Raw genomic sequence first — 243793 nt, forward strand, 5'->3', positions numbered from 1 at the left:
GAGCACTAGGAGATTTCTAATATTTTTCAAAAATATTAAATTATTTGTATTGAGATACATAGTCATTGCTATTTGATACAGCATTTAATATGTCTATTTTGTGATATTATATTATGTACATGATGTTTCATATGTTCAATAATGCCATTAGTCACATGTATGGGTAAGCAACAGGGAAAAATTTTAGAAAGAAGGAAGGGGCTTGATGGTAGACAGTCTTTTGACTGTTCTTCGAAACCATATTTATATTGAAGCTTGGAAAAGTGTAAATAGTTCTTCCATTTGTTTTTTGATTTGTGTTGTTCCTGACAAGCGAAAAGTAAACTGTTGCATTACAAGTTTGTGATGTTACGTGCCAAATCCTTTGTGCTGAGTCCCTATGGCAATGGTGGAGAACTGGAAGAAATAGATCGCCATTACACTTCGGCTTAGTCCCTTATTTATCAGGGGTCACCTCAATGGAATAAACCCCCAACTTATCCAGCATATGTTTTATGCAGCGGATGTCTTTCCAGCTGCAACCCATTAGGCCATTACTGGGAAACATCCATACACTCTCGCATTCACACACACATACACTATGGCCAATTTATTTCATTCAATTCACCTATAGCGCATGCCATTGGACTGTGGGGGAAACCGGAGCACCCGGAGGAAACCCATGACAACATGGGGAGAACATGCAAACTCAGAAATGTCAACTGGCCCAGCCAGGGCTCGAACCAGTGACCTTTTTGATGTGAGGCAACATGCCGCCCTATCTGTTTTGCCCTTTTTAAATAAAATAATGCTAATAATTAGCATTACAAAACAATATATACCAATAAAAACTTTAAAGTCTGTCAGTTTATTATAAAGAAGTGAGGCGAATGTTGCATTTTTTTGTCCTTGATTTGCCTAGTTATGCAATCGTCTATTCACCCATTCATTTTTTCAAATGATTAACAATATTTTAAGATCTACTCTACATAAAACTGAGAAATAACCACCAACCTGGCAGGACTTCAGCACCATGGACAGCTCAATAAAAACAGCAGACCTGTCTTTGCAGCGATGTTTTGCCATTACAGGACAATCTATAATTGAATCAAGCATTACAGACAACCATTAAAAAGTGTTTACTGTCAGAGAAAAAGAGATAACCATTATGCTTTAGTTGAACTCACCATAACTGATTGTATGCTATTGTTTCAAATGTACTTTCCTCATCAATAAAGAGATCCGCTGAGACCACGATAACTGTCTGGTTCACTTTAATCAATGAGCATAGAATCACCAAGAGGCGACACTCTAGTGCGATTTGGGAAACAGCCAATAGATGGCGTGGCGGGCATTTTGGAATGAAAATTTCACTAGAACAACAGCATATTATAAAATTTCTGTAAAATAAACTATTAAAAGCGCTGATGATTGTGATAGTAAGTGTTGTATTGTCGTCTTTCAGGTTGTATCTCAGCTTTAATGCGATTTTTAAATAAATAAATAAAAAAACAAAGAAGTTGCTTGCCATCGTGACAGCAATAAGATCTAACGCACAACCTATCGCTTTCACTCCAAAATGGCGGAATCAGGGGCTGTTGCTGGGCGCTGCTGTTTTAATGGGACGTTCTATTGACTGTCACCTCTTGGGTATTCTAAGCTCTTTGCTTTAATCCAACTTCACCGCCACACACACAAGATTGACAGTGCAAATGAAATTAAATCATACTTTCTGTAATTTAATTTATTTTTATTTATTTATCTTAGTTTTTTTGTTGTTGTTTTTGCGTTTTACCATTGTTTTATTCATTTTTTTTGTGTGTTTCATAATTTGTTCATAACGTTCCCCTATATACATTTCTGGAGAGCGCAAAATACATCTCAGGAGATACGTTTTGTTGCAGTTTTTGGTTTCGTGAATACACAAGAGGGCGCTGTGTACGCTTTATGAAATCTAAGATTTATCTCGCAAGTGCCATTCTCAACTGCTGTTCACATAAATCCACCAGAGGCCGCTGTTGACTGACTGACTGACTGATCGGTTGACCCACCCTCCTCCTTCACTAAACCCAACCGATAGTGTTTTTTAAAAAGCACCAATTGACCCGCTTACCCACTTCCTTAAACCCAACCAAGTTTTTAAAAGCAATCCAGAAAAATCTCACGCCTGATTTTTACCATGATTTTACCACATTTTCACCCTGTTATTTACTTGTTTATTTTTTGGCATCTGTTTTTGTCTTACCCACTTATCTATCATCTGTCCTCTGCATTTCAAGTCCACCGGCATACATGGAAAGCTACTGGGGCATCATACCGCCCCGTATCATTAGTTTTAAAGACGAAATGCAGCCATGCGTTTCTCCGGCTACATAATTCACGATCTCCAGAAATGTATATAGGACTACGTTTTCAGAATAAGCCTATGTTGATTAATACCCAGGTCTGTAGTCATTTTCTCAAATATCCATACATATTATTTTTTAATGCTCTTTTTGCGTCTTAGAAGCTGAAAATATGCATCCCATAATATTTAGTCCCCAGTGCTAAACTGGAACGACAGAAACAGAGTTATGCAGAGGAAACAGATAAAAAAAAATGATCCAGCTTATTCATTTTCCTATCAAAAGAACACATTTCCATGTATGATTTTCTTCATTTGTAATGTGAGAGCTTACGGTTTATTGCAAATCACTCTATTTATGATACATTAAACCTATGAGGTGAAGGAGAATTAGGTTTCCTATGTCCTAAATTCCCAGAATGCACTGAACTGTTATGACACTCCCAATCTCTATAGTCTCCCACACTTTTATTCATCTTGCAAATGAATAAGTGCAGATAATTTCTCCAAAGGCTTTTTTCAGGGTCTGGTAATGTCTGAGTATGCTCAAAGAAGTGTCTATCTTTGGAAAGGTAAACATCTCATGGACGCAGAGTGGTAATTTATCTTTCTGTTGAGTACATTTACATACATTAGTCATCAAGCGCCACAGGAGCCTTGGCAACAAGATGGAGAAAATGATTATTATTTTTATTATTATTATTTGAAGACGCATGGCACAGTGTGGTGGCTATTCACTGAAATAAAATACAACATTCCCAAGCCAAAAAAAAAAAAGATTTATCTATTCAATTCTGGAGTTTGTATGTTCTCCCGTGTTTGCGTGCTTTACGGGTGCTCCGGTTTCCTCCACAGTCCAAAGACTTGCGCTACAGGTGAATTGGATTGGCTAAATTAGCCGTAGCGTATGGGTGTGTGTGTATGTGAGAGTGTATGGGTGTTTCAAAGTACTGGGTTGGGCATCTGCTGTGTAAAACATATGCTGAAATAGTTGGCAGTTCATTCCGCTGTGGTGACCCCTGTTAAATAAGGGACTAAGCCGAAGGAAAATGAATGAATGAATGATTCAATGCTTGGGAAAAAAGAATCAGTAAAAAATGTAAAGTCCATCATTAAATCAAAATGTAGTGTTTATTTTGCTTCTGCACGTTGTCGTAAGCTGAACAATTAATCCCTATTTGGCTTATTTTTTCAACCCAAATGTTGGACATTTGGATAAGTCTTTGGGGTTATTTTTTCAATCTGTGGTAGTTTTTGGGTAGCTGCCTGTCACCCTCCCGCCCGTCTGCCCGTCCGTCCGTCCGCCCGCCCGCCCGTCTATCTATTTATCTGTCTATCTATCTATCTATCTATCTATCTATCTATCTATCTATCTATCTATCTATCTATCTATCTATCTATCTATCTATCTATCTATCTATCCATCCATCCATCCATCCATCCATCCATCCATCCATCCATCCATCCATCCATCCATCCATCCATCCATCCATCTATCTATCTATCTATCTATCTATCTATCTATCTATCTATCTATCTATCTATCTATCTATCTATCTATGTATCTATGTATCTATCTGTCTGTCTGTGGCTATTTGCCTATCCATCCATTCATCCATGCATCTATCTACATAACTACCCATCCATCCAAACTAATCATCTAGTTGTGAATTACAAAATACATTATCGCAAATTCAAAAGTGAAGACAAAGTATTCAGATGGGTTTCCAATATTATTTATTTTATTTATACCATCAATAAAAAACTTATCAATAGTCACGGAATTTAGCTAGTTGGTATGGTTGGTTTCCATTATGGTGGAATTTTCACGCAAATTAACTTGTGGAACTCATTCATTCCTGCAAGAAAACAGCATCTTTTTCAACCCAAGGATTAAAAATTAAAATTTCCACAAAATCCTGTGATCGATCACCATTTAAATGAACCATCAATCAATCGTTAACGTTAATAATGTAAGATGTGTCTGCTTTACGACATATTGTGCAAATGACCCTCAATAAGCAAGTATTAACCCCCCTACCCCAACATTTTTTTTTTCTTTAAATAAAAGTCGCTGGTTCGAGCCTCGGCTCAGTTGGTGTTTCTGTGTGGAGTTTGCATTTTCTCCCTGCGTTCACGTGGGTTTCCCCCAGGTGCTCCAGTTTCCCCACAGTCCAAATACATGTGGTACACTGCAAAAAATGCTTTTGTTACTTAGATTTTTTGCCTTGTTTCTAGTCCAAATATCTAAAAAATTCCTAAATTAAGAAGAATTTTCTAGACAAGCAAAATATATCGTCTTGTTTTGAGAAATAATATGCCAATATTAAGTGAGTTTTTCCTTAAAACAAGCAAAATAATCTGCCAATAGGGTAAGCAAAATAATCTTATGTCAAAAGAAAAAATAAGATTATTTTGCTTACCCCATTGGCAGATTATTTTGCTTGTTTTAAGGAAAAACTCACTTAATATTGGCATATTATTTTTCAAAACAAGACAATATGTTTTGCTTGTCTAGAAAATGCTTCTTGATATAAGAAATTTTAGATATTTAGACTAGAAAAAAGACAAAAAATCTAAGCAAGAAAAGCATTTTTTGCAGTGTACAGGTGAATTGGGTAGGCTAAACTGTCCGTAGTGTATGAGTGTGTGTGTAAATGTGTGTGTGGATGTTTCCCATAGATGGGTTGTGGATAAGTTGGCAGTTTATTCCGCTGTGGCAACCTCGGATTAAAAAAAGGGACTAAGCCGACAAGAAAATGAATGAATGAATGAAATAAAAGGAGTCTTGGAGTCTGCAGCTCTCCACTATTTGTGTGTTTCTGCATTTCCATGTGTTTTGAGAATTCGCATACGTGTGTGTTGTCAAACTGATAAAGGTGTTTGATATTTGTGAGCTTTTATCACCGAACTCTAAGCCCTTTTGAAGCTCAGAATCTAAAAAAATTACAATCTGTTCATGCAAAACTAACTCCATATATGTCAGACAAAAATATATCATTTGTTTCTGGAACTTGCTGGAAATGAAACACATTTGCATTCAGTATACATTGAAAAATACACAGCAGCTGTAAGAACAAACATGATTACCATAATAGAGCAAAAATCATAAACTGTGATGATATAAAAGCTCCTTCTCCAATGCAGCACCCTGCAAATGTGTAGGCCTGCGGTTCTGAGAGAAATCCATACAGGACTTTGATTAATGCCGCCGCTATGAGCTTCAGTCCTGCATTCCCCCAGCTGAGAGAAGTAATCAGTGTTCTTGTTCTGCCTGCACACAAACCAAAAGAAAGAGAGACTACAGAGGGAACAGGCGTCAGCTGAGGCCTAGTATACATAATCGTGATGTCTCCCTTGTTTGTTTGATTATGTGGTTTGATAATGTCGACTATTAGACTTCCCAGGGAAGCGGAGAGAAAGGGATTGAGAAAGAGAGGCTGCTCAGAGGGGGGGTTTACTGACTTATTGGAAAAGCGGAGCACTTAAGGTCCCGTGAAGTGCTTTGAAATGTGCATTTTTTTATTCGATGTTTGATGCAATCTCAACTGAAACATGAAGAGAGGGTGGGACAGAGTGTAGCTATAGATTAAGTGAAACCCAAATGAGATGCGTCATGAAGGGGGCGGGGCATGGCAGATACTAGAGAGCAATCGATTGGTCAAAATAAGAGTGGATTGACTTTTAAGCATGGATTACAGTTTTTCTCAGTGGCTTTGGTGCATTTCTCACAACACTATTTACATTTGCACAACACCTAATGCATTTCTCGAAACAATTAGTCATTTGTGCACATCATAGTAGCATTCTCATTCCTTCTAACAAATTGGAAATGCATCAGTTGCTTTCATACACTCTCTGCTGTTTATAACATTATCATTTGCTTATGTCATGTCAGTCAAAATTACAGTTTTTCTCAGTGGCTTTGGTGCATTTCTCACTACACTATTTTCATTTGCACAACAGTTAATGCATTTCTCAAAACAATTAGTGCAAACTGCAAAACCTAGTTGATAACCTGCAAAAGCGCATCACATGCTCAAAATGGACAGCTCATTGCTCAAAAGCAAGTATTCATGTCAATCAAAGTGTTAGTATCGTCAAAATGAAAAGTCCTGACACCATTGTTTATGAACAAGATAGTCAAATGGCTTAGTCATGTTTTCATTATGACAGTTTACTCTGGACATTTTTTCAATGCAAAAAAAGTCAGATGTTGGTGACACTTCCTGAAAATGCTCAAGACAGCACTTTAGACTAATTGCACAGCCATTTGAAAACTACAGTTAAGTGAGACATCACTGCATTGAGTGAGTTATCTGAGTACAAGACACTGAATATGTATGTTTCACATTTTTACTGCATTTGCTCTTTGCAATCCTAATTTACTCACAGCATTGTGCAAAAGAATAAACACACCCTTATTTACAACAAACATAAACTCCCTTTAGGTAGAGCTGTGCACAACTTTACACAATATTGCAGTACATATTGGAACTGAGCCTATAACATACACAGGTCTGTAAATCATTCATCAAATTGTTCAATTTTAAAGACATTTTCAGGAAAATGAAGATTTAGATTTGTTTTATAAAATTAGTTTGACAGATTTTGACAACTAGTTCACCATTTTTGCATGTAATGACCAAAGTAATGAAATGAGGACTGTTTTATATAGAATGACTATTCAGCATTTACAAGTTTAGTTCATTTTGACTGACATGACAGAAGCAAATGATAATGTTATAAATAGCAGAGAGTTGTATGAAAGCAAATGATGCATGTCCAAAAGCATTTACAATTTGTTGAAAATAATGAGAAACTGCAACACAATCTCACTGCAATTCGTAACTTTTTCATTTAGTGGCTAATTCGTACAAATTCGTACAATCTAATTCGTACATTTTAGTACGATTTGCGTATCCCCCAATGACGGTTGGGTTTAGGGGTGGGGTTAGGTGCCACGCCTCCTTTTTAAAATCGTAAATTTTCTTACGACTGAACTCGTGCGAATTCGTACGAATTAGCCACTAAATTGCCAAAACGTAAAATACTTACGTTTTCTCGTGAGATCAGGCTGGAAACTGCTACTAGGATGTGCATAAATTACTAATTGTTTTGAGAAATGCATTAACTGTTGTGCAAATGTAAATAGTGTAGTGAGAAATGCACCAAAGCGACTGAGAAAAGCTGTAATCAACGTTGTAAATGCAGAATAGTCATTTCATATAAAACTAATAGGTAGTCCTTGTGTCATTAGTGGAGTCATTACATACAAAAATGTTGAACTAGTCAAAACCTGTCAAACTAATTTTATACAAAAAATGTAAATCTTTTTTTTTTTTTCCTGAAAATGTCTTCCAAATTGAACAATTTCATGAATGATTTACAGACTATGCTGCAGGTTCAGTTCCAATATGTACTACAATATTGTTTACAGTTGTGCACAGCTCTACCCAAAGGGAGTTTATGTTTGTTGTAAATAAGGGTGTGTTTATCCTTTTGCACAATGCTGTGAATAAATTAGAATTGCAAAGAGCCAATGCAGTAAACATGTGAAACATACATATTCAGTGTATTGTACTCAGATACCACACTAAATGCAGTGATGTCTAACTTTACTGTAGTTTTCAAAGGGCTGTGCAAACAGTGCATAGTGCTGTCTTGAGCATTTTCAGGAAGTGTCACCAAAATCAGACCTTATTGCATTGGACAAAATTAACAGAGTAAACTGTCATAATGAAAACATGACAAAGCCTTTTAAAGGACTTTTAATCTTGATGACACTGACACTTTCATTGTCATCAATACTTGCTTTTGGGGAATGAGATATCCATTTTGAGCAAGTGACACGCTTTTGCAGGTTATCAGCTAGGCTTTGCAGTTTGTACTAATTGTTTTGAGAAATGCGTTAACTGTTGTGCACATGTAAATAGTGTTGAGAAAAATGAACCAAAGCCACTGAGAAAAACTGTTATTCAAACTACTAAAATATCGATATAAGTCTCTGTTAAACTGTAAAGTTGAATTTTCAACATTAAGAGTCCACAGAGCACAGATCAACATCCCATAATTTAGTTCATAACTGTAAATAAAGGGAAAACACTTGTGAAATGCAAAATACATTTTACAGTACACATTAACTGACGTGTTCATGACAAGGGTGAAAGCACTCTATTGAAATAAAAATCGACTTTAATTAACTGCACAGTTGCAGTTTTTGGTGGGCTGTTCCTTGAAGAATAGCTTTCGAGAGAATCCAAAAACGCAACAGATATCCCTCGGTATGTGGGTGATTTTCCCTCAATCTTTGGGTTTGTGTCCTGCTCTCTGCCAGCTTGAGGAGGATCATACAGTACGTGATGCTCTGGTGCTGTGGGCTTCATCGCAGGCTGTTTGCCCGCTCTGCTAATGCGCCGTGATGCTCTCCGCTGTGATTTTTATGGTGCTGTCAGCCAAACGCGTTGAGGAACGGTTCACCAAAGATCACTGAGTCAGCGTCTCTCGCCGATGCTGATATACGGCACTGAGAGGGCGGCATTTAGATTTCAGTGGAAAAAACCTCAATGGATTCAAAGCACGGCAGGAAAATCTGACACTAAAATAATAGATGGTTCATTTGAATGACTACATTTTTTAAGGTAAGTGGTTGCAAACTATTTATATGGGTTGAATTTAAACAAACAAAATAGGTTGACCATTACTAAATTTCATTTGATTGTTTAAATTCAGCCCTTATAAATTGCTTGCAACCACTTACCTCAAAATAAATGTAGTAAATCAGATGAATCTTTTTTTTTCAGTGTAGATGTCTTAAACATTCATAAAATTAGGTGCTAATAATGTTCATTGCACTGCTGTAATTGTGAGCAATAATATTAAAGAGTGCCACCAAAAAATACAGTATTTCATTCAACAGGTCTCTGGAATTTTCAATTATGGTGTTAATGTTTAAAGGGCACCTATGGTGAAAATCATCTTTTGTAAGCTGTTTGGACAGAACTCTGTGTAGGTGTAGTGTGTCCACTAGTGATGCACGGATGGCGGTTATATCCACGGGCACTGCAGATAATCTGTGGGTCGGGCTGGTCGGGTAATAAAAAAATACATTATGATTAATTGCAGGGTGGATGTAGCGGGACATGGCAGTTGAACAGCGAAAAAGCAGAGAGTGGGCTTTGCAGAATGGGAAGATGAGACGACCAAAATAATCAATGAAGTGCAAGAGTAGCCTACTGATCAAAGTTTCAGTTAATGGAGTCATCAGAGGAAAATCGTTCTGGGAGAGAAAAAGATCGCTTATTTCCACAACTGCAGCACCTTGCGAGGAAAATCTTGTACATTCCTACAACAAGTGGTGCGAGCGAACGCTCATTCAGTGCAGCTGGCTGCGTTTTGGAGGCGAGGCGGAATCGCCCGAATCCAGGCACAGTAGATCCTGTTCTGTTTTTGCACAGTGTGAAGAAAAAGGCCAAGTAAACATAACAGCTGCCATTTAGGCTGAAGTGGCACCGTTTTTGTTATTTTGTTCCTAAAACCTAAAATGTCTTATTTCTACTTTCTGTATCTATTTAAAAATGAAGAAACGCTGTCGAAGAAAACTTTTGTTTTTATAAATAAATGTTCATTTAAAAACGTTTACAATTAATGTATTATTTTACTATCACAGATGCGCATATTATAGCTCACTGAATCTGCTGTTAATAGGGTATATGCCGCATGCTAATAGGACTTTTAATTTGCCAGTAACCTGGGTTAATCGTTTCTGGTGAATTGTATGTCAATGCAAAATCTGCGCGTTTAAGGTCTGTTTTCTTTAAAAATCAGCGACCTCCACTGGCTGAGTGATATCCGATATAAAGTGGGTCTCAGATTGTACAAGAAGCACTGCAGTATATTACACCCGCCATGTCTTTAAAATATGAGCATTTATTTTACCCCAGTGTATTCAATGGAGCTTCTGCGCTAGCTTGCCGATTCTGATAGGCGTGCGCAAGTAAACTGCTTTTTGTCTCGTTTTACGTTTGAGCAACTAAATTAATGCCAAAGTCGGTTTAACTCACTGTATTTGAATGACATTACAACATCGATGCTGTAAAAGGAACTGTATAAAATGGGAAAAGCTCACAATAACAGGTCACCGGAAGTTTATCAGTATGGGAAACACACTAGCTCGGCATATACCCCATATCCACTGTGACCGATCATCATGCCTAAAACAAAGAATTAATTTATTAAAGGGACGCTCAGGCATGGGTCGGGTGCGGATACATATATCAGACAAAACTATGTGGCGGTTGGGTGGCGGGTGGATGATTAGTATGAAGCCGCGGATTTGGGTGTCATTTCAGCTGATCCCCACATCGCTAGTGTCCACAGTCATACAAGAGTGATATAAACACAATAAGTCTCTTTTTTTAAATAAAATAGGATCCAAATCCCTCCCATTTTGAGGTTTACCGCAATTTGGTGTAGGTGTGCAGTTTCCCGCCCACTGAATTGATTAACAGCAGCGTATTAACATGTCTCTGTAGTAACGCGTATAATCATATCAACAAAACAGGACGTGTGTGACATTGTGTGTGATTTAACGTTGCAGTTCTACAACAAATACATAAAATAATCATTGGGAAAGTTCTTACTGTAGTATTTCTCACAAACATTACGCGAGATCTGCTTCCTTCATGTCTGTCACTGTGCTGTTTATCTGACGTAGCCGAGCCGAAGATTGAGGCACACTCTGACAGGCATGTGGGAATGATTGGCGGGGAGAACTAGTATTATAGGTACAGGCAACAAAAACAGCTACATTGTGTTCAGAGCAGAAAATTTCAAACTTCTGAAAGCTATAATAAATAATGTGATGGGTGTTTTGAGCTGAAACTGTACAGACACATTCTGGGGACACAAAAAAACTTATATTAAGTCTTAAAATAGGGGTAAAATAGTTTGACGTCAGTTTGATTTTGTGGTCCAATCTATATTAGGTGGCCTTAACTGCTGTGGTGACCCCTGTAGTAAATGATGTCTGTTTTAAAAGAGTACTGCCGCAGCGTTTGGCAGACGAAAAAACAGGCACTTGCTTTTTAAGATAGAGTCTGTGGAAAAATGTTTGGCATAGTTTTTCATGAATATTTGTAGTATTTTTAATTGAATCTACAATTCTTGGGTGCTTTGATATTTGGTAACATCAATGCAACGAAGGGCAATGTACAACAGTACATTTATGCTGCAGTTGGGGTAAAGATAATGAATACAAAACAATGTTGCACACTTTTTGAACAATTTGGTTGACTGAAATTGGACCAAGGTCTCTTGCAGCAGATTTTTGCTGTGACAGAGACAGGTGTAACTCCATGACTGATGGCTGTGTGTGAACTTGACAGAATAGCTCTGCTGACTTTAGGTTTGGGCTGCGGATCCAATATACTCTAACCTTTGCTGTATAAGGTCTTATCATGTTAGATGTATTTATTTTTTGAAGTTGACAGTACTTTGGAATCTGAAATTATAAAAGATTTGGACAAAATTACCACAGATAAATATAAATACCCCTAAAAATTCCATTCAAGTCTATCATGCCGTTTATAAGTAAAATTTATGAACAAAATGTCAAGATATAGAAAAGCAACAACAATAATATATATATATATATATATATATATATATATATATATATATATATATATATATATATATACACACACATACACATACACATACACACACACACACATACACACACACACACACACACACACACACACACACACACACACACAGTTCTGTCCAGTTCTGGAATCTTATTGGCTGATAGCCATGCATTATTCTGCAAATAACAGCACTAGTACGGCCTATCCAATCTTTAACCTTGTGTATTACTGCACCCACATACAGCAACAAGCAGAAGATACTCTACAGTTTGACAAATATTGCTGCTGTTGGACAACATATTGTACTATTGAGGCTTTTTTTAGTCAAGGATATAGTTGTAAATGCAACAGAAATACTGGCAAATCTCTGTAGACTGATGGCATTTTATGCCGTTCAGCCTGATAATCTTAAAATGTCCGAAAAATCACCTGTTTTGTCTTCACTTTAGATATTACACTAGAGAATCATTCAAACATTAGCTCTAAAGTGACATTGGTGAAGTAGCAATGGTTTCTGATGTTCTGACGTCAGCTGCAGATGTGAAGGAATGGCGGAAGAAAGTAGTTCCTGGTACAAAAGAGTTTTAAATAGTTTCCGTATTTGATTTTCTTTTTTATTTACACGATTATGCCGCTAAACTGTTGTATATCGTCTAGTATCATTGTATATTGTATAATATCACAAATATCGACAGTGGTAGGGAGCACTAAAGCATAATATATATATTCCTTACATATATGCCTTTTATATATATATCCATATATATATATATATATATATATATATATATATATATATATATATATATATATATACATGAGATATTCTGCAATAACAGCACTCACACAGCCTCTTCACTCTTGTGTATTTCTAATTAATGAAGAGGAAAAATCAAGAAAAATATACAAATGTATTATTTAGTTGGAATTTTGTAAATGCATTGAAAGATATTCACTGAGAAATTGATGACACTATTTATTTAGAATTTTTTTATGCTGCGCACTATTTGGTTGAATTGAATCCTAGCACTACAGGCGAATTCTTATTTTGATCTTGGCCCGCTGCCCCTTTCGCATGGGTTTGTCCCTGGCCTTGCTCAGTTCTCTCTCAGCCTTCTGTGCCACCCTCCAGTCCCACAGAACTGAGCTTTCCGCCACCGCTGGCCTGATTGCGTGCCAGCTTCTTCCCCTCTCGAGGGCTTGGCATGGCATTAAAGCTCTCTCGCGCAGCACGCTGAACTACAGTGGCACTGAGCCGGATGTAAGTGTAGCAAGGGTTCTGGGTTTGCCCTGCTGGGCAGCCTGGCCTGAGCATGTAGTAATCCTGCAGTGGGCAGTAAATGAGAAAACTAAAGACAATATTTTAAAAATTGCACTTTATATATTTCTCATTTTTAGTGTGATATTTATAACATCATTCTTTTATGGGCCTCAAATAGTTTGATATACTCATAAATTAGGCAAACTTTGGTGCAGATATTTATAGGGCCAAAAGTTAACTGCTCTGCTGCTATTCTGAATTTTCAAGCAATATTAATATTGAATTAATAATAGTATAATAAAGTTGCTGTTTTGATTTCCTCTGTGCAAAAAAGTATTCTCATAGCTTCATAGAATTAGGATTAAATCACTGATGACCCATGGGCTGGTTTGATGATTTTCTTATTACATTTCTGGGCTTTAAATGCTTTAGGAACTTTGCTGTCTATGGAGGTTCAATAGGTACAGAATTGTAATTTATAGCTATAACACTCCAAAAAATGCTTTTCTTACTTAGATTTTTGTCTTGTTTCAAGTCCAAATATCTAAAAGTTCTCAAATCAAGAAGCATTTTCTAGACAAGCAAAACATATTGTCTTGTTTTAAGAAATAATATGACAAAATGAAGTGAGTTTTTCCTTAAATCAAGCAAAATTATCTCCCAATGGGGTAAGCAAAATAATCTTATCACAAATTGAAAAACAAGATTATTTTGCTCACCCCATTAGTCGATAATGGCAAGTTTTGCATAATGATGGCAAGTTTACATTCCTGCACCCATGAATATGTGTATATATTCAAGCTCATGAAAGGTTGCGGTTACTGTTTTACTGTTTACCTTATGTGCGAGCATATCTATTGATATACATATTATGCGTATTACTTAACTTTAAGGCTAAATGTAGGTACAAACAACTATTTTGCAAGAAAAAGTGTCTTTTAAACCTTTTAAAAAAGACAATCTATCAATTGACTAGATCTATCAGATTTAAACCTCTGACTGAATATTTTTCTGCACAGCCTGCAGCACTGACATTGGTATGAAAAATTATAGAGGCTGTCAAATTAATATTTGACTTTTGTATTATTTTATTTATTTAAGATATAGTGGGAGAAGTGATCCTTTTTAAGTACGGTTTAAGAGCACACACTTTTGAGAGCACACACTTTTGAGTGAGGAGTGAGAGCACACACCCAGAGCTCAGCTGGGTATCGAAGATAGAGGGAAAACAATCCATTCACTCCTCCAACTTCAATCCCGGCCAGGAACAGGAATTGAACCTGCAACTGTTTGATTACAAATCCAACTCCCATAGCTGTTAGGCCGCAACAGGGGGATCAAGCATTGATTAGCTGTGTTAAACACCGCCAACCACCCTGTAATCTGCACCCAGCAACAAATGTGTATCTTTTGAATAGTTACTGCCCCAATGACACCTCTTATGCTATTGATTTCTGCACAAGAGCATCTCTAAACACACAACCCACCAAACCTTGAAGATGAGCTACAGCAGCAGAAGCACAGCAATGCTTTTGACAGCTAAGACATGGATATTTGTCTCTGACAAGTCTCAAAGTCTGTTGCAGTGCTAGAGTCAAAACTTTGTGTAAACAACATGAAATTCTGGATCTGTCCTGTCTTGTATCAGTGGTTCAGACCGCTGCGGATGTAATGCGGTGGGTTAATTGGTCAGCACAGACTCATTTTAGACCTACATTTTGTTAAAACAGGGCATGTTTCGTTGTATATTTCCTAATGCAAATCCACTAGAGGGCGCTGTCTATTTATACTAATATTATTATGCTCACTTAGAGTACATTATTAAGCCACTTAGGGTAGGTTTTGTTATAAATTTCAGAAACATGTCCTTGTACTCTTCTAGCTTGTCATACAGATCAACTATTGAAACATTGACCTAAAAATCCTCCCCTAAACCCAACCAATAGTGTTTTCGAAAGCTAACCAAATAGAAAAGTGCACTGCAATCATGTAGGTTTACTTTGATTTTACATTGCTTTTATCTCCTTTGTGAATCCGTGCTTCACTGGACTCAAACCAGAGCGCTCACAAGTATAACACTGTACAAGGTGAGCTACTGAGAAAACTGACCACGCAAGAAAAGTCATCCAAATGGAGATATAGGTGATCCAAACGTATTCGATTCAATCTTAGACATTGTTAAGTTGTTTTACAGCATTTATTTAGGGTTGTTTAAAGAACTACATGAAAATAAACTTTTATTAGTCGATAATTTGTTCCTGTAACTATTATTAGTGTGCTGTTGGCGTAGAGTTCATTAACCTAAAAACGTCAGTCAAGCGTATGTTGAAGTACGTATGAATGTAGGCTGAAGCACGTATTTCTAATGAGCCACTGTTGGATTTTTTCTTGGCCCCTTAGTACTAACAGAGCGTCATTTAAACACAGCAGCCTGGGCATTGTTGCTGACCATGCCCATCCATGACCCTAGTCTATCCATCATCATTGTGGCCTTCAATATTACACACACATTGAAGGTGTCTGCAGTTCTGCAACCATGTCTTGCTTTTAGCTTGGCTGCGCACTGCATTATTATCATAGCTCTGAACTGAGGCACACACCAAGAGCAGCGAGCCAGAGAGGATCAAGCCTTTAACAAATGACATGCTCTACACATGCTTGCGCTATATTTGATGCCGTGAGATTGCTGGAGTGCAGAGCCTAAGTGTTGTAAGTGCACTCTCTATCCTCTTGAGTATGTCTTAATAACTCGCATGGCATTTTGCCCTCCCCCTTTGAATCTAATGCAGACGGGTTCTTATGGGATCGTCTGCAAAAGTTTTTTTTTTTTTTAAGGCTTGTGGGAAGCTTATCAGCTTGAGGAGTTTCTGAGAAAATAATAAATTATTATTGGATAACATCATAAAAATCTTATTGCAGTCGGTTTATCAAAAACATGCAGCTATGGAAAAGGATTAAGAGACCACTTGAAAATTTCTTTCTTTTTTGCAGTTTTTGCTTTTATTAAGATTGGGTTTGAGTAAAGGTTTGTTATTTGTTTCATTTTAGGTCAGAAAACAATGAATGCAAGTGACATATGACCTTTTGTGAACATAGTGAACTTAAATTCTGATGGCTACTTCCAGCAGGATAATGCACCATGTCATAAACCTAAAAGAAATGCGCTCTGCAAACACATAGGTTTACCTTGATTTTACATTGCTTTTATCTCTTTTGTGAAAACGTGCTTTACCATACTCGAATCTGAGTGCTCTGCATCACAAGTATAACACCGTACAAGGTGAGCTACCGAGCAAACTGACCACACATCATGCAAACCTTATTACAGTCTGTTTATCTAAAACAGGGGTCACCAAACTTGTTCCTGGAGGGCCGGTGTCCTGCAGATTTTCCTTCCAACCCTAATCAAACACACCTGAACAAGCTAATCAAGGTCTTACTAGGTATACTTAAAACATCCAGGCAGGTGTGTTGAGGCAAGTTGGAGCTGAACCCTGCAGGGACACCGGCCCTCCAGGACCGAGATTGGTGACCCCTGATCTAAAATATGCAGTTGTGGAAAAGGATTAAAAGACCACTTGAATTTTTGCAGTTTTTGGATTTATTCATTTTATTCATATATATATTGTGATTGAATTAATGAACTTCAACGAATTATGATTTCTTATGATTGACATTTCTAAAGTTAAAACTTAAAAGTAAATAAAAATATGCCTGAAAAAATGGCACTTTTTTCTTATTGTATACAAAACACTTTCTAAATGAAAAAGATTTATCTTATCTTATTTTATCAAGAAAAAAAATCAATAGTAATTTACAAAATAAATCATAAATTACTTCTTTTTTTATTCAGATGTATGCGACCATGGACCACAAATAACCTAATTAACCTTGTTAAGTCTTTAAATGTCACTATAAGCTGTATAGAAGTGTCTTGAAAAATATCTAGTAAAATATTGTTTACTGTCATCATGGCCAAGATAAAGTTAATCAGCTATTAGAAATGAGTTATTAAAACTATTATGATTAGAAATGTGTTGAAAAATTCTTCTTTCCATTAAACAGAAACTGGGAAAAAATAAACAGAGGAGCTAATAATTCTGACTTCAACGGTATATACCTGTGCAGCCCGGGTACATATTTAACGTAAAATTAAATTAAATTCCAGAAAAATTTCAATCTGTCTTCATTTATTCCATAGCTGTATAAAAACATTGGTGAAAATGTTTATTTTATTTTATTAAAACTGTTATTGAGGAAGTCGTTTTAGTAATACATAAATTACACTTATTAAAGAAATATAGTTCAAGCCATGTTTACATTGTAAAAATACCGGTCGCCTTAATTTTTTTAAGCTAAATTGACCTGATTTTCATTTCCAAACAAAAACCAACATCCCTATGATGTTGGGGTACGTTGGGGTGCCGAGATCATGTTGACTTCCAGTGTCTGCAGGGAGGATGAGTTTTTCTATTTAAACTCATTTACTTAAACTTCAAACTAAGAAAATGCAAAAGGAAATACATCAACAACATAAACAACAATAGAAAAAAGCAGTCCACTGGTGTATTTCCATTAAAAATCCTTTAAAATTCACTTTAGGTTCGCAAATGCAAATTTTTTTTCCCCTTCAGAAATTTATTTGATGCCTTTCAGAATGATTTGTGCTCCAGCTGTAGCTCCAGTAATCCTGTCCTCCAGTAAGCATTTGTTATATATAAAAAAAATTCTGTCATCCCATTTATGTCACAGAAACTCCTTTGCGGCTTTCACCAAGTATCATTAAAAACGTTCAGTCTAACAGCATGTCAAGACTGTATCATCACGCCTAAAATTTGTGCTCCGCTGAATAAGAAGTAGACTGTCAAAACTCAGCTATGAGTCATTATTTTGTCTCATGAATGTTTATATGAAGAATTTCAGAAAGTTTCAGAAGATTACAAAGGCCACGGCAGGCAAGGTGAGCCGCCAGAAGGTTGAGAATGAATCCCTATAAATCATTATCGGAGAAAAACACATTGGGTTTTTCCTTTCCTAAGGGAGTTCTTTAAACCAAAAACCTTTTCACTGAGCACAGGCGCACATTCATGAGACAGAGCGTTGTGGAGTGTGGCTTTCACAATCAAAACGCTTGTTATGTCAGACTAGCTTTGGTAACTTCAGCAGACAACCGTGCATCAAAGCCTGCAAATGCTCAATTACTGAGGAAACACTGAAACGTACAGCTTACGAGCCCTAAATGTTTCAATTTCACCTGTTTGTGACCCATAACTGTGTTATACTTCAATATTTCGTGCATAATGTGCAAGATTCTCTAACTTGAGTTTGTGGTAAGAGATTGATTTAAGATCTTTTTTTTTTCTTTTCCACCCAGCAGTGAAATATTCATTATATCCGACTAGTGACAGTTTCTTTGCTCTGTAAACTGCTCTGTCAATAAAGTATTCCCTTTGCAGATACTGCAGAGTGCCCACGTTTTACTTGTTTTAATGTTTGAGACAGAAAGAGTTGTTTGTACGTGTCAAAACCTCTGTTATTGAGGAACTACATGCGCGGTATAAATATCAGTCGCATGTCTAAGAAGGTGGGAGTTCCAGAACACACCCACTGACAGCATAAAGAAAAGGTGTTTAGGAGCCAAAAACAAACTCCCCCCAAATTTTGCTTTGCTGAGATGTTTTTAATGGTCAGGCTTGTTTTTCCAATGCCAAGCATGGATTGGTGTTTGACAGAAAGTTTCAGTCAACATCATTTTATGTATATACGCTGTGGTGCTGTGTGTATATATATATATATATATATATATATATATATATATATATATATATATATATATACATATATATACATATACATATATTTTCACCTGGGGATACTCATCCCGAGGTCCTCAGATTAAGCGGAGTCACTGATTGGATCCAAGACCAGCGACAAGATGATCTCAAGGTTTCCATATCCGGGACCAGGCCATATCCTGAGCTGCTGCTGCGCTGATGGTCATGGGGAGTGGAGAACATGAGTTTGATTCCAGCGACGCTCCAGGGACAGACAAGTCTTCGCTGAGGCCATCTTCCAGCCCCCACCGCGGTGACTGAAGCTCTGCACAAGACTTTTGGCCAGCGGAGAAATTAAAATGGTCGTGCCCAACTGAGTCTGGTTCTCTCAAGGTTTTTTTTCTTCACTCCTATCAGGTGAAGTTTTTTTTCCCTCTCCGCTGTCGCCACTGGCTCGCATGGTTGAGGATTGGTAGAGCTACGCATCGATGAATTTGCTCTTCAGTGTTTGAACTCTCAGTAATGATTTTAAATCACACTGAACTGAGCTAAACTGAACTGAACTTAAACACTAAAAACTGAACTACACTGTTCCAGTTACTATGACCATTTATGTGAAGCTGTTTTGACACAATCTACATTGTAAAAGCGCTATACAAATAAAGCTGAATTTAATTAAATATATATATATATATATATATATATATATATATATATATATATATATATATATATATATATATATATATATATATATATATACACACACACACACACACACAGAGCAAGATAAATGGTGCTGTAACTCCAAATACAGCATTCTTGATGTAAGTGATTTACTGTAGATTCTACAGGAGATTGTTAACAGTGTACTTCTGTATTTCTCAAGTGGAACAATAAGAATTGGAATAAGTCACTTGCAATAATGTGTCAGAAATGCATGTTATTTGATAGCAATTTCTTGTTTGATGAACTGACTCTGAGATCATTGCTTTCGCTCATTGGAGATACCAGAGGGGATTTAAACCATGAGTCCCTCTTATCTCAATTCACATGAAGAAAATCCAGCTGATCAGATAAGACGGATAAACAGATATTTGTCTTGGATGGATACACAAAGCGAAACAAGGGAAAAGAGACTCCATTTATTATGCAAATCAAACTCCGTCTAAAGCTCTCAGGACCGCTAATGCACTTATTATGTTTGTTGTGGTATTAATTACCCATTTTAGAGGTTTGAGAGTCCATATGTGATTTATATTTAATTTTTTTTGCACTTTATGTCAAACTGATCATCTTCAGAGAGTTGGAACAGCAAAGTCAACACTGTTTCTTTCTTGAGTGCAATACAACAATTCCTCTTCCCTCAGTTTACAGAGAAGAGACCAAAAAAAGTTATTGGTCTGTGTCTCTTCTTGAAGGTAAGACTCATTTTCAGTTTATCAAGACGGACAAGTACATTTCTCATTGGTGACAGCAGTAGACGCTTCATCTTCTCTTCTCAGCGACCCTCAGGTCTCTCAGCACACAAACAGACAGAGAAACGCAGCTCAAAAAGATCCTCAAAGTCACAGGAATCTCAAAGTCGCCATTGGTGTGGTGTGTGTGAGGATGTGTGTGCGCGAGTGTCAGCAGCGATATGATCTTGACGGCTCTGGATAATATTTCTCTCATCAGTGCTTGTGAGGCAGAGCAGGTCATTCAGTGTCCGTCTGCACATCTTGTTTTATTTCATATTCGCCAACGTGTCGTGGGACATTTCTAGATCATAGCCTATGGTCATCTTAATGAAATATTGATTTCTGTTGTTGTCACACAGATATTAAAATCTTCTTTCATGATGTGACTCACTTCAAGATATGAAAAATGCTTTATTTTTGCAGCGATGCATTTAAAAACATTTTAAGTACTAAGGGAAATGAAAAGGTTTTTGTTAAACTAGTCAGCATGCACTGCTTTTGTCTTTATTGCTTCTTTTCTTGCTTGACAAGACCAAAGTCATTCATAATAAGACACCTGTTGCTTATAGTGTGTGTGTCTGAGAACAGCTCAGGTGAACTGTGATGTGGTTACTGAAGCGTTCCTTTCCTCCAAATTAAGCTCTTTCAATGCAAACTGCTCCAACAGTTTAATATATACAGTGGAGCACAAAATTAGAGGGCAACCTACAGTTTTCCATTTGTCAAGGTCATTGCTTTAGTCCTATTCGAAGTTTTCTTAACAGAGGTAAAGTGCCTTTTTAACCCCTTAGCATTCAGTTAAAAGGGACCTATTGTGCAAAAATCACTTTTATAAGGGGTTTAAACACAGTTGTGTGGCCAAAGTGTGTGAATATAGCCAACCTCTAATGGTAAAAATTGATACATTGTATTTTTTCTAATCACACTTGATTAAAACTGTCTGCAGAAACACTTTGATTGGCATTCTCCCTTTATACATGTCATTAGAAGGGGGAAAGCCCCATTTTTTTATATGGTCAATGCATATATGCAATCACGCAACCTGCGGCACTGTTCCCGTAAATTAATCGGCACAAAGTACTCGATTCGCACAAATGAGGCAGCACGAATAACGCTATTTGTGCTAATGAGGTGGCATGAATTACGCGATTCACGCAAATGAGGCTTCATGAATGACGCAATTTGCGCAAAAAAGGTGGCACAAATGAAACGATTCATGCGAATGAGGCGCCATGGATGATGCGATTCGCCCCAATGAGGCGGCACAAATCACGCGATTCGTGTAAATAAGATGACACAAATGACACGATTCATGCGAAAGAGGCGGCATGAATGATGTGATTCACCCCAATGAGGCGGCACGAATGAAGCAATTCACCCCAATGAGAAGGCATAAATGATGCGATTCACCCCAATGAAGTGGCACGAATAAAACGATTCGCGAGAATGAGGCAGCAAAAATGATGTGATTTTACTGTGGCGACCCCTGATGACTAAAGGGACTAAGCCAAAAAAAAAATTAATGAATGATATACACTGTCTGCAGAAACACTTTCATTTTCATTTGCATAAATCGTGTCATTCGTGCCGCCTTATTCGCATGGACCAAAATCTCTGATGAATATTTCGTATCATTCGCAAAATCGAATATAAAAATTTGGTATTATTCGCAAAATCATGCACGAATGACGCGATTTGCGCGAATGAGGCGTCACGAATAATGTGATTCGCACGAATGACCAGATTTGTATGAATAAGCCGGTAGAATGACGAGATTTGCATGAGTGAGTGGTCATGAATGACTCGATTCGCACGATTGAGGCAGCACGAATGATGAGATTCGTGCAAAATGAGGCTGCACGAATGACGACATTTGCGTGAATGAGATGGCATGAATCCCACAAGTCACACAAATTGGGCGGCACAAATGACAGGATTCGTGCAAATGAGGCAGCACAAATGACGCAATTCGCGCATATGAATCGGTGTGAATTGAATGTTTTGCTCATTTGATGTGCTTAACAGTTGATTGGAAACTCAGAACTTTAGCTGACATTCGAGCTGTGTTAACCACTCAGGAGCCCGCTCTAGTATGGCGTGAGTATGACAAACTGCCTGTTGTTGGTGTCCCGAGGAAAAATCCTGCTGCTGACACCGGACAACAGCTCATGAAACTGGACTCGGTTCAGTCAAAAGCACCGGTGTAAGCTTCCATCATGCAGGTATAGTTTCTGGAGGAGTTTATAAACTCACAGAGCTGAGTGCACCTCTGAAATCACGATTGAGTGGACTCAGACACAGCGCTGAATGAATCTATGCTGTTTTTCAGCCTTCTTAAAGCACATAAAGCACAGCTACTCTCTCAATAAAATACATGTTAGCCATTTAGCAACAAGACTAGAGTCACTGGACAGGCAGAAGCCCTGCCCATGAAGTGAATCTGCATCTATTGTGAAGCGAATTTCACATGCGAATGAAGTTGAACAAGTAAAATGTTCATGTTCAAGTCGTTTTTGGTGTGAACGCACCATAAGAGAATTAGAAATATGGAGTTTTAGGACGCATAATTGAAGCACAAACATTAGTCCTGTTTTTAATCTGCCACTATGTTGATGCACAGGCCGTTGTAGCTCCGCTTTTTTTTTAAAGAGCACAATCTCATTTGAATTTAAAGTGACAGTCAACAAAATGACACTATTTGGATCAAAGCCTAAAGGGGTAGTTTCAATAAGTTCAAGGCAGAATCAACGAGGGAATAAGAATGAAGTATCTGGATCTCAGTAAGGTCAGACCTTATCTAATAATTACGGATTCTTTGCTGGCACCATCAGCCTGATTCCCTCATTGAGTTTGATTCATGCTGTCATTACACCGAACATAACGGACAATGTTTCTTTTCCACAATTTTCCACACAAAGAAGCTTTTGCAAGCCTTTAAAGAGGAAACGGCTCTAAATGACGGCCTAAATGTGGCCATAGAGTAGTGTGCGCTGTGAGTAAATGGTGCGTAAATGTCAGTGTAACGGTGGCTGAAGTGCTGGAGAGGAATCTGGGCGGCCTCACATTGAGATTGATCATTTTAAAGCTGTGTTTTATTAAATAAGGGGCCGGATAATTGAGTATTCCAGGAAGGGAGAACGGGAAGAGCCGTTTGAGAAATGATGGTTGGCCGCTGATGTCTGTTTGGTTTTAATGGGAACACTTTAGCTGGCTGGAGCAGATCCAGAAAAGAGCTCGTGAAATTCTGCCAGAGTGAACTTTAGGTTTGCACTGTAGGAGATTCAGAAGCGATTAAGGATAAAAAAGCTCTACAATGATGACCCGGATCTTACCTGGATCTGCAGGAGCATCTGTAAGTCCCTTTTGTTTTTCTGAATTTAAGTAATCATGAACTGGAAGCTGCAACCATTTTTTTTACGTTGTGATGCAGTCCATAGAGAAACAGAATATGAAATAAGAAAACAGTGGGCGTGGCTTGTTTTCATCTACTGCGATTGTATGTAGCAAAGTAGGCATTACATTCAGAAAGTTCTGGAAATGGGTTTCAGGAGAGTTATTACAGCTGCGTAATGGGCTAAATATGTAAGCCACGCCCAACACCTCAGACAAATGTAATTTGACATTTTTTCATGACATGCACAGATTAGTTGTTCACCACAAAACAAGCAATGTGAGCAAACAAAATCATATGGTTAGATTTGATTTCATTTGCACTTTCATTTGAGATGATTGTGTTAGACAAGTTATAGCGTTGTCAACAAATTTGGGAGTAACGCGTTCCTCAGTAACACTTTACTGTATTCTAATGACATTTTTGAGGAATTCAGTAATCTAACGAATTATATTTTAAATGTATGTAATTTGATCAAAGTTACTGTAGTTGTAAAAAAAAGGAAAGCTTAACGTTAGGTGGATGCATTACGGGTGTCAGTTTGTCCTCTTCTGTGTTGCCATTGTGTTTTCTAAAGTAAACGAATGTTTGTGTACACTGCTCTTCTAAAACAGCATAAGTGCGACGTATTAATGTTACATAGCCCTACTAAAGTTATCATATTTATGTTCAATGCGACATCATCAGCAAAACCAACACTTTTCTCATCCGGCTGGTAAGAAATTAACATTTGAACGGAAGTGGAATTGCGCCATCTGCCGGTGAATTCATACGTATTCAATGTATTATGTTGTGGGAATTCACTGACGGATTTATTTCCTACATAAAATAATTTTAAAAGTGACATGTTAAAATTAAGATATAAATTCCTAAAATGAATGGCATAAATGACAAATTTTTGGCACATTATAACAAACTATTTCTCACTGACATATCATTTTGACCTGTTGTTCAATAATTGTGAATTAATATCTTACAATTAAAACATAGTGAGTCATAATTATCCTTAACCAAAGCATGATTTTTTAAATTATGCTCCCATGTACAGTGCTTAGCATATATGAGTACACCCCTCACAAATCTCTCTTTTAAATTCATATTTTTAATAGGAAGCTATACAATATTATATTTGTGCATAAACATTAGATAAGTCATTATCAAAGCCAAACCTAGAGCTTATCTAACAAAAAAACTTAATAACTCCAAAAAACTAATACACCCAAATTTATATGTTATAGAAAAATATTTAATACAAATTTTAAATGAGGAAAAATTAAGAGAAGCAAAAAAAATAAATAAGATAAAATAAACTGTTGATATTTTGTAGGTTGTATTTATTTATTTATTTATTTATTTTTTGCAACATTTTGCTTGAATTTAATTTTATTATCTTTCTATTTCTAAATATGTTTGGTGACTTAAATATTATTTTAATAAATATATCTGTTTAATAAATCTGTTTTGTTTAAATGCACCAAAATATATTGCCTGGAAATGGATGAAAATATTCCTTTTCAAAATGGGAGTACTCAATTCTGCTGAGCACTGTATGCCATAAATGTATTTTACATACAGTCAAGCCTGAAGTAATTCATACCCCTGGCAAACTCTGACTTAAAGTTTAGTTTTAATGTAAATAAATGCTGAAAAAAAATCCCCAATATGCCTCTTGTACATCGTCTTATTATTTTTTAATCAAAGCCAGTGTCATCTCTGGTAGAAAATAAATTAATTAAATTAAGTAAGTTTAAGTCTTGACTGTAAATATTGTTATTTATTTACACATTTATTATTATTACTATTAATAATTATTACTTTTTTTTTATGTCTTATGACCTGGTAATGGTCTTCCATACAGTTAAAGTCATAATTATTATAGCTCCCCTGAATTATTGCCAAACCCCCAGGGTTAAATAGGTTTACTAGACAGGTTAGGGTAATTAGGCAAGTTATTGTATAATGATGGTTTGTTCTGTAGACTGCCGAAAAAATATATAGTTTAAAGGGGCTAATAAATAAATAAATAAATTATTTTAAAAATGTAAAACTGCTTTTATTTTAGATGAAATTAAACAAATAAAACTTTCTCCAGAAGAAAAAATATTATCAGACATACTGTGAAAATTTCCTTGCTTTGTTAAATTTAGTAAAAGTAGTAAATAAAATAAAAATTAAATAAAAATAATAAAGATGAGTCAAATTAACACTGGTTCAGATTTCTTCATGTATACTTGTTAATCTTTAATTTTCATTTTTTACACACTGAAACAGCCGAACACTTTTTATACATAAATAGTGCACACTTTTCATGTCACATGAACCTTTGTGTGTTAGATCAGTATCTTAATTATAATGGGCTCCCAGTTTTCCCATCCAATCACCAGCTGACATTCTGTCGGAGATTATATTTCAAAAACAAGTTGACCTGTATGACAACATGGGTACAGTGAATAACACATGCTTCAGTAGCAACTGCTTCACAAACGTACTAAACAACACACAATTTGTTTAAAAGAAAGAAAACAGTACACACAAACAACTATAATAATAATGATAACTAGTGTCCACAGCAATGTACAATATCATTATAACCATGCTGTGATGTTTTATCAGCTCTATAAATGCTCAAACTCTTTAGTCTGCTGCAATAATATTAAAACTGAGACCTTGACTTGAGTGTAAATGGGTGGCTGCTCTGGATGGTGTTGACAATGATTCCTGGTTGGATGTATCAACCTTCTTGGTGTGTTAGCTTCATATTCTGCTTGGGAAAGACAATTTAAAATTTTACATAGACCTTTAATACACCTGAGGTTAGACATAAAATGAATCCAGGTCTGTCTGAGCTGCGTGTGAAATGTAAATCGGACATCAGAACTTTCTATCATTGTATGCGGAGTTGTCCTCTTATACAGCATTTTTGGGACTTGAGTAGACAGCAGCTCGACGCCCTTTTAAATGAACATTTCCACTGGGAGCAAAGACTTGCTTACTGGGCCTCAATGATGATATATTTATATATATATATATATATATATATATATACAGTATCTATCTATCTATCTATATCTATCTATCTATCTATCTATCTATCTATCTATCTATCTATCTATCTATCTATCTATCTATCTATCTATCTATCTATCTATCTATCTATCTATCTATCTATCTTTCTATCTATCTATCTATCTATCTATCTATCTATCTATCTATCTATCTATCTATCTATCTATCTATCTATCTATCTATCTATCTATCTATATTTGTTTGATTAAAAAAACGCTCACTTTGTTATTCTAGTTCAGTAAATATTACATTAGAGCACTTTTTTCTAGCATACATCTGGATTGTGAGAAAACCTCTGTGAATAAAAAACTGCTGATGAAGTGAAGTCATGTTGTTTTACCAGTTTGAAGCTGTGAAATGTCAAATGAAGGCACTGGAAATGGGAGGAGAAAGCTCTCAGCATTTTACACATCTCTCTCTCTCTCTGTTTTTGACTTTTCTCTGCTCATTAAGCTTGTGCCGGCAGAATGGCCAGTCGAACAGTGATCATGTATGTGGAGATCGCCTGTTTTGTGTCCTGTCTGAGTGGCTGGGTTTTAATCTGCTCCACTATGGTCACTGAATACTGGATCGTGTCAGAAAGTGCTGAAGTGGTCCTCGCCGCCGGTGATTTTTACTCAAACCTTTGGATGGACTGTGTTTCAGATGCTACAGGAGCTTCAGACTGTAAATACTTTCCCTCCATGATGGACCTGCCTGGTAAGGTTCAAAGGGGAGGAAAAAATCTGGTGATGTTCCGTGGGAACTTCGTCTGAGGAATTTTGAAAAAATTTACTGGAATTTATGGCAAAATTTATTTAAATTACTTAGAAATGTAGAGAAATTACTGTAGATACAACCTTAACTATAGGCTACAATGTAAAAAACATAATGGCAAAAAGTCAAGACAACAAATGTTTTTATGTTGCTTTAACTTTAATTAATCAGGTTTCAACTCATTTTTTAAGCTATACGATGTTTAACTTAATATTTTAGTCAGTTTAATTGATGTAAGTTGAGAAAAGTTCATTTGATTCAACTAAAGATTTAATGTAGCAAGAAGTTATTACAGTGTAAACACAAATAACACATTAAAAACAACATTTTTGACCAATTTAATTGTAAGTGGAACTTTTATTCTTTCACAGATCAATACAAAAGTTTAAGAGCTACATGTAAATATTATTAGTGTGTGTGGGTTTTTTTCCAACTATTTGCTTAGTCAGTGTATTTGTTATTACAACGGTAAATGTTGGTGCACAGCACAAGCATGTTTTATGTTTAAAAATAGATTTATGTAATTTAAATGGACAGATAGACATTTCTAAAAATGTTGTGTGCAGGATTCAAGAATATACTGGTGCATGCGGTCCTGTGTGCATGTGATTTGAGACGATAGCAATAGAATTTGTTGTTATTTAACTTAAATTATGCAGTAAGATATTTTTTTCCATTACAATGAAGTACTCCGTCATAGGTTAACCTTCGATTTAATAAATTACCAGTTTATTTACATTAATTCCTGTTAATTCCCATATATTCCATCATAAACTACCATGCATGGAAAGTTTCCTGCTATGAAAATTCCCGGAATCCTGGGATTACAATACAATTGCAACCCTAATTACAATAGATATTGTGTCATCTTAAATAGAATAATATTAATACAATTATTCATTTTCTTTTCGGCTTGGTTCCTTTATTAATCTGAGGTCGCCACAGCAGAAAGAAACTCCAACTTATCCAGCACATATTTTACGCAGCGGAACCTAACACTGGGAAACACCCACCACACACTCCTGCATACACTTACTTAGTCTATAGCCAATTTAGCTTATTCAATTTACCCATACCACATGCCATTGGTTTGTGGGGGAAACCGGAGCACCCGAAGGAAAGCCACACAAACATGGGGAGAACATGCAAACTCCACACAGAATTTTACTGCACACAGTGGCGCAGTAGGTAGTGCTGTTACCTCACAGCAAGAAGGTCGCTGGGTCGTTGGTTCGAACCTCGGCTCAGTTGGCGTTTCTGTGTGGAGTTTGCATGTTCTCCCTGCCTTCGCGTGGGTTTCCTCTGGGTGTTCTGGTTTCCCCCACAATCCAAAGACATGCGGTACAGGTGAATTGAGTAGGCTAAATTGTCTGTAGTGTATGAGTGTGTATGTATGTGTATGTGTGTGTGGATGTTTCCCAGAGATGAGTTGCGGCTGGAAGGGCATCCGCTGCGTAAAAACGTGCTGAATAAGTAGGCGGTTCATTCCGCTGTGGCGATCCCGGATTAATAAAGGGACTAAGATGACAAGAAAATTACTATTATTTTACTGTACAATTTTGTACTTTAATTTTAATTATTTTACTGTAAATTTGTGTAACTTAACATCCATTATTTTACTGTCAATTTCCGTAATTTAATGTCCATCATTTCACTGTCAATTTCTGTAATTTAACGTTCATTATTTTACTGTACATTTATGTAATTTACGTTCACTATTTTACTGTAAATTTCTATAATTTAACAGCTGTTATTTTACTTTTTTTTTCGGCACCCCAGATATAATAAAATAATGTATTTTTTACAGTGTACTATACAAATCATTTAAACTTAAATTATATAAAAACTGACTTAAAACATGAACAAATATGTTGTCATGACTTATTGATCATATTATTTTTACATAAAACTTTTTACATTGTGTAGTAGTGCTGTTTTTACTATTTTTAAACAGTAAAAGTCATATATACTTTATATAAAGCAGTGTCTCAATCAGGAGATTGAGAGATTGTTGTAAAATCAGCATTATCTCTGTGTGTTTGTTAGCTTTCCTCCACATCTCCAGGGCTCTTGCTGTCATCGCTGTGATCTTTGGCTTTTGGGGGGCTGTTCTTACTCTCATTGGGATGAAATGTACCAAAATCGGAGGATCTGAACTGGTCAACGCCAGAATCACATTTGCTGCAGCATTGACATACATGGCATCAGGTATGAACTTTTTTTAAGGGGATTCTTGCTTAATTCATCAATTGATCCTCATACGCTGATGTACTGGTGTGTTTCACAGGGCTTTCTGGAATGACAGTTTATTCCTGGTGGGGAGAGAAATCACGCTCTGAATATCTGGATCCATATTATTTGGATTTAAAGTACGTAATTAGGCATTACTTATGCAGTAATAGAAGAAAAGTTTTACAGTTGCAGTCATTTTTACAGTATTGGCAGAAAAATAAGCTTTATTTGCTGAATGTTGCTGCAGCACAGTGGCTCAGTGATTAGCACCGTCGCCTCACAGCAAGAAGGTCGCTGCTTCGAGTCCTGGCTGGGCCAGTTGGGATTTCTGTGGGGAATTTGCATGTTCTCCCCCTCTGGTTTCCCCCACAATCCAAACACATGCGGTAAAGGCAAATTGGGTAAACATTTGTGTCTTGTGAATGTAAGAGTATGGGTTTATGGGTGTTTCCCAGTACTGGGTTGCTGCTGGAAGGCCATCCGCTGCATAAAACATATGCATAGTTGGCGGTTCATTCCGCTGTGGCGACCCCTGATAAATAAAGGACTAAGTCAAAGGAAAATGAATGAATGAATGTTTCACTCGATTTATTATTTTTCTTCAATTTATTTTCTTATTTCGGCACTCGATTTATTACTTCTGAGTAAAGTTGAATGTACGGGCTCAAACTTGAATATAATTCATTAACAATTACATTATATATATATATATATATATATATATATATATATATATATATATATATATATATATATATATATATATATATATATATATATATATATATATATATATATATATATATATTTAGTTTAGTTTTTGACAGATTAATTGAACACTTTTCTCTTTTATCAGGTGATCTAATAGATTTGTTACTGATGACCACAATCTAATTTACCAATTTACTTCAATCAATTTCATTTCATTTAATAATACATTTTTTATCCTTTTTACATTAGTTTTTTAATTAATAATATTTAACAGAAAATTTGATGATTCTTAATCTTGAAAATAAATTTCAATAGTAGTTTTTGTGGTCCTCAATAAAATAAAATGTTATGTATTAAAATGTGTATAGTTTGTTTAATACAACTTCTTGATTTTAATTTAATATTAAACTGATATTTGTATTAATTTTACATTTAATTATCTCATTACATTTAATTCTGCATTTTATAAATAGAAGTTTGATGATTTTTAAACTATGAAAAAATCTTTTATGTGCAATAGCAGTTTTCTTTTATAAATGGATTCACAGTTAAGTAAAATATAAAATATACAGTAGAAGTCAGAATTATTAGCCCAGCTGTTTATTTATTTCCCCAATAATAGTTTTAATAACTCATTTCTAATAACTGATTTATTTTTATATTGGCCATGATAACAGTAAATAATATTTGACTAGATATTTTTCAAGACACTTCTATACAGCTTAGTGACATTTAAAGGCTTAATAGGTTAATTAGGTTAACTAGGCAGGTTAGGGTAATTAGGCAAGTTATTGTAATGAAGGTTTGTTCTGAAGACTATCAGAAAAAAATAGCTTAAAGGGGCTAATAATTTCGTCCTTAAAATAGTTTTTAAAAAAAATTCTAAACTGCTTTTAATTCTAGCCAACCTAAAACAAATAAGACTTTGCCCAGAAGAAAAAATATTATCAGACATACAGTGAAAATTTTCTTGCTCTGTTAAACATCATTTGGGAAATATTTTAAAAAAAGAATCAAAGTGAGGCTAATAATTCTGACCTCAACTGTATATATATATATATAAAATTTATTCCTTAATTTTTATATTTCATATTATATATTTTTTTTTATTATAATATGAAAAATGTCAATTATGTTTCAAAAGATGTGCTGCCTTTTTACCCTTATTTCTCAGGTATGAGCTTGGTGCAGCTCTCTTCATCGGCTGGGGAGGCTCGTGTCTGATTATAGGTGGAAGTGGAGTCATGGGCTATTTCTCTGGAAAAGAGGCTTTTCCCCAAAGGTCTGGTTTATTAACATCATGGAAACAATGCAATGACAAGATACTATTTGCCAAGCATAAAAATGTGGTTACATTAATAATTGTTTGTCTTCCATTTTCTCCAATCAGTTTTAGTAAACAATTCAGAAAACCACCAACCTATTTGACAGCTCGGACCAGACGGACATACATGATGGGCTCCAGACCCACGACAGTGGTGATTCCTCCGTCGCAGCAGTCCTACAGCAAGAGGAGAGCCAGCAGAGTGAGCAGAGCCAGTCGGGGGAGGACAGAAACTCAAGAAAGTCAGTCTTCAAGATCTGTTCGGCCTGCCTGGCCTCTTCTAGACTCTGTTGTTTGACCTATACAATGCAATATGTTTCTGGATCAACATCTTTATTCTTCCTTGAACAGCTTTCCATTCGGCCTGGGACAGTAGAGGGACAGTATACAGTTACTTCTCAATAAAAATAAGGATTAGTGCTTCATTATTGTTATTCACCTGTTATTTCCCTCTGATTTTAGCAATATATAGGGTGAGGTTTAGGGGTTGGAGTTAGGTTTGGATTTAATTCTCGCATAGGAATGAAGGTCAATGATCAACAAAACATAACTAAGAAAAAATAAAGTAGCACATATAGGAAAATCAGGTTCAGTGAAGTAGCCATTCATTCATTCATTTTCTTTTCAGCTTAGTCCCTTTATTAATCTGGGGTCACCACAGCAGAATGAACCACCAACTTATCCAGCATATGTTTTACGCTGCCCTTCCAGCTGCAACCCATCACTAGGAAACAACCATACACACTCATTCACACACATACACAATGGACAATTTATATCAATTGAATTGTTTTAGATTTAAAAATGATTTTTATTTCCTGTGGATTTGTATGTGAATTTTTGTGTGTGAAAGAAATATACAAATTTTAATTATTAAATATAATACACTGTGGGGTAAAAATTCTATGGATACAAAAAACATTATTGCTATTAAGAACAATTAAAGAATCCAGGCATAGAGGCTATGATGGTCTCATTATTTGATTGTTCATGTGTATTCAAACTAAATATTGTGGCTGCATTGAAAATGTCGATATGCACCTCACAGTCTTTGCATACAGCTTTCCATTCACTGGTCTAAACATTACATTGCAGTGTTAATGCTACAATAAATGTAAACAGGCTATAATAAAAAGCTGCAAAAGATTGTAAAGGAACATCTGAGGAACCTCAATCAACTGAGGAATCACAGAACTGGGATCTTCAGAGGTGAAACACTACTAATAAACACCACTTGATGGAGTCCTTCACTAACTGATCATGTCAGGAAGATTTCTGATGAACTGATTGTTGAAAATATTTTCCTGACTATATTGAACGCAGGTTTAAAGATAATTATATTTTTACTCTCAATGTCTACTTGCTAAAAACATTTTACAGACTTAGGAAAACTAGAAAAAGGTGTATTTATTAGATAAATACTTTTATTTTTAGGTATTTAGCAAGTCATCCACTTGAAAATGAGGTTTACCTGAGTGCTTTCAACACCATCAAAATGGTTTTGTCCAAAGTAAAGCCTGCTTTGTGATTTTAAGCACCCCATGATATACAAAAGGATAAGGACAAGTCATAAATAGCACATCTTTATGTGCATACACTTTAAATTAACAGTTTATCATCGATACTCGAATCTCAACATTATGTTAGTTCACCAATCAAGTCTCTTGAGGGCGGGCTTTTTGGAGAAACTAGGAAATATGACGTTTTCATGTTAGCTGAGTAGCGGTATAATTAAAGTAAGACATATGAAAAATTAACGTGATTTTTCACAAATGAAGCTTGAGCACACACTGCTTTGCGTCCCATAAACACAACCAAGCTTTAAAAATGCACTCTGGATCACCGTTTTAAAATAATATTTTAGTCACCAAACATATTTAAAAATGCAAAGATAATACAATTAAATTCAAGCAAAATATTGCAAAAAAAATAAAAAAATACAACCTACAAAATTTCAAATGAGATTAAACATAAACATTTTTGCTTCTCTTAATTTTTCCTCATTTAAAATTTGTATTTAATATTTTTCTATAACATATAAATTTGGGTATACTAGTTTTTGAACCGTTTTCGTAGGTTATTTTTGTTAGATAAGCTCCAGGTTTGGCTTCAGTGCTGACTAATCTAGTACAATGTGTACAAATATAATATTGTATAGCTTCCTATTAAAAATTTTAATTTAAAAGAGAGATTTGTGAGGGGTGTTCTCATATATGATGAGCACAAGTATTGGAATATTTGAGGGGAATGCACTGTAAAAAAAAAAAAAAGTCTGTACAACAACAACAACAACGAAAAAAAAACATTATTCTTATTTTCTTTCGCTTTTTCTTGTTCACTCAACTTTTGAAACAATCAGCTGTACTGACCTAAAATTTGTGTCAGTAATACAAAAAACATTTAGTTGAGCTAACATAAGATTATTAGTTTTCTGGAAAGGTGAACTACTCTGTATCGAATCTTTTTAAGTTTTGCCAACTGATTTTTTTTTTTTTTTTGTCTGCAGAACTTGAATGCCTGAAGTTGTACTCAACTTTTGAAAATATCAGATGCACTGACCTACTGTCTGAAGTTGAGTAAACAAAAAACTCTTTTGGAAATTTGTACTAAGAAATAATAAATTTTCAGTACAAACAAACATAGTTTATAAAGCAAATACATAAAAAGCTAATTCAAATAAAATGTATCTAATAAATGTTGTGAATAAATCAGATTTTTTTTTAATTTAAACTGAAACTCGACAGAAGACATCGTGCAGTTTCATGTGTATTCAACATTGAACTCCATGTTTTTTTTTTATTGTAAGAAGTTTATTATAAAATGTACACAAATGTATCACTATTAATGCAATTCAATTATGTGTTTTACTATAAAGTTTTTTAAAATAATACATTGGCAAATTAGGGCGTCACGATGGCACAGTGAGTGGCACTGTCGCCTCACAGCAAGAAGTTTGCTGGTTTGAGCCTCAGTTGGGGCAATTGGCATTTCTTTGTGGAGTTTGCATGTTCTCCCTATGTTGGTGTGGGTTTCCGGGTGCTCTGGTTTCCCCCACAGTCCAAACACATGTGCTATAAGTGAACTGGGTGAGCTAAATTGTCTCTAGTGTATGTTTGTGCAGGGGCAATTCCAGCCATGGGGCCCAAAAGTTTGTATTTTAATTTATTCTTTATTGATTTATTTTGCTGTTTTATCTCCTTTCTATATTTTGCCTTAATTCAAAATAATAATAACAACATGTTAAGCATATTGTAAAACTTTTAAAATGATTTGTTTTCCTAAATATTATTATTAGTTTAATATTTATAGGTATGATTTATACCTCTAGGTATTTATTTAGGGGCCCTCAGATTTCCTGGGGCCCTAAGCGGCCACTTACCTTGCTTATTGGTAGGGCCAGATGGAATCTGCGGACGTTTTTTGCTATTCTGCTATTTATATTCTGCTGAGAATTTTGGTAAAAATCTGCAGATTTCTGCAGAATTATTTTGGGAGTATCATAACTAAAATCTTAATATGGGAATATATATATATATTTTTTTTTTTTACTTTTATTTAATGTTTAAAATGTAAATCCAATTAGATTCACTTTATTTGGTAAACAAAGCAAGCCTCTCTAATATCTCTACTAAAAGACAGAAAATATTACCATACAAACTCCATTTTACATAAATCAGATGAACATTTTCACATTAGTCAATAATGTTACTGTAATTAACTTAAAAACTGAATAAATATAGATTTACACACATTTACTCAAGTAAATAAACAGACTTAATGATGGCCTAAAAATCTGAGGAAATCTGCGGAAATCTGCGCCCGCAGATTCCATCTGGGCCTATTTGTTGGTTAAATCTGTCCCTGTGTATGTGTGAATGAGAGTGTATGGGTGTTTCCCAATGATGGGTTGTGGCTGGGCATCTGCTGTGTAAAACATACACTGAATAAGTTGGTGGTTCATTCCGCTGTGGCGACTCCTAATTAATAAAGGGACTAAGCCTAAAAGAAAATGAATGAATAAATTAGGAAATTACCGTGACAGTTTTAACATAATATAGTTTGATATGTTTACCTCTGGGCCCACCACCCTTAATCAATTTGGTTTTGGGCCCTCCATAGGAAAAAGTTGTTTTTATTATTATGATATTTTCATTTTTCTAAATACAACAGTAGATAAAACACTAAACTCATACGTTGTATATTCTCTTTTCTGTCTCACCTTAATGATTGTTTGCTAAACCACAGAATTACTCTTCAATAATCGAGCCCTGAGCAAACATTAGTTGTTTATTTCCTGTCAGCTTCCATCCTGTTTTGCATTCAGTTATTTCCATCCTGTTAGCTGCCTTTTTAGGAATATACACCTTTAGTTTTCTTTGTTGTAGTTTTCACAAATCAGATATTAACGCAGAAGTTGAAGCATTATGGATAATATCTCATATTAGACTAAACGGTTTGAAGGAAAATATAAACTGCTTTAGTCGATGACTGGTATTCTGAGCCATCGGTAGGCCTGTGGATGTGTGTCCTGTGGGGTTTCTCCAAATCTCCGCCCCTCCCCCTCCTCAAACCCGCACTCCGCAGAGGAGATGAGGCTCCTCGCGCCAGGAATGCGCTGTGACGTCACGGCGCACTGGATCTCTCGCACTTTTGGGGGAATCTTCTCGTCGGGGTTTGCGTAAACCTGCGATTAACTGAAGTTTGTGAAAGGATTCTTTCGATTTGCAGCACAGACGGGGGCGGATATTCGGTTTTGACGAACTCTTTCATGGATTCTTGGCAAAAACTGAGGTAAACGCCGTGGCATCTGTCCATTCCCGTTACTCAGCGGCCGATGAGCGAAAACTTTGTGAAAATGGCTGAAAACGAAGATTAATGTCGTATTTATGCGCCTCTTTCGGGTTTTAAGACCTTAAATAAAACTTAAGTTAGACTTCTGGTTTAATTATTCTCGTTTTTATGCACGCGCCCCCCTTTTGTTCGCCACTGAGCTTGTCCCAACTTGAGATGTTTTGGAGGGGCAGTAATCTGAGAAGAAGATTGCTGAAATAACTGCAGACTAGAGAGAAAACGTTCAGGTTTAGCTTATAGTAAAAATATAATTTTATGGCACCTGTCAAGAGCTTTGGGGTCTAGTTTGTCTGTGAGAACAAACAAAAAGGTACGAAATTAATATAAAAATAAACATACTTTGTTTTCTACGAACGCAGTAAAGGCCATTTAAGTTTTGTTTCTTGAATTTTGACAGAATTATTGGAGGATTTGAACACCCAAACCTCTTACTGTATTGTTAACATTCTATTACATAGTTGTTATGCCAAAGTAGTGGTTGTTGAGTAACTTAGTTGGCGTTATCCATATTTGATTTGTCCTACGTAACGTTAAATAAGAAAAAATTAAATTTGCAACTCAAGTTTAATTTTAGACTCGATAGATTAAAAAAAACTAAATCACAATTTAACTCCTTTCAATTAAATCAAAGGTATTGCAAACACAAGTTTAACTTTACCACAACATATTTAAACATATTGCAATATAAAACTAAGGCAATTTTTACTATTTAGCGCGTTTTAGTATTGTTCAATTAATAGCTTTTGATGATAATCACGCACAAAAATGTATCTGAAATGTGTTTTGGATAATATCTTAATATTCTACTTAACTATAATCTGTTGATCGATTGTAGAATGTGTTTTGCTTCAAAGATCGCCAATGTAAAATAAACAAATGAGTTTTGTGAATTAATAACGTGATGTTTTGTTCTGTCTTGAATGACAACTCATATTTGTTTCAATAAATGAATAAATATGAGACCTTTAACACTCGTGCTCTTTCCTCTGTTCCTGTCCAGTGTGTTGTGCAAACTGGGGCACGCGCTCTTGTTTCCATAGAAACGCGCAGGACGCCTTGATACTGCTGTGCCCGCGCGCCGCTCCGATCATACATTAAGACTTCACAAAACACGCAAGATGGTAAGGAGACAAGCGACAGCACATTTCAACAAAATAAGGTGGATTTTATTAAGCATGTCGACGATTTTATGTTTCTACTCTCACGTTTTACCTGCTGAATGACCTCTCGCAGCCATGTGAACCTGTGTTTGTTTGCTGTTAGCCGGTAACGATTAGCTTGCAGTGGAGGAAATCAATCATCAATGTTTTCTTGTGTGACCTTCAGAAATGAGCTGGTTTGTTGACCTCATGTTGCTGGAAGTCTCTAGAAATCACCTTGCTCTTTGTTTCCCCCCCTGCAGCCATTTTATGACAACGTTTACTACCCCTACCCGTCAGATCCCCCGGGAACTCATTCCTCAGCAGGGATCCCATCTCTTCTGAGCTCTCCGCAGAGTCAGCCTTCATCCGGCAGCCAGAGCAGACCGGCTCCATCCACCATGTCCGGACCGCTCACTTCTTCCGGAGCCAGCACCAGCATCCCTCCTCCCTATAAATTCAGATCCCGGCGTGAAAATGTGGACTGGCGGCGCATCAATGCTGTGGATGTGGACCGAGTTGCATGTGAAATGGACTTCCAGGCGTTGCAGGAGCACATCAATGCGGTGACGTTCTGTAGCGTGGAGGGCGAGCGATGCCATCGCTGTCAAAGCCCCGTAGACCCAGCATTGATTAAGCTTTTTCGGCTGGCCCAGCTCACCGTGGAGTACCTGCTGCACTCCCAGGATTGCCTCAGCATCAGTCTGCAGGCAGCCGAAGAGAGGCTGCTGGCAGAGGCGAGGGAGAGAGAGCAGATCTGCGTCCAGCTGCAGAAGAAAACCCAGGACGCCAAGGCGTTAAAGGAGGAGCTGAAGCAGAGGAAGAAGATCATTGCTTCCCAGCAAGCTATGTTCAGCGCGGGGATCAGTGCCAATTACCACAAGGTCTGTACAGCCCCATGCTGGAGTGTGAATGTGTGTGTATTAGCATTTTCATTGTCGCCTTCACCTCCCCCCATGGCCAGACTCTCTATTCCAAGCCATATCACAATTCATTGATCCTAGTGAATGTAACGTGTGCTTTTCACACATTTGTTGGCGTGAAGGAGGCAATATTTAGGCTGAATCCTTATTCGCATACTCTTTTATCAGGGTACGTATTGTTAACTAAAACTAAAGCCATGTTCACACCTAGTATTAACATGCATTTTCAGCAATCCAATCCAGATGTGTTACTAAATGTTTTAACGTGCATTCAGATGCACCTGGGTTCATGACAAGTAATATTGGGTGAACAAACCCATGTTATGTGGCTTATCCGCTTGTTAAGTGTGACGTCACGTGAAGCAGCTTCCGGGTCCAAGCGCTCTATTCAACTGAATGGGGAGACTCATGAAATGGTAATAATAAACGTTTACAAAGCGATTTAATGCTTTCAAAAATCACGATCACAATATATATGTCCATGCCTAACATCCGATGGCCAGAAAGTGATTATTTTTTTATAAATTGTTAAATTTTTGGTATTTGATATGCAGCAAGCCCAGAGATTATTGTGTACACTATGACTTTATATAAAATTAACTTTAATGTGTTATATGAATAAAACGTGATCATAAACGAATGATTTGTCCACTCAAATGAATGGTGGCTTGGACCCGGAAACAGTATTACTTACGTCACAAACATGTCACCACTTATGCAGATAAGTAAGGCCGGATGGAATCTGACATAATCTGCGGATTTATGCAGAATATTTTGTAAGTATCATAGCTAAAACCCTAATATATGAAATAAAAAGTAATACCTTTTTAACTTGTATTTAATGTTTACAATGCAAATCCAATTAGATCCACTTTATTTGGTAAAAAAAAAAGTCTCTCGTATAATATATCTACTAAATAACAGAAAATATTACTTTACAAACTGTATTGTAAATTAATCAAATGAATATTTTCATATTAGTCAATAATTATACTGAAATGAATAAAAAAACGGAATAGAAAATTACACACATTTACATAAGTAAATAAACAGACTCAATATTGGGCTAAAAATCTGCAGAATTTTGCACGCACAGATTCAGTGTGGGTCTACTTATAAGTAGGCATGCTCATTTTGATTTATTTTTCCAACAGACAACCGCTGCTCGTTATGTAAATATTAACCCTTAACTGATTAATATCAGGGGCGGCACAGTGGCTCAGTGGTTAGCACTGTTGCCTCAGAGCAAGAAGGTCGCTGGTTTGAGTCCCGACTGGGTCAGTTGGCATTTCTGTGTAAAGTTTGCATGTTCTCTTTGTGTTGGCGTGGGTTTCCTCATGGTGCTCTGGTTTATCCAGTCCAAAGACATGCGCACTTGGTGAATTGAATGAACTAAATTGGTTGTAGTGTGAATTAATATGTATGGATGTTTCCCAGTACTGGGTTGCAGCTGGAAGGGCATCTGCTGTGTATAACATATGCTGAATAAGTTGACGGTTCATTCTGCTGTGGCGACCCCTGATTATTAAAGTGACTAAGCCAAAGGAAAATGAATGAAAGAATGATTAGTATTAAATGATCAATTAATGAAAAAAGAATTGACGAGTGTCTGACACATTAAATATTGCATCTTTAACAGATTTATTTTAACATATGTGAATAGTAAAATACAGAACATATCAACAACAGACAGAACCTGGATACATTGCCAAATTTTCATGCACATGCAGCGTTTCCAAAAGTGACAAAAAAAGAATGCACTAAATAGAGGAAACAGAATAAAATAAATGGCCTGCACTAAATATTTTTCACTTCATTCAATTATAAAATTTAGATTACAAACCGAAAACATTGTCTGCTATTTTTTCCAATTATACCAAGTTTTTTCTTCTTCCGTCAAAATAAAAAAGCAGCCTGCCTCAAACCACAAATTGTCTAGCTTTTATTTAAAATGTAATTTCTTTTATTTCATATCTATGTGCTGTGGGGATAGTCTATGGAATCTGTGCCCCCTGAAGTCTGCTGATTCTTTAGCCAATCACTGAGTTTATTTATTTATTTATATGAGTGTAAAAATATATTTATTCAGTTTTTATATTAGTTGCAGTTGCAGTTAATAATATAGAATAATATATATTTTATATACAACATAGTTTGCAGATTTATAATCTAAAATAGCAAAAAATGCCAGCAGATTCTGCCTGGCCCTGCTTATAAGCAAGCAAAAGGATGTTGATGCTAACTACAATTTCAATTATAATTTTTGTGTTTTGGTACAGCGGAGCGAATATAATACTTTATTGTGATGTGCTTTCTCACAACATGTGGTAATATTTTGAATGTGTTCGACAGTAGGTGGAAGGTACGGAAGGCACTTGTGGCTGTTTATCTGATCCAGTGCATTGTTGCATTGTTGACAGCCTCTGAAAGTGCACTGTAAAATAAAAGTTGATTCAACTTAAAATTTTAAGGCAACTAGCTTCTGGACATTTTAGTCAACTCAAAAATGTCCTAAAGCTGGTTGCCTTAAAATTTTAAGTTGAATCAACTTTTTTTTTGGAGGAATGTAGACAAGCTTAGAACATGTTAGAAATTCACACCTTTTTTAGGCATTCTCCATTGTGGATTTGAATTAAATTAACAAAATTGTAACTTAAAACTGGTCAGGTAAACCTGGCCTAAAAGTACTGAAAATTATAGTTTTTAGTTGATTAAACCATAAAGTTGTTAGATGAAAAATGGAAAAGAAAAAATACCTTTAAAACTACTAAAGGCACTAAAATAATTTAGAAAAAGGAATATTAAAAATATAAAAACTAATAAAAGAAACAACTAAAACACTTTATAAAATTACCAAACTTCAAAGTAAAATGCTAAGCATGTAATAAAAAGTCAAGATAAAATGCATACCTAAAACTAAAATATATGATAAATTATTTATTCAGTATTTAATGTCATGCTGCATGTTTAAAATACAGAAAAAATTGATGTTGTTAAATGCTATTTAATAATTAATAAATATTTTTGATTAATTATTTAACCTTGTATAACTGTTTTTAATATATTGTATATAAAAATATGTAATTAATACCGGTGAAGCAAAGCTGAGTTTTCAGCATCATAGCTTTTGTATCCAGCATCACACAATCCTTCACACATCATTCTAAAATGGATTTGATAATATGAAGGTGAATTAGCAATCTTATGTAGCACTATAAACATCTTTGTAGTGACTTGTCAACAAATTTAATGTATTTATCCTGAATAAAATATTAACTTCTATTGAAATGGGAAGATTTTGTAATAGCCAGCTAAATATAAAAAAGTAAATTGAGTTAATTTTTAGTAGTATATAAGCATATAGATGCTGTTTAAAAATACTAACCATGGAAAAAACCCCACAAAACTCTAATCCTGATTTCATAATGTCTTTCATAGTGCACACTTTACCGTGAACACTATTGTTATATGTGTTTCTCATGTCTAGAGGAGGTATTTGAATTTAGAGTTCATCCTAAGTGAAGTGTTGTCCACACTTCTAAATCTATAATCAGACCTGCAGGCCAGGACAGGATTAGCTAATCACCAGTCGCTGTGTTTTTTTGGATGTGGCATTCAGGATTTGGCGAATAGAGCAGATGGTGTCAGATGGTGACGATGACTTGTTCTCCACTTATAAAAGAGCCTTAAGTGGAGGAAACAAATCAAAGCGCCCTTCCCCCTCTTTATCCCCCATCATTCCCTCCCATCCATTTTAACAGTGAAAGAAAATAGCATCCTTTCATCATTTTAGGAAATTCTCTGACATACGGTTCAGTCTTTGTCCTGTAGCTTTATCAATTGTTTGCTCATTTGTAATAATGTTTCTGTGAGCCTTGATTGTGACCTGCTGTTACCAAGAAAACACCCGGTGTTTCATGCCGTTGCTAGGAGAAGCGCAGGCACCTGACAGCAGAACTGAATGAAAAGTACTGCTCATAGTTTACTGTTTAATTCACAATTTAAGTCATTGCATTGGTAACACTTAATTAGGTTCCGTTTGTTAACGTGTTTACTATAACGTGAACAAAAAGGAACTACATTTATTACAGTATTTATTCATCTTTAAGTTAGTTAATAAATATAAAGTTGTTTAATGTAAGTTCTTGTTAACAAGTTAATTTATTTATACTAGTAAATGTCGAAATATGAATGGAAAATGCTGTACAAGTATTCTTCTTTGTTAGTTTATGTTAGTAATAAGGGCCAGAGAGAATCTGTGGACATTTTGTTTGCTATTTGTTACGTGTTTAAGATGTTGAAGTGGGATGCTGTAACATTTAGGTGAGACTGGTGTAATGGGTGCGACAGATCAAGAATGAGGCAAGAATCAATTCTCTTATTTAAGCTTTTTACTCAATAGTTGAAACAATATGTAACAATAATAAATCGGACAAAAAAGAAATAAACATTTACAATTATTATCTTTAAACAAAAACAACGAGTGTAAGACCAAATCAAAGAAATTAACTAAACAAAACAATCTTTAAATTTAAAGTCTAAACATGCGTCAAAAAGAAACACAAATAAAAACCGAGATCTAGTCTTCAGTGTATACGACACCGAACTAAACTAATTTAACTACAAAACTCAAAGTACCAACCCAGGCTCATTCTAAAAACGTAGTCCAGCGGACGTTTCTGGAGACTGCAAAATACGTCCCAGGAGGTACGTATTTGTGCATTTTTTGTTTTCGCGAATCCGCGAGAGGCCGCTGTGTGTGCTTTTTTGTATCTCGAACATCTCTCGCGAGTGCCATCACAAACGGATGTGCGCAACAGGCCATACTCGGCCCGGATAACACTCGCCGATGCCGAGTCAGAGCCAGAGGCCCTGACAGACCAGTGTTTGGTTTTTTAAGCGAACGCTACAGCGAAGAACAGCGAAGCCCGCGCTGTTCTCGCGTCAACCCACCAGAGGCCGCTGTCTGACTGACCGAATGATTGACTGCGCATCCGGCCAATCGGATTAAAAAAATGAAATGCAGCCATTCGTATCTCCCGGGGCGTATTTCGCGGCCTCCAGAAACGTCCACGGGACTACGTTTTCAGAATGAGCTTGGGTTGCAACGTACACAGGTGGCAAAACACTCAAACTAATCTAACAAAACATCAATCTAAACTTAAACAAACTGTATAAGTCCGTCAAAGCTTAGTTTAGAATCACACAACAACCATCACATTATGTTACTTAAAACCAACGAAGTTCAACAAGCAAACTCAAATTACCACAGTAAACTGAGATAATAAATCACTGAATAGACGGAGCATAGCACAAACAAATTGCGTGGAGCACAAATGGTACGCCGAGGCAGAGCGCACACCAAACACTGGTCTGTCGGGGCCTCTGGCTCTGACTCGGCATCGGCGAGTGTTATCCATACAGAGTATGGCCCGTCACGCACATCCGTTTGTGATGATTCCTGTTAACCATATTTGGCCCGAGTCTGTGTGTCGAGTCCGGGCCACTTCTGTCAAGGATTCGGCTTGTTTAACTGATGACAAGCAATTAAATTCTTATTTTATCTAGTAATTTGTTAGCTCCACGTTTAAAAACAATTTGAGATAATATCCATGGTACGACAGCAACAAATTAATAAGAATATTTTGTGTGGATGGTTAGATGCAAACAAAAAAATATTATTTATAAATGGATTATACATGTCATCATGGCAAAGATGCTAGAATGCGCCTTTATGCATGCGCAACATTGTAAATTGTATGGGAAGTATAAACGCATGAATTGGATATGGGTCACAATTACAACAACGTGTAAACAGACAAACAAACAAATCAGATATAGGCAACAAATCGGAATTGGGCATCAAGACCTGACAGTGTAAACCGGGCCTAATTGAATGTGTACGGACAAACATAATATTTTAAAGCTTTGTGTTGCAATTATTAACTTAAATGAGAGATACTGAAATATGCTAATCACTATATCTAACTCGATCTAAAACTAGCCATTTCTCTTTGGGGTTAAAAATGGCCCAGACTTTTCTCAGCAGTGTTCTTGATGTTCCTCCAGTTCTATAATACATTGTCCTGGTCTTCATACAAGACCTGCTGAGGCTGCAGATTGACACCATTGAATGCTTGTTTGCCTGCATGCTAAACACATAATTGCATTTCACAGTTAATTTGATAGGTTGTGTTAGTGCAGTAATGCAGTTATGTCACACAGTGGGCGCTTTACAGCGACAGTCTACCCTGGTGGAAAATGCAAATGCAGTGCGTGTGTTTTTGATGGGTATCAGTGGCAGTGTGGTTAAATTTGAATGAGAGCACTAGACTGATGTTTTGGCTGCTAAATCTGGTGTGTGATGTGCAGCTCTGTAGATTTTCTGCACGTCAGTGAACTGGAGCGAGCAAAAAAAGATGCAACATCAACCCTGCACCACCCGGTGTTTCCATGGCAACATGCTCACACTGTCTCTGGGTATCATTCTTGAGTGGAGTGTGATTGACAGCTGTGTTGAGCTCCACCGGCACCAGCTCGTCACCTGAGCGCCGCTCGCCTTCGCTCTGACCTTCAGCGATGACTCTCATGGGCACACTTGCCTGTTTTTGACCCATGTTGCATGCTTTCCACTGAAGAAATATGATTTATTTAAATGATAGAAAATATCATTTATGTCAGCATTTTCTCAGCTGTCATATTTCTCTAAACCAGTGGTCACCAACCATTTTTAGCCCAAGATCTCTCACCTCTGCTTTGCTGTAAGGCAAGATATATCCATCAAAAACTTACAGAAAAATAAAGCTGCATTTTTCATTTGCATTTTTAGTTTGAGACCTTTAATTTAACATTTTTAAACATTGTAAAAAGCACAAGTTTAATCTTCTTAATTTTTTTTATTGACACAACGAATAAAAGCAGTTCTTAATTTTTTAAAAAACATTTTAAGGTCAAAATTATTAGCCCCTTAAAGCTATATTTTTTTCGATAGTCTACAACAGGGATCACCAAACTTGTTCCTGGAGTAAAGAGTAAAGAACTTTTATTGTCATTGTAGTTATACAACGAAATTTGTTTGGTAACTCACAGAGACCAGCAGCAATCTAAAAAGAGAGAAAACAAACAATAGACATAATACTAAAATATAAGATGCAAGATAAAATATACTAAATGTAATAAGTCTTATAAAACAAACAATAGACATAATACTAAAAATATAAGATGTAAGATAAAAAATACTAAATGTAATAAGTCACAGTATTTACATTGTGGCAAATGAGTGCAAACATGAATATTCATAAAGTGTCTTTGTGCATTAGCAGCAGAACATCAGGAAGATAGGGAGTGGGGGGGGGGGGGGGGGGTGACTGTTAATGTGTAGGAAGAGGAGGGGTGGCACAGGCTACAGCTCTGGGGAAGAAGCTGCTCCTTAGCCTGTTTGTGTGGGTCTTAGGGCCGGTGTCCAGCAGATTTTAGCCCCAACCCTAATGAAACACACCTGAACTAGCTAATCAAGGTGTTACTAGGTATACTTGAAACACCCAGGCAGGTGTGTTGAGGCAAGTTGGAGCTAAACCCTGTAGGGACACCGGCCCTCCAGGACCGAGATTGATGACCCCTGGTCTACAGAACAAACCATCATTATACAATAACTTGCCTAATTACCCTAACCTGTCTAGTTAACTTGTTAACCTAGTTACGCATTTAAAGTCACTTTAAGCTGTATAGAAGTTTCTTCTAAAATAAAGTGTATAGTAAAATATTATTTTCTGTCATCATGGCAAAGATAAAATAAATCAGTTATTAGAAATGAGTTATTAAAACTATTATGTTTAGAAATGTGTTGAAAAAATCTAAACAGAAATCAGGGAAAAAAATAAACAGAGGGGCTAATAATTCTGAAATCAACTGTATTAGCTTAGAAATATGTTGACAAAATCTTCTCCCCTGTAAAACAGACATTGGAGAAAAAAATAAACAGGGGGGCTAACAATTCAGGAGGGCTAATAATTCTGACTTCGACTGTATGTCAATGCACCTGGATGAAAATTTGGGGGAAAAAAAGGTTGATTAAAAAAAAGGTAAATTATTTATGAGCTGTAAAAATATTATTAACAATAATAATAAATGTTAAAACAATAATAAATATATAAACAAAATTATAATATTATTGTTGCTTTGAGCCTGACCACAGTGAACGTGTTATTTGAGGTTAGAGGCCTTTTTAAAGCTGTTTTCTATTAGTTTTAAGAGCTTTAATAGTTGCTTGTGTGTCTTGAGTTTTCGCAGTTTAGGTTTCACCTTGCTGCGCTGGAACAGCACCTAGAAAACATAAGCGTTTTACATTGCGTTTGCACCGCTCCCTATTTGCATGCACAAACTGCACATCTCCATTTGATAAATTGAGCTTGAGCTGTGCAATATATGAACATCCCCTTATTACTTATTACTGAAGATTTCTTTCGTTCAAATATCCAAAAACCAATAGAATAGTGTTATATATCTTGCAGATTTTTGTGCTTACATTATCCCAAATGTTTCGAAGAATGTTCAAATCCAGAGAAATAAGCAATTCTTCATAATAAGTTTTGAATACTTTTTTTGTTAATCCATGAACTTGATTCCTGCAGTCATGTAGGATGTAACGAAAACCACAACTGCAATGATTCCTTACTCTTTTACTGCGTCATCAAATTAGGCCTTTGTTTGTTGTGAATACTCACCCTCTAGTGGCTAAAATTGAATAATGTTCCTTTACACACAAAGTCATTTTGATGTAAAAAAAAAAGACAATTGTTTCATTTATGGAATAGCACAGTATTTATTAGTATTTATTTTAATAATACATGCACATCAGTGTTTTTATTTATATTTCCTCATAGCTTATCTTGTTTGTTTGGTAATGTGCTTGTTTAATCGTGTGGGGGCGGGGTTAACCTGTCACTCGCATATGATTAACGAATAGCAACCAATTTTAGCCCTATATTTTTTTACTTCTCAGAAGCAATATGAATTCTTTCAATAGGATATACCGTGCCTATAGAAAAATGAGCATTCACCTTTTAATTATTAATCATACAGCCTGAAATCAAATGACCTTCCAAATAACTTTTCCAGATCTTGAAATGTTTGTGTAGCCTTTTATTAACCTCTGCTTTTCTACAACTTTATCCTGTAGGTCTTTTAAAAGCAGGGTGTAATGTGAGTAAAGGGTTTCAAAGGGTATGACGCCAACATTTGCAACAAAACAAGCTCTTGCAACTTCCATTTCATGCTGACTTTAATAAAGTTCTTTAATTTGTTTGTGTTTCAGTGCCAACATTGTGAAAAGGCCTTCATGAACGCCTCTTTCCTTCAAAGTCACATGCAGCGCAGACATCCGTCAGAATTCGACATGAGTGAGTTCAATCTGTGTGCAGTTCAAAGTGGGTGTCTGTTGTGTTTACGAAAATATTAATCATATTATTATTTTTAAAAAAAATTATTTTTGGCCTTTTTTGCTAGATTGGACAGTATTGAGACAGGAAGCGAAGTGGGAGAGAGAGAGAGAGGGGGTAGAGTAGGGAAATGTCGTCGAGCCGGGATTCAAACTCACGACGCCCTGACGTGCCACTGCACCACATGTCGGCATGCTAACCACCAGGCCACTGCGCCGACACGAAAATATTATTACTGAAAAATAATCTTTAAAATATGTAAATACAATTAATGTATATAAAAACGTAATGTTCAATTTTGACCATTATTTAAAATTGAATGAGTTTGTATTAGAAGTTTACTTGTTATTAAATTCTATTGGCTGATCTTTTAAACTACTCAAGCAGGACTAGATATGTATGTATAGTTTTAGATTAATTTGTATTTGAGATACACAGTAAAGTGTACTGCCAAGCATATAAGATAAATAAAAATATTGTTTTTTACAATTTATTTACAAACTTCTATTAAATAATGTAATACTGGAAAACACACTACAGTTCAAATGAATTATATTTAAATAATCAAGTACTTTGCATGTGCTTTGGAATGTTAGTCATAAAAAAATTGAGTGACTGAATATTAAAACTGATTTAAAATCTAGTTTATTAAGTATACCTTATTACTAAAAGTGTACTTTTATTATAGTGAAGCGACAGTTTATGTAATTAATATTATTTGATCTACAATTATACTAGAAGGAGACTTGAAGTACAATAAATGTGTGTGTTAAATACAGGTAAGCACATGTCTTTTTCACAAGGGTGATTTGAGCATCTCATTTTTTTCCAGAACTGATGACAGATAATCAGAAAAAAATTCAGACCGTGAAGTTACAAGACGAGATCAACAAACTGCAGGAGCAGCTGACACTGGTCACGTCCCAGATGGAGACCCAGCAGAAAGACTACACTGCAAAACAGGTTACAGGTTACTCTCTTACAGTGCTTTGTTGTTTAAATTAACACATTTTCTTTCTGTTGTGTAAACTAAATATTTCTTAATCTGTTTTCTTAAGGAGAAAGAGCTCATTCAAAGGCAGGAAGAGTTTAAGAGGCAGCTGGAAATCTGGAAAGAAGAAGAGAAAATGCGGATGAACAGCAAAATAGATGAAGTCAAGCAAGCTTGTCAGCGGGACATGGATTCAATGCATCAAAGGAACAGAAACCTCGAAACAGTACGTTTCTATTTATTTTTTTAAATTACACTCTAGTATTTGCCACAGATTTATTCTGCACTTTTTTATTTCCAGTAATTAATGTAGTTCTAATGTAATAGCTATTTAAATTTAATGGAACTTTGCCAACCCAAGCTCATTCTGAAAACGTAGTCCCGCGGACGTTTCTGGAGACTGCGGAATACGTTCCGGGGGGTACGAACTACCGCGTTTATTTTTTTCAAGCGAACGCTGCGGGGCGGTGTGACGCTGTTCCCTTTCGCGCTTGCCTTACCTCCTTGTCGAGAGCTTCCCCATTGCAACCCGTTTTTCCACTCAGCTTACCGTGTACGTCGGCAGGCTCGAAATGCAGAGATGAGTAGACCACGGTGACCGGTTTCGAGACCGGGGAAGAGCGGTTCCAGCAATCAGGTAAGACAAAAACAGAATCCCAAAAATTAAGTGAACGAGTTTCGTAACAGGGTGAGAACGTGGTGAAATCTGAAAACGCGGTAGAAAAAAAAAATCAGGGCTTTTATTTTTTTGGACGGCTTTTTGTAAACTGTTGCTCGGGTTTAGGGAAGCGAGCGGGCGGGCGGGCGGGTCGATCAGTAAAATTGGTTGAGTTCAGGGAAGGAGGAGGGCAGGTCGGCCGATTGGCCGGTCGCGCAGTCAATCATCCGGTCAGTCTGACATCGGCCTCTGGTGGGTTCACGCGAGAACAGAGCGGGCGCGAACCGCACTTGCGAGAGGCGTCTGAGGTGCGAAAAAGTGCACAACAGCGGCCTCTCACGGATTTGCAAAAACAAAAACTGCAGCCGTACGTACCCACCGGGACGTATTCCGTGTTCTCCAGAAACGTCCGCGGGACTACGTTTCCACAATGAGCCTGGGTTGAACTTTGCTGAATTTAAATTTAACACATACAATATATTTACCAAAATCGTGGATATAATGTGGTTATGCTCTATCCACATAATCACTTTGTACTTCTCTCTTTATAGGAGCTGCTGAAACTGCAGCAGAAAAATATACAGGAAAGCATGCAGTCGGTACAGACACAGCCCAATGCATCAGCCAGCAATGAACACTGGCAGGAAGTCGTTAAACTCCAACAAAAACTCCACAAACAGGTAAGATATACAACGTTCAGATGAAATGTCTTGACCACTATGCATTTGCTAATATCTGGACTTGAATTTGTTTGTTTTAGAGAGGTCTGAAAATTTGCAGATCTTATACATGTATACCCTTATAGAAATCTATGTATAGTAATCTATGTTTTATCTATAACATGGCCTGTAGGGGTATGAACCTACACTGGTCTCACGGTTCGGTTTGGTTATGATTATCATGTCATCGATTCAGTTCAATTCAATATCTCTGTGCATCAAGGTGCATTGACGATGCTTTTCATCCATAATTATATTTTTTTCTTCACAATACGAAGTGGAGGAAAGTCCCCAGGGTTCAAGTATCTTGGGGTTTTGCTTACGAGTGAGGGAAGGATGGAGTGTGAGATTGACAGGTGGATTGGTGCAACGGCAGCAGTGATGCGGTTGATGTATTGGTCCGTTGTGGTAAAGAAGAAGCTGAGCTGAAAAGCAAAGCTCTTGATTTACCGGTCAGTCTACGTTCCTACTCTCACAAATTGTCATGAGCTTTGGGTCATGACCGAAAGTTCAAGATCTCGTATATAAGCGGCCGAAATGAGTTTCCTTCGCAGGGTGATAGGGCACACCCTTATAGACAGAGTGAGAAGCTCTGTCACCCAGGAGGAGCTCGGAGTAGAAGAGTTGCTCCTCCACATCAAGAGAAGTCAGCTGAGGTGGCTCGGGCATCTGTTTTGGATGTCTTCAGGACGCCTACCTAGGGAGGTGTTCCAGCTATGTCCCACCCGGAGGAGGCCTCGGGGAAGACCCAGGACACGCTGGAGGGACTATGTCTCTCGGCTGGCCTGGGAACGCCTTGGGATACCCCTGGAAGAGCTGGAGGAAGTGTCTGGTGAGAGGGAAGACTGGGATAGTTTTCTAAGACTGCTGCCCCCGCGACCCGAAAATGAATGAATGAATAAATGACAAAACGAAGTGTACTTTTAATTTTACCTGCTCAAAAAACACTCTTTTTGAATGTTTCAAACAAAACACAAACAAAACATGTTTCGCACAGCTATCACAGCATATTCGTGATAGACGCCGTGGAGAAAACTTGCTCTACACACACACAAACTCGTGTCAGGATCCACAAGTATTTCTTCAATAGGGATAGAGGAAAATTTATCTTATAAACATGCCAGTAGTTCAACAGTCCAAAGTGAGAGAGAGAGAGGTGCAGAGAGAGAGCTTTCATTTTCTCCCTAGCAATGAAATAGTGTTCTGCTTCACTTCAGTGTCAGTGAAAGACTGTCCAGCAAACTTGCATGCAATGAACTGTGCACAGTTGCACAGTACTTTTTAAGTAGTTGGAGCATTTTAATAGCTTGGCCTCACCTCGTTCGAATAGTATTCTACTGCGACATAGCACATATGAGACAAATGATGTCAGTTCGTAATCACTGGCGATGACCTAATTATGAACCGATACTGAATTGTCCACATCTGCATCGCGGTGCACCGAAGAAACAATTAATTTTGACACCCCTAACAACCTGTTAGAAGCTGAATGAGTTTTTATTTCACACAGGAGGTGAAATGGACTGGGAAAATGCAAAAAATGAAGGAGGACCACGACAGAGAAAAAAGTCTGGTATGTATCACAGGCATCGTGAAGCCTATTAAACATAGCATTAGCTAATACAGTTGAAGTCAGAATTATTAGCCCCCCCTGTTTATTTTTTTCCCCGATTTCTGTTTAGATTTTTTCAACACATTTCTAAACATAATAGTTTTAATAACTCATTTCTAATAACTGATTTCTTTTATCTTTGGCATGATGACAGAAAATAATATTTTACTTGATATTTTTTAAGACACTTCTATACAGCTAAAAGTGACATTTAAAGGCTTAACTAGGCTAATTAGGCAGCTTAGGGTAATTAGGCAAATCATTGTGTAATGATGATTTGTTCTGTAGACAGTGAGAAAATAATATAGCTTAAGAGAACTCATAATATTGACCTTAAAATGTGTTTTTAAAAATGTAAAACTGCTTTAATTCTAGCTGGAATAATACAAATAAGACTTTCTCCAGAAGAAAAAAATATTATAGGAAATACTGAAAATGTCCTTTTCATTTTTTGCTTAATATTTGAAAAAAAACTATTTGACTTCAACTATATGTCCACATAGTCACCAACACGTCTCTCTGTGCACCGTCAGCTTCAGGAGGAGCTGTGTAAAGTGAGCTCGGCCGTGTCTGAAGGAATGGAGGAATCGCGACGGCAGGTGCAGGAACTGAGCCACAGACTGCAGGAGCAGCAGCAGATCATTACCTCCCAAAACAAGCAGGTCAGTCTTGGATGCCAGCACAGGAAGAGGCTCCATTGTTCAGGATATCCTGTATTAGCGCAGCGGCACGAGCTGAAGGAGTGTACGGGTGTGAACACATCCGCACATTTTGAGCAATTATCATTACGCTGATTATGTTGTCAGCTTGTCGTTTATGCGGGTTGTATTTTAAGTTTGAAGCAACAGCTTAGATAATGTGTTGCCGACTGCAGATTTTTGTTGTTGTTGTAACCAATAACATATGGGTTTGTTTATGTGACAGATGAAACAGATCTCGTCAAAGCCGCCAACAATAACAGTACAGCGCGAAGGTTTGTGGATTTTACAGTTTTAGTCAAAAATATCATATAAACATCGTATCTGAGCAAAACTGTCCCCATAGTGTAATAAAAACAGACTTTTTTTAAAGTAATTGTGTTTTTGTTTCAGGGGTTTCCACCCCTTCTCCTGAAACTAAAGCGAAGGTGGTGGTCAGTGGTGAGTTCATTTATTTTTGTGTTTTATTCCTTATTGTAGGATGTTGGGTAAAATATCATAGGTCCAGTTAAAGTTAAAATTATTCGCCCTCCTTTTAATTAATTTATTTTTTCATTTTAAGATATTTCACAAATTATGTTTAAGAGAGCAAGGAATTTTTCCACAGTATTTCCTATAATATTTTTTCTTATTTGTTTTATTTTGGCTAGAATAAAAGCAGTTTTAATTAATTTTTTTAACCATTTTAAAGTCAATATTATTAGCCCCTTAATCTAGTTATTTTTTATTGTCTACAGAACAAAGCATCATTATACAATGACTTTCCTATTTACACTAACTTGCGTAATTGACCAAGTTTAAATGTCACTTTAAGCTGAATACTAATATCTAGTAAAATATTATTTACTCTCATCATGGAAGAGATAAAATAAATCAGTTATTAGAAATGAGTTATTAAAATTATTATGTTTAGAAATGTGTTGAAAAAATCTTCTCTCTGTTGAACAGACATTGAGGAAAAAACATACTGGGGGGCTATTAATTTAGGAGGGCTAATAATTTTGACTATAAAATATATTTACAGATATTATGATTATTTAATGTCAGTGAGGGCAGACGTTTTACTAAACACATTTAATGTTTAAGTAGGACAACAACTCGAGGACACTACTGTTAAAAGTTTATGGTTATCATATTGTTTTGCATATTGTGGAATAAACAGTAAAGATCTAACTTTTTATTATTATAATGTGAATGGATGCTGGACATCAGGGAGTGAGGATCCAAACGCAGGATTTTCTTTTATACAGGTCAGTCACAATCAGGAACAAACAGAGGTATGCAGGAAAATCTCGAGTCGTAGTCAAATACACAGGCGATAGATAGTACAGGCTGGCAGCAGGCAACGTAAACAAACAAACAAGGCGAGGGTCAAAAAAAAAAACACGGGAAGGAAATGTAATGTTCACAAAACTGTTTAACAAGACTCAGCAACTACTGTGTGTTTGTGTGCTGACTTTTTAGCCCATGTAATCAGTTCATGAGCGGCTTCAGCTGTGAGTGTTTGCAATAAGACACAATCTAGGCCAGGTTTGTGAGTGCTGCATGACTGGATCCTGTAGTTCTTTTGCTGGCAGATTTGTAGTTCTCCAGCAATCTGCATGGGCTAGATTGCTGGTGACTGTGACAATTATATTAACAGAATTGTATATTTTGTTATATACTGTTTTGAATTTGAATTTATTCGGATAAAGATACACCACTGGCCAAAAATATTAGTCACTTTTTCACACAAGCCAAAACCGTGCTTTTTAATCCAAAGTGCAGCAAAACTAAAACAAAACAAAAAAAAAAAAATAGTTCTATTATTTAAAAAAAAACTGTTTTCTATTTGAATGTTTTAAAATGTTTTTATTTTTTTATTTTACTAATTTAGTAAATTTCCTCCTGAAATTTCAAAGCTGAATTTTTAGCATAATTACTCCAGTCACATGATCCATCAGAAATTGTTCTAATATTTGGTTTGCTGCTCAAAAAAACCCCAGTTAATATTATGAAAAATTTTAAAACAGCTTTCTTATTCAGCTTTTGGATGAATGTGAAGTTTAGAAGAACATCATTTGTCTGAAATAGAAACCTAACATAAATGTCTTTATCTTCACTTTTGTGAAGTAAAATGATTAATTTCTTTATTTTCTTTGCAAAAAACATGAATCTAACAGTAGTTTTTAAATAGTGTATAATGCTGCAAATGTGTTTTTTTATTTCAGAAAAATGCTGATCTTTCTGTTCATGAAAGAGTCCTAAAATAAATTACTCTATTGTTAACAAAAATTGATAATAATATTCATAATAATAATAAATGTTTCTTAAGCAGCAAATCAGTATATTAGAACAATTTACAAAGTATAATGTGACTGGAGTAATATTGCTAAAAGTTATTCAGCTTTGAAGTCACAACCATAAATGACATTTTCAGAGTGTTACTGTCTTTGCTGTTTGGATCAAATAAATGCAGGCTTGTTGAGCTGAAGAGTCTTCTAATAAAAACATTAAAAATCCTACTTCTTCACAGCTTTTGACTGGCAGCTTCTGTACTTCAGTCTTATTGTCCTTCAGAAATGATGGCAATATGCTGATCTTGTGCTCCTGAAAAATTATTATCAACGATGAAAACAGTTGCACTGCTTCATATTTTTGTGGAAACTGTTATATATATGTTAAGGTCAATATTATTAGCCCCTTTAAGCAATTAATTGTCTACAGAACAAACCACGGTTATACAATGTCTTGCCTAATTCCTCTAACTCTCCTAGTTAAGTCTTTAAATTGCTCTTTAAGCTGAATACTAGTATCTTGAAAAATATGTAATAAAATATGATGTACTGTCATAAGACAAAAGGAATCAGTTATTAGAAATGAGTTATATTTATGTTTAGAAATGTGCTTTGAAATCTTCTATTCGTTGAACAGAAATTGGGCAAAAACTAAAAAGGGAGGCTAATATTATTTACTTTAAATGTAGATGGCTTCAGGACCTTTTTTACATACATTAAAAAATGTGTTTTAATCAGCTCTTAAGCAAGCATGGGGTCAGTATGGGTAATATCAGTTCAGAATAAAAGAGTTAGATCTGAATTATGGTGTAACCCCTTTACTCTTCTCTGACCTCTCCGCGCTGTCCTATCAGAGCAGTCCAACTCAGTGCATAAGCTGGATCCTATAGTGGAGCTGTCAGAAGAGGACAAAGGTAATCATCGAGTACAGTGTAGTCTGTGGCATGAACGCATCCCGTCTGCATGATGGATCTGTCGCTCAGCTCGGCGTGCATTATTTGAGTGTGTGTCGTAACTTTGGCATGAGCGGGAAAATGCAAGTTACAGCATGCGTGTGATCAGTGGGCAGCTCAGAGTTAGAGAATGAATATGTCAGTGTGGAGCTACAGGGAATGTATGGGTTTTAATTGATGTTCCTTGTTGATTATATGTTTGAAAGTTGCCATACAATTGCAGTGGCTTATCCGTTCTTTCTTTATACAAAGTCAGACTAAATAATTTAAAAAATCTCACGTTTAACCCTCTGTTGCTACTATCTAGCAGTAACATTTGAATCATTTGAATCTTACTTAAAGGGATAGTTCACCCATAAATGACGAATACATAATACATGTAATTTATTCTCCCTCATGTGGCTTTTTAATATCTTCGTTTGTTGTATTTGAAACAACAATAAATAATGGGAGCATTTGTATTATCTAAAAACTATACTAAAGCTCATTTCAAGAGTTCACACTTAGCTGATGATTGATTATAAAGCGTGTTTAGCATGATGTCCCAGGAGTGAGCCCTGAGCTCATAAGATCCTCGAGCCCGAGGCTCCCTCCTGTTGTAGGGCGAGAGGGGAGTTTGAGCTCAGGTAGATCTCGAAAACTCCCCTGCTGTAGTACACCTAATGAATTAAGCAGCTTATTTAATAATAATAATAAGAAGAAATGCTCCCCGAGCTCCAAATCAGCTTTTCTGGATGATTCATGAAGGATCATGTATCACTGGAATAAATAACTTTTTTTTTAAGTCACCAATCAAGAAAATTATTATTTTAAATTGTGATGCTTTCACATGTCTTTTCCTGTAGTTTTGATTTAAAAAAGTAACTTGATTGGAGATGCAAGCGTGCATATAATTAAAACTTTGTCACTTTGCAGCATTATAATGGCGGTTTTATAAAACAATTCCATTCAGTCCTCCATAATCGAGCTGTGTATTTTCTTCTGACTAAGAAGTTTTTTGGAACGTGATGCTGAATCTGCCACTGCAATTGGAGAATGACAAAAAATGTGCCATTTTGTATGTCGAACACAGACTACCATGATCATTCCTATCCTTTTTTTTTCAGATTCCTCAAGCATCTCTGAAAGTCCGACGGAAAACAGGTCTTGGCAGAAGGAGGTGCAAGAGCTGCTGAAGAATCCGGGTTTGAGGAGAGACATGCGTCTGGCAGCTCAGCACAACCTGGATGATAGACTGCAGAGCTTAGGCATCAAGGTTAGTGTTTACACCTTTTTAGGGGGTTTCTGACAACCTACTATTTAATGGCATCTTTTCTCAAATCTTGCAGCAGTAAATATGACATACAGGGTTCTTACGGGTGCTGGATATCCTTGAAAATGCTTGAATTTTAGATTTTGAAAGATGTCCTTAAAATTTTATTTGTAATTCTGCTGTCAAATTTTGTTCTTAAATAGATAATTAATAGTAACTAAATAGTATTTAAATAAAATAGTACTTTTTCTTTTACATAAAATGCTATCTGCCAGTTTTTTTTAATCAGTGGCCTTTGCTTAAACAGCGAGAAGACAGAATGCATGGAGAATACAACTCCATGAGTGAACAATGCATGAAATAAAATAAATATACATTTAAAATGAAATATGACACATTGAAGATGCTTGCAAATGATCAAATGACACATTTAAGATGTGAGCAAATCTAGTTCGTGCTAGTCTTATATAGTGTTATGGAAAATAATTAATTAGCAGTTGTTCAGCAAATTTCTATACAAGTAAATGAATGCTAATACAGGGCTCGAAATTGCGACCATTTTGGTCACATATGCGCCCGAAATTTTATTTATGCGACCTCAAAATATATTTGGGAGCACTTTTGCGAGTGCTTAAAATTGTTGTGTGCGATCAGTTTTTACTCCAAAATGTTCACCACATGCGCGGATTCGTGAGACATTTTACGCAGAATGCATCTCTAAGCTGTTTGTCTGCACCTGAAACGCGAAACGCAGCATTCAGGAATGGTTTACAACAGTTGTCATGTCAACTTGCTGCAGTAAACAAAGCCAAGTCCGAAATGCTTGCCCCGCCTACGCGCTCTTCTTATTGGCCCACCACTGCTCTAGCACTGAACGCGAATGATTGGTTAATATCAGCTGTCAATCACTCAGCGAGTGCCTTCTGGCTTGGGATGACAGAGAGAGCTACTACCGCGAAAAATTGTAAAGCGCTGAAGATGAGAATGAAGATAACACTGACAGATTTTGTTTTTGAAACCATGGCATCTGAAGTTATAAATAATGACACATCGTACTAGTGACCATGTGCTGAATGTTAATCTACCACCTACACTTTTCGAAAAGTGGATAAAAGACTTTCATTGGCTTCAAGTCTGTGGGATGGAATTTTCAGGTAACTGTTTGCCACATCTAGCACGCGAGCTTCTGTTTAATCCTTTATATAATTGCCAGATGCTGTCTGCCATGCAAGTGGCAGCTATATGTAAAATTTAACACAACGTACATCATCGCAAACGGGCTTACACTGAGTAAAGTAATATCTAACCCGGGCTCATTGTGGAAACGTAGCCCCGCAGACGTTTCTGCGGACCGCGAGATACGTCCCGGGAGGTACATATTCGAGCGTTTTTTGTTTTCGCCGAGCCGCGAGAGGCCGCTGTGCGCGCTTTTTCGCGTCTCGGGCGCCTCTCGGGAGCGCGCTCCGTTCGCGCCCGCGCTGTTCTCACGCGAAAAGCCGCCAGATCGGCCAACCCGGCCGCCCTCCTCTTCCTCCTCCTCCTCCTCCTTCACTAAACCCAAGCGACGGTTTTCAAAAGCTGTCCAGAAAAAAACAAAAACAAAAGCCCTCGTCTTCGATTTAGACCGCGTTTTCGGATCCCGCCACGTTCTCGCCCTTATTTTTCGGATTCTGTTTTTCATCTTACCTGATTTCTGTAACCGCTGTTCCCCAGACTCGATCCCGGTCGTCGTCCTTACGGCCGGCTCCTCCTCCTCAGGGGCCTCAGCTCCGCCGACGCAACGCTGTGAGCTAAGCGGACAAACTGGTTGCATCGGGAAAGCCCTCCACTCGGAGGTGAGCCGTCGGCCAGCAAGCGCGAAGAGGAGGAGAGGAGTGGCGCTACACCACCCCGCAGCGTTCGCTCGAAAAAAACTAAACGCAGCCGTACGTACCTCCAGCCACGTAAATCGCGGTCTCCAGAAACTTCCGCGGGGCTACGTTTCCAGAATGAGCTTGGGTTGGCAATATCGCTACTCATGAAGACCGGTATGGCTATTAGCATGATGTAACGTTATGCATAATGCATAATGCATAAGTTACGTTTTAAAAATCTATTTTCTTGTGATAACGGGATTTTGTTGAAACATATTTTCCTCACGCTTGCATATATATTTTTTTGCTTGTTAGTTTGATTAGTGTTGATTTCAAATCTTATAAATATGTTTGTAGTAACGGTGCTCAAAATTGTTGGGTGCGACTAAATTTTGCCTCATGCGCCTAAATTTTTAAAGTTCGGAGCACCTCTCCTACCAAGCAAAAAGGTTAATTTCGAGCCCTGTAATATAATGGTAGGGGAAACTCTGAAGGGGGTACATGACCAACCGAATGAACAAAAACATGATGTGAACAAAAAGAGTAACCTCAGTTTCTGTTGTGCTGTTCAGGGAGTCAGTGGTCTGTCTAAAAACCTCTATAAGAGCAGCATGACCCAGATTATCAGCGATCGGCGGAAAAAACTGGAGGAGGATCCTGTTTATCGAAGGGCACTGAAGGAGATCAGCCATAAACTGGAGCAGAGGGTGAAGGAGAGGAACACAGAGCAGCCTGTCAAACCCAAACTACATGAACAAGGTCAGGATCTTTGATTTCACACACAGTATCAAAGCTGAGATATTTTTATTTGGTTCTTCTTAACAGGTTTATCTGTTACTAAAACAAATAGAGTAAACATTGCATTTAATTTTCTCTCCACCTGTACAATGTAAAAACATATATTTAATGTACACAATAAGTACATTGTATTAATTAATTTCAGTGTAATTACATGTTAGTTAAGGACAATTAATATAAAGGAGGATATTATTGGCTGTTTTTTATGTGTTTTTTTTTTTTTTGGATGTACTTGATGTCAGTTTTTTGACGTTTTGACATTAAGGTGACTGCTGGGTTGCTTTTTATTTTTACAGTAAAGCTGATGTCTTGTTTTCTTACAGTGGTTCAGTCCAGACCCAGATCCAGCAGTTTTCCATCGACAGTAACTCGAGTGATGTCTGGCCCTGCTTCTAAACAGCAAAGAACCCCTCAGCCTGTCCCACGCAGCAGATCCAACGTCCCACACAAGACCTCCACACCACTGCAGCATCGCAGGTACAGGACTGAAGTGTTCAGGAGAGAATCAGTGATCATAGTCAATTTTAAAAACTGTTTCAAAAATTATGTGTAAAGTCTTGTGCTTTGAGGGATAGCGACAGATTAAAAGGGACAGTTCTGATCCTTTTACTGTGTCATCAAAGATGAGATTATTTGGCATGTAAACTATGGCTGTGCAATGTTGGAAAAAACTGACATTGCAATGTTTTGTTTTTCTGTGCTATGTGAAGTTTATTCATAAACTAATTTCGAGAGGATCACGTGCTTATGAATCATCACGGCCAGTCTCGCATTTGCTAATCACTATCTTCCAATCATATGAGCCCTAAGCTACTATAAATAGCCTCAGTTTTCAGTTCACTTTATCTTCGTTTGGAAGAAACCCCCCTCCACCCCTATTCTCCTCCTTTACCTGTGATTGGGCGGCACGGCGGTCCAGTGGTTAGCACTGCGAGCCACACAGCAAGAATACTGCCGGCCCTAGTTCCATAGGTCCGGTGGGTGTTTCTGTGAGGAGTTTGTATGTCTTCCCCGTGTCCGCGTGGGTTTTCCCCAGGTTCTCCGGTTTCCTCCCACCATACAAAGACATTCAACATACATAACAATCAAGCTTGTCTAATCCCTTACGTTCCCTTAGCTACAGCGGCAGGGGAGTTCTGAGATCCACTGAGCTCGGGCTCCCCTCTTGCTCTGCCAACGGGAGGAAGCCCCGGGCTCGAGGAGCCCTTGAGCTCGGGGCTCTCTCCCGGGACAGCATGCCAAATAAGCTTTGTAAATCATCAGCTAAGTGTGAACTCTTGAAATGATGTGATAAGAATATAATTTTATTACGTGTATTGCTCTATATGAAAAGAAAGCAAATAAAATGTGCGTTTTTTTATGGTTTTCTGGAGAGCCTAACTGTATTAAGGTGCAGAAACTGAATGTAAATAAATAACACTGTATAGTTTAAAGTCTTCATAGTGTAAAAATTAATATGATTAAACTTTGTTAAAGCTACAAACTGTACAATTTCTCATACATAAATGGTTTGAATTTGCTTAAAATCGTTTAGTCAAAAGCCTTAAAACACAAGCAAATAAAAAAATGTCCTCTATTAAGGTTAAACTTCGCAATGGCACCACAATGTTCTGAACTGTAGTTCCTGGTGTACTATTATCCCAACTCGACATTTCCGATTTCACGATGCAAAAATTGCAGATGTGCCCAATGCAATATCTATATTTAAAAAATCTTAGAATACACGACATGTCACTTGTATAGTTTTGAATGGGGAAAAGTGTAATGGTCAATCCGCTTGATAAGTGGTGACGTGTTGGTGACGTATGTAATACTGTTTCCGGGTCCAAGCCGCCATTCATTTGAACTCATCACACATTAAAGTTAATTTTAGATAAAGTCATAGTGTACACAACAATCTCTGGGCTTGCTGCATCACAAATACCAAAAACAATTTATAATAAAAGAATCACATTCTGGCCATTGGATATTAGGCATGGACATTATATTGCGATCGTAATTTTCGAAAGTATTAAATCGCTTTGTAAACGTTTATTACTACCATTTTACGAGCCTCCCCATTCAGTTGAATAGAGCGCTTGGACCCGGAAGCCGCTTAGCGTGACGTCACACTTAAGAAGCGGATAAGGCGAATGAAGCCCCGCCTTTTAGTACAAGAGCCAATCATCGATCTCTATAAACTGATGGACCTCCAGGGGAGGGGTTCGGACCAGACGTGAGTTTCTACAACAGTTTCTGCAGATTTTATGTTATTTGAACATTTAGAAACAAAAGTAAACAGACAGTTGTTTAATTTTATTGGTGATTTCAAATAAGAAATTTAATTGGAAGTTATCAAAGAGTTTTCGAGAATTTGAAGTTTCCCCATGCAAACAGCGTACTGGCCGAGAGAAATGCCTTAAAGTGCGCATGAACCGGAAGCTGTGACCATTTTTTTTTTTCATATTGTAACACAGTTCCTAGAGAAATGGAATATTAAATGAGAAAGTAGTGGGCGTGGCTTATGATTCTACTGCGTTGTGATTGGATGTAGTAAACTAGGCGTTTCATTCAGAAAAGATCGGGGAAAAGGTTTCAGTAGAGTTACTACACCCTAACAGACTCCTCCTCCTCACCTTTTCGGTTGTCAAAACTGACATTTGGAGGGGTGTGGTTAAGCATGTTAGCCACGCCCAATACCTCAGGCAGACTTAATCTGAGAATTAAACTGAAAACAAACAGGAAGAGCATTTTCAGTTTTCAAAGATTACAAGAGCGAACATTTTTTTTCTCAATGACATGCGCAGATTAATTGTTCACCACAAAACTAGCAACGTGAGCCAACAAAATCAATATGCTAGTTTTGATTTCATGTCTTCTTTAAAGGGTCTTTAAAACAATATTTTGTGCAGCCTTAATATAAACCTTTGTTCATCATCGACTCATACACATGCACCAATTGTGTCCAACTTGCAGAACTCCTCCATTCAGCTCTGACGAAGACTCGTCTGAAGAAGAAGAAGAAGAGGAAGAGGAAGAAGAATCATCTGATGAAGAATCCCCTCAAATGCAGAAGAAAACTGTCCTGGTCAACAGCAGCACAGCCAAAGCTCAAAACACTGCTAAAACACAGTCGACGGCTCAGTCGGTGCGTCCCGCTGTGGCCCTGACCAGCGCAGAACCAACAAACGTGACCACACTGAGCGACAGCGACTGGAGCGACGGCAGCGAGATGGAGGAGATCAACCTCTCACAGCTGCACAAACACACCGACCAGAATGGAAACCTGAAGAACGTCACTCACAGTAAGACTCGCGTCAGCTAATGTGTTGAAACGGAAACAAAATAAACTCCAGATATATTGTTATATATACAGTTGAAGTCAATATTATTATTATAATATCGTATTATTATTATTACTTTTTACAGTATTTCCTGTATTTTTCTTCTGTTGAAAGTCTTGTTTTATTTTGGCCATCGATATACAATGACTTGCATAATTACCCTAACTTGCCTAATTAACCTAGTTAAGCTGTTAAATGTCACTTTAAGCTGAATACTAGCATCTTGAAAAATATCTGGTAAAATATTATGTGCTCTCTCTGTTTTCTGTAGGTAATGTCAAAGCTCTTGGCAAAAGCCTTGAAAAACAGCTGGCGGCTCGAGGTCCTAAGAAACCAGCAGGGGGCGTTAATACATTTCTGGAAAAGCCAACAGAAGTCAGAAATACAAGGCAGAACGCAAAGAAAGAGCTTAAAGTAAGAGCTGGCCCTTTAAAAAATGTGTATTTAAAGGGATAGTTCACTCAAAATGAACATTTCCTCACCATTTACCCACACTCAAGAGGTTCTCAGCTTACTTCTGTTGAATACAAAAAAGATATTCTGAGGAATTTTGGGGGTGGAAAAGCATTGACATCCATAGTGGGAAGTATGGAAGTCAATGAATGCTTTGTGTTAAGCAGAAAAAAGAACCTCAAAAAGGTGAATGAAAAGTTTGTAAACAAATAAATGATGACAGAATTGTCATTTTTTTGGAGAACTGTCAGTTTCTACGCTTAGAATTCCGCAGATTTCTGCAGATTTTTAGACCATCATTAATTCTGTTTATTTACTTGTGTAAATGTGTGTAAATTTATATTTATTCAGTTTTCAAATTATTTTCAGTAATAAATATTGACTGATATTAAAATGACCATATAATTTATTTAGAATACAGTTTGTAAAGTGATATTTTCTGTATTTTACATTTATTATATAGAAGAGTTGATTTGTTTAACAAATAAAAGTGGATCTAATTGGATTTGCATTGTAAACATTAAATACAAGTTAAAAAGGTATTACTATTTAGTTCATATATTAAGGTTTTACTTATGATACTACCAAAATCATTTTGCATGAATCTGCTGATTTTTAGCAAAATTCTGCGCAGAAACAGCAAAAAATGTCTTCAGATTCCGTCTGGCCCTAGTTATGGGGCTTGTTACAATGTACTTATTTTCAGTAAATTCCAACAACTTTCAAATCTTTGAAGTTAAGAAATTAATACATTTATGCAGCAAGCAAACTTACAGAAAACAAAAGTGACAGTAACAACATTTTTTAGTATGATATTAAAAAATGACTTTTAAAAAAATGTATTACAGTTTAGGAATACACTGAAGATAAACCAAAAAAAAAAAAAAAAAAAAATTAATAACAAAAATTTATTTATTTATTTTCCTTTAGCTTAGTCCCTTTATTAATCAGGGGTCAGCTTATCCAGCATGTGTTTTACACAGCGAACGCCATTCCAGCAGCAACCCAGCACTGGGAAACATCCACACACACTCATTCACACGCACGCACTATGTCCAATTTAATTTATAAAATTCACCTATAGCACATGTCTTTTGGGAGAACATGCAAACTCCACACAAAAATGCCAATTGGCCGAGCTGGGACTCAAACCAGCGACCTTCTTGCTGTGGGGCGACAGTGATAACTACTGAACCACCGTGTTGCCGCAATAACAAAACTGCATAGTAATAATTATTTATTGTTTTTACAAGATAATATAGTAAAGTATAAAAGTAATTTTGTAAGACTTTTTTGATTTATCGTAATAACTTAAATTAAATTCAATATAAAAAGTCCTACGAAATTACTTTATATTTTCATGTAATTATTATTAAATATTTTTATAATTATTTATACAATTATTAATATAATTATTATTTAAAAAGTATTATTTTAAGGCTTTTTGGTATTGACCTAGAACTTTCATTTTAGTGCATTCCCTCGGGAAACGAACTAATGTTTTTTACAAAGTTCTTTTCTATCATTACTTTTATATTTATATTTATTCATTCATTTTCTTTTATTAATCTGGGGTTGCCAACTTATCCAGCATATGTTTTATGCAGCAGATGCCCTTCTAGCCACAACCCATCACTGGGAAAAAGCCATACACTCATTCACACACATACACTATGGCCAATTTAGCTTATTCAATTCATCTATGCCGCATGTCTTTGGGGGGAAACCGGAGCACCTGGAGGAAACCAACACAATCACGGAGAGAACATGCAAACTCCACACAGAAATGCCAACTGACCTAGCCGGGGCTCGAACAAGTGACCTTCTTGCTGTGAGGCGATGGTGCTACCCACTGTGTCACTGTAACGCCAATACTTTATATTATAAAGTCAAAAATATTAAATAATTATTGCAATGCTTTGTTGGTTCTGACCTAGAACTTTAATTTCAGTGCATCCCTATTGGAAAGTTATACATATTTTTTTTACAAAGTCGTTTTCTATCATTATTTTATAGTTATATTTGAATATAAAATATATATTTTTATATTTATATCATCTATTTATAATATTTTACTGGCTAATATAAAGTAAGACTTCATGATTTAACTTAAATTAAGTTAAATTTTAATGACTTACATTTTTCAGCCTTTTTTTCTTTCAGGCAAAAACCAAAAAACCATTTTCATCAATCATTCCTAGTTTCCAGAATTGATTTTTTTTATTTCTGCATTAGTTAATTGGTTACATTTGTTCATTTTCGTCTCTATACCAAATTTGTAATGAGTGTTTCTCTGCTGTGTCTCAGTACTCAGATGATGATGATGATGATGATGACTGGGATATCTCCTCTCTGGAAGATGTGCCCGCTGTGGCCAAACCCACTCAGTGTCCTGTACCCGTCAGAAAGAGCCTGGACAAGAGTCAAGACACCAGCACAAGTGTCTGGGGCTCCTCAACTGGCAAAGGACACAAGCCAGGTACTTTAAAAAATGTTTTTACTTCATTGTGATAGGACATTAGTTAAACAGGAAGCTAAGCTGTAAAGAGAGAAGTTGAAGGGATCGACAAAGGTCTGCAAGCTGGGACTCGAACTCGGGACTCCTGAAACGAAACAGCGAACACTTGCAAACCACTTTTTTAACTCAAAATATATTAATTTATGAATTTTCCTTCGGCTTAGTCCTGTGTTTATCAAAGGGTTGCCACAGCGGAATGAACCGCCAACTTATTCATTCATTTTCGGCTTAGTCCTTTTATTAATCTGTTGCGCCACCGCTGAATGAGCCGCCAACTATTCCAGCATAAGTTTTACGCAGCGGATGCCCTTCCAGCCGCAACCCAGTAGTGGGAAACACCCATACACTCTGGCATTTACACACACTCATTCACCATGACCAATTTAGTTCATCCAATTCACCTATAGCACATGTCTTTGGACTGTGGGGGAAACTGGAGGACATCTACGCCAACACGAGCAAACTCCACATAATGAAATGACAACTGACCTGCTTTTCTGTGTTTTGCAGGCCTCACAGACGCAGGAACGGCCAGCACATTGAAGAGCAGTCTCGTGACCGTCAGTGACTGGGACGATTCAGATGAGATTTAATCAAACACAACAGAGCAATACCAAAAACATCCTCATGCTAATATCCTATCTCACTGTAAAATCCAGGACGTGTTGTAGCTCAGGATTAGTGTTGATTCAGGGACAGCAGTGCAAAAACAGCCTTTCACTCTATGAGTTTAACATATCCACAGTGTTAACGGTACTTTATATCAGATATAAAGGTACACCTGATGCTAGGAAACATCCAGGGCGTGTTGCACTTTAAAATAAAAAGATTACCTCATACTTTTTTGATAGTTTATATAAAATATAGAGGTTTTTGTAATGTATAATGAGTAATGATTTATTAAAATGATTTTTTTAAACATTTAAACGATTATTTGTGTTTAAATTGTTTCTTCATGCTGTATATTATGTCTGATTGTTCTCTGTTGTTAATGTGCGACTGCTGTGATGGAGGAATGATCACTACTGTTGCGGGTCTGGATGAGCTCTTCATGTTGTCTATCTGGTTTGTGGTAACTGACACAAGTATTACAATTTCCACAAAAATATAAAACTGCAAAAACATTGATAATAATTAAAGCGGTGGTCCACTACGATATTATATTTCAAACTTTGATGTGTAATGTAGTTGTGTGAACATAAACAACATCTCTGAATGTAATCAAAGTTTGCTCAGTTCGATGCAAAGGACTTTTACAGAGTTAGCTTAGAAAAGCCTACAGTGAACGAATTTGGGGACTACAAAAAAAAATCTGGGTAAATGAAATCATAAACCTTTCAGGTTATGCGCTTTCACCCCATGCAGCGAAGGGGCGTGGCCAGAGGCGCTTGTAGGGATAGTTTACAGTTTGACCCAAAGAATGACCAGTCTAGTAGATGAAGAAGAGCCGGAGTCAGAGATTTAAATAAATAAATCAAGTTTACTGAAGATAGTTTGCAGTTACATCAACAGATGCCAGCTTCAACACTTGCAATGAGTTCCTAGGCCGCTCTGCTTACAATCACCAATCAATAACAATTATACTCTCACATAACGACATTAACTGCGTCACACATACAGGTGTTCTAACCTGATTGGTTAAAACAGAGATAGACTAGGAAATTTTCACGTGGGGTTTGTGCGTATATTCTGAACAATATCTTAAGCATAAACGTCAGACATCCCTTAGACTGATTAGAGCTGGCTCCAGACCTGTGAAACGGATCAACAATCAAATAGAACACACACACTTAAAGTATAATCTGTTTCTTATCCAAGGCTGAGTGTACTCTCAGCCGTCTTTATCAAAACTGGTTAAAAACCGGTATAATCTACATTCAGGCAGTTATAATATCCTAACTACACAAAGTCTATCTTGAATAAAAAGTAGAATCACTTTAAAATAATTAACCGTAAAATTGCAAAATCACTTTAGACATTTTAGATAGTATTACTCGTAGAAATAATTATAGAAACAGTTGCCTCCAGTCCTCAGCTCTCAGTTCCACTCAAGGTCTCCGTGACCTCTGACCTAGTTGGGTGGCTTCTAGGGATGTAACGGTATTGTAAATACCGTCATACCGCAATACTAATTTTTTTCGATATTACCGTAGTCGCATGACTCGGTAAAACTATAGGTCTTCTGAGAAAATTTGCTCAGGCGAATGAAGCGAACGAGAGGTAGCGAAAACTACAATTCCCATCAGCCCATGCTTGACCATCATCCCGGTCTGTTGTCGCTACAGATCCGGTAATGCGGAAATGGAGTGTGCTGCTAGAAGCGGGGATGAAAAAGAGCTGGAAAACTCTAAAGCGGGTGTTGTCGCCGCGCGCGTACTGAATAGTAGTGTTGTCGCGCGAGTTCTTATCAGCTGTGTTGTCGCGCGCGTACTGAATAGCGGTGTTGTCGCGCGAGTTCTTATAAGCTGTGTTGTCGCGCGAGTTCTTATCAGCTGTGTTGTCGCGCGCGTACTGAATAGCGGTGTTGTCGCGCGAGTTCTTATAAGCTGTGTTGTCGCGCGAGTTCTTATCAGCTGTGTTGTCGCGCGCGTACTGAATAGTGGTGTTGTCGCGCGAGTTCTTATAAGCTGTGTTGTCGCGCGAGTTCTTATCAGCTGTGTTGTCGCGCGAGTTCTTATCAGCTGTGTTGTCGCGCGAGTTCTTATCAGCTGTGTTGTCGCGCGCGTACTGAATAGCGGTGTTGTCGCGCGAGTTCTTATCAGCTGTGTTGTCGCGTGCGTACTGAATAGCGGTGTTGTCGCGCGAGTTCTTATCAGCTGTGTTGTCGCGCGAGTTCTTATCAGCTGTGTTGTCGCGCGTGTACTGAATAGCGGTGTTGTCAGCACACTGTTCAGATTGATGCAGACATGAGACCTCTATTCTACTCATGGTTTGTCCTCTCAAGTGGGGGAAAGACAATGCACAACGTTACCCACTGCTGTCAACCTGGGCCAAGTCATATCTCTCTTGTCCCAAAAACCTCAGTCCCAAATGAGAGGGTTTTTTTCTGTTGCAGGGGACATTGTAAATGCCCAGAGATACCAGCTTTTACCAGATTATTTTTATATGATAATTTTCCTTTAAACCCATCTCTATCTAAGTGAGTGAGTGATTAAATGTTGAATGTGATGAGTTTTCAACAATACTAAATTAAAACTTTATTTTTTTTTTACATGGTTTAATATTTTTTTGTTATTAAAATTGAAGTTCCTGTTTCAAAGCGTACAGATAGATGACTAATTTGTATGTCATTGACACTTTTGGCACTTTTTTGGAGTATTTTCGTAAGTTTTGTTTTTTCCTGTAAATGATTCAATAAATACCGTACCGTGACATTCATACCGAGGTATTACCGTACCGTGAAATTCTGATACCGTTACATCACTAGTGGCTTCTGAAGATAGTTATAAAGAGACAGGCAAATGCACTGAACATTCTTATATTAAGCAATGTGTTAACTTATTCATTAATTAAAATCAATTCACAGTTAAATACTGAGAGACAGGATGATGAAAATGATAATTGTTGGCCCATGATGAGACAGATTGGAAAGCAGAAATCCGAATCCTTCACGCTGTAATGTAGCAGAGAAAGCTAAAATAGCGTCCAAATGCTGCTTTTCCACAGAGCTTGTTCTGTTTCTGTATTTGAGCTTCCAAAGAACACGACACAAAGACAGAAGTGCTTACAGTGGAAGTTTCAGCTGGACACACACCTTTTCAGTAATCTGATGATAATGTGACGTCTGCGCAAACGGGGTGAGCAGAGGTATGCAAATCCACTTCTTGACATGCAGGTAAGAAAGCTGATGCTAATGTTTGGACCAAGCATTCTGAGTGGACGAAGGTTTCTTTCTACTGGTATAAATACATCTAGGCTGAATATACACTGCAGATCTTGATGGTCAGTTTCAGTTTTGTGATCTGTATCTGACTTTTTGGATCATCCGCTTACATCTTCTTTTAAAGGTGACTCGATGCGTGCATTTACACCGCACATGCAAATTTGCAACAACCTGGCAAAGAATAAAGCAGGTGCTTTGATAATAAAATAGCTGTCTATTCTTCATTCCTGTATTTTAATCTGTTTGCAGGGTTGAATTTTTTCATACTGTTAAGGTCAGAATTATTAGCCCTCCTGAATTATTAGACTGCTTGTTTATTTTTCCCCAATTTCTGTTTAACAGAGAGAAAAAAAAATTTCAACACTTTTCTAAACATAATAGTTTTAATAACTCATTTCTAATAACTGATTTATTTTATCTTTGTCATAATGACAGTAGATAATATTAGACTAGATATTTTTCAAGACACTTCTATACAGCTTAAAGTGACATTTAAGGGCTTAACTAGGTTAATTAGGTTTACTAGGCAGGTTATGGTAATTTGGCAAGTTATTGTATAATGATGGTTTGTTCTGTAGATTATGTTTAAGAAAAAAAAGCTTAAAGGGGTAATCATTTTGTACCAAAAATGGTGTTTAAAAAATTTAAAACTGCTTTTATTCTAGCCGAAATAAAACAAATAAGACTTTCCCCATAAGAAAAAATATTAACAGACATACTGTGAAAATGTCCTTGCTCTGTTAAACATCATTTGGGAAATATTGAAAAAAGAGGGGGGAAAATGAAGGGGGCTTTGAATTCTGACTTCAACTGTATATAGCATCCTTAAACACTGTTATTTCTCTCTCTTAGACACTGCTGCCAATTTTTGGATAAGTTGATTTGTTATAGTCTATTAGAGAAAATTCACATTTAGCCATCTTCTTTTAAAGTAGAGAACTTTTTTGATTAGTAAGCATTTTAATGTCATGTCCATTGTTACTTTATGTATGAAATAGCTTTATATTGTTTACATGGCGGCATTGTGCCAAAGTCCCGTTAAGTTAAGTCATTTCACTCTGCGGCCTATCTATGAAACGCCTCTTTGGCAGTATGCTCCTGCATTCAGTTTGAATGGGGAAGCATCAAACTCTCCAAGACTACATGCCAAGCTTGCAATTTAATTTCATATTACGAATAACCAATAAAATTAAACACCTGTCTATTTAGGGTGCTTTCACATCTGTAGTTCGCCTCATTTGGTCCGGACCAAGGGCAATAAATAATACCTTGTTGCATTTTCTGCCGTCTTTGGGTCGTTTTCACACCACACTGCTGGTTTTGGTCCGAACCAGTTGAAACGAACCAAAATGCAGTCATCTGACAAAATCCACATCACTCATTGGCCAGATGTTGTTGAACATATTTTCTAAACTGCTTATTGATTGGTCAGATTTCACGTGCGGGAAAAAGCCAATGAACTCCCGCAAGTAAACAAACCGGCAGACACAAAATGACGTTTTTACATTGGAGGGACGACTGCACTGACTGATCGTATGCCTGCTTTAGACAAACTATACATTTCGAGAATGAAGTGCGGCTGCGGCTGGAAAACAATATTTTAATGCATTGCTCATCACTTCAGGAGGAGGCGTGTATTAATTTAGCTAAACTGCGACATGGTCATTTTGCGGAAATATTACCAACGATCCATTAGGTCATGTTTTCCCCTCTCTCTCTCTGTAGGTAAAGCGCTGTCAACAAATATTTTTCCTCCATATGCCATAATGCACAGCGCATCGGCCTACGGCAGCTGGATTAGTCCAAAAGGCGCAGTACTTTTTGCGGCTGGACCTGTTTTAGTTCGGATCATATTCTTACCATAAACGAACCGCTCCAGGGTTCGTTTGAAAGCGTACCGAGACCACCTCTTAAAGCAGGTCTCGGTACTCTTATTTGGTCCGCTTTTGGTGCGCACTTGAGTACGACTGCTGCATTCTCACCTGCCCAAACGAACCGCACCAAAAGGGAAAACGAACTCAAGTGCGATTCAATCGAACTAAATAAGGCAGGTGTGAAAGCACCCTTAGTTTCATTTCTAAATGTTTGTCTCACACAAAATCTGCAGAAACTCACATCTGGTCCAATCCCCTCCCCCGGAGAACTGTCATTCTATAGCGATTGCTGATTGGCTTATGTACTAGAAGGCAGGCTTTATTTGCCATATAGCGATCACTGATTGGCTCCTTTACTAGAAGGCGCGGCTTTATTCGCCATATTGACAGTTATACTTTTTCCTATTCAAAAATATACGAGTGACTGGTCTTGTGTATTCTTTAGTCTGTGTTTGTGCACACTATCTCTCCCTCGCTCCCTCTTGCTCTCGTTAACATGCTAAAAGGGATAGTTCATCCAAAAACGAAAATTCACTTTACAGGTGCTGCCCCCAACCTGTAACCCAGGGGTGTCAAAGTCAGTGCCTGGAGGGCCGCAGCCCTACACAGTTTAGTTCCTACCCTGCTTCAACAAAACTACCTGTAGGTGTCAAACAAGCCTAAAGGCCTCATTTAGTTTGTTTAGGTGTGTTTAATTAGGGTTGGAACTAAACTGCAGAGTTGTGGCCCTCCAGGCACTGGCTTGACATGTGTGCTCTAACCATAGACCTCCATTGTAGAAAAACAAATATACTATAGACGTCAATTGTTACAGGTTTTCAGCATTCTGCTGAGGAAAGAAACACTGGATTGGAATCACTTGAGGGAATAAATGTTCAATTTTGGTTCTTTTCAAATGCATTTAACCTGTGCATCCTGATTATATAAAAGTTTTTTTGGTCTATTTATGAGATTTAAGGTATGGGACTTAAATGCAGAACTATATTTCTAGATGTAACCGTCACAATTGATGTCATTCGCTACCATTTTTTTTAATGACGTGCGACTCACATTGCAAATCTGATCTACCTGATTACACTGCAGACACAAGGGCACGTATCCAATCCATAACGGATAAATATCCTCATATGAACAAGGCCTAAATCTGATCTGAGTAAATTGAAATCCATGATCAACATTAGATTACTTTTTTTTTTTTTTTTTTATCCTTTTTGCCTTTATTAGATAGGGCAGTATTTGAGAGAGGAAGCGAAGTTGGAGAGAGAGAGAGCAGGGTAGGGTAGGGAAATGTCCTCGAGCCAGGATTCGAACTCGGGATGCCCTGACATGCTATATGTTGGCACACTAACCACTAGGCTGTTGCGCCGATGAAATTGGGTTATTTGAATCATACAGTGTAAATACAGTCCTAGACCTCGTAAAGAGTTGAGTGCTATTGAGAAGTAAAGAGACTTTCAGCCAGAACAACCAAAATGCCACCTACCTTGCCTAGACATCACAGTTTTGTATAACTTAAGACAAAGTCCCCTTAAGGCAAGTTTTTTTCACTCGGCGCTCATCTTTAAAATGGCTCTCGGGCATTTAACTTGAATGGGGAAACATCAAATTCTCCAAAATTGCTCGCCAAGCTTACGATTTAATGTCACATTGGAAATCACCAATAAAATTAAACAACAACCGTCTCATAAGTTTCATTTCTAAACTTCCAAATTATACAAAATCTGCAGAAACTGGTCTGGTCTAAGCCCCTCCCCCAGAGTATCGTCAGTCTATAGCGATCACTGATTGGCTCCTGTATTAGGAGACGGGGCTTCATTCGCCATATTGACCATTACACTTTTCCCATTCAAAACTATACAAGTAATATGTCTTGTGTATTGTATAGTCTTTGCTTTAGATGTCATCTATCAACCCATTCTGTCCGTCTCTTTCTGTTTTCCAGAACCTTTGTTTTTCCAGATCCACTGTTATTTCAGAGGTAAGAGCTCTTAATGAACTGACGTGAGGTACCTCTGGATGTTGAAGACGCCTTATTGTTGATATGTTGTCTGCTGGTTCCTGAGGATCGCGAGAAGCTCACAGACTCTGACACTTCAGATCTGACAGAGTCTCGCGGTTTATCGGAGCGTCGAGGTCTTGAGGGTCGTTCGCTTCTGGAGGCACGAGACTTCTTTGATGGGGCTTTGGACACGGCTGTTATCTCAGACTTCGAGGAGAGCGCGGACACCGCTGACGTTTTGGAGTTTGTGGAATGTTCGGAGATGATGGAAATGTTTGTGCGAGAGGAACGCAAAGCATTGGCCTCCACAACAGGAACGCTGAGAGTCGGCACACTGAGGATGAAACATAAGAAAAAGTCGATGAAAAGCAATAGTTCATTCATTCATTTTCCTTAGGTTACTCCCTTATTTATTAGGGGTCGCCACAGTGGAATGAACCACCAACTATTCCAGCATATGTTTTACGCAGCGGATGCCCTTCCAGCTGCAACCCACTATAGGGAAACACACATACACTTTCATTCACACACTACGGCCAATTTAGTTTATTCAATTCACCTATACCGCATGTCTTTGAATTGCAGGGGAAACCGGAGCAGGCAGAGGAAACCACGCCAACACGGGGAGAACATGCGAACTCCACACAGAAATGCCAACTGGCCCAGCCGGGACTCGAACCAGCGACTTTCTTGCTGTGAGGCGACAGCTAATCACTGAGCTAACTTGTCACACCCAAACTTTGCAATATTCATTAATAATGTAATACATACAGTTGAAGTCAGAATTATTAGCCCCCCTGATATATTAGACTGCTTGTTTATTTTTCCCCCAATTTCTGTTTAACGGAGAGAGAAAAAAAATCAACACATTTTTAAAAATGATCGTTTTAATAACTAATTTCTAATAACTGGTTTATTTTGTCTTTGCCATGATGACTGTAAATAATATTTTACTAGATTTTTTCAAGACACTTCTATACAGCTTAAAGTGACATTTAAAGGTTTAAAGCTTAAAGGGGCGAATAATTTTGTCTCTAAAATGGTGTTTAAAAAATGTATAACTGCTTTTATTCTAGGCGAAATAAAAATAATAGAAAAATAAGACTTTCCCCAGAAGAAAAAATATTATCAGACATACTGTGAAAATTTCCTTGCTTTGTTAAACGTCATTTGGGAAATATTTAAAAAAGAAGAAAAAAATTTAAAGGGGGCTAATAACTTCAACTGTATATTATTATTATTAGTTAAACACTTACTGAATGTAGGTCTGAGATGAGAGTCTGGAGACTGAAACTAGAAAGAAAGCCCCTCCAGTGATCTGAACAGCACATCCCGACCATCCAAGAAACAACGGAACTCCCAATTCATATCTGAAAACATGAACACCCTTTGTTAAGATTACATTTTTTGTTTTGGAGTCTGGTACTGCTCTTGTCTTGCTTTTTCCCCTCACAAACCCTGACATCTCATGAAAAGATAGAATTGTATTGACAATATTGTATTGTACACTTTCAGAAATAAAGGTATGCGAGCTGTTCCTGTGGTATCTTTTCAAAAGGTACACATTTGTACTTAAAGGGTCCATATTGGTTCCTCAGAAGTATATATTAGTACCTACAAATTTTAAGAGGAACACTTTTGGACTTTTTAGGTACTAATATTTACTCTTGAGGTATTAATATGAACCTTTTAGGCAGAAATTTGTACCTTTTGAAAAAGTACCTTGATCCCAGTGACAGCTCGCATACCTTTATTTCCGAGAGTGTATAGTAAAACTTCATGTAGGACTTACTGCAAGCCAGCAATTGTAGGGTTGTAATACTCTGTATAAATACGCTCAGCATAAACAGCATAACCAGCGGACGCCAGCAAACCTGAGACAACAACACGGTCAGTCAAATACACACACACAAACACACTGAACTCTCTTAAAATAACATTGTGAAGACTTTTACCGCCTGATACGTGACAGATGCCTGCTGCACGCACAGATCGGTTCTTCTCATTGTCGTTTCCTCCGATGTAGGTGCACTCCATCCCTACAAGGCTGAGGATAATAGCGAGAACTCCGACACCCATGCCGGCCATCAGCAGAGCTCTCACGATCTGAAGATAACCTGGGCAGTCAAGATCCAGAGCACTTATTATTAGATAAACTTTAATATTATAATCTCTTTCTCTACATTCCTCAAACACCATCCGTCTATCTATCTATCTATCTATCTATCTATCTATCTATCTATCTATCTATCTATCTATCTATCTATCTATCTATCTATCTATCTATCCATCTATCCATCTATCTATCTATCTATCTATCTGTCTGTCTGTCTGTCTGTCTGTCTGTCTGTCCGTCCGTCCGTCCGTCCGTCCGTCCGTCCGTCTGTCCTTCTATCTATCTATCTATCTATCTGTCTGTCTGTCTGTCTGTCTGTCTGTCTGTCTGTCTGTCTGTCTGTCCGTCCGTCCGTCCGTCCGTCCGTCCGTCCGTCTGTCTGTCTGTCCGTCCGTCTGTCCCTCTATCTATCTATCTATCTATCTATCTATCTATCTATCTATCTATCTATCTATCTATCTATCTATCTATCTATCTATCTGTCTGTCTGTCTGTCTGTCTGTCTGTCTGTCTGTCTGTCTGTCTGTCTCTCTGTCTGTCTGTCTGTCTGTCTGTCTGTCTGTCTGTTGGTATATCTACTTTTTTGGGCTGCACAATATTGAGGTAAAAAAAACTGACTATATATGACCTATAAGAAAAATACTTTAAAATGATTTATTATTAGTCTAAATATTAATAAAAAAAAACTATAATGAAATGTTTTTATTCAGATAATTATTTAAATTTACAGGGAAAATTACTTGAACAATTTTCTTGTGGTATTTATACACTAAAAAGTGAGTAAAACTAGTTGACTTTTAAAAAGAAAGTGAGTAAACCTATTGCCTTAAATCTATTGAGCAAAAAAACTACATACTTAAAAATAAACGTAAAAGTTCCAACACAGCAGGCGCAGGATGTCAACATGACGTCCGATTGCTGCTTTAGGCCCTACTCCAATTTCGTGGGATATTGCATTTTGTTTGGAAATGAAAATCGGATTGATTGACCATTGTCAGAACGATGTCAATGTCCAACGTTGGACAGACGTTGCATTTTGGTTACTTTCCAACACAACCTAAAAATAACAAAATATCAGCATCTATTGATGTTATAGTTTGACGTTGTGTGGACATTACCACTATGACGTCTATCAGACGTCAGATTTTAGTTGCCATACCTAACGAATAAACGTCAGTGTTTGACAACAATATGACGTTGGATTAGGATGTTGGCTCTACATTGAATTTTAGTCACTTTCCAACACAAACTTAAATCAACAATATATCAATGTCATTCGTTATTGGACATCAAAATAAAATTGTACTTAGACACTGGTGACCCTAATCTAATAATAACGTCTTATAATGTTGTGTGTCTGCTGGGGAGTTACAACAGATTTACTGACTTTTCTAAGTAATGTGAATTTGTTGGATTTAAGGCAACCCCAATGTGTTTACTCACTTTTTAAAGTAAATTACATGCTTTTTACTGTATAGTTGCTATGGTAGTACAACAACTATGGAAATATATACAAACTGAACTGGTTAGAACTGGTTTTTGCCAGAAAGGCAACTAACACAACTGACAACTTCTTGAGAAGTGTATCTCTGAATATCAAATTTAATGCAAATTGCGGGATAAACATTATGAAATAATTCAGTGGCATCATAAAAAGGCATAAGGTCTATTTAAATGTATCTATTGTAAGTTTAACATGGATATTGTAAAATTTGCTTTGTAATGAGGCAAAAGACACATGTTTATAACAAGGCAAAAAAATGCATGAACATTTGAGTATGCATCCTGATCTCACGAGGAAACGTAACCATTTTTTCTGTTTTATCAGTTTAGTAGTTAAGGCCGCAGTCACACTGGAGTTTAAGCTTGCGAAATTCTGTTGTACAGCGCAGCAACAATGGGCGGGATTAAACAAGATGATTAGACATTATAAAAAGCATGCGATTGGTCCATGTTTTAAATTTCTGTCCAGAGAGGTCATGTTTTGATTCTTGATTGGTCTCATGCAGTCAAGTGATGCGATTTCGCAGGTCAGAGTTCACCAAGCTTGAACTTTGCAACGCAGTAAACTGCGAAACTTAACGCACAAACTTGCGTTTACAGTCTGACGCATTCGTGTGCGTATGAATGGAAGTCTATGGGGAGAAAAGTCCAGTGTGACCGCAGCTTATTTCGTACAAATTAACTGAGTTTAATTGTACAATTTTCAAAAAGAGGCGTGGAACCAAACCCCACCCCTAAATCCAACAATCATTGGGGGATAAGCAAACCATACTAAATAGTATAAATGAGGTGTACGATTTCATACAATAAGTCAAAAAGTTACAAATTGCCTTGAGATAGTGCTGGAATTTGTATATTTAAAGCACGTTTATGCATCGTGTCATATCACTCAGCTCTTTCTGTGATTTTTCTGGAGTGAAAAGTTGCCAATAACTTAAGTAACTTCTTTTGTGTTCTCTTCTTATGAGGGTAAAATGAATTTCAAGCTGCGTTTTCATGTATGTTTTTGACCATGTTTATACTAACAGGGTAACACCATATCACAAAGCTCAAATCAACACAGATCTCAGACCAGTAGAGCCTCTTTGGAATGGCTAAACAGGAGATTTGCATGACAGATGTGCAATCTGCAGCCACTTTGTGATGCTACAATGCTAATATGATGATATATTGAATTATTGAATATCAACATTGATGCAAGAGAGTTAGAGGTTGTAAAACAAACGCTAGTAATGTTTATACCTTTGACAGCCCACAGCACGGGGAAATCGTAGCATCTGGTTGTGGAAGCAGAGTCGGTGAAGCATTCTCTCCACAGACTGGACCAGTGCCAGCCCACCGATATGATGTTGCTCCCACCGACCCCTCCAATAGGAGCGACCTTCCAGGCTTCCATGGCCATTGAACAGGACACAAAGATCCATCCCGTCACCGACAACAGAAACCCCCAGACCTGCATTGTACGAATGTTCATCCTTACCCAGATTTCTTCTTCTCCCCTTTTTTTTCTTTTCAAAACTTTGCTACTTATCTAAAATATACTAAAGTTTCTTTCTCTTGCAGCATCAACATGTTGGTTCGTGGTCCATGAAGCGAGACTGCTCTGCCTGGGACCGGTCAGGAAACTCACCGATCGCTCGTGTGAATCTATGACTCTCCATATTCCCAGGGCCTTGTTTTTAAGTTTCGGTAAGTCCGATGACTGCTTACCTGGCTTTCAGCTCAGATTTCATACATAAACATCCCAGGGAGGATCACACTACATGCATGCTGGGCTGACTAATATGTCTAATTTAAAATTATCTTATTTATTTTTAAGCTAAAAGGGCCCTTGTGATGATGTACACTTTAAAAGAGTGCTTATTGTGGGAATTATATACTTTAAAGGGACCTATTATGCAAAAAATCACTTTTATAAGGGGTTTTAAACACAGTTGTGTGGCAACAATGTATGAATATAGCCAGCTTCTAATGGTAAATTTTTTACACTACAGACAATTTAGCCTACCCAATTCACCTGTACTTCATGTCTTTGGACTGTGGTGGAATCCGGATTCAAACTTTGCACATGCAAACTCCACACAGAAACGCCAACCGAGCCGAGGTTCGAACCAGCAACCCAGCAATCTACTTGTTGGGAGGCGACAGCACTACCTACTGCACCACTGCATCGCCCAGCCATTGGTCTGTTCATTGGAAGTGACATACTGATATTTCCTCTGGGTTGCAGCTGGAAGGCCATCCGCTATGTAAAACATATGCCAGAATAGTTGGTGGTTCATTCCGCTGTTGCGACCCCTAATAAATAAGTAGATTTCAGTACCAATTAAATTAATGGGACAGTTCCCTCAAACACGCCACAATTGGAGTCTATAAAAATAATTTAAAGGGCACCTATGGTAAAAAATCTACTTTTCAAGCTGTTTGGACAGATCTGTGTGTTGGTATAGTGTGTAGACCGTCATACTGGGGTGATATGAACACACCCAGTCCTTTTTTTTCAATTTAACTACAAAAAAAGGGTCGGCCAATTGGAGCTGTTTTCAAATCGATCGCACCATTACGTAGGTGTGCGATCCCCCACCCACCGAGTTGATTGACAGCTGCGCGCATTAACATGTTCCGGTAGTCATGTGTATATGTCAACAAGACCAGGCAGACATACGCAAAGCAACCGGGAATAAAAGGTCTGTTCTGTTCGCTAGGATCAGCAATCATCATCAAATGTGATTAAGAAGAGTAAGTTTCACATGTTTAAAGTATTTTAAAACAGAGTATGTGTGTAATTAATTACAGCGTTTTACTTCAGCTTTACTTCATCAGCACAGCCGCGTGTCAGAACAATTATAAAAGAAGACGCTTCAATCCCGGTTTGTGGAAGTCAAATCAGGTTTATTTTGTACATTAGCATAACAGATATCCACACAGTACTTGAGGTTAGCCTTAACTAAGCTAAGCGCACTCTGTCTGTCTGCCTGCCTGCGTGCGTGTCATCTGCGGTGTGTGTGTGTGTGTGCGCGTGCGTTAACTTTGTAACGATATTGTGTGTGACTCATCAATGCAACTTCACAATACTGATTAGTAAAGGTTAGTTCTTACTGTAGTATCTCACAAACGCTACGTGAGACCTTCTTCCTTTAAGTCTGTCTGTTGTCGGACGCAGCTGAGGGAGGAGGCATGTAGAAATAGTAGGCGGGAAAGACTCGTCTTAAAAGCGCAGTACGACAAAACCACCCCTTGCTGGAAATCAGTATAAAACAGCATCTTGTAAAAGGTATAATGAAAAATCTGATGGGTATTTTGATCTGAAACTTTATATACACATTGTAGAGACGCAAAAGACTTATATTAAATCTGAAAAAAGGGGTAACCTAGGTGCCCTTTAAATGCAAACTTTGAAATATTTATAAGGTCTAGGGTGTCACAGTGGAGCCGTGGGTAGCACAATTGCCTCACAGCAAGAAGGTTGCTGGTTCGAGCCTCGACTGGGTCAGTTGGCATTTCTGTGTTGAGTTTGCATGTTCTCCCCATGTTGGCGTGGGTTTCCTCTGGGTGCTCCAGTTTCCCCCACAGTCCAAAGACATGCGCTATAGGTGAATTGGGTAAGCTAAATTGTCCATAGTGTATTTGTGTGAATAAAAGTATATGGGTGCTTGCCAGTTATGGGTTGCAGCTGGAGGGGAATCTGCTGTGTAAAACATACGCTGGATAAGTTAGCGGTTCAGTCCACTGTGGCGACCCCTGATTAGTAAAGGCACTAAGCCGAAAAGAAAATGAATGAATGAATGATCAGGTCCAGTACAATGAAACAATGAGGAATACATTTATTACAGAATTTATTGATCATTTTAGTTAATAATCATAGAGCTTCCAGTAAGTTATCACTCCTTTTTATTTGAAATACTTGTCTATAATCTGTAGCAGTTTTCTTTTAATTGTCATGAAAGTAAACTGTAAGGAACATGACTAAGCACACATCTTTTCCCCAAGGGGTTTCATAAGTTCATAAAGAGCCTTTATTTTCCCAGAAAACAGCCTCAGGGGTCATAACATTATTAATTTTGTGAAAGTGTGTGTGTGTGAGTGTGCATGTGTGTTCAAAGGACTTACTTAACACAATGCTATTAGGTGTGTGTGTGTGTGTGTGTGTGTGTGTGTGTGTGTGTGTGTGTGTGTGTGTGTGTGTGTGTGTGTGTGTGTGCGTTTGATGTTGATCAGCTTTTGAAGGTCTTGCTTGTTCCATCTCCTGGACAAGGTGAGAGAGCTTCTGAGAAAAAGAAGATCAGTGCTTTATTCGCGGTTTTACTAAGGGTTTGACATGATGAAGCCAGGGCAGGAGTGTCTATTTACACCATTATTGGGAGAGCATCAGCTGTTGTTTAAATGATTCTTTTAAAAAAAAACAATCATTATGGTTCTTGCTTTTTAGTCTAAAGCTGGCTCATGATGCCCTCTGGTGGTCAGTTTTAGATTCTTGAAAGCCATTGGTCTGTTTGTTGGAAATGACCCTATAGAAATGACCGAAATATCCTCTGGGTTGTGGTTGGAAGGCATCCGCTGCGTTTAACATATGCTGGAATAGTTGGGGGTTCATTCCGCTGTGGTGACTCCTGATAAATTATGGACTAAGCTGAAGGAAAATGAATGAGTAGTGTTTTATGTACTGGAAAAAGTATTATTATTTTAAACCGACCAAAATTAGGGTTTAATGTATATGTAGCTAGTGTGCGTTATCTATAGTAAATTAATCAAATTATCATTCTGTTATTTTTATGTACTTATTTTTGTCTACTTTGGATATATTTATTTCACTATATCGCAGGGAAATGTGCTGTATGAAATAAAACAATGATAATAAAAAAGTTGATTACATTCAAAGTGTTATGAAAGCTCGTTCCTTTTTAACTGATAATTTAATAACTAATTTGGAGTTTACATCTGACAATGAGTGAAAAAAAGTCAGAATTACGAGTTTGTATCACACAATAGGGAGCATGCTAAATAGGACTTTGAATTTGCCAGTAACCAGGGTTAAGCGCTTCCGCCTGGCCCGGATTGGCTAATCGGGAGGACCGGGAGAATTCCCGGTGGGCCGGTCCGTTTTTTGGCCGCGAGGGCCGGTGTCCCTAGCTCCAGAATCTGTTGCTCTCAGCAGTCACACTTTTTAAATATAATTTATTTATTTACTTGACCACAGCCTTCTTATTTATTATTTTACCGCAGCTCTGCTCTTGTTATGATAATGATAATATAACTAGATAAGTCACCTTTTAACGTATAGCTGTTGTGGTACAGTGGTTAGCACGTTAGGTTAAGACGCGGTCACCCAGGGTTCGGTCCTCGTCTATGAAGGTTTTTTTTTTTATATTTTTATTGTTAAGACATATAATACTGTAAGGGTTGTTGAACATTTGAAGTTCCAAAACAGCTGTTTTCTAAAAATAAAAAAAAAAAAAAAGACATGATAGTGTAATTAGAAACTGAATTGGAAATACCTTATTTTAAGATAGTCAGTGGTGAACTGAGGTGGCCGGTCTAAGGCTTGAAACTCCAGGGCTGAAAAAGAGTCCCACTCCGGCCCTGGCTTCCGCTCAACTGTATGCCAATGCAAAAATTGGCATGTATAAAGTCTGTTTTCTTTACAAATCGGCGATCTCCACTAGCTGAGTGATATTCATTATAAAGTGGGTCTCAGATTGTACAAAAAGCACCGCATTAAATTAAATGTTTCCACGCCATGTCTTTATAATGAGAGCATTTATATACTTCAGTATATTCAATGGAGCTTCTGCGCTAGCCTGCCGATTCTTACGGTTGCGTGCGAGCAAACGGCTTTTTGTCTCGTTTTACGCTTGAGCAACTAAATGAATGCCTAAGTTTATTTAACTGAATGTATTTTAATTACATTACAACAACTAGGCTGTAAAAGGAACCGTATAAATTGGAAAAAATTCACAATAACAGGTCACCGGAAGTTTATTTGTATGGGAAAAACACTAGCCAGGCATATACCCTATTCTGAGATTAAAAAGTCGCAATGACCTTTTGTTTATTCATTTTGCGGGAACGGGCTTCCATAACATTAAACATTAATAAAACATCATTATACATTAATAAAACATTATTAGTTAATTTTCCTTCGGCTTAGTCCATTTTTTATCAATTGCAAATTGTCTGTAGTGAATGTGTGTGAATGAGTGTTTCCCAGTGATGGGTTGCAGCTGGAAGGGCATCCGCTGCATAAAACATATGCTGGATAAGTTGGCGGTTAATTTCGCTGTGGCGACCCCTGATTAATAAAGGGACCGAAAAGAAAGCGAATGAATGAATTTTGAAGAATGCTGAAAACCAACCACTGACTTACATAGTATGTTTTTCCTACCATGTAAGTTGATGGTTACAGTTTTTCAGCATTCTACAAAATATCCTCTTTTGTGTTTTACAACCACTTGAGGGAGAGTAAATAGGGATCCCTTCCCTTTAATAAAAACTCCCAAATTCTCAAGCAAAGTTCACAAATACATATTTTATTATGTCATAAAATACTTCAATAGCACTATATGTGAGGAGGAATGTGACGGGAGAAGTGGACTCTGGCAGACGCTCTGAAGACTGAGCTCCGCGTCTCCAATTTCCACTGATCAGGAGGTGAAGAGAGACTTCAGCTGCACAGGCCCATGCGAGTTTCCGACTCAATTTCCGAGCGGAGACAGTGTGTTCCTATGGTTGCTGGAGCGCAACAGTCCTCTCTCTCAGCAGTTCACCTTTCCTGGAGAGCTTTCTTTTGATAGCATTGACTAATGCTTTAAATTATTGTTTGTGGGTAAAACAAACAATCATATTCACACTGTAAAAGATGTCAGTTTTTCATATTTCGTGATTAACATTTTTATTTGATTATTTATTTTTATTGGAATATTTATGGTTTAAAATGGCTTTACAGTACCTTGATCTTTCTTTCAATAACTTTTAAACTTGTGAAGTTGTAAATTTTATCAATAGCCCCTTTCACACAGTGATACCGGTAAATATATAGAAAATTTCCGGAACGACTTTACCGGTATATTTAAAAAAGCGCTGTTCACACAGGCGAGGACGTTACGGAATTTTTCCGGAAAAGAGCATTCACACATCCATTCCAAAATACCGGTAAATTCTGACATCATTAACCAGAAATGAGCTCTAAACGGCTGCGCTTGTATTTGTAAACATTTGACTACATCACAAGCTCTGTGGATGGATCAGTATTGTGAACAACTTCGATGAAAACATATAGAGAAACACTTTCGCATGTCGAGATGTACATGATATTTGTGTGCAGGCGCTCACAGGCTGCTTCAAGGGCACACGCAAAGCTTGAAGGTAAACAAACAACGGCTTATCATAAGCATCTTATCAATAATTAATTACACGGTTGGCATTAAGATAAACATATAAACGTTAACTGACTAATTTCTAGCAGCTAAATATGTCTGGTAAAATATTTAAAGGCTTTTATTCTCATAAACCGCGCGGACGTAAATGCGTTTGACTGTTCTGATTGGCTAAAGCAGACGTCTCACGTCAGCACGTTCTAGACGTGCACGCGCTCTTTCCGGCAATCTTCTTTCTGCATTCACACAGCGCAGCATTCCGGCAAATTGCCGGTAATGTTACAACTTCTCTTTCTGGAAAATAGCCAGAACGAATTTACCGGTATTTTCAAAAAGTGCCTGTTCACACATACACACCTTTGCGGAAAATTGCCGGTAATTTTGTGGAAAGGTGTGTATGAGTGAAAGGGGCTAATAACCTTGTAATAAACTGAGAGTACATTTTCTGTTATTTTATTTCTCTATATATTATTTGACTATATGACTACAGTGTCTTCTTGTAGTCTTTGTTCAGGGTTCAGTCTCTGTTCTCCCAGTGCTTTACCCCATCAACTGGTCATAAAGGCGACATGCCAATTTTGTGTATTCACAGTAGCCAAATCAAACTGTAAATAGCAGGTTATCAACTAAATTAGTGCAGGTCAGGGTTTTAGTCTTGGATGACTTGCCCGGAGGTGTGCCAAGTGAACAGACTTTCCTCTAAAGGGACTTTGGATCAATGCTCAACACCAGTCTCCCGTCCTGTTTGTCATCAGTAGACACAAATCTGTGGATCACTTTTAATAAGTACTTATTGCGAATGCCCTTGAACAACCCACAAGGAGCACTCTTTCTTGGAGCTGAGCTCAGAGGTGCGTTGCCATCACAATTTGTCCATCATCAAACTCCGATAAATCAGCAGTATTTCACATTCTGATACCGAACATAGGACTTACTGAAAGCCAGTCCTTGGGTTATACAAATATTGTTTGGTTGCCAAACATGCTTATTGCTCCAGGCCCAAGAGGGGATCATACTGTAATGGCACATCGGTATGTAAATATAATTAACACCATTTGCCCTATGACCTAAGGCTCTCCATGCAAGGATTTGTTTGATAGCTGACTGTACACAGTGTAAATGTGTTGACCTTCACTTGTTATCGTTTCCAGCTTTACACAGGAAGTTGAAATCAGACATATGCGTTCCTGCCAAACCGTCTGCCAGAGAACATCTGATCTGAGGGGTCTTTTTGAGACTTGGTGCTTTTGTTTGTCTTTGTGATCTTGGTTCTTGTTGATATGACAGATGTGGCACCATTGTAGGAGTATTCCCTGTCAAACATCAAAATGATTGATTGATTGATTGATTGATTGATTGATTGATTGATTGATTGATTGATTGATTGATTGATTGATTGATTGATTGACTGACATGCAAATGAAGAATCAAACCTGATGCTGAATCCCTCCGTCATGGAAAAACAAAAGATTAATCCTCCTAGAATACTCAGCACAGATCCTGCCCAGCCGATGAACAGAGCCGCGCCAAGTTCAAATCTAAAAAAAAAGAGGCAAAATAAACAAGCATTACACATGCTTGAAAGTCAACCCAGACTCATTCTGAAAATGTACCCCTATGTACATCTCTGGAGATTGCCAATATTATTTGCAGTTTTTGTTTTCGCGAATGCACCAGAGGCCGCTGTGTACGCTTAAGATCTCAAATTTCTCTCGCTAGTGCCGTTAGTGCCTGCTGTTCATGCGTAAATCCACCAGAGGTCGCTGTGTACACTTTTGGAGATCTCAAATTTCTCTCGCGAGTGCTGTTCACGCTTGCTGTTCTTGTGTAAATCCACCAGAGGCCGCTGTATACACTTTTTGAGTTCTCATATTTCTCTCAGGAGTGCCTTTTGCGCTTGCTGTTCTCGCGTAAATCCACCAGTGGCCGCTGTATACACTTTTTGAGTTCTCATATTTCTCTCAGGAGTGCCGTTCGCGCTTGTTGTTCTCGCGTAAATCCACCAGAGGCCGTTGTATACACTTTTTGAGTTCTCATATTTCTCTCAGGAGTGCCTTTCGCGCTTGCTGTTCTCGCGTAAATCCACCAGTGGCCGCTGTATACACTTTTTGAGTTCTCATATTTCTCTCAGGAGTGCTGTTCGCGCTTGCTGTTCTCGCGTAAATCCACCAGAGGCCGCTGTATACACTTTTTGAGTTCTCTTATTTCTCTCAGGAGTGCCTTTCGCGCTTGGTGTTCTCGCGTAAATCCACCAGAGGCCGCTGTATACACTTTTTGAGTTCTCATATTTCTCTCAGGAGTGCCATTTGCGTCTGCTATTCTTGTGTAAATCCACCAGAGGTTGCTGTTGACTGACTGAATGACTGCCTGATTTTTACCACGTTATTTTTTGGCTTCTGCTTTTTTGTTTTACCTGCTTTCTAAAACCATTCTCCACTGGACTCGAATCCCATCCTCGTGGTCAACTCCTCTCTGCGTCTCAAGTCCACTAACGTACATGGTGGGCTACTGGACAAACTTGTTACAGCGGGAAAGCTGTCCGTATGGAGGTAAGCGGTCAGCTGGTAAGCTTGGAAAGGAACAGCATCATATCGCCCCCTAGAGTTTGTTTTAAAAAAGGAAATGCAGCCATTTGTAGCTTTGGCTACCAAATTCGCAACCTCCAGAAATGTATGTTGGGCTACATTTTCAGAATGAGCCTGCGCTCTAGAAAGTTCAAGGAGATGTGATATTTGACTGATATTTCTTACTTCTGTTTCACAAATAAGGGGTCAAAAAACTCTGATGTGATCCGGTGTGCATAGAGGGAACAGGCAGTAATAGAGCAGATTCCTGGAAAGAGGATGAGATACGGTTACAGGAAAAGTGCTTTAAAAAAAGAAGAAAGCCTCACCTGGGTCACAGGAAACATTTACCACTCAGAATAAAGTGTAGTCCACACAGACAGGTGATGCGGGCTTTGGTGGTCTCTGATCCTCCTATTCTGGTGCACTTCATGCCCACTAGTGCCAGGCTGGCTCCAAAAAAGCCCAAACATACAGCTGAGATCATCAGGCCACGACACACTTGGATATAAGCTGCAGGAACAGGAAAGCAGAGGACAGATTTTTTGATGAGAAAGATGTAATAATAGCATAAACAGAAATCTGGTCAGACCACCGAAAATGCCTTAGCACAAAACAGTAATGCGATAACAACCATTGAGAACATCTTAGTAACCATGTATCAACATGCTGACAACCACTAAAACAATTTAGTAACCACATATCGACAAAATAACAACCACAGCACCTTAGTAACCACATATCAAGATGCTAATCATCACGCCAACAACTTAGTAATTAAATAGCAACATAAAAACAACCAATCAGTGATATTAATAACCACACATCAACATGCTAACCACTCAAACACCTTAGTAACCACATAGTGACTTAAGAACAACCAATCAGAACACCTAGTAACCACATCTACATGCTAACAACCACTCAAACAGCTTAGTAACCACAGTGACATAATGACAACCAATCAGAACACCTTAATAACCACATCAACATGCTAACCACTTAAACAGCTTAGTAACCACAGTGACACAGTAACAACCAATCAGAACACCTTAATAACCACATCAACATGCTAAAAACCAATCAAACAGCTTAGTAACCACAGTGACATAATAACAACCAATCAGAACACCTTCCTGCTAAAAACGCTGGTTGGTTGGTTTTAGCTGGTCGACCAGCCTGGTTTTAGAGGGGTTTTGGCCATTTACAAGCTGGTTTTAGCTGGTCAGACTGGAAGATGACCAGCTGAAACCAGCTTGACAATCCTAGCCAATCTGGGTGTCCAGCCAAACCCAGCTAGGTCCAGTTAATTTTCAGCTAAGTCCAGGTCATTTTCCAGCCTGACCAGCTAAGACCAGGCAAGAAATTGGAAACCAGCCTGTAAATGGCCAAAATACTTCTAAAACTGGTCGACCAGCTAAAACCAACCAACCGGCCTAGGCTTGAGCTGTTTTTTTCTGCAGGTATTAGTAACCACATCAACATGCTAACAACCACTATAGCGACATAACTACAACCCTTTAGTAACCACACATCAACATACTAACCACTCAAACACCTTAGTAACCACGTATCAACATGCTAACAACCACTCAAACAACTTGATAATCATATAGCGTCAGAATAACCAATCAGAAAACCTTAACAATACATAAAAACATTGTACTGTCTCAACACATTAGCAACCAAATATCAACATGCCAACAACAGCTCTAAACTTATTAGCAATAATAGCACGTTAGCAACATGCTAATAACTGTTAAAATCCTGGAGTTTAATTTCCATGACTAAAATAGATAACCAGGAGGCTTTCAAAGAGGGCTGAAGAGACTTTAACAACACCCTGTTCTGTGTGCCCCGAAGCACAGATTCCCAAATCAGACTCCCTGAATTTTGCATGAGAATGGCACACCCAAGAGAGACATGTAAAATGTGCAGGATTGAGGGAGATTCCCTACCCTAAAACTTCCTCCTGTGTGAAGATGTGCCATCCAGACTTAATTAAGTCGACGCACGCTTATTAAACCCTATTTTCCTACTTTCCTCGGGGTTAAACATTCCTGCAGGTTGTAACTGAAGTCATGAGCCAGGAAATACAGTTTAAGGGCCTGATTACACTTGGTATCCAGATGCAATTTTTGTTGATCTCATCACAAGTGGACAACACTAAAGACTAGCACAAACAGGGTCAGAAACATTTTGAGTTTGTCCACTTTTGATTTTTTAACCGCTTTTACTGCTTACAGCTGGTATTCAAGAGACAACAAACAAACATGTCATTATTTACTCCACATGTTTCAAACCTGTTTGACTTTCTTTCTCCTGTTAAACACAAAATAACATATACAGGAGGGAATCTAAACTGGAAACCTCTGACCATTGACTTCATTAGTATTCATAGCTTTTCTTACTTTGAATGTCAAATGGTTTCCATTTTTCAGCTTTTCTTCAAAATATCTTCTCTTGTGTTCAAAAGAAATGTTAATTTCAGGCTGAAATATCCCTTTAGTTCACACCAAGAATCTAAAGCAGGGATGTCAAATTCAATTCCTGGAGGGCCGCAGCTCTGCACAGTTTAGTTCCAACCCTAATTAAACACACCTGATCAAACTAATTGAGTCCTTTAGGCTTGTTTGAAACCTGCAGATATTTGTGTTGGAGCAGGGTTGGAACTAAACTGTGCAGGGTGTGGAGCCCTCCAGGAATTGAGGTTGACATCCCTGATCTAAAGTTTCTAATCCCCCTTAGGTGTTGTAAACCTGTTTTGACAACATTCATCCATTCATTTTCTTTTCGACTTAGTCCCTTTAGCAATCTGGGGTTGCCACAGCGGAATGAACCGCCAACTTATCCAGCATATGTTTTACACAGCGGATGCCCTTCCAACCGCAACCCATCCCTGGGAAACCCATACACCCTCATTCGCACACATACACTACACTATGGACAATTTAGCCTCTGTTTAGACAACATGGAGGAAGATTTTTTGAAGAATGCTGGAAACTGGTAGCCATTAACAACTATAATAAGAGAAACAAATACTATAAAACTCAATGGCTTTCCAACATTCTTCAAAATATCTTCCTTTGCGTTCAACAGAAGAACAAAACTCATAAAGGTTTGGAAACACTTATGGGTGAGACAATATTAAAAAATACTATGGAAGCCGATGGCTTCCGGTTCACAACATTTTTCAAAATATCTTCTTTTGCGTTCAACAGAAGTAGGAGTCCAAGGTTTAAAAAAAAATACTATGGAGGTCAATGGCTTCCATTTTCCAACATTCTTTAAAATATCCTCTCTTGTGTTTAATAGAAGGAAGAACTAATGGTTTGGAACCACTGGAGGGTGAGTATGTTTTCGTTTTAGGGTGAAATATCCCTTTAGAATTACTTGCTTTTCACTCCCCCTTAAATATTTAGGTGTTCTAAACCTGTTTAGACAACATGAAGGAAGATTCTTTTGAAGAACGTTGGAAACTATTAGCCAAGGACATGGCGCTGACTATGTTAGGGTGGGGTGGGGTGGGGGTGTGATGGATTCGCTACCAGTTTCCAACATTCTTCAAAATATCTTCTTATGTGTTCAACAGAAGAAAGAAAAAGGTTTGGAAACACTTTATTTTCAAGTAAATTTTCATTAAAATTTTCTCCCCTTAGGCATTCTAAAGCTGTATAGACAACACAAAGGAAGATTATTTAAATAATGTTGAAAACTGTTAGCCACTGACAACCATATTAAGGGAAAAAGTACTATAGAAGTCGATGGCTGCTGGTCTCCAACATTCTTCAAAATAACTTCTTTTGCATTTAATAAAAGAAGGAAACTAATAAAGGTTTTTTTTAAAGTACTATCGCTGATGGCTACCATTTTTCAACATTCTTCAAAATATCTTCTCTTGTGTTCAAGAGGGAAAAAAACTCCAAAACACCAAAAACTAAAATTACTTGCTTTTTACTCCCCTTAGGTATTTGAAACCTGCTCAGACAACATGAAGGAAGATATTTTGAAGAATGTTGGAAACTATTACATGCTATGGATGTCGATGGCTACTGGTTCAACAGAAGAACAGTTGGTAACATTTTTCCAGCATTCTTCAAAATATCTTCTTTTGTGTTCAACAGAGGAAAAGCAACTCATAAAGGTTTGGAAACACTTGAGGGTGAGTACATCATTTCGGGGTGAAATATGCCTTTAATTCCCACCCAAAAACCAAATAACTTGCTTTTCACTCCCCCTTAGGTGTTCTAAACCAGTTTAGACAACATGAAGGAAGATATTTTTGAAGAATGTTGAAAACTATTAGCCAGTGGCAACAATATTGGGTGGGGGGGTTACGATGGAAGTCGATGGCTACTGGTTTCCAACATTATTCAAATTATCTTCTTTTGTTTTCAACAGAAGAATGAAGCTCATAAAGGTTTGGGACCACTTGAATGTGAGTAAACTTTAATTTTGGGTTAAAATATCCCTTTACTTCACACCAAAGACCAAAATGACTTGCTTTTTAACCCCCTTAGGGGTTCTAAACCTGTTTAGATAACACAAAGGAAGATTATTTAAAGAATGTTGGAAACTATTACCCACTGACAACTATATTGGGGGAAAATATTATGGAAGTCAATGGCTACTGGTTTCCAACATACTTCAAAATATCTTCTTTTGCTTTCAACAGAAGAAAACTAATAAAAGTCTGAAAAATACTATGGAAGTCAATGTCTACCATTTTCCAAAATTCTTCAAAATATCTTCGTTGGTGTTCACTAATAAAGGTTTGAATCCACTAGAGGGTGCAGATGGTGAATACATTCTCAATTTTTGGATAAACTATATATTTTTAAAAGCAATAAACACAATAAACTCCTTGTTTAAAGGGTCAAGTAATCTGATTTGGCTTCTATTTATTGTGGCAAAACACCATTAGAGCAATCCAACACTATGCTACTCTTTTTTTTTTTTTTAGACATCTAAAAAATTAGACATCTGCACTCTCTGGTGAAAATACAAGAGACCAGTACATAATCAGCAATTCCTGTAAACCCTCAGAGCGTTTACTTAGACCAAAAAAGCAATGAAGTACCATCCAGTGCGAGCATTGAAGGAAAGTCCTTGCAGTTGGAGACTCCGGTTGAGTCTGTGACACATGTCTTCCACAGATTGGACCAAAAGGTGGCCGTTGTGATGACCGTTCCATCTACAGACGACACTTTCCAGTAGTCGGTGGGGAGTGTTGAGGACACCAGAATCCATCCGGAAATGGTAAGAAGAAAAGCAACGATCTCTGTTGCCATACTACCCATTTTTATCAGTTCAAATGCACAGAAAAGTCAGGAATGAGTGATTTGGTGAATCTGGACTGGAACCGTCTGCCGAAGGGTCTTTATATTCAACAGGGAGGGCTCCGGCTACTAAACTTTTTTAACAGCTGACCAATAGCCTTTTGTTTTCCCATTAACTTCCCAAACACCATACACACACACACACACACACACACCCAAACATCACTCTGCAAGAATCATTTTGAGAGATGCTGGAGGTCAGGAGGTGAGCACATTAAAGATGCATGTTATTGGAAGGGCCTGAAAAGTCAGCGACCTCCAGCGGATATTGGAGAAATGTGTTCAGATTAGGCTCGGATGTGAGAGATGCAGCTTTATAGTGTGTGTTTTTGAATAGGATTTAGGTAACACTTTACAATAACAGTACATGAATAATGATGTATTAATATGTAAACTAAACATTAGTTTATTATGAATTAATGATGAGTTAAGGTATGCACTAATCACGAATTAACTTTAACTACATGAGTCACATGAGTTCATGTGTAAATGACGGCTGCCTTAATTACTTGTTAGTACATGATTGTTTGTTAATTAATGTATTAATTACCACATTAGTTTATGCTTAATTTAACCATGATGAACTCGTGATATGTTAATGTATAATTATGTTGTGACTTTACTTGGAGGGGCACATCATCATTAACCCATTCTTAACTACTCATGAACTCCTTATGCATGTCCAATAGTGAGTTTACACTGAATAACAATAGAAAAGTGTTCTGTCAACATCAACATGAACAGGAGTTCATGAGTAGTTAAGGATGAGTTAATGATGATGTGCTCCTCCAAGTAGTCATGACAAAGTCATGTCATAGAGTTCATGTTGGTTACATTTAGCTTAAACTTAAATGTTAATTAATACATTAATTAACAACATGTACTAATTAAGGTAGTCGTTATTTACACATGAACTCATGTGACTCATGTTGTAGTTAAAGTTAATTCGTGATTAGTGCATACCTTAACTCATCGTTAATTCCTAATAATGTTTAGTTTACATATTAATACATCATCATTCATGTACTGTTATTGTAAAGTGCTTTGTTTTTACTAGTTTGGTTAATTTTTTAGTTATATTTAATTTTATTAGATGTGATTTTTCAGGTTTATTATTTTTAATAAATTTGCAAAAATTTCAAAAAAAAATTTTTTTTTACATAAGTAATGTGTAACATACAAGTTATCGTATTAATGGTCAAGGGTAAAGCAAATGATTTACAGTTGCTACTGAAATCAAACTATGTTCAGTATACGAAACAACAGTGGTCTTCCCAAAATAATTGGTTTAGGTGTAGTTGTGCCATTTCAGAAAAGATTTACTTGTTTACTTTTTGCTAATTATGAATAAACACAATTGACTAAAGTGATGATTTTATGCTGTTAAGTTGTTTACATTTTACAATGTATTTTTGTTACATAATTATTGTAGCAACCACAGCTGCCAGATTAGTAATTCTATATGTTCAACAGTTTTAAATTGTAAAAATGTAATTATTTCTTACACAACCTTTTTGTAAATTTTACATAATATTAATTTGTTTTTACATAATTATTCTGTACATAAACAGTTTTAAAGAGCCCATATTATGGGTTTTTGAAAATTCCCCTCCATGTAGTGTGTAACACAGCTCGAAGTGAAGTGAAGTATCCAGCTATGGCTTAAATCTGTTAGTGTACAGTGTTTAAAACGGTTGATTCATCTATAAAAGAGTCGACTCATAGTGCTTCAAACAAGTCGCCTTGATACCGAGTCATTAGGTGTTTCGCCATGACGTACGAACGAAACCAAGTTATTCACGTGCACGCGCAAACCCGGGAGATTTCAAACCTGAGGCCCCGCCCTCTGACGCAGAAACCCAGACACACACCCACAAACACACGCACACACACACACAAACATGCCGGTCGATTGAAGTCACACTGCAGATGGATATATTGAGCCTCTACCCAAAGATGAAACCTCAGCATTATAGCCAAGCAGTTGGAAACTACTGGAAACTTCTGGAAGCTACATGCTACAAAGAATACTTCATCAGCGTTTGTTAAAGGAAGGATCAGTAAAGAGTAACTTACTGATGGACGTCAGGATGGATTTTTCTTCCTCCATTTCTCAAGTGTAAGTACATGCGATTAAAGTTGTTGCCTCGTTTACTCGAGCTTGCAAATGTATTTAGTTGTGATTTGTTACTTGTAACCGCGTGTACTGTATCAGGTTAACTGGCTATATTCTCTTATCGCGTGCAAAGTCACGTTAAAAACGCGACGCGTGCTGCTTTGTTAACGGAACTCCGTGGACGAGGAGTAGTGTGTGTGTCTGTTTGTGCATGTGCGCGCGCTGTCGTCCGGAGGTGTGTGTGTGTGTGTGTGTGTGCGTGCGTGCGCGCGTGCGCGCGTTGTTGTCCGGAGCAGGGTTAAGTGCGTGTGTGTGTGTGTGTGTGTGTGCAATATGTGTGTGTGTGTCTGTGAAAAGAGCAGAGTGAGAAGCTAGGAGATCTCCTCAACTGTTTTTGGAGTTTTTGCTCAATAAAATAGTTAGTCGTCTGAATTTTCAAGTCCATAGTCTGTATTTACATTGACCCACTGGCAGCTAAAATCCACGCCTACACTATCGAGCGTGTATGAACTGTGATTACTTTTATATTGCTGATTAGTTGTTTGGCTTTTCACTCTCTGATTGAAGGCAGTCGACCAATCGCAACAGGCTGTCATTGGTCCAATCAGCGCAGATTAGCTTCGCGCTAAGGAGGGGTTTGGAAACAAATGAATCACTGGACGATTCATACAGGAGTCGCTGGGATAATTAGGTAAAAATAAATGCAGATTATAAGACCATGAAAGTGTTTTTTTGACCTTGCATGCATATTAAACTGTTGTTGGAGACCTTTACAACCAAGATATGACCCTATTTCATGTATGATATGGGCTCTTTAAATTGTAAACCGGTTTACAATTTTATTGTATTTTTTACAAAATTATTCTGGCAACCACAGCTGTCAAATTTTTTTTGTAAAAACAACAAGATTTTTTTGTTAAAATACAAAAAATTAATTATTTCTTACACAAAATTTCTGTAAATTTTACATATTATTAAATAGTTATTTACATAATTATTCTGTACATAAACAGTTTTAAATTGTAAACAGGTTTACAATTTTATTGTATTTTTTACAAAATTATTCTGGCAACCACAGCTGCCAAATTTTTTTTGTAAAAACAACAGAATTTTTTTTACAGTGTAGTCATTATGGGGTATTGTGTGTAGAAGTTTGAGAAAATAAATGCATTTAATTTATTTTGGAAGAAGGCTATAACATAAAAAAATGTGGAAAATGGGAAGCGCTATATGAAAACTTTGACCATGAGCGTTGGTCCTTCTGTCTATTGGCGAGGCCAGTTTTATGGGCTGGCGGGAATGCCTGAGGATGACATCCAGGGCTAATCAAGACTCGGGTGAGGGTGATCAGAGAGATCGGAGTGACTGTGAGATAAAATAAGACTAAGCTGTTTACATCAGTTGCTTTTTGAGTGTTCATTTCATGATCCCGTTTTACATGTTATAGCACTTCAACCCATTCATCACCACGCTATATGCATTTCCTCCGGAGTTCATGTAATTTCGGGTGTTTCATTTTTAATTTGTTGACTTTAACTGCAGTTTGGCACTTTCACTTTCATTCACGAACGTTTCATGCATGCTCTCCGTGACAAACGAGATAATGGATGCAACTATGAACTGCTGGAATAAAGTTTTAATGAAAGTTCATACCGCATCCTGAATGGAAGAAAAAAAAACTCTGCATTCCACGATGCAGGTGTCTGTGGTCTGTACTGACTGGGTAGGTGCAATTTGCAAAGTGTGTCAAACAGCCGCGTGCACAGACTATCCTGTCGCAAAACGCGGTGAAAAGTCCTACATAAGGTGTTTACATGTCAGTAATGCACTTCAATAATGCGACTAATATCGGCATACTCCACACGTCTTAATTCGATTACTCTTTAGTTCGATTATGACCTTAATCTGATTAAATTAATCAAAAGTAGCTGTTTACATGGTTAACTCTTAATCAGAGTGTTGTCTTTATAGCATTAAAATTAAATTATTGGTGTCCATGTAAACGTAGTCACTGAGAGAGCCAGGCCTGGCAGTTACAATTAACTGAAGTATAAGATAACTTAGGCCTATAATTTATTGAAAGCAACAAAAATGGTTTTAGTTTTAGTCCTGACTATAACCCAATTTGATCCAAAGTTGATCTAAAATTCTAATTTGTGACTTTTGTTGCCATCTAGAGGAAAGAATTTTGATAGACTGTGACTTTTTTGATATAAATATTATATTATGTACACTGTAAAAAATATCTGTAAATTACCCGTATTTTGAGATTCATGTTTTTTTATGCTTTTGAATTGCATTATGGGACCTTAATCTTTCTTCTAACAATGTTTAACCTTAAAAAAAAAGCTTGAAAATGGACTTTTATTAACATTTTTGGTTCCACTTTATATTAAGTGGCCTTAACTAATATGTACTTACATAGGAACTAATAGTTTGTTACAATGTACTAATTGTGTAAATACATGTATTCACTGTGTACTTATGCTTGATTAAATACATGTATGTAATTACATCTGTAATTACCTTTTGTAATTAGGCTGGCTTGTGTAGCAAGCCAGACTACTGTTATCCTATTAAACTTATTATTATATTTATTATTCTTCTTCTGAGACTAAAAATTAAACTCTATCTTGTCCTAGGCCTTTCAAGCTATGACCATCAAACTCGGGTCAGACCTCCGAACTATTCTGACTCGAGTTGCTATATCCTTTCCGACTGATCCGACTTTCGGTTTTCCGAAAAACGTCCCGGGACCGTCGGAAAAATCCCATAGACGTAACATTGGATCAAACTTTGTGACCTCATAACTCCGCATCAGAATGTCACACAAACTTCTAACTGGGCTCATTTAACTCAGACTATCAAACTGCCAATGACTGACCACCTTTAAACTTTCTGGCCACGCCCTAGCAACCACTTTTGGACCCTAGAAACCGTCCCATGGACTTCCATTGCAAAATACTCTCATTGACTTTACATGGGATCAAACTTTGTGAGCTCATAACTCTGCATCAGACTGTCCTACAGACTAATGGCTGAGCTCATTTAACTCAGTCTAGCCAGCAGCCAATCACTGATGGCCTTTTAACTTTCTAGCCACACCCTAACAACTAGATACTGCACCCTAGCAACTGTCCCATAGACTGCCATTAAAGAGGTTCAGACTGATATTGTCATGCTGCAGTGTGATAGAGACATGGGGGTTGTTTTTAACTGTTCATACTGGCAAGAAGCTTTGATACATCATCAGTCTAAGCTGTCAATCAACTCCATAGCAACAAAACAGACTAACCTAGCAACGATATAATAGCAGCTATATCTCAGCATCAGAACATCGTAGAGAGGCGGGGGTTGGCTTGTTTGAATCAGGCTCGCACACCATCTATCTATCTATCTACCTCTACCTATCTATCTATCTATCTATCTATCTATCTATCTATCTATCTATCTATCTATCTATCTATCTACCTTTATCTATCTACCTCTACCTATCTATCTATCTATCTATCTATCTATCTATCTATCTATCTGTCTGTCTGTCTGTCTGTCTGTCTGTCTGTCTGTCTGTCTCTATCTATCTATCTATCTATCTATCTATCTATCTATCTATCTATCTATCTATCTATCTATCTATCTATCTATCTATCTATCTATCCATCATGCTAACAACATGCTAATTCATGCTAGAATCATGCTAGTTACATGCTAATTCATGCAAGAATCATGCTAGTCACATGCTAATTCATGCTAGAATCATGCTAGTCACATGCTAATTCATGCTAGAATCATGCTAACAACATGCTAATTCATGCTAGAATCATGCTAATTTATGCTAAAATCATGCTAGTAACATGCTAATCCATGCTAGAATCATGCTAACAACATGCTAATTCATGCTAGATTCATGCTAGTAACATGCTAATTCATGCTAGAATCATGCTAGTATCATGCTAATTCATGCTAGCATCGTGCTAACAACATGCTAATTCATGCTAGAATCATGCTAGTAACATGCTAATTCATGCTAGAATCATGCTAACAACATGCTAATTCATGCTAGAATCATGCTAGTAACATGCTAATTTATGCTAGAATCATGCTAACAACATGCTAATTCATGCTAGAATCATGCTAGTAACATGCTAATTCATGCTAGAATCATGCTAACAACATGCTAATTCATGCTAGAATCATGCTAACAACATGCTAATCCATGCTAGAATCATGCTAACAACATGCTAATTCATGCTAGAATCATGCTAGTGAAATGCTAATTCATGCTAGAATCATGCTAACAACATGCTAATTCATACTAGAATCATGCTAGTAACATGCTAATTCATGTTAGAATCATGCTAACAACATGCTAATTCATGCTAGAATCATGCTAGTAACGTGCTAATTTATGCTAGAATCATGCTAGTAACATGCTAATTCATGTTAGAATCATGCTAACAACATGCTAATTCATGCTAGAATCATGCTAGTAACATGCTAATTCATGCTAGAAGCATGCTAACAACATGCTAATTTATGCTAGAATCATGCTAGTAGCATGCTAATTCATGCTAGAATCTTGCTAGTAACATGCTAAATCATGCTAGAATCATGCTAACAACATGCTAATTCATGCTAGAATTGTGCTAATTCATGCTAAAATCATGCTAGTAACATGCTAATTCATGCTATAATCGTGCTAACAACATGCTAATTCATGTTAAAATCATGCTAACAACATGCTAATTAATGCTAAAATCATGCTAGTAACATGCTAATTCATGCTAAAATCATGCTAACAACATGCTAATTCATGCTAAAATCATGCTAGTAACATGCTAATTCATGCTAGAATCATGCTAACAACATGCTATTTCACGTTAAAATCATGGTAATAACATGCTAATCTATCTATCTATCTATCTATCTATCTATCTATCTATCTATCTATCTATCTATCTATCTATCTATCTATCTATCTATCTATCTTTTCATACTTTTTAAAACTGTTTAAACTAAATAAACTATTCCCGTCAGGCTTTCACAAGCCAGCCTCAAAGTTTGTTCTCAAACTTTAAGAATCTAGTTACATTTGTAAATACACTGTTGACCATCCCTTACACCTTAACCCACCCTTAAACCTACCCATACCACCAAACCTGTCCATAACCCAACCTCTTTTCCAACCTAAAAGCACCACAAGTGTTCTCAAATACATTATAAACACAGTAAGTACATTGTATTTATTTTTTTGATGTAAGTACATAGTAGTTAGGGACACTTAATATAAAGTGGGATCACATTTTTAATAGTTTAAAGTGATGTATTGTCTGGGTTGGTGTTGCATAAAACAAACACCCTGTAATAAAGTACATTTTCTGTTATTTTACAGACTTATTCTTCTATATATTATTTTTAATACATTATATTAAAACTACTAAAATGTCAATAGAAGTCTCTTTGCTAAAGTGTGAAGTAAAATTTTCAACATCTAAAGTCGACAGAGCAGAGATCAACATCCCATCATCCCAACATCAACATAATGCAATTTACAACCGTAAATAAATGGAAAACACTTGTGAATCACTAAATATGGAAACACAGTGTAAACCTTAAGCTCTGGGTTTTACCTCACAGTGCATTGCTACTCATGTTTTTGACTGGTCCGGTTACATTTTTATAACACATTTTGAAATTGTACATAGCAAGAGTGCCTCAAGATCTCACAGAGGAGAGTGTAAAATATCCACACACTGCTTCCCGTGAGCTCCCTTCAGCTTGAGCTTAAAATAACAGATCTTTGCTTTAACAAAATGTCACCGGTGTTTTACTGCTGCTTGATAAAACTGGGCTATTCTTCAAGTGTATTTAAAGGATAGATGTGTTTGTTTGTGTTTAAGCAGGAGCTCTCAGTTAAAGTGAAGGTCAGACGGATCCCACTGCCTGTTTGCAGCCTCAGATCTGCTGATGGTTTCCCTCGGTTCCCTGCAGAGGAGACACAACATAACCCGACCTGACCAAAACACAGAGGCTTCTTCAGTCAGCAGCTGCTCGACTCTGCCAAGAACACGCAAATGACAATTATGTAATGTTTGCAGGTAGTATCAGTTACATTGAACATTTAATTGGATGACATATTAGGTCAACAAAACAACAACATCATCTCAGGAATGTAATAAAACTGCAAAAATGCCTGTAAATATATCTACATTTCCACAAAACTGTGAGTAAAAGGTTAATTCAGTGACTGATGCTAATATTTTGCAGTGGTTGCTATTTTAAAAAGGTATGTTTACACAAAAAAAACAGCCTGATCTCACGTAAAAACGTAAGTATTTTACGTTTTGCCAGTTTAGTGGCTAATTCGTACGAATTCGTATGAGGTTAGTCGTACGAAATGGTACGATTTTTAAAAGGAGGCGTGGCACCTGACCCCACCCCTAACCCCAACCGTCATTGGGGGAAAGCAAATCGTACTAAATTGTACGAATTATATCGTACAAATTCATACGAATTAGCCACTAAATGAAAAAGTTACGAATTGCCGTACGATTGTGTTGAAAATATTGTACTTAAAAATGTGCTAAGGGACAATAACACTATCAAAATAATTCCCGATCATATAAAAAATGCAGGGCTCCACACAATTTTCCTTCAAGGTGTCCCAACACAAATCAATTAAGGTAACTTAATTGTTTTTGCAAATTAAAGTGAATTCAACATAAAACAATTAAGTTGTCCTGAAAAAAAAATCTAGAATTGTGTTGATTCAGCTAATTTTAGGCAGTTTAGACAAGCATCAACAAATTTTTTTTTTGGAGTCTAGACTAAAAATAAATGATGTTTGCTGTTTTTTTGTTGTTGTTTTTTTCAAAATACTTATTGATTCGAACAACTTAATTGTTTTGGACCCTATCATACACGACATGTATGTATCGATAAGGCATCTTGGTTTGCCTCAACGTGTTGTTATTTTCAGACCAGCGCAACCTTAATTTTCCCGTTTTTCACCACATTGTTTAAATAGCAAATCCATTTGCGCCACTTTGTGGACCCATAGGTGTTTGACACTCGTGAGAGAAATTTAAGATCTTAAAAAACATGTGGCCTCTGATGGATTCACGAAAACAAAAACTGCAAAAAAAAATGTAGCTCCGGGCATGTATTTGGCGCTCTCCAGAAATGTATATAAGGGTACGTTTTCAGAATAAGCCTGAGTGGACTTTATAAGAGTTATTATTATGGATTATTCACCTTATTCTTCGCCGACGGGCGGGCACAGCTATTTGAATCTTTTTGGCTTGAGACTTCCGGTCTCATTCACTTCCATTAATTTTTAGACATTAAAAACTGCTCGTTTCGCTGTTTGATGTTGCAAACTGATATTTATTATTCTACTTGGTCTATATAGTCATGCAAACATGTGTTTGTAGAGCAAGTAGTTTGACCGTTTTCTGCCGTTTCAAGTAATTTCTCCCATAGGCGACTAAATCGGAAGTTCTAAAACAATCGCGAAAACAGGCACACTTCCGCATTTTAGAATAAGGTCAATAGATAGCAACAAATAATTGGAACACCCCTAGCCCTTCACATGAATGCGCAAAATAAAAAGTAGGGGTAAGGGGTACAATTGAGATTGGGTCTTAGATTTTATGTGGACTTTAAGGAAAGAAACTAAATAAAGCTCATAGCGACTAAATAGCTTCTTTTACTTCAGTGTGTCATAAACACCTCCCCTCTCATACCCACAGGGGTGAGGACTCAAAACAAGCTGTGATTGTTTTTCAGGTGAGCTGTTGCCGAGTGACAAGGTCAGCGAGAACGTCAAACTAAATATCCGCCATCATAGCAACCGCACTGATTCCCTGGAGGAGATCCACGATTTCAGTCAAATTAAAGGCGCTTATCTCCTCCAACGGGCAATTACATTGTCACAAATTACACGAGTTCAATTAGATGGAGAAAAGTGGCAGGATAATTCAGATTGCGGAGTGAGGCATGCGGTTATTCATCTTCGGCCAGCGTAAAGGTCACAGGCCTTACATCAGCATGACGTTATGCTATGACTCCTTAAAACAGGTGAAGAACGGATATGAGTCAGGCAAAATAAGTTTATTTTTGCTTAGCAGATGTTACAGATTAAACCCTCACAGGGAGTTTAAATAAGGTTAAAGAGGTTGATCAGAATGACTCAGCAATAGCATTCTTCAGAAAAGTTGACTGTATATATGAACAAGTCTGTACATGTGCAATGCACCACCTACTGTATTTACACGGGAAAAGTTTGAGCTACATCCCCAGAGAAATATTATTTACAATGCACAAAGAGAGTTTAGCTTAATAGTTTGGCATCTTTCTATCCTTTGCATTCATAATCACAGTACAGTGTTTATGAAAAAAGAAATGAAATGGTTTTGTGGTTTCTCAGTGAATGTTACAGTGAACAGTTCTAATTCAGCCAAAAATGCTCGAGTTGTTTCAAATGTGTGGAAGTTAATTTCTTCTGCTAAACACAAAACAAGATATTTAAAAGGGGTGGACCACTACGATCTCATATTTTAAACTTTAAGTGATGTGTAATGTAGCTGTGTGAACATGAACAACATCTCTGAATGTAATATGCTCAAAGTTCAATGCAAGGGGAGATATTGGCTATTACAGAGTTAGCTTAGCTAAGCATGCGGCAAATAAAGTTTGGGGACTACAAAACAAATCTGTCCGGGCTAGTGAGATCACAAACGCTTCAGGTTATGCGCATTTATCATGCACATTCACGCACAGCAATGGGGCGTGACCAGAGGTAATGTTATAGCAGAGAAAGCTAAAATGGCGTCCAAACGCTGCTATTTCCACAGAGCTTGTTCTGTTTCTGTATTTGGGCTTCCAAAGGACACAGCACAAAGAGAGAAGTGCTTGCAGTTTACTTTGTTTTAACTGTTCCAGAGAATTATAAAAAAAGATATAGCTAGCATTTGACAAAGGACAGCTTCCAGAATCTCTCCCAGTTCAGTGCTGGATTTCAACTAAAAACTCCTCCAACCGATGAAGCTGTGGATTGTGAGCCACAACCTGCAAGTATTTTTATTTGTTAAAATTGATCAATTACATGCACAGTGTCTTTGCATTAATGGTATGTTGTAGCGAGGACGTAAAAACAAAGATGTAAACAAGGGGAAATGCTGTTCGGCACCGCAAACAATTTAGCTACGTATTTATTAGTCCAACTACTGTTAACACCCACGATCTTCAGCAGCGCTTTTAGTGTCTCTCTATGCTTTTCCTGCGTTATACATATCAATTAACGAACTCACAAAAGATAAGAGAACATTTTGTCTTTCTTACTCATGCTTATTCCAAATATATGGTAAAGACACTTGTCAGATTTTATTTTAGAGAGCAGCTTTAGCTGTGTGTGTGTGTTTTTTTGTTGTTGTTTTTTTCAGTTTGATTTAGGTAGCTAGCGCTGCTAAAAGCTGCACTGACTGGACAGTTTACACAGAGTAGTAGGGGCATGATGTGAAGCCGATCTGCGAATCTCAGCACATTATGTTAGCTGACCAATCAGAGCCTTTTGGAGGGCAGCCCTTTCTGAGGAACTATAAAATTTGACAGGCGTTCTCATGTTAGCTGAGTAGCTGTATATAATCAAAGTAAAATATATTTAAAAAATAACGTGATTTTCTACAAGTGAAGCATAAACACACATTGCTTTGCATCTTATAAACCCAACCAAGCCTTAAAAATACACTCTGGAACACCCATTTAAACAATGTTAATTATCATAGAAAAGGGAGCAATCCATTTCCGTAGAAATTCATAGAAAATTTTAGAAATACTATTGATGTTAATTAACTCACCCATTTTTCTAAATGTTTTTCACTGAATTCAATTGAAGAACAAAACTCAAAGGTTCGCAACTGATAACAATGTTTTGTTTTTTGGGAAATTAACCTTTTTTTCTTAAATTCAGGTAATCTGAAAATGTTATGTGTTCAGTCTGTCAAAGCAAACCTTTTTTTGGTGTAAAAGTTACTGTCAGCGTTTAACAAAGATACACTGTAAAACATATTCACTAATAGGAACACTTACATTTTTTATATCCATTTGTACGTGTTTTTAAACTTAAGTGTTAAGCTACCATATTTATTAGGGGGAGGAGGCATGGAGGGGTTTTGCGCTCGTGCACGTGCGCTCAGTTTCACGTCAAGTCGGATGTACAAAGAGAATATGCGCGGGATTCAGCGTATCCAGTGTTTCATACATCTGAATCTTTTACTGCGTACGCACATTTACAGCTTCGTGCGTGCGCAATGTTTAAGTATGAATTCAACGAAAGTCTTCGTACACGAGGCCCCAGGTTATTCGTTCATTCATTTTCCTTAGTCCCTTTATTCATCAGGGGTCGCCACAGTATGAACCGCCTTGTCATCCAGCATATGTTTTACATTTACACAGTGGATGCCCTTCCGGCTGCAACCCAGTACTGGGATAACCATCAGATTAATTGAGTTCATTTCTATTAAAATGAACATATTTTGAATACTGTTAGGAGCCATAAAATCTAAAGTACTTCGGAAATCAAGTAGGAAATAAAATACTTAGGAAATCAATGGCTACTAGTTTCCAGCATTCTTCTATATCACTTCTTTTGTGTTAACAGAACTTTTGTGTTTTTTGTTTGTTTGTTTTTAGGGGTCTTTAAATGTACAGCATGGAACCAGATGTCAATTTGGATATAAACAGAATATTTTATTGTTTCGCATATTGTTTTCATATATAGCTAAATTAAAAAGGCTGGAGTCCATTCTGTAATATAAATGACTCACTGCCTGTGAGAACAAGAGCTTATCCACGATCCTGCTGTGTTTTAACACTGGAATTAACATTCGGCTTCCAACCGACCACAAAATTCCCAGAAATAAGATAATCGTCAGAATCTACCATAACTGAAACGCCGTTGATCCAGGTTTTATTGGTTTTCCTGAGTCAGTCTTGCAGCAGAAAAACGCAATCCCTTGCTGGAACTCGGCCTTTGGAGCAAAGTTCAGATTTAAGACTTTTAGCAAAGTAATAATGACTCGACACTTAGGCTTTCTTTGAAAGACAAAGCATGGAAGTCATTCATTCATAATGCAATGATGTAATTCCCCCTTATAGGTTACCTATGGTGGATTCTTTTACCTTGGAGGATACAGACAGGCCTGGTATTCATTATGATATGAGGACCAACAAGTATAGGACCATCAGTAATTTTTGACCTTTTGCGCACATCTCCATGAGGAAAAGCACTCATAAATCGTCAAGAATTAAGTATATTGAAAACGTGCAGAATCTTTTATGTAAGGGAAAGGTTTGTTTAGGTGTGGAGTTGAGGGAAGAGGACAGAATATACAGTCTGTACAGTTATAAAAGCCAGTACTTCTATTGGAAGTCATCATATAGATTAAATAGAGAGAGAGCATGTTTGTTTGTTTGTGTGTGTGTATGTTTTTGTGACATTACAGGACACATGTATAATGACATAGGTCTTACAAGGAGAGAATGTCCCCACATTAAACTAAAACAAACCCGTCTGTGTGAGCATGTGTGTGTGTGGCTCTGGCTCAGTGTCTGTCAGCATTACCTTTATCATTGTAACGGCCACCTGCTCTGTCTCTTTGTACAGTAGGTCTCTCGTCTTCTGTTCTTTCAGTGCTTTATCTGTATCGGAAATCCAAGAACGAGAGAGGAAGGAAGAGACTGGACGAATGTATATACAGTAGGTTGTAGTTCAATGCGGTTCTCACAGTTCCATGAGAATAATTTTGAGATTACTATGAAATTATTTGGGTTCAAATGCATTTCTCTCAAGACACCGGAAGTAAACAAATCAGTGAACATATTGTTAATTGATAAATGTGATTAAATGATTTTAGTTAGGACTTCACAAACAGTGCTGGGTAGTGACTTGCTTTTACATTTGTATTGCTTAACTGGATTTCAAAAGCTGTAATTAGATTGTAGTACATTTTAAAATATGCGCTGTTATAAAAAATAAAAAAATGTCTCATGATATATGACTTATGAGCAGTGATCAAATAATTAATCATTTATTGGTTCTCCCTAATTCTTTATAATATTTAAGTCTTATATAAGTCTTTTTTTAATATTAAAATAATTTAAATGAATTACCCTTTTATTGTTTTGTTAAAAAGCATTTATTTCATTTTATACATTTATTTGATATATTTTCAATTAACATATGAATTAAATCATTAGCTTTTAAGAAATGAATGAAATCCCCAATGCTCTTTTTTTTTTAACTCATTAATGCACTTAATGCTGCTGATAAAGAATGGACTACATTTTTATTCTATTTCTATATACTCTATTCTATTCTATTATTGTATAAAACTGAGAGCAGATTAATAATAACTGATTTATTTTATCTTTGCCATGATAATATTTGTCTAAACATTTTTTAAGATACTTCTATACAGCTTATAGTGACATTTAAAAGCTTAACTGGGTTAATTAGGTTAACTAGGCAGGTTAGGGTAATTAGACAAGTTACTGTATAAAGATGGTTTAATCTGTAGACTATCGAAAAAACTAAATTAACTTAAAGGGAATAACAAATTTTGTCCTTAAAATAGCGGTTAAAAGTTTTTAAATCTGCTTTTATTCTAGCTGAAATTAAACAAATTTATTTCAACCAAAACTGTTTGTGTGTTGTGTCTGTGCGTGCGCAAACCTGCCAAAACGACGTTGTCCATAGTCACTACATCGAAAAGTTACGAATTGCTGTGAGATTGCGTTGCACTCTCAGCTCACAACATTCAAAAGAAAAGGTCCACATTGTCCCCCGATAATGTCAACAGACTGGACTGTTTTAGCAACTAGCTGAATGTAAATTGTTTCTACATTATAATTAATGTTCTCAACTCACAGCAATACAACTTTACAGTAAGTGCAACTGTTTGTATTCAATACTTTATTATTATCATTTTCCATATCTGCAATGCCTGTATTTTGGCATTTTTTTTTTTGCAGTCCACTTAGAATCCAACTTGGAAATATTTTTTTTTTTATTGGCAATGATTGTTTTAAAATGTCATTAACATGCCTGTGTTTTAATTTCTGTAATAAATATAGCTGTCAAGCCAGGATCTTGATGGTTTATTGTGGGTATGTTGTTTACATGAAGAAATCTGTGTTAAAAGTCAAACAAAAATTCTAATAAACAATTATATCTTGAATTTAAATAGTTTTTATTTTGCGTTTACAATAATTTTACATTTGAATAGCCAAAATTACAAGTTTCAGTCTTTAAATATATATATAATTAATACTTATATATACTTTTAAATATATATATAATTAATACTTATATATTCATATTTTAATTTTGTGTCTTTCGTAATGCATGTGTGTGAGTGTTGTACATAATAAATACAGCACACACTGTATATTTAAAGCTAACATAATATAAAACTGTTTTTGAATGTGATTAATAATTCACAATTTCATCTAGATGCATGGACAAAAAAAACAAGCAGTCTAACATTAAAAATACATCCACTTGTGTTTCATAGTCATCTGGGTTTTAACGATGGTAAATGGTTTTCATTTTAAAGCATTCCATATATTAAAAAAGAAATATGTGCTTTGTGTTGCTCTTTGCTTTCCTCTGTTTGGACACTTTAATTAAAGATGATTGCTTCCAGCACACTACATGAGTGGTGTGTGTGTGTCTGTGTGTGTGTGTGTGTGTGTGTGTGTGTGTGTGTGTGTGTGTGCGTGCGTGTGTGTGTGTGTGTGTGTGTGTGTGTGTGTGTGTGTGCAGAGCTAATAAAGAACAGATGGTAGACAAAAAGCCTCCTCACCCAGAAGTACAATTACACAATCAAAGCTTCATATGTACGTCTCCCCTGCTCTCTTGTGTCAAAAAACAACAACAATGTGTGTATAAAACAACAATAAACAATCATTTTTACCAGCAACTCCACCTGTTTTCCGTAAATATGCTGTAGTTCCATCCTAATTGCTGCATCCAGTAAGTAAAACCTACTATAGCGAAGCTGCTTCTCATGAATATTAATCAAATGACGTGACGTACACCATACCGATTGGCTGATATCAAGAAGATTATAAATAATCAGGCGGGTGACGTCGAGCTACTCAATATTACTTAAGTCTCTTGACCAGTCATTGCTCTTGACGCCACAGTCAAGGAGGGTTTCTAAGCAACGTAGCTATGCTCTAATTAATATTAATAACATATTCATAATCTTATCACATCTGTTAACATGACCTTAGGTGTATATATAAATGTGTGTACGTCTTGCTTATTAGCGCCCAATCAGGTTTGACAGGAGTGACAATGAGCCAATCGCTGCTCGGATGGGGCGGGGTTTGGTCTCACGCTCACAGTAGGAAATGAACGGTTTTACCTCAGCCTGTAGTTACCGACATGTGCGTGTTAGAAAGTTATACAACAGTTTACAAGGTAAATGTCTTGCGCTGGTTACAGGTTATGCGAGGGGTACCAGAGTCCGGCTGAACCGCGGGGAGGATGACAAGCGATATGGAGCCGATAAAGAAAGATGCCAAAAGCAACCCCTCAGCCTCGGCTAATCTCTTCTCGCAGATATTTTTCTGGTAAGTCAAGTTTTATAATGCCCCTAAGGCAGGGGGGAAGAGTATTTTGTGTTTCCACTGAAGTAAAAACAAAGAAAGAAAGAATGTTTGCTCTTGTTTATAATAATGTACATCTTCTGAAACTAAAGACAACCATAATTAGATGATGTGAAGTGTTTTTTCTGTCAGTCGTGTCTAATCTATGGCTTTGTTAAACTGGGAAAGTTGGTCCTAAACTTTCCCAAGAGCTTCTACAACATTTATATATATATATATATATATATATATATATATATATATATATATATATATATATATATATATATATATATATATAACAGTGAAAATGCTACTTTTTCTTGCTTATGTATGTTCATTTGAAGGCAAAGAACATTTCTTTTGTACTTTTTAAGTTTTTAAACATTTCCTAGTGCTGGGTTGTGACATATGCTGGATAAGTTGGCGGTTCATTCCTCTGTGACCATCCCTGATTAATAAAGGGACTAAGCTGAACAGAAAATGAATGAATGAAAGTTTTGGGTTTTATTATGATTTTTTTCCACATCAAACGTACCGTTTTCTATGTGAACATAATTTAAAATATATCATAATTTAATTATAATCATGTAAATAAAAAGCAGATTGTCACAACATTCTGTAGAAATTGTAATATTAAAATAATATACAACTGCACTAAAAACCTCTTTATTACAAGATATTAGCTTTGAAAATGCAGTGACTGCCTGCAAGTGACAGGACAAAACACGACTCTAAACCAGGGCTCAGCAATCCTGTTCCTGAAGAGCTACCTTTCTGGAGATTTCAGTTGCAACCCTGAACAAACACACCTGTCTGTAATTATTAAGTGCTGCTTCAGGTCCTATTAATTGGTTGAGGTGCTTTTGGCTGAATTTTGCAGGAAGGTAGCTCTCCAGAGTTGGTGACCCCTGCTCTAAACCATAAGTCTCAAACTCAATTCCTGGAGGGCCGCAGCTCTGCACAGCTTTGCTCCAACCACCTCCAACTCACACCTGCGTAATCTCTAGTGCTGCGTCCGAAACCGCATACTTCCATATGTACATGTATAGTACGCTAAAATCAGTATGTGAGCCGAGTAGTATGTCCGAATTCATAGAATTCGAAAATCAGTATGCGAGAAGTACCCGGATGACTTACTACTTCCCGCGAGATTCTGAAGTGCGCATCCCATGCACGCTGCGCTATCCCATGATGCCCCGCGAGCGAATTCATGAATGGGAGTGAAGCGACGCAAATGACGCAGGTAGGTCGCGTGACCATGACAAAATGGCGGATGTAGTATGTCCGAATTCCATTCATACTTTTCACATTCATACTGTATAGAACGTACTTTTCTAACGGCCGAGTAGTACGTTTCCATTCAAATGCAGTACCTACTGAGTAGTAGGCGGTTTCGGACGCAGCCTAGTAGTCTTGAACACCTTGATTAGTTGGATCAGCTGTGTTTGATTACGGTTGGAGCAAAACTATGCAGAGCTGCAGCCCTCGAGGAATTGAGTTTGAGATCTATGCTTAACACTTTGAATTAATGACTGAAAGATGTCCAAATTAGGGGCTGCATGATATTGGTAAAAATCTAACATTGCAATTTTTTTTATTCTGCGATATGAATACAATTTCACTTAGATGAGATAAATTTATCATTTTAGATTGAAAAAAACACTTGCGAAATTATAATCCAGACTCAACGTTGCATATACTAGCGATGTGACTATTGCGAATGATCACATTGATATTGATGCTGAAATGATATATTGTGCAGCCCTAGTTCAAATAATATATTTTTCTGGATTTTAAAATAAAACTATCCACAGCATACCTTAATTATAAAAGCTTTTGCACTTGTGCATTACTTTAAATTCGTAGATATGAAAAAAAAAAGAGTATCTTCATGGACAGTTTGTTCCACATGGACATTGAAATCCATTCATTTGGCTGCAATATCAGTGGTTTTTAGGTTTTGTTTGACTTTTAGGAACACTCAGTTGTTGACTCTTGATTATTATTTATTATTTCGCAAGTGTTCTTTGATGCTTGTGACTGTGAGGCTTTTAAAAGCATTCAGGCCTAAAAAAAGTATCATTTGTAACTTTTAAGAAATTAATAACGATTAATTTGAAATTGTTTATAAAAGAAAGACTATTGTGTTTTCCGCAGGGTCTTAAAATGACCTCCATTTCAGAACCTAAAATTAAGGCCTTAAAAAGTCCTAAATTTACTGACATATTGTGTTGTAAGTCTTAAACTGTTTTTAACAGGTCTTATTTTTTCCCTAAGTAAAGCTACGCAATTTGGGCCAATATCCATCTAATAACCAACAACACATCTCAAAACCTTTATTTATTTTTAAGTTTTTAATTGCAAAGTGAGTTCATAACAGCTGTTAGACATGTTTACAGCAAATTCCCCAAATTAAATTCTCTAATCAGAGGAAAAAACTAAAAACAATTACAGGAATCCTCATGATAATACTGGGCCATTAGAATTTTTTTAACCCTGTATAAGTCTAAAATTTAATTCTTTATGATCTTAAAAGGGTCTTAAAAAGTCTTAAATTTGAGTCCATGAAATCCGCAGTAACCCTGGACTATACAGTATAGGTTGTTTTCAATCACGTGGTTCTGGTGATGCGCGTAAAAAACTAAATGGGAGACATAGAGGAAGGATGGCGATTTATACCATGTTCTAAAGGAGATGATATGAATAGAAAATAGCCACATATGTTGGGCATGATCCTTATATCATGGTCCGAGTTTTCTACTCTACTCAAATATATTTGCTTGTACTTCATAAGCTATTACGTTACATAAAAAATACTATAGTAAATACTATAGTGTTTTGAAGTTTACTTTAGATAATTACTTGACTTAAACTATCATAGTAATTATATAGTTGCTGTCGTACGACACAACTGTAGTAATAAACTAATTTTTCTATAGGTTTCAGTTTTCTACGTTATTTAATTATACACCATCACAATGCACCACAGTTTACACTAACGTTACAGCATTTATCTCAGTTTATCAGTTTACTATGCTAGAGTGTTCTGTAGCATTCATTAACAAAATGTTGTACACATTAATCACGTCACTATGTGGTGCAAAAACATGTTTATTATAAATTACTATAGTCTTTCACCATGTGGATATCTTCCAGACATCTCGAAATAACAGATGAAAGCATACAAAAGCCTGGACACATCGTCTACATTATTATTCGTTTATTTTTGTAACTGGGAAAAGTCCTTCGCAATAATAATCATTTAATTTTGTCGCAAGGGCTGCATTTTTTTTTGTTTGTTCTGTCGATGTTTATGTTACGGTGTTTATTGTGCCCAAACGCCAGTAAAGACTTGGATTATTGTAAAACAAGATTGATATTTTATTGGAGGGTATACGTTATTTATATTCTCCTGGATTTTGTATAAGTGTGCTGGTGTTTGTATCGGATTTTTATCTATCACATTAACATATAATACACATAGCTAGGCCTGTTTTATATAATTATTGGTGCTGTCTAGGGTTGTAACGGTATGAATTTTTTACGGTATGATAATCGTAAAAAACAATACCACGGTTTGACGGTTTCGCGGTATACGGTATTAAATAGTAATTCTCATAGCAAAGACCCTGAAAACAACAAGAACACGTTTTCTGACTGAACAAAGGTTTTTCTATGGGGGAAAAAAATGCATTTATTTACTGACAATGTATCTGCCCAAAAGGTCTGGGAATGAACAAAACAGAAAAAAAGTGTTACAAAATAATAGAACAGTGAAGCAAATTTGACTTTTTCCAAATAATATATTTTCAGTTACTATAAACAACACCACTTACAATGAACAAATAAAAAAATAAGAAAATAAGAAATAATGTGTCAAAGTCCAAATAAACATGGTGCAAATCCTCAGTAAAAAATAGATATAAATATTTACTATACTATAAATAGTTACATAACGAAACTAGATTTAATATGGAACATCCTTAGGTTTTATGTGCCAGCATGGATATGGTAGTCTGTGGATATGGATTTGGATATGGTTGTCTGCAATGCAGACAAACAGCTGCACCTTCATTTGCGTCTTTTGAAAACAGCAAGAGCAGCAGTTCGTCTTTGCTGTGTCACTGTTTTGTCATGTTTCTGTGCTGCTGTGGATGCAAAAGTACTTAGTATGAGAATTATTTCATGCAAAACTTTTTTTTTTTTGCGTTTTATTTAGCCGCGCATAAATGTATATCTCTCATTCCGTGTTGTTCAAAAAGCTCAGTGTTGGTCCACAAACAAAAGTGAAACCTATGCTTATTGGTTGTGATATAGCGAGTTTGAACCAATCTGGGTATGGAGGAGGGACAATGCATCAATGTATCATGTCTGGTTTGTCCGGAGACACAGTGACGAGCCTTTCTTTGTCAAATCAGCGTTGTCAAATTTTGATGACGTAACCGCACTGATTCCGGAGCCTCTGAAAGTCCGCGTTATGTGATACAGCACTGGAAAGCTGAGATTCTCTTCTTTATGCCAATCTTTGAATTGTATGAATCGGATCAGCGGATCAAAAGTTATTAAACATTTAAGAGCAATACTTATTTTTAGCCGCGGGCGGCTGTCTCGGTCTTTAAGGGTTAAAACCGTTGATATGCAATTGTTCATGGTATGATAATCGTGCACGTTCAAATCGTGGTAGACCGTCATACCGGTATATTGTTACAACCCTAGTGCTGTCAAACTAATTATCGCGTTCAAAATAAAAAGCTTGTACACATGGATGTATTAAATAAATGTTTATTACATGCCGCCTTTTCCTACGTTTTCAAGCCAGTTTCTTGAACTTTCCCCCTTTTATGAGCAAACACTTTGGAAAGTCCATAAAAGCTATTTGGTATTTATCATTTTGGCCAATTTAAACAATTATAAACAATATAAAACAGAAACATTTTGATGTTCTTATAGCGATTTCTATTTAGAAGAACCACTTTCTGCCCTCCATCTGAGTCTTGCGTGTCATTATTAGCTATGTTTCCATCCAAAAAAACTGGATTATTGCATAAAAGACATGCGAATAAAGCAGCGTTTCCATCCAACGAGTCAAAGCGAACAAAATCGGCAGTTCCTGATTAACTAGCGCCAAATATTAACAATAAAAATGGAATTTGCTGCAGTAGGAGAAGCTGCGTCAATCTTTTTCTTCATCTAATAAATGACTTGTGCCTCAGAAAGCAATCCTGACACGCTGTGAGCGCGCAGTGGCGTTTGAAGGTGTCAGGCACGGAGCACAGATGCTCTTGATTCTGGAGGTCATTAATAATATAATAACACTAATACTGAAACGGTAAGGTGTTTTAGAATGACCGAAACAACAGTTTAGATGGTTTACAGTGTGCTCAGCCTGCTGGTTTGTCCATTCACACACATTTTCATCATCACATGATCTCTGATAACAAAATCACATGACCTTTTTTAATGCGCATACTGAAATTTGTGCGATAAAAGTGTTTTTCATCTCAGTTTATGCACATCTTTACCTATTGAGTAAAAAGTTTATCCTACTCAGTTATGCGCATAAGTTTTTTATGCGCATTTTCAAAATTTATGCGCATCATGCCGTTGCCATCAGCCGTTTTTTTATGCACTTATGCAAAATGCGCATAAAAATAGGTGGATGGAAACATAGCTGCTGACGTCATGTGAAAACAACCTATTATTTTACATTTGATTATTCAATTATTGTATACCTGAATACATTTTGACTCAATAATAAAATGCTGTATATTCAATTAGCATATTTTTCTTTATTGAATTGATCTGTTTGTAGGTTGTTTCTTATACAAATATTGTGCTCAGTAAAATAAATATTACACTTATTATACTATACTTAATGTGCTCAGGTGCTATACAAATACACTTGAATTATATTTTATGCACATCCCTACCGGATCTACCCAATCAAACTCAAATCACAGATTCTTTACAAACATTTATTCAACTCATCTTGTGAAATGTATTCGTATTGCAATATATATCGCAAAATGCTAAAATATTGCAATGTGTAATTTTTCTAGTATTGTGCAGCCCTACTTACCTGCATGCATGTTTGTGCTTTTTCACTATCACTTGAACATGTGGTTTAAATGCTTTAGGCCACTGTCATCACTCATCAATAATTCAGCATGCACATTTAAAGCTTTATGTTGATTCTCTTCCCCTTTATCATCAGCTGGCTGAATCCTCTTTTCAGTATCGGATCTAAGAGGAGACTTGAGGAGGATGACATGTTTAATGTGCTTCCGGAGGATCGGTCAAAGAAACTCGGGGAGGAGCTGCAGAGGTGAGTGAACCGCTGGGAATAAAGCGACGCAAGAACAGGTTGTTCTCAAATAAACCCTCAGAGAGTCCACCCGTGAAATGTGAGAACGCTGCAGTTCCCATTAGGTGTCGAGCTCGTGATGGTCTCCACTGGTTTGTGCAAGCTGTGCATTATGCAATGTTGAGCTCTTGTGAAAATCTCTTAAATCATTCACACATTTATTATGCATGCACGGTGAAAGGGTCACTAAGCTTCCATTGAGATTAGTAATGCGAACAAACTGTACATATTTACTAAAGTATTTATTATTCTTTGATAATGTTACTTGGTTTATATTAACTCAGTGAGTTAACCAAAGTTAATACGTTTTTCTGAAATACTTGATTCTGATTAGTCAATTACAACATTTATAAGGTATGTTCCTCCCAGAGAACAACTGAATTAATAATAATAATAATAATAAAAATAATAAATTTATTTGCATATATCGACATTAAAGCTTAATTTTCAAAATACTTTAAGCTTTTAAAATACAGAGATAAAACAAATAACACAAGCTCATACAGGTTTTTGGAGTCCTAACCATTAGAGAATTTTTCATATAACAAACTATGTACATATTTACTAGAGTATTTATTACTCCTTGTTAACATTAGTTAAAGATATTTCAGCCATTCATTGTTAGTCCTTATTAATGCACAGTGAGTTAACTAACGTTATTACATTTTTCTGAAATACTTAATTCTGATTGGTCCGTCATGATATTCCAAGGTATGTTATTCCCAGATAACAACCACTGAAGAAATAACAATAATAAATGTATTTGTATATACAGTAGCACCATTAAAGCTTAATTTTCAAAACACTTAAAAAAATACTATATAATTAATAAATATATAATTAATAACAAAGACTTATGCAAGTCTTTGGAATCTTCCTATTTGCGCTTAAATAGCCACGTGAACATTTAAGTTTGCTCGCTTCATTTGCGCGTCAAACCCCGCTTTAATCGATACGTTTAGGGCCGTGTCTGAGTCCACTAGATCCTTTCTGAGGTGCATCCGTCTCTGTGAGCTCCTAAACTCCTGCAGAAACTTAACCTGGATAATGGAGGATTTCAGCGGTGCTTCTGACTCAGCTGAGCCCAGTTTGATGAACTGTCGTCGGTGTCGACCATACCTGCCAACACTCCCATTTTACCCGGGAGTCTCCCGTTTTTCAGACCCATCTCTCGTATTGTTCTGTCTCCTGGAATTCCGGGATAAGCGCGTAAAACGTGCAAAATGTTTTCTGTTCAATACTTCATATAGAAAGATGAGACGCTTTTCAAACGGCTTCCTCATTTTTGTTTTGGTTTTGTTATTGAGATAGTCACACAGCCCATATTTACATATTTATCTAGATCTAAACCTCAGGAGAGAGGGTGGCATTGGGATGTTTCCTAAACCAGGAAAGGTATTGCAAATGTCTTTTTACCCAAATAATAATAATATTTTTTAAAAAGAAAGAAAAAGTATAATGTTCCCTTTAGAGATGCAGTGAAACAAATCTTCACAAACTACACAATTTCATGATGTTATTTCAATATTTAAAACGTTTTTTTGTATGCTGGTACTTTGTGGAACCAGGCCACAAGGGCACGTGATTTAAATGGTTATACTGTTATATATACGGAGCAGAGCTCTTGGCAGAGGCTACAGAGAGCAGGATGGAGGGTGTGTGAGGTTAACTTAATGCTCCCTCTGCTTTTCCTGCTCACTTTCATTTTGAACTACACTAAAAACGAGCCTACAGGCTACTCATTTTGAGAAGTAGTAAACTGAAGTAAAACTACTTTAAAGAATAGTTAAGTACAGTACATTTGTTTATGCATGTATTAATGATATATTAATGTAATTATAATAAACATCTATCTATCTGTCTATCTGTCTATCTATCTATCTATCTGTCTATCTATCTGTCTGTCTGTCCGTCCGTCCGTCCGTCCGTCCGTCTGTCTATCCGTCCGTCCGTCCGTCCGTCCGTCCGTCCGTCTGTCTATCTATCCGTCCATCTATCCATCTATCCGTCCATACATCCGTTCGTCTATCTATTCTTATGTCCATCCATCTATCTATCTGTCTATCTGTCTGTCTCTCCGTCCGTCCGTCCGTCTATCTATCTATCCATCCATCCATCCATTTACCATCTCAAATAAATCCACTTTGTGTGAGTAAACAGTGTATTTTTTTAAATAAAATTATTGAATCTTTTAAATTGCTTTGTAAAAAGTTAGAATACAGTTAAATTTATGCAGTTAATAACAGTAATTAAAACTAATATTAGTAATACAAATAATACAATATTTTAGGGCTAAACTATGGTAATTGAATAGCCTTTTAATGTGCCCTAAGATTATTTTTTTTAAATCTAAAAATCCCTGACAATTATTTTTTGATATGTAAAATTTTATACTTAATGGTATTGTATTTTATTACATGGAAGTAGGTCATCAGTCTTTGTAAACCTGCATTTAATTACAATTTTATTATATCTTTCTTTTTACTGTTGGTTTGCAAATGTTTTGCTTTTGGCTTCTGAGGAATGTAACATTTTGTGTTTTGCATAAAATTCAAATACTATTTCAGAATTGTTATTTAGCATTACTTTTAAATCAGCATTTATGAAAGCTTCGTAATAGCTTTTGCAGTTATTATAAAGTTATTACTATTTATTGCGTTTCGGGTACAGAGTGATCCCCTCAACTCATGAAATTGCATTTAAACATTTGTAGATAAATAATCTTATCTCTATCCAAGTTAATATGTGTTTAAGGTAAATATTTGTATCTGTTTGTTTATTCCCTACTAATCAAACACATGGCCTGTCTACTTTGCGGCCCCTTTTTACAGTCCAGTAAATTCCTTATCAGTACTTCAAGTTTAAAGCTTTGTCATAATTGATTTCCACTAATAGTTTTATTGAGAAATGATCTCTTCACAGAATAAAATACAGACATTGTACAATCCAAATTTCATAGTTGTCATTTGTTCTCTCAGTCACGATTTTACATATTGTAAACTAAATCACCAAGTATGATTAGCCATTCATATTGATGTTCTTTTTTTTCTTCACCTTGAGGTTTTATTACATAAGAACAGATAAGCAGATAAATTATTTGCAGCACAGTGGAGAAAACCCGCTGATAATCAGCCGTAAAAGTTTTTATCTCCAGCCATGAAAGCGTGGAAATTAATGACAGCGAACACAATCCTGTCATTCATTAAAAAGCACCTCCACACACACTGTTTCTCCAGCCTCTAATCATGCACTTTTAAATGAATCAGTGCTGGTTCATTTAGCTCAGAGCTCGGGGCCATGACACTCATTTCTGAAGCTTTTATTGCCAGCAGCAGCTCAATGGGGCCGAGACGTAAACACTGATGTTCTGCCTTCAAGTAAACTGTTGTTTGCAGATGTAGAATTTACTGCCGGAAGTCACTGTTGGGGAAACAGCAGCCAAATTGAAAGAGCGCTTGAATATTTTACCTGGTTTGGCTAAAAATGTGCTCCCACTTTATTTTAAGTGCCTTTAACTACTATAAACTTAATATACAAATTAATAATGGGTACAATTATGGCTGCAGAACGTGATTATATAGTTGAACAGGTACAACAGTTACGAACACAATTTTTTGGGAGTAATTTCAGTTTAAAGTGAAACTTTTATAAGGTAAAAGCTTATCAACTGCATGCTTTTAAACCATCGAGTACTTTTTTGAGATTCTCACAAAGCATGAATTAAGACAACGTTAGCACCTGTTAGCCTTATTTGTGTTTAAAAGTGGATTAGTTTTGAGCTTTTGTCATCTAATTTCATCTTTTTGGTTTAAAATCATTAAAATCTAGTTACGGTAATCTAGCCTAGAGGTCATAAAAGCATGTACTTCAGTAGTTTTTCTGCGTCTGAGAAAGATGGCATTATGTGAAATTTTATTAGTTGTTTGTGTTTTTAAGACCTGTGACTGTGTGAAACATTCTAAGCAATTTTGAAGCATTTGACCGCAAAGAATTATTACATTTGTAGCTTTAACAAAGATTAATCATTTTTAATCATTTATACAATGAAGGCTGTGCAGCTTTATTGTACATTTTTGAATCTTTAATACTGCTAGACTCCTTCATTTGTTGTTTGTTTATTAAATTTGATGCATATTCACTCCCCTACAGAATCACCCGAATCAATCTAAAATTATTAACTCTTTCCAAATAGAACTATTCAAGTTATGTTGTGAAGTATTGCAATATAATTCGCAGAAATTCAAAATACCGCAATGTAGGTTTTTTCCTAATATCTCTAATAAGCTCTAGAGATAATGTTCTTATTCCTATGTTCTGTTGCAAAATACTTTTGTTTGTTCTTGGGTGGGATACGGTGAAGGTTTGAAACCGGTTTACTGGTTTGGTTTGAGGCAGCAGTATGTTTTTAACAGGTAGCAGTTACAGTTGAATAGCATGCAGGTTTTTACTAACGTTAAAATGCAAAAGAGAGTTTTGAGTCTAGTTATTTAAATGTTAGTACATAGTAGCTGATAATGTTTACCCCTTTATCTAGTGAAGAACCATATAAATTAACCTCACTGACCTTTATTTGCAAGATAATTTCATTTTGGGTCATAAAAGTTCAAGAGTCTTGTAATAACCCTTAACAACACTCCAGGGTTTTTCCAATGAAATGCGTGTAGTGGCGTATAAATGGTGAATGTAAAGGTAGATCCAGAATCTTTTGGCTTTTTTTATGCATTTCTTTTGTGCTTTGAATGCTACTTATGATGCGTTTTATATAGTCTGTAGACTTACCTAATTGTGTTACACTCAAATAAAAGATTTTTGCTGCTTCTTCAAACTATTTATTTAAAATGAGCTGAATCAACACAATTCTTGAGTTCTTTGGGGAACAACTTAACAATTGTATGTTCAATCCACTTACATTTGTAAAAACAATTAAGTTAACAGACTCAGAGTTTGCAAGTTTTCCTTGTGTTTCCTTTTGGTGCTCCAGATTTCCCAACAGTCCAAAGATATGCGGTACAACTGAATTGAATAAATAAAATTGGCCATAGCGTATGTGTGTGGATGAGTGTGTATGGATGTTTCACAGTACTGGTTTGCAGCCGGAAGGGCATCCGCTGCGTAAAACACAAGCTGGAATAGTTGGTGCTTCATTTCGCTGTGGCGACCTGATGAATAAAGGGGTTAAGCTGAAGGAGAATTAATGAATGAATGTATGAAGTTAACTAAATCAATTTGTGTTGAGGCACTATAGAGGAATTATGTGGAACCCAGCAGTGTTTTTACAGTGTACCTGTTCACCAGCTGGCCCTTGTGATCCAGGAGTGCAGTCCGTTTAAGCTGTGTAATAAATAATAAAGATTTATTTACCAAACAAAGACACAAATTGACAGATTTAATAACAGTTTGGCATTTTAAAAACTACTGACAGGACCTAAGAAAGACACACTATTTAGTGATGAGTGGGTAAGGACAGTTAATTTGGCAGCTGTCCATATTTCGTATGCGTTTATACAGTATAAGCTTCCCTTTTAGATGGTAATTTGCTGGTTTTTGAACCTGTAAAAGGGTGAAAGCATGCCATTTGTAGTGGATCAGAGACTCCGATACTCCTATTAATTCGTATTTAAGTAAACTGTATTTTAATATTATATAACCATGTCAGTAATGGTGTATTTATATTATCATAATATAGTTGTATTTTTAATTGTTGCATAATTCATATAATGTGCTTGTTGAGTAAATACAGAGGTTTTTTTTTAGTTTTTTTTTTTTTATAAAACAAGATTTTAACTTCATGTTTTATGTATATTATACATGTCAAAAGTACATTATCTGTCCCTGAAATAAAAAAAATACAAAGAATAAAAAGTATTTCATCCCAAAAATGTCTAATCAATGGCTTGATGGTTGATTTCGGTGAGTTGTTCTGTAAAGAAAAATGTCATTCATAAAAACACTTTACAAATGTACAAACTCTGTCATTGTCCTCGTCCTCAGCCCAATTGAACTTACAGCTTTAATAGTTTTGTCATGCTGTTATTTAGTAAAAAAACTTCAGAATTAGCAAGTTTAAGTTGTGATCCCTTTAAAAATCAGCCATGTTCACTGCCTGTTTGATATATGATATAAAGTGGGTCTCAGGTCGCACAAGAGTCACTGCGTTAAATTCATTTTACCCCCTGTCGTGTCTTTAAAATAGGACAGTTTATTTCACCCCAGTATTTTCAATGGAATTTCTGCACTAGCTTGTTGCTACCGACGGTGCTAGTGGTTACAACGCTCTTTCATTTCATTTTATGCTTGAACAACTAAATGAATGCTCTAGTCTATTGAACTGAATGTATTTTAATTACAACATCCATGCTGTAAAAACAAGTTTGTGTAATTGCAAATACTCACATTAAACTTTCTCCAGAAATTTATCGTTGGCTTTAAAACTCTAGCTGTGTATAGAGCCCATTGTCCCCAACTTTCGGTCAGTCCTGTCACATTTGCATTAAACGAAGCATAAAATGCGTGCAATACACCTTTAAGGCTTTGACTCAGAGAAGCTGACAGTGATCAGGGATGCGTTCTATCATAGAATTGCATGATTTTATGCTTGTTTTTGCATGATTTTGTTAGGACGACAAGGTCAAGCCTTGTCAAATTTTTTATAAGTGAAAATTAATGTTTGTAGTAGAATGTCCTATCTATCACAGTTGTCAAACTCAGTTCCTGGAGGGCCGCTGCTCCGCATAATTTAGCTTAAATTACCTCCAACACACCTGCTTAATAATCTCTAGTAGTCTTGAACACCTTAATTAGTTTAATCAGCTGTGATAAGCTTTGATAAGGGTTGGATTAAAACTGTGCAGAGCTGCAGCCCTCCGGGAATCAAGTTTGAAACCTATGGTTTAGTTCCTACCCTAATTAAACACACCTGATCAAACTGATTGAGTCCTTTAGGCTTGTTTGAAACCTACAGTTAGGAATGTTGAAGCAGGGTAGGAACTAAACCATGCAGGGAAGTGACCCTTCAGGAACTAAGTTTGACCCCCCTGCTGTGTCTAAAAATGATGGGCAATGACAACAGATTACAGTGGAATAGTTTAGACCCTGTCTGTCAAAATAATGAATGATGTGAAAGTCTAACAACCTCTCGTCTGAATGCTGAGGTCATCATGGTGTTTTATGATGACATAACATGGGTAATACACTGATTTGCAATGTTTTATGACATCCTTTTTCTCTTTGTTCATACAGTATGTGCTTGTCAGCATTTTAATTTAGTAGCCTTACTCGTTGACTTTTTCTATCTCTCCACATTTACAGCTACTGGGACCAAGAGAAGGAGAAAGCAGCCAAAGAACTCAAGACCCCAAAACTCACGAAAGCCATTATCAGGTGCTACTGGAAATCTTATGCAGTTCTGGGAGTGTTTACTCTTATTGAGGTACGTTCTGAACTGGAACTAACACCTATCTGTATGTCTTGGTAAATGGTACAGAAAGGGAAGACCAAGAAGTTTTTTTGTGGTTATTGGACATCTCATGTATTGATGCAACATTTTAGTTTAATTTTTAACCCATATATATGTGGCTGATCGATGATACAGAACATCTTATAAAATCTGTTGATGATTCATTGTCTTTATGGGAATCAGCTGAAGTGTTGTTCAAACAGTTTTATCAGCATTTGTAGATGATTTAAATGAATCTTTCTGAGATATCCACAACTGCAAGTGTATAGAAATTAGGAAAATTGCATAAAGGATTCACTCATTCACTCAAATCTTTTTATCCATCTATGTAACTTATAAAGAGACTGCCACGAAAATAAATATTTGGCTGCATTTCACAGAAATACATGAGATTTGAGTTGCCGGGTGGGCAAAATTAGGCATTAGAAATTGGCATTAAAGTCCTTATTTGCTCTTCGTGGCCGATCAAGACTGAAATCATATTCACTATCTTCTATTAGGCTGCATTTACACTGCAGATCTTGTTGGTCAATTTCGATTTTGTGACTGTATCTGAATTTTTTGACCACCTGCTTACGTCATCTTTAAAAGGGACTCGTGTCTGATGTCTGCATTCACACGGCACAGATGATATGACCTGGAAAAAAAGAGCGGGCGCTGACTGACAGCTGATCATTAAAGTGCTCTTTTCTCCGATCCTGTTTTTAATCTGTTCACTGAGTCCAATTTTTTTTATATTATTGACAAATAGCTTTAATATACGACAGAAAAGTTCTCATTTGACCTTCTTCCTTTAATCCAGGCTTTTTAAACCAGTAGGTTTTATCTTAATGCAATGTCCATGGGATGATTTATGATGTTGTTTATGTAGCGGATGTTGCACACTCTCTGTCTCGTTAACATGCTTAAATCAGACCCCCTCGTTTTTTTGGCAATTTTGCGATCACTGAATTCAACACAGTCACATTTTTTTTTTTTTTTGCGATCCTGCAAATTTCTTAATCCAAATGCAAAATAATGTTAATAATTTCATAAAAAATCTAATTTTAAACCATAAAATCAAATTTTATCCATTTTAGTTTGCAATTAATTGTTTTATATGACGTTTGCGTTCGCAGGGCACATGATGTATTTTGATTGTCTCGAAAAATAACAACTCGCCTGCCTTTGACATGCATCAGACTGCAAAAGAAAGTGGGAGCATGTTAGTTGAACATCTCACAAACGGAGCAGTGGAATATACAGAAAAGCAAGCAGCTTACAATTATATTAAATTCTATTTATTAATTATATTAAATATATATGTATTTGTGTGTGTGTGTGTGTGTGTGTGTGTGTGTGTGTGTGTGTGTGTGTGTGTGTGTGTGTGTGTGTGTGTGTGTGTGTGTGTGTGTGTGTGTGTGTGTGTGTGTGTGTGTGTGTGTGTGTATATATATATATATATATATATGTRTGTGTGTGTGTGTGTGTGTGTGTGTGTGTGTGTGTGTGTGTGTGTGTGTGTGTGTGTGTGTGTGTGTATGTATATATGTATATATATATATGTATGTGTGTGTGTGTGTGTGTATATATATATATATATATATATATATATATATATATATATATATATATATATATATATATATATATATATATATATATATATATATATATATATATATTCTGATCAAGTCTGAACCTGCGTGATCGGGCCCGTTTCCGATCGGATCCGAACATCCCATCTTTTATAAATTTTTTTTTATATTTAGCGTGTTTGTGTGTGTTTGTGTATGAGTGTGTGTGTGTGTGTGAAAATCTAGAGGGTCTGTTAAATACTTGTGCTTCACAACAAAATAAAAGCTATTTTTGTGCTAGTAAATGTGATTTAAAGTTTGGGAGTCTACTGAATTCTGTTCTGAAATGAAAGCGTCAGAGTTGACATCATTCGCTACAGTTTTTATTGATGCGTGACACTCCTTGACAGTTGATAATCCGATCTACCTGCTTATAGAATGCTACCTGCAGACGCAACGATTCATGTCGGATAAATTTTCATATATGAACAATCCTCAATCTGATTTGAGTGCACTGAAGTCCATGTGATATTATTCCTGCTTACACATACATAGCCCATATCCGATCTGTGCCACATGGGAAGCAAAAATCGAAATTGGGTCACTTGAACCATTATGCATAATTGCAGCCTAGAGACGGTTTTCATCATTACTAAGTTGCATAGCCATTAAATATTGTCTAGTTACTTTTTACCCAGCCTGATCACATTTCTTTGCAGGACCTTTTCTTTAAAATGACCTTTTCTTTTAATATGTGAATAGAAAGTACAAGAGGAGTAATATAATAATTCAGCTTCAGAAATATGACTTGTTCTATTTTGGTGTCACCATTAAGTCTATTCATAAGTCTATTCAAGTCCACCACCCCAAGTAATAATGAAGACTAGAGACTGAATGTCTTAAGAAATATGAATAATGCCATTGTTTCCTCATCTAGTGTTGCTTCTTACCCATTACAGGAGTCAATAAAAGTGATCCAGCCTGTGTTTTTGGGCAAACTCATTAAGTATTTTGAGAACTATCGGCACGATGACATGGCAGCTTTATCTGAAGCTTATGGATATGCAACAGGCGTCTGTCTCTCCACCCTGGGCTTGGCTTTGCTCCATCATCTCTATTTCTACCACGTTCAAAGAGCTGGAATGAAAATTCGCATTGCAATGTGTCACATGATCTACAGGAAGGTCAGGTTTTCTTTAAACACCCAATAGCTTACCTTTGAAAAAATTGTACTGAGGAGGTGCCAAAGTAGTATTTGTGATAATTACCATATTAGTTTATACAGCCTTTTATATTTACAGCTTATAGTTACCCTGTGTTTAAAGGGATAGTTCACCCACAAATGTTAATTCTGTCATCATTTACTCGCTCTTTACTTGTTTTAAATCTTTATGAGTTTCCTTCTTCATTTGAACACAAAAGAAGATATTTTGAAGAAAGTTGGAAACTGGTAACCATTGGCTTCCATGGTATTTGTGTTTACTACTATGGAAGTCAATGTTTACAGGTTTTCAGCAATATCTTCTTTTGTGTGTTTCAACAGAAGAAAGAAAGGTATTCAACACAGAATCTCAAACAGGTTTGGAACAAGTAAAGGGTGTGTAAACAGTGAGTGTGTTTTCTTTTTTGGGTGAACTACACCTTTAAGTAAAACATCATTTTTGCTTTATTTTGTAAAAAGCTTATGGTTTTTCAAATCTGGAAATAAAATGTCAAATTAGAGCATTTTTGCATGGAATAGCAAACAAGTTACATGTTTTTAACCAAAATATATATATATTTTTTTTACTTCAGAAGACTTCAGAAATCCGTATATTTAGTGGAATAACCCTGATTTTAAGTCGCAAAAACATGAAAACTTGAATTATTTAGATAGAAATGCTCTAAATAATATTTTTCATAATATATTTTATTTGAAGTTGTTATCAGATCTATTATAGAATAAAACAAAAATGAACATTTTGCTCAAACTCATACATAATAAATTCAGAGAAACTGGTCATTTTCAACCTGTCTCAATTTATTTAGATTTTTTTTTTTGAGAACGATAGGAGTTTTATCAAAGAAAAGTCCAAAAACTCCCATCTACAAATGTTATATTACTGTATATGATATACACTCACCAGCCACTTTATTAGGTACACCTGTTTAACTGCTTGTTCACGCAAATTTCTAATCAGCCAATCACATGGCAGCAACTCAACACATTTATGCATGTAGACATGGTCGAGACGATCTGCTGCAGTATAAACCAAGCATCAGAACGGGGAAGAAAGGGGATTTAAGTGACTTTGAACGTGGCATGGTTGTTGGTGCCAGACGAGCTGGTCTGAGTATTTCAGAAACTGCTGATCTACTGGGATTTTCACACACAACTATCTCAAGGGTTTACCAAGAATGGTCCAAGAAATGTTCCGGGTGCAAATGCCGTGTTAATGCCAAAGGTCAGAGGAGAATGGCCAGACTGGTTCGAGCTGATAGAAAGGCAACAGTAACTCAAATAACCACTTGTTAAACCAAGGATGCTGAAAAGCATCTCTGAACACACAACAGAACCCTGAGTTGGATGGGCTACAGCAGCAAAAGACACACCGGGTGCCACTCTTTTCAGCTAAGAACAGGAAACTGGGGCTACAGTTCACACAGTCTGACCAAAATTGGACAATAGAAGATTGGAAAAACAATCTGGTGTGATGAGTCTCCATTTCTGCTGCGACATTTGAATGGTAGGGTCAGAATTTGGCATCAACAACAGGAAAGCTTGGATCCATCCCGTGCATCAACGCTTCAGGTTGGTGGTGGTGGTTTAATGGTGCACATCTTCTGATGGCTATTTCCAGCAGGATAACTTGCCATGTCATATAGCATAAATCATCTCAGACTGGTTTCTTGAACATGACATTGAGTTCACTGTGCTCAAATCGCCTCCACAGTCCCCAGAGCTTAATCCAATAGAGCACATTTGGAATGTGGTGAAATGGGAGATTCACGTCATGGATGTGCAGCTGAGAAATCTGCAGCTACTGCGTGACACATTCATGTCCATATGGATCAAAATCTCTTGAGGAATATTTCCAGTACCTTGTTGAATCTATGCCACGAAGGATTAAGGCAGTTCTGAAGGCAAAAAGGCGGTCCAACCTGGTACTAATAAGGGGTACCTAATAAAGTGGCCAGTGAGTGTATGCATACAAAATGCTTTTTTTTTTATTTTATTTTATTTATTTTTTTTTTAACAGTGTGGTAATAAGTGTGAGTTATGGGACTTGATTAGTAAGTTAATTTTTGCTTCAGCCAAAGGTAACTTCTTATCACAGTAAACCCTTTTTTCTTCTTCCTCTTTTAGGCTCTATGTCTTAGCGCTGCAGCAATGGGCCAAACAACCACAGGGCAGATCGTTAATCTTTTGTCCAATGACGTCAACAAATTCGATGAGGTAGGAAATTTTCATAACTTTTCGTCTTCCTCCATTCGTGTCACAGGTCCTCCTTTTCCTGTTTTCGAAGCGGGTCTCCTGTAGTGTCGTTTTTATTTTCCTTTAAAGAATCTGTCATGGCACTTTGTTTGATCAAAGTATTGTTTCCCAAACTTCATTTCCAGTTAAAAGAGCCAAAGGCAGCAGGAGTGATTTACCGTAAAGGGTTTGAGCTACCAGGGAACAGATTGGCTGAGATTCAGAGCACCAGGAGTGGTCACAAATAGATTGTCTTAAAGGGATAGTTCAGCTAAATATGAACAATACCCACCATTTACTCACATTCAAGCTTTCCAAAGAAGTGGGTATGTGTTTTGTTTTCTTCTGTAGAATTTTGGTCACCAAACAGTGAATACTTGGCTAATACTAGACTTGTGTAGTTGGGAAAAAACTATAATATGACACTTGGGACTCATTCGTTTTTTTTTTTTTTTTTGTGTGTTTTTTTTTTTTTCATTTTGTATGATACTCATGGCCAAATATTTGTAAAAATACATCCATACAAGGGTGTTTACATTTTAAGAACAAACATATATTTAGTTTTTACATGTAGTAAATATTACAGTAGTAATAAGTTTAAAGTGTATGTAAATATATAAAAAGATATGGTAATGCAAAACACAATTTATTTGAGTAACGAGTGCGTCTAAGCATATGACAATAATTTAAAACTAAAGAAATTAGGTTTGTGCAATTTAATTGAAATTAGATTTTCATTTTGGCCCCTAAATTAAGTTTTTTTTCCCTCTCCGCTGTCGCCTCTGGCTCGCATGGTTCAGGATTGGTAGAGCTACGCATCGATGAATTTGCTCTTCAGTGTTTGAACTCTCAGTAATGATTAAATCACACTGAACTGAGCTAAACTGAACTGAACTGAACTTAAACACTAAAAACTGAACTACACTGTTCCAGTTACTATGACCATTTATGTGAAGCTGCTTTGACACAATCTACATTGTAAAAGCGCTATACAAATAAAGCTGAATTGAATTGAAATATTATGATAAAACATTTAATGAATGATTAATTGCATCATATCCCACCTCCTTTCGGCAGTCCGCATTCATTCCTCTGTGTTAGCTTAGGTTCACATGGAAATTACTGAAAGTATGTTCATGACTTCTGCAGCATGGGATGTGCTTCATTTGTTGACGTGTATTTAAATAATTTATGTCATTAAAAGTGTGAAAGAGAGCTTGTTGTGTGCGTGTGTGCGTGCGTGCGAGTGTGTGTGTGTGTGTGTGTGTGTGGGTTTTCTCATCTCTGAGGCAGAGAACATGTAGAGTGAGAGTGCCGAAATGGTCAAATACATTCAAAAGTTGTGTCAAAAACTCAGTGCTTATTCACATTAACCCTTGTTTGTTATGTAATAGCTGAACACAAAGATATAGTTGAGAGTTGAAAGTGAAACCATTGTCAGAATGCACATTCTTAAAGCGACAGCGCATTATATTCTCTGCAGACTGTTTTTGTTATTATTAATCAAACAAACAATAAGACAAGGTCAAAGTCACTCACTGCTCTTGACTGAAGGACTTTTTATAATAGATTTAATAACAAACAAATCAAGTTTACTTCTGACACTGAAGAAAGCAAAGTTTGATTCACTTTTAGGCCTAGATTTTCTTTGTTCTATTGTATTTATTTTTTTCATAATTGTTGGTAGTTTTTTTTTTATCTGGTCCACTTCTGCTTCAGTATGACGGATTGTGAAATTTTATGATCTTTGAAAAGTAATAATGTAATAGCAACCTTATTTACAGGGAAATAAACTCGCTTTATCTCCACAGTATCTCCAAATCTTTTTGGTTATATGGCCCACTAAAATTCATTTTCAATAATCATGAATACAATTATGACCAAAATATTCAAGATTGTGATTTTTCCCATACTCGAGCAGCCCTAAAAGAAATACGATCTATTTTGCACCTGTTTATAAGTTCATACATGAAAAGTGTGGTGATTTTTAAATTTATTTTGACTTGTATTTTATTGCAGACAATACGACAAATATTAATTAATATGTTCCTCCTGATTTTTATTGTTGTTGTTTTTTTTTTTTCATAAAATAAATACATACTCTAATTATATTTCTTGCAACACTTCTAAAAAATCATTTACCTCGTTTTAATGCTGCCATTCCTTTTCACAACACTTAAAAGATGTTTAGGGACTGAAAACATCAAGTGATGAAGTGTTTCATGTGTCATTGTGTCCTATTTTTCCTGCAAACAAGTCTCACAGTGGGTGTTACAAGCCTGGTCTATGGTCACAGACATAACATAAAAGAACACTGGACAAATAAAGTCACTTTTATAAACCCTTGGTTTTCCAGTTAGGGGTTTCAGCTGGAAGGGCCTCTGCTGCCTAAAACAGATGCTGGATAAGTTGGCAGTTCATTCTGCTGTGGTAACCCCAGATTAATAAAAGGACTAAGCTGAAAAAAATGAATGAATGAATTATTTTTTTAAACACCCAAAACATGAAGCCAAATAGCTTTGAGAGGACCCACTGAAAAATAATAAACGAGAAATAAACCCCCTACCCAAGCACCCAAATGAAACTAAATACACCTAACAAAATAACAGAAAGAAAAATACAAAAACTACTCCTATCTCCCGGACCATATGTAAAAACAAGAGAGAAGTGTGGTGTCCAACCCCTACTGCTTCTCACGGTGTTTATACAAAGTACAATATTTACAATAACAACAAACAAACCAAAAACAAAATAAGGGGGGGACACGGATGCATAAACAACAAACAAAGGTCTAACAATTAAACACACAACCTGGAAAACACAATCAAAAATAACACCTAAAATCATATATTTCTCTCTAACATTAAACACAAATCAAGATACCAAACAACTCGTTCTTCCACTCCACACCCAGTTCCCTTTTTTTAAAAGACACCCTGGGTCACTTCAGTCAATCCCAGAGCAAGTCATCTGCGTAATTATGGTATGGCCTGTTCAGAGGAAAAGAGAGAGGGAGAGACACATACACCGGCGAATGCAACAGTGTGGGGTCTTCACAATGCACCACACATTCTCTACTGGAGACTGGTCAGGGCTGCAGGCAGGCCAGTCAACTACTGATTCATCTGATCACAAAGTGTTCATCTTTTCCACAGTGTGATGGTCCATCCCAGTCGACGGCGCTTCTGGACACTGTTAACATAGGGCTTCCTTTTGGCATAGTACAATTTTAATTGGCATTTGTGGATGTAACTACGTATTGTGGTACTTGACAAAGGTTTGCCAAAGTTGTCCTAAGCCCATGTAGTGAAACTGCTTACAGATGAATGATTGAATCAATGAATTCTTGATACAGTGCCGCCTGAGGGATTAGATATCACGATTGTTCAGCTTAGGCTTGCGTCCTTCTCCTTTACGCACTGAAATTCCTCCAGATTTCGTAAATCTTTTAATTATGTTTTGCACTGTTGTAGGTAAAATATACCTCTTCCTGGTATATACGTCTTCCTGTCTGTCTTTGAGGAACACTGTTTTTAACATTTCAATAATTTTCTTAGAACCCTGCATGGGCCTTAAATCCAAGCCCTATCCCAGCCCTGGCCCGAGTAGCACATGCTGTAGCCCTGCCCTTGTCTAACAGCTTATCAATTTTTGGCCTGAGATGGACCCGAAGTTCGTTTTTTTTCCCGCCAAACAGCTAATACTGTTCAACCATTAAAATAGAGCAGATTTGCATTTAATAGAAAGTTAATGTTTTTTCGAATATTTTTTTTTTTTATCAGAATAATTTTAAGAAATTTGAGTTTGTTTTTTTGTTTTTTTTAAATATAAGTTTTAGTTTTTTTTGTAGTGACATCGATATCCAAGCGGTATGTGGTCCACAGTCAGTTTACTTAAATTACAAGTTGTGCTATGTGCGTTACCAGTTGGCTCAGCATTTAAAGTTGTCACTATTTGAAAAGTTGACCAGAAGTTTGCCTTTCCTCTAGCATTTTTTTTCACCAATTTAAGTTTGCCAGTTACTTTTGTTCTCTTTATGTTCTCCATTGCACGTGGCTAAAAATCTTTATGCGCAAGGCATCACCGGCACTTCCAGACTGCACGCATTAGATCTCATTCAACTTAAAAAAAAAAAAAAGCAGACTCAAAGCGTGACATGCATGCTAGCTATGACATGAAAATTGGCTGATGCAGAAAAATCAGGCTCTACATTTTCTCATGTATTTATTAGCAAACTGGCGATCCTCTGCCCATCTCTGCTCCTAAAGGACTCAAACCAAATTTACAATCACCTGTTGACATCACCTCTTTCAAATCATATCATTATTTAACCAATTTACCTAATTACTAGCCCTAAACTAATCCTGTCCTGCTTTATTAGGAGTGTGTTGCCGGTCTGAATGACAGGAAAGGATGTATATTTACAAGTGAAATGAAGTTGACCAGATAAAACATGAAATATATTGTGTTCATATTGTCTGCAATGAAATACAAGTCAAAGTAATTTTTTAAATCACTACTTTCTTTTTTATTACTGTCCAAACTGTCCCAGCTTTTCCTGATTTGGGGTTGTATATGTTGTTATCAAACAACATGGAAACATTCCATACAAATTTCGCCCAGCCCTATTGGCAAATTAAAATGAATAGTTAACAGATTTAAACTCGGTCTCATGTGGCATGGCTTCTGACATACACTATAACTCTCTCATTATCTTTATTCCAGTTGAGAAATCTAGTGATGAACAGTTATGTAAAGTTTTGGCTGTGAGCCGCGCAACGGCTCCATAAACCACACATATTCATTTGAAACCACACTCATTCCAGCTGAGCTCTTAGTCTGTATATTTAAAGTAGGAACATCATTGTTCTCCATCTGTCCTTGGAGACGTTCTCCTGTATTTTCCAGCACACATCAGAGGGATTTAGAGAAGAATGGCAGGAAGTTCTGTATGTGTTCAGGCAATGTTACCTAAAATTAGCACTTTGAAGTTTAAGCCTCTTTTTTTGTGGATTCTGCAGTAATCTGTACAATAATCTCTACTGTTTGAAAAGTGATGTAATTAAAGCTTGTGCTCCCTATTCTAAGAACTACGCTAAAGTATTGTCATGTGAACTAGAACATGGAATGTCAGTGTTTTGTGCCAGTGTTTAATAGCCCTGGATTATTTGGAAAATCGATGCTTCATTTTTGAAAATTTAAACATGATTATGTATATACAGGTGTTTTATGATAATAAATTTATGCTATTCGACAATTTAAGTTCTTTGATGCTTACATGAAAATATATAACTTTTTATTACATTTATTATTATATTTATTTTATTTATTGTACTTTTTATATTCCTATTAAAATGTATTTACTTTTTTAAAAGTTTGAGGTCATAAATAGAATATTATATTAATATTTTTATTTGCTAAGGGTGCATTTATTAGATCAAAATAGAACATGATATATTTAATAATGCAGAATTTTCTTTGCAAAAATAATTTATGCTGTTTATTGTTATATTGTTTTTGAATGAAAACATTTGTTTGAAATGAATCAACTTCATTTAATGATTTTGAAAGTATCGGGACACTAAAGTATGGAGTAATTATGCTAAAATGAATTACCATCCAATGAATATTATTGTCTTTCGTTTTTTTTAATATTATTATTATTATTATTACACCATTTCTGAATAATAAATTGATTCTTTTAGATAATAAGAAACTTTTAAAAAGGTAAAAGAAAATTGTACCAGCTACGTAAAAACATGGTATTACGGTAATAGCACATTTAAAATGTATTTAAATATAATATTATTATTATTATAATACTATTGTACGGGGCGAGGCAGTGGCGCAGTAGGTAGTGCTGTTGCCTCACAGCAAGAAGGTCGCTGGTTCGAACCTCGGCTCAGTTGGCGTTTCTGTGTAGAGTTTGCATGTTCTCCCTGCCTTCGCGTGGGTTTCCTCTGGGTGCTCTGGTTCTCCCCACAGTCCAAAGACATGCGTTACAGGTGAATTGGGTAGGCTAAATTGTCCAGTGTGTGTGTGTGTGTGTGTGTGTGTGTGTGTGTGTGTGTGTGTGTGTGTGTGTGTGTGTGTGTGTGTGTGTGTGTGTGTGTGTGTGTGTGTGTGTGTGTGTGTGTGTGTTTCCTGAGATGGGTTGCGGCTGGAAGGGCATCCGCTGCGTAAAAACTTGCTATAATTTCATTCATTCATTCATTTTCTTGTCGGCTTAGTCCCTTTATTAATCCAGGGTCACCACAGTGTAATGAACCGCCAACTTATCCAGCAAGTTTTTACGCAGCGGATGCTACGGACAATTTAGCCTACCAAATTCACCTGTACCACATGTCTTTGGACTGTGGGGGAAGCCAGAGAACCCAGAGGATATCATATTAAACATTTATTTTGTATGCGATTAATCTTTGCCCACCACTAGTAATATTAATTCATTCATTATATGTGCTGTATGGTCAGGGTTAGACTGCAGCTTAGGGTTAGTTATATGTAATTAATTATGCATATTTAACAAAGTATGAACACCTGTTTGTTTGTTTTTTTGTTTTTTTCAAGAACTTGTATGATTTAATTTATGTGCTTTTTTTTATTTGTGTCTTTCCTAGTTGACTATTTTTCTGCACTTCCTGTGGGTGGGGCCTCTGCAAGCCGCAGCTGTGATTGGTCTGCTTTGGCAAGAGATCGGACCATCGTGCCTTGCTGGGATGGCAGTTTTAGTCTTTCTAATGCCGCTTCAGACCATGTTCGGGAAACTGTTTTCCAAGTACAGGTACAGTCTCAGAATCAATCTAACAGGGAATCTTTTCAATTGGATTAGGGGAAAAAAAACTATGAGAACTATGAGGCTAATCACAGTCACATGATGCTCCACATGTCAGGGTGAATAGTGTCAGAGAGCATCTCAAAAGGCACATTTATATCTTAAAAACTTGGCCAACATATATATTAATATACATTATAATCTTGAAAATCTAATGTACTACTGCATTACCTAATCTAGAAATGTTTACAAGCTTAAAAGTTCAAGAGCATGGAGAACTTTGCTTGTTAAGGATTGTGTATTTTGCTGTAACGGTAGTTATTTAGTCTGTAATGTGATGTTAATGATCTTTAGGAAGGTCATTTATAAGAAGTAATGGTGGTACATTTTTACCACAGCAAATTGCAGTGAATCATTGTCACGTTTTCAGACACATGCTCTTTCCTTCTGGCTTTATTCTAGGTGCAAGTTCAGGTTTCGCTTGTCAGATGAAAAATGACTTTAGAAAAGCGTGCTACTTTAGAGGCAGAAACATGAATATATAAATAAAATACAACATTATAATAATAACAGCAACAATAATAATATCCTTAGTTTCATTCTATATTATTAATTAATACATTTATAAGAGTTTTTTTGACAGTTCATGAATTATTTATTGTTTGAAAAGAGTTGAAAAAAACTATTTTACATGTTTATATATACAGTGTTTCTCACAGGTTTGAAATATACTTGACATGGTAGCCAGATTGAAACACCTTTTACCCACATTACATGAATAATTAACTATATGTGGCAAACAAAACGTAATTTGATTTTTAACACTAGTTTTAATATTATCTGTTTTGAACTTTTTCTATTCAATGGGTTAAGGTGAAAAAAAACAATATTTCACTTATGCCATTTCTCTTATAAATGCTATTAAAGCATTTTAGATGTATAAAATATGCAATATATTGACAACATCAAATGAATAAAATATACAGCAAATGAGAAATAAATGACAGAAAAAAGGGAATAAAAATGATTACTCAAATAAAACGTGTCGATTATTTAAATAAGACAAAAAGAGTTGCTTACCCTTTCCTTATGGTGTATGAATATTCTGCAGTCAATTTAGATGTAATTTCGTCTTCTCTTTCAAGTTGTTTAGATCAAAGAATTAATTATTTCATATCTCTCCTGCGGCTGTGCACATAAAAGTAACCACAGCTTAGAAAACGAAAGCAAAACTAAATCCCGGACATTTTAGTAGATTTAGAAACCCCGGCTGGACGCAAAAAGGTGCAAATCTCTGTGGGTCTGCAGAGATCTTAAGACTGTCTTGTTCCACACACACAGAATGAGCAGAATGAAATGGGTAAAGGAGAGAAGATTTTTCACTACTTAATCGATCGTGGATGTTTGTTTATATTGTGCAGATACAAAAAAAATTTAACAGGATGATGATAATAAAAAAAGTGTCACTAAATATACTTGGGCGGCCCACCAAAGTAAACAATGTGGGAAGTACTGTATGTGTGTGTGTGTGTGTGTGTGTGTGTGTGTGTGTGTGTGTGTGTGTGTGTGTGTGTGTGTGTGTGTGTGTGTGTGTGTGTGTGTGTGTGTGTGTGTGTGTGTGTGTTTGTTTGTTTGTTTATTTGTTTTTTTTTTTTAAATAAAATTTTTTTTTTTTTTAACTTTTTTTTTCTCTTAATTTTTTTTGTATAAGAAAATGTTGATTCAGGTTATGATCAAAAGTTCTTGAGTATGTTTTCACATTAATGTTACCTAATTTAAAGCAATTTTCCCCTTCCCAATACCATAATCACACTTATAATTAAAAATAAAATGTAAAATATTATTATACAATATAAATGGCTCAAAAAAAGAGTGCACTTTAAATATGCTAATGATACACTTATTTTTAGGGACGGAGCTTTCAAACTCTGATGAATAATTAAATGCCTTACAAAAATTATACATTAGACTGCTGAGGAAATCATGTGTAGTAGAGCATAATTTGGGACACACTAACATTATTTGTTCATACTGCAATGATTTCATCTCTCTCTCTGTCTCACAGGAGTAAAACCGCAGCCTTGACTGACAGCCGGATACGCACTATGAATGAGGTGGTTTCTGGCATACGTATAATTAAGATGTATGCCTGGGAGAAGCCGTTCGCCATGCTGGTTAATGATGTACGAAGGTAAATTACATAGACTTATTGAGTCTGTTTGCACTGCTGTAGCTTGCGATAGGTCAGCAGATTGTGTTACTGACAAGACGGCATTTGTCCAAAGGTTTTATGGTTGTTACTTATTTCAAGGTTGAGACTTGAAGCACAGCATGAAAATGACTGTGTTTTAAAGAACTGTAAAACTTTGGGTCACTTAAGGGAGCGATAGAAAATGCTTGTGCTGGTAATTTCATCAGTAAATTTATTATCATTTATTACATTTTTAGGGGGAAGCAAGATCAGCCTGTCACTCAAATAAGATCCAGTATTAGCAAACCACAACCATCCAATTTATTCCCAATAGGCAAAATCAAGGCCTGCACTACATTTCTGTGCTTCATTTTAGGAGCCATTTCATTTGCTTGATTGTGAAAAATATTATATTATATTTAGGGTTCAAACGGTCCTGAAAACCTGGAAAAGTCATGGAATTTTGTAATTTTCCATGACTGGATAATTTTTGGAAGAACAAATAAACACAAAATGTTTTTATATCTATTTAACAGATATTTTAATTTTAATTTTTAATTATATTTTAATTTTTTTTGATATGCAGTAATAATTTTGAACGTACATTTTTCTTTCTTATTTACCTTGTGAACGTAGACATCACATAAAACATTAGGTCATGAATATTTACCTGAAAGTTTTGGAAAAGTCATTGAATTTTAGTTGTGAAAAATATGCATGAACCCTGTATATTATATTATATTATATTATATTATATTATATTATATTATATTATATTATATTATATTATATTTTACTTTATTATTTAAAATTATATTATTTTAGATTATATTATATTATTGTATATTTTATATTATATTATTTTAAATTATATTATAATATATTATTTTATTTTGTATAATTTTATATTATATTATTTTAGATTATTTTTATATTATGTTAGATTATTTTAGATTGTATTTAAGATTACATTATTTTGTATTTTATATTATATAATTTATTTTAAATTCTATTATATTATTTTATATTATATTATTTTATATTTTATTATTATGTTATATTATTTTAGAATAGTTTATATTATTTTAGAATATATTATATTATTTCGTATTTTATATTATGTTATTTTATATTGTATATTATTTTAGATATTTTTTATTTTATATAATTTTAGATTATATTATATTACATTATTATATTATAGTATATATTTTGTTGTAATACACTGTAAAATTTTAAAGACTATTAGACAATAGTTTTATACTGAGAGTATTTGATGGATGCTTTAAAAAAAAAGTATCCCTAGGAAGAAGTTATCATATATCGAACTGAAAAAAACATATCTAATGTTCTTAATGTAAGTGTTTTCAATGGTCTTATTGAATCATGAAGTTGTTATTATTTTGTAATATGTTTTTATCTCTGCTAATCTTGCATGAAATAGCCATAGGTTGCTGAGCTGCCAATAAATAAATAAACAAAGAAACTTGCTTAAATGTCACTTCAGAGAATAATCTTTTGTTTATTTTTTTTCTGTTATTATAATTTATATTTGATCAAATAAATGTCAGTACAAAGTTGTTTAACCTTATTTTAAAGACATTGTTAGTGAAGATATTAACCACATGTATGCTACATCAATACTAGTGGTTTGCCATTATTTTCCAAAATAAGCAAACTAAATATTTTGGGGGATTTGTTTTTTGTTTGTGTTTAAATGTTTAAAGTTGGTTTAAAGTTACTCCAGTAAATGTTCTAACTGGATCTATGTGACAGTTTTTGTAACACTTTATTTTGATGATCCATTTGAGTATTAGTAGCCTGTCTGCTGAATATCTGTTGATACTGCTCCTTCAACAGACATATAACTGACTATAAGAAACTTTGCAAGTACATGTCAACTTACACTAACCCCAACCACTAACCCCAACCTAACAGTCTACTTATAATCTAATGTGAATTAGTTGGCATGTACGTAGTTGCATTGTTACTTAAATTCAACAAACTGACCATCAAAATAAAGTGTGACCCAGTTTTTTTTTCTTCTGTTTGTCTGTGTCTTCGGTATTGTTGCATGTCAGTGCTGCTTCATCTGGCTTAAAACTAGTGCAAGGCATTTGTGGTTTTTCAGTTTCTCATAGTGATGTTTGGTGGTCGCGTGATTGAGACATATTTTCTATTTTTATCTAAAATATGGTCCCCTGCACTAAAACAATGCATAAAATGTGTTAAAACCATATACTACAGACTTGTGGTTAGGCAGTGACCCCAAATTCAATTCCAGTCTTGCAGTCTTTTGCCAATAACAGTCTCTAGCCCATCTTTCCACTGTCCCATCACCAAAGAAGCATTAAAAAGGCCCAAGCAAAGTTAATCACTCTGGTAGGAAGAAAGGTCACAAAAATGTGAGAATTTGTGGTGTCAAGAAGTGTTTATCACAAGTGTTTATCATATTTTGAAGCTGGGAAATCTCAGCTCTGACCTTGTGGTTGCATATACAATGCTGCTTTTATCTGTGCTTTTGCATTTAATGTCTGTCTCTCTTTTTTTTACTGGAAAAAGACAGAACAAATTTATTTAGCTGATCTTGTAAAGTATATACTAATATTATATACAGTTGAAGCCTGGTTATTCACCCCCCTTAATATTTTTTTCCTTAATTTTCTGTTTAGCGGAGAGATTTTTTTTCAACACATTTCTAAACATAATAGTTTCATAACTCGTTTCTAATAACGGATTTATTTTATCTTTACCATGATGAAAGTAAATAATATTTGACTAGTTAGTTTTCAAGATACTTTTATTTAGCCTAAAGTGACATTTAAAGACTTAACTAGATTAATTAGGCAAGTTAGCACGATTAGGCATTGTATAAGTCATTATATAACGATGGTTTGTTCTGTAGACAATTGAAAATAGATATTGCTTAAGGGGGCTAACAATATTGACCTTAAAATGGTTTTAAAATGTTTTAAATCTGCTTTTATTATAGCCAAAATAAAACAAATAAGACTTTCTCCAGAGGAATAAACCATTATAGGAAATACCTGTGAGAAATTCCTTACTCTGTTAAACATAATTCGGTAACTTTAGAATAACTATCCATTATAACTAGCTTGTAGATCATTAATAAACTGTTAGTAAATGAATTATAATTCACTTGTTTAATAATAGCTAATAGTTTGTTAATTATTTATAACTGTGCCTTATAGATAGATAGTTTACAAACTGTTAGATAACAAGTTATAAATGACTTGTTAACTGTATTTTAATGATTTATAACTATGCCTAATAAATTAGTAACAGATCATGAGCAAGCTGTTAGTAACTTACTTACTAAAGACTTTTTTAAATATCAGTTAATAGTGTATATCTGTTATTGAGACGTTATTCTAAAGTTGCAACTATTCGTCATTTATTAACTGTTAGTAAACGAGGAATAGTTGCAACTTTAGAATAACGTCCCAATAACAGACATAAGCTAATAACTAACACTTAACTAATATAGTAACGCACACTTTACAGATCAGTTGTTCATAGTTTGATAACCATCTACTAATACCAGTGAAACTTTTATTATTTATGCTTTATATTTATTTTGTTTTGATGTTTAGCACAAAAGTCCCCAAAGCTCATGGGTTTGTATTGTGTTGTATACTGCTGTTCTGCCATGCGACGGCTCAGTATGTGTGTTTCTATACATTAAACACAATGTTCAACATTTCATCTGTGGAGTTTCTTTGGTAAAACACAGCACACAGAAAGGTCTATGAGTGGATTTTAGGGTACAAATATTTTATGTTTTCAAATTTTAAATTAAATTTCTGTAGCTTGAACATGTTCCATCTATTTGCTGTTCAACAAAGTTTCACTGGTATTAGTAGATGGTTAACAAACTATGAACAACTGATCTGTAAAGTGTGCGTTACTATATTAGTTAAGTGTTAGCTATTAGCTTATGTCTGTTATTGGGACGTTATTCTAAAGTTGCAACTATTCCTGGTTTACTAACAGTTAATAAATGACGAATAGTTGCAACTAGAATAACATCCCAATAACAGATATACACTATTAACTGATACTTAACAAGTCTTTAGTAAGTTACTAAACCCATAATTCACATAAAAATTCACAGGAGGGCGAATAAATTTGGCTTTAACTGTATGTATATCCTCCCAAATATTTATGATCTTGGACACAAAGGGATTCATTTGTTTGTTGTTTGTTATAGGAAGGAGATCTCCAAAATCATGAGCAGCTCTTACCTGCGTGGCTTGAACATGGCCTCGTTCTTTACAGCCAATAAAATCATCCTGTTTGTGACGTTCACCGTGTACGTGTTGGTGGGAAACACCATGTCTGCGAGTCGCGTGTTTGTGGCCGTGTCTCTGTACAGCGCCGTCCGCCTCACCGTCACTCTGTTCTTCCCTGCTGCCATCGAGAAAGTGTCTGAATCCGCCATCAGCATCCGCAGGATCAAGGTACGACCCATCTTCATCACACAAACTGGACTGACAATAAGCTTAATGCTCACATGGTCATAGAAAATGTGAAGTTGATATTTTTAAGATGTTTAACAGAGCAGGAATTTTTCACAGTATTTCCAATAATATTTTTTCTTCAGGAGAAAGTCTTATTTGCTTTATTTCGGCTAGAACATTTTAAAACCATTTTAAGGACAATATTATTAGCCCCCTTAAGCAATATTTTTATGATATATTGTCTACAGAACAAACCACTGTAATAAAAGGACTTGCTTAATTATGCCTAATTAACCTAGTTAAGTCTTTAAATGTCTCTTTAAGCTCAATACTAGTATGTTAAAAATATCTTGTGAAATATTATTTACTGTCATCATGGCAAAGATAAAAGAAACCAGTTATTAGAGATGAGTTATTAAAACTATTATGTTTAGAAATGTGTTGAAAAAAAATGTTCTTTCTGTTAAGCAGAAATTGGGGACAAAAATATACAGGGGGGCTAAAGATTCAGAAGGTCTAATCATTCTGACAGGGCTTGACATTAACTGTTTTGATCACCAGCCACTGTGGCTAGTAGATTTCCAACATTACTATCCACCCGCCATTATTACTAGCCACAATTTTGTTGTTGGGAAATACATTTTATATGCATAAATTTGACTTTGACATGCTAAAATCTCCAGATTTAATTTGTGTGTTATGCCCACATGCCTCCTCGTTCATTTCACTTGTGTGTGTGTGTGTGTGTGTGTGTGTGTGTGTGTGTGTGTGTGTGTGTGTGTGTGTGTGTGTGTGTGTGTGTGTGTGTGTGTGTGTGTGTTGTGTATGAGCTTGCTCTATGTGCATGAGCAAGTAGGTTGTGTTGCATTGCAATTAGTTTATCTACATGACTTTTAAGGGGTCTAAATTAAGGATTTACAGAATTTATCTCTGACAACACCAAAAATAAATAATTAATTATTTCTTAGCCACAAATTGATCAAAACAAGGAAAATATAGTCGTATACATGCACTTTTTGTTTAACAAAACCATTCTTTAAAAAAACTAAATAATTGACATTTAAAAAATGGGTCTCGTATCATAAATGAGGGGTTAATCTCCTATTAAAGCAATGTTATTGTAACAACAATGATAATTAAACCATATTGGTATTTTTGCTCACGTGAACAAAGTTATTTTCGTGCTGCTTTTCGATTCTAAGATCACATTTGCACACATATTGGGCCATCCCTATTGTCGAACACTGTTTTTAAGAGAACTACAATTTTAAAATGATTATCAACCAGACAGAGTGGCTAGTGTGTAGTTTTTTTGTTTTTTTTTATTTAAATGATAAAGCTAAAACATTTTTATTTAGTTTTATTTCAGCTAGTTGGCAATTAAGTTTGATTTAACCTTTATTTTCCAAAATAACTAAAGCTGAAATAAATACAAATAAAAACAGTATTGATATAATAAAAGATTATTATAAAGAAAACACCAAACTAAATTAGAGAAGCCAAAATTTTAAAGTAAAATGTAAAAACTAAAACTATTTCAACCTATTAAACAGACTCCTTAAATGTAGTTTTATAGTATTTTTACAGTAGTATAGAGGGATTATTAGATAAAACAATTGAGAAATCAGTTAAATATTACCATCATTATAATTTTTGCTGGCACAATAAACTCCTAATTTGCTGTTTTATTTGTTTAGATAGTATATATGTATGTATATGAGTGTGTGTTTATATATACCCATATCACGAGTAGCATATCACTATATGGCTGTAAATCAGCACTGATGTGATATTGCCTTGTACAACAGTTTTATGGCATAATCATGCATATAAAAAATAAAATCTAACATAGAGCATCTCAAAAATGCTTTTGTATGAGGAACTACTCTCTTCCGCCACTCATACACATCTGCAGCTGACGTCAGATCAGCAGAAACCATTGCTCATTCACAAATGTCACTTTAGACTAGAACTAGTAAATATTACCATCATTCACTATAACTAACAGGCTTGCACTGAATTTGTGTGCGCAGAAATCCACAGACTTTCTAGCCCATCATTGAATCTGTTTATTTACTTCTGCAAATGTATGTAAATCTTTTTTTATTCAGTTATTATATTAATTTCAGTAAATGCAAATGTTTAGAGCTTTTATTTAAATACAAATAAATACAAATAAAAACAGTATTAATATATTAAAAGATTATAATAAAGAAAACACCAAACTAAATTAAGAGAAGCTAAAATTTTAATGTAAAATGTAAAAATTTAAACTATTTCAACCTATTAAAATACTCCTTAAATGTAGTTTTTATTGTATTTATACAGTAATAGAGTGATTATTAGATAAAACAATAGGCAAATCAATTAAATATTACCATCATTATAATTATTTAGTAAATTGAATTTCTATCTTTAATTAGATACACATGTATAAGAGACTTTGTTTACCAAAGAAGTGGGCCTAAATGGATTTCCAGCGATAACCTTAAATAAAAGTTATGTTTTTTTTTATTTCATGTTTATTTCAAGTTTTTAGTCACTATACTTGATTTGTACTTGCCAAATCGTTTCACATAAATACGCAGATTTTTTTTTTTCCAGAAAATATCTTATACCACAGTTTCTGTCTGGCCATGCTATTAACTTCTAATCTCTTGCTGCTCTGTCTGCGCTGAAGTGCTGCAGGTGTCGTTTTCAGGGTTAATTTTAGATCTACTCTACAGTTCCCACTGACTCAGCTAATGTTGCATAAGGCTCAACGTGAACCTGCACATTTTGTAATCGTGATGATTTCTTTCTTGTTTGACCTCACACTGAACCACTTCTTCTACTTGTCAGAAACTCCTAACTTGCATTATCCAAAGAAACTCCAAACTGCTTCGTCATGACAGCAGTTTTCAGTGCCGGTCTTGTGTCTGTGCATCACATGTGACTTTGTGGTCTGTCTGTCGCGTGCAGAAGTTCCTGTTGCTGGATGAGCTTGTGAAAAATCACCTTCCGCTTTCTCAGGAGGAGAAGAAAGAGCCGTCGGTGGAGATGCAGGATCTCATATGCTACTGGGACAAGGTGAGATCCAAACGATGAGAAATACTGAAGAAACAAGCACACATTTGTAAAAGGCAAAACAACAAGCTGCTATAGTGGACATCAAGCAGCTGAAGTTTTCCTTTTGGAAACAGGAAGTTCTGTTAAGTAGTACTGTGTATCACAAAAGCATGTTAGCTTATTCAAAGTTCCTTTTTTTGGTCACATTTTATTCTAAGGTTCAGTTCTAGAAATTTAATAAACCCTAAACTATAACTTGTAGCTCCTTAAATAAAGAATTTGCTTTCTATGAATGAATTTGTAATAAGTGATAAGAACAAACTTTTTATTACTAATAAACAGCCAACATCTTAGGTAAATTACCGGTAATAAGAAATTGATTATAAGTAGGCCCACATATGCTCGCGCAGATTTTCCGCAGATTTCCACAGATTTTTAGCCCATCGTTATTTCTGTTTATTTTACTTGAGTAAATGTGTGTAAATCAATATTTATTCAGTTTTTTAGTTAATTTCAGTAATATTATTGACTAATGTGAAAATGTTCATCTGGTTTATGTACAATGCAGTGTGTACAGTATTATTTTCTGTCTTTTACTTGATATATTATATGATAGACTTGCTTTATTTATATAAATTGAATGTAATTGGATTTGCATTTTAAACATTAAATAAAAGGTTAAATATATTATGTTTTATTTTATATGTTAAGGTTTTAGTTATGATACTCCCAAAATGATTCTGCAGAAATCCGCAGATTTTTACCAAAATTCACCGCTAAAACGTCCGCAGATTCCGTCTGGACCTAGTTATAAGTGGGAATTAATATTCAAACTGAAGAGTTACCTATTTATTTTACTTATCATGTATAAAATGTCAAAAATCTATAAAGATTCAAATAAAAGTTTTAGAAAGTTTTAAAAAATATATATATTTTTATTTAGATAAATTTTAATAACCTTTAGTCAGAATAACTGATATAAATAGATTAATTGTTACGGATTTCTTACCTCTTTTGTAGTTGGTAAACATTGGTATTGTTGACTGAAAATGAATGTCATTATATCTCACTGATTCAGTTCATTTCTATTCTGGTCAGTTTAATGCATCTGTAGTGGACTATTAATAATAAACTTGCAAAATATTATAAAAATGCAACTGTTTTGTAGGAAAAAAATACAGAAAGTATATTTTGTTCTCACACACACACACACATTGGTAAATATGCCCTCTTGTGAAATTTATATTTTTCAAATATTTCCTAAGTGATGTGTAAAAAAAATCAAGGAAATTGTTCACTGAATTTTCTAGCATATCTTTCTTTTGCCGAAAGTCTTAATTATTTTTAAAAAATGTAAAATCTCAGGTTAATATTATTAGCTCACTTTAGATTTTTTGCTTTCATGATTTGTCTACAGAACCGATCGCTGTTATACAATGACTAATGCCTAATCAACCTAAATTGCATACCTAATACAATTATCCCAGTTATGTTTTTAAATTACACCAAGCTCAATACTAGTAGAATTGAATAAACTGAATTGAATTTGATCAGAGAGGAAAGCTGTACTCAGTCTCCTGTGATGGTTGGGTTTAGGGGTAGAGTGGGGTGGGGTAAGGTGAGGGCAATATAATATATGGTTTGGACAGTATACAATAAATGGAAACCTATGTAATGTACCCACTTTTCACAAAAACAAACGTGTGTGTGTGTGTGTGTGTGTGTGTGTGTGTGTGTGTGTGTGTGTGTGTGTGTGTGTGTGTGTGTGTGTGTGTGTGTGTGTGTGTGTGTGTGTGTGTGTGTGTGTGTGTGTGTGTGTGTGTGTGTGTGTGTGTGTGTGTGTGTGTGTGTGAGAGAGAGAGAGAGATTGAGAGTGTATGGGTGTTTCCCAGTACTGGGTTGCAGCTGGAGAGCATCTGCTGAGTAAATCATATGCTGGAATAGTTGGCCTCTGAAATAGAGGCTAAGTCAAAGGAAAATGAATGAATAATAGTATCTTGTAACATGACTGGTAAAATATTATGTATTGTCATTTTGATGAAGACAAAATATATTATTAATTAATTGTTAAAACTATTATGTTTAACTACTTGACAGACTCTGGATGCTCCAACATTACAAAATGTGTGTTTTACTGTGAAGCCGGGTCAGCTGCTGGCTGTAATTGGTCCTGTGGGAGCTGGAAAGGTCAGTCCTAATGCTCATACTCAAATTAAAGAGCACCTATTATGCCCTTTTTTTACAACATGTAAAACAAGTCTCTGATCTCCCTAGTGTGTGTATGTGAAGTTTTAGCTCAAAATAGTACACAAATAATTGTTTATAACACCTTGAAACTGCTTTAATCAACATTGTGCCGTTTTGGTGACTGTCTCTTTAAATTCAAATGAGATTTTGCTCCCAGCCCTCTTTTTACAATAAGGTGGAGCTATAAGTGCATATGTGTCAGCATAGTGGCAGATTGAAAACTCTAATAGCGGATGGCTGCTTCTCGCTCAGGGCTGTTTATGCTAATGAGTGAGATCATCACTAATGGGCGGGGCTTTCACCCTCTAATGAACCAAACAAAGGAAGAATGTCAATCAGAGTGTTTTTGCAGACTGTTTTTGTAAAGCGTGATTAAAAAGAAACAAATTTTACCATTAGCGGCAGGCTATATTCACATACTTTTGCCACACAACTGTGTTTAAAAGCCTTATAAAATAGATTTTTGCATAATGGGTCCCCTTTAAAGCTCTAGTTGTCTTGTTAATAAAAGGCTGATAGTGGTTATTAATCTTCAGCTCTGTCCTGCAGTCGTCTCTCCTCAGCACCGTTCTGGGAGAGCTTCCGGCTGAGAAGGGTGTGATAAAGGTGAAAGGAGAGCTGACCTACGCCTCCCAGCAGCCCTGGGTCTTTCCAGGCACCATTCGCAGCAACATACTGTTTGGAAAAGAGCTGCAGCCACAGCGATATGAGCGAGTCCTCCGAGCCTGTGCGCTTAAGAGGGTAAAATCATCCATCATATTGTACACTCCACACTCTCTATTTGTTGGGTTAACTTCTGTTTGTTGCAACAAGCTCAATAAATTATGCATTGCTGAGCATTAGTAGATTTGGGTCAGTAAAAAATATTTTATTTTGTTTTTTATTTTATTTTATTTTATTTTATTTTATTTGAATCAAATTCAAATTCATCAAGGCTGCATTTCTTTACTTTAAAAGGCCAGAACTTAATAATTTATTAAACAAATCACAGAAAAAAAGAAAAACCAAATTTCCGTCTTGAGCTGAAAGTGACTCTGATGAAGACTTGTAGTTGAAACCTTTGTTTGTTTTTTCTTCAGTGTTTTATTTAATAAATTATTGAGTGCAAACATTCTTTGGTTTTTGTCATTTAAAAACAAAAAAATGGTCACAGCACCAAACTTATCTGAAAGAGTGCTGTAATTTTGCATTTTGATTTACTTAAAAGAACCAAAACAAATATTATTGTGAAATATTATTATACTTTTAAATAACTGTTGTTTTTACATTTATATTATTTTGTCCTTATGTAATTCATTTCTGAGATTTAAAAGCTGAATTGTAGCTTTATTAAAGTCTTCAGTGTTGTACGATCCTTCAGAAATCATTATAATTTATCGATTTGATTGTCGTGTATTTTTGTAAAATATTGTTTTTCTACAATATGTGTTTTACTCTTTTATTCCTTTTTTATTTATTCCCATGTTTTATGGATTAATAGAGAAAAACATTGACTTCATTTTTATTCTTTAGTAACTGTATAACATTGCTATTGTTAAATTGATTAATTAAATGCTTAATTTTATAATTAATGTCATGATTATCAATCATTGTTGAACAAAAGTGTTAGTCCTACTCCAGAAATCTAGAAAGATTATTATTTTGATTATTGTTAAATTGTTGTATCAGATTTCAAATAGGTGTTTGCTTGCTGAGTGACTTCTGTCTTCTGTCTCTGGCAATATATTTTGAGATTTTATTGTATATTTGTAGCATGCAGCATTAAAAAAAACATTTTGTTATAAACCTCAAAACTAATCTCTGGTATAAAATGTTACTTGGTATCTACATACTGAGAGCATGTAAAGATAGTAAGCTGTAGTGTACTGTAGTAATACTGTGGTTCTGTCTGTGGTACAGGACATGGAGCTGCTTCCTGATGGGGATTTGACAGTGATTGGAGACCGGGGAGCAACTCTCAGTGGAGGACAGAAAGCCAGAGTCAACCTGGCCAGGTATTACAACCTCTAAACCCCTCATTTTACTCCATCATATTTTATAGAAGAGATTCACTACTACAATAAAACCTTTTCCCATGTGTCTTATCTTAGGCCCAATCTTAATTCTCTTTTTTTATGTTAAATCTGCTTTTCAAGGGCTATCTAGCCCTTTGGCTTAGCCCTACGCCTTCAGGCTAAAGAGAATTGGGACAGCCCTTCACATAAACGCGCAAAACGAGGGGTTGGGGTAAGGAGAAGGGCTAAGAATTGGGATTGGGCCTTAATACACTGTTCTAAACCAGAAAAGAAGAGGAATTAAGAAATATAAAGACTTAGTTTCACAGACAGAGTTTAGATTAAGCCAGGATTAGCCCATAAATAGGCATATATTTGCTGATGTGAAGTGTATTTTTAAGAGCTGTTTATGTGTGTTTTAGGGCTGTGTATCAGGATGCTGATATTTACCTGCTGGATGATCCATTGAGTGCTGTGGATGCTGAAGTGAGCAGACATCTGTTTGAACAGTAGGTTCATGCTCTTAATGAATGCTGTTGCACGTAACCTTTTTCTCTTTAAAGTGCTCTTTTTCTTACAGTACAGGTTTTTATTGTATAATGATGCTCATCACTTTAGTTCAGGTTTTAAGTTTCCTTTATTTTGTCTTTGTTCAGCCTTGGTTAACACTGGTGAGGTTGGTTAGCATTTTTTCTTGCTTCATTGCAGGTGTGTTTGTGGTATTCTGAAGGACAAGCCCAGGATCTTGGTGACCCATCAACTGCAGTACCTGAAGGCTGCGAATCAGATCCTGGTTTTGAAAGAGGTGAGTTGAAGCACATCAGTTGAAACTGCAGTGCAGGGATGTAATGAAACTTTTGGAAGTGGAGAAAATCTGATTTAAAAAAAAAAAAAAGAAAGAAAGAAGACTAATTATATCAAATCTGGCAACCTTAGATTACAGGAAATAGTTTTTTTAGGATTTTATCAATTTCTATTATTTATTTATTTAATATATTTATTTATTTTTAAAAATAATTTATTTACATTTTTTTATTTATTTAAAATTTATTTATTATTTTATTTTTATTTATTTTTATAGTTACTTTTTGTAAAAAAACATTTATGTCTTTATTTTTTCTTTTTTTCTTTTATATATTTATTTATTTTTTATTAATTTTTATTTGTTTATTTGTATATTTTTATTTTCATTTATTAATTTTTTTTATTTTCTATATTTGTTTTTGTCAATTTATTTTATTAAATATTTAAAATGAATTTACTTTTTATAATTTATTTTTAATTATTTATTTTGTTTTATTAACTTATATATATTTATGATAAATACGTATTTATAAATTATTATTTAACTTAATGTATTTAATTATGTATTTAATTTGTATTGTTTGTATAATGTATGTTTTATTGCTAGTTGTTTAGTAAATGTTTGTTGGACCAAAATTTGTAAGTCAATGGGTTTGAATATTTAAAAAATAATTTAAAAAGTAAAAAATAAAACTGCAGTTCAGCGACCGATAATTAAGTAAAAATGAGCTCCATTTGACCTCTCTCAGGGGCACATGGTGGCTCGAGGCTCGTACTCTGAGCTTCAGCAGTCCGGACTGGATTTCACCTCTCTTCTGAAGAAGGACGAAGAAGAGGAGAGCGGCAGTGAAAAAGGAGAAGCTCCTCGATCTCCACGCAGTCGCACCGTTTCCCAGAACTCCGTCCGTTCACATTCTTCCTCCGTTTTGTCGGTGAAAGACGACTCTGATCAGCTCCCGGTAACTATGATGCTGACTGGATGGATTATAGTGTAAAACATAGTAGAATTAGGGTTGTCAGTTTAAATGGACAGTTCACCCAAAAATTATCTGAGTCTGAGTTAGTTTTTTCTGCAGAATTGATTTTGAATAATGTTGGGAAACTGTAACCATTGCTTTCCATAAAATTAGTTTCATAAGTCAATTGTTACAGGTTTAACATTTTTCGAAATACTTTATTTTGTGTTCAACAGAAAAAGTAAATTCATAAAGGTTTGGAACAACCTTAGGGCTCTATTTTGACGGTCCATGCGCAGGGCGCAAACGCTTTCAGGGCGTGTCAGAACGCGTTTTTGCTCATTTAAGGAAGGGAAAATCCGCTTTGCGCCGTGGCGCATGGTCTAAAAGGGTTGAGTTTATTTTCTTAATGAGTTATAGGTGCGTTTTGAGAATAAACCAATTAGAGCCTCATCTCCCATTCCCGTTAGGAGCCAGCTGGTATGGTCTAAAATTTGACAGGTGGGCAAATCTGAGCTTGTTTTTAATAAAAGAAATATAAATATGGATATGATAAATAATACTGCTAATAATAATATTATACAAAAGCAAATTAAATGAACTGAAAAAGCCTCCCAAGATGAAGAAAGTAAGGCAGTGGTTTTTAAATCTTCATGTAGGCTAGAAATTAATATGTTTTGTAATATTTTAATCATTTATATTTATATCCTGTATATATCCTTATTGTGTATATATATATATATATATATATATATATATATATATATATATATATATATATATATATATATATATATATATATATATATATATATATATCCTTAAGATATTATATATTTTTCATATGTAAAGATATTTGCATATTGCTCTGCATCTTGTTTGTAATGTGTAAGCCAGGCGCACTTTGCGCCAGACAATAGACCGACTTTGTTCTGGTCTAAAGAACAGACTATTTACAGTTTCTCAACAATAGCAACGCACCAAAACACGCCTGCTTTTTTTAGACCAGAACGCCTATGGGCGCACATATGAGCGCAAATGCATTTGCTATTTAAACAGCGAGGCGCAACACCTCAAAATGACCCTTGCGCCGAGCTAAAAGTAGCAAAAGAGTATTGCGCCGCGCCCTACGCCACATTGCGCCAGGTGTATGATAGGGCCCTTAGAGTTGGTAAACAGTCAATTTTTATTTTTTAGTGAACTATCCCTCAAACATGTTAGGGCAATACACTGCAGATAGAAATTACAAACACAAATAGTAACATTCCTCCACGGCTGATTGATTAGATTAAGAATTAGCAATATTTGATGTATAAAGTATGCAAAAATATTGTTTAAATATGCAAATAAGGGGTGTCACAATATACCGGTATTGATGATAATCATGATATTTAAACCATGGAATACTGATATTGTGTTAATTTGGCATGTCACAATTTACCGGTACTAGCAATAACTGCAATATTCGAAAATAATGATGCATAAATACTCTAGTGTTTCTCCACTGTTTCTATAATATATCGATATTGTGAAATTTTTGTAGCCAGTATAATCATGGTGTGAAATATACAATATCGTGACTGCGCTAATGTAAATGATGCATTATTTTGTTAAATATGCATTCATTTGCATACATTTTGAGCTCAAAAATACTCATTATATCATTATTTTTAGATATTAGAGTCAATGCTGTTTTTATCGCTTTATAATTAATGAAAAACTCCAAACCAACAGGAAAAAAAATAATTTTCTTCAGAATAAAATGATCAGGCAAATTAAATATGAACAAACTCCTCTGTAAAAATTTCAGAATATAGATATGAATAAAATGAGCTGCTGATGTGAAGATTTATGGCTTAAAAACGAGAGAATGACTTTAAAGTATGTGCTATAAATAAACTCTACATTCGTTAAATAGTAAAGTGTTATAAAAGAAGCACAAGTGTATTTTGGATGTTTACGTTGAAAATAAAATGCTCAATCTTTAAATTGACATGTAGATGGAAAGAAAAAACTGATTTTGCCTTAATGAGATGATTTAGTTATGAAATATTAGTGTTAATGTATTTAATTCAACTTTTTTATTGGTTACAAACAAGACCAGCTCTCTGCTTACTGAAGCCATTAGAATGCAGTTATATCTTTGAGTTAAACAATATCATATGACCAATAAGTGTAAAATCATAAAAGGGTTGTCATCCCAAAAAACACAAGTACAAGTTGAACTGTTCAGTAAGTCAAGTGTCTGTTATGTTTAATACACAATATTGTTGTTTTTTTTCTCATTTTAACCAGTTAAAATATTATAAGCTATTGCAAGCTATGTACATATCACATGCTGTAGAAGAAATGAGTCAACCAAATTAATAGGCATTTGGGATTGATTTGATTGATTAATTGCCACATTGTGTAGATTAGATTAGATTAAAATGTCATTTGACTGATGGCCCTAATTAGAATATATACATAACATAATCACTTCTTAGTGAACGTGACACTGAATACAGATTTGTGTTGTTATAACATGTTAACAAAATGCTGTATATTCAAGTGAAAAACTATGGAAAGGTTGATCAATAGCGCCATCTAGTGGTTTGGTGGCATTTACTGGCTGATCATAAAGATTTAAGTAATGAAGTGTAATGAGATTGGTCTTGTGTAGGCTGAACCTGTGCACACTATGGCCGAGGAGTTGCGCTCAGAGGGAAACATCGGCATCCGCATGTATTGGAAGTATTTTCGAGCCGGAGCAAACGTGGTGATGCTGGTTTTACTCTTGCTGCTCAATCTGCTGGCGCAGGTAAAACATGGTAGTTTTACTGAAAGACTTCTTGTTTGAAGATAGAAATTCATTCTCATGCTCCTTTCTGCTCCATAGACTTTTTATATTCTTCAGGACTGGTGGCTTTCGTACTGGTGAGTGAGATTTTTATTTTAATAATAATTTATTTTAATATTAATAATATTAATATCTTGAGCGCAATCTCTTCCAGTTCCATGTTAAGTTCACTATTGCATTACTTTTAATGTATTTTCTCACTAAGCAAATATAGATACAGATATGACTGCTGAGAATGGGCGTTTCTTCACATTTTTTCCTGTACATACGGATACACTTTTATACAGAAAATTTTAGTATATCTACATGTAAATACTACAAGTGGGAGTCTGGGGGATTTTATTTATATATTTAAAATATATTTTATTTTAAAGTGGTCCATCGCTTAGAACAAAATGGACAAAAGCTAAATTAGCAAAATTTTCACAACTATAAATCCCTTTTATAATAGTAATAGTAATAGATGTGAAGTGGAGATAGTTAATCACACACGTTTTGGTCATGTTTTAAACCTACCAAGTTCTGGCAATAATTATTTATTTCTTTTCAAATATTTTGCATGTATCAATTGACCCTTGCCCAGAAATATTTGGTTTAATTAAAGTTTCTAGTTTAGACAATAATACTAAAAGAAGATTCGATACTCCACTAAAGGTTGCAAAAATTTTGTCTTGTATGGCAGCCAAGTATTTGTTTGTGTGTGTGTGTGTGTATATTATGTATGCATGTATATATACACACATACATACATACATGCATGTATATATACATGTATGCATGCGTGCGTGTGTGTGTGTGTGTGTGTGTGTGTGTGTGTGTGTGTGTGTGTGTGTGTGTGTGTGTGTGTGTGTGTGTGTGTGTATATATATATATACATATATACAGTTATAAATCAAATTTATCAAGCAGCACATTCGAATATGTTATTAATAATAGTAATAATAAATGTGTATTGGAATTTTTTCTGAGCATCCTATCACACTCAATATCAGAGTAACAGTGCTGATGATTTAGATTTGCAATCAAACTAGTATATGCAGGTTTTTCTAAAAGGCAATGGTTATATTTTATTTTATTAATAAATTGATAGTCAAACTATTATATATTATGCAACTTTAAAATCTTGTTTGTGTCTCTAAAAAGTCACTCTAAAATTGCAAAAATTATGTATAACAATCATTATTAATATTATATTTAATTATATTTATAATCTTTGATACACAAACATGAACTGAAGCCATGTGTAATTTTCTCTAAGATTGTCTAATGTGATGTCATGATGTCTTGATCCGCAGGGCCACAGAGCAGGAGAAACTGGACCACAATACCAACAATACCAATACCAACAATACCAGTGCTGGAAACACGACTCAGCAACTTGACCTGAACTTCTATTTGGGCATCTATGCAGGTTTGCTCATCTCAAGTCAACAAAATATGGCTACACTTTAGGTCACACTTTATTTTGATGGTCCGTTTGTTGAATTTAAGTTACATTGCATCTACATGCTAACTAATTCTCATTAGATTATAAGTAGACTGTTAGGTTAGGGTTAAGGTAAGCAGACATGTACTTGCAAAATTTCTTATAGGCAGTTAAATTTCTGTTGAAGGAGCAGTATCAGCAGATAATAAGCAGACAGGCTACTAATACTCAAATGGACTATTAAAATAAAGTGTTACCACACTTTAATTTATGGTGTCCTTCTTATAGTTAAACATGAAAGTATTCAGTAATACTTACTCAATAAAACTCAGTAACACCACAAATGAAATTACCGTTTTATTTACTCACCCACAGATCATTCAAGAAATCTTTTTTCCTCAGTAAAACCTTAAATAAGATTTTGAGCAGAATCTGTGGTCTTCGGTGGCTCATATAATGGCAGTGAATGCTTAAAGTTTTTTTTAGATTAAAAATAAACATACAAACAAGTCCAAATCAATAGCCATGGCTCCTGATGACGCACTGTAGTCTTGTAAAGGGAAATGATCAGTCCGCGTAGGAAATTGAACATTTATTTGTACATGATGTTTTCAACTCACTGCGCAGAAAAATGCAAGCGTGTTGTATCGCATACAGCTCACATCCTGTTTGCGCACACAAGCTGTTCAAAAAAACTAACCTGAGCGTGAACTTGACTAACTATATAAAACCTGCAAATTGCACGGCCCCGTTTCCAGTTGAATTAGCTAAATTTTCACAAGGCCTAATCGAAGAAGTCCAGTTGTAAATTGCCCAGGTCTGCTCTAATAACTATAAATTATTAGCCCACCTGTATTTTTGTCCCCCAATTTTTGTTTAACGGAAAGATTTTTTTAAACACATTTCTAAAGCAGGTCACACACCGGATGCAGCGCTCGGCACCGTGACATGGCACACACATGAAAGGTAAAAGTATCGCACACCAGACGCGCATATTCACATTCTAAATTAAACTATTCTGCGGCGCGGCAGAAATAAGAACAGTGTCCTGAGTAGTGGCTGGGTGCCGCAGACAGCCACCGACTTGCGGCACCGGTGTGTGTACCCTGATAGAAACCTATGTTTAGAATTCTGAAATGCATGGTGCTGCGTGGTGCGACACTGTTCGTCGGCGAGCGGCCCTTCTGGTGTGTGACCGACTTAACCATAATACTTTTAATAGCTCATTTCTAATAATAATTTTAATAATTTTACTAGATATTTTTCAACATACTAGTATTCAGCTTAAAGTGACATTTAAAGGCTTAACTAGGCTATGGTAATTAGGCAAGTCATTGTATAACATTTGTTCTGTACACAAATCAAAAAAATATTGCTTAAGGGGCAATAATATTGACCTTAAAACGGTTTAAAAAATTAAAAACTGCTTTATTCTAGCTGTAATAAAACAAATAAGACTTTCTGCAGAAGAAAAAAATACTTGGGGAAATACTGTGAAACCTTTCTTGCTCTGTTAAACATCATTTGGGAAATATTTGAAAAATAAACAATTTCACAGGAGCGCTAATAATTTTGACGTCAGCTGTATTTGGAATGTGTAACAAGGACACTGTAAAAAAAGTTTTACCCAAAAGTCCAAACATAGGCATGCTGCATGGGTCTGTATGTGGTATAAACATTTGTGTATTTTTTTATCTGCCTAATCAGGTTTAACAGGAGCCACGATTGTCTTCGGCTTCATGCGTTGTCTAATTATGTTCAATGCTCTGGTGAGCTCAGCAGAGATGCTTCACAACCGCATGTTCAACAGCATCTTGAGGACACCAGTGCGCTTTTTCGACATCAATCCCATTGGTGAGTGCAAAAACATTGACTTCTTACATTCCTGTGCGTTTTTTTAAGCTGATTGTTGAATGTGGCCAACAGAGGGCAGCAGATCCTAGAATAATTCATCTGTCGTTTACTGTTCAGTGGAGAAGTCTCTCTTTTAAAGGGATAGTTCACCCTAAACTGAAAATGTTTTACTTGTTCACTTCACACAAACCTGTTTGAGTTATAGTCTTCTGTTGAACACAAAAGAAGATATTTTGAAAAATGCTGAAAAACATGCAACCGTTGACTTCCAAACTATTTGTTTTCCTAGTAAGGATGTCAAGGGTTATAGACCTCGTGTGTTTTCAGTGATGTTTACCAAAGATTTCAGTGTTGATTCTGAAGTGTTGAGTAAACTGCAGGCCTTTGGGCTGAGTGTGAAGTGTTTGATGGAAGTGTGTGTGTGTGTGTGTGTGTGTGTGTGTGTGTGTGTGTGTGTGTGTGTGTGTGTGTGTGTGTGTGTGTTTGTGTGTGTGTGTGTGTGTGTTTGTTTTTCTTGTGCTTACCTCTGGAAAATGATGATCTATATTGATAAGCCCTGAAGTATTGTGAGGACATCTGCCTTTTATAATCTTTTTTTTTTTCTACTGCAATGACATTTTACCTACAAGATATGAAGCAGTATTTTGAGATTATTTATTATGAAGATTGTTTTCTTATGTTAATAATAAAAGTGATTGTTCGTTTAGCAATGATTTTTTTATATATAATTTACTCATCTTTACATCATTTTAAACCTGTATTTACCTGTAATTTTCTATCTTTAGGGTGAACATTTTATATTGTGTTTAACCAAACTGTTTTGGAAATGACATAAACAATCTGTAAATATGTCTAAATACCTATTCAGATGCATCTCCTTGAAATAGCATCAAGTTAAAATAAATGAATAATTAAAAAAAAAAATTATTCATTAATAATATGGGGAAAAAATACAATATACAAAGTCTTGTCGTCGATCCCAGTTGTAAGAGCAACAAATAATAACTTGACTTCTAGTTGATCATTTGAAAAAGTTGAGAAGGTAGATTTGAATCATCTGTTGAACTGCATCCCAGTTATCACACATACTGCAGAAGACCTATTGGAACCCACATGGAGCCAATAAATCACTTTTGTCAAGTTTGGAGAAGGAAATCAAGTTTGGTGAAGGAAAAATTATGGTTTGGGGTTACATTCAGTATGGGAGCGTGCGAGAGATCTGCAGAGTTGAATGGCAACATCAACCGCCTGAGGTGTCAAGACATTTGTGCTGCCCATTACTACAGGAGAGGGCAAATTCTTCAGCAGGAAAGTGCTCCTTCTCATACTTCTCAGCCTCCACATCAAAGTTCCAGAAAGCAAAGAAGGTCAAGGTGCTCCAGAATTGGCCAGCCCAGTCCCCAGACATGGACATTGAGTATGTCTGGGGTAAAATGAAGGAGGAGGCATTGAAGATGAATCCAAAGAATCTTGATGAACTCTGGGAGTCCTGCAAAAACGCTTTCTTTGCTGTTACAGATGACTTTATTAATAGGTGATTTGAGTCATTGCAGAGATGTATGGATGCAGTCCTCCAGGCTCATGGGAGTCATTCACAATATTAAATCTTTCTCCACTGCAGCATGACTTTATATTCTATACTGTATGTTATTACTGTTAAGTGACAAGACTTTTGTCTTAGCAGAGTCAGACCTTACTGTCCTAATCAAATAACAAAAAATCAAGCCATGATCATATTTAATTTTGGTAAAATAAGCATAATCTAGAGGCCTTTGCCTTTCATATAAGCCACTTCTGATACCATATTTGTTGTTCATAAAACTTGGATAGGCGACAAGACTTTTGTCAGGTAGTGTCATATATACACATATGGCAGTTATAGCATCAATGTTTGTGTAATAAATTCTGTGTCGAATCAAAAATATCTCCAAACTAAATATCTATATCATTATTATTTACAACACACACTTATATGTGGATAATGGTGCTGTCCTGATATGGGCAGTATCCTCCAGTTTCTACTCACCATATAGAGAACAAACATCAGATCTGGGTTCTGTGCCATCGAGGTCTTCTTATCGGGGTGTTGCTGTTGATAACACCAGCAAAAAACGCATTTACAGGTCTCAAAAGTCTTTTAGAGAGTTTTATAGCGGCTGAAGAGTCAGTTGGGGCTTTTTTCATGATACTGTTATCAGCACTGAACATGTGAGGCTCCATTACAGAGAGATGCTCTCTAGAAATCACTTGTGCAATGTTTATGGTTGGAATAAGCTCATAATGATGGATCTTCTACTACTGTTGTCTGTATTATTTTGTTTTCTTTTTTCCTAATCTGTGGGTGTACAGAATGCTTGACTCTATTGGGCGTTTATATTATAATATCTGTCAGTTCTGTGACTTTGGGACTCGTAATCTCTTCTTGACAAATGAGCAACTGTTATCCAGCAGGAGCTGTTGTTGATTGAGTTCTCCTTTGTTTGCATTATTTGTGTTTAATCTGTCATTTATTATCCCTCAAGTCACTCAAAGCAGAGGTTAAAGGCCTTTATGGTCAATGTTATCCCAACCAATTAGATAAACAGTAAATGGCAATATGGTATTGTTACTGATAACAAACGCAACAAAACATAACACTGTCAGCATTTCAGATTTTATTGTTTAATTAGTGGTGCTTTTGTCAGTTGGCCAGTGACAAATAAGACCTTCCAAGAATATTTTTCCTCCTTGAAATATACTATTAACCCCTTAGTTGTCTCATTGTCCTGCCATCTGTTCACTTCATTGCAATTAAATCATAATCTAATCTAGGGATGCTCATTTCGGTTAATTTTACCAACCGACAATCGCTGCTTGTTTACCGAATATTAATGGTTAACTGGTCAGATTAATATTAAATGATTATTTAATAAAAATAAATAATTTATATGTCTATTTTGTGTCTGACACATTAAATATTGCATTTTAAAATACTGATTTATTTTAACATGTGAACAACAGCATACAGACCATCATAACAACAGCGCATCTTCAAGCACCTGCAGCATTTCCAACAGCATAGAAAAACAGAATAAACTAAATGAAAAGAATAAAATAAATATTTTTGCCCTAGATATTTTTCAACTAAATCACAAGTTTAGACTGAATCCTTTTTAAGAACCAGCATATGCTGCTTATCTAATCATATCTTTTTTTTCTTCCGTCAAATAAAAATAGCAGGCTACCCCAAATCAATCACTCCTCAGAAAATATGTATTTAATCAATGGAAACCCTGCCTCTGCTTTCATTTGATTAAAGAATGAAAAATACACTACTGGCGTACGCTTTTTCCACTCAGAGTTTACTTTATTTCAACTGCGAGCACACAGCATACAACGGCAAAAACGCAAGGCGTGTAGGACGCCGCAAAACACTCACGGTCGTTAGTAAACCATTCAAAAGATGCCCCCTCAACGCAAAAAGCGTGTTTACTGTGATCGGCCCCTGATGCAGCAAAACTTTAAATATATAGTTTTTAATTATTCAACTGATACCATTAATTGGTTAAAAATGCACCCGTTCAGTTAACGGTTAAACAGTGATTATGACCATTCATCATCTAATCGTGACCTACAATATATTGGAAAGGCCAAAGACTTAAATGCGTAATTTACTATTGTTTTTTGGAGTTACTACTGTTTTTTGGAGTTACATGGAGTAATAGATTAAAAGACATTTACTGTCACTATTCAACTTGTGGGAGCTTTTTCACTTGTGTATTTTAAACCGTTATATTGTAGTCCAAATGTAACGGAGTCATGAAAAACCATACATCATTTGAAAGCTTAAAAAAAATTGACTGATCTTACTGAAAAAAGTTATTTGTTAATTTGTGACAAGATTACTCATCAGAGTCTTAAAACATTACTTTGCTACAGCAATCCACAGTTAAAAATCATAAACTTGTCAAACTTGATTTTTATAGTAAAAGTTTAAAAGATAACATCAGTATTCTGTATTTGAAGAGAAAAGATCTGAATGTTTTGAACAACACAATCTCACGGCAATTCATAACTTTTTGGTTTAGTGGCTAATTCATATAAATTAGTAAAATCTCATTTGTACATTTTAGTATGATTGCTCTGTTTCTTTCTAACATTGTTGTTTTATTAAAGTTAGAAACAGACAGCTATGAGCTGAGTATTTCTACCTTTTAATTACCATAGCATTCAAAATGGCTGCATACTTTTTTAGTGTCTGATACTTTTCCCCTGGACTTTAAATAGTTGAAATCTTAATTTATAAAAGTTTATAAAGTTTCTGTTCTCAAAAACATAACTTTTAACTTAATAATAAAACAGCATAATCAGTGCCGTGAAAAACTTTTTATAACAAGTTCGAAAGATAACATCCATAATCTTTATTTTAAGAATAAAGTTCTGACAATATTTTAACACTAGAACTACTGAGGTGGTCATTTTGACCTTTTTTAAAAATAATTTAATAATTTTATTATTATTAGTTATAAATTATAGTTATATGCTATAGTTATAACTATATTTATTAAGTTAGATTGTAGCAATTTAATAACTTTGTTGAAATAAAACACACATATCCATAATACCCTGACTTTTCCTAAATGTGTGTTTATTTCTTTCTAACTTTTAATTAAAATTTCAAAATACAAAAGAGCTTTGAGTATTTTACCTTTTAATTACTATAGCATTCAATTATGCTGTATCGCATACATTTATTTCACTGTGTGATACTTGTCCCTGTGACTTTAAATATGCGTGTCTCTGTTGCCTAGCAACTTCCTTCTAACAAAAAAGCATAAGTTTCTGTTGTCACAAACATAACTTTACTTCAAAAATGTATATCAAAACAAATAAAAGCCTTCTCCCCTGCTTGGAAAAATGAAAATGTTTTGTTGGCTCAATGGCTTTTTCCTTTTTTAATTTCAGGAAGAATCCTCAACCGCTTCTCCAAGGACATCGGCCACCTTGACTCCTTACTTCCGTGGACATTTGTGGATTTCATCCAGGTATGTTTTGTAGCATAGCATCTGCTGAATAAACCATATAATATGCACACAGCTGATGTTTGCTGTATTAGAGCACCCATCACTTGTGGCCATGTGCATTATTCGCTCTGGTAAACCAAGTGTTGTAGACCAACAACATATTGTGGCTTTTTCCCTGGCAAATGACAATGTGGTCAATAAGTGGCTGACAGGCATCACTTTATGTGCTCAGAGCGCCATTGTCTGGAACTTGACAGTCGGAGGGGAAGTACAATAGTCTTTCATTTAAGGAGCTTTTCATTGTGTGGGGCAGCAGATCCTTCTTGTTCTCTTTTAGGATGAGAAAACTCTGTAGTCGCTTTGGCTTTCCCACAGTCCTCTCTCTCTTTAAGCGGCACAGAGCAAAGTCAGCATGTGTTGTTGAACCATACCAGTGTGTGGCTTTTAGCATCGCTCAAGTAAAGTCAAAGAGAACAAAATCGTCACTTCCTGATTAACTGGCGCCAAATATCAAAAGTAAAAATGGAATTTGCTGCGGTAGGAGAAGCTGTGTGAATCTTTTCTTTATTTACTAAATTACTTTAGTAAGGACAAATGCCGACATGCCAAATTGATTTCGCAGATTTTGAATCGGTATCAATGTTTTCTGACCAAACACCATTGTCAATATCGTAGAAATAAAAGATGAAGTTTCAGTATGAAGCGCTAAAGTTATATTAATGCCCCATTCACACGGGGCTTCAGCGTCAATGCTTCCTAGTTACTTTGAATGGGTGACGTCAGGCGTTGCCAAACTGCATTGTGGATCCGTCGGCGCCGCTTCAGAGGCGTTAATCGCTGCAGAAGTTGGGGCTAGTTCAACTTTTCAAGCACAGATGGAAGCGTCAGCCAATCAGATCGCTGTATGCAAATACACCAGCTAGACAGTGGCTTATTGCTGACTGAATTTCATTGGCTGACGCTTCTATGACGATTGCTTCAACCCCAACTTCAGACACGCCTTCAGTCAAGCGTTGACGCTGAAGCCCCATGTGAATGGGACGTAAAAGTGGCTGCTGAGCGCTCGCCTAGGAAGCAGTGCTTTGGAAGCAAGTTTGGTGTGTAAGTTTCCAATGGAGGCATGCGACAGAACAATATGGGAGCGACGTGCACATGTTGTGCAATCGGCAAGCACGTGAACCACGTGCATTTTCCAGCAACACCTAGTTAAAAAAAATCTTAACTTTTCTGAATGCCGCAAGCGCACCATGATTCATGTAAGTAGAACTAACCAATCTGCTTCACACTTTGTATGGAATAGGTACATTTTAGTAATAACAGCAGACTAATTACCTGCACTCAAACACTGCAGCGGTTTTTAATTTTCTCCATAAACTTGTCATCCTCTGAGAAAATAGTTGATGGTCACCTAGTTAAGAGAGATGCCAGGGGAGCGCGGGCACAAAGTCCATTGTAAATGGTCAAGGAATCCATGTGCACGCTTGTCACTTTAGGTCAGAACAACAACATGTGCAAAACTGAGTGGTGTATAGCAGCAGTGAGGAGATTGTAAACTAAAAAGGGTGTAAGGATGTTGCCAGAGTGGCTTTTTGGTTTCTTTTCTTGTGCATCCCAGCTACTAGCTCCCGCCCTGAAAGATTTTTTAGCATAGAGCTGATGTAGTCATTCAACTTCACAATGTGTAATGGTGCAATATGTATTTGAATAATGATGCTCGGTTCCTTTACTGTATCATTATTCACATCTTAAAGATTGCTCAGTATTTAGGCTTTACCATTGCACACACATTGTAATATTGTACTGATCAAGTTTAAGAGTCTCTTTAACATTAATGTTAATTTTATTATATAAAGAGATCAGATATATTGTTTAAATATTTTAGTTTTTGACTTGTAAAACTAATTGCCTTAGTAATGTTGGTAACTTAAAGTAGTTATTAACAAAAAATCCTAATATTCCTAATTGTATTGTGAAAAAAATTCAATAATCATCGTTATTGAATGATATGAAACATATTGCGATAATTTTTTGTTTTTTGCAATAGTGCCCAGCCCTAGCACATTGTTTGTTTTGCCACATAATTAAGAATTTCAAATGAAAACTCGCATTGCGACTGGAAATTAATAATTGTATTCATTTATTTAATTATAATTTGTTAATTTCACGAAACCATACACAGTGCTCAGTATTCTGATATTCGTTACCTGAACATGACCACAATGACAAAGAGACCAGAGTGGTTTCCTAAAAGAAGCTCACACAGGAAGAAAAGCTCGCTCTGACGTTCTTGAGGCTCTTCTACAGAGCAATTCCCAAAATCACCAGCACAGAAATGCTTTTGTCAGGTTGTGTTCCTCTGTAGTCTGTGGTCATTCGCACACTGACCTTAAGTTGTTAACATGGTTTTAGGGATTATGGGTGATTAGAGTGAGATCTGGTTCAGAAAGTGTCGAGTCATGCTGTAATGGCACCCTTCCAGCTTCTTTGTCAAATGTTTGTGGTTAAAAGAAGCAACCAAAGCCACAAAGTGTGTTTAATGAGACAGCAGTAAAACCACTCTGACGCAGGGTTTCTACAGCTCATTTCCCATTTAGAGGACACTTTGTGGCTGTACATAAGATCTAAATAAATCCTGTATTACCATATGGCTTAGTGTGAATATCTGATTGTATACTAAATGCCATTTAATTGTATTGAACATGACCTGCTGGATTGACTGAGATATTTTCATATTGAATATCAGGAACTGTGTGCTTGTAAAAGAATACAGAGTCAAGTGGGAATGTTTACTGTTTGAAAATGAAAGAAAATTCAGATGTAAATATCAGAAAAATTATTTTTTTTTTTTGTTTGTTTCTCAGTTTTTCATTTTGCAGTACAGTTCCAGTTCAGTAGTATGACAATGTTTCTTATGTTTTTTTCTTCTTAATTTTTAAATAAATAATTATAATTTTCATAAGAAATTTTTGAAATTGGCAGCCTGTAAATAACCAATTGGACACATTTTTCAACATGATCAAAAACCTGATTTTAACATTTGTAATTAACTACATTTATAATATTTGTATTATGTGTTTATCTCAGTTATGTCATTATCATAGAATAACTGATATATTTAAATTAATGTTTTGAATTCTATATATTTTTTGCTTTCATTTTTATTTTTTATTTTTTGCCTTTTTCACATTTGTAAATAATGTATAATATTTGTATTATTATATCTTAGTTATGTCATTATAATGCAGTAACTGATATATTTAAATTAATGATTAAAATAGTTTTTTGCTTTTATAGTTTAGTATTTTTGCTAATTTACTAATTATATTTGTATTATATCTCGGTTGTGTCATTTTCACATATTAATTGATATAATTTATTTAATGTTTTGAATTATTTTTTATTTTATTGTAATTTTAAAGTTTTTTTAAGTTTGTCTTTTTTGCCATTTAATATTTGCAATTTTTATTTGTTGTTTGTCTAATTATGGTAATTTGCATTTTTAAATTGTAATACAAGAAAAGCAAAACTAAATTTAAACATTAAATAAATAAAAATTTCCCTGGAAGCTAGCTGAAATAAAGTACTTGAACTTTTTTAACTGATTCTGTTTCAACATTTTTTTTTTCAAATCCAAACTTTTCTTTTTAGTGTTAGTTTTATCCAGCCATAATAACCCTGACATCTCTTCCTCTCTCTTTTTTTTATTATTTATTAATTTTATTTGTGGTTATTTTTTATTTATTTTTGTTTTTACGTGACAGGTGTTTCTGCAAATTGTCGGCGTGATTGCTGTTGCATCTTCTGTCATCCCTTGGATTCTGATCCCTGTTCTTCCCCTGTTGATTTGCTTCCTGTTCCTGCGCCGCTACTTCCTGCGGACATCTCGAGACGTCAAGCGCATCGAATCCACCAGTAAGCATATCCAGTTTTCTCCTTTCATTGCCACCAGTAATGATTCCTCAGAGCATATTTGCTGTACGTCCTGTAAGATTGTGTATTAATGCTTTTATTTCTACAGCTCGAAGTCCTGTTTTCTCCCATCTGTCCTCCTCACTGCAAGGCCTGTGGACCATTCGTGCTTTTAAAGCGGAGGAAAGGTTTCAGCAAACATTTGATGCTCACCAGGATCTGCATTCAGGTCAGTTACTTCCAGGACTAACTCTTAATGTTGTAAATGTGTTGCCTGAAATGTTACGTTTGCTTCTACAGAGGCCTGGTTCCTGTTCTTGACCACTTCACGCTGGTTTGCGGTGCGTTTGGATGGGATGTGCTCTGTGTTTGTGACTATCACAGCATTCGGATGTCTTCTTCTTAAAGACAGTGAGATATCCAACTCGAAACATACACACTATCACCAAAACACACTGCTTATATTAAACACATAATGCTTTGTAAAGTGCTTGGATTTTGGATGAAGTGCTTGAAATGGCTTGAAAATGTAATTGTGTTGCTTTTGTAAAAATTTACATTTACATTTAGTCGTTTAACAAACGACTTTTGTTTAAAGGAGGCATTCAGCGATTCAATGAGAATAGGCAATACACACACACACACACACACACACACACACACACGAAATGCTAATTATACAAAGGAACTGTTAGTGCTCAGAGACTTATGGTCTGTTTCCACTGAGTGGTACGATACGGTCCGGTATGCTTTTTATGTCCGTTTCCACTGTCAAAATGTACCAAAAAGTGAACCGTACCGTACCATTTTTTTGGGTATCAAAGCCAGGAGAATAAAAACAAAGGATGCGCCATTTTTAAATAAACAGCTGAGACATTACACCGTAATGATATATAGCCTACATATAATAGCGACCCATGAGAGAAGACCATATTAAGAAGAGCAGAATCTGCCATGTGTCCTGTTGTTGTTAATGAGGCCGTCTAAAAGCGCGAGCAGTTTCACTTTCTCCATTGAGCTATATTTGTAATACCGAACTTGAGCTGATGATAATAATGTGATTTTTGAAGCACTTCTGACATCCAATCCTTTCAGAAGAAGACAAATGCAAGACGGAAGCACAAAAAACAAAAAAGGGGAAGCCCAAAAAACAGGAGCAAACGTATGCCCTTTCAGCCAGCTGAATCTCTTTTATTTCTGCTTCTCACAGCTATGAATGCAGGAGATGTGGGCCTGGCATTGTCCTATGCTGTCACCCTGATGGGGATGTTCCAGTGGGGTGTAAGACAGAGTGCTGAGGTGGAGAACATGGTGAGAACTTCAACTACATTCAATTTTCCAATTTTTGTTTTTGTTTTGAAAAGCGTACAGTATGGTTTGCTTTTTGGTTCCTTTTGACAGTGGAAACGGCCATAAAAGCGTACCGAACCATACCACTCAGTGGAAACAGGCCGAAAGTACAGCATCCGCTGATTGCATTTTATGAACCAACAAGAGCCACAGTTTCAGCTCATAATCATCTTTGATGTTCTAGTAAAAAAAGAAAAGTCTTTGGCCTGAGGTGGATAAAAATGAACAGTTAATTTTCATTTTTTTAGTGAACTACCCCTTTAATGCTGATCATATGGCAAGGCAGCTTACTAGATTTTAAAACAAAGCTCTCTCAATAGTATAGTTCACCCAAAACTGGAAATTCGGTTTTTCATCATTTTCAATCCTTTACTTGTTTCAAACATGTTTGACTTTTTTTCTGTTTAAAACAAAAGAAGTTATTTTGAAAAATGTTGGAAACCTTTAACCATTGACTGCCATAGTATTTGTTTTTTCGCTACTATTCAAATCAGTGGTGACCAGTTTTTAGCATTCTTCAAAATATCTTCTTTTGATATTTCTCTCTTTTTTTTTTGCCCGATCCCCTTAACGTGTGTGCAAACTGATGTTCTTCTAGATGACGTCAGTGGAGAGAGTAGTAGAGTACACAGAGCTGGAAAGTGAAGCACCTTGGGAAACTCAAAAACGCCCCTCTCCCGACTGGCCAAATCGTGGCCTGATAACCTTCGACAGGGTCAACTTCTCCTACAGTTCTGACGGACCAGTTGTTCTCAAGAACATCTCAGCCATGTTCAGACCCAGAGAGAAGGTGAGTCTAGCAGCTCCAGAGCCTCACTTGAGTCTATCTGCAGACGTGAACTGATTTTTTTTGTGTGTGTGTGTGTGTTCTGCATTGATCAGGTTGGAATAGTTGGACGGACTGGTGCAGGGAAAAGCTCCCTGATTTCAGCTTTGTTTCGTCTGTCAGAGCCAGAAGGAAAAATCCTGGTTGACGGAGTGTTGACCTCAGAGATCGGCCTCCACGACCTCCGTCAGAAGATGTCCATCATCCCGCAGGATCCTGTCCTGTTCACAGGAACCATGAGGAAGAACCTGGACCCCTTCAACCAGCACTCGGACCATGACTTGTGGAAAGCTCTGGAAGAGGTAAACAACATGTGATGTATTTTAAAGGATTTAAACAGTTGAAGTCAGTATTATTAGTTCCCCTTTGATTTTTTTATTTTGTAAAAAAAACACTGTGATCAAAATTAGAGTGCAGCAATGACTGTAGCATGAAGAAGGATTACAACTAAAATGTCTTAAAGGAACACTCCACTTTTTTTGGAAATAGGCTCATTATAACATATTAGACCATTTGCATCTCGCTCAAAATATATATAAAAGAAACTTTAATTTTTCCAATTTAAAGATTGAGTGTTCTGTAGTTCCTAAAAACTACCAAAACCCAGAAACTAATTATAATTTCAGTTTTCCAAATCTAGAACAGATTAACATGTTATAATGTGCAATAAAAACATTGGTTGAGTAAAGCTCTGGTTGAATTTGTTTCTACAAAACACACTCTTCTTGAAAGCTCAGGGTGATTTAATTGGCCATCTCACCCAGTGCATTGTGATTGGCCAGCTGACCCGGTGAATTGTGATTGGCCAAGCACAAAATGTAACATCCCTAAATAATTTGTCATTTTCAGCTTTTAAAGAAATTGTGAACAGTTAAAAATGGCATGGGTTTTCCCAAGTGAACCCAGTCATAAATTTCTTTGTTTGTTTGACATTTCATTCAGTTACATTAAGACTTTTGATTTAAGTTTATGCTAGCTTGTGCGAGCGATGCTATTAGCATTTGTTTCGGTTGCTCTTGATTTGTTTTTGGATCAGTATATTCTGTATTTCAGAAAGATGCGTAATAGCGCCCCCTATCAAACAGAAGTGAAAACAGTTGTGTTTTTATTACGTGGTCCCTTCATACATTTATGTTTATAGAGACCCTGTTTACAACAGTCCAGCTAAAAATTATGGCTTTTAGCTTGCTTTTACTTGTGCTTAAATGCAACCTAGTAGGACTGCTTGTAATCATACTTTTAGGAAATTTCTAATTTCATCAAGCAGATTTCATCGACCAAATATTATTATATCATGTCAAATTAAGATAATCAAAATAAATGTACTTAAACTTAAATATTCATTCATTTTCCTTCGACTTAGTCTTTATTTCAGAGGTTGCCACAGCTAACTGAACCGCCAACTATTTCAGCATATGTTTTACGCAATGGATGCCCTTCCAGCCGCAACCCAGTACTGGGAAACACCCATACACACTCATTTAAACACACACACACACAGACACACACACACTTATATGCTACGGCCAATTTAGTTTACCTAATTCACCTATAGCGCATGGGGGTGGAGCCAAGAGCTCCCTGCTCTGTGTTTGGCAAAAGACAGGCAGACAAAGAGAAGCAACATGAGTGAGAGAACCAGCATTCAGCCGTACATGTACGACTCGGACACAGACTAAGCAGAGACTACAAAATCATTTGTGTCTTTGTAGTTTTACAGCCAACTGCTAGTTTAAAGTTCCGAGCTTGACCACCGAAACTAATAATTACGCACACTGAATTAACTTTGACTGAGGCACCAGATGCGCCGCTCAGAGCCGCGACACAGAACACCAGACACGGACATTCGCATGCTATTTAAAATTAAACTATTATAAACTATTACACCAGGATATGGTGACGTGCGGCTGTCAATCAATATTGGTGGGCAGGGGGACCGTACTCCTACGTCAAGTTGGGGTGGATCTAAAAACAGCTCTGATTGGTCCACTGTTTTTATGTTGTTAAATTGGAAAAAAAAGGACTGTGTGTGTTTATATCACCCCAATATGACGGTCTGTACACTATACCTACACACGTCTGTCCAAAGTAGATTTTTAACCATAGGTGCCCTTTGAATATTTTATTTGATAACCTGCATGTCATATAACCATTAGCTAACATCAGAGAACCACAAACAAAATTAATAAAACGGAGTGTGCTTCAAGTAAACATTTTATGTTAAAATAATTTGTATGACAGAAAATGGCGATCCCTGACATCATTTGCTAAATTAGTCTTAAAAGCGTTAAAATAAAAGCATGAAATGTGTTTACACCCAAATTGGTTCCTCCACATTTAATTGCACCACATCTGTGACCTTGATTTACCACTCTCCACATGGCTGACCCAAGCTCCCTTACAACAAGACAATGATTCGTTTTTGTAATGTGAACGTTTGCCCAGTAGACTTGCATTGCGATTGTAGATGTAATGCAGTTATTAAGTGATGTCAAAGTCCAGCTGATGGAGTGACTCTGTGCTCAAAGGTTCAGCTGAAGGCGGCTGTGGAGGAACTGCCTGGAAAATTGGAGACCGAACTGGCTGAGTCTGGATCAAACTTCAGCGTGGGTCAACGGCAGCTCGTCTGTCTGGCCAGAGCCATCCTGAGGAAGAATCGCGTTCTCATCATCGATGAAGCCACCGCAAATGTGGACCCTCGGTGAGTCCCTCAGGGCCTTTACGAATGATTATAGAATTGCGTGTGTCAGACTTCCAAATTAAAGTCCGCGTTAAATCGAAATGTACAATGTTTATTTTTTTCTAGCACACATTCTTATTCTTTCGGTGAACAATTGATCCTTGCAAGATACTTAATTGGAAATGGAGTAGCCTTTGTTGCTGACATGGCATTAAATAAAGATACATCACATTCACATTTGGAGTGGTGTTTCTTCTATGTTGATGTCAGTTTGTTGGTTTTAAATATAGTAAGAAACTCTAGTTTGGGATATTATCTGCATAACTAGCAGTTAAAGACGGCTAAACACAATGATTAATAGTGATAGAGACCTGAAGTTACTGTACAATGGAAGTGGCCGCTTGTACATGGACAGTAACTTCAGATGTGTGTTATGTGTTTCTACAGGACAGATGAGCTGATCCAGAAAACCATCCGTGATAAGTTTAAGGAATGCACAGTCCTCACCATCGCACACAGACTCAACACCATCATAGACAGCGACCGCATCCTGGTGAGTTCTAGAGAACCCAATGTCAATGTGTGCAGGTCCATTTTGACCTTTTTAGTGTCTGGACCAAAAAAAATAAAATCTAGTAAGGTAAGAGAAATATAATCATTTACATTTTTAACAAATTAGGATGAAAACATTTTAACATTTTATGTATTTTTAATATATATATATCATTTATATTTGTGAGATTCATATATGATACCTCACAGACTTATTGTTTTCAAGAAACAAATACTCTTGCATATTATGAAACTCTTTAAGCTGAATGTGTGTGTGTACAGTACCTGACATAGTCTTGTCATCGATCAGTTGTAAGAGCAACAAATAATAACTTGACTTCTAGTTGATCATTTGGAAAAGTGTCAGAAGGTATTCAGATGAATCATCTGTTGAACTGTATCCCAATCATCACAAATACTGCAGAAGACCTATTGGAGCCCGCATGGACCCAAAATTCTCACAGAAATCAGTCAATTCTGGTGAAGGAAAAGTTATAGTTTACGGTTACATTCAGTATGGGGGCGTGCGAGAGATCTGCAGAGTGGATGGCAACATCAACAGCCTGAGGTGCTGCCCATTACATTACAAACCACAGGAGAGGGCAAATTCTTCAGCAGGATAGCGCTCCGTCTCATACTTCAGCCTCCACATCAAAGTTCCTGAAAGCAAAGAAGGTCAAGGTGCTCCAAAATTGGCCAGCCCAGTTACCAGATATAAATATTATTGAGCATGTCTGGGGTAAGATAAAGGAGGAGGCATTTAAGATGAATCCAAAGAATCATGATGAACTCTGGGAGTCCTGCAGGAACACTTTCTTTGCCGTTACAGATGACTTTATTAATAAGTGATTTGAGTCATGCAGAGATGTATGGATGCAGTCCTCCAAGCTCATGGGAGTCATACACAATATTAACTCTTTTTCCACTGCACCATGACTTTATACTCTATACTGGACATTATTTCTGTTAAGTGACAAGACTTTTGTTTAAGCAAAGTCAGACCCTAGTGTCCTAATTAAATAATAAAAAATCAAGCCATGATCATATTTTATTTTGGTAAAATAAGCGTAATCTAGAGGCCTTTGCCTTTCATACTGACACCAAATAAGCAACTAGAAGTCAAGTTATTATTTGTTGTACCTTAAACTCGGATAGGCGACAAGACTATATATATATATATATATATATATATATATATATATATATATGTATGTGTGTGTGTGTAGTGATATGTAGGTTTCTAAACTGACATATTTTTAAGCATTTTGTGTTTCCTCAGAATTAAATTTTTCCCTCATCAGTGTAGTATCTGTAATTCATGTAAAAAAAGATTTTGAACAAAATTCTAATTGAAAAGGGACAAATGTAACACTATGCAAAAGTAGCAGTACAATAACTTATTAATAAGTTATTAATTATACAAATTATGAATCACTTAAAATATGGTTTTAATCGAAAAATAATATTCAGGAAACAGTTCTGTCATCATTTTGCATCATGTTATCATTCAAAATCTGTATATTCTTCATTCAAATATATGATGTTTTTAAATCATGAAGCTTCTAAAAGTGTAACAGGAGCCCCAAAGCAAAATTGACATAAAAGCAACATTAAAAAGAATCATTAGGTTTTTTTTTTTTTTATGTACATAAGCTGGATGACAGTCAACGGTTGCCAGGTCCAATCAGGAATGAAAGTAGTTGAAGAAAATAATCAGATCCCAACCCTAAAATCTGTTTCGATTTTTCTTGCAGGTTCTAGATGCCGGTCGGATCCACGAATATGACGCTCCACACGTTCTACTACAGAACCAGAGCGGGATATTTTATAAGATGGTGCAGCAGACGGGAAAAGCAGAAGCGACGTCTCTGCTACAGACGGCCAAACAGGTGAGCAGACCACCAGACGTCCACAACAGCGCACACTGACCCATGTGGCAGTTTACTACCTAGGGTATAGGTCAAAGTTATTAGCCCTCCTGTATATTTTTCGTCTCTTTTCAAAATATTTACCAAACGATGTTTAGAAGAGCAAGGAATTTTTCCACAGTATTTCCTATAATATTTTTTTCTTCTGGAGAAAGTCTGATTTGTTTTATTTCGCCTAGAATAAAAGCAGTTTTTAATTTTTTTAAAAGCATTTTAAGGTCAATATTATTAGCCCCTTTAAGCTATATATTTTTTCCCTTGTCTTCAGAACAAACCATCGTTATACAGTGACTTGCCTAATTACTCTAACTTGCCTAACTAACCTAGTTAAGCCTTTAAATGGCACTTTAAGCTGAATACTAGTAACTTAAAAAAAAATAATAGTAAAAAAAATAATAGTAAAATAATATTTACTGTCATTATGGCAAAGATAAAATGAATCAGTTATTAAAACTATTATGTTAAGAATAAAAAAATCTTTCTGTTAACCATAAATTGGGGAAACACATATACAGGGGGTCTAATAATTCAGGAGGGCTAATAATTCTGACTTCTGTATGTGAAGTGTCCCATCCGTGTGGCTGAATATGTGGCACATGTACCTGTGCCAGAAACCCACAATACGCCGCGTTTCAAAGAGCCCAGGCCTTTGTGCTGTCAGTCAGTATTAGTTTCCCCTCCTCAGCGGCATGTTGTTCTCCCTCCGGATCGGGTTCCTCTCCGCCTCCTTCAGCCGGTGAGCTCATACCGCGCACCGGGCCCTCTGGAGCTGACCGCCGGGCCTTTCAAACACACATCTACCTGATATTAGACCACTCCGCCTTTGTGCGCTCTCAATGCCGCCTCAATTGAGAGTATATCTGATAGTGTGGCCAACTGTTTGTCGGCCATGCTTTGTGTTGTTGGGACTTTTTTTCTTCTCTGTGTATCTGCAGGGGTTGTGGGGGGGACCGAACACCAGGTGCTTTTTCTTCTTTTTTGTCTTTACGCTCATTGTTAGCCATGGGTGCTTTTAAATACAATGAGAGGTTTTGATTACTGCATAATAATGATATTAAATGAGGGGGGATTTTTGCTTCCTTTCAGGCTCGCTGTGTTCTGTCCCCTGTGTTTAGAAAAGCTTTGTCCAGATAGGTTTGGGAAAAGAGTGACGCCTTTCATCCTGTTCCAGGTCTAATTAAAGGGTCATATACACAACGCTGGGTTACTTACAATTCTGTCATACGTTACAGATTGGCAAATTAAATAGTGAGAATTTCTGTTAGTAATGTGATTGGAATGTATTTGGATTACTTTTAGATTACTTTTTTGTGAGCATATTGATTTGAAATGGACAGACTAGGCTGATCTCATGAGAAAAAGTTACTATTTTACGTTTTGTCAATGAGGTGGCTAATTCTTATAAATTTGTACAAATTGTACGAAAATGTCTGATTTTAAAAAGGCACCCCCAATCCCAATATTGAAAATGGCACCCAACCCCACCCCTAAACCCAACCATCATCAGGGGGTAAGCAAATCGTCCTAAATCAGACGAATGAGATTGTACGAATTCATGCGACTTAGCCACTAAATCAAAAAGCTACGAATTGTCGTGAGATTGTGTTGGATATATTCGTATTTATTCTATAGGGCTGTTGAGTGCCTGATTCTGATTGGCTGATGAACATTCTAAGGCACAGGTGTCAAACTCAGTTCCAAAAGGGCCGCAGCTCTGCACAGTTTAGTTCCAACCCTAATTAAACACACCTGATCAAACTAATTGAGTCCTTCAGGCTCGTTTGAAACCTACAGGTAAGTGTGTTGGAGCAGGGTTAGAACTAAACTGTGCAGGGCTTCGGCCCTCCAGGAATTGAGTTTGACACCCCTGTTCTAAGGTGTGGATTTACTTGTGGTTTTGTCTGCATTACAGTTTTGTATCACTGTGCTGAATGACTTTAGTTATTTCACGGCCACAGAAATCCAATCAAAACAAAATAAAGTTCCACACCCAGGAGTCATTTAAGGACGAAAACCTGAGAATTTGAGGACGAAAACCTGAGAAAAACCTTGAATTTCAACATCTAAACATTACTCTACATTACTAAACAACTCTACATTTAAGTGGAATAGTTGATGACGGGCCATAAATTATTAGAATTCAATTAGACAGTTGAGTTTTACCATTTTTGAATCTGACCTCCAGGTCTGGCAGGAGCACTTTTAGCTTAGCTTAGCATAAATCATAGAATCTGATTAGACCATTAGCATATTGCTCAAACATTTTTGCTCAACAATGCGTGGATGCTTTCTTGTCTTGTTTTTGTAAATTTAGTTAGGAACAATCCCCTTTGCTTGGAAAAAGTGCTGCTTTACAAGTCACCTAAAGTTAAACAGTTGCATTTTACCATATTTGGATCCGATCTCCAGGGTTGTTGCTAGATAAGATAGGGTCGAGGCCGAAAGTTAACAAGAATTATTTATATTATTTATTAAATTTCCCATTTATTGTATTTTATTAACGTCTACCCTAAACCCAACCGTCACAGTAAGGTAAAAACAGTATTTGTACCAAGTATTATTTATGCTATCTATTCAATTACCTAACAAATTGTATTTTTTTAACATTTACCCCCACCACAACCCTAAATCCAACCGTCACAGTACTGTAAAAATATTAATTATTGTTATACAGCGTCATAAAAAATGCTGCTATATTGATGTGCATATTGCACCTCCAGCCGGCCGCATATCCGATCTAGACTTTACCAATCTCCAGCTCTGGCAGGAGCACTTTTAGCTTAGCTTAGCATAAATCATAGAATCTGATTAGACCATTTGCATCTTAATCAAACAAAGAGTTTTAAGACTTTGACTATTTAAAGCCTGACTCTTCTGTAGTTAAATGGGAAAATTATCTAAACTTTTTTTTTTTTTTTTTTAAGTTTTTGAGTGAGATGCTAATGGTCTAATCCGATTTAGTGATCTATGCTAAGCTAAGCTAAGCTAAATTTGCTCTTGCCAGACCCTGAGATCAGCTGAATGTATTCAAAAATGGTAAATCTCAACTGTTTAACTCTATAAGACTTATAAAATAAGACTATTGAAAAATAAAAAGTGTAGTGTTCATTTAAAGCAGCAAAACAGAATGTCACGTCTAATCCAAAGAATAAACCATACAGTATTTCTTAATTTTACTAGTACATTATATTTATCATTATTCATTTATATTTTCCTTCGGCTTAGTCTCTTAATTATTAGGGGTCGCCACAGTGGAATGAACCGCCAACTATTCTAGCATGGTTTACACTGCGGATGCCCTTCCAGCTGCAATGCATTACTGGGAAACGCCCATACACTGTCACATTCACACACACACACTCATATGTCATGGTGAATTTAGTTTACCTGATTCACCTATAGCGCATGTCTTTGGACTGTGGGGGAAACCGGAGCACCCAGAGGAAAACCTAGTCCAACACGAGGAGAACATGCAAACTCCATACAGAAATCCCAACTGACTCAAACCAGTGACCTTCTTGCTGTGAGGTGACAGTGCTAACCAATGAGCCACCAAAAATCTCTTGTTTTGCTATTGGTTGTAGTATTTGCTGTGTCATTGTGTTGAAATGCAGTTTTGTGCTGCTGCTGTTGTTGTTGTTGTGTTTTGTTCTCATTCACTCTTTTCATTTTCAGGCATACGCAAACCGCAGTCCGGCCCACCAGCTCAATGGTTTTGCCACCACAGGAGATGGCAGTTTGATTATATTCGAGACTGCTTTATAATAGCCTGGAAGTGCCTGATGTAAACGGGGCACAGCTTCCCCAGAATCCTCCTCCTGCGCAGGACAACAGGCACAATTTCTTCACCAAAGAAAACCCGGCTGACAGAGCCAAAGACACGTGCATGAACGATCACGCCAGAGAGGACAGAGCTGCAGGGAGACTTCAACACCAGCATTTCTCCAGTTCAGTGGAGATTGTACACCACTGTATGTTATGATTATTAATACGTGCCTTAATGTGTAAGTGTAGCATCAGGACTGTTTTGGGCCAAAGAGATGCTTGCCTTTGCTCAAATGAAGCTAGACTTGTTTCGTTTTTTGCTGGTGCCTTTATAGTGCATGAACCTAAAACACTGCTGATTCTAACAGCAGCAATTAAGACCGTTATAAATAGTTCACCCCAAAATAAGCACTCCATTGTCATTTGAAACCCGTGTGAGGTTTTTTTTTCTGTGAAAAGATGCTTTGAAAAATGTTGAAAACCAAAAAGTTTAAAGTTTAATTTACAATTTTCAAACTGCTTTGTTTAGAATATTTGCTTTTATCGTCAACAGAAGAAAGAAAATCGAAACATTTAGCAATAATGACTGAATTTTTATTTTGGGGTGAAGTATCGCTGTGCTGAGAGGGCGTCTATTTGTTTATTTATTAATATTATTATTTTTTTGTTTTGACACTCCATCTGCCTTAAAAAAAGTCACTTTTCAATAAGCCAACAGAAAATAATGTATCTGCTGAAAACAATCGTTGTGTAGCTTATGTTGTCGGTCACACTTTATTTTGATGGTCCGTTTGTTGAATTTAGGTTGCATTGCATCTACATGCCAACTAATTCTCATTAGATTATACGTAGACTATTAGGTTAGGGTTAGTGTAAGCAGACATGTACTTGCAAAGTTTCTTATAGTCAGTTATATGTCAGTTGAAGGAGCAGTATCAGCAGATATTAAGCAGACAGGCTACTAATACTCAAATGGACCATCAAAATAAAGTGTTACCAGGTTTTCTATTGACTATAGTGTGTCTTAGTGTTTGACACAAAGTTTGTGTGCGATGCAAACCAAATTAAACCTACATTTGTGTCTTAAATTTTAAAGTTGATTCCCTTTTACTTAAACAAACAGCTTATATTTTTATAGTTTTGTTTAGTGAATTTGGAACTGAGAGAATGAAAGGGATGTTGAGTGAGTTGTTGTTTTGTATTATTTTATTGTTTTATTCATGTTCAATTTATTTCCTTTCATGAAAAGGAGAAAAGAAAGTTGCAGTATCCACCAAAATTGTTATTCATATTATTATTGTTGAGTTTAGTTTAGCCCAAGGGCTATATTTAAGTTTTACCTCTGAATTCAACGTTTTTTTTACCATTAAATGTTTGTTGTCATCTCCTGTCTGTTGTGTTCTGTTTAAAATGGCTGCATGATTTCTGCTGGTTGGAACAATCAGTGTTCAACAGTCCAAAGAACATGTTTGTGTTTTATTTGTTAAACATGTTTGCAATTGTTCAGTCTTATCAAAATGTTATTTTGGGATTAAACCACTTTGAATCACACAAAATATGGTTTGGTCATTTATTTGTTATTATTGCCTACGTTTACATGGACATCAGTAATGGAATTATTTGCCTTAATCTGAATAAGACAATAATATGATGAAGGTTGCATTTTAAATGTTTCTGTCATGATCCCGTTTTACATGTTATAGCACATACAGTAGATCAACTTTGGTCATTGTATCACCACGCTATCCACATTTACTCTGGACTTTCATGTAATTTCGGGTGTTTCATTTCCAATTTATCGACTTTAATTCTTATAATAACTTTTAATTCAATTTGGCACTTTCATTCAGGAACATTTCATGCATGCCCTCCTGGATAATGAGATACTGGATGTGAGCATGAACTGCTGGAAGAGTGGTGTTTTAATGACATTTGATACCGCACAGGGGGGTGGCTAGAGCCACTGCCCCTTTGCCCTTATTTGCTGAGGTGCCCCTGAGCCAACCCAGCCCGCACCCCACGACATGCCATGACCATATTGAGGCTCACACGATGTGCACTACGTCGCCATTCGGTGCATTGCATTGCTTAGCAGCGTATGCAAAACAATGTAAAGATCGCTTGACATGAAGAAACCAGTAACGTTAGAGATGTGCCTTTGTTTATGGCGTCAGCGTGTGTTACCGTCACAATAGATTTCTATCGTAATGCACCATAACTTCATGTGAAGAGCATGTTAAATCTTAAAGAGACTTTGCTAGCAAGCAGTGTTGTGATCATGTGGGCTTTGCACGCTGGCTCTGGATGCTGCTGGATAGAATAGCTGTAACGGAGTTAGAGCGCATCGGACTGCTTATATCGGAGATTTTTAACACAGTCCGATGTAGTTGTTTAGACTGATATCGGACCTATTTTAATATCAATATCAGATCGGGACATCCTTAAACTCAAATAGTTTGTAGCAATCGGTTTCCTGTTGAGTTTGAGTTGCCTCAACTTATTGGGTTTTACAGTACTTAGTTGGTTTGAGTTCTCTTCATTTATTGGGTTTTACTGTGCTCAAAATGCTTCGTTTACTCAAACGGATTAAGTTCACAGTGCTCATCAGTATTAGTTTTTGAACTTAAATGGTTAGTTGTTGTAATCAGTTTCCTTAAATGGTTTGAGTTACCTTAACTTATTGGGTTTTGCAGTGCATTAGTTACATCACTCAGAGTACGTAGTTAACTAGGTCAAACTAACCAGACAAAAAACATGAATCCTGAGTTGCACAGACGGAACAAACAAGACCTTTTGTGGAATTTATGTAGAGCTGAGGTGTATGATTATCTATATTATTATTATTGTTTTTATTATTGCGCTAGATTACCACACTTAAATAATTAGGTATTTACCCTAATACTTACCATGTCACAATGCAGCATGTTCTCCTAGCCTTCATTTCCATATGGCTTGATTACACTGGGAAACCCCCTGTATTCCAATAACCTGCTGAAGAAAAAAAAAAAAGTTGTCACTTTACATCCCACTCCATAATGGCTTTAAAATTTGGTGCCGGAGGTGACAGCCGGTATTTGTTTACAGTCTGTCATCCGTGTCCCATGGTGTTTTGAGACGTTGTTATGTTAGGGCATAAAGGAATTAACCTGAAGGCAAAATTCTGGATTGACCGAGAACAAGAGGCAATGTGTTAGGCAAGCAGGCATCGAATCACAGCCTCTTGTTCTCGACATTTGTGGCTTTGTCTGTAATCGTAACCATCATCTCTGGAGTGTAAGCGATACTGTAGGCCTTTCTCCTCCTGGATGGACAAACAAAAGTGTGAGATCTTTGCAGTAGACGATCCTATTGTGCTCAGTTCAAAGGTGCGCACAAGAAGGAATGCTTGCCTTTACCTCTTCATTGAAAAAGCACTTTCAATACACTCTGGTAATGCGCAAAAAGTTGTGAGAAGATATGAAAGGATAGCCAGATCTATTATTATGAGATGAGATGTGGTATGTTTCCCTCACAGCGATGATCTCATGGCAAAGTTGAACACACACACACACACACATTATAAAGCATGATGATAGGCTAAAGTTACTTTAATTCTGTGCATTAAACGTGTTGTTTACATTCCTGTACTTGTTATTCATCCAAATTTGAGATTGCTATACTTTATGAAAGGGGTTATGTAATTGTTTTAATAGGATTGTTAAAGCGTTCACCCAAAAATGTAATGTCTTTTGTTAATTATTCACCATCATGTCATTTCAATCTCTTGAAATCTTCATTTTCAGAACACAAATGAATATATTTTACAAAAAATCCGAGAGATTTCTGACCTTAAATAAGCATCCAGAGATGCCCAGAATAGGAACCAAATGCATTGTCAAGACTTTCATCTGAATTTAGTAATAGAGGTAAAGTTGGTTTTATATTCGCACATTCGTTCATTTTGCAGTCTCTGTATTGTTTACCATATTACTTTGAATATTCAATTGGAATTAGCATGCAAGTATGACTTTAAACAAGATTAACACTGTTTATTTGACTGTGAACAATGTTGTACTTTATCAGTCATTTGCTGCTAATATGATTTTACTATTTAGAATTTGCAAAGAATATTTTATATGAAATTATATTATTAATGAGAATGTCTGAATATCCAAATATAAAACCAACTTTACCTCTATAATTTAGTAGCTTAACTGTAATCATATGAAGCTCCAAGAACTATTTTGTTCACACTGTAAAACCCAACAGTCAACTTTTATCAAGTGAAATGAGTGGGGTTAACTCGAAATTGACTGAAAGTTAATTCTACTCATTTGAAAAGAGTTTTGAACTCAGTGTTGAAGGAAATTAATTAATTAAATACCTCATTCAACTTAAATGGAGTAAGTTTACAGTATATTAAAGGGCTCCAGTCGAAATTGCGACCATTTTGGTTGCATATGCGCCCGAAATTGCATCATTGCGACCTCAAAATATATTTAGGAGCATTTCTGTGAGTGCATAAAGTTGATGTCGTGCGACCAGTTTTCACAGCAAAATGTTCACCACGTGCGCAGAATTAGGAGGCATTCACGCATTAAGCATCTTTGCACCTAAAAACACCAAACAGCGCTCAGGAATGGTTTAAAACAGTTGACATGTCAACTTCCTGCAGTAAACAAAGCCTGCAATGCTTGCCCCGCCTTCAAGCTCTTCTTATTGGCCCACTTCGCTAGAACAGGACGCCAATGGATTGGTTTATATCAGCTGTCAATCACTCAGTTCTGATAACACGGAGCTACAGCCGCGAAAATGTAAAGGTCTGGATCTGAGAGAATGAAAACAACAACGGCAGATTTAGTTTTAGAAACCAGCTAGAGTTCAAGTTATGACACATCTGATTAGTGATCATGTGCTGAATGTCAATCCAATATTTACACTTTTCAAAGAGTGGACTTCCAGTGTTTAAAGTCTGCTATGAAAATGACTTGAGCATTCACTGTAAAGCCGGTGGAACAGAGTTTGCAGGTAACGTAACAGTGTTTGCCACTGAATCTACACATTTTAAGCACGAGATGTTCTAACGTTCTTTAATCAGTCGTGCGACTGACACCGCGTTCACCATCGCCAAAGAGCTGCATTCACTGACATAAATCTAATATTGCAGCTCATGTATTAAGATGACGTATGCCAATTAATAAGTTATATGTCAATATCATCTGTGTAATATCAGACAGTTTATCTATATAAGATATCATCATCTCATGGTTTGCCAAAATTGATCCCGCCACGGCTACATTACAACTTTTCATTCAAAACATTCAGTCGTGTTTTTTTTTTTCACGTATTAAAAGTGAATAATAACAGCGCAAACTTTTCTGTAACCGTAGTGCTGTGCATGCGGCCAGCACTCCAGGACGCGTTAATACCGTTTTTTTAGTACAACAGTGTACGTGTCTCCAAGATATCCAAATATGCTGATTTAAATAGTAAAAAAATAAAAATAAATCAGGGTTTTTGAAACAAATGAAGACAGCAGAAGTCAATGATCCACTTGAATTACTTAGACTGACATGTTTACTGTTTAAAAATATTTTAATGTTTCCCAAATTAAAATATATTGTGTTCAAAGGGAAAAATGTTTTTTTTTTTTTTTTACCCAGACATTTAACAATAATATATTTTAGAGCAGTAATCTCAATACCTCAATGTTATCAAACCGTCAGAATCGGCCCATGCCTATACTCTTAAGTACTTTTGAAAGGTCTACTACTCTACTCATACTTGAGTAATAATTTACAACAGATAATTTTACTCTTTTTGCACTACATTTTCAGGCAAGCAATGGACCTTTTACTTAAGTATGATTTTTTAGTACTCTTTCTACCACTGTTGGGAAAACATGAAGGAATTGAAGAACCCAGTATTTGTTTAAGTGTGGAGGAAACTAGGAGAGTAAATACCTACATATGTATATAACTCTCTCATGTATAAGCTGACATCTAATTGCAAAGATAAAAACCTTTTGTTTTTGCAGACTTGATGTTGGTGTTTTGTATTTAATGTGATGATATTCAGAGTTGCCCAGAACTTTCAGAGGTAGTTTTTCATGCCGTTGTTGATGATTTTCTATCGAAGCAGAACAAAAGAACTAAAGTTAATTCTTCTGACCAATTCACTTTCTGACAGAAATTGCTTTTCTGGAGCAAATTGCCTAAAGGAACAGGGAGAGAAGCATTTGTCATGCTAACACCCCCATTCTCCGTATTACGGCACGCTCTTAATATCAGTTGCAAAGCTGCTCAGTGTCACGATGAAGGCGACCGTGCCTTTGGAAATCAGTGTGTCATGGAAAGCAGCTGTTTGCTTCTTCTTTAGTTCGCTGCGATCTAAGGCTGCAACGTAGATTGATCACTGATTACACACGGCACACTCAATGGGTTTTTCAAAACAAGTTAAGCTGTGAAATTCACCACTAAAGTTTCTCTTGAATTTGTAGGAATCAAGAGTGTTGTCTATGAGCCACGAGAATGTACAAGCATGCATAAAACACCGAGGTTTATGTTAGTTATGATAACATGATCCACAAATCTGGTTGTTACATTTTGACTTTTGTGAAAAAAAGTGTTCTCCATTAAATATTTTATTAAATAATTTACAGAAATGCGTAGAACAAAGGTCAATGTGCAAAGGCATTGCATCATACACAGATTAAATAAGTGTATATGTTGCTTGAGAAAACTGCAAAACAAGTAAGTGCTGAGCTCTTGAGAAAAAAAAAACCCAAAAAATGGAGGAATTTATATAAAGATTCCCACACAAACAAAAATGTAACTGCTCTGGAAATCTTCTGAATATTTTGTCCAATAGATTTGCGCTGTATTAACGACTAACACCTAAAATATTTTTTTTAATTAATTGTTTTTGATTTATATTAGTTATCTCTGTTAAAAAGAGAAGCTTAAAATATACATAGAGGGATTAAGATTTAACATAATAAAATTTGGTTGGTTATTTGTTTATGTTCACCTGAATCTTGTTTAGTTTTTCATAGCCAGCGCCTGGACGTCCATGTTTAAGCCTTCTGTTTAAGTTCATTGTCCTATTTTGACTTAACTTTTGCAAAGCTTAGTTTCCTTTCTTCATTTTTATATTTTTTATATATATATATATATATATATATATATATATATATATATATATATATATTTAGAGATAAATGTTTGATATGAAGGTCTACTTCTTCCTTCTCTTTCATTTTCATTCACCCTTATGTCACATTTCTGTTTCATAGTTTTGTTAAACTGTAATAACAGTTTATCTTTTATTTTATTTATTTTTTTATTTACTTGTCAGATTTTTCTGTTTGATATCTTTACATTTATTGTTTATCTGCAACCTAGGCTCATTCTTAAAACATATCCTATAAACATTTCTGGAGGGCAACAAATATGTCCCAGGAACTTTTTTTTTTTTTTGCAGTTTAAGCCGCTTTGTATGCTTTACCATACCAAATTTCTCTCGCGAGTGCCATCCGCACCTGCTTTTCTCGTGTAAATTCACCAGAGGCTGCTGTCGACTGACTAACTGACCCACCCTCCTCCTTTCCTAAAACCAATAAATAGTGTTTTCAAAAGCACTGATTGACCCGCTCACCGCCTTCCCTAAACCCAATCGACAGTGTTTTCAAAAGCACTGATAGAACCACTCAACGCATTCTACGGCAAATCTTTTTGATTTAGTGGCTAATTCGTATGAATTTGTACAATCTAATTTAGTATGATTTGCTCATCACCCAATGACGGTTGGGGTTAGGGGTGGTGTTTGGTGCCACGCCTTCTTCTTTAAAATCAGACATTTTCATACGACTGAACTCGTACGAATTCATACGAATTATCTACTAATCTGACAAACCGTAAAATACCTACATTTCCTCATGAGATCAGGCTGGATAAACCCAACTGACAATGTTTTCAAAAGCAATCCAGAAACGAAAAAGCCCTTGAGGCCAGCTGATTTTTACCACATTTTCAGATTTTATCACATTTTCAACCTGTTATTTACCCTTTTTTTTTTTCTTACCCGCTTTCTGCAACTGTTCTTCACCAGACTCAAATCCCTTCGTTGCGTTCAACTCCTTTCCATGTCACAAGTTTGCAGACGTATGCGACAAGCCACTTTACAAACTGGTAACAGCGAAAAAGCCGTCCATATGGAGGTAAATGGTCTGCTGGTAAGCTTGAAAAGGAACGGCGTGATACCACCTCGAAGCCTTCGTTTTAAAGGTGAAATTCAGCCATACATACTTCTGGCTACATAATTTGCGATCTCCAAAAATTTATATTGAGTTACATTTTCAGAATGAGTCTATGCTGTTTATTTGTATTAATATCATTCATTCATTCATTTTCTTTTTGGCTTAGTCCCTTTATTAATCTGGGGTAGCCAAAGCGAAATGAACCACCAACTTATCCACCACATGTTTTACACAGCGGATGCCCTTCCAGCTGCAACCCATCTCTGGGAAACATCCACACACACTCATTCACACTTGTACACCACGGAAAATTTAGCCCACTTAATTCACCTGTACCGCATGTCTTTGGACTGTGGGGGAAACCGGAGCACCCGGAGGAAATCCACGTGAACGCAGGGAGAACATGCAAACTACACAGAAACGCCAACTGACCAGCCGAGGCTCGAACCAGCGACCTTCTTGCTGTGAGGCGACAGCACTACCTACTGCGCCACTGCGTCACCTGTATTAGTATCCTATATTTACAATTATAATGTGGTTGTTCGTTTTGTTTTGTTTTTGCTTCTCACTTTTGTAAAGTGCATACCTTATCATAAGTCAATAAATGTATGTATGTATTTATGTAAAATAAAGTCAAAACAGAGGAGCTCTCATATTTAAAACCAACTTTTCTGTCAAAACTGCGCGAATGATGTATTTAAATGTGTTTACAAATCAAATTATAAAAGTGTTTGTCATCAATTGTATAAACGTAACCTCTCAAAAAACCTGTTCATAGTCCCCATCAACAAAGAAGTTCAACAGTGATGCAAGCAGTTCTCATGCACGTGATGGTGGAGCATGTCTGATGACTTTTCGAGAGAATAAACGTTGGCTTTTCTCTCCGATCCTCTCCATTCATCCCGTGTTTTCTTTGGACCCAAATCCCTGTCTTAAAGTCCGGCTGTCATGGTGATAGATGGGGATTCTTCCCCTTTCTGTCCTTTTGTTCGCCAGCCCAAACTCTCAGCAGTTTCTCTTTGCAACAAAACCTTCAAATGACTCTGAGTGAATGTGATTAGCTTGAAGGACCTCAGACAAATTGAGTGGACAAAAACACTGGTCATTGTCCTGCCATTTGCTCCCATTGTTCCCATTCTCCGCAGTGAAGGCCTTCAGAACATTAGCCACACAGTGTGACCATCCTTCACTCTCACTGGAGCTGTCCTTTTATCTCCTTTCACATTCACTGGATTCATTACGGCCTACAAAGGACAGCCAACAAAACAGCTTGTGATGTCAGCTGGATTCGGGGTTCCTCATGGGAGGCCTGTGTGCTCGACGCTGCAGCGCTTGAAAAGACCCAAGACCCCTGTAATGGCGGGCCAAAACACGTCAAGCGCTGGGTGGCCGATACTGCATGTCATCTTGAAGGACTTTGCATGTTCTTGACACTTTGAGAGAATTAATTTCAATGATCTAACTGTAGACCATTTCAGTTTGGTCATCTCATTGGCCCATGAACATTTCCTGCTTGTTGTCGAACTATTTCATACCTGTAACAAGAAGCAATTCAATCATAACTTCATGTTGAAACAGCTGTCATAACATTATTTTTCAATATGTGGCTCTTTTTGGATTTTTGGAAGCTATAGAAATTAAAAATGTAAAACAGGAAAGAGCATTGTTTTTGCTTACATCCCTCACAATGGTCTTTGCTTCCATGCAAAGTTATGAATTTAGCTAGTAATATTAATAGTTTGTGAATCAATTAATTTAGAGAACAACTATTACATCTTAGAGGATTTTGCACACAGTGTTGCCAGCTTAGCAATTTTGTTGCTAGATTTAGCAACTTTTCATACAACCCTAGCAACTTTTTTTTCAAAAAGCAGCTACTGTAGCAGGGCGAGGCAGTGGCGCAGTAGGTAGTGCTGTCGCCTCACAGCAAGAAGGTCGCTGGATCGAACCTCGGCTCAGTTGGCGTTTCTGTGTGGAGTTTGCATATTCTCCCTGCCTACGCGTGGGTTTCCTCCGGGTGCTCCGGTTTCCCCCACAGTCCAAAGACATGCGGTACAGGTGATTTGGGTAGGCTAAATTGTCCGTAGTGTGTGGATGTTTCCCAGAGATGGGTTGCGGCTGGAAGGGCATCAGCTGCGTAAAAACTTGCTGGATAAGTTGGCGGTTCATTCCGCTGTGGCGACCCCGGATTAATAAAGGGACTAAGCCGACAAGAAAATAAATGAATGAGCTACTGTAGCAACAAATTTAGCAATATTTAACATTCACTTGGCTACCTTTAGCAAGTTTTAAAAGGTGACTCAAAAGAGCAGTGGCTGCAGGCTTTACTCAGTAGAGTAAATTGCTAGCTCAGATTGTTTTTCATAACTGTTAATTTACTGATGTTTGTTAATATGTAAAATTGTTGGCAATTTAAGAAGCAATAAATTCTAATAGTAATTCTTATATAATAGTATAATATAATCTAATATAATAGTAGTTCTAATATAATTGTTGTCACTTTCACAAATGTGTTAAAAAGAGTACACAAGCTGTGATTGTTTAAAAGGATGTAACTGTTCATTATCAGTGTGATATTTAAAAATAAATAAAAAATCTTATCAAAAAGTTTTTGTATTTTACAAATAGTCAATTCTGTTTTTCATACAAATCTAAGTGGACATATTTCAAATAATGCTTTTGCTGAGATGCCCAGTCAATATGAGAAAACATGAATTATTTTGTATGCTACATAAAGATGTGGTTTTGAGTTGCGATTACGCAAAGACATCATCACGCAAAGTAATATGTTAATAAGAACCTATTTATTGTGCATCTGGATGTAATGTTTTAATATAATATGAAACACTGCGCCTCAGAGAGTAGAGACATGACGGCCTTACGCTTATCGGATATTACACGATGATGTCACTGATATGCAAATTATTGTGTGACGTAATCTGGCAACATTTAGCTACTTTTCGGGCAGGCTTTAGCTACTTTTCATTGGAAATAGTTTGCAACAATGTTTGCACATTCTTGACTAGGCATGGGCTGGTTTAAGTTTCTGATGGTATGATAAATTTGGATAAAAAAAAAAATCACGGTTTCTTGGTATTGTGATTACTGCTCTAAAATATGTTCTTTTTAAATGTCTGGGTAAAAAACTAAGGGTGTTTTTACACCTGCTTTATTTAGTTCGGTGGAATTGCACTAGAGTTCGTTTTCCCTCTTGGTGCGGTTCGTTTGGGCAGGTATGAATGTAGCAATCATACTCAAGTGCGCACCAAAAGCTGATCAAAAAATCTACTGAGACCTCCTTGAAGAGGTGTTCTTGGTACTCTTTTAAACACACCCTGGATTGGTTGGTTTGTGGTGAGAACATGATCAGAACTGAAACAGACCAACCGCAAAAAGTACTGCGATTTTTTTTTTTTAAACTAATCCAGCTGCCGTAGTCCAGTGCACTGTCCCATCATATGGGGTGTGGTGAAGGAAAAATATTTGTTGACAGCGCTTTACCTGCAATTTTAAACAGAGAGAGAGGGAAAAACATTACTTGATGGATTGTTGGTAATATTTTCGGAAGATGACCATGACACAGTTTAGCTAAATTAATTCACGCCTCCTCCTGAAGTGACTTGCCATGCAATGAATTAAAACGTTGTTTTCCAGCCTCAGCCACGCTTCATTGTCGAAATGTATCATCTGTCTAAAGATATGTATTGAAACTATATAGTATACTATGACCAGGGATACAATCAGGCAGCGCAGTCGCCCCTCCATTGTAAAAAGCGACATTTTGTGTCTTCTGGTTTGTTTATTTGCGGGAGTTTTATTGGCATTTTCCCACACGTAATCTCTGATCAATTGAAAAGCAGTTTAGTTTAAAATGAGCTTGTGAAAAATTATGATATAGATTATGCATGACATCTTTAAGGACACTGCATGTTCTTGACATTTTAATTGAATTGATCTAACCCCAGCAGGCACAGGAGGTCAACATGATGTTACATTTTGTTTGGAAATGAAAATCGAGTTGACATCAGAACTCAACATCAGGCTGACTTCAATGTCCAACGTCTAACCTAAAATCAACCAAATATCAACATCTAATGATGTTACAGCTTGACGTTGTGTTGACGTTACCACTGTGACGTCTAGACGTTGGATTTTGGTTGCTAGACCTGACAAATAAATGTCAGTATTTGACGTCAATATGATGTTGGTTTAAGATGTCGGATCGACGTTGGATTTTGGTCACTTTCCAAACACAAGCTAAAATTAACAAGATATCAACATCATGCAGTGTTTCCTCAAGAATTTTTTCCAGCTGTGGCAGCAGGCTTTTTTACACAAATCTACCAGCTACCTGTGGCGTTATTTCAATGACAAAAGTCCTGAGCGCAGTATTAGAATTCGAGATCGCATTTATGTAATAGCCTACGAGCATGCGAATATCTTTGCTTGCACGCCGATTTCCTCTGCTCCTGCACAAACCTTCTTGCATATCCCCTCAAATATAAGCTGCTTCAAGAGTGCGCAGATCTTCTTGTGCGCTCTCAAATAAACACTGCTGAAGTGCGATTTAGTGCATTTATGTAGCGAGTATGTCTCAAACATTTATTAAATTTGCTAGGAATATTTATGAATGTCTCTAACAGACCTACAAAGTAGCATTAATGAGTCCTGAAGTAAAGTAAAACCGATATACGTTGTGTTTGCTGGCCTCACGCATCACACACATGTCAGTCAGTCAGCACGTCACCTTAAAGGGTTAAACATATGACGCACAGCACTACTACGGTTACAGAAAAGTTTGCGCTGTTATAATTCACTTACCCTTTAATACGTTTTGCTGCGATTATCCCCTGCTACAGGGCCGGAGTGGGACTCCTTTTCAGCCCTGGAGTTTCAAGCCTCAGACCGGCCCACCTCAGTTACCGACTGACTATATTAAAATAAGGTCTTTTCTAATTACACTATCACGTCTTTTTTTGAAAAAAACAGCTGCTTTAGAACTTCAAATATTCAACAACCTTAACAGTATTATATGTCTTAACAATAAAAATGAAAAAAAAAATTACTCAGACGAGGATCAAACCCAGGTCAGTAGCGTTGTAACCTAACGTGCTAACCACTGGACTACAACAGCTGTACAGTGAAAGGTGACTAATCTGACTTATATCATCATTAACCTGCAGGCTGCATCTTGCCCATAGATAAAAAGAGCAGAGCTGCGGTAAAATAATGAATAAGAAGACTGTGGTCAAGTAAATAAATAAATTAATTTAAAAAGTGTGACCGCTGAGAGCAACAGATTCTGGAGCCAAAAAATCGTCCGGCCCACCGGGAATTCTCCCGGTCCTCCCGATTAGCCAATCCGGGCCTGCCCTGCTATTAAAAAAATAAAATGTTTTGAATGAGAAGCTGTAATGTAGCTGTGGCTGGATGAATTTTGGCATGGTGCCTCGCCTTGGAAGAATGAATGCAGCGGAAACCATGTCATCATTGGACGTCAAAATAACGTTGTCCTTAGACACTTTTCTAGACATACAATTTTGGTCATCTGACATCACAGCCTATATCTAACCTAATATTAACGTTCTATGATGTTGTGTGCCTGCTGGGACTATAGAAAAGCCTTGTTGTGAATTTAAATAATAGTTTGAGGATCTTGCATTGTGTCTGTCTTGTGTGTTCAAGAGCATAAAATTGTCATTTCATGGGAAACTGGTTCAAATTGTTATTAATAGACATGGACGTTTCAGCAAACCATAATGAATGAGTTACACTTCTGTGGGCGTATTGCTAAAAAGTTTCCTATCTTAGGGCTTAACTTAAAATATGCGTTAAATTTGGATTTTTGTTGCCAATTTGTATTCCAAAAGCAAATCTTTTTTGATTTCTGATTCTTGTCTTACAAAATCATAGTTGGGAGATCGTAAATTGTGTCATAAAGTTCAACAATCCTGTCAATTGTCAGGTCTGCTACCAAGCAACCAACGCTGTAACAGCTGCTAATAAATTAGACTAAACAAAATGAATAAAACCGCAAGCTATTAGACACTTAAAGGCACTCTAACAGGTCTCTATTATTTGTACAGTGTGGTCTCTTTAATGCTGGTTGCAGTTCCTGTGCAAACAGTAAAATGTTGTGCAGTATGCAATTACTGTGTGTTTTGTTATTGAACATATTTTCGGGGTCCTCCCAAGAGTCTTAATACCACTAAACATCTTCGTTCTTCATTTTCAGTTCTCAATAAATGTAAACCATTATTGGACAGTGAGGAACAGGCGAATGTTTGGTACAGGCAGCAATGAATCAAAACGATAGCACAAGGCAAAGGGGCAAAACACGGTGAGGCAAGGCAATGGAAAACGCATCATGTCACAAAACAGTTAACAAGACTCAGCCCTGATGTGAGTGTCTGTGCTGTATAAATAGTCCTAGTAATCAGTCCTTGAGCAGCTCCCAGCAGTGTTTGTGTGTGTGTAATCAACGGGACGCCGGAACAGGTGTGTGTACAAAGTGTATGATGGGACTTGTAGTTTGTTAAGTGACAGAATTGTAGTCCAGGTGATCTTTCTGTAATAATCTTTGCCTAAGAATTTTAAAGACAAACTTTGGCTCAAGTATTTCAGAATGATTGAAACAACAAGATGATGATCGAAGGGACTGGTCTGTTAGGTAGTCCATCTATCCAATCACTTGGTCTATTGAGGAGAAATCCTATTTCTGTTGTATATTAATGAATTTTATACAAGATATTATAGGTAATCCTTGCCTTTTTATGGTGTAAATATAAATCAATTGTGTCTGTTTTTATACACCATTTATAAAAAGGATGCATTGTTATTTTAGACTTTTTGTTATTAAAACTGAACCCATACCATCTAATTATTTGTCCATGTGGTTACATATAGGTGATGAAAAGAAGAGCACTCAGAACAGAACCCTGGGGTGCACCAGAACTGAGAGATAATGTGGAAGATTTATGCAGCTACATACAACCAACTGTTGTCTATCGTATTGTACCATAAATTCCAATTGCTGAAAGTCATGAGAAAAGTGTCTCATGACTAACTGTGTCAAATGCAAAGCCAAGATCCAGCAGGAGTAAAGTGCTAAGAGCACTAGAATCTGAGCCCACATTAAGACCATTATTCAGAAATATTTCTATACTATAGAGGTTCATAGAGATTTTGTGCTATTAAATGTGACTCAAAGGGATAGTTCAACCCAAAATTTAAATATACTCACAATTTGTTTACTCTCAAACTTTTATGATTTTCTGATGAGTAAAAAATATATTTAGAAAATGATAAGCTTTACCATCTAACAAAACAAAATACTATGGATGGCAATATTTACCAGTTTCCAACATTCCTCCAAATATCATCTCTTGTGTTCATCATAATAAACAAACTCAAACAGGTTAGAAGTAAGGGGAGGGTGAGCAAATGGTGACATCATTTTGGTGTTTCTATAAGCTCGACTTGCTTTTTCCATCCACTCCTTTTATGCAGTATAACAAAATACAGTTTAATATATGGATTGAAACATAATTTTACGCGTGGGATGACTCTGGATTGTTTTATGAAATTGAAAATTTCATTTTAGTTGCCGAAATTTTATTACATTTAATGTAGATGTAATTTGCACTGTAACTAAACTGTAATAAAAATCAATTCAAATTAAATAAAACAAATTATCGCAGTATTTTTTACAATTAAATAAAATGTAAAAATGTCATGTTTGATACTAGCTGGGTTTCCATCAACCTGCGTTAAAGCCAGCCTGATCTCACGCAACTATTTTATGTTTTGTCAGTTTAGTGGCTAATTCAAACTAATTCTTACGAATTTATTCATACATAAATGTACAATTTTAAAAGGAAGCTTGGCACCAAACCCTGCCCTTAAACCCAACCATCGTTGGGGGATGAGCAAATTATACTAAATTGTACGAATGAGATTGTACAAATTAGCCACTAAATCAAAAAGTTACGAATTGTTGTGAGATTGTGTTGGTTAAAACAGATTTTGAAGTATGAGAATAATGGAAATGGCAATTATCTAACAGAAATCTCTTTGTGGTTTTGGGCGTGTGTGAAAAATTGTTAATGCAAATAATGGGAGATGGAAAGGTATTTGCCGAATAAACTCTAAAATAGCCAACATTACACCACATAGAACTAATCAGCCATCTCCTTAATGCTTGCCCTCTTTTACGGTTGGTTGCTAGGTTACCAATACTACAGACAACCACTCTAAAAACTTGATTTTGAATATTGGAAATGCATCTAATTTGTATTTTGAGTTGCTTTTTTCTTCTTTAATTTGAAAATATTCATTACATGTTTCAATAACCTCGACTTGCTTTTTTCGTCCACTCTTTTTATGCAGCATACCAAAATACATTGTGGATTGAAACTATTTTATGACTCAATAGTTTTAAGGAATTGAAAATTACATTTCAGTTGCCGCAGAATAGATTGAATTTTAATACAAATTAGATGTAATTTGCACTGTTACTAAACTGTAAAAAAGCAATTAAAAGTAAATGAAACATTATCGGAGCATATTCTACAATTAAATTAAATGTAAAAATGTCATGCTCGATACTAGCTGGGTTTCCATCAACCTGCATTAAAGCCAGCCTGATCTCACGAGGAAACGTAACTATTTTACGTTTTGTCAGTTTAGTGGCTAATTCGTACAAATTCATACGAGTGCATTCATACAAAAATGTACAATTTTAAAAAGTATGTGGCACCAAAAACTACCCCTAAACCCAACCATCATTGTAGATGAGCAAATCGTTCTAAATTGTACGAATGAGATTGTACAAATTTATACGAATTAGCCACTAAATCAAAAAGTTATGAATTGTCATGAGATTGTGTTGGTTAAAACAGATTTTGAAGTATGAGAATAATGAATATGCCAAGTATCTAATAAAAATCTATTTGTTTGCAAACTGTTTTATGCTGTCTCAAAGTGGTTTTGGGCATGTGTAAAAAATTGTTAATGCAAATAATGGGAGATGGAAGGTATTTGCAGAATAAAACAGCAAACATTACACCACACAGAACTAATCAGCCATCTCCTTAATGCTTGCCTTGTTTACGGTTGGTTGCTAGTTTATCAATACAGATAGCCACTCTAAAAACTGGATTTTGAATATTGGAAATGCATCTAGTTTGCATTTTAATTTGTTGTAAAAAGTGCATTCATACAAAAATGTACAATTTTAAAAAGGAGGCGTGGCACCAAACCCCGCCTCTAAACCCAACCATCATTGAGGATGAGCAAATTGTACTAAATTTGAGACTACCAAAAGAGATTGTACACATTCATAGTATAATAGCCACTAAATTGAACAGTTACAAATGTCCATGAGATTGTGTTGGTTAAAGTATATTTTAAAGTAAGAAAATCATGGAAATGGCAATTATCTAATCAAAATCTGTTTATTGGCAAAACAAATTTATGCTGGCTCGAGGTGGTTTTGGATGTGTGTGAAAAATTGTTAATGCGAGTAATAGGAGATGAACAGGCATGAACTCTAAAATAGCTACACCACACTGAACTAATCAGGCATCTCCATTATCCTTCCCTTGTTTACTGTTAGTTCCTAGGTTACCAATAATACAGACAGCCACTCTAAAAATGTAATATTGGTTATTAGAAATCTAATTCGTATTTTAATTAGCTTTTTCTTTTTATATTCACTTCATGGGATGTCAGAAAGCTACTCAAGTTTTCTGTGAGCAGTTTCTTTTGAAATGGCTTTTAAAAATGGTTTGCAAAAATTTACTGGGTTTTTCCAATTCTTATTCACAACCTCATGTGCGCTTCCTACGATTCTTTAGGCATTGTAAATATACAGTTCATCAATATTGTGACAATTCTGCTCTCTTCAGGGGAGTTAAATGTCTTCAGCATTGTTAAACAGCTGATCCTTTCAGCACCACACACAAATGTTTAAAGCACTTAAAGCTTTTGGTGGTTTTGTCAAAGCGCAGAGGAGATAAAGTACCGAAGGCAGAGCAAAGCTTGGACGTACAATGGCCCTTCTTCTAGCTGCAAAATTAAAGGATTTCTTCTTTTAACGCATTGTTCTTTTCTTCCGCTCTCTCCAAAGGCCCTTCTTTTGCTTTCTGCTAAATAAGCTTCTCTTTGAGAGATAACCGGGGGCACTCATGCGATTCCAAGATGCGTTCCGAGATGTTTTCAGGAGAATAAAGGGAGGCTAAACACAGAGCCGGTTTTAGGACTCATTTGTTCCTTTAATTACTCCGGAGCATATTGTTCTGGTGTGGTCCTGACTCATGACTGACACCTCCTAGTTCTCAGGGTGTGAAGCTCCATATCAACAATCACAAAAAGGATCTTATCACTTCCTGTTGATCAACAGATTGGTTTAACTCTGAATTAATACATTCATTTTTGCGCTCTTAAAAATAACAGTTCTCTAGTGACGCTGATGGCTTGATGAAGAACTTTAACATCCATGAAAACTTTGAAATTACTCAAAAGAGTTTTGCATAATTGGAAAACCGTTTTTCAGATTGTGAATATGAAAAAAAATTCTCTAAAAGTGACTTTTTTTTGTGAAAACTTGCTTTTAGAGCATTTGTTTTAAGAATATGTATAAAAAATAGCAACACTACCGGACAAAAGTCTTGTCGCCTATCCAAGTTTTAGGAACAACAAATAATAACTTGACTTCTAGTTGATCATTTGGTATCAGAAGTGGCTTATATGAAAGGCAAAGGCCTCTAGATTACACTTATTTTACTAAAATAAAATATGATCATGTCTTGATTTAATTATTTAATTAGGACAGTAACGTCTGACTTTGCTTAGACAAAAGTCTTAACAGAAATATTGTACAGTGTAGAATATAAAGTCATGGTGCAGTGGAAGAGAATAAATATTGTGTATGTATCCCATGACCTTGGAGGACTGCATCCGTACATCTCTGCATGACTCAAATAACATATTAATAAAGTCATCTGGAATGGCAAAGAAAGCATCCTGCAGGACTCCCAGAGTTCATCAGGATTCTTTGGATTCATCTTCAATGCCTCCTCCATTTTACCCCTGACATACTCAATAATGTTCATGTCTGGTGACTGGGCTGGCCAATCCTGGAGCACCTTGACCTTCTTTGCATTCAAGAACTGTGATGTAGTAGAGGCTGAAGTATGAGGAGGAGCGCTATCCTGCTGAAGAATTTGCCCTCTCCTGTGGTTTGTAATAAAATGGGCAGCACAAATGTCTTGACACCTCAGGCTGTTGATGTTGCCATCCACTCTGCAGATCTCTTGCATGCCCCTATACTGAATGTAACCCCAAACCATGATTTTTTTCTTCACCAAACTTGACTGATTATTGTCAGAATCTTGGGTCCATGCTGGTTCCAATAGGTCTTCTGCAGTATTTGTGATGATTGGGATGCAGTTCAACAGATGATTCATTTAACATAAATCAACCTTCTGCCACTTTTCCAAACGATCAACTAGAAGTCAAGTTATTATTTGTTGCTTAACAACTGAGATCAACGACAAGACTTTTGTCAGGTAGTGTATAGCATGTAAAAAATAGTATGCTTATTGCTCTTAAGTGGACAAAATATATCACAGGGTTAATGAAATTTATGCAAGCCTACATACACAATACACATTCTAAACAGAAGTGTTGTTTACTGTTGTCACATGATCTCATAATCATGCATTGTAATGCTGTCCATTTCTTACCATGGCAACCCTTTAGGGACTTTCTAGTCTTTGGAATAAGCACAATTATTCATTTATGCAAATTAATTATTTATGTTTGCTACTGTTTTGACTTGTAATCTGCTGGCCAAATACAATGAATGCATTTAATTAGTTTAATACCACTATTTTTTTATTAATTTTGAAATATTTATGCAATTTAAAGTACTGTTCTACTATGCTAATACTATAACATTACCATAATTTTGTTCTAAGACAATGTAATTTTTAAGAAGCACAATCAAATCAATCTGTTTTACTTTATTACAGCAACATATAAGTAGTTTATATAACTATATAGGTGTTTACGTATTTGCAGATAGTACACTAAGGGAAGATCAAAGTGATTATACGCGCATTCAAAGAAAGACATCGGAGAAACAAAAGAGAGATAGAATTTCCACCTGCTTGTCTTAATAATAAGCACTTTGTTTTTCTAGCTGCCATTTATTATTGAACAGAATGCATTATAATCACATAGTGACAGAGAAACACATCAGACCTGCGGTTGTGGATACAATGTTAAATAGGTGTGAAATGTAGTGGCAGCTGTCTCGTTGCTAAAACAAAAGTGGCAACTTTTATACCACTGAATACTTATTTATGTAGGTCAGAGACATTTTCAAAGACATTCATGCAACTGAAGTTTGATGTTTTCAATGTTGCTAACAATTATATTACAACACGTAAACGCATGAATGAGCTTAAAATATTTTTATATATTGTTTAAATGATTAGAAACTTTTTGATAACAGGTTTGAAGCGTAGGGGACATTCTACCAGAAACATACATTGGGCTGTATTTTGACGGTCCATGCGCAAAACGCAGGGCGCAAACGCTTTCAGGGTGTGTCAGAATCCACTTTTGCTAATTTAAGGATGGAAAAATCTGCTTTGCGCCGTGGTGCATGGTCTTAAAGTGTTGAGTTTATTTTCTTAATGAGTTATAGGTGTGTTTTGAGAATAACCCAATCAGAGTCTCATCTCCGATTACCTTTAAGAGCCAGCTGCGTCGCACCATAAGGGCATTTGCTATTTACATGATGTAAAGTAAGTGTAAGTGGAAACACTGAGTTTTACTCTAGAAAGAAAACAGTTAAACAGAGCATCTACTGCCTGAGAATGAGAGATAAGGCATCTCATAATCTAGTTTCACTTTCGCTCTCGTGGATAGGGAAACCTTTACGTACAGACATCCATTAGTCTATAAATTATTAATTTCGTTTGTTAAGTTTAAAGATTTGTTTCAAAACTGTTTCTAAATTCAGTTCTAATTTCCAGCAAACGAATAAATGAACAATAATAACGAAGTGTGGTCAAAAAAATCAGAGTTATATCCTAAAACACATGCTGTGCCCCATATGGTCTAAAACCTGACAGGTGGAGAAATCTAAGCTTGTTTTTAATTAAACAAATATAAATATGCATATAATAAATTATACTGCTAATAATAATAACATTATACAAAAGCAAATTGAATGAACTGAAAAAGCCTCTAGAGATGAAGAAGGCATGAAGGTAAGTGGGTTTTAAATTCATGTAGGCTAGAAAATATTAAGTTTTGTAATATTTAAATCCTTTATATCCTATATATATCCTTAATATTTTAAATATTTTTCATGTGTAAAGATATTTGCGTATTGCTCTACATCTTGTGTGTATTAAACTGTGTAAGCCAGACGCACTCTGCGCCAGACAATAGACCGGCTTTGTTCTGGTCTAAAGAACAGACTATTATAGATTCTCAAAATAGCAACGTGCCAGCAACACGTCAAAACACACCATCTTTTTTAGACCAGAACGCCTATGGGCGCACGTATGAGCGCAAATGCATTTGCTATTTAAACAGCGTGGCCCAACACCTCAAAACGACTTTTGCGCCGAGCTGAAAGTAGCAAATAACAATTGCGTTGCGCCTTGCGCCACATTGCACCGGGTGTATGATAGGGCCCATAATCTGTCCCTGAAATAAAAACATAAATACAGTAAATAAAAAGTATTTCATCCCAAAAATGTCTTAAATGGCCTGATGGATGATTTCTGTAAGCTGTAAAGGAATGTTATTCATGTGGTTTTCAGATTTTGTTTTCTTTATGAAAAACATTTTACAAATGTACAAACCCTGTCATTGTCCTTGTGCTCAGCCCAATTGAATTTACAGCTTTAACAGTTTTGTTATAAAAAACTGTTAGTTAGAGAGAAAAAAAAATGCATGTTTCAGATTTATTTATTTTATTGAACAGGGACAATGCTCATTAATCAATAGTAAAACTGTAAATAAGCCAGTTAGCTACAAGGGCTAATTTTCATCTGTTGCCCCCTGCCAGATTTTAAAAGGCAACCTGAAATCAAAAAACACGTTATCACACATCCAATAACTGTAAAGTTACATACAGCAAAAAGATAAAAACATATAATAAGACATTAATAAACAGTTAGAGAAAAGAATTACAGATAATTGCAAACTTGATTTGCTTTTAGCCATTTCTTTAAGTGAAGTTTATTTATAAACAAATTTTGAGAGGATCACATGCTTATGATTGTTCACAGCTGTTCCAACTTTAGCTAATGACTAATTATCCTATCAGACGATGCTTAACTCACTATAAATAACCAGACTTTTCTCATCTCAATATCTTCGTCTTTAAGAAAGTTGGTTCGAGCCTCAGCTTGATCAGTTGACATTTCTTTGTGGAGTTTGCATGTTCTCCCTGTGTTGCTGTGGGTTTCCTCCGGGTGCTCTGGTTTCCCCCACAAGTCAAAAGACATGCGCTATAAATTGGGTAGGCTAAAATTGTCCGTAGTGTAAGTGTGTGAATGGAAGTGTTCCCCAGTGATGAGCTACAACTAGAAGGGCATCCGCTGCGTAAAACATATGCTGGATACATTAAACAAATAAAAATGAACATCTTGTACACTATTAAAAAATATCGGTAAATAAACTGTTATCTGTATTTTGTGATTTATAGTTTTATTTTTTGTTATTTATGCTTTTATGAGACCTTTATCTTACTTCATGGCAAATTTTAACCTTAAAATGTTGGAAAAAGTGACTTTTATGAACATTTTTAATAGTTTAAAGTGATATATTGTCTGGGTTGGTGTTGTATATTATGCTGCAAAAACCTTGTTGTTATAAACTGCCAGTATATTTTCTATTTATTTATAGCCTATATTATTTCTTATACATGTTATTTCAGACTACTAAAATGCCAACAAGGGCGAAAAAGTGAAATAGGTAGTGCTGTTGCCTCACAGCAAGAAGGTCGCAAAAACGTGCTGGAGAAGTTGGCGGTTCATTCCACTGTGGCGACCCCAGATTAATAAAGGGACTAAGCCGACAAGAAAATGAATGAATGAATTTGTCAATAAAAGTCTCTTTGTTAAATTGTAGAGTTGAATTTTCAACATCAAAAGTCGACAGAGCAGAGATCAACATCTCATAATGCAATTAACAGCATGAATAAACGGAAAACACAAAATAGGGGAACTGTTAATTAACAGATATTTTTTACAATGTTGCTGAAAATGAGTTCCAAAATGCAAAAAAAAAAAAAAAAAAGCATTTTTGGGTCCCGTCTAAACATTAAATTAGAGAATCCTATTTTTGAACGTGGTCATTCTTCCATCAGAAATGCATACATTTCTGATAGATAATCTAGTTGAGCAAATGCTCAAAGAATTGCATTTTTAAAATTGGCTATAATAGCTTTGATCTGTATAACATTTGTTTCATATTATTAGCCTATATTGTTTGGAACTGGAAACTGAAGCTTAATAATTGTAAACTTGTCTATTTCTAATGACATGTAATTATTTGACTGTACATTAAACTAATTACCAGAAAAACGTCTTCAAACTACAAACCTGTCCCAACGGTGTAGTCCATTGTGTATTTAAATTTCACAAGACCCACCCTCAGTGCTGTCATAAATCTCGTGCAGAAGTGACACGCCCACTTGATTCAAAACTCGAGCGCAGGCGGCACAAATCCGAGCAGTGATGAGCATTTAAAGCCAGGTCACTTCACAAACTCTGAAGCACTCCGCGCGTGCATGGATGACAACTCCAGCTATCGGGACTGCGTTAAGAGACCACTGTCTGATGGCATTTTAGTAAGACATTTACAGTGAAACTTATTTTTAGACGCAGGCTCAGATTTGGATGCCATGTTACAAAGGTAACAGGGCCAGGTCTGACTGAGCAGGGCGTCAAAGGAACTGTTGGACTGAACTGAAAAAGGAGCACCAAAGTATCAAGAAATGGCAAAGCCCATGGATCATGTTAAGCGCCCCATGAACGCTTTTATGGTGTGGTCGAGAGTTCAGAGGCGGAAGATGGCTCTGGACAACCCGAAGATGCACAACTCGGAGATCAGCAAGCGCCTCGGAGGCGAATGGAAACTCCTGTCAGACTCTGAGAAAAGACCTTTCATTGACGAGGCCAAACGACTCCGAGCCGTCCACATGAAGGAGCACCCGGATTACAAATACAGACCGCGGCGAAAGCCCAAAAACTTGATCAAAAAAGACAGGTATCATTTTAATGTCACGTATAATCTGGGTGAGGGGGACCCGCTGAAGAGCGCGCGCCTGTCCGGGGACGCGCTCTCGGACTCTTTGAGCGCGGAGAAAACGTCTGTCGCCGCCGCTGCTACTCGGGTGTTTTTCAGCCACCATCTGTCCGCAAACCCCTATCCTTTTCTCGACCTGAACTCTAAAATATCGGAATTACCTCCTGCACCTTTCCCGCATTATTCCGTGCTCGGGTATCCCAGCGGACTCCCCGCGTTTCCCGGGATGGGGGTTCTGGCCGGTGCGCCCCACGCTCACCCGTCTGCGGGGAGTCCAGGTCACATGCTGCCCTATAACTGCCTGGGCTGGCCGGGCTCTGGACCTGCCGTTCCCTCATCTTATGTACTTTTACCAGGAATGACCAAAGCTCAGCATGAACCTTACCTGGCATATGCTGCAACGATATGAGTGGAGTTTAAAGGGCCACGCTGTTCATGTGGTACAAGGTCACGTGCACTTGTTTGAAGTTTTGCATTTGTCAAAAAGAAATAAATGTGTAAAATATTTGTGGAAAGCGTTTCAATCTTTAATGTCTTTTGCATTGTATTCGATTATATGGGCATTTTGGTGGCTCTTGTTTACATGCTAACCAATTAATTTACAGTATTTAATATTGGACGACATATTATGTATACCAGGGGTGGCCAACCCTGTTCCTGGAGATCTACCTTCCTGCTGATTTCAGTTACAACCCATATCAAACACACCTGCCTGTAATTATCACGAGGTGTTCAGGTCCTAATTAATTGGTTCAAGTGTGTTTGATATGGGTTGCAACTGAAATCTGCAGGAAGGTAGATCTCCAGGAACAGGGTTGGCCACCCCTGATGTATACTCTTTATGCTACAAACTTCAGTTTAACAACCTAAAACAACAAAACTTTTTAAATGGCTATGCCTACACTTTTAAATCCGAGATGCCCAAACTAGTTGGCCCATGGTAACTTTGATTTTGGCCGACCATCCCATCTGAGAAGAGAGGTAGAATAATGGGAATGGTTAAAAGACATTTTAAATTTTATGTAACCTTTTATTGGTTGGTTTTAATGTTAAAAGCTAACTGAAATTAAATGTTTTAATTTAGATGGTTAAAATTAGTCATATTTAGGTTAAATTACATACTGTCACCCGACAAATAGAGGACAGTGCAGAGAATTGGGTGAGTGAATCAAGACAAGGGCAGATTCTGGTTGACTAGTGTACTGTATACAGAATTCAACTCTGTCTTATAAATGCGAGTGTTTTTACTGCAATACGTTATGATTAAAGTTATACTGCATTACTTATTACGATTCAAAGTAATGTTTTCTAGTTATTTATAAATATTATGAAATTAGTTAGAAAATTACACATGGCAACTTTAATGTAATATGGTTTGATATATTTATTTTCGGCCCATGGCTCTCTATGATATTTGGATTTTGGCCCTTCATACGAAAATGTTTGGGCACCCCTGCTTTAAATCATTAATTTATTCATTTTCTTTTCGGCTTAGTCCCTTTATTAATCTGGGTTTGCCACAGCGGAATGAACCGGCAACTTATCCAGCAGATGTTTTACACAGTGGATGCCCTTCCAGCAGCAACCCATCACTGGGAAGCTTTAAATCATATTTTAGATTTTAATACATGTATTTTTTTTTTTTGCAATATTTGCTGCGCACAATTATCTGTTTTATACATATGAAGTAAATTATCCTTCGTTTTACAATTACAAACCATTTAAGTTTTCATAATTGCATACATTATCGTCTTTCAGTGTTCAGATATACAGTTGAAGTCAGAATTATCAAACCTATTGAATTATTAGCCCCCCTGTTTATTTTCCCCAATTTCTGTTTTACGTATGTTTAATTATTCAAGACACTTTTATACAGCTTAAAGTGACATTTAAAGGCTTAACTAGGTTAATTAGGTTAACTAGGCAAGGTAATTAGGCTAGTTATTGTATAAGAATGGTTTGCTCTGTAGACTATTGAAAAAATATATAGCTTAAAGGGGCTAGTAATTTTGACCTTAAAATGGTTTTTAAAAAATTAAGAACTGCTTTTATTCAAGCCGAGACTTTCTCCAGAAGAAAAAAAATATTATCACACGGTGAACATTTCCTTGCTCTGTCAAACATAACTGTATATAACCAATTTGTAAACAAATTGTAAAACAAAGAATATATATCATTTATTTTTACCCTGGTTATCTAAAACAGTTATTCAAGTAACAGGTTTTTAAATCTACAATTATATTTATTTACAACAAGTTCAAACACGTTGTATGAGCTAATATTTTGATATACACATTTCTTCTTTTTTTTTGGTGTCACATTACAAATATAATGTTTGCGGATTAAACTAATAATAATCAAAGGTTTGTAAAAATTACAGAAGGAACTATTTTAAAATGTATTGTCGTCAAAATAACATGTTCTTCTGACAAACCAATTAAAGCCGAGACCAGATAAATGTGTTATATGATATACTTTAGAACAATAGACAGCAAGTGGCAGAATTACAGAAGTGGAAAACAATCTGTTTAGATGACAGTCAACAGAGCTTCAGCTGAATCAAGAGCTTAAACAGATCATTGGTCTCTTTTAACCAGGAGTAATGATGAGAAACAAAAAGTCAGTCTTTAGGAAACTGTAAGAGGCGATCTAACACTGAAAAAAAAATCAAAGGTGATTTCTAGGATTTACTTTTTTTTTAAGTGAAGTGGTTGTAAACAATTTATTTGGGCCTAATTTACTACATTTAATTAGTTTTTTAACCTTCAACAGATATAAATTGTTCGCAACAATTTTGCAGACATGTTTTTTTTTCAGTGAAGAAAAAGACCTGATAAAAAAAAAAAACAATAAAAGCAGAACAAGCTCCTGATGGGAAGTGTCTTTACAGTAGTTTACGTGATTAGTTAAATTGCAGCACTAATCCTATTGCTGTTTAAATTCAAGACAAAGTGAAGATTCAATTGATTATGCACTCAAAATATGTATATTTTGCTGCTTGTTCAAACTACTTAATTAAAATGAGCTGAATCAACACAATTCTTGAGATTTTTTTGGGGACAACTTAATGGTTTTATATTCAATCTGCTTAAATTTGTTACGTTAACTTAATCAATTTGTGTTGAGAAAACTTGAATGAATTGTGTGGAACCCAGCATTTTTTTACAGTGTATTAATTATTAATAATCAATTTAATTGCATATAAAATGCTTTTTTTACTTTAATTCTCTGAAAATGTATCTATATTTATTTGAACATTATGTTTATTGGGTTTTTCCAAGTTAAACACAAAGTGCAACAAAGTATCATCTAAATGGATCATTCATGCCCACATATAGTGCCCTATACATGCACCAAACCTTCAGCCCATGCATAGTGCCATAAATAAACCATGAATAAAATTAAACAATTCATTTAAAATGCTTTATCAAAGCATTCTGTCCTGTTATACCCAAGAAATGAAGCTGCCCTAGCATTTAACAAACAAATCTTGTCGCTTTTTCAGACGAAACACAATTTTTTTTTTCACAGTTGAAGTCAGAATTATTCAACCCCAGATTTTTTTTCTTTTTTAAATATTTCCCAAATTATGTTTAACAGAGCAAGGAAATGTTCACAGTATGTCTGATAATATTTTTTCTTCTAGAGAAAGTCTTACTTGTTTTATTTTGCCTAGAATAAAAGCAGTTTTTAATTTTTTAAACACCATTTTAAGGACAAAATTATTAGCTCCTCTAAGATAATTTTTTAATCTTGATAACCATCGTTATACAATAACTTGCCTCATTACCCTAACCTGCTTAGTTAACCCAATTAACCCAGCGAAGCCTTTAAATGTCACATTAAGCTGTATAGAAGTGTCTTGAAAAATATCGAGTAAAATATTATTTACTGTCATCATGGCAAAGATAAAATAAATCAGATATTAGAGATAAGTTATTAAAACTATTATGTTTAGAAATGTGTTGACAAAATCTGCTCTCCGTTAAAAAGAAATTGGAGAAAAAATAAATGGCTAATAATTCAGGGGGGCTAATAATTCTGACTTCAACTGACTAAGATGACACTTCTTTAATCCACATGGACGGTGGTTTGAAATCTTTCCATCTCAGAGTAATGCGTTTTATGGCTGCTAGTAGTTGACAAATCTCAGATTAACGCTTTGTTGATCAAGTAGTCCCCTAAGAGGGTAAGTCTAGGCTCTCTAGGCACAATAGTACCTACAACTATGGCAATAAAATCTAAGACCTCTTTCCAATATTCTTCAAAGTCAGCGCAAGACCACAGCATATGTAGGAGAGTCTCTTTATCTGCTTTACATAAGACAAAGCTTTGGGTAGGAGCTTTTAAATGAGTGCAATCCGGAGTTACTTGTTTTATATTAAACTGGATGAGTTTATGACGACTATTGATAGAGAAAATCTGGGCTTTCTCACATCTTGTTTCCCATTTGTCATCTGTGAATGAGCTCTCCAAGTGTCTCTCCCACTTACCAGCTCTAAAAATGACTCTAGATCAGAATTATTTACATTCTGTCTCCATCATATCTACATGTGTATTTGTGTAAGAGGCTCGTCACAGTGCTGACATTTTTGTCAAAATAATACTAATCCCATAAGCACAAATGTATAACAGTGACCTGATTAAGTTAATGAATACTTTTAGCACACCCTCATATTATTTACTTGTATAAGTGAAGCAATGCAAATGAATATTACAACATAAAAAACACATAAGCCAGTGGTATATTGTCTGTCTATAATCAGCAATGACAACAGGTTACAAAGATCATGGGTAATTTATCCACAGCTTGTGTTTTATGTAAGCATAAAGATAACAAATCATTAATAACAGAATGATTAAGCTCTAGGGATGCAACTGCTTTTAATGTTTTTACTGTAGATAGAAGATTATATTTAATTACATAAACTTTTTGTGTTGCTATAAAACATTAATATTTGAGAATAAGCAATTAAGATTATGCAATTTGATTATTTATTGTTGTTTTTGTATATTTTACAATATTTTTTTATATATTAATAATCATTTTTGTATGTACAGAAGTTAATTTTTTGGCCCTCATGTGATTTTTCTTTATTAAATATTTCCCCAATGATGTTTAACAGAGTCGGGAATTTTTAACAGTATTTTCTATAATATTTTTTCTTCTAGAGAAAGTCTGATTGGTTTTATTTTGGCTAGAACAAAAGCCGTTTTTAATTTTTTAAAAACATTTTAATGTCAATAGTCCTAATATTAGCCTTAAGCTATATCTTGTTTATCCATATATAGCTATATATATCTTAAGCTATATCTGATAACAAACCACAATAACTTGCCTAATTATCCTAACTTGCCTAATGAACCTAGTTAAACTTTTAAATGTCACTTTAAGCTGAATAATGTCTTAAAATATCTATGAAAATATTATTTACTTTCATGATCGCAAAGACAAAAGAAAGTGTTAGAAATTGGTTATTAAAAATATTAGGTTTAGAAATGTGTTGAAAATACAGAAACACCTCAATAACAACCTTTTTAGATACAACAAAAATACAACAGTTCAAGTTCACTCTGTGAGTGTAAATATAGGCTAATCAATTCGTTTTGCTCTTCTATTGTTAATTTTTTGTGTTTCATATTATACTAATTACTATCAAATACATACAACAATGGTAAAAGTTCCTTTTTTAATCACTATAAATGGCCTTGTACATACAGTAATACAAACTTCCTTAATCAGCCTACAGACAAGCATCATAAGAAAGAAAGAAAACGACAACAACAACTAGGGGTTTTTAGCAAGTTCAGGGTGCTTTATTAAATAACAGACAATTCAGGCATTTTTCTTCATTCGTTTAAGTGACATAGTTCCTTGTGAAATACATCACATTTTAGAGGGATTCTCAAGAATCTGTACTTATGTAAAAAGAACTTCCCAAGAATAATAATAGTGTTAAATGCTAAATCAAGTCTGTCAAAATTAAAGCCACAGCTCCCTCTGCCGCTCACAACCATTAATGACGATGTTTTATTTTTTGCATTTTGTGCCTTAGTTTATTTTGGTAGTTGTAATGTATTAATGTCATTATGTATACCATATATGTGTCGTTGTATATGTCATTAACTATTAAAAAAGACGAAATAAAAAGACCTGTGTTTCCCACCGGAAACAAGTGGTTTGTGCAGCCTGTAGTGGTTGCTAGGAAACAGTCAACAGAAACAAGCCAGAGCAGTGGACATCAGCGGTAAGGCGATGCTGAATAATAATAGCAGCCCTTAAACTGTTTTAATCTAACCAACCAGTACGTTAGTGTACAAAAAGATTACAATTCGACTTGTTTTTGCATCTTGTTTTTATTTCTGCAGCTTAATAAACGGAAATGTTTTGCGAAAATCTGCATTAAAACAGTGTTTGACAGTAAAAAACGTTAACGTAAGCTTTAATAACTAACGTTACGTTAACTAACTTAGTATTTTAGACTGAGTGTAACATTATATAACAACGTTATAGTTGTTTGAGCTGGTAAAGCTCATTTATTTCTGAAGCATGATGTGTGTAAAGTTTTAATTTTTATTTTCTTGTAACGTTAATCCTTTATAAATTTTAATTGTAACTTTTTTTTCTCAGAACTGTTAGTTTGTAACTATCTTGATATTTTGACAGGATATGTCTCAATTTTAATTTATTTCTCAGGTTTGTGAGGGAAAATAGAATAGCTTTTTTTGTATTTCATATTGAAATTTTGTGGGTGAAACGGTGGCTCCCCTTACAGCAGGAAGGTTGCTGGTTCGAGTCCTGGTTGGGCCAGCTAACATTTCTATGTGGAGTTTGCATGTTCACCCTGTGTTCTTGTGAGTTTCTTCTTTTGCTCCGGTTTACCCCACAGTCCAAAGACAAGTGCTGTCGGTGAACTGAATAAACTAAATTGGCCATTGTGTATGTGTGTGAGATTGAGTGAGTATGGGTGTTTCCCAGCACTGGGTTGCAGCTGAAAGGGCATTCGCTGTGTAAAACATACGCTAAATAACTTGGCGCTTCATTCCGCTGTGGTGACCCCTGATCAATAAAAGGACTAACCCCAAGGAAAATGAATGAATGAATATTGGAAATTGGCTTCAATATCCCAGGCTCTGGAATCAAACATCTTCTCTGGATGATAACGTAATCATAATAATCCTGTTGATGGCTCGGTATATGGTTCTGATTTTGTGTAGTTACACAATGAATTTTCTCTTCTCAGGAATTCTGAAATCTCCGAAATTCTGCAAACATGCCTAAAAAAGCAGGGAAGAAGGCCGGTGGAAAACTGGCCGGGTTGACGGAGGAGGAGAGACTCCTGTACATGCAGCAAAAGGCTCAAGCGGAGGAGGAAATCGCCAAGAGAAAAGAGGACATGCTCACACACTTCCTCAAGGTGTGTGATAATCAGTGTGTTTGAGGAGCATGGGTTTTTGTAAACCAACATTGAGTCAAATCTAGACAAACCCAATGTTGTGTAGTTTTCAATGAAATGTAAATGACACTTTTAAACCAACAGTTGGGTTTTGAAATCAGTTTAAATGTTTTATAGTTTTGATGCTTGAAAACCCGATTACGTCCCACATTTTTGTTGTACTGCATAAACATCAGAAATGTTTAGTTTTTTAAATATGTACTTAGCACTAATTAACACAAGCTGTTTAAGGCTTATAAGGCTTAAGGGATTTCCACTCTTGTTTTTATAGGATAAACTGCAGAAAGAAGAGAAGAACACTGTACTGAACCTCCACAAGCTGCGTCAGCAATGGCGAGCTGTTTTGACGCAGACAAAGATAGCAGAGCTGCGCAATGACATGTCAGTCCTCTCGCAGACCTTCGAGAGAGTCCTGGACTACAAAGACAACATCATTAGGGTGACCACTTTATTTGCAAACGAAATGCATTTAATATAAACCACAGGCGTCAAAGCCAGATCCTTGAGGGCCACAGCTGAACTAACACCGAACTAAGTCCTTCAGGCTTGTTTGCAACCTACAGAAAAGTGTTGAAGCAGAGTTGGAACTTAACTGTGCAGAGCTGCGGCCCTCCAGGAACTGGCTTTGACACCTATGATATAAACTATACAAGTCTGATATATAATATCATATAATATAATATAATATAATATAATATAATATATGATTTTTAGACATATATAATATAAAAGTATGTCTAAAAACATTAAACGTGTGGTTGTGTGTGTGCGTGTGTGTGTGGGTGCGTGTGTTTGTGTGTGTGTGTGTTTTCCAGAGTTTGCAGGTTGATTTGTCAGAGAGGGAGCTTCAGTCGGAGCTGAAGCGCAGTTCACATCTGCACAACGTGGACTGTCTGTTAGAGATTCATAAGAGTCGACTGGCACAACTAGAGTTCAACTTCAAGAGCAGTCTAGTGGAACTTAGCTCAGAGTATAATACTGAGAGGTATACACACATGAACTGTCTCATATTCCCAAAATACTTACAAATGCATTCATTCATTCGCCTTAGTCCCTTATTTATCATGGATTGCCACAGGGTGATGAACCGCCCACTATTCCGTCATATGTTTTACGCAGCGGATGCCCTTTCAGCCGTGAGCCAGTACTTTGAAATACCCATACATTGTCACATTCACACTCACTCTCATACACTACAGGCCAGTTTAGGTTATCCAGTTCACTTATTACGCATGTCTTTGGACTGTGGAGGAAACCAGAGCACCTGGGGGAACCAAAGACATGCGCTATAGGTGAGTTGGGTAAGCAAAAATTGGCCGTAGTGTGTGAGTGTGTGTGTGAATGGGAGAGTGTATGGGTGTTTCGCAGTACTGGGTTGCGGCTGGAAGGGCATCCGCTGCATAAAACATATGCTGGAGTAGTTGGCGGTTCATTCTGCTGTGGCGACCCCTGTTAAATAAAGGACTAAAACGAAGGAAAATTAATGAATGAAAAAGCTGGGTTCCATCAATTTCTTCATGTTGTGTGAACAAAAATTAAGTTCACTTATTTGCAAGTTAAGTTTACATATTAAAGTAAATTAAACGTGAAACAATTACGTTGTCCCTATAAAAAATTGTTAGGAATTTTGTGTTTAAAAAAAAAGCAGCAAAAATAATAATTTTTGTGTGTGTCACCAATTACTCTCAGTCAAGTGGTGCTGAACTGTTATGATTTGCTTTCTTTTGTTGAACACAAAACCATAAACTACTGAAGAATTTTGGAAAAAAGAGCCAATGACATCCATAGTAGAAACAAAAAATACTATTGAAATCAATGGCTGTTTTTTCCCAGCATTCTTCAGAATATCTTCCTTTGTGCTCAACGAAAGAAAGAAACTCAAGTTTGGAGTAAATGAAGGAGTAAATGATGGTAGACTTTTCATTTTAATCACAACAAACAAACCACCTGTTATTCTGAAGGAAATGAGCCAATTTAGCATAAAATACTTTGATTCTGTTATGTTTCAGGGAGCAGATTCTCTCCCAGCACCAGCAGGAATGTGTGGATTTGGACAATGTGATGTTTTCCATGGAAAAGCACTACAGTGATCTCGATGGAGAGGCGAAACGTGATTATCAGAGCACTCGCAATCAAATAAAAAAACGGGTACGGGTACACATCGAAAGGGAAAGACCCCATCCATTAGTGACAATATCTTCCTCACTAGAATTACCAGCCCTTAGTAAGAAGCAGTCGTCCACCTTAAGAGTTTTGAATCTGCCGCTATAGTGACATATAGGCGTGTTTAGCTCCACCCTCTTTTAAAAAGAGCGCTGGGAGCAAAATCTCATTTGAATTTAAAGCGACGGTAATCAAAACCACACAACTTTTGAGCAAAGCCTAAAAGGGGCAGTTTCAAGGAGTATAAAACATTATTTGTGTGGTATTTCGAGCTGAAACTTTACATGCACACTTTAGGGGCGTCAGAAACTCATTTTAAAGTTTTAAAAAGGCATAATAGGTCCCCTTTTAAAGATAGTACTTATTAAAATGATTATTTTCAAATTGTATTAAAGAATCTGCTAAATGTAAAAGCCACATTAATAAGCCACATAGTGTTGGTTTATTGTAGTGAAATGGTTTGGGTTTTGTTTCTGCAGAACTTTGATGATAAGCAAGCGGTGAAAGAGCAGATGGATGGAGTTGTGGAGAAACTGTGGCAGGACCAGCAGCAGGTTTTAAACCACTACAACGAGTCCACCAGAGACAAAATCATCACGACCGATGATCTGATGAACAAGGATGTGCAAAGTGCCAAAGAAATCGACTCGCTTAAAAAACACATTCAGAAGCTGCAGGTCTGACAAAACCTGCTTTTTTCCGGGGTTAATAATTCAGGAGGGCTGATAATTCTGACTTCAACTGTACATTGTGAAATTATTATCTTTATTTTTTTTTACAGGATTCCATCTCTACTTTCCGTGGTCAGCTGAGCTCTGGTCAGACTGATAAAACAGCGGAGCAGCTTCGTTCTGAACGTGATGAACTCGCACAGGAAGTTCAACACTTCAGAGTCCAGCTCAATGCGGCGCAGGCCATCCGGAAAAAACACATTACTAAACTGACTGTTCAAAGCAACGACGCTACCAAAAAACTGCAGGAGATCGTAGCAAGGGTATGCACACACACACACACACACACACACACAAACACACACACACACACACACACACACACAAGCAAATGATCTACAGCAATATTCATATGGAGCTGATTGGCATTGAACTGTCCTATAAAGTGGCAAAGGAAGCAGTTCATTTGGAAATGATAGAAAGTAAATGGATCTGATAGATGTTAAACATTAAATCTTTACATTTGAAATAAATAGTGCATTGAATGAATGAAAGCATGAATGAGTGCATAAATGAATGAAAGAACAAATGAATGAAAGAATAAATAAATGAACCAATGAATGAACCAATGAACAAATAAATGAATGAACGAACAAATTAATGAATAAATGAATAAACAAATAAATTAATGAACGAACGGATGAATGAATGAATGAACGAACGAATGAATGAATGAATGAATGAATGAATGAACCAATGAACAAATAAATGAATGAACGAACAAATTAATGAATAATTAAACAAATAAATGAATGAACGGATGAATGAACGAATGAATGCATGAATGAATGAACAAATGATTGAAAAAATGAATGAAAGAACCAATGAATGAATGAACAAATGAATAAAAGAACAAATGAATGAATGAATGAACAAACGAATGAATGAACCAATGACCGAATGAATGAACAAATGGATGAACCAATGAATGAATGAACAAATGGATGAACCAATGAATGAACGAACGAACAAATGAATGAACAAATAAATGAACGAACAAACGAATGAATGAATTGATCAACTAATGAATGAATGAACAAATTAATGAATGAACAAATTAATAAATAAACAAATTAATAAACTAATTAATTAGTGAACGAACAAGCGAATGAATTAATATAAAACAAACTATATGAAGAGAACTCAGTAATAATCATTGGTATTTTTATAATACACATGACTAGGCTGTATATCCATGATATTTATTAAAAGGGAATATAAACCAGAATGTGATTTATGTAATAATGTCTATATATAATAATGAGTAATAATAAAATAATAAGTGGGAAATGTTTAAAGAATATAAATATACCATGATACATGACCTTTGTCAAAACATACTTTTTTATTAAAAAATATTTGCATTCATCAAGGATACAATCTATTAATTATAATAATAATATAAAAAATAAATGATAAATGGACAAACTAGAGCAGCAAATGATTGTATTTGAACAATATCTAGAGTATCAGGTGACAATGAAGACTAAAGTATTAATCTTGCAAATTCAGCTTTGCATAGCATGAATAAAAATTAATATAATATAATGTAATAAATCTTAAAGTGAAAGCAAAATAAAAGAGATTGTAGGAATAATTTAGTTTAGTAATAACATTCATAATATGAGTGCATTTCAACAACACGTCATAACGCACACTTATTAAATAATTATTAATAAAGCTAATTATATTTCCAAATTTATTAAACCAGACTGCGACTTCTTATGCATCATTAATAAAAGATGTTTTTAAAGCAGGACTGCATTGTGGAAATGTACTGGGAAAATAGAGAGTTATTATTATTAATATTTTGAATCAGTCATTTTAGCAATATTCTTAAATAGGGGGAAAGGCTGCTGCGTCAGTGCGAGATGTGCTGTAAACTGGAGACGGAGCACGAGAAGGTTTTGCCCTTCTACAAGTCATCACTGAGCGAAGAAGAGCAAAAACAGGAGAAAGCCAAAGCCATGGAGTCTTCAAATGAGAAACTCACACAGGTAATGAGCATTAAATCACACTCAGCAATCCCAAAACCCACTGTAAACCTGCATTCATTCATCTTGTCTGACAAGGAGTTACAATACCTTAATGTTTCACTCAGAAACACAGTACATCATGCTATGGGAATAAAACGAGAGGTCTTCAATTTGTTGAGTATTAAGTATTTTATGTTATTCTGTTCTTATCCACAGCTAATGCATGACTATTCGCCTCTTGCGAAGTTCTGGCAACGCTACAACAAAGTTGAGCTGGACTGTTTGTGTGTGAAGCGAGAGAAGCTGCTTCTGCTCCAGGAGAATGAGCGTCTGAGGCTCTTTCTGAAGCAGTACCTGGATGAAGTCTCGGTTTCTGATGAGAGTTTTCGGCAGCAGAAGCTTCTGGTGGTGTCGAGTCCTGCTCTTCAGGATACTGCTGCCACTGACAGACATCAGCAGAAAAGACACGTTGTGCAAGAAGCAGCCTGTATTGTGCAGAAACAGCTTTAGAGAATAAATGTAGAAAAACAATGCAGAATTGTGCTTCTAGCAGCAGTTAAAATGTTATAGAATTCAGGTTTGCTAATTTGTTAAAGTGATAGTTCACCTAAAAATGAAAATTCTGCCATCAATTACTCACCTTTACTTGTTCCAAATGTGTTTGTTTTTGTATTGTTGAACACAAAAGAAGATATTTTGAAGAATGTTGTAAACCTGTAACCATTGACTGGTATTTGTTTTTCTTAATATGGATGCCAGTGGTTATACAGTAGGTTTCCAACACTCTTCAGTATGAACAAAAACAAAACTCAAATTGGTTTGGAACAGGTCAAGGGTGAGTAATGCAGAAATGCTATTTTTAAGTGAACTTAACTATATATTTTATTGTAAATGTAAGATTTTTACAAATTTTACCCACATTTAAGTTTATTGACCTCAAGAAGGCGCCAAATCATTAAAGATTAACGACTCGGCAAAAATCCGATGTCCGTCCGCACTCCCGCTTTTTTGACGGTTTGAAACGTTTGCTTACGTTTTTAATCGTTGCTAGCATTTTTAGCACAAATTTTAGTTGTTTTAACATGTTTTATGCTTCTATCATAAATTATGACGTTTAAAAATGTTAGCAATATTCCTACAGATTAAAAAAATGTTTTATGAAGGGGAGCAAAATAATGTCTTGAAAAACAGTTCCTTAATAAAACATAAATCGCAACACTAGCTGAATGTTTTTGATGCAGCAGTGCATGCTGGGAAAACAATAAACGATAGCCCAAGTGCACAGTAAGGTCTTTCCAAACGACTAAAGATGGTATGATAAAGATTTGCTGATTCTTGAAGAACTTCTCTAACCATTGACCTCTGATCGCTTTCTTCAGCTGATGAATTACGCTGGGAGAGCCTGTGTGTCAGTGAGTGTTGAGCTTTCATGACTGAAGCCCTTTCACCTAAATTACTGACGATCATCTTAGTCATTGTAATCTTTCTATCTAAAACGAAGTGTGTTGCTTTCAAGGTAAACATTTATATCTGCGTTCATTTGCTGAAAATAATGTAGGCTTGTTCAATTGAGAGAAATGTGAAATGTTTAATTCGGCAAATATGCATTAAATTGGCCTAATCAGAAAAACTTATTTTGTTAAAAATAATTGTATTTATTTTTTTTATACATTCTAAGCAAATAATATTACCTAAATTATACAAAAGATGCATTAGGGTTTCCACACAAATATTTAACCAGCACTGTTCATTCATTTTCCTTTGACTTAGTCCCTTATTTATCAGGTCACAACGGTGGAATGAACCACCTAACCAGCACTGTATTTAATATTAATAATAATAATAATATTAAATCTCTTAAGTCACCAATTACGATATACATATCAGAAGAATAATTGGACATCACGTGAGTCGTGCATAAAACGTGCCCCACAGGAATAAAAGACTCCATTTCTACTCTTTTTAATCAAATAAATGCAGTCTTGAGGCGCAGGAAAGACCTCAAACTTTTAAAGGATGGTATATATTGAACTGAAACAGGTGAGAGGTAGAATGTTTTCAGATGAAGCAAAAAAATCATCTGAATTATTGACAAAAAACACAATTATCCCTGCCCTCCACCTATTTTTTGTCCAAAAAAAAAACTTTTAGTGTAATAATTCAATACATACCAGTTTTTACATGTCGTAATATCTCACAAATGTCACAAAAAAAAATTGAAAGCACCAAAAATATTTTTATTTAAATAGTTTATTCTGTTTGGCTTTGATCTCATTTCTTCTTGCTCTTCTTGTCTTTGCTCTTCTTCTTGCCTTGAGGTTGTGCGTGTGCTTTGTTGTAGAGGTAGAGTCCCACTAAACCCAGTAAAGTGGGAACCAGCGCCAGGCACAGAAGAGGCAAGATGTCATTGATGAGCTTCTGCCATGGCGTCTGCTGGGACAGAGAGATCACCTCCACCTCGAACTCCAGCGTACTGTCACCTGTGAGGAGAGACAGACAAAAGAAACTCAGAAGTGCATTGAAAGAATCACCACTCTAACCTGGAAAGAAAGAAAAAAAGGTCGGTGGAGACGAAATTTTCACAGAGACTGCTCAATTTTACAAACAATTACACAGAAGCAGTAAGTAGCACATTGAAATGTTTTATTATTGTCGGTAATAATTAAATATTGACAGTAATTGATACTGAAGCTGCTCTGTTTGTTGTTAGGAAGACAACATGTTTACTGTTCAATGTCCTATGGAAAGTTATTCAGAGTTACAAGTAACTAATTACTGTAATTAGATTACTTTTCCACAGGAAAAAAGTAAGGTAAGGGATTACTTTACATTTTCAGCTAATTTAATTACAGCTACTTATCATATACTTGTTTAAATGCTGTACATAAATTCAACAGTTCTGGATAAATCAATTAAGAGAATAATTCATTTATGAATAACATGCTTGAGAAACAATGACATGAGTCAGAAATGGATGTCAATATATGGTATGTATGAAATATAGTGTCATTGCTTTGAAACGTGTGTGTTTTGATTTATATATTATTTATAATTCTTAGTGTTACATTTTTTAATTAAGCTGCAATGTCCTGTTTGGCTCCGATTTAAGTTGTCGTTTAGTTTAATTTCTATTGTCTATACGGCGTTGAGATTTATTTGTAGTGCATTTATGGGTTGAATTTTTAGAGTTTAGTCGGGTAAATAAAAAACTTAGAATTAATGCATTACTTTTCAAACAGTAATTAAAATATAACAAATACAATCTTAATGATGTAATTAGTAATTAATAACTTTTTTAAAGTCACTACCCAACATTTAAGCCATTCAGTTTAAAATGTACCTATAGTATGGCAAGCTACTTCTGCCTAAAATGTTCCCAGCATAACTCAACATAAATGTATTTAGTATGAATTAAATTAAAGATCTCTGCAATTCAATTCTCATTAGTATTAATTACATACAGAGAGGTGTCTAATTTATTTTAAGAGCCGTGCTATTTTATCATGCAATAGACCTTTTTCCTAGTATGCAAAATTTCCCATTATGCTTTGTGTGTATGCGCAAGGAGAATGCTAAGAACTTCCAGTCGGCAGCTGATGCGTAAAAACAGTCACATTCGGACAGCTTTGAAATGATAGTTTGAATCTATTATATTCGCTTTTAACGTCTTTGAACTAATATGGTTGTCAATCAGCGCCACCTCCTGGACTGATCATTTTTAAAAATGCGATCTAATAGGATGGAAATCAACTGCTGTGAGGCATTTACCCCTCGTCTTCAGACGGCATCTTGTGCCTCGTCATCACTAAAGTCAACATTTTCTTTTTCGTTCAAATATATAACAAACTCAAACAAATGTAATGCACCAAAAAGTTTGACACACACACTCACACACATAGCCTGTACTATCCCACTAACACATTGATTGAATAAGTGGCACAAAGTGAAAATAAAGTGTCGTTTTAAAATGACAGAAAAACACAAACCCTGAAAAATATTACACAACACAAACAAACTAAATGAAACATAAACTGCTCCCGATTAAAATCAACATGCAAATCAGCCAGCAGAGTATCAATAACGCACTTTTATTGGTCATTTTGTAAATTGCATGACTTGCATACCTGTTAAGTTTCATTCCAGTAAACTGGATTGCTCTATAATGCTGTGAAGTATGTGTGTATGTCTGTGCGTGCACTGATGAGCCGCAGAGCTAACAACTGACAGGTCGAGAACACACACACACACACACACACACAGTATTTCTGACGAAAGACACGTGAACTAGTAGAGCGTTTTTCTCTTGCGCTTGATTCACATCTGACAGATTATAACGGCTTTAACACACACCTTTCAAAGTTGTGTCACAAAAACACACCGTAATTCACTCAAAACGATATTGAAACCCATTTTCGGATTGCAAATTACCTGTTGTAAACAGAAGTTCTAAACATTCTACCGGAAGACACTGGTCTCTATGGCGCTCTCCATGCAGCAGCTAAGAAAAATGTCTATAGTAACAACTTAATTAGAGAACTATCTAATTTAAAGATGCTGTTTTGTGTAAGTTAAGGTGTACGTTTTTTTTAAGGAATGAAGCCCCACCTTCTAGTAGTCGAGCCAATCATCGATCAATATAAACTGACAATTCTCAGGGGAGGGGCTCAGCCCTGACGTGTGTGATTCGATCATTTAGAAATTAAACGAAAACAACTGTTGTTGTTTACTTTTATTGGAGAATAATAATAATATGAAATTTAATCATAAGCTCGATAAAAACTTTTGGCTTCCCCATTCAAACAGTTTTAAAAATGGCCACCGAGTGAAATGACTTGCCGTAAGCCTGATTTATACTTCTGCGTCAATTGACCGGCGTAACCCACGGCGCAGGCCACGCGCGTGGCTGTGTATTTATACTTCTGTGCGCTGTCTCCGTTGGTCTGCATTAACACTTCTGAAACGCTAGTGGGCAGTGAGGTGTAAATGTTCCTCTGTGTCGAGTTTCTTCGCGGCTTTTTTGCTTTTCCTGAACACTTCCGGGATGTACAAGTGGCTCAAACTCACTCATTATGAGGCAGAAACCGGCGGACGTGCAACAACTTTAACTATGAGGTAAACACAAAACAAAACTTTCCATCCGGAGCTCCTTCACGGGACTCCACACTTGTAAACAATCGCTCGCGCCATTCGTGCGGCTCTCGGTCCCGCCCAGACTCGTCAGCGCTACCAAGCCGACCAATCACAGAGCTTACGCTACGCGTCGTTGCGACGTGTAGTTACATTTTTTGAGAGGTGCACGTCAGTGACGGCCACGGCCACGGCAAAGGGCTATGCGTCAGCGCCGTAGCATACACCGGTGTTTGACGCAGAAGTATAAATCAGCCTTTAAAGGGGCTCTGGTGTAACTCCGCCCACTGCCAGTACATCCAATTATATTTCAGTTGGCAGAAAGCAGCTAATTTCATTTGTTTTGAGGGCTTCCTCAATGTATGTGGGCGTGGCCAACATGTGTAGATGGTTGTATGTGGGCGTGGCCAAAAACGTGTGGACAGTAGCTGCCTCCGAAATGAAATGTAGATTCAGTTATAAAATACCATATAAAGCACAAACAATACAAATATTCATTCATTCATTCATTCATCACAGGGGAATGAACCGCCAACTTGGAAACAGTATACACTCTCTCATTCACACACATACACTATGACCAATTTAACTTATTCAGTTCACCTATGGCACATGTCTTTGGACTGTGGGGGAAACCAAAGCAAAGTGGGAGGACGGGGTTGGGCCAGGTGAAAAAGAAATCCTCTCTTGTATTTTAAAATTGGCCTGCAATACTTAAATTTAAACCACTCTTCACCTTTCATTTATATTTATTGTATCAAATCTTCACTTATAATGATGACAAATTAGCTTACAGTCTTTTTTCGATATATGCAAAACACACACTATATAGTGACACACTATATTCAGTTTAAAGCTGTTTTACTGAAGCTTGTTGATATGGTACCTGGAATGGTTGGAGGGTATCCTCTTTTCCCATACGCTAGATGAGCCGGAATCATGGCCTTGATTTTTTGTCTGGAAAATCAGAGACAGAAAAGACTGAAAAAGGCCTTCAGGTGGGTGATTCAGACTTCACCCTAAAAAGACCTTTTCTTGGAGTGGTCCTCAACATATTATTTACTTGCTGTACTTTCGTCGTTTGCCAACATTGTACATTCCTCAGCTAAAAAACAGCCGTTGACTTCTACTTACCCTTCACACACTCCAACCAGGGCTTGCTCCAGGCCTGCCAAGAAAAAAATAAAAGATTTAAAGATTTGTGCAACTGTGGAAACAGCACGTAATTAGTATACGTGGTTTTAGAAAAGAAAACACAACTCAAAAAGCTGTGATTAGTCATTACAACCATCTTAGATTCCAAGCTGCATTATAGTTACTGCTGTGAATAAAATTATAGTTAAAAAAGATAACATCTGTATGTTTTATTCCAGTTAAAATATCTACTGAACATAAAAATCCCAAACTTTCGACAAATAATAGATTACTGTACAATAAAAACATCCATAAATGTTTTGTTTTGCTTGAACAAATGTTGCGTCAAATGCCTGATACCCAAAACATCCCACCTATCCCGGTAGCTTCCGGAGAATGAGCTCCACTGGAGCAAGAGTGTATAACTTAACTTTTACACTAGAGCATAGATGCCCACAGATCGGAGCGGTTGTCTAGTATCGCACCAGCTGGAGCTGTTGATACGCCACCTTCAAGTGAGGTTTTGCAGGCTGCTTCCGTCTAAGATGCTCACCAATCACAATGCAATAGGACAGCTAACCAATCACAACACATTTTGTTTTTTCTAAAGGCGGGCCTTCATCATACCCAGGACAAGCAGAGCTGTTTGTGCCAGGCTGGGGAGAAAGGCATTGTAACAGTGTAAATTATGTAAACAATAATGTGCTTTTAAAACCACTAAGCATGAAAATGTTCTAGTACACCCGAAAAAAAAATCAACCCTTTAGAAATGAGTAAAAATAGGACCTTTTTTAATTTGTATAAACAAAATTGATTTTATGTGTTAAAACCATACCCGTCAACACAATTTTTGCTGGGATTTTCTCACATTTTACCATTCTATCCTGCCATCATCACATTTAAGTGTTGTCCCATATTTCTCCTGTATTTTTAACATTTCTATAAAAAGTGAAAGTAGCATTAAAGAAGTGATCTCAAATGTGATATAATTGCATAAGCTGTTCAAGAGAATTATGCTTTTGCATAATAATTAAATAATTAAATAATTAAATAATTAAAGCTATGCATCAACTGTCGCCTTCCTATGCAACCTCTGAGCATCCTGTTGACGCGGTTTGAAGATGAGCAAATGTGGACACTTTTGGATTTGCCTGTGTTTTTTAAACGTACAAATACACTTAATAATATGTAAACATGTCCGACCTGGCGTGTTTTATTTCAAACACAAATAATTTGGTCTTAAATGAGCATAAACAGTTCCGAAAGTAATCAAATGCTATCATTATAGATCTGTGCATTCTTAAAGTGACTCCTCTGTTATTAGACAAAACAGTTAATCAAAATGAGAGATTTGTTTCTCTTACTAATAATAATAATAATAATTCCTTACATTTTTGGGTTTGGGAATCTCCTCATTCACCACCAGTGTGCAGCATCCACCTGGATGACCAGACGGCAGCCATTTTGCACCAGACCGCACACCACACACCAGCTGATTGGTGGAGAGGAGACAGAGTGATAAAGCCTATTATTATATGGGGAGGGTTAGGAAGCCATGATAGACAGAGGCCAGTGGGCAGATTTGGCCAGGATGCAGGGTTTAAAACCCTACTCTTTTTCAAAGGACATCCTGGGATTTTTAAAGACCCCGGAGAGTCGGGACCTCGGTTTAACGTCTCATCTGAAAGACGGCGCTCACTGAGCATTCTAGAGTCCCCGTCACTGTACTGGCGCAGGTTCAGCGCCCCCTGCTGGCCTTACTAACACCACTTCCAGCAGCAACCTAGCTTTCCCATGTGGTCTTTAATCCAGGTACTGACCAGGCGCAGCCCTGGTTAGCTTCAGAGAGCTGCAAAGAGCTAGCTTCCGGCACAAAATATAGGTCATTGGTTTTAACAGGCTAAACCTTGTCTTTTATTTTCAATTTGCTATTATTTGTTATGTATTCTATAAAGTGAAGCTAATTTCCTCCTCATATTTCGGTTTTAAATAGGCTTATATACAATTCAACTGCTCTGAATTAACAGATTACAGAGTAAGGGGTCATTTAAGGTTTATAGAGTTTCCTTTTTTTTACGGGGTTAAGGGTTTTTTACGTCCCAATGTTGACAGGTATAGTTAAAACAGGTAGAAAAAGCTTGAGAATTGTAGGTGACTACTGTGCATAGTTGTATATATCCTAAATACGATAAGTTCAGGAACGTGTGCTCTGTTGTGTTTCTGTTATGTTGTTTTTAGGTTCCACAGCCTCATACCTGTGATGACAGACCTCTTGCCCAATTCTACAACCAAAGGCTCGCGAGACAGAGACGTGTCTATCACCTTCCCGTCCATTAATCGACCCTGCACAAAACAGCAAATTGATTTTACAGGTAATATGCATTCATTATGTGTGGATGCAACAAGCTTTGTAAATACCTGCAGACATAAGTAAAATAAGCCATCTAATAAAAAGTGTGGATTGACGTGTAAGAGGTTTGGACAGACTAGTGTAATCATGGTGTCGTAATCAGCATACATTACAACAAGGATGAACTATAGGTTAAAAATTGATCACATAAAACTAATAAATTATCACAAAATGAGGTTTTACAGTGAATAAGGCAGATATTAAAACGGGGAAATGAATGATGTCGCTTTGTTATTGCTAGAGTTTTCTGTAATAGTTTTATGCATTTTATTAATTGCAATTTAGGGCAAAAAAATGTTTGATATATTTGAGTGTGTAAAATGTTTTCTACACACACACACACACACACACACACACACACACACACACACACACACACACACACAAGCACACACTAAAGTTTATGTCAGAATAGGGTTTATTTTACTATGCTCCCCAAAAAAACTTGTAGAAACAGCATATAAAGCTCACAAGAATAGAATTGACTACACAGTAATATAATATTCTGCACATTCCTCAATGGTCATGTTTCCTTGATTTTTACAAATGAAACAGCTGTGATGTTTATATATTTTATATATTGTTATTTTATTTTATTTTATTAAGTTTAGTAACATTTTATAGACAACCTATTTTTTTTACTTAATTCATTCTCCTTCAGCTAAGTCTCTGATTTATCAGAGGTCACCACAGCGGAATGAACCACCAACTATTCCAGCATATGTTTTACTCAGGTGATGCCCTTCTAGCTGCAACCCAGTACTGGGAAACACCCATACACTCTCTCATTTACGCACACACACACAATACGGCCATTTTAGTTCAGCCAACTCACCTATAGCGCATATCTTTGGACTTGTGGGGGAAACCAAAGTACCCAGAGGAAATCCACGCCAACATGGGGAGAACATGCAAACTCCACACAAAAATGTCAACTGACCCAGCCATGACTCGAATCAGCAACCTTCTTGCTGTGAGTCGACAGTGCTAACCACTGCGCCACCGTGTCGCCCTATTTTTGTGCGTCATTAAACTAAATGATATGCTACATACATTTTGACATTGTTCCATTAATTGATGCTTCTTAATGTAAACTTGTACAGAATTTATTAATTACAATTTAATATTTACTAATGCATTATTAAAATCCTGTGTTCATGTGGGTTTCCCTCAGGGTGCTCCGGTTTCCCCCACAAGTCCAAAGACATGCGCTATAGGTGAATTGGGTGAACTAAAATGTCAGTAGTGTATGTGTGTGATTGGTAGTGTGTGGGTGTTTCCCAGTGATGGGTTGCAGCTGGAAAGGCATTTTCTGCATAAAACATATGCTGGATAAGTTGGCGGTTCATTCCGCTGTGGCGACCCCAGATTAATAAAGGGACTAAGCCGAAAAGAAATTGAATGAAAGAATTATTAAAATCCAAAGTTGTACTGAACATTAACGCACTGTGAGTTAACAAGAACTAAAATTGAACAACTTTATTTTCTTTACCTGACATTAACTAATTATACCATATTGTAAAATGGTAATATTTTATTCTTTTTTTAAAATTTAATTAATGTTTAATTGTTTTTATTTTAAAGGGGTAGTTCACACAAAACTGAAACGTCCGTCAGACAGGTTTGAGTTTCTTTTTATAATGAACTCAAAGAAGTTATTTTAAAAAATGTTGGAGACCAGTAAACTGACTTCTATTGTATTTGTTTTTCCTATATTCACTGTAAAAATGCTTATAGATTTTGTGTTAGGACAACATGAAGGAGTTAACTTGTTAGTTTTTTTTTTACAATTTTAGGTGGATTTAACATAAACCAAATAGGCTGTTTCAGCTCAATTTAAATAGTTTGAACAAACAGCAAACATAATTTTGGGAGTGTCAATGGTTACATGTTTCTAAAATGTTTAAAATGTATTCATAATCTATGGGCACCAACTGTGTGTAAAAATGTATTTTATAAAGAATTGTGTTTTTACTAATCTACTTATTGACAGTTTAACTAAAGAAACTCGCTCTCCCCTATTATAGTCGCGCACGTACAGCAACAGGAGCGCGCACACTCCTCTGACGCGCGTTTCCTCGAGTCCGAACAGTCGCGGCTCCGCTGACTCAAATGCTGACGTGTTGCTCCTCCTCCTCCACAACATTTGGTTTCGCTTAAACTGAAATACTATGTCAAATTACGAAACAAGAACGCGTTTTCATTACGAACTTCTGCTCTGTTTGGATTTGAGAGGAACATGTTAAGCGTGTTGGCGTTTTCCATGTTACATGCTGCACCACAACTGTATGTTATGTCAGATATGGCGAGTCCAGATGTCAGCTTGACTCTGCCACATCACTGGACGGCTTCATGTGCAAATAACCCAGAGTCCATTTTGACATGCTTTATGTTAGAACAACAAGAGATTTCATTGGAGGGTTCCTTGTTTTACAACATAATGGGCTTTAATGGCGCAATGCGCTGTATTTCTTACCGTGTAGTGGATTTGCAGCGTGTCTCCCATCTCGGATGTAATCGTGCACGACTCCGGCATCACCTAAAACACACATATCAGTGAGAAATATTACAGAATGCACAACCTGACTGCAAATTGAAATGCAAAGAACAGCAAACCGATGCAATATTGTGATGAGATGTTTTTGCGTCAAAAGCACGTATGCAGTGAGCCGCTACGTGGACTGTTGTAGTAACAGTCATTCATAAAAAACTTGCCACAACTCACCAACGTCTCCACAACCAACTGTTCGATCACGCTTTCTTTGCTCTCCCCGTCCTCAGCGGCAACAAATGCAAAAACCGCGAGGAAAATCAAGACGATCCCCGTCCGAGTTGCCATCGTGTCTCACGTTAAGAGAAAAAGCAGCTGTAAGAGAAACCACAGACAGGATAAAAGCTAAACTCACTTCCGTCACCGGAGTCTCGCTTCTGCAGCCCGCTGTGCTGAGGGACGCAATAAATACTCAGACAGGAGAATCAGCCGAGGCGAGATGCCAGTTAAAGCTGATGTGTTATTAAACTCAAGAGATAACGGAGGGGTTACGCGACCCTCGACCACTGGACTAATACCTGGGTCACTGGAATCCCCGCCTCATAATCCGCCAGCATCCCAGAAGTCTCTCCATACCCACGGCTGCAGCTGTGAGAGAACTTCCCCGATAGAGGGCGCGGTGTCGTGCTGTATTTCAAACTGCTGTAGCATTTAATCTAATGTACTAACTACATGTACTAGTGTGCGAGATTGACAAGTAATTTGTGTTATGTGCATCCTTATCGAACCAAATATACAGTTGAAATCAAAATTATTAGCCCAGCTGTGATGATTTTATTCTTTTAAAAGTTTATCTATCAGTTTATTCCCAACAGTTGCTTAACTGCGATACTTTTTAACACATTTTTTAAACATAATAGTTTTAATAACTTATTTCTAATAACTAAGTTATTTTGTCTTTGCTATAATATTTTAATAGTTATTTTGCAAGACACTATTCAGCGTATTGTGCAATTTATAGGCTTAACTATGTTGAAAAATTAGGTTAATTATCAAGTCCACTGGAAAAAAAAATGTTGCAAATAATTTTTGTGTTAAATTTTTTTTATTGTTTACAAAACAAACAAATAAATTGAGTATTGTACAACTTAATTTGCTCGTTTAAATTCAGCCCAAATTAAATGTTTACAACCACTTAACTTGACAACCACTTAATCAAAAATTACGTAAATCCAAGCAATCATCTTTGAACCATTTTTTCAGTGTTGTATAATGCCATGCTAATAATATTTATCATAAAATTGCCAAAAAATAAAAAATAAATAAATAAACTGCTTTTATTCCAGCCAGACTAAAATAAATAAGATTTTTCCTAGAATAAAAAATAATATTGGAAATACTGTGAAAACATCCTCTGTCTGTCACTTGGGAAGTATTTGAAAAGGAATATAAATGTCACAGGTGGGCTAATAGTTCTAACTTCAACTATTTAATTCAACGGCACTCATGGATCTTGTCTATTAAATATATATAACATATGTCTAATTTGGCTTGCTTTTTGGCTATATATGTAGATCTAAAGGCCTATTTTACAAGAAAAGGGCTCTTTTGAGCACTCACACCCTGTCCTAACAACAAGCAACGTGACAAGATTCCAACTACAAGCAATTCTCTGTTTGCATCAAACGCGACGTGTATTCATTCATTTTCTTTTCAGCTTAGTCCCTTTATTAATCCGGGGTCGCCACAGTGGAATTCACTTTGTGAAAGGTGTAATAGCAGTTTCACAGAAAACTTGAACCCACATACCCCTCAGTAAGTCTGTAGTTGTGCCCCTGCGTAAGAAACATTGATCAGTTAAGTACACATATAGGTTGCATACATATATTAAAACATTGCAATTTCGAGTAACAAAAATATAAAGTTATTTAATTATTCATCTACCTAAATAATAATAAAGTGACTTTCATATTGTACACTCCAAAAAAGGGCAGGTTATTTCAACCCAGTTTCGGGTGTAATGGGTTATTTATTTTTAGTGAATTAATAGGACCAAATTTAACCAGTGTTTTGATTGGTCCATATGTAACCAAGTTTGTGTTTAAAAAATACAGTATTTCTTAGATTGTATTCTTTCATAGACCTTCATGTTCATATTGTAATATTATTAACCTTTTTGCTCAACTGTTTCAGGCTCAAATCAATCTTTCGGTGTCAACGAAAAAACTAATCACACTGTTATTGTCGCCAAAAAGAAAAATTCTGCTTCTTTAACCCCCAAACAAGCAGTTTTATCTTGTATAACTTATTTAGTCTATTTTCAGATGTGCAGAAATGGTGTATTCACCGCATCTTAGGTTAATAAGTACTCTCCTGCCTCAATATTTATTTCAATGCATTATATAATTTTCCCTCTGACTTTTTCTTTCTTTTTACTTCATATATTCTTTAATTTGTTTCCCAGTACTGGGTTGCAGCTAGAAGGGTATCCGCGGTGTAAAATATATGCTGGATAAGTTGGCGGTTCATTCCGCTGTGGCAACCCTTGATCAATAAAAGGACCAAGCCGAAAAGAAAATGAATGAATGAATATTTTTTTATTTCTAATCTGCATAATGTTAAAAAAATCAGTAGATGCAGTGTTTAAGGTTGTTTCATCATATATCGTTAACTGTTTTGACATCAATAAACATTTCCTTGACTTGTCATTTATTTCACTACTACTAGGCTACCTGGTCTGGCTGGAGGCAGTCTCAAGATGCGAAAACCAAATCTCGCGAGATGTCCCCATCAAAGACTGAACAGTCGGCGCAAACTCTCGTGAGATCTTCTCCGCCTCTCCGCGTTCAAAATCGGCTGGTGTCAGCTCGCAAGGTAACCCAGATATATTCATTTGTTGTTAATGCTTTAAAACGAAACGCTTCCAGTTGGTTCTGACAGGTTGAAATATTGAATGTGCGTTTGGTTGAATGTGACAGCGCATTGATATCGCTGTGAAAATAAGAGTCGACAGGCCTTCCGCGCGGCACGTAACGTTAGCGTCTGTCTGTCCCTCTCTCTCTCTCCAAATGAATGAAGATCTGTATCACAGAAGATGTGCTGCCGGACGCCTCTTCACACATTAACACCGACTCTGTTCGCTTAGGTTGGGACTGAGATTAGGTATAGGTTTGTTATGATCTTGCGTAATATTAATTTCACCCATCTGCTTCGTGCCAAACGCCTCTGTTCGCAGAGTAACCGATCTTTGTATTACATTGTCAAAGGGTCGTAGGCCTGTACTAGCTCTGGTAGTAGGGAAAAATGAATAATCTAGAGATATGTTCTTGTTTTTAAAGGTCATCATGCTAGAAATAACGTGCAGATCTGTTTATCGCTTGCGTTTTGCTGCCTCGTGACCTCAGTAATGTCGGTTCTCCTCCGGCTTTCAGGAAACCTGGTTTATCGAGGTATTCATATATGAGAAAGCTTTTATAAAACAGAGGACGACTGATGGAAATGTGTGTTGAAGATCATGTGGGATGTGATTTGTGTGGTTTGCTGGAGATGGTCTGGGCGTCAGTACCATGGACAGCACCGCCGGCGTCAGACCCCCGCTGCGTGTATAAACCTCCGTCAGATCATTAATAATCATAACCACTGCTGTCTCAGTCCACTAATGTGTCTTTAACTACGGCCTAGTACTGACATATTAGTTTATTTCCACAATTTCTGTTTAAGGTATAGAAGATTTATTTCAACACATTACCAACATAATAGTTTTAATAACTAATTTCCAATAGCTGATTTCTTTTATCGTTGCCATTATGACTACATAATATAGGGACATTCTACCAAAAATGTAGATTAAAGCTAACAATATTGTAAATAGTGTTAAACTTCTTGCACAGTTTAGCTTCATAAGTGAATCATCAGGAACCATGGGGATTCATGTGGACTTATTTGTATGTGTTTATTTTTAATGTAAAATAGGGTGACCATTGACTGCCATTATAGAAATCACAAAGGACCGCGGATTGAGCTCAAAATTTTCTCTTATGTTCTAAACAACAAAATTCACCTACATCATTGGGTGCAAATTAATTGTTAACTATCCTTTAAGTAGCAATGCTTGCTAAGGTGGGATACGGTTAAAGGGATAGTTCACCCAAAAATAAAAAGTTACTCATTTACTCACCATCAAGTGGTTATAAACCGTACTTTATACTATTAAACACAAAATAATATATTTTAAAGAAAGCTTAAAAACTGTAACTATTGAATTCCATTATAAGAAAAACAATTAAAAGTCAATGGTTGTTTAGGGGTTTCCAGCTTTTTTCAGTATGTCTTATTTTGTGTTCAGCAGAAGAAAGACAAACAGGTTTGTGATCATTGAAATGTAAGTAAATGATGACTAAATTTTCAGATTTGGGTGAAACATCCCTAAACAATTGTTGTTATTAGGTTTAATTGTTGGTTAAGGAGTTGTTTCCCAGTCATTAGTGCAATTATATATGAAACTACAAAACTAAATGTAATTACATGCAGATATTAAGAAATATAATAATATAATATAAACACCATACTGTAGATCCAGCTAAAACATAAACTGTAACTGTAAATGATCATATTTGGGGTAACTATTCCTTTAAATGACCCTATAATATATTATAATATAATATATAAAATAATATAATATATAAAATAATATAATATAATATAATATAATATAATATAATATAATATAACATAGCGAAGAGGTGGCTCAGTGGTTAGCATTGTTACCTCACAGCAAGTACTTTGAGTCCCAGCTGGGCCATATGGCATTTCTGTGTGGAGTTTGCATGTTCTCCTCTTGTTGGTGTGGGTTTCTTCTGGGTGCTCCGGTTTCCCCCACAGTCTAAAGACGTGTTATAGGTGAATTTGGTAAACAAAATTGGCCATGGTGTATGAGTTTGTGTGTGAATATGAAAGTTTATGGATGTTTACCAGTACTGGGTTGTGGCTGAAAGGGCATCCGCTGCATAAAACATATGACAGAATAGTTGGCGGTTCATTCCGCTGTGGCAACCCCTGATAAATAGTGGACTAAGCTGAAGGAAAATTAATGAATAATAATATAATATATTACAATTATTGCGTCATTTTATTTTGACACCCGTTAAGCTGAAAGATATTATCTTACACAAGTTTGTAACTTTTTTAATTTAGTGGTAAATTCTTATGAATTTGTACATCTCAATCATTCAATTTAATACAATTTCCTCAGTAATGTTTAGATACGAGACACACAAAAAAAAGCTATTTAATACAAATGACATCTGAATATGTACGAATCAGACACATTTTGTCAATATGTAATATATATATATATATATATATACTTTTTTTTTTTTTTTTTTTTTTACATTGGTGAATTAGGATGAGGATGGTTTTGAGGGAACGTGTTCTAGATCTGAAGATCTCCATCTGGGATCGTTCAGGGAGGACTAGTGGGCTTTTGGTGTGATGGAGGGATGAACAGATTGTCATTCAGCCTGAAGTCATGGCAGGATCCTACTGTAGTTGCTCAGTTCAGTCTCTGTGCAGTTAGTCAGCTCTGTACAGTAGTGAAGAGGAGAAATGCATGTACACATCAGAAGCTCATTCACATTCGCCCACACAGGATTTTGAGACATGATGATTTTTAGTGTCGCTTTGATAATCAGTGGGTTGAAGAATGTTTGTCTGATACGTTTAGATTTCACAGATCATCATTCACATGTAGATAATTGGCTTTAAACTAGAATAAAGCACATGTAGTTTATGGGACTTTTATAAGTGGTCTCAATTCTGTTATTTTATGGTAACCCATTAATTTTCTTTTCGGCTTAGTCCCTTTATTTATCTGGGGTCAGCACAGCGGAATGAACCGCCAACTTATCCAGCACATGTTTTACGCAACGGATGCCCTTCCACCTGCAACCCATCACTGGGACAATTTAGCTTACCCAGATCACCTATAGCACATGTCTTTGGACTGTGGGGTAAACCAGAACACCCAGAGGAAACCCACACGAACACGGGGCGATCATGCAAACACAGAAATGCCAACTGACCCAGCCGAGGCTTGAACCAACGACTTTCTTGCTGTCAGGCGATTGTGCTACCCACTGCGCCACCATGTCACCCCCATAAGAAAAGCAAATTCACATATTTAAGTTTTTAAGTTTTGAGAAAAACATTTTCTTTTCTTTCCCCTTCTCCAGGCTGACTTTTTAATCAAATTTAATGAACAACAATATTGGAAATATCGGGAAATTAAATTTTAAAAAATACATATTTTAAATATATTTATAAAAAAAAATATTATAAAAATTAATTAAATATTTAAACTATTTTTTTTTGCTTTATTAGGTTAATCTAAGTTCAGACACAACATCATAAATCCAATATAAATAATACACATACATGTACACTGACACCATAAAACCACACACTAATTCAATTCACCAAACAAGAAAGTATCAGAAAAACGCAATTATACACTAAATATGTAAATGATAAGCTAAAATATCACATATATACACAGATGCATACATTAAATAACATTCAATAAATCAATCAAACATACAATAGGAAATGTTTTTTTTTTTTTTACATATTTAATACTTCATTTATTGACATACTGAGAGCCTGAGAATAACACTTTCTTTTCTTTCCCCTTCTACAGGAAACAGCAGTGTAACCTTGTTTCTCAAGGCTTTCAGTCTCTTACCTCAGTGGATTGTTCCACACAAAGGACTCGCAGCTTTAAGGACGAAGTAAAACATTGAATCATGGGGAATATTTTTGGCAATCTGCTGAAGAGTCTGATAGGAAAGAAGGAGATGAGAATTCTGATGGTTGGACTTGATGCTGCTGGTAAAACCACCATCCTTTACAAACTGAAGCTGGGAGAGATCGTCACCACCATCCCAACCATCGGTAAAAGCTTTTTCTTACTTTGTAATATTTTTTGTAACATAATTTTATTTGTAATAAAAATTGTAATATCTTTGTAATATACTTTACTCTTGCAATACTATTTAAACGGGTATCTCCAGGCGTAATTCACTCTCTGAGAAACAATACATTTTCAAAAAAACAGCGTACCTGAGTTTAGATGGTCACACTTTACAATAAGTTGATCTGTTTACTAATGTGAACTAATTATGAACAATTGTACAGCGTTTATTAATCATAATTCAACATTTACTAATGCATTATTAGCATCCAAATTCGTGTTCATGTTAGTTAATGCACGGAGTTATCATGAACTAACAATGAATTAGTGTATTTTCATGAACTGACGTTAACTAGCATAAACAAATACTGCAATAATTGAATTGTTTTATTGTTTATTTCAGGGCAGAGATGGCAAAAGTAATCACATCCTTTACTTAAGTAGAAGTACAGATACTTATGTTTAAAATATTCATTCATTCATTTTCTTGTCGGCTTAGTCCCGTTATTAATCCGGGGTCACCACAGCGGAATGAACCGCCAACTTGTCCAGCAAGTTTTTACGCAGCGGATGCCCTTCCAGCCGCAACCCATCTCTGGAAAACATCCACACACACACTCATACACTACGGACAATTTAGCCTACCCAATTCACCTGTACCGCATGTCTGGACTGTGGGGGAAACCGGAGCACCCGGAGGAAACCCACGCGAAGGCAGGGAGAACATGCAAACTCCACACAGAAACGCCTACCGCTCAATTCAGATTTCAATAAATATTATATAAATATTATAATACACACAATATTACAAACAAGTAAAAAGCACTCATCTCAACCACAGTCCAAAGACATGTGGTATAGGTGAATAATACTGAACTAAACTGGCAGTGTATAAGTGTGTGTGTGAATGTGAGTGTGTATGGGTGTTTTTCCTAGTACTGGCTTGCAGATGAGACGCTATCCGCTGTGTAAAATATGCTGGAATAATTAGATTTTTATTAATAAATTGCCCAGTATACTTACATTTGTTTTGAAAAATATTTATTAAAAATATTAATTGAGGATAACAGTATAGGCCTATATGTAAAATCAGTAGGCAAATTCAGAAATTAATAAAAACTGAAAAACAGCATCAATTCTGTATTAGGAAATTTTAACTTTTCAGAAATAAACGAAATAAACCGCTATGCATATATTTTTTAATAAAGTATTTGATTGCTTTAGTATTAAATGTACAAATATTTACAAAGAAAGCACTATTTTTCACTTATTAGATTGAAAGTCCAGAGAAAGCCTATGTAGTATGATCAGAAATGGACAAAAGGCTTAAGCAAAAACAGCATGCTTTTAAAGTGGAATGCATCTATCTTGTTTACCTGTGATCCGAACGAGCAAAATGTATCCTATTACCGTGTAAACAGGGCAGCATCATTCATGTTAAATTTGCCGACTCCCTCTGTCACATCTGCGTAGTCTTCCTTGCCTTTCTCAAAGTAAACTAGCCCACGTACGGTGCGTGATAGCCTTGAAATGGCTGCGGAGTGCAGCATGCAGGCGCGCAATGAGGAAAAATAGACTGACTGCATCAAAACTGCGTTCATATTGAGCAATGACAAGAGATAATATAGATCGCGCCACCAAACACATGAAAATGAAAGTAACTACTGTGGTTGGAAAAATGTAAGGAGTAGAAAGTACAGATATTTGTGTAAAACGTAATAAGTAAAAGTAAAAAGTTAAATAAGTTGTAAAGTACTGATAGCAGGAAATCTACTTAAGTACAGTCTACTTAAGTATTTGTACTTCATTACTTCCATTCTCTGCATCAGGGCTATTCAATTATTTTGTCAAGGGGGCCATTTCATGAAAAGCATCCCAAATGACGGGCCGTAGAGATATGACTCAGATAAGACCCCATATGCTGTATTTTTGCTCATTAAGACACCCACGTTGTATTTTTCAACATTAAAATGATAATATTTTGCATTTTGAAACTACATAACATCACTGCATTGTACAATAGGCTTTATTTTTACAAACATTCAAATGTTGTATTTCAAAGCACAACAAAATCAGTGCATTGCTTAAGTATGCTTCTTATTCAGACACATTCATATATTATGTTTTAAACTGTGTAAAAATTAGGGATGCAACAATTATAGATTTTGGTTGTACAATTATATAGTCTGAAGAATAATGATGGCTTCACGGTTGTCATGTCTAATGTAAATGTAAGCGTTGTATTAGGTATGTATTTAAATGAACTGTTGTTATCATCTTCGTTCATACATACAGATCATTTTAATAATTTGTAATAATTCGTCTCACATATCTTTTGTTTACATTGCACTGAAAGCCATGCACAACTCTCACTGGTATGGCGTAAGATGTTTTTTACTCAGCGTGTCTGGAAGGCGCGAGTGCATCGCTCCGCTTGCGCAAGCATATTGGCATATATGGGTGCCGTTTGCGCCCACTGTTCTTGCGTAAACCTACCAGAGGCCGCTGTCGACCCACTGTTTGTCTGACTGACTGGCCGGCCGACCAATCCAATCGACTGACCCACCCTCTTCCTTGCCAAAACCCACCCAATTTTATCGATTGACCCGCCCACCCAATAACTTCCCTTAAACCCAACCAACGGTTTCTGTTGTTCACTTGTTGGTTTTTTTTTTTTTTTTTTTTTTGGATTCTGTTTATGTCTTACCTGATTTCTGGAGCCGCTCTCGAACCCTATTGTCGTCGTCAACTCCTCTTTGCGTCTCAAGTTTGCCAACATACACAAACTGGTTGCAGCGGGAAAGCCCTCCACACGGAGGTAAGCGGTCAGCTGGTAAGCGCGAAAAGGAATGACATCATACTGCCCCGAAGCGCTCATTGTAAAAAAATATATAAATAATAATAATGATAAGAAGAAGCCAAGAACTAGCCTGTGTTGGCTGCTATAGTTAATCCATGCGTGCTTATTAGCCTTGGTGTAGCTTTAAGCTCGGAACTTTAAACTAGCGCACAGGTGGCATAACTTTGTTTAGTTGCTGCAGTTTCGCTCCGTGCAACAAAAAACGCAGCATTGAGAAGCCTTAAGCTTAAGTATTTAAATGTTTTCGGCTGCCCGCACCACTCACTCGCTTAATGTCAGGTGACTCACGCCCTGCGCAGCCCTCAACTGCAGCTCGTGTTGTATTAAACAGACGCACTTCACTTCATAAATATAGCAGCCGTTTTTCGACTGAACTAAATTTATTTTTGATGTCTTGGTCACTCTATTTGGAGGGCCGGAACAAATTGCCTCGCGGGCCAAGTTTGGATTAGTTTGGATGTACGCATGGCTGCATTTCAACGAACGCTACGGGGTGGTATGATGCCATTCCTTTTCGCGCTAGCAGCTGACCACTCACATCCATTAGCAGTTTGTCCAGTGGCGCACCACATATATCAGAGGAATTGAGACGCAAATTGGAGTTGATTATGACGAAGGGGTTCAAGTCTGGTGCAGAATGGCTCTGGAAAGCAGGCGAGACAAAAACAAAAGCCAAAACATAAAATAAGCAAGGTGAGAATGTGGTAAAAACTGAAAACGTGGTGAAAAAATCAGGTGGCCACGAGTGCTTTTCTATTTCTGGATTGCTTTTCAAAACACTGTCGGTTGGGTTTAGGGTAGTGGGTGGGCGCTTGTCAATCAGTGCTTTTGAAAATACTATTGGTTGGGTTCAGGGAAGGAGAAGAGTGTCAGCCTCTGGTGGATTCATGTGAGAAGAGCGAAATTTGAAATCTGAAAAAGCATACACAGTGGCCTCTGGTGGATTTGCGAAACATAAATTGCAAAAAGTACCTCCTGGCAGGTATTTAGCGCTCTCCAGAAATGTAGGTACAGGGGTATGTAATCAGAATGACCCTGAGTTGGAATTGTACCATCGACATGAGTAGAATGATATTGTAAGTGTGTTTACTGTACGTCCGTTTGTGATGTTTGTGTTTGCCAGGCTTTAATGTGGAGACAGTGGAGTACAAGAACATCAGCTTCACTGTGTGGGATGTTGGTGGTCAGGATAAAATCAGGCCGCTCTGGAGACACTACTTTCAAAACACACAGGGTGAGTTACACACACACTTCGCTTCTCCCACTTAAACACCAGTTACATTGAGCAGTTTATGTAAATGATTGTAATTTGTCTGTCGAGTTGAGCAGAACACACAGCATTTACTTTTAATCAGATTGCTTGGGTATCTGTTATTATTTGGAAGATTTCATTTTAAATCAGATTTGTTACCTTTTTTCAGTATTGTTTAGTAAAAAATAAAACATATCTCCCCCTTTTGAACTAAAAATGTCACTGTAATACCAAGGTACTGTAATGGCGAATTATATTCTTCCCATTCACAAGGAATACGTTTTAATGTGAAGACTAAAATTAAATAAAGTCAGACAAAGATTGTCTTTTAATTGCTTTATTTCTCTGGAGAATGATCAATTTACACACAGACAGCTTCTGTGAGCAAAAGCATCCCAAGGATGGGCTCACAAGCATTTTTAAAGACAATGTTAAAGCTCCTTGACTCTTAAGCAAACAGTAGATTACACATAGCTGTAATAGCCCGATGATTATAATGCATTCGATCTTTACTTTAGCAAAACCTTTATCAATTTCTAATATCTATATATTTATGTCAATCATTAATATATGATCATCAATGTTAAAAACTTTAAAATGTTTACTAGTAGCTGAAGCAACTTTTTAAAATTTGTACTAGTTTGAGAACACTGAAATAAAATTAAAAACAACAAAAACAAATGTAAAAATATAAAGTAATTTTTTTATTTAATCAAAATTTAAATGAAAAAGAGAAATCTAAAACTAAAAATTAGTTACAATTGAAACAATTATTACAAATATAACAGTGGTAATCATCACATACTTACCTCTGACACAATCATGATAATAATAATAATAAAAATAAAAATCTAAAAACAAAATATTGTTTCAAGTGAAACTGTTATTTTAAAAATGAACATTGGTAATCATCCACATACTTAACGCTGACGTAATAATAATAATAAAAATGGAAATCTAAAATTAAAATCAGTTACAAAAATAACAGTTAAAAATAATAGTGTAATCATCCACATACTATAACTCTGAAACAAAAATACTAATATTAATTAATAATAGAAATGGAAAAATAAAACAAAAAAATTGTTACAATTGAAACAGTTGTTGCAAAAATAACAATAGTAATCATCCACATACTTAGCTCTGACACAGTAGTAATAATATTAATAATAAATGATAGCAATAATGGAAATCTAAAAATAAAATTTAGTTACAGTTGAAACAATTATTGCAAAAATAACAATAGTAATCATCCACATACTTAGCTCTGACACAATAATACTAAGTGACAATATGGAATTTAAGTCAAAACGTTGAATTGGATATTAGGGTTGAGTTGATAGATGATGCCATCATCCATCGCCAATGGCCGATAGACATCATGATGCTGAGCTGGCATCGCAGCAGCTACCCTCTCGCCAAAAATACACACGCTCCCATTTACACTAATACGTCTTAGTGTTAAAATTACATTTTAGAACGAAAACCATCCGTGTCCCCACTGGTGTTTCACCTAGCATTTCTGAAAAGCTCTCCTTCCACACTATACCGCTGAAAACACACATCATGTCACCACACAGACACAAACACACACTGTCATACGCTGCAGCGTATGCGTGGGTCTGAGCTCCAGCAGTCAACCCAGAGAGCAGTGCACGTTGGGCAGTTCATAAAGGATGTACTGCTGGATCTCGTCTCACTATAGTTGTTAAACGTGATATTTAATTCATCTTCCCTATCTAACGACTTCAATCTTTTGAATCTATCAGGTAACGTGTGACAGCGTCAGTACACTGCTTTAATCTTTCGATTTCACGCGTGTACTTAGTAATTTTAGGGAAAACCTCAGACACTGTTTGTTGGTTTCTATTGGTTGTGCACCTTTTTTAACAACCAAGTTTATGGACGCCATTATAATACAGATCTATCTACCTATTCATGACAGAGTCCTGCTGAAAAAGTGATTGACAGGTGGTAATTTGTGTTAACTTATCTTTATTTATTTAGGTCAGGTAGTTAAAACGGTAGGCTACAAATAACTAATTTGTTATGAATACATAAATTATTTACAAATAATTAATTCACCATGCCATTATCCATCGCGATGTTTCACAATTGACATCGTACAATGCCAAATTGGACGACATCTCCCTACCCTATTGAATATAATCTGTGCAGCCTTTTTGTTTTGTTTTGTGTTTGTTGCTTGTTGAGTAAGTCTCTGTTCTTCACCTCTGCTGTTTTGTGGTCAGGTCTGATCTTTGTGGTGGACAGCAACGACCGGGAGCGGGTGAACGAGGCCCGAGAGGAGTTGATGAGGATGCTCGCAGAAGACGAACTTCGTGACGCTGTTCTTCTCGTCTTCGCAAACAAACAGGTAACAAAGCTTTGCGTAGAAACTTTTCCCTTCAAGCTTATTTTTCATAGATCTCTACTTTTGCATGGGAAGTGTACGCATGTTTTCTCCCTGGTTTTGTGTGTACACCATGTTTATAAATAAGACACCAAATCGTTGCTGCGTCCCAAATCGTATACTTATGCTCTATTCTACGCCATTTTGTAGTATAAACAGTGTAAGTAGTGTGTTCACACTGAAAACTCTAAAAATAATAAGTGCACTTTAATTACCTGGATGATGCACTCATTCAGCCGGTAAAGTAAAGTGTGTAACGATGGACACTTCACGCACTCAACAACCGCAGGTTTGCTCACGTAGCGGAAGGGGCGGAGCTATTGTGCGCACATGTTGGATAACTTTATTTATTTTGGATTGTGAAAGCAAAATTCTCCTACGAAAGTGATTACAGCGCCTCCAGATGGTGAATGCAGTTACACTCACGGCAGGTATTATTTGATAATTTGGTCGTTTATTTCAGTGATTTGGCAACCATCAAACGTCATTAGGGAAACGGTTTGAATTTCCGCTTAGTAAAAAACCATTAGTGTGCCATTTGGGATGACACTACATACATATACTAAACTGTTGAGTGTGTAAGTGCATAAGTACATAGTGCATGAGTGCATAGTGTATAGTGTGCCATTTGGGACACAGCTCCTGTTTTAAATCAACTGTTCACTCTCACTAACTCCTCTGCTATCATGATTGTAATCTTGACTTCAGGATCTGCCAAACGCTATGAACGCTGCCGAGATCACAGATAAACTGGGCCTTCACTCGCTCCGCCATCGTAACTGGTATATACAGGCGACCTGCGCGACCAGCGGCGACGGCCTGTACGAGGGACTCGACTGGCTCGCCAACCAGCTCAAGAACAAGAAGTGAGGCCGGGTTTTCATTATGCGGCGCTTTGGGAACGGGTGGGATTAATTTGGCCTTTGGAATCGTTACGTTTGTTCTTTTGCTTTGGATTATTTTGTGTTGAATTCTGGGAAATACAGTGTGTGTGGTTTATAGAGCCTTAAATGCTCTGTGTAAATCATCTGTATGTTTGTATGTACACACAGACAAAACAAAACTGATTTTGTCGAAATATTGATATACATCTGATTTAGTCATTTTTTTCTGTATAATGAACTGCCGTCAGTATTTACAGTACAGTGCCATTCACTAATGCTGGTAATCTGAGTAAATACGTCTTTTTGTTGAACCTTTTGCTCAGAATATTAAAAGAAAATTAAAATATTGAAGGGAGAGTTCACTCAAAATGAAAATTCTGCCATCATTTACTCTCATCTTTCAAGTGTTTCAAGCCTGTTTGAGTTTCTTTTAGTATAACTAAAATAGTTATACTGAAGAATGCTGGGGAGAAAAGAGCCATTGAGTTCCACAGTGTTTTATTTGATTGTTTTTGTTGCTGCTATGGATGTCAATGGCAAAACATTCTTCAAAATATCTTGTTTTGTGTTGAACAGAAGAACCACTTGAGTAAATTCGTTTTTGGGTGAACTGTCCGTTTAAGTAAAAAAACAACAACAACTATAGAATATTACAAGTGTGGTTTATTTCTAAACTCATTTCGAGAGGATCACGTGCTTATGATCAACACGGCTGGCACCTCATTAGCTCTGTAATCTGCTCTATTAGATGATTACGGAAGCGTTATAAATAACCAGAGGTTTTCACTCCAGTTATCTTCGTCTTGAAGTTTTCCCCTTCCACCCCTACTTCCCACCTTTTTTTCTGATAGGGCGACACTGTGGCCCAGTGGCTAGCACTGTTGCCTCATAGCAAGAACACCGCTGGTCCAACCTCCTATCGGGCCTGTTGGCCTTTCTGTGCGGAGTTTCTATGTTCTCCCCGTGTTTCCTTGGGTTTTTCTCCCGCCTTCCAAAAACATACACCATAGCCAATCGACTAAACCAAATTATCACCCAAGACAACCTGAGTTTACACTTCTCACACGGTGACAAGCAGGGGAGTTCTTGAGACCTACCTGAGCTCAAACTCCCCTCTCGCCCTTCTATTCGGAGGGAGCCCCAGGCTCGAGGATATTACGAGCTCAGGGCTCTCTCCCGGGACAGCATGCTAATTACGCTTTATTGATTATCAGCTAAGTGTGAACTCTTGAAATATGGATTTTTTAAATGCAGCGTTTATTTAAATATTGCAGTAATTGCCATCCCAATAAATCCAAATGTGCTAAATATTTTTCATGTATGTTTCTATTGGGATTTTACATTTTTTTGTACTGGGTGATTATGAAAAGGAAAATGTCCAAGGATGATTTTTCTGTTTCACAGGGCTTTACATGTGATAAACATAAAAGCTGAACTCGCTTGGTATTTCTTTTAATTTGATTTTATTTATAATGGGTTGAACTAAAGCCTGTGCCTCTGGGCTCTTTTTTAAAGATCTAGATTCAAAGTGTAAAGCACATGGCTCAAAAGCATTAAGAGCATGTCTGAATCTACTTTTGCTATTTTGATGATGGAAAAATATACTCCGCGACCTGGTGCATGGTTTAACAGGGTTGTGCTTGTTCTCTTAATGAGTTATGGGTGTGTTCTGAGCATAACATGCATTGAACCAATTAGAGTCTCATCTCACATTTCCTTTAGGAGTCAGTTGCATCTTGCCATGGTGCATTAATTATTTGTAAGTGGAAAAACTGAACGCTTCACTAGCGGGAAAACAGTTAAACAGACCATCTGCAGCGCCAGGATAAAGAATGAGCCTCCTCCATTCAGTCTCTTTACTTTACTCCTTTACTTTCGTGGATAAGGAAACGGTAGAAACTCGCGTCACTGAAGACATCCATTAGCCTAAATATTTAATTTCATTTGTTAAGCGCAAAGATTTGTTTCACACTATTTCAGTTTTAAATGAATTTTCAGCAAACAAATACATAAACTATAATAACGTAGTGTGGTCAAAAAAAAATGAGTTATATTATACATAAAACTTGTTTATATTAAAACAAATAGAAAAATTCATATTATAAATTATACTAATAATAATAATAATACCATATAAATGCAAACTGTCATGAAGAAACTGAACAACTTGGAAAATTGGGAAGTTGATAATAGAAAACAGCAGATACACTGAAAAAGAAACATGTGTCTGTCTTTTTGGAGGATGCTTTTAGTGGCCAAAAAACATCTTCAAGAATCACAGTGCTTTGTTTGGCACATTAGTTCGATCTTGAGATCAGAAAACCTCCAAAACTACAGTCCTCCATCAGCATCTCCACAAAATGTTGGAAAGGTTTTAAGAAATAAACCTTGACTCTTGTGCAAAAACAACTGCAAGCATTTGCAGTTTTCTTGTTAATATTTGGAGCAAAAAGCTTTAAGGGTAAACAATAAAGACTTTTACAGTCATATCGGCTTATGTTTACTTTACTATAAGTGCATTGAGCATAAAACTATAAAGATGTTTCCAAAAAACTCAAGAATTGTGTTGTTTCAGCTACTTTTTAAATAAGTAGTTTTAACAAATAGTAAACTACTTATTTCAAAAATGGGCTGTAACAACACTATTCTTGAGGGGTTTTTAATATGTAAAGTTAACTTAATTCTTTCATGTTATCCCAACACAAATTGTTTGTGTGGAACCTAGCATTTTTTACAGTGTATACTATACTATACTATACTATACTATACTATACTATACTATACTATACTATACTATACTTTTAGTGGATGGCACTGTAGCATCAGCAAACTCAATCATCTCTCCCTCTCTTAACACACACTCACTGTTTCTGTGTTTACAATCAGTGATCAGTGTTGTCTTTGACTGCCATGAAAAAGATTGTTAGCCATGAGTGTCATGAATTATGTAACATGCTTATGTGTATTGTCCAAAAGTCGATGCGATTATAATGCAGTTTTGCCTCCTCACACACACACACACACACACACAATGCAGTATCCACAGTCTCTGAACCCGGCGCTTTGTGATTATCTTAGATACCCCGGCTGTGTTTGCATGGCTTTTACTCTCAGTGTGGTGTGTTAGGCGTTGTGGTGAAGTAGAGATAGAAATGCACGTGTGTGTTAAGTCACATGAGGCTGGTCCGTGTCGCATGATGCTTTTTTTGGCCTGTGCTGTACTAGAATAGACACACTAGCTTTGTTTACCTTCACATTTGTTTCCTGTGATGGGCAATAGCTAATTATATGTGACTTTGGACTACAAAACAGTCTTGCATGCATGTATGTATGTATGCATAAATCATTAGAATGGGGTGACACGGTGGCTCAGTGGTTAGCACTGTCACCTCACAGATAAAAGGTCGCTGGTTCCCAGCTGGCATTTGTGTGTGGAGTTTGCATTTTCTCACCGTGTTGGCGTAGGTTTCCTCAGGGTGCTTCGGTTTTCCCCACAGTCCAAAGACATGCGCTATGGGTGAATTGAATAAACTAAATTGGCCGTATTGTGTCTATATGGGTGTTTCCCAGTACTGGGTTGCAGCTGGAATGGCATCCGATGCATAAAACATATGTCGAATATTTGGCGGTTTATTCTGCTGTGTCATCCCCTGATAAATAAGGGACTAAGTCAAAGGAAAATTAATGAAAGAATATTAAGATCATGTTCCAGTAAGATATTCAGTATAATTCCGTCATATTTGATGTTCCATGAAGATATTTACTATATTTTCTATTGTAAATATATAAAAATGTCATTTTCAATTAGTATTATGAATTGATAAGTGCAATTTAAAGCTGATTTCACAATATTTTGATATTTGAGAACCCTCAGGTCCTTGATTTTCATATAGTTGCATCTCAGACAAATATTAGGCTTCTCTAACAAATGAATTCAGCTTTTAGATGATGCATAACTCTCACTTCGAATAAAGAAGACGACACTTATGACTGGTTTTGTGGTCCAGGGTCACATTCATCTGAATTATGTAGTCATATTCCAAAAACATTGCTATATAGTATATAATTG

At 36.2% G+C, this 243793-nt stretch overlaps 9 protein-coding genes and 2 long non-coding RNA genes across 37 annotated transcripts; 7 read left to right on the forward strand and 4 right to left on the reverse strand.

The window, feature by feature from the left end:
- The first annotated feature begins 23463 nt into the window (after positions 1 to 23463).
- Positions 23464 to 32374, forward strand: cldn10d (claudin 10d). The gene is made up of 6 exons (XM_021476989.3): positions 23464 to 23823; positions 27382 to 27627; positions 29731 to 29892; positions 29972 to 30053; positions 31802 to 31909; positions 32018 to 32374. The coding sequence occupies exons 2-6, from the start codon at positions 27396 to 27398 to the stop codon at positions 32247 to 32249; spliced, it is 816 nt and encodes a 271-aa protein (XP_021332664.1). The 5' UTR covers positions 23464 to 23823; positions 27382 to 27395; the 3' UTR covers positions 32250 to 32374.
- Positions 32375 to 36563: 4189 nt separating this feature from the next.
- On the forward strand, positions 36564 to 67332 carry dzip1 (DAZ interacting zinc finger protein 1). 11 transcript variants are annotated; one of them, NM_001312898.1, is made up of 19 exons: positions 36564 to 36742; positions 37803 to 37923; positions 38205 to 38825; positions 48178 to 48262; positions 49134 to 49264; positions 49360 to 49518; positions 50502 to 50630; positions 52180 to 52242; positions 52815 to 52943; positions 53206 to 53254; positions 53373 to 53420; positions 56110 to 56169; positions 57315 to 57463; positions 59886 to 60072; positions 60435 to 60588; positions 63067 to 63395; positions 63706 to 63848; positions 66195 to 66366; positions 66916 to 67332. In NM_001312898.1, the coding sequence occupies exons 2-19, from the start codon at positions 37921 to 37923 to the stop codon at positions 66996 to 66998; spliced, it is 2694 nt and encodes an 897-aa protein (NP_001299827.1). In that variant the 5' UTR covers positions 36564 to 36742; positions 37803 to 37920; the 3' UTR covers positions 66999 to 67332. The 11 variants fall into 11 exon arrangements, 8 of the variants coding, with proteins under 8 accessions (NP_001299827.1, NP_001001501.2, XP_073808866.1 ...); XM_073952765.1 differs by having other exon boundaries at positions 36569 to 36742; positions 37803 to 37961; positions 52785 to 52943; XM_073952766.1 differs by having other exon boundaries at positions 36569 to 36742; positions 37803 to 37961.
- A 6043-nt stretch (positions 67333 to 73375) lies between these two features.
- On the reverse strand, positions 73376 to 79515 carry cldn10e (claudin 10e). The gene is made up of 5 exons (XM_073953655.1): positions 79023 to 79515; positions 76117 to 76278; positions 75954 to 76035; positions 75418 to 75531; positions 73376 to 74495 (listed from the first exon to the last, which is right to left on the reverse strand). The coding sequence occupies exons 1-5, from the start codon at positions 79252 to 79254 to the stop codon at positions 74135 to 74137; spliced, it is 951 nt and encodes a 316-aa protein (XP_073809756.1). The 5' UTR covers positions 79255 to 79515; the 3' UTR covers positions 73376 to 74134.
- LOC137490181 (uncharacterized) lies at positions 77256 to 103877 on the forward strand. Of its 3 annotated transcripts, none has more exons than XR_012407626.1 (5): positions 77256 to 79240; positions 79344 to 79469; positions 91033 to 91065; positions 92874 to 92976; positions 101073 to 102295. It is a non-coding gene; the product is annotated as an uncharacterized lncRNA (long non-coding RNA). The 3 variants fall into 3 exon arrangements; XR_012407628.1 differs by having other exon boundaries at positions 101076 to 101389; XR_012407627.1 differs by lacking the exon at positions 91033 to 91065 and having other exon boundaries at positions 101073 to 103877.
- cldn10a (claudin 10a) lies at positions 84288 to 109220 on the reverse strand. Of its 4 annotated transcripts, XM_073952641.1 has the most exons (6): positions 109149 to 109220; positions 106796 to 106872; positions 88069 to 88230; positions 87904 to 87985; positions 86587 to 86691; positions 84288 to 86466 (listed from the first exon to the last, which is right to left on the reverse strand). In XM_073952641.1, exons 3-6 carry the CDS (start codon positions 88202 to 88204, stop codon positions 86325 to 86327), a joined length of 465 nt encoding a protein of 154 aa, XP_073808742.1. In that variant the 5' UTR covers positions 88205 to 88230; positions 106796 to 106872; positions 109149 to 109220; the 3' UTR covers positions 84288 to 86324.
- A 263-nt stretch (positions 109221 to 109483) lies between these two features.
- Positions 109484 to 178841, forward strand: abcc4 (ATP binding cassette subfamily C member 4 (PEL blood group)). 2 transcript variants are annotated; one of them, XR_012407207.1, is made up of 31 exons: positions 109615 to 109812; positions 116045 to 116155; positions 123503 to 123623; positions 126166 to 126390; positions 128553 to 128642; positions 135278 to 135441; positions 137498 to 137623; positions 141855 to 142104; positions 145066 to 145173; positions 147250 to 147339; positions 147949 to 148140; positions 149299 to 149393; positions 149816 to 149902; positions 150102 to 150198; positions 150947 to 151156; positions 153816 to 153953; positions 154032 to 154069; positions 155288 to 155403; positions 157126 to 157272; positions 162217 to 162296; positions 166037 to 166187; positions 166294 to 166413; positions 166485 to 166595; positions 167395 to 167495; positions 168133 to 168324; positions 168417 to 168662; positions 170889 to 171061; positions 171488 to 171593; positions 173347 to 173481; positions 177196 to 177964; positions 178264 to 178841. XR_012407207.1 is itself a non-coding variant. In NM_001007038.2 (30 exons), the coding sequence occupies exons 1-30, from the start codon at positions 109727 to 109729 to the stop codon at positions 177283 to 177285; spliced, it is 3996 nt and encodes a 1331-aa protein (NP_001007039.2). In that variant the 5' UTR covers positions 109484 to 109726; the 3' UTR covers positions 177286 to 178836. The 2 variants fall into 2 exon arrangements, 1 of the variants encoding a protein (NP_001007039.2); NM_001007038.2 differs by having other exon boundaries at positions 109484 to 109812; positions 177196 to 178836.
- LOC141386177 (uncharacterized) lies at positions 178730 to 180276 on the reverse strand. Its single transcript, XR_012407629.1, has 2 exons — positions 179499 to 180276; positions 178730 to 179441 (listed from the first exon to the last, which is right to left on the reverse strand). It is a non-coding gene; the product is annotated as an uncharacterized lncRNA (long non-coding RNA).
- Positions 180277 to 182026: 1750 nt separating this feature from the next.
- On the forward strand, positions 182027 to 215402 carry drc2 (dynein regulatory complex subunit 2). 6 transcript variants are annotated; one of them, XM_068221660.2, is made up of 9 exons: positions 182027 to 182292; positions 209104 to 209277; positions 209588 to 209755; positions 210132 to 210301; positions 211326 to 211464; positions 211959 to 212156; positions 212261 to 212473; positions 214055 to 214207; positions 214403 to 215402. In XM_068221660.2, exons 2-9 carry the CDS (start codon positions 209134 to 209136, stop codon positions 214694 to 214696), a joined length of 1479 nt encoding a protein of 492 aa, XP_068077761.1. In that variant the 5' UTR covers positions 182027 to 182292; positions 209104 to 209133; the 3' UTR covers positions 214697 to 215402.
- sox21a (SRY-box transcription factor 21a) lies at positions 201304 to 202374 on the forward strand. The gene is given in 1 exon segment (NM_131286.1): positions 201304 to 202374. A coding segment is annotated over 1 exon segment (720 nt). The 5' UTR covers positions 201304 to 201548; the 3' UTR covers positions 202269 to 202374.
- A 1000-nt stretch (positions 215403 to 216402) lies between the features above and the next one.
- fkbp11 (FKBP prolyl isomerase 11) lies at positions 216403 to 225960 on the reverse strand. 5 transcript variants are annotated; one of them, XM_005165698.6, is made up of 7 exons: positions 225927 to 225960; positions 225583 to 225723; positions 225334 to 225396; positions 222703 to 222790; positions 220448 to 220481; positions 220200 to 220270; positions 216403 to 216666 (listed from the first exon to the last, which is right to left on the reverse strand). In XM_005165698.6, the coding sequence occupies exons 2-7, from the start codon at positions 225694 to 225696 to the stop codon at positions 216458 to 216460; spliced, it is 579 nt and encodes a 192-aa protein (XP_005165755.1). In that variant the 5' UTR covers positions 225697 to 225723; positions 225927 to 225960; the 3' UTR covers positions 216403 to 216457.
- Positions 225961 to 228170: 2210 nt separating this feature from the next.
- On the forward strand, positions 228171 to 240398 carry arf3b (ADP-ribosylation factor 3b). Of its 2 annotated transcripts, XM_005165697.6 has the most exons (5): positions 228171 to 228222; positions 232043 to 232296; positions 236299 to 236409; positions 238680 to 238804; positions 239549 to 240398. In XM_005165697.6, the coding sequence occupies exons 2-5, from the start codon at positions 232149 to 232151 to the stop codon at positions 239708 to 239710; spliced, it is 546 nt and encodes a 181-aa protein (XP_005165754.1). In that variant the 5' UTR covers positions 228171 to 228222; positions 232043 to 232148; the 3' UTR covers positions 239711 to 240398. The 2 variants fall into 2 exon arrangements, with proteins under 2 accessions (XP_005165754.1, NP_001012248.1); NM_001012248.2 differs by lacking the exon at positions 228171 to 228222 and having other exon boundaries at positions 232104 to 232296; positions 239549 to 239764.
- Positions 240399 to 243793: the final 3395 nt, after the last annotated feature.

Source organism: Danio rerio, chromosome 6 (genome assembly GCF_049306965.1).
Source record: "Danio rerio strain Tuebingen ecotype United States chromosome 6, GRCz12tu, whole genome shotgun sequence".
NCBI lineage: Eukaryota > Metazoa > Chordata > Actinopteri > Cypriniformes > Danionidae > Danio > Danio rerio.

What these genes read in the sequence shown, in the direction of transcription:
- fkbp11 (XM_005165698.6), bottom strand. Translation starts at nt 225,696, where the DNA reads ATGGCAACTCGGACGGGGATCGTCTTGATTTTCCTCGCGGTTTTTGCA. An exon ending in CAAGAGGTCTGTCATCACAG is followed by an intron (nt 220,482 to 222,702) that starts GTATGAGGCTGT and finishes TTTTCTTGGCAG; the next exon opens with GCCTGGAGCAAGCCCTGGTT. An exon ending in ATACCCTCCAACCATTCCAG is followed by an intron (nt 216,667 to 220,199) that starts GTACCATATCAA and finishes CTCTCCTCACAG; the next exon opens with GTGACAGTACGCTGGAGTTC.
- cldn10a (XM_073952642.1), bottom strand. Translation starts at nt 88,204, where the DNA reads ATGATCTCAGCTGTATGTTTGGGCTTTTTTGGAGCCAGCCTGGCACTA. An exon ending in CCCTTATTTGTGAAACAGAA is followed by an intron (nt 86,692 to 87,903) that starts GTAAGAAATATC and finishes CTTTTTTTTTAG; the next exon opens with ATTTGAACTTGGCGCGGCTC. An exon ending in ACGGAGGGATTCAGCATCAG is followed by an intron (nt 86,467 to 86,586) that starts GTTTGATTCTTC and finishes GATGTTTGACAG; the next exon opens with GGAATACTCCTACAATGGTG.
- cldn10e (XM_073953655.1), bottom strand. Translation starts at nt 79,254, where the DNA reads ATGAACATTCGTACAATGCAGGTCTGGGGGTTTCTGTTGTCGGTGACG. An exon ending in CATCTGTCACGTATCAGGCG is followed by an intron (nt 76,036 to 76,116) that starts GTAAAAGTCTTC and finishes TTGTTGTCTCAG; the next exon opens with GTTTGCTGGCGTCCGCTGGT. An exon ending in TCATCTCAGACCTACATTCA is followed by an intron (nt 74,496 to 75,417) that starts GTAAGTGTTTAA and finishes TTTCATCCTCAG; the next exon opens with TGTGCCGACTCTCAGCGTTC.
- drc2 (XM_068221660.2), top strand. Translation starts at nt 209,134, where the DNA reads ATGCCTAAAAAAGCAGGGAAGAAGGCCGGTGGAAAACTGGCCGGGTTG. An exon ending in TCAGAGTATAATACTGAGAG is followed by an intron (nt 210,302 to 211,325) that starts GTATACACACAT and finishes GTTATGTTTCAG; the next exon opens with GGAGCAGATTCTCTCCCAGC. An exon ending in AACACATTCAGAAGCTGCAG is followed by an intron (nt 212,157 to 212,260) that starts GTCTGACAAAAC and finishes TTTTTTTTACAG; the next exon opens with GATTCCATCTCTACTTTCCG.
- arf3b (XM_005165697.6), top strand. Translation starts at nt 232,149, where the DNA reads ATGGGGAATATTTTTGGCAATCTGCTGAAGAGTCTGATAGGAAAGAAG. An exon ending in CACCACCATCCCAACCATCG is followed by an intron (nt 232,297 to 236,298) that starts GTAAAAGCTTTT and finishes TGTGTTTGCCAG; the next exon opens with GCTTTAATGTGGAGACAGTG. An exon ending in TCGTCTTCGCAAACAAACAG is followed by an intron (nt 238,805 to 239,548) that starts GTAACAAAGCTT and finishes TCTTGACTTCAG; the next exon opens with GATCTGCCAAACGCTATGAA.
- dzip1 (XM_073952763.1), top strand. An exon ending in GGAACAGAAACCTCGAAACA is followed by an intron (nt 49,519 to 50,501) that starts GTACGTTTCTAT and finishes CTCTCTTTATAG; the next exon opens with GAGCTGCTGAAACTGCAGCA. An exon ending in AACAAAAACTCCACAAACAG is followed by an intron (nt 50,631 to 52,179) that starts GTAAGATATACA and finishes TATTTCACACAG; the next exon opens with GAGGTGAAATGGACTGGGAA.
- abcc4 (NM_001007038.2), top strand. Translation starts at nt 109,727, where the DNA reads ATGACAAGCGATATGGAGCCGATAAAGAAAGATGCCAAAAGCAACCCC. An exon ending in TCAGCATCCGCAGGATCAAG is followed by an intron (nt 142,105 to 145,065) that starts GTACGACCCATC and finishes TGTCGCGTGCAG; the next exon opens with AAGTTCCTGTTGCTGGATGA. An exon ending in GACTGGTGGCTTTCGTACTG is followed by an intron (nt 154,070 to 155,287) that starts GTGAGTGAGATT and finishes CTTGATCCGCAG; the next exon opens with GGCCACAGAGCAGGAGAAAC.
- cldn10d (XM_021476989.3), top strand. Translation starts at nt 27,396, where the DNA reads ATGGCCAGTCGAACAGTGATCATGTATGTGGAGATCGCCTGTTTTGTG. An exon ending in ATTGACATACATGGCATCAG is followed by an intron (nt 29,893 to 29,971) that starts GTATGAACTTTT and finishes TGTGTTTCACAG; the next exon opens with GGCTTTCTGGAATGACAGTT. An exon ending in AAAGAGGCTTTTCCCCAAAG is followed by an intron (nt 31,910 to 32,017) that starts GTCTGGTTTATT and finishes TTCTCCAATCAG; the next exon opens with TTTTAGTAAACAATTCAGAA.